Below are 288,358 nucleotides of genomic sequence, written 5' to 3'. Positions count from 1 at the left end.
AAATGCTCTTTAAATTCATGGTGCTCAGTAGGATGTCGCCCTCAAAGTTTATGGGTTTGAATTTCCTCAAAAAAATCTGAAGTTTGAGTTTATACCTCAAATGAATTGCTGTGGAAACGTTGACATGTTTAAAGATACTATATGAGGCAGCAGAAAACACAACTAAAATAAAGTCATAGCTATATGCATTAAAAAAATGTGAAACAATGATTTAGGATTAGGGCACTTCTTTTCATCAAGAGGTTTGTTCCTGAATAAACGCACTGTATACGTATTTTTTGCTAATCCACAGTAAATTGAAGGAATTGACTGCACCGAAAACGTATTTTTAGCTGATCCACAATATACTGAAGGGATAGGCTGTCCATAAGAATATAATTATGTGTTATATTGCCTGTTTGTGTTGTGAGCCGCCTTCTTTTTCACAGGGGCTTGGAAATGTCCATTAGAGGATGTTGGTCACATAGGCCTGGGTTGAGGTTGCAGAGTAGCTGTGTACTGTTTGTGTAGGTCAAGGGAATGTGTTTGCCTGGTAGTTTAAATGTGGCAATGACCGTACAACTCCCTCAGTAGTGTGTTGTGGAGAAAGGCCTTAGTGGCATTGAGTATTTCATTTAATTCTTTATATTTCTGTGCTGTTTGATGATTGTAGCTAATTGGTTGATTCAGATGCAAAGCTGCTTGAGGTGTCAAGAGGAATATGCCTTACTGTTTGGTAATTCCTTATTCTTTCTGTCGAAAAGAGCCATATATTCATAAAAATGCAATAAAACAGACAAATAGCATAACATTTCTAACAGCAGTCAATAAAAAGATTTGCTGACTCCCGCAATGGGCGGATGTTGGCGTCACATGACTGCACAAGAGAGGGGCGCATTATTTATATTGAAGCTGTATTAATATGCTGTGCTGCTAAGGGGCAGGGAGCGCATCGTAGCATACGCCTAGTCGTGGTTTTTTGGGCCCATGCCTGCAACATGCCCCTTGTTTGTAGACATGCTGTTGAAATGAACAGTGCAATTGTACTAAAAATGTGCATGTCATCTGTCCCTATAGCACAGAGACATGACTTCTATGTGATTGTAACTTAAAAAGCCTGGACAGTGGCTACAAATTTCTCGTTCCCTGCACAATTGATTCTGAACAAAATAACATGCACTACCTTATCGAGACCCATTTGCATTGCAACTACAAAACCTTTCCACATTGCTGTGGGCGTCCCATTTTGTTTTATCTATACATACCAGATGCGTGTTCCTAGGCTGAAGCGGATATACCATGTGCGACAGAGTTCTGGATTTATCTTATCAAAATTGGGATTGAATCTTAGTTTTATATTTAGAGATAAATATCAAGACTTCAACGACCCCTTTCACATTTTGATGTAGCTGTTCTAGTGTGTATTGGCAAAATGGCTGTCATTGACCTGCTCAGCAGTCAATGAGGTTACAGTATTTGAATTATGTCACAGTTCGCTCTACTCAGACTTCAGCAATGTTTTCTCTACATGATTAAGCCACTTATATTATCTGCATTCCTCCAGTTCTCTATCTGCAAATGGAACTTTCTGCATGAGTGTTGACTTTTAGCTTGATCCAGAAATGATAGGTCACAAGTGATTAGAGCTGAAATACTGTGTAAGCCTATTTCATGCTTCTGTGTGGCTTGTGGGTACCACAGCCCAGTCTGCAGAGGACTTTCATGAATTCGATTTTCTGCCTCTGCTTTAAATTGGTTTTAGCGTAGGCCCAGATATCTGCCCCCTATATTGTGGCCACTGCTTCAGCTTCATAAGCCTGTAGCCCTCAAGGAGGCCCCACATAGTTTCTTCTTATATTCCAGCACCACACCTGTTAGACCTGGGATTTTCAGTTGGTTTACCTCCAGACTTGTTGGCCTCCTGTTTGTGACCTGTTTTTCTTTATGACTCGTGGCACTTTACCACTACCGATCAGTGCTAAAGTTCATATGCTCTCCCTGTGAATTGTGAATATGGATTGGTTTTTGAATGATTGGCTTGTTTGACTTACTCCTAAGTCCCTAGTACAGTGCACTGGGTGTGCCCAGGGCCTGTAAGTCAAATGCTGCTAACGGGCCTGCAGCACTGATTGTGCTACCCACACAAGCAGAGTCTCAAATGTGTCTCAGACCGGTCACTGAGGGTGCCTGCGCACAGTCTCTAATGCCATGTCGACCTGGCAGGGGCACCCACTTGCCAGGCCCTAACCTTCCCATTTATTACATGTGAGTCTCCCTTAAGGTAGGCCCAAGGGATCCCTGCGGGCAGGCTGCAGTGTATGTGAAAGGTAGGACATGCATTTATGTGTGTGATGTCCTGATAATGAAATACGTTGTATTTCGTTTTTCACTATTGAAAGGCTATCTGTCCCATAGGATAGAATGGGAGTGTACTTATACCATCTTATAAGTATAACTTCCTATTGGGACAAGATAGAAAGTTGGAGATTAGTATGCCTGAGCTCAGAATATAAAAAGGCATATTTTAGTAAAGATGATTTTTATATTGTGTGTTTGAAAATGCCACTTTTATAAAGTGGATATTTTCTTGCTTAGCCATCCTGTGTGCCTCTACAGGTTTGTGGTTTGACTGTCTGGCTTTGGAGTGATAGGATCTAGGGATGTGCATTTACTGTAGACAGACATAGGGGTTGAGGTGTGTCCTGCCTCTCCTGGATGAGTCGGGCTGTTCTGGATAGACATGGGCTGCATTTAGAGTAGGGGGAGGAGATTTTCTTGAACCTGAATGGGCCTGGTCTGCCCGACACAATGCTGCCTCCATCCTCCTGCCGGGAAGCTGTACCAGGTAGGACAGATCTGATTTTGACTGAGCACAGAGCCTCTCTGCCACAATAGAACCACGGAAAATGCTGTTTAAATATTGGGGCCCAAACCCCAGAACATTTAGATTAGCTCTGGAATCAAGAGGAACCTCTGCCAAGGAGAAGAGATGTGAAAGCTGAAGGAGAAGTACTGCCCCTTTGCTGTGTGCTGGCTGGGGTTGGTCAGCAATGGCTGTTTCTGCCAAGGGGAAAACAGAGATGTTGCTGTGTGCTGTGTATCTTGATTGAAGAAGATCTCCAAAGGCTTGAAGTAGAGCTTGCCTCCAGTTCTGAAGCCTCAGGGACACAAAGACTTTACTACCTGCTCCCCTGAACTTCCTTGCTGAGATTTATGACCTGCCAAGAGGTGCCTTTAGGGTCTCTGGAAGTTGTTCCTGCTGTTGGGAGCTTGAAAAGAGATGCAACTAAGAGAAGCGAGATGCATCCACATCTGTTTCTAACGCATAGCCACTTTGATGCTGAAGAAACTGACGCAGCTCTTGCCCCCGACTTGAGAAACCTCTGCTCACTGAATTCTGTGTACCGATCTTCGGAAGTTCAAGATCACCACAATGATTCCAATGCAGGCTCTGCTGTGCGGCTGCAAGAACCAATGCATCATGGGACAGACCAACACAGCGCTGTTACCACCACTGCAGCATCAAGAACAGATGCATCCATGATCCCCACGCATCACACCGGGGCTCCAAGTGTAAAGAATGCGGGGCTGCCGCAAGAAACTGACACACCAGTAATAAACCGATGCATCACCTCCCCTTCAGTAAGGAACCAACGCATCACCTCCCCTGCGTGGCAGTAAGGAACCGACGCATCATTTCCCCTAAAGTAAGGAATCAACGCATCACCTTCCCTGGGCATAAGGGAACCGACGGATCACCTTCCCTGTGGCTTTTCTTGTTGATGATTTTGATGCATCCAGGGTACTTTGTGTTGAAAGTGTTGCATCTATAGTTTGCCATGGACAGAACTGTTTTCACCTACTAAGAATCACATTTTTATTATTATATGCTGGATACATTGTGGTCTTGGTTGGTTTGGGATAAAGATTACTTATTTTTCTAACTTGTGTGGTGTCCATTTGTAGTGTTTTCACTGTAATACTGTATGTGTGCACACATGCTCTACACACTGTCGTAAGCCTGTCTGCTCATGCCAAGCTACCAAGAGGATGAGCTAGGGGTATTTAGAAGTGTATCCCCCTTACCCTGACTAGGACGAAGGGTCCCTCTTGTACCAAATTGCACACCATTGCCAACTAGAGACCGCCATTTCTAACAATACCTATGAGTTGGCTCAGCATGTTAAGTGCCTTGGCAGTTTGAGGACCTCAGGAGAGCCCATGATCTAGCTTTATGCCCAAATATTCAAATCTGTTAAACATTTCGAACTTAGTTCTTTCAAAAGAAAAAGAGTTATTTCATTGTCATTTGACATTTATTACTTGGAAATTTCGTGTTTGCATTGTTAGTGGTAAGGTTCTTGTCCTCACAGACTTATTCAAACTCCCTTAGTAGCCAGTGCTTGGACAGCTCAATGAAGATAAAAGCTGCAAAATGGCATACAGAAGCACCTGGATCTCGACTTCTCTTAATACAGGAATTCCCAGGTTCAAACTCTAACACCATCTGGTAACACTGTTGATGTAGTAAGTGTGCTAGTACACTTTCTTGTCTCAGTCCTCCTACATGACTGAATTCATCCGTGCAATATATGAGATGCCTAAGAACAATGTGTTTGAACATGAGTTTTTGACAGGTTAGTAGCTTGTAGGTATGTATATCATTTAATGTATTTGATAATGTGAGATGTTGTGATGTAAAAAGGATGATGTGTTCATTATATGCCGTTCCAATTTGCATATGTGGCGGGACATTTGAACAGCAAACTGGGGGCAGAAGACTCCATTTACCAGCAGCCCTAGTGGCTGGAAGGGCCGCCAATGCACTGCCATCATGACTGGAGGCACTTAAAAGCAGTAGTAAAGTTTCGCAGCGCAGAACGCTTGACCAGCAAACCAGGGGTAGAGGACTCCTCTTACTAGCAGCCCCAGCAGCAGGAAGGGCCGCCAACACACTGCCATCGTGCCTGTAGGCTCTTAAAAGCAGCAGTGCACTACTGCAGCGCAGGGCGCGTGAGGGCGTGCCTGGGCCGCACCCAAGCAGAGCCTGGGCCAAGGGTGGGCCCGTCTGTGCTCGTCCGAGCCCAGATGAGGCCAGGCTGGCCCCCCCTCTTAGTGTTGTGGCCGACGCACATCTTCAGTCGCAGCCAGGAGGCTTTACAATAAGGTAAAAATGAATTTTTTTTCTTTTTTCTGACTTTCTTCAAGCTCACATAAGTATTTGCTTGCCATGGGAAAGCAAAAAATCTGTGACCACCATCAAACGCAGCGATGCAATTACTAAGGAAATTGAGTTTGCTGAATGCAGACTCTTGCTAGCCCCCCAGCTTCAAATGTTACTTTGCCCTTACACCCCACCCAACCTGACAATGAGATGGTCTCTGCTCTATCTTCTATATTAACCCCTTTGGTGCTCACCACGGCCCCCAGCCATCATGCATCATGGTGGGCGTGTGCTAACAACGGCCGGAAGCTGTCTGAATCCCACCCACTCATTAATTCTCCCTCACAGCGGGAGAATTAACACCGCGCGCTAGGGGTTAACATCCAAGACGGCCCCTGTGCTCCCGACACAACCCTCTTTCCCCCTTTCACCTGTCATTATCATCTCGTCTCAAGGCGCTTCAGGTGCAGTAATAGAGGGTGTAGCCACAAGCTCACTTATGGAGGAAGAGGGTGCTGAGGGAATTATTGGCAGCAAAAGGAAGTGTATGGATATAGCCGTGATTGATCATTGTGCAAGGGGCCACACACCAACGGTTAAACGAACAAGACAGAACCCACAGGACTTACTGGGAAACCTCATAATGGAGGAGGAACTAGGTCCCAGCCTTAAACGGATATGGACATGGTCAAAAAACAATTTGAAAACAGTGCTGGATGCCCTGAATCCAATAATAGCCCGGCAGGTCAGCATAGAGGAACAGCTACGTTTATTATTGCAAACTGTAAGTGTTCCTGTAATGCGATCCAACCTGAGTGGAAGGTGGTGTTACTAAAAGAGGGAGCAACACCTCTTCCAAGGCCTCAGAGGGTAGGAGTGTTATTGAAATTAGCCCAACATCACTCGCACTGTGGTAACTCCACCTGAACTTCCCCGGGTGGCAGCTATTCACTCTGATCACCGGATGTACTCCCTAGTCAGAGTGCCTGACCTGGAGGGTAACCGTCAACTGCTTAAGACCGGGTAGCAGTAGTGGGGAGAATAAATGGATAAGAAAGAAACCTACAAATGGTTCTGTGTTCGACCGAATACGATGGTCGAGAAAACTATTTTGAAATTTACCCCCAGAGTGTACACCCTGTACCTTAATTTTAACTAGGGTGCCGTCCCTTCCACTTTGTCAAAAGGAAAGTTGCCAGAGCCTTAATAATAAATTAGCTCATTGATGTTCCTGTAAAATCTGGACTCAGATGAACTGGCATAAGCATATTCATATGGCAAGGCGGGTGAGTTGGGTGGGCAATACCGATAGAAACCTAGAAGGGGATTGTGTAGTCTTAAATTTCAATGACAGATAGTGTAGTGATATTGCACTGGCACAACTCAGAGACTTGTATCATGAATCAATACAGGTCCGCCCACTAGGCTTTCTTTACCCCCAACATCAAGGGTCTTCTAGGAGCCTACAATCCTGGCAGCGACCAAATAATGTATACTCGCACCCGCTGCCCTGCCCATGTTTTCACCCAAATCCTTTTGAGGTATTATCAGGCCTCGCAGATGTAGACTGACTACCCGTCACCTCGAGAAATGTACATCAAATGGGCACTCTAAACAAAGACTTAGAGAATGTCCCTGAAGCATTAGTTAGCATAGCTATCCCTTGTAACATACACAAATCTGAAAATAGCTTACACTTACCTATACACCCCCCTATTGAAAGTGTAGGAAGCATGGGGTTGGATACAAACACCATGCCCATAATGCCATTTTCTACAACTAAAAATAGGGAGGCCAAAAGGGCGTACAATCATAACATTTGCCCCCTAAGACTTATTTTCTTGAACATTGCGGGCATTCGCCTAAAATTATCGGACAGGGTCTGGTTAGAATATGTCGAAACATTTGACATTATCTGTGTCCAGGAAACCTGGTATAGGGATACCATTGACGTGGACGGTTATTGCTGTTTTAATGTTCAGGCAACTCCAACATTAGCAGGGAGGGCAAAGGGAGGTTTGGTGACATTGATTTCTGTTAAATATGGGATGACCAAGATAGAGAACTTAATTGACTCTCCCTGGTATCAACTCATTCTGATCTCTAACTTGATCCATGCTAAAGTGTTCTTGATCCACTGGTACTATAACATCTTTGATCAGCACAACTGCGAGTTCATTAACACTCTCAAAGATGAAATCGACACGGTTGCGGGGAAATGGTATCCCTTATGTATAATCTGGGTGGGTGAATTTAATTGTACCCTATGCCAGCACCGCTCATACCGAGTACAAGTGGTTTTAGACACTGAGAACCAACCATTGTCACATTCCAATCACACTTCACAAGGTGAAGCACTAAACACCATTATTTTAGTAAATGACCTGTGCCTGGTTGACACTCTATTTAGCCCTCCACCTACACAGTATCCAACTTACATGGGGGGAGGAAGGGAAAGCACAATAGATTTTATGTTGATATCTAGAAAATGTGTTTACCTTGTAGGCAGCTTTTTGGTGGAACCTAACACTGTTAGTGATCATAAGTCCCTTACAGTCTCCCAGCACGTAATGGCTCAGGAGGGAACAGGCGATGATCGTCCACTCCAGTATAACCCCAATCAAGGGGTGTGATTGAAATGGAGTAAATTAAATCCCTCTCAATTTGGAGAGAATATTCTTTAAACTAATTTAAGTCAAATTCTAGGTGCCTACAATCCTGACAGCGACCAAATAATGTATACTCACATCCCCTGCCCTGCCCTTGCTTTCAGCCAAATCGTTTTGAGGTATTATCAGGCCTCGCAGATGTAGACTGACTACTCGTCACCTCGAGAAATGTACATCAAATGGGCACTCTAAACAAAGAATTAGAGAATGTACCTAATGCATTAGTTGGCATATGTATCCCTCCTAACATACACAAATCTGAGAATATCTCATACTTACAAATTTAGGCCAAATGATGAAATGCCTATCCTATGAATCTCCCACAGATGTGGTTATACAGGACTTGGAACTAATTTTAAAGATGTTGCCAAACATTTGTTAAAATCAGTGAAAAAAAGGGAACCTCGAGAGTCAAGATGGCTCAATGCTGAGTGTTAAGGGGCACAAAAAGATCTCAAGAAGGCCTTGCACGTAATTCCCCATGACAAAACCCTCATCATAAATGCGAGACAGACTTATAAATGTGTAATTAGTCGGAGGAAGGACGAATTGAGAAGACTAGCCTGCGAAGATATTTAGAAAGCTAGTATGCTTAAGGAATCCAATAGCTTTTGGGAAGTTATAAATCGCCCCCTTTTTACAAATGATGTTAGGGGTATGGATATAATAATATTGGGGGGAAGTTTGGGAATCCCATTTCTCAAACATATTCAATTCAAAAGGTGTATCATCTCAAGACCTAAGCTACCATATACCCATTAACTTACACACAGCACTCCAACTTAGCTCTTCCCTATCAGTATGTGAGGTTGAGGGTGCTTTAACAAAGGGTATTTCCTGGAAAAGCCCAAGGCCTGATCGGGTACCCTTGAGCTTGTTTAAAAGCAATCCTCGTTTATGGGCACCACTGCTGGTCAATGTTTCTAAAGCCATAATAGTTGGTCGCATCCCATCATCTTGGAAAGAAGCAATAGTGGTACCAGTTTATAAAAAGGGCAGTAAGAATGACCCTGCATGTTAAAGGCCTATCTCTCTAATTGATGCCACATGTAAAGTCCTGGGGAGGGTAATCCTTGCACGTCTTGAGTCTTGGGCCGACGCCTCAGGGCTGATATCCAGCACACTATATGGCTTCAGCAGGGGCATGGGAACAAATGAACAGTGCCTCAACTTGTCCCTGATCATGGGTAAATACATGAAGGCCAGGAAGGGGAAAATCCACCTCGCCTTCATGGACCTATCCAGCGCCTTCTATACAGTAAATCGGAGGAAGTTGTGGGCACTGATGGAAAAAATGGGCTTTGAGGAAGCTCTTATTACATTGTTGCGCAGGCTGCAGGCGTCTACTACTGTTGCCATCCGTTATGGCGCTGAGGGAGAGAAGACTAGGCCTATTGCCTCTACAGAGGGGGTTCAACAGGGTTGTATCCTGGACCCTTTTGTATTCCTTTTATATATAAGCGGTTTGAAGTCATCCCTGATAGAGCAGTCACTAGACTTCCCCAGAATAGGAGGCAAACCGGCTCCCCTGTTGTCATATGTGGACAACAGTTTTATGGCACTAACTGCTAACAGGCTCCAAAAACCGCTGAATGCTTTTACTGATTTTATGACGGCATTGGACTTAAAAGTAAATTTTAGTAAATCTTTTATTATGATATGTGGACCTGATCAAACCAAAACCAGGAAATTTGTTGCAAAGGAAAAGATCATTGATAAGGTGTCTAACTTCACTTATTTGGGGAATGTTTTTAATAAACTGAATTGGGACCATCTGGTTGTTGCTAGGGGATAACAGACTAGCCAAATAGTGAAGGGCCTATTCTGCTTCGCTTGTAAGCTGGGACACAAGCCTGTAGTGGAATTGATAACCTCATACAAATCAAAATGCTTGTCAATAGCTATCTATGGGGCAGGAGTGTGGGGACACCATGAAAGCGCACAGTTCGACATTTTAGAAAACACATTTTTAAAGTGATTACTGATGATTCCTATTAGTGCCACCTCACACTTTTGTCATTCCGAAGTAGGGCTGGATTTTGAAGCAGATGGAATTAATATCGCCCCCTTGATTCTCTGAGCAAAAGTTTGGACCTCAGAGGACCTACTATTCTCAAAGCAATTTCTTAGGGATTGTATGAACCTTGAAAATGCCCTGGCTTTTCCCTAGCTCCGTTTTGTTAACAATAATCTTAACAAGATCGCCTGGGACAATATTATGACAACCATTCATTCCAACCCAAAACTGATCATAAAAGAAGCATACTGTGAGGAATTGAGTACGTCCAAAAGGCATTGCGTACGTGAGGCTATTTAGACTGGTACCAAAATCAACAGCAATTTTATTTGTCTTTTACCACTAATGTACAATTGCGATTCCTTATGACCAGACCCCATCTCTGCACGGTGCACTTTCTTGTGGCTTTTCCTACACAGGCAAGTTGGTGTGAGAAATTGATTGCCTGCACTTGCAGCAATTCAGCCCAACAAAGAACTTTGCACTTTATGCTGCTCAGCACACTCTACAAACTCAAGGGTATGTTTTATTAAACCTGTCCTGAGAGAAAGTTGCCCCTGTTCTTATCGGGAGGGATTTAATTATATATGTTTGTTATCTACTGCTGCTATCTGTACTGCTGTGCCTAACTTTATTAGAATTGCTTTTTTAATTAGTAAATGTTATGAACGGTAACAAGGAGATGGAATTTTAAGTGATTTTATATATTTTTTTCATTTTGTATCGATGTGTTGGTAATTGTTAGGATGTATTAAAACTTAGGAACCCAGGGATTGAGCTGGGGGGCTCTTTCCCTGGAGGTGGTCATGTTTATTAAGCTAGGCAAAGTATACATTGTTTTAATAAAAACTAAACTAAACTTGGAGTTTATATTTTGTCCTTTAAGTCTAACTATCTTATAGTTTTCTCATGAAATCTTAATAACTCTGTGTATGTATGTCAAACTTTTATGGTCTGAATGAACCGAATAAAGTTATTTGCCTTGACTTGACTAGGCATATGTGACATAAGGAAAAGAGGATCTGAATGATAAGGTTCATGTTGAATTTGCAAGGCGCCACCCCCCTTCGGGGAATGGCGTCGTTAGTGGCAGCCAAAGGGCCGACCCAGAGTAGGTTCACTTCCGAGTCAGTTGACCCGGAAGTGGATATGGTGCAAGGACCAATAGGAACGGGGGGCGGCGGAATGCCCCGGAAGTAGTCGTAGGGCGCGAGGCATAAAAGCCCGCGACCATCTTAGAGGCCCCCTCTTTGTCCGCTGACCGCCCAGGAGTCGGACGTCGCATAGAGAAGACATCGCGGGACCATCGCGTAGGAGTGAACAGCGAGGGTCAATCCGACTCGTGATCTAGGTTAGCGGGCCGTGCAGTGTGTTGTATGGTTGAGTTTAAACGTTATGCATTCGTATCTCTTGGTTCATACGTTTTTGTTGGAGGAATGAACGGAATTGCATTAATTCCGAGATGGATGGGTTGGGGCTCGGGGATCGGGGTCCAGCGGTAATTTTAAATGCTTTTGAGGTCGCCCCCTTGTTGTCTTCATATCCAGGGGGGGGGGAGCGCTGGCGCATTTAGCACAACCTGATTCCCCGGGAACAAGCTCAAGCCGCGCTCGGCTTGCCTAAATGCATGTAATATCAGTCAAAGGTTTTTAACGTTTGTTTTCTTTAAGTGCAGGATGCCGCCGAAGAGGGCACCGAAGGGCAAAGAACCCGCAGCCAAAAATGATGAATACCTCGCTTTTACTGAGCTGCTGGAGTTCACAAGAGAAAAAGGCATGGATTGGGTACTAAAGAACATGAGAGAAGGGGCTAGAGCAGATGCGAATTCGCAGGAAGAAAGGGGGAGAGGCAAGAGAGCGAAGCGAACCCCAGAAAAGCTTAAAGGTGCGACAAAAGGCAAACGGTCTAGGCCGGCAGACCCCCAACCAGCATCACCAGGTGAGGAGGAGGTGCTAGAGACAATTGACTCGAATTCAGGCGCAGATAAAGACAAAGACGAAATTGAGGGGCAGCACGTGGTGGCTAGGCCCACGCAAATAGGAGGGCTCCCCGTCACTCCTGTGGGGGTGTCCTGTTCGCAGGGTATGTTACCACCAGTTGTGGCGCAACCGGGTAGCGGAGTGTCTCAAGTGTGGGTGCAACCCGGAGGGGTCGCGCAGTTACCAGGGATGCAATTATATGGGTCGCATGGGCAAGCGATAGGTAACGGCCCCATAAGCTCGATGCTCCCTGCCATGTCCTACCCGACAAATGGGGCCCCGGTAATGATGAATGCTTACTCGAATTTAGGGTGTCCAACGCAGGGCCCAATGGCTAGCACCGTTGTTGATGTGACTGGGTCTCCTAATAGCCAGATACAAGGGGTGCCTGGGGGGCAACCAACAGGTCACCCACTGTTAGCATTTAGCCCGTTAATGTTTGGTTCATCCTCAATGACCCTATCGCCATCCACAGGGATCACCTGGCACGTGCCAGCAGATATGAAGGAAAAGATACTCAGAGGTGAATATGTGGAGGTATTCGACCTCCTTAATGCAGGGGTAGCGGCAGGAAAACCCAAAAGTGGGAAAGAGTGTGAATATAATCAAAAGAAGTCGTGGGTGGAGTGGTCCATGAAAAATTGGATCACGGGATTTGCTATTTATGCCGCAGTTATATTGGAGAAGTATCCTGTGCTGGGCCCTCAAATGATGAGCTATATATCCCTGATTCATGGGGCGGCAGCTTAGTTTCCAGGCCAGGGGTGGTTAAAGTATGATAAAATGTTTAGACAGATGAAAGCAGTCCACCCAGGTATATCATGGGACCAGCGGGAGATCAATCTATGGCACACAGTGTTTTATTCCTCCCCCTCAACGTCTAACTCTGCTCCCCCCGCTCAGAGTCAGTCCTTTCGGAGTGACAAAGGCGTTGGCGAGAAAAAACAGGCCTGCTGGCAGTTTAACAGAAATGAGTGTACCAGGGGGGTCTCGTGCAGGTTCAAACACTGCTGTTCGTATTGCGGTGGAACCTCTCATCCTGAAATCAGATGTTTTAAGAAAACTGGTAATCCCAAAGAACAGTCCAGCCAGGTCACCCCAAAGGGAAAGCCTAAAACTTCCGACAAGGCTACCAACTCCCATTAAACGGCATGTCCTGACACACCTCCTCAGTAGGTATGACAACCTCGAGGAGGCTCAATTCCTGCTTCATGGTTTTACGTTGGCTTCCGTATCCCGTCTTCAGCCCCCCCTTCCAATGTCCTGCCCCGTAATCAAAGCTCAGTGTTGCGAAATATGGAGGCAGCGCGAGACAAAATTATGAAGGAAGTATCCTTGGGACGGGTCGGGGGCCCTTTCAAAGATCCACCTACCCATAATCTGGTTTGCTCGCCGTTGGGATTAGTTCCGAAAAAAGAGGAAGGTAAATTCCGTCTGATTCATAATCTATCAAGCCCCCCAGGGTTGTCTGTCAATGATAAGCTAGACCCAGACCTGTGCACGGTGCGGTATACCAAGTTTGACACGGCCATTGAAAAATTGCAGGCACTGGGGGAAGGAGCATTAATGGCTAAAGCTGATATTGAGTCGGCTTTTAGGTTACTGCCTGTTCACCCAGAAGATACCAGGTTCTTGGGTTTCACTTTTGATGGTAACTACTTCGTAGACTTATGCATGCCTATGGGGTGTTCTATTGCCTGTGCAGTTTTTGAGACGTTTGCGAGGTTCTTGGAATGGGCGGTGGAGCAGTTCCTGACCTCGGACAAATCGCATGCAGTAGTGCACTACTTGGATGATTTTTTATTCATGGGTCCCGAGGGTTCCCAGTCTTGCAGGAAGGCCCTTCTGGGCTTCCAGCATTTGGCTGGGGCGCTGCAGGTGCCATTGGCGGCGGAAATAAACGAAGGCCCGACTACATGTTTGACCTTTTTGGGCATTGAAATTGATACTACAACAGGTGTGTGCAGGTTGCCAAAGACTAAAGTAGATGCCTTCAAGGCCGCAATTGATAGCTGCCTAGGAGCAAGGAAGGTAACCTTACACCAGTTACAAGTTCTATTGGGTCAACTGAACTTTGCCCTGCGGGTCATACCAATGGGCAGGGCTTTCTCCAGGAGTATAGCGAGGGCAATGTCCGGGCTGCGGGCAAAACACCACAGGGTGAGGCTTTCAGCCGAGGTGAGAGAGGACCTACTGATTTGGAAATGTTTTTTGCAAGATTTCAATGGCACGGTGTTGTGGCGGGCAGCCAGCACCTCAAACGCTGACCTTGAGCTATTCACTGATGCTGCAGGGAGTATTGGCTTCGGGGCGATTTTGGGCCCCAAATGGTGCATGCAGCACTGGCCAGAGGAATGGATAGAGCGAGGTCTGACCCATAACATTTCTTTTCTAGAGTTGTTCCCCATAGTAGTAGCTTTGCACTTGTGGGGGGATATGCTTGCAAACAGGCGTATTATATTCTGGTCGGACAGCATGTCAGTAGTCATGGTGATTAATAACCAGAGAGCAACCTGCACTTGGGTGCTCAGGCTGTTGAAAGAGTTAGTATTGCAGTGCCTGAGCCACAATGTCCATTTCACTGCTAGACATGTTCCAGGTGTAGAGAACAGAGCGGCTGATGCATTGTCTCGTTTTAAGTTGACAGAATTCCGGGCGCATTGGCCGCAAGCAGAGACGACAATGACAACCTTCCCAGCGGAGCTATGGAAGTTTGGTGCCCCACGGCTGCCGAGTTGATATCTGCATCCTTGGCCCCCAAGACTAAGAGTATGTATCAAAAGTCCTGGGATTGTTATACGGCATACTTAAGGGGAGCGGGCCTAGTGGACGCCTTTGTGCCTCAGAGCGTGTTGGGTTTCATAGTACAACAAAAAGAGAAGGGGAAATCAGTGGCATTCATGAAAAGACAGTTGTCGGCATTGGCATTCTATGGAGGGCTACAGGGAGTTTCGGACCCGACAAAGGATCAGAGGGTAAGAAGAGCAATGAGAGGTTGGGAGCGCTTGTCACCAGGGGAGAAAGATTCCAGAAGGCCTATAGACGTAGGGAAGTTGGTTAAAATCTTGGAGGCACTGCCGCTCGTTTGTTTTTCCCCATATGAGACGCAATTATTCCGGGTGGCCTATGCCTTAGCTTTTGGCGGAGCATTGCGGATCTCCGAATTACTCCCAGCGTCTAAGACAGATAGAGAGGGGGGCCTAAGGTGCTCGGACATAATCGAGTCGGAACATGCCCTGAAACTTAGAGTTCGTAGATCGAAGACGGACCCTTTGGGTAAAGGGGCTTGGTTACAATTGGGTAGAGTAGAGGGGGAGCCCTTCTGTCCAGTTAACCTACTGAGGGGATTCATCCAAGTCAGGCCTCAGGGGGCGGATGATAGATTGTTAGTTCACGAGAGTGGGCTACCCTTAACCAGGTTCCAGTTCACACGAGTAGTTAAAATGACCCTGGCAAAGATCGGAGTTGATCCTACCGACTGTACATCCCATTCGTTCCGAATTGGAGCAGCGACAACAGCTGCTGGCCTGGGCCTGCCCGAACATGCAATTAGGAGATTGGGTCGCTGGAAATCAGCGTGTTATGAACGTTATGTCCGCCCGCAATTAGTTTAAACAAGTCTGTATCATTAAACTTCCGTTCCCTTCTGCCTAGGTTCATTCATCGTATTTCTTAATGTTTACTTTAGGTACCTCCCCTAAGAGAATCCAAATATGTTGGTGTGGCCACTCCTTCATTCGCAGGGCGGGGGCGCACTTCGAAAAGACGCTCAAAGACAGGGTGAACATGATGCAAGGTTGTGATCATCATTGGGTGGGCATAGGCGGGCAGCGCCTAGCGGACGTCCCGAGGGATGTTAAGGCGGCTTTGGCCAGAGGCATGCCTTATCCGGATGTATTCGTGTTGCACTGCGGAGGCAACGATATGATTCCGGGCGGAAGGAGAGAAGTGAAGGAGTCCCTGTTCTCTATTTTAGCAGCGGTCAAAAGCATTTTTTCGGAAGCCATAGTAATGTGGTCAGAAGTCATCCCGAGGCTCGTTTGGTCGCGGGGCGCACCTATGAAAGCAGTGAACAAATCTATTAAAAGGTTGAACCAGTCAGTGGCGGAAATCCTCCAAAAATCTAGTATTAGAACTATTTGTCACAAGTTGATACAGACGACCAGGCCGGAGTTATACGCGGAGGATGGAGTGCACCTGTCTGAGGCGGGCACTGAGATTTTTATAGAAACAGTCCTAGGGGCCATCTCCGAAGCTCTCGAGCGCGGGGGGGGGAGGTCGAGTCCGCCAGTAAGCGCCTCGCCCTGTGGCGGGGTTCCGGACAAGAATACCACAGGAACTTCTTGTCTAGTGACAGTTTTTACCTCTGAACAGGTTTTCTAAATCATTCTGGACTCTGGGCTGGCGGGAGAGTTGGGGCTGACCTGCTGGTGGCCTTGGCTCTTCATCCCTACCCCGGAGGCCGCTGGTTGCCCAAGTGGGGGCACATTCCTCACCTGCGGCTCTGTTGACCGGAAGGGGGTTAACGTAAAGAGAGCAGGTGATCTGGGTTGTGGCCTGCTGGCGCAACCCTGAAGTCAAATCAAAGGCCCATTGGAGAATGGGCGGTAAATGAGTGTATATTGTATATAAGTGCAAGTTTATTCTTAAATACTGTGATGGAATATTTTACTAATAAATAGAGAAATGGGGGGGGGTCAATGAAGTAATTGACCTGTGAACTTAATTTTTAATAAACAAGCACACTGCAGAAAATCAAGCAAGACTCCTGAGTTTGATGTTGAATTGGGGCCTTGTAAAGCATGCAGTGGGGAGGGGGGAGAATGCACTTTGTATGCCATCTATGCAAGGCGCCACCCCCCTTCGGGGAATGGCGTCGTTAGTGGCAGCCAAAGGGACGACCCAGAGTAGGTTCACTTCCGAGTCAGTTGACCCGGAAGTGGATATGGTGCAAGGACCAATAGGAACGGGGGGCGGCGGAATGCCCCGGAAGTAGTCGTAGGGCGCGAGGCATAAAAGCCCGCGACCATCTTAGAGGCCCCCTCTTTGTCCGCTGACCGCCCAGGAGTCGGACGTCGCCTAGAGAAGACACCCACCCACCCATCCCTGTAATAAGGATTTCAGGCAGGGCAGTAGCGGGGTTCCGGAAAAGAATACCACGGGAACTTCTTGTCTAGTGACAGTTTTTACCTCTGAACAGGTTTTTTAAATCATTCTGGACTCTGGGCTGGCGGGAGAGTTGGGGCTGACCTGCTGGTGGCCTTGGCTCTTCAGCCCTACCCCGGAGGCCGCTGGTTGCCCAAGTGGGGGCACATTCCTCACCTGCGGCTCTGTTGACCGGAAGGGGGTTAACGTAAAGAGAGCAGGTGATCTGGGTTGTGGCCTGCTGGCGCAACCCTGAAGTCAAATCAAAGGCCCATTGGAGAATGGGCGGTAAATGAGTGTATATTGTATATAAGTGCAAGTTTATTCTTAAATACTGTGATGGAATATTTTACTAATAAATAGAGAAATGGGGGGGGGTCAATGAAGTAATTGACCTGTGAACTTAATTTTTAATAAACAAGCACACTGCAGAAAATCAAGCAAGACTCCCGAGTTTGATGTTGAATTGGGGCCTTGTAAAGCATGCAGTGGGGAGGGGGGAGAATGCACTTTGTATGCCATCTATGCAAGGCGCCACCCCCCTTCGGGGAATGGCGTCGTTAGTGGCAGCCAAAGGGCCGACCCAGAGTAGGTTCACTTCCGAGTCAGTTGACCCGGAAGTGGATATGGTGCAAGGACCAATAGGAACGGGGGGCGGCGGAATGCCCCGGAAGTAGTCGTAGGGCGCGAGGCATAAAAGCCCGCGACCATCTTAGAGGCCCCCTCTTTGTCCGCTGACCGCCCAGGAGTCGGACGTCGCCTAGAGAAGACACCCACCCACCCATCCCTGTAATAAGGATTTCAGGCAGGGCAGTAGCGGGGTTCCGGACAAGAATACCACGGGAACTTCTTGTCTAGTGACAGTTTTTACCTCTGAACAGGTTTTCTAAATCATTCTGGACTCTGGGCTGGCGGGAGAGTTGGGGCTGACCTGCTGGTGGCCTTGGCTCTTCAGCCCTACCCCGGAGGCCGCTGGTTGCCCAAGTGGGGGCACATTCCTCACCTGCGGCTCTGTTGACCGGAAGGGGGTTAACGTAAAGAGAGCAGGTGATCTGGGTTGTGGCCTGCTGGCGCAACCCTGAAGTCAAATCAAAGGCCCATTGGAGAATGGGCGGTAAATGAGTGTATATTGTATATAAGTACAAGTTTATTCTTAAATACTGTGATGGAATATTTTACTAATAAATAAAGAAATGGGGGGGTCAATGAAGTAATTGACCTGTGAACTTAATTTTTAATAAACAAGCACACTGCAGAAAATCAAGCAAGACTCCCGAGTTTGATGTTGAATTGGGGCCTTGTAAAGCATGCGTATGCCATCTATAGGAGTTTTTGTCTAGTTGAAAGTGATGGTCGGTGCTGATGTGCTATGCGTAATGCAGTGATACACTGTGTCCTTAAGAGTATGAATAGAAGTAGGTTGAATATTATGACAAGCAGCAATTGAAACACTTAAAAATGGAAACACTTTGGTATTCACAAAGAGTTCCTATAATTAGGATTCATAAAATAATTAGCAGTAGTAGTAGCAGATTTATAACAGTCCATCTTCTACTCCTTCTCCTTCTCCTTTTCCTTCTCCTTACATTTCTTCTTCCCCTTTACATTCGACTTCCTCATATTCATATTCTTCTCCTTCTTTTTACATCAATATTATTCCCATTGGTGTTTTGGAATGTGCTTACTAAATGTCAATAATCCTTCAAGGTCTGAAGATGTGCTGATTAGGATGTGTTGTTTAGTTATGTAGTATTTTTGGGACTGTCGAGATGTACTAAAAATGTAAGAATGGTGTTGAGTGCTTGGGTCCATGATGTGTAGTTAAAATTTTGTAATGCAGAGTTCTGACTAATGGTTTGCGTGCCTGGGGTGTGTGGGTGTGCTAGTTAGCAAGTAATGTGCATGGATGTTCTTCGATGTGCCAGTAAGGACCACTATTATTAGTTGGATGAGGTTATCTTGGGTTATGTGTAGTCTGCATGTGTGCATTGTGATGTGTTGAGTGATCAGTTAATGTGCTAATTATGGCTTTGACATGACCCTTTACCAAAAATTTTAATTGTGTTATGCTTTCTCATTCATACATCCCTCAACAATTTTGTCTAGAGTTGCGCTGAGCATAGTGGGCGTAGCATGGCTACGTGGAATGCCACAGAGATGGAACCAATTTCTGCACACTCCACTACTCGCCACCCGCCTCCAACCGCGCATTTAAACACATCTATTAAAAGAGCCAGAAAACTCCTTCCCTTATCAGCCAGCGGCTTCCCCGGGCTGCCCTCTTCCTCCATCGCACCTTCTTCATGAAAACTGCACATGCACGGGCGCCCGCGCATGGCTGTTTTCATGAAGAAGTCGCAATAGCAGAAAAGGGCAGCCCAGGGGCACTGCCCATAAGGTAAGGAATTTTCTGGGTCTTTTTATGTTTTTAAACGTTTTAATAGTGTGGGTGGGAGGCGGGTGGGAGGCCAACTCTGCTCCGCTGCGAGTGTGCTGAGATTTGCCTGCTCTGCCTACTTTGCGGAACGCGGAACAGGCAAAATTCTGAACATTCCGTGGGCAGAACGGAGTTGTCCTTCCACCCCTAATCTAGAGAACGCCTTCAGCTCTGACTTGCTATATCAAGGAAGAGGAAGGTGATTGTATCATTGAGATTGTGTTGGAATGTGCTGAGTAAACTGTTGAATGCTTGATCAAGATGAGGTGTTCTGAAAGGTGTATAGTTATCTTGAAACTTGGTTTTCTATAAGTAGGATATCGTAAAGGTGGGTGTGAGAAGCTGTGATGAAGCCCTTGGATTTTGAGGCTACATAAGTGTGAATTAGGTACTTTGGGTATGGGCCTGGCATACGGTAATTTTATACTGTAGTTTGTTGCAGACACATTTGCTTTTAGCATGCAATTCCGTTTAAATTGTGCACCTGATGCACTTATATTTTCTACATAAATTGCAGCATTATTTATCAGGTCACGTTTTTCTTTTTATTCAAATCCAAGCTATCTTTTGAGGGGACTGTAAATGTGTTGACTTTGACATCGATTGACCTCCCTGTCACCTAGACCATCAATTGAGCCAGTTTCTGTGACTTATTTCTCTTCCATCTGATAACAAGTGCCATGCAGGCCTCCTTTAGCCTAAAACTACATAGGCTAGTACATTTTAAACAATAGATGCACATTATGACAAATTGGATTATTAGTTGGACAGAATGTAAGCCTGTTCAAGTAATAGGTCCACAATTTCCCCTTACTTGGAATGAAGCACCTCGTTGTAGTACTTGTCTCTCCCAGGGTAGTGAAGCAGAGCAGTCCAAGGCCTACTTAGGGGAAGCGGTGTGGGCTAGTAATCACCATTCGATTCAATAAATGATTGTCCAATCAGTGCTTTTTCTTTGAAACAGCAAAATTACATTTATTACACACACACTACTAAATATCATGCATTAATTTACAAACATATACATCAAACAAATTGAAATGATTTTCAAAACATTTCGAAATCACATTTGACCCGTAATGGACCATCACCCCATCTATAACAGCTAGAAGACCACATTATAACAGGTATCACTTTAAATAAAGCAGACCTATTTGCCTATTGGCTTTGTTAAAGTGCATCCCATCAATATATAAGGCAAACTTATTGGCTTTGTCTAGGGTCATCGAAATAAAAAATAATAACCACATATTTCACATCATCATTATATCACTGAACCATTTTCCAATGCGCTCATTATAACCAATACATCATTTACAAAGTTTATGAAAAATCACTTCTGGCAATACACTGTTAAAGCATTTACAATTAACATAAAATCTGTCTGCGTCTTTCCTATACACTTTTAGGCCATACAAACTGCCGCCACTGAACCAACACTAGAAAGCACTTCACTGTCAGGTCACTGTACAAAGGTTTCAGCCTTAGAGATGCTAAAAATAAGGCAGAATCACCAGGGAGGGAGGCATGGAAAACAATACCCCAAAAACCTTTGATCAGTTTTCGATTATTACTTTTGGGGGGTTGCTGCAACTCCTGCACTTCTTCACTTCGTTGGTGGTCCCTCTGCCATCCTGGTGTCACCACATGCAGAAAAACATATTCAAAACAAGCCCTTGGGGAATTATTGGTAGCTCCGAGCCAGGAAGTGTTGAATATTTTATCAGTGGCTTCAGGTGCATTTCTTAGCTGTGGGTGGTCGTGTGCATATTTTAATTTTGTTGTGGTGCATAGTCCCACTCTGGGCACTCTGATGTGCACTTTTGTTGGAGAAGCACGAGGAGCCAACTCCGGCTGCCGGATTGGCTCACCACCCTGTTTACTGCCAGTGCGGGATCCAGAAATTGGATTCACTCTTATTGTTCCATGCAGACAGGATCTCGTCTGATCAGTGGTCACCCGCTCACCCAAGACACAGGCAAGGGGAGTGGGGTTGAGCCCACCACCACAGGGTGCAACAGCACTCCCTGTTGGTTTTCTCTAATTGGGGAACAGGGTCCCAGGTCATTTCCTCACATTATGTGGGAGGGGTACAGCATCTTCATCAGTTCCATCGCTTTACATGGAGCTGGTTCCACTGGCTCCCTGTGCCAGAATTTCTTCATTTCTAAGTGTCTGGTGCTCCTATGCTCTTGTTGGGATACAGAAGTTCAGATCTTCCCCCAACTGGTCTTCAGGGGGTGTAAGGGAACCAGCTGTGCTGTTCCTTTAGAGACCCACTGATCCTGGGATCAGCTGCAGGCAGAGTCCTTAGTCCATTAGGGCATCAGGGGTTTTGTCCTTCCAGCTCTCCATGGTGTTACCATCATCCAATTTTAGTGTCTAACTCTCTGTCTCTCCCTAGTTCTAGAGCTTTTAAGTGGGGTTGGAAAGTTCTAGAGTCCAAGCATCCAAAAGTGCCACAACACTCCTCCAAACCAGACCCAACCCTCCTGCACGTTTTGTTTGGACAACCCAAGAATAGGCCCCTCAAGTGGTCTCTATGCACATCTTCTCAGAAGGCCTCAGCTCCACCCCATCTGAAATCACTCCCTGGGGCTTTCCCACCAAAACCTCAAAGAAGAGCTATCTCCTGCATTGACTCAAAAGGTTTGGGCTTCCTTCTTTGTTCGGTCGGCTTGGCACAGTGTGACAGCTAATTAACATATGCAGATTTTCTTTTCCACCCCTTCCTCCTCAAGAGCCATATGAACCACTGCTAATAAATCTTTTTTGTGGAGAAGACTTTGTTTCCTCGGCTGGCAAGCATAATAGTTTGCTTGGCCCAGCAGAGTGACAAAAGGCCTGGAATCTGATCCTGAGGTGAGCCATGGAAGTATGAAAATTCCTGACCCCCATAAGGTGTACATGTAGATTAGTGGGGCATATGTATTCAAACTGTTGCACATGGTTCAGCCTAGTTTGATACCCTACTGGACACTATAGGCCTAATGGGCTTGAAACTGCACTTTAAGGCACGTTTCTCTCATACCCCTTATCTATGTGTGCCCACTAATATTATAAGAGATATCCCAGGCCATCAGTGAACCTTGAAAAGTCCCCTCTTGTGCCATTCTACATGTGCACAATTAACGGGCTGCGCACAACAGTAGTATCATATGCACAGCCCTCACACATAGGCACACATGTTCACTTGTAAGTCGTCAAATGCTCCTTACCCTTGCTACATCGTAACATCTTTATCTCAAAAGGCAGACACTGGAGATAAACATGTACATTCCATTTACCGTGCTATTATCATGGGTGAGACACAAGTAGTGAAAGGCTCACCTACAGTAAACTGTGTCCAAAGCATGATGATCAAAAAGCAAAACATCTGGTTGTACTATGTGAGGGGAACCCATATGCAACCCACATTATCATTGCAGTTTCCAGGAATAAATGGATCAACTCATGTTGATTTATATTTCCCTCTACTTCTAGGTTGCCTTAGAGAAAATACTGTGGTCTACTCAGATTACATTACTTTAATAGGCTGGCTTCATGGGTTGGACTGTGGGTTTATTGTGACCACAGGCACCTCACTGTCACCTACGTCAGACAATCAACCAGTAGTCACAATGCTTGTATGGTACCATATATGTAGTCAATTATTACACTTTGTTACTGTTCCCTCTGACCAGCAGTACAGACTTCTATGAAAGAAAATCATCGTGATAAGCTCCAGTATTAATCTAAGCTATCATAAACAAGCACTGCAACACCAAAGTGCCCCTGCCTATGCTTATTTGTCTCAGAAGGTTGTTGTGGATGCACAGATATTCACCATGACAGGCATTTAATAGATTTGTTTAAATATTACAATATCATTCAGAGATGACATCCATTATGGCCATCTTTGAATTAATTAGTATTATTTGAACAGATCCATTTAAAGAATGGATGTGATTGTGATTCCATCCATGGTGGTCAGCTTTAAATGCATTAATAATATATAAAAAAAAAACCTGAGCCTGGATGGCCACTGGAGACGTGTGCAAACTCACCATAGTCATCTTTGAATGAGCTTGTTAAAATAGGCAAATACAATTTTTGTTGAGTGGGACGTATGCAGGAATCCTGAAATGAGTAAAACCCCTCTTTAAGATGGATGTTCCCTGATAACGCTGCAGGTGCAAAAGGAAAGAAGAGGGCGGGAGGCATGTTGGGGTGACAAGTGGAGAGGGGGCAACAGATGCCTGGCTGGAGACTGGAGGATATGGAAGTGGGGGAAGCAGGGACTAGCTGGGGGATGAGCGGAAACAACACAGAAAGTGATGGGGAGAGCAAACTGAAGGGAAAGTAGCACAAGAGGGAGAGGGCAAGACAACACATGCATTTCCATAGAGTGCTTAAATGAAAGTAAATCAATCAGATCCCTTAAAGGCCGAAATCATTCAGGGTGGGACAAATACAAGAACTTAAAGGAAACCCATTGATTCTGGTGGAGACAACTGGGATACATAACAAAGCCACCCAATCACGAATAAGAGGGTACCCAAACACCCACTCTATGTTTATTAGAATCAATATGTTTGAACAACCGACAGCTAAAGCTTTCTGTAGCCAAGACCTGAAAACATGTATTAGGAACCTGAGTCACAAAGGTAAACTTACACTTTTGTGTAACTTTACGATTGTTTGCTATTCACAAAGGTACTACTACTACTACTGGTAAAATGTATTTGTAAACAGCAAACAATTGTAAATGTCCACAAAAGTGTAAGTTTACATTTGTGAATCAGGCCATTCTCTCTTCAAATGGATTCACAAATTTACACACCACTGAGTTTGAAGAACAAGTTTCCCAATGCCCTTTATTTATTTAGTAATCGATTGGTATTCATAGTGAGGGAGTTGTAGTAGTTATCTCGATACTCGACCTCCTTCCTTTGACGATTATGCTGGAACTAAACCACCCCTTCTAGAATATTTGTTTGATGTGGTCTTTGTGTGCAATGGTGATCTATGCTATTACTTTACACTTAGCTTCCACCTGGTAAATTCAAAATCACAGTTTTCCTTAGTTTGACCTTGATTGGTGCCAGTGGAATGTGACTTTATTGCATAGCGCTTGTGCATTGTTATAATGTCTAGCATCTTTAGCAACATTACATCCTAAGCTCTGTCACACTACCGAAATCGAGAGACAAGGGTATCTGGTAATAGTTGGATTTCATTTTTTCGAAATCTCAGCTAGAGAACATTAAGACTCAAATTGTATCACTCACTCCTCTTGCCCTGTGGTGGTGCACCTGTTGTGCTAGTTACAGCTAAGACCCTGATAGTTGAACAAGCAGGACTGCCGAGGGTGTCAAGCATGACATAAGGTTTCTTACCAACTATCCGAAAATCACAGCCAGTGACATAGAAGTGCCTCACGTGCTACCTCATGCACGTAAAACCATCTACCTTCCATGGTGAGTAGTAAAAGACTATATTTAAACAACAAGAGAGATAGGGTTTTTCGGGTCACTCCTCTACCCCTCAGATTACTGAATAATAACAACAAAAGAGTGCCACAAGATATACCAAACACCATAAAATATTTGTGCCTTATTAAACTATTTCATTCTCAAAAACGAACTATAATGTCACTAAATAAAGAGTGATAAATAAGTAAAAAGAAAAAAGAAAAAAACAATTCTTCTAAAAACAACCCTCACTCACCAACCTGGTGGTGACATACTTCATCATTGGGTTCCCACTGGGGAGACCGAATGTCCCTCCAGTGTGCTACATTGCCTGATTTACAGCGGAGCAGGTTTTTTGTGTGTTTTTGTGTGCAAAAAGTGATAAATTAGTGAGAGTGAAGGTGTTTGTTAACAGAAACCGACTATACCCTGTACAAATTTAATCAGGGGCCAATCAGCGTCACTTAAAATTGTACCAGACAATACAGAGTTAAGTATTCTAAAACTCTGTGTCCTTTAGTTATTTGGTCAACATGTTTCTGCTATAACGAGCCTTAATCGCTCAGCATTCATCAGGACCAGAAAAATTATAATCCTCCGGTGGTATGCATGTGCTAAGGCGCACCCTCCCGTGGGGATGTGTATGTAAAAACGTTTTTTGTGCAACTCACGGATTTACCAGTGGGGGCTCACCCAGACTTCACCAGGGCTGACAGTCTGTAAAACAAGGAAGGAAAATGAGGAACACAAATCATAAAAAAATTAACAATGATTCACACATTGTCAGTTTTACGATCAAATGTGGCCAACATTATTGTGCATTCATCTCAATTTTCCAAAATAAGATACCTTTATCACCCTTGTGTGACAATAATATACACAACATGCGATTCATGCTTGTTACTCTCAGAAATATTGGTTATTTATTAGTTCAGATTCACTGCCAAACTTGACGTATTCAGTATCGAATGTCAAGTATGCGCTATTTGTTCCCATCTTAATTAGGGCCATCGTAAAATAATCCATCATGCGTGCATGCCCCGTAAATACTGATATTGCCCCCAGATATCACGGACAATAGTCAGAGCATCTTTAAATTTAGTATTAGCAAGGAAGATCATGGCCCAAATATTATCAAACTCACTATGGCTGCTGGAGAACAGCGTTACATGGGCTCTCGCGGCAGAGGACAACTTCACGTTGTGCTATGTTTAAGCAGACCAGGAAGAAAATAAAACCAAAACGAAACAGGCATTAGTAATGTCTAGCCACTCTAATTCTTTAGCGTAGAAGATCACAGTGAACCAGAAAGCCTTACTTTCAAGCCGACGGCTCCCCGCATGAAACCTGCTTGGTAACACATCCGCGGCCTGGAAAACTGAACGCCAGCGAGAAACGGAAACAAATCCTTCTTGCTGCGGTCAGGTGTTCCGCTGTCGGAAAACGTCATCCCGTCATTAGTAATCATTAAAAGGAAATCGCCTCATTCTAGCTGAGTGTCACGTTATATTACGAATAAAGTTACATTTATTGATAGTTAATGCCTAATTAAAATTCATTCATAGATTGCCAGTAAACTTAATAACAAACTAGAGTTGTGCCATACAATTCAGTACGCATTCTTATATAGCCCAAATTTTTATGTAACTTGATTTTCAAATCGACTGAAACTTTATTGTCAAGCCTGGTCAAGAATGTACATGGGAGTAGTAAAAGACTGACATATTCTGGGAGCAGTGATGATCCAGCGTAAGGCTAAAATGAACATTTCACAATCAACAACATTTTGCAAATGGGCCCACTTACACATTCAAGTTCCCTGACCTTTTCGCTGGGTGGTCAAGTTGTATTTCACTTTGATCTTGATTAGTAAATGTCTAACTAATCTTCACAGATTAACAATCTTCCTTTGGTCAATGGGCCATTAGTTGAGTAGTTCATGGTGATATTAACAATTAACAAAGTAATTTACAAATCTTAATGAAATAACCAGAGACTCTGGGAAGATTCAATGAATTGTATCTAAATCTCAGTCAAAAGTGAACACTCATTTGTAGAAATTCACAGTGCAAACTCCATCAACTTTCATGGGAGAGAAAATGTATTTATCAAATACAATCAATTCACAGACTCATTCAACAATTCAATGCATTAGGAGTGGATAGGTGAAGAGTCAAAAGACATAATAAGTCAAACATTTGCAAAAGATATGCATATTTTAAACAGAATAATAATTACCCAATGGTGACACAGGAAACCCAACCCTCTGGCCAAAGGACTTGTGGAGGTCTTCTGGTTAAGAATCTGGAGACAAAGACTATGGAACAAGATCAGGCAGGATAATACTTTCTAAAATTCTCTAGAATCCCGATGCACCGGAATGCATCCCTCTCTTACACTCTCTCCCTCCTCGATATTCTTCCAAAATCTTCAATCTAATCAGGCTGTCTTTCAGGAATAAATCCTCCCCGTCTGCTGTCATCTTTTCAGAAGTAGCTCTAGCCTTTCTCTCTCTGCAAAAACAGCAATCTACAGCAGCACTAACTCTGAACCTTTTGGTCACCCTAATTATAGTCTTCATTTCTGCATGTCCCACCCTTAAATGTTTCAAATATCAGTAGATCATAGACTGTGATTGGGCAGGGGCAGGGGAGTTGTCATCACCTCATGCTGTCATGCTCAATTTCTTAACTAATTCTTTGTTTAACAAAACCCTTACCCTTTAGCTCATTTATTATTCTGCCTTATTATTTTCTCATGTGTCTGGTGTATCAATTTAAACAATTTCTCAATAGGATTCTACAGTCCATAAATGCGTTCACACAGAGACTTGTCCTTGGTTCTTGTTAGCCTGGCAATGATACGGTCAGCGGGTCACATTTTCATCACTCTGCGCATGTCCCAACTGTTACACACTTTCACTGCCATCTTTTTCATTGGCTTTGCATATGAGGCCAAAACGTACACTATTATTAAAGGAATCATAAACAGATGTAAATTTCTCAAATATGTGATTGTCACTGTTCACCACCCACTTGTACTCTATCCCATGTTAAATTCTCTATCTTAAAACAAAAGCATTAGCAGCAACAGCTTCTTTTAAAGTTCAGGCAAGCATGTGCCAGGCACGCGGTGCCTCAAGACCTACAGTTAGTAACTCTTGCGCATGCGTGAGAGTTTTCCCTCTCGAATGGGTTAGTTATGTGGTTATTTATGTAGTTCTGGTTTGCACATGTACAAAAGCGTTTTTCGGCTTTATGCGGGATTCAGTCGCGTTCCAAATAATTCTCTGTTATTTAAGCGTGCACCCAGCTCTTTCCCCCATATGTGAATGTTGAATGTACGTTATTTTTCACTTCTTTTCTATTTCTAGTGATTAGTACTAGTTAATGAGAGATTGATCCGAGCAAGTTTCGTTTTCTTGAATCCTTGCTCCATCAGTGACACCACATAGCTGGCCTGCAGTAGCTCAGCCTGCACCTCATTACTGGTGAAAACTAAGGGGCATATTACCAAGCAATAGCGATAATTATCGTTATTGCTTGGTTAGAGACAAAAATGTACCGCTGAGCTGCGGCGATTTTTACCGCAAATAAACCTTGGTATTACCAAGGTTTATCACAAATGCGATAAAAATCGCCGCAGAGCATGAATATCGCTGAAAAGTCAGCGATATTCATGCATTACCAAGCTAATGCTCTTAGCCATGTTATCCACCTCCCATTGGATAACATGGCTAAGAACTGCTCAGGGCAGGTGTTAGCTTTTGGAGATATTCGCGCTTAGCGCGAATATCTCCAAAAGTTGGTAATAGGAGATAGCGATGTTAGCGACTGTTTTCAGTCGCTAACATCTTGGCACGCCCACTTTGCATGTCATTAGTGATAAATATCACTGACATGCAAAGTGGGGCCATCTCCTACTAGCTGTCGCTAACTGGTGTTAGCGACAGCTAGGTAATAGGGAGATAATTTTATCTCCGCTTTCTTGGCTTTTAAAGCCAAAAAAGCGGAGATAAACCCCCTTGATAATATGCCTCTAAGTTCTCGGTCATTATAAACGTGCTTTGACGTGCTTTCCATTAAATGGTTTTCTTAAGTTTGAATCTTTTGTTTTAGTTTACAGCTTCGGACGAATACTTGATTTTTATTCAGATTTTTCTCCATGGTGCAACTCTTTAAGAAAGTATATTATTTAAAACAAATATTGCAGCTTTCTATGACATAGTTAATTTGCACAATGCACACATAGTTTAACACAAACACGTAAGCCCATATGAAAGAGTGTTAAGGTGAAGTTCAAAGCCAATTCAATCTATAGAGACACCACTCTAAAAAACATACACGGCAATCCTATAATCTAATGATAACGGAAAATATTAAAAATGTTTAGAATTGATGCCCATCTACAACTTTAGCTAGGGTGAAAAGATAGACTCTTTTCATCTCTAGAAATAGTCCAGCAAAATTCAATTTCCTCTCCAGCTGATCTAAAGGGGCGCCCTGCAACGCTGCTCGGGTAGATAAACTGCACATCAATACACCTGAAAGTGGCAAATAATTAATCTGCGAAGGATCACAGGAAAAGGGCAGGAGGAACAGATCACTGTGACAGTCCAGCTCTGGGCTTCAAGTGGAAAGCCATCAACTTCACAAAATATTCATTATAGGTGCCTAGGGACAGCACTGAAGCTGATGCGTTCACTGCTCTCGCGCAGGCTGCTGACGCTTTGCATTGCTGGAGACTAAATCGTGTTCTTACGGAACCCTGCTACAATAGGTATTACACAGACGTGTCCAAATCATTTGCCAATTCACTTAAGGATCTCAGAGCCAAAAACTGGTTGGCAAAGAAACTGATTAAAATTATTAGTTGTCCCATAGCATACACACACTCGCCTTTGCACCTCTTTTGCTGATGAGCAATGTCTAAAAATGTGTGTTTGAAGGACTCTTGTATAAGAAGCAGAGGCGAGACAGCAAAATTATCCGAGTATTTTGCAGACATCAAAATCGGAGCAAATAAATAAGTAAATAAATAAAAACATTCTGAATCAATCTCTCACCTATTGCAGAATGCAGTTGAAGACCAGCACATAAATAACAACAGTGCCATCAGGCAATAACTTCTGACAGACTAAAGATTTTCCACTAGAGCTGGGAAGATGTTTTCTTCTTCATGCATGCACTTCTCTGGAGCATTGTTAATTAGATTTCAGTGCAAAATAATTGCTTTTAATTCTCGTGACATTCTCAGTTAAAATAAATGGAGGTTTACCATACACAATGAAATGATGAGAGTGTCTCTGCATGGCGAGTTTGTAGTAGGTGCAATTAAAGAGCATGGATTTATTCATGATATTAATGAACCGCGGCCATGTATTCAGCATTGCACAAAAGGTACGATTAATAGAGTGAGATTTAATGCAAATACTTTGTTAAACCATTATGCTGAGTTTTTGGAAAAGAGTCAAGAGAGACAGCAATTTCTAGAGCCGGACACAATTCTCAGTGTTACATTGAAGAAAGTCCAAGCGTGCAGATCCAAACACATGTTTGATGTTAAATGTATAAAGTAAGCAGATGTCAAATATCTAATCAAATCTTTCTTTATTTCGGTCTGTTGTCTATAAAAGAACATTGCCAAAGTATACAGTATATAAGAACGAATTTAAAAACTAAAACCCAGATAAAACAAAATACAATTATTTACAAAATCAGATAAAAAGTCAGTCAATGTTAAATCCATTACATGTTCCTAAAAAAACCTTTCGCGCCCACCCCATGCAGGTTAAAAAACGTGATAGAGCATAGACAATTGGCATTTGAGTGTTGTGTTTTAGGAGCCTCAATGATTCTTCACAGCGCTGCGTACCTAGGTTCCTGCACAGTTGTACCAACCATCTTTGTCAATTTTTTTTATATCCACGACAAAAAAAAAATCAGATGAGTTCGGTCTCCTATCCCCTACTGCATGCTGGGCACCCCAAGGCAGAACTGCCGGGCCAATTGGTGGAAAGTGCACGCAGAAGGAGAGAGGTGTGACTGAATTGTACATACAGTTTCCTACCTATGTCTGGTTGTATTTTGTCTAGGCACAGCTCCAAGTTCTAGGCATCCTTTATTTTCAAAGATTCATTGTAAGAGAACCAGTGGCAGAGTTTTTGTGGAGTTGGGTGAGCTTTCCCTTCCTGTAGCTACGTACTAATTGTTTACGCAAGATTGCAGCACAGGCTACCTCCGGGTTGCTCCATAGAGTTTCTCATTCTATCATTTCGAGATCTTCCTAATGTGTGCAGACAAAGCCAGTTTACCTATGCCAGGAAGTCCCAGTATTTCTTGTAGTTCAGTCCTATATTCGGCCAGTTAAGGGGTCACCCATAGACACAGCCAAAATAATAGGGGCCTACAACCAATTTCATCTGCGATCAGCCTCACCTCTATGTCCAAAGACAGTGGAACTAATGGGGAGCTCAACCGTCGACCAAACACTTGTCTAAGAAAGCTGCTCTCTTTTTTAATAATGGTCTTGGGTAGACGATACCCTCAAAGTTCAGCCCCATACTTTGCAGCACTCCTTAGTTGGGTTTTGTAGATCTCTATAACCTGTCCTACAGGCTTGTGAAAAGAGTTTCTGTAGAGATTGGCCAGCCCACCAGCAGTCTGTGCTAGCTTAAGGCTTGACTTGTCAATTTGTGGCCCCCAGTCCATATTTTTCTGTTAGGGTGAGACCTAGAAAGTCGAAAACAAATGTCAAATATCAAGCCTCACCAGGTTGCTGAGGCCTTATCAGCTGAGCACTAGAACCCCAGACCTAATGTATTGCTAAACGATGGATTTGGTAAATGACACATTTGCATTGTGGAAAATGACATTTAATTTTGCATACTTTTTGCTTAATCACGCAAAAGCAAATTACACACATTTCGCACTCTCCTACTCAGCACGTTTACTCAGACAATGGACCTATCACAGGAGAACCCTGCTAGGGATTAAACACTCAAACAGCATCCTTTCTGTACCTTCTTGTTCACTTCATCACATATCTCAGCCATTAAAGTATAACAATGTTTGACATGTTTACCATTTCTCACAAGCCCTAAAAATAAAAGACTGCATTATGCAGGCAGTCTTATATTGAGCTTTGCCTTTCACAGAAAACACTGAGGTGTTGAATGTACCAAAGAAATATGGGCACTCGTTTTTTGAAACTGAAATGAATGGATCCACAGCATGTAAGACCGTTTTTACAGGGGCCAGATGTGTTTTAGTAATACCTGTCAGAAATAAGTTCCCATAGTCAATAAGTGAGCGTACGAGAAATTGAATGAGAATTTTTGGTTTTATGCAGGACTATATCAAGAGATCCACCACAGAAGTGTTAGTTGAGAAAATTCACGTTTGGTTATCATATTCTTTTTTTTAATTTACAGACAGAGCGTGTTGTACAGGATAAACCTTAGAGATGTGAAGCTGTCTGCAATAGTAGGTTCACAATCCAGCACACCGCAGAAGCTAAACCATGATTGTACAGTTAGGCTTGAGTGAAGGAGAGAAATAAGAAAACATTCTTTTGATGAGGAATGAGTTTTCTACTTTTGCACCTTTTGTAAACTTTTGACTAGAAGATGTAAATCGGTATATGTAGTAAATTAGAGGCAGACTTGAGTATCACAGGTATATGATTTAGGATCCCAGAACTTGTAAGACCGAACCATGGGGCTTTATATGGAGAGTAAAAAGTTTAAACTCCAGTAACATCCTTTGAGGAATCCCTTATGTTTAGGAAGCATGGCATCGAAACCATTCTCAATTTGATCCGTTGAACATGATTGGTTCAATAAGAAAGAAACTAGACAAGGTCCACATCTTCATTTTCCATGCGTTGTTTAATCTTGATCAGTAGGGAGTGATTAACTCGAACAAATGCTGCTGAACAGTTATGATGAGCAAAGGAACAAGAGTTGTCGGTGCCAAGATGGCAGACTGTATCATCCACTACCTGAAGCAGTACTGTGTCTGAACTACAGTTTTGTCTATAACGTGCCTGAACTACGTCAAATAGACTGTTGTTTGCAGGGTGTCGAGTGAGTTGTATAGTAATGCAACTCTCAAGAACCTTATGTAGAAAGGCCAGAATTGAGACGTTAAACGTTTATGAAATACTTCATGTCTTCTGTTGTTTTTACTTAGTATAGGGTTAGTGTCATTTTCTCATTTGTCCACCATGGGGGGTGCACTACTGTTACCGTTTCATTCCTTTCAGGTGTCCTTTTCTGTCATCACCTTCTGTGTGTTGCCATCGTTCCTGCATTTGAAAAGCAGGTTTATAGATTTTTTACACTGGATTTGACTTTGACTAGAATGTGTGTATTTAAATATTCTCCCAAGTAGTACTGTTCTTTCTATGATTATATTATCAATGTTTTCATCCTGCCCCAGATATCCTAATTTTTAGTTTGTCTGACTAATTAGTTATATTCAACTATATTTATCACATTTATTGGACTGATTTCAATTGTGGTCTATAGGTTGAGTAACCACTGCTACAGATTTGTGTTCTTTAGTGCCACAGAGTATTTTCACGTTTGCGTTCATTGTTCTTGGGGAGATTTCCTCAATATTATTACATTTGTTTGAGATCCTCATTGAGCTAATACGAAAGTGACCATCTGGGTATTGAGACATATTTTTGTCCAGAAAGGTAATCAGGTTTAATGACAGTATTTTTTTCTGGGTTGTAAGAATGTGGCCTGAGCAGCAATGCCACCTAAGACCAAGTTAATGCAGGTAATTTGCATATTATAACAATACTGTCAGAAAACAGATCTTCCTATGTTGACATTTAGTTACAATACATAACTAGAATTTAATGCATAGAATAAACCAACTTGGTGAAAAATAAATGAGGATGCAATAAAATGGGGTATTAGTTGAGGGTCATAAGTACCCATTTCAAATAATAACCACAGCCCTTTCGAGTCTTGTTGAACCTTTTAACAAGCCCATTGGTATGGGAATGGTATGGGATGGAGCCATTGTAGGGTATTCCATTCTCATCCCACATGGACTTAATTTAAGCAGACTTGAAGTTGGTGCTACTATCAGACACACTCTCCTTGGGGAAACTCACTCAGTTAAACATCACTGCCAGTGCTTTGGCCACCACAGGGGCAGTCTCTGACCTCAGAGGTATGGCTTTGGTATACCTTTTGGCATGGTCCACCACAACCAGGATAAGTCTGTTGCCTAAGGCCCTTAAGGTTCGGAGGCCCAGTAATAATTTTTCCCACCCACTCAAAAGATGTTCATACCAAGGGAAAATACAGCAGATGAGACTTGCTCTTTCCCCCTTACCTCCAACTGGCCAGGAATGTGACACAAGACTAACAGAATAGATTCAATGTGATCCGAATCTGTGGCTGATAGAATTGTGTGACCAGGTGGTTAATGTTTTTTGCCTGTCCCTTATACACCACCTGGGATATCTTACGACACAGCTTGTGTAGTTTGACCCTATAACACCTGCAGGGACCACCAATACCGTGGGTGACCCAGGCACCCTAGGCTCACTATAGCAGAGAACATTCTTCCAATAGATGTGGTGGTCATCAGAGGTGTCGCTATTTGCTGCCATAGGCACCCAGTGTGGGTCACTCCTGCTGCACCTTGCATAACCTCGCCTGGGATGGTCCTCCTGCAGTTGTCTAGCTAGCTCAGGTAGGTCTCCCAGGGTAACAGTCTCTTCCCCTGTATCTTCTGGACAGTCACCATAAGGCTCAGCTTCCTCTCAGACTGTGGGAACTCTCATGCCCCTCCTCTTCCTGGCAGGCACCTATGCCAATGTTTAAGGCTGCAGGTTCTCCTCCCTTCCCTGATGGGCTGCCATGTACCATGCAGTCATCCACTCAGGCAACCCCAACAAGCCCAGATAAGAGCTGAGGTCCACTTTCTTCCAGATAGTGTGCTCTAGATCATTTCAGACAATCAACAGGCGTTCTTAGACTCACAGCTACTCTGAGAGAAATTGATGACCCCACAGTCTGGGGGAAGCAAAGCCACAGGGTAGTGGCTTACCTGGTTGTCAGTTGTCACAACCCAGTGAACTACATTGGGGATAACCTGCTCTCAAGACCACAGATGCCACCTACCTGTTGTCAAGCTATCTCCTGTCTCACTCAGAGCATCCATCAACTGTGGATTGATGGTGAGCCACTGCCTTCACCTCTTAGTGTTGTCAGGCATGTGAGCTGTAGGCAACATCCTTCTGCCACACAGAGGCACTAGGGTAAACTCTTTACTATCCCCTTAAGTATCCTGGGGCAACCCCTTAGCGATATATTTGCAGTACCTGGGTTGGGACCAACAGGGTGGGAGTTGCTCTCGCCTAGTACAGATGGCATCTATTTTCTTGTGCTCAGACTGATAACATTCAAGAACCTGGGTTGGTAAGGCCCCTGTGGCTTCTTCCCAAAGACAACCTACTTTATGTGTTTAGAGAATGACTAATTCTCTCTACCCTGAAAACTCTCTTGACAACCTTTAGATAACTTTTTTTTTCCTGTTTCCCCTATCTTTCCGTTGAGGGTGACTCAGCCCACTTTCTTTTGCCCCCCCCTCAAGGTACCTTCCTGGATACTATGCTGCTGCTACAAATGTTGGCCTCCTTCCCAAGCTCTCTGATGTCAGTGAGATTGGAATACATTAGTGGTCATGCAACTCTGTAAAACAATCACTCAGTGTGTGCTCCTTCATACTCAAATTATAAAGCCCATTATGATCATTTACTTTGCTGCCTTTAACTCACCCATCCAATGTCTTACCTGAATATGCTAGAAAGTCTAACCCTCACTGCTTCTGCCTACCCCTTAATTTTAGGAGATACATCTCAGGGGTCCGACCAAACTTTGTGATAAGGGCTTCCTTCATGGGAGCATATCTCATATTCACAGCTCCATCTAGGGTCAATAAGGTATCCCTCCCAACAATTGGCATGTGCTTCCACAGACTAGACCTCCCCTTCTCATAGGGTTATCTTATATGCTGCAGACCACTTAACAATGGCTCTCCCCACCAAATAACTGACCACTAGATCTTTAGGAATGTTACCTCTTCCGGGCACTTCACTAAATGCCTCTATTTTCATCGGACTTAAAATTCCTCTTGGCTGATCGTACTACTGAATAGAGACACTAACAATACCGTGGTATAAGATTATCAAGGACAACAATTCAAAAGGTAATTTCATATAGGGAAGTATAGCTTTACTACTCCTATCTCCACATATATGTACCTTAAATATATATGTACTACATGGTAGTAATTGGTAGGGTGGCAGGGTGTCATTTTATGATATATTAATAAATATATACATACACATGTATTCCCAGAGGTGTCTTAGCACTGACTAAGCATAACTTCACAGAGACTGAAGTGGAAACTAGCTGTTGAAAAACAGGTTTTCAGTAGCTTTCTGAATGCAAACAATGACAGGGCGGCTCTGATGTGGAAGAGTAGGAGATTCCAGAGTTTAGAGGCTCCCGAAGCAAAGTAACTTCCGCTCCATTTCAGTCTATTAAATCTGGGGCAGATAATCATTGATGATCATCTCAATCACAGTTCTCTTCTGGTTTCGTTACCGTAGCAGGCTAGAGTTTGTTTAAGAGACTCTGGCCCAGAGTTGTGTAGGGCTTTATAGGTAAGGCAAATGCACTCCACTTTGATTCAGTCCCTTACCGATAACCTGTGAAGTCCTTTCTTGGCTTGGGAGACCTTGGGAATTTTAGGAAGGTCAAGAAGAAGTCTGGTTGCAGCATTCAGACTGCAGTTTGTTAAGATATTGTTTTTGAAGACTTACATACAGCCCGTTACAGCAATCTAACTTTGTTTAGACTAATAAAGTGAACACTGTTTTCTTTGAGTTGAGGGGAATGAAGGAAAGGATTATCCTGATAATTCTAAGGGTATTAAAACAAGAAGAGAGAATTGAGTTGATGTGTTTGCTGAAATGCAGCATGTCTTCAATTGTGGGTCTCAGGACTTTTTCTTTCTTTACTGGGGATGGGAGTGCTCCAATTTCGGAAGGCCAGAAGGGAGTGGCACAGAATTGTGGGTTATTTCAAAAGAGAATAACCTCGGTTTTGTCTGAATTCAGTTTAAGGCAATATTAGCTCATCCAGCTACCAATAGCTCTCATACAGTTCTGAAGTTGGAGGCTTGTGTGGTTAATATTGTTGGTGGCGGACATCACAATTTGTGTGCCATCTGCATAGAGAGTGGGTGAGAATCTAAAGGACCTAATGAGAGAGAAAAATTTAGTGACAAATATGTGGAAGAGTAAGGGGCTTAGTGAGGGTGACCAGTTTCAGCTTCACCTCCCTCTCAGTTTTCCTGTACTCCAACTCTCACTGGGTTAGACTGCAGGAAGATGTGCAGGTGACCAGTTGCTGAAGAGCAACTTTTGTCCTGGTATTGGAGGCTCTGCAAAACTGTCCTCCTCTTCCTCCATTTATTTCTCCTCCACTGTCCCATTGTCCTCTTTCGCCTGTGTGCGACTAGTAGCAGATGGACCTACTCCCTTGCTCTGCGGGTTATCTGGTACGCTCATTTCTTGGACCATTTGCCAGCTTCAACTTTCTCTCCTTATACAGATTACTAAGATTGCAAGTGGAACATCTAACGCTGCTACAATAGAAATGACTATGAGGGATTTTTCACAAATAAACAGATGTTTAATGTACAATGTTTTCATGTCTGACTTTTAATTACCATATAATTCAAGTTAGGTACAATATGGCTTACTTAGGGGTTATTTACACATATTTAACATTAACGTTTGGGCCTGTCAAAGGAGATTATTTTGACAGGTCGAATTTGAGTTGAAACCTTCACGGTTAACCTATACATGGCATGCCTGCAATCATATTTGTATTGTCAGTGCAGTGGGTGGCACAATGAGTGCTGTAGCCCACTGGTGACATTTACCTTACAGGTCCTGAATACCCTTTGCACACCATAGACTAGGGACATACAGATGAGTTAAATATGCCAATTAGGGATATGCCAATTTCATCAAGTTAAAAGGGGGCTCACAGTCATTTTACTACTTACTTGCAAGGGTAAAGTACAGAGAGTTCTACAGCCAGCAAGACAGTCATGGCAATAATCTAGTGTCATTTCCAACAAAGGGGTTCAGATGTTAGTAGAAACAGAATTAAAAAATAAGCAAAGTCAATAGACAAAATAAGATATTTCCTTTAAGGAATAACTCTCCAATATCTCTATGGGCCTGATTCAGAAACTACACTTGGTAGTGTGTTTTGTAGTACTACATTAGTTCCAAAAAGCTTGCAACAAATTACTTTCCACTAACTGCCCTTTTGTAGTAACTTACACTTTTGATTAGGTTTACTGCTGTTTAGTATTCACAAACTGCATTTTTGTAGTAACTTACACTTTTGTTGTAACTTACTCTTTTGTATTAAGTTCATTATATTCTATGGGAAGATGTCGCAGTACCAGTAGCTGGCCATGCATAGTCCAGGTCATACAAAAGAAAGTGTAAGTTACTATAAAAGTAAAATTTACTACAAAAGTGCAGGTTTTCAATACTGAAAGTAGTTAACTTACTAAAGGTGTAAGTTACCTATGTGAATTCGAGCCTAGGACTGTAAGAGGGCTTCATACAAAACAAATTAGTTCAGACTCACAATAAAAAGAATCTTTTTTGAAAGAAGTGCCCAAACCTTTGCTTTTAAGTGAAGGAAATTGATCACAGAAATAAAACAAATATTTTGCCAAAAAAGGCAGAACAATGCAGCCGTGCAACAAGAAAATGCTACAAAACAAAAACTACCAGAAAGATTTGTTCAGAAGGAAGATGTGCTGGTGTAAAGTCAGGCACTTATACACACTGGTTCTTTCTGGTGATTTTTCAAACATTCTAGCTCAGTTCAAATTTAGAAATATTGGTTGGCTTAAGTCAGAAATATTATGAATAATGGCCCTGCTCATTTTGAGGCAATGCTGTAATTCTGTTTATTCATAGAAACCTATTCCTCAACACACCATGCATCCACATAACTAGTTTTAATCTACTTTAGATTCCGCAACTACAGTTAGTTTACTGAAAACTCCCACACATGAGAACAGGATTCTCTGGGACCACAAAGCCCTCTTCAAAGTCCAAACCACAGCTCTTAAAATGTCACCATCAAGTAAATAGCCTGTTCACACAGAAATGTGTCCACATGGCCCAGTCTAACCTTTTGGGATTGATTTTATTCTTTATACAACATTGCTGGGTTTGCAGAAGAGAAGGGTGGAACGTGTTTTAACATACTGCATAATATATTACAAAAGTTTATTTTTGTCATATTTTATTAGTTAGTTGCTTTATTGGTTGTTTTAACTATTTAATGAATGCATTTATGTGATTAATATTTTTATCAATTACTCATTCAAAGTTTCATAAATTAATTTGATTAGATTATTAATGATGCACTTTTTTGTAACGTTTTGTATTAATTGATTTAATACATAACAGTGAACACAATTAAAGCGAAAACGGCACAAGAATTATATGTTCATTACAGTTAAGGTAACATACTGAAAAAATACTTATTCATAAAATATATTACACTGGGTTTAGAGTAAAGAATCGAGGATTATAAATAATGAATTTGTTCAGTCAGGGTGTATGTAAATAATTTCTAAAGTTAGGGTGTCCCAACAAAAAGACATGATGTGGCCTAACAGCTAGGGCGGTCGATCTCAAATCCGTGGAAACAGGTTCGAGTCTCGGCAATGACGCTTAACATACTGTGATTCTGGGCGAATAACTTAATCTCTCCGTGCCTAACAAAAATGAATGTGTCCTTGTGTTACACAACTGGTGCTCATGTAAAGCGCTCTGATACCTGCTACTTTTGGGTCAAGGTCATACTATATAAAACTCTGAAAAAAAAATAAAAGAAGAAGATGCTCTCCCCCAGAGGATCAACGAATGCGAAATTGAATAAGGGCATAATAGAGGCATTTAAAGGTAAACCTGCGCAGACAGAGTTTGCCATCATACAACAAAGAAAAGAATTTAGGAATGCAATTAGAAAAGCAACTTCACAGGACAGAGGATGGAAATGGACATAGTGATTATGGTTCTGAGAGAAGGGAGACCCAAAATGTTCTGGGGCCTAGGAGGGAAAATAATGGGCAATGTAAAAAAAAGTAGACACTATTCCTGTAAATGAGGCAACCTGGTTTCAGTATATCTCCGAACTCTACAGGGTGAATATAGTTGACTTTAAGAAAGACAAACATGGACTTAAAGGTGGAAGATGGAATGCCACTAGATAACCAAGAGGCTATATTAACTCCAACCACAAATTAAATAGAAGTACTTATAAAAAATATGTGTGTGCTGGTTCTCTTTCACTTTTCTTTCTGATGTTGTCATCCTTTCTGAAATGCTTTCTGTCTTTTAATACCTCCAACTTCCTTTAAAGACCATCCTGTAAAGACAGGAAAGAATGGTACCACTATGGCATTTTATTTCATCAAAGTACCTCGAGTTATATGCATCCCTGCCGGCCTCCCTCTGTGAGGGGTATTCAATCCTATTTTCTGTTTAACCTTCTGCTTTTCCTTGCACTCACTTTTTCTTTGAGTTGCGGTTTTGTGGCTTGAGAACCTATACCATCCCATCCTACAGATGTATATATTTCTCAAATAAATGGTGTAAGCTCCCATTCAAGGTATTGATCCCGAACAAAGTCCAAGTGATGGTGCACTGTCTGACCATCATTTCCACTTGTGCGGTATTCAGAGCAATCAAAGTTGCAGGGCCTGATTTAGATATTAGTGGATGGGTTACTCTGTCACAACGGGGAGGGATATCCCAACCGCCAAAATCTAAATCCCATAATATCAAACAGGATTTTGATTTCAGTGGACGGGAAATCTGTCCCCGTTGTGAGAGAGTAACCTGTCCGCCGATATCTAAATCAGGTCCACAGTTTCTAATTACCTGTCAAATTCATACCTACGTCAACAGTCTGGGAGGCACACCTTGGTATTTTATGGAACATCCCCAATAAAGGAGTGCCATGTGAAAATACACTGTCCAAATCCTATATGTATAACCACTGACTGATTTAGCAATTTTCTTAATTCCAGATTGTAAACAATTGGTTTATTAGTTGATCGCGGTGAGAGCCCCAATAAAGAATAAAAGAACACAATCCTTGATAGGGTGAACACAATAGTCATTAAATAAATCTGTCCTTAACCCTCTGGTAGCTTGGCATAAAAGTAGCCATGCTTAACTAAGAGGCTATGTGTAAAGTATTTGTGCGGCATAACACATGAAAATTCACAAGCTAATACAGACAGATAGAGTAACATTCAATAAATAAAAAGACACCAAAAAGACAGAAATCCAATCAGTAGAACTGGATCTATAATTGTTTTTATTTTTTAGGTAATCTGGTCGCACTGGACTGGGTCAAATTAAAAAGTTCAGAATAACCATGATGGAGTGCAGATCAGATACAGGGACCTGGTTCATTGAGAGTTCACCTTCTCAATGTCTAAATCCATGTGTGGAGCCTCAACTTGAGCTTCATGCCACAAGGACATTGTTGTCTGAGCCAACCACAGCACCGAGACCGCCCTCATCGCCGCCACCGATGACATCCGAGCCCTGATGGACAAAGGAGAAACAGCGGCCCTCATCCTCCTAGACCTCTCCGCGGCATTCGACACGGTCTGCCACCGCACCCTAATACGGCGCCTCAGCAACATCGGAATCCAGGACAAGGCGCTGGAATGGATCATCTCCTTCCTCGACAGAAGAACACAGCGAGTCCGCCTACCACCGTACAAGTCAGAGGCCTCCGAAGTCATCTGCGGCGTCCCCCAAGGATCATCACTGAGCCCCACCCTCTTCAACGTCTACATGAGCCCCCTCGCGGCCATCGTACGCAAACACCACCTCAGCATCATCTCATACGCCGACGACACCCAGCTGATCCTCTCCCTGACCAACAACCCCGCCGCCGCCAGAGCCAACCTGCACGAAGGGATGAAAGAGGTAGCCGAGTGGATGACGACCAGCCGCCTGAAACTGAACTCGGACAAGACGGAGGTCCTCATCCTGGGCTCTTCACCCTCCGCCTGGGACGACTCCTGGTGGCCTCCCGCCCTGGGCACCGCACCCAAACCGACAGACCATGCACGAAACCTGGGCTTCATCCTGGACTCCTCCCTCTCCATGACCAGGCAAGTCAACAGCGTCTCCTCGGCGTGCTTCAACATCCTACGCATGCTACGGAAGATCTTCTGGTGGATCCCCTCAGAGACCAGGAAGACCGTCACCCAGGCCCTCGTCACCAGCCGACTGGACTACGGCAACGCCCTCTACGCCGGGACCACCGCCAAGCTCCAGAAGAGACTCCAGCGGATCCAAAACGCCTCAGCCAGACTCATCCTCGACATCCCACGATCCAGCCACATCTCCGGACATCTGAGAGACCTTCACTGGCTTCCCATCAACAAGAGAATCACCTTCCGCCTCCTCACCCACGCACACAAAGCCCTACACGACCAAGGCCCGAGCTACCTCAACAGCCGAGTCAACTTCTACGCTCCCAAACGCCACCTCCGATCAGCCAACCACGCCCTCGCCGCCGTCCCCCGCATCCGAAGAGCGACTACAGGAGGAAGGTCCTTCTCCTACCTGGCCGCCAAGACCTGGAACTCCCTCCCGTCCGACCTGCGCCTGACCCAAGACCACCTCTCCTTCAGGAAGAAGCTGAAGACCTGGCTGTTCGAGCAGTAGCGGCACCCCCCCTCCCCAGCGCCTTGAGACCCTACGGGTATGTAGCGCGCTTTATAAGTGCCACTGATTGATTGATTGATTGTCTGCACAAGATGCAGTCGTCGCTGGACCATTGTATTGGCGGAAGACGAAGGTCGCCAGGGCGGGCCATGAATAGTATGTTGCCATCAGATGTTTGCTTTGGTGGGAGATGCAGCCAATGTTGCTCACAAAAGGAGCCCGCTTACTTTCAGGAAGAGCCCCAAACATCTGACTTTTCACCTGTAGTGCAAAGTCTGTAGATTTGGAGCAGGAGAGGTACAATTTGAAGCCAAACATGGGGCCAGGACTTAACGAGCATCTCTCTGGATCAAAGACTCACCCCAGCAGAGTCCAGCAGCAGGGCCTAGGCAGGCCCAGAGGGTGCTGAACAGTTACAAGGAAGGCTTCTGGAGTCTTGATGTGTCCCTGTAGCTTTAAAAGGAGGTCAGGCAACTGATCATTGGTGTCATCTCTGGGGATCCTAGGTTCAAGACAAACAGGTTAATTCTGCTTCAGCTTGCAGGGCCTTCTGCTAAATCTTCTACAGGTCAAGAGTGTTATGAAGGGATGTTCTGAAGGTGCCATATTTATACCTATTGCCAGCTTGTGTGTGAGGTCAATCCGGGACCATCTCCCAAACTGGGTCTGGTTAGTTCTTCTGCTTCCTCATGGTTTGGTTAAAAACAACCTATGGCGGCAAGGGCAGGTCTGGTGTCAGGTTCCTTTGTGAAGGACTGAAAGATTTTACCATTTAGGAGTATTTTAAATTACAATTCAAATGAGTGGAAAAAGTATTTCTTTATCTGTTCCCAAACTGAAGATATCACATGGACCTTCACTTATAATTCTCAAAAAAGAAGGTTTGGGCCTGTTAAAAGCTTTCTTTTGACAGGTTGCAATGGCAAAAAAAAACCTCCCTATATGCTCTAATGGCAGGGCTATGACATGTTTTTCAGGGATACTGATGGAAAATGGCCCTCTCTGAAGGGTCACCCTAAACCTTTTGCCTTCTTCCTCCTATTTTTCTGACCTTTTTGTTGGTTTTAGGACTCTGAGCACCTTACCATTGCTGACTAGTGCTAAAATGCAGGTGCCTCTCCCCTAAACATGGTAACACTGATGTATACACAATTGACATATTTAGTTTACTTGTAAGTGCCTTGAAATGTGGTATACCATATATCTTGGGCATGAAACCTAAATACTACTAGTGGGCCAGCAGCACTGATTGTGCCATCCTCACATGTAGCCTTTCATACCTGTCTCAGTCCTGCCATTGAAGGGCATGTGTGTTCGGTTTACTACCACTTTTACTTGGTATTTAAGACTACTTGACAAGTCTTAAATTCCCCTTTTATTACACATATCACCCATGAGGTAGTCCCTAGGTAGCCCATAGATCAGGGTGCTGTACAAGTTAAAGATAGGACATGTACCAGTAAGTTTTGCGTGTCCTGGTAGTGACAAACAGTCAAATTAATGTTTCACTACTGTGAAGCCTACTCCTTCATAGGCCAGCATTGGGAATTTCTTAATATACTTTTAAGCTGTAATGTCTGATTACCAAGGTGTGGGTGCATCATGTTTTATATCTTTGGAATATTAATGATACATTATCTTTACTAGTAGAGTTGGATTCAACATTAGTGTTTTAGAAATACCACTTTTAGAAAGTGAACATTTCTCTGCTCTTACTGCTCTGTGCACCTTGCAGGCTGTCTCCAATACAGCTGGGGTGGGTGACAGCTACACTTTGTGCATTCCCTCTAGACAGCCTCTATTACAGGAGGGATGAGTGTGAGAGAGAACTCATCTGCATTCCTCTTTACTGGTAAAGTTGGATTTAACATTACGGTTTTAGAAATTCCACCATTAGAACATGGATATTTATCTGCTCTGTGTGCCTTGCAGCCTGTCTCCAATACACTTCTGGGGTGGTTGATAGTTAAACTTTGTGCATTTACTCTAGGCAGCCCCTAAAGCAGAAAGGGTGGGTGTGATAGAGAACTCATCTGCATTCATATGCATTATAACAGCTTTTCTTGGGCCGGAAAAGATAAGGGGAGCTGACATTCCTGAATATGCAGTGTCCTGTTTCCCACACAAAGGGGCTGATTAACCCCTACTGGTAGTTTGGAGCAAGGGCTGGGAAGAAAGGGGGCTCAATGCACTTCAAAGACCCTTCTTTGTAGTCACCCCTTCTTCAAATGCACAACTGGGTATAAGTACTTGGTTTCTGACACTATCAAGACAGTACACGACTGGACCTCTGAAAAACTCTGCCAGGAGTACTCTTGTGCTACAAGGATTGCCACTCTGCTTGATTGCTGTTGAAGAACTGCTTTTCTTCTTTGCTATGCTACCCTGCTGGCTGCTGATCTCTGCCCTGCTGAAGACCAGGACTGGACCAATCTCACTTGAACCCAGAGTGTCTGTAAGGGCTTGCTAGATTTCCCCTTGTTCTGAAGTCTCAGCATCATCAAAAACTTCCTACAACTCCGCAACAGCACTTGAACCCTGCCATCTGTGAATTATGCCCTGCCAAGTGGTGCCAATCCACTCTTGGGCCCTTGAAAGATCATTTCTGCTATGCATAACGATCAAAATCAATGCAGGGACAGCTTTGTGTCGATCAGAACTGACACCTTGCCCTTCGATGCTGACACAGGAGGCAACCGACAACATCGCTTCGATGGATTGCATGGCTCAAAGATGATGGACAGCGCAGCTCGATGATGACACAGCATCTGCATCACAAAGGGGTTTGTCAACGAAGTTTTCACGGCCAATGCGGATCGGAACTGACGCATCAATACTTCGAGGTTGACAATTTTTCAATCCACTGCACTTTTTCATCAGGACCTGCTTGAGTCCTGTAACCAGCCTTCCCTCCATAGCAGTTAGCCTGAACTTTGGATTCATCCCGATCCAGCGCCACTCCAAGTAACTTATAAGCACTATTTGCTTCTGAGCACTATATTTTGGTTTAATGTTTGGCTCTACTTATTGGATTTTTTTTGTGTTAGTCTTCATTTGCTCATACAATTATTAGAATTTTTTTTCTAAACCTGTGTGGAGTTTTTTGTGGTGTTTTAATTGTGTTACTGTGTGTGGGTGCTGCACAAATACTTTACACATTGCCTCTTTGGATGAACCTGACTTCTCTGAACCTATCTACCAGAGGGTGAGTACAGGGTATATTTCAGTGTGTACCTCGCTTGCCCTTACTAAAGTGGTGGTTACTGCCTGGAGAAGGTGCATACCTCTGCCAATCTGAAACCTCAGTTCTAACAGCTACTTTAGTGAGTGGCAAAATCCACTAGTACCATTTAAATTATCGGCCCTGTGTACATGTTGCTACATACAAGGGACACGTAAGTACATTAAATGTACCAATCAGGTGCCAGACAGTTTTACCATTTTTCAATTTTATTTATTATGTTTTGGCTCTCAAAGAGGGCCACAAAAAATACATAATACAAATGCACACATAGGATAAGATACAATATAATACCAAAAGACAGCTTACAACAATTAACATCAGACAAGAATAATCAGCAGCAGACACCTCCATATCTCATTAATAAATAGCTAAAAAACTTTTAAAAAAATTAAAATATAGAAGCAAAACATTTCATTTGGGGGGAAATACAAAGCCTGCAAAAAGATATTTACATTAAAGATACCGAGTTGAAGACATATTGGCTTTAATCATTTCAACAGCAAAGAACGCAGTGCGGGACATAAAAACAACACATGAGTTCGATCCTGAACACTCATATTACATAGGTAACATACCGGAGAAGATCCATACCATTTAGATAAAAGGAGATTTAAAGGTAATAAATCATATCTTAGGAGAAACCATAGTCTTCGAACTCCATGTGGAATATTCCATGTAACATATGGTTGGGCAAGCTTCATTGAATAAGAATTAAAAAGGAGATCATATCTCCTCTTTTCTTGTAGTACATTCTTATCCAATTTAAAGCAGAGTTCCCACGAAGCCTGTTTCAGCAGGGTTTTTAGCTGAGTCGGGGAATGTATAAACAGAGTACTTTCATCCAACTCTAAAAGTGTCACAGCTTTTCTGAAATTCCTAACTATTTGAGAGAACTCTTCTCTTCAACAATTCTCCTTTAAGGAGAGCTCTCAACGATCCCGGTTCTCCTCTGGCCAAACATGCCACCCATCTTACCAAAGCGCATAATCCCTGAACCCAGCTACTCCTAAGGCCGAATTCAAGCCTACATGCAGCCAGCGAGCAAGCTGTGTTAAGGGTAGATAAGGATCTTAATAGTTTTCTTTCAACTGTGTGGCAGAAACCCCAATGCTTCAGCTCTACAAGTTCTATTCCATATAAAAGCGTAGCAGGAATTTTTGCCCTAAACACCTCAAGTAAACAAGCAAAATGTCTTTTCCCTATGGCAAGGTAAAGGGAACACAAACCTTTGCCATGTGCAAGGGCTTTGCGCGAGCTATGGTCAATATGGGGCTTCTCACTCAGATTGACCGAAATTATTTTACCTAAAAAAGTATAGGATCTAACTACCTCTAATTTCTGGCCACCTATAGACCATCCAAAATTTTCTGATCTCGATTTCTTTTTTCCTGAAATGCACATAATTTTACTTTTGGAAGTATTCATCCTCATAAAATGGGACTCAGCAAATAAATGTAGAGCCTGCAGACGATTCGCCAAACTCTTAGGCGTTAAGTCTAAGATGAGGATATCGTCTGCATACAGCAAACAGGAAATAGGAAACCCCCCCACAACCGGGGCAATGCCCGCACAAGCAGCCAGGGAAGCAGGGAGATCAGCAATGTACAGGGAGAACAATAATGGGGCCAAAAGGCAACCCTGTTTAAATCCATTCAAGGATGGAATTAATTGAGAGAGACCCCTTTCTCCACCTTGAAGCACACGACACCAGGTATCCATATGAAGAGCACGTACAAGATCCAATAGATGAGATGGCAAACCCAGTGCTGCTAATTTTCTCCACAGCGTACGACGATCTACTTTGTCGAACGCTGTGGAGAAATCAATAAAAGCAGCAAACACCACCCCCCCTCGAACGTGTATGTATTTGTCCGAAATCACCTGGAGGGCGGTGAGATTATCTAATGTACCGTGCCCCTTGCGGAAACCAGTCTGTTCCAGTGGTAAGATATTATTTTCTTCGACCCATTCATTAAGTAATGTTAAGAGACACTTTGCAAAAACTTTTCCGATTGAGTCAAGGAGAGCTATCAAACGGTAATTCATAGGCTTGTCCCTAACTCCCTTCTTAAATAGTGGGACCAATATGCTTCCCCTCCTAGAAGCAGGCACCATTTTAGAGACGAAACAGGATCTGAACAATGGAAAGAGTATCTTACTCCATAGAGACGGATCCTGCTTCAAAACCGATATGGGTAACTCATCAGGTCCCATTGCTCCCGAGGAGCGCATCTTCTTAATGGCCATTTCCATAGATTTCTCCGAAGGGAAGTCAATAGGAACCTCAGCTGCTTGAACAAACCCACTATCCTCAACCAATGTGCCATTCCCAGCATATAGCTTCGAGATAAAAGAGGACCATACCTCTTCAGAAATGGGAATGGGAAGAGGGCTAGCTCTAGCTCCACATCCCTTGCCAACTATAGACCAAAATTCTCTAGCCTTACCATGCACAACGGCTTCCCTTAAGCTTATCCACAAAGCGTCTTCTTTCTCTTTTTTAAGTTTCAGTCTCAATCTACTTCTCCTTGTTTTTAGCAGCGATATTTTATTTGCTAATTCACCAGATCTACATAGAAATTGCTCCCGCACTAATTTATTTATTTCCTTATTTAGGGGGAGCATTACACTAGGATATAGAAAATTTTCCTAGGAAAACTAGACTTTTTTGCAACCAAGGTGATCTTCCTCATAAATTTTTCAAAGTGCATGATTTCAGAACCCAGCCAATCACTTAATTCTAATATGGTTTTACAAAGGATATCCTGCACACCCTTCATGGCACTTGGATTCCAAAAACATCTACCCGAAGTTTTATGGAAATTAACACCTTTGTTATTAAATGACCAGGTATCAGAGGGAGGAGGTTGTAAAGAGATACTTATACTGATCACATTGTGGTCACTCAGAGCTGTTGGGGATACCATTATATCCTGGACAAGCGAGAAAAAACCATAATCAGAGATCACATAGTCTAGTATTGAGTCGCTAAACGGGGACCTATGGGTAAATTTTGCGGGAATTTCAGAGGGGAATCTCCCATTTAAAATAAGCCCCTCGACTGCAGACAGTTCTTCCAAAAAAATCTTCCCTCTTTTATTAGTTTTTATTTTATCTGGGAAGAGTGATTATGGGATGAGGTAAGCCTCTTCTTTAGATTTATTTCTAAATAAATTTAAACTAGAATTAGAAATTTTACAGTTCAAATCCCCAACAAGTATTACTTCAGGTGGGGGATACACCTCTTTAATTTGCTTAATATAAAGAAACACTTGCTTCAATAAAGTATTAAAACATTCTTCGGGAGGAATATAAGCATTAATAATTACAACAGAAAACTTATTGCCAGTGCTAGAGAGACTACCTATTGTTATTGCTTGGAAGAGATTACTTGAGTCAACATAATGAGAAAATCTCCACTGCAATTTATTAGACAAAAGACAAGCAATTCCCCATTTAGCGTGCCCTTTCTTTGAGGGGGAGGCCGCAGCCTCAAGCACATAGTAGTCTTTCCCTGCACATAAGTTATTAACGCACCATGTTTCTTGGATGCAGATCACGTTAGCCTCCAGAGAAAACAAAAACTCTAGTTTCTCTGGGCTATTATGTATCCCGGCTGCATTCCAAGAAATAATTTTCAATTTATTGTTAAAGATGTTGAAACAATTTGGGATTGTCTGTGATTTTATTAGACAGGGCACTAGGAAGCCAGTTCCACCGTTGGTTATCCTCTAAAGGAAGAGAATTCTGAATTAACGGGGGAGGCAATACCTGGGAAACTGAACGTTTGCCTTTTGAAACCCAAATCTTTAAATCATTAAAAGAAGGAAGTACCCCATCATGCCCAATGCCCCTTTCAGTCAACCCATTTTGGGGTAAATTAACTTTTCCTAAAGAGAAGATAGGTAAGACATCAATTCCTCTACATTGGAAATTCTCAGCCTGTTGTAATATAAGGTTTACAATAATTTTGGAATAAAATTTTACCCTTATGCGTGACACACTATCCCCACCTAACAAGGTAACCAACTCAATATCACTCGATTGAATTAGTTTTAAACTTTCTAAATCTTTGAAACAATTGAGTAACCATGTCCTATTTAAGTGCAGGTCGGAATCAAACAGTGGCAACAAGTCCAAAATCAGAGTGTCAACATAGGTCATTGATACTTTCGTCAGAGAGAGTTGGGGACGAACATCAACCTCTTCTGGAAACAAATAAGGAGGAGCTAGGGGGTTAAGAGCCCCTGATTCAACCGGGATAGGTCTTATCACCTCTGCCACTGGAGGGGAAATCAGCCCTCCTCCACCGTCAGGGGGAAGGACTTCCACAGAAGTAAAAGGAGCCTTAAAAAGAACTTTTTCTCCACAAGCAGAGGCGAGGGTATCAACATCTGGGCTCAGGGACTCAGATTTAATCTCACTAACAATATCATCGTTACCAGTTAAAGCAATAGGATCTTGAAAAATTATTTGCCTCTGTCTTTTCTTCCTGTATTTACGCACAGGTTTCCTTTTTTTTCCTTTGTTATTTCTATGTTTACCATTTTTTTCTTTTTCTTTTTCTTTATCATCATCCTGAGGCCCCTTTTTTTCTGGCACAAAAATTGGGAATAACTCATGTACAGCTTTTAAATCTGTAACAATCAGGCTTTCTTCCTCTATTTCAAGTTCAGAGATCTTTACACAATTCACTGCGGCAGAGATAGGAATTTCAGTGGAATCCTTTTCTTGGACTACCGCTGGAATATTTATACCTAAATTTCCCGCAGAAGCATTACCACACACCGTTGCCTTCTGAGAGCCCGCCTCAGGAGCAGGATCAGGAATCTTTTCCGGGACTTTTAGCAACATAGTATTTAATATTTGTGTAACAGAATCCAGGATACAGTCAGAGCTTCCTACAAATTTGCCCAAAAGTAATAGTATAGAAGCCAATAAATGTTCCAGGGCAATCAAAGATTCAGATATAGGTTTTTCACCCAAAGGAACAAGAGGACAAATGCCTGATAAATTAAGCACAGGGCTCCTGGAGACATTTAGCAGTGCAGACATGTCTTGCGCATTTATAGAGGGAGTACTACTGTACAACAATAGTCCAGAGGGAGTAGCGCCCACTGGAGACTTGATAGCCTCTGGTAATTTCAGGCTACCACCATCCAAGTAACGGCAACAGAACTCTAGGTCAATGCTTGACAATGAAGAATCACCTCCAGACGGAACATTAGGCACAGAGACATTAAGAGCTGATGAATTATTATATTGCTCTTCCTCAACATTTAGTGCAAGGTGCTTAATATCACTATGAGTTTCAGAATGCACAAGGCAAGTCTTCACAACAGACCCTACATGGGAGGAGTCCCTCACACTCAGAGAGGAATCCGTATTGTCTACCACCATTACAGGTCCCACAGGCGGAACTATATCAGAGCCTTCAGTTGCATCAGCTGGCAAAATCTTATCAATGGGTTTTTCCCACAATTTCAAAAGCTGACATTGACCCTTCAATAGGGGGTTATTAACTGATTTATTTCTTAAGGGGTTGGATCTTGTTTTTACTCAAGACCTTCCCCCCAATATTCTTCCAGAGCGGAGTTTCTTTGTCATCATCCCTAACAATTTATAAAAATAAACAATGTAAAACTTAAAATCCACAAAGGATGAAATTAAGAACAAAATTAGTCCATATAAAAAATGAAACAATGGAGGAGAATCTGAAGAAATATTCCTGTCAAAGTCAATAGAGCAGTCCGTCAATTTTTACCACACAAAGTGCAGCTTCATATCGTATCTTAACAGATATTTAAAAGGACAATGTTAATAACGTGGCTCAGCCCAGCCTACCACAGTCACCGAGGGCCACAGAGGGCCCGCCCTTTGCCCGGGCTTAGCCCCGGGCGCTCCCGCGCACTCCCTCGCAGCGGGAATGGCAATTAGTTATAAGGAGGCGGCTGGTTGTGGGCGGGATTCACAAGGGTAGCCAGGTGTGTCAGGAACCGGCGGACTCCTGGGACTTCGAGTCCCTGTTGTTAATTTCAGCCGCTTTCCCCACCGTCAGCGCCCTCCACACTCCGCCAGAACAGCAGTGCCTCCACGCTGCACAGCAATGTCCAGAGAAAGTTAACAATATTTCCAAGCCTCAAGTACGAAGCGGCACCCGCGAAGCGGCACCCGCGAAGCGTGTGCGGCGAGGCGTTAAGAGGCAGATCGCAGGTCGTGGGCGGGATTCACAAGGGTAGCCAGGTGTGTCAGGAACCGGCGGACTCCTGGGACTTCGAGTCCCTGTTGTTAATTTCAGCCGCTTTCCCCACTGTCAGCGCCCTCCACACTCTGCCAGAACAGCAATGCCTCCACGCTGCACAGCAATGTCCAGAGAAAGTTAACAATATTTTCCAAGCCTCAAGTACGAAGCGGATTGTGGTGAGAGTTTAGCGGGAGTATGGCAATACTCCATTTCCTCCTTTATCGCCGTTAGCGCCGGTTTTCCCAGCTTACCCAGTTTTCCGCTCTCTACTCGCGGCTCGCAGTCTCCAGGAATTCCTGAGATTGCCACCGATCAGCCAAGCTGTCCTGGCTCTCCCTTACTCCGCGGGAGCGGCAGCCCCCCGCAGTCCCCAGCAGGCTTTTCCGCTATCACCACTTTCACCGCTTACAGCCGCCTGGGCCAAAACCTTTCAATGCCGACCGGCCGGGAAAAGCAGTAGGCAAGGTGGGGCAGAGCAGGACACTGGGTGCTGGGTGTTGATTATGAGCGCTAGGCACCCCTACAGGCTTTATACAACACTAAGTGAGGAGGGTCCTAGGGGAAGCTTAACGACCCTACCATGCTACACCCCCCGAACTACGCATATACCAACTAACAATAGCATGGGGTCAAAGGAACAATAAACTACTTCAATGTCTATGTCAGGGGACCAAATGGTATGCCTACAGTCATGCCTAGGGTTTTCAAAGTAGTGTCAGAAAAATACCCATCAGTCAACGACCGAGACCGCCCTTCATCATTTGGGCTCCTTCTCACCTACAGGTGAAAAATCCACAGCAGAACAGGTGATGTTATGACCTACCCTGCCATGGGATTCCCAATGAATAGTTGGTAACCGGAAATATGTCTCGGGTTGACTGAGTAGCAGTGCAATGTGAAGTGGTTGGGTGTAAAACCAAAGTGTATGTGCAAAGGTGAAAAAATGGTACAGTATAAAATTGAGTAAGGAAGGGGAAAGAAACTTTAATATGTTCTCCTTCTCTCTCAAGTCACTAAAAACAGTGCAAGAAGTAGTCTGAACAAATAACTACTTATTTTCAGTATAAAAGGTCGACATGTTTCTGCAGTAAAATAGGGGCAAAAGCTACCCTGCTGCTTCTTCAGGACCAATTTTACGCTACTGCTACCTTAATGTGTGATAAATCATAAAATGTGAAAAAAACAAGACAACAATATCACCTGATGTTGCGATATTCTAAATCGTCCTCCTGGCTACTCCAATGAGAGTAGAAGGCATGATCCAACATACAAGACAAGACACAAAAGTAGAGAGAAAAACACAACAACATCAGATCAATTAATGCAGTGAATTTCGCCAAAACAGAACATCATTATAATTCCTGTTGCCTGCTACCATATCTTCACAGGTTTAGGCACCCTAATCTACCTGCTGTATATAGTAATACAGACTCACTGACCTTTGTGGCAGGAGGGAACAGCCCCACCTTACCTGGTTACGGCTCAGGTATGTGGAGCACCGCTCTGGATGGGAGAAAAAAAACAGATTAAAAACAAGTGAGCCAAGAATAAGGTTTTCCTTCTTGACAACATTCATCAATATGCACATCCGGGTCAATAAGGATGTATCCTGGACCCTCTCAGTAATGTATCTAGGCTACGAATGTAGGAGACCCTTTCTTGGCACAGGTAAAGATGGGGAAATTTTTCCGGAAGGTCAGGTTACACTACCTTTTAGCTAACAAACAAGATTTAAACCATGAGATGGCGCCTGAGGAGAACACTGGCCTAAAGAGGCCTTCTACCTTTAACCCAACAACTGCAGGAATCCCTGCAAAGGTGTTAGCATTCGAACATGCAGTAGACCATGACGTAAGAGAGCTATACCAGCAACAACACAAGCCCTTCATAAATTTGTCCAACATGGAAAAGGCGGCGGTCAGATCATTGGCGAACAATGAGTCGATCGTAGTGAAACCAGCCGATAAAGGCGGCGCTATATTCCTGATGGACTCAATTGCATACCGCACCGAGTGCTTACGGCAACTAAATGACACTAGGGCCTATCAGAAATTGATCACTGATCCTACAGCCAGATTGACAACAGTCAGAGGAGGCACTAGCGGAGGGCTGGATCACCAACAAAGAGGCACAATATCTGTGTACAGTGAATCCTAGAATTCCATACTTCTATGTGTTACCAAAGGTACACAAGCCACAACGACCACCCCCGGGCCGGCCCATTATCTCAGGGATAGGGTCACTCCTTGAACCCCTCTCCACCTTCGTGGATTTCTTTCTGCAACCCCTAGTGAGGGAGATGCCCACCTATTTGAAGGACACCAAGGATGTGCTAAGGATCCTTCCAGATATTCAATTTGACAAGGATTTGGATATGTTAGTGTCCTTCGATGTGGAGAGCTTATACACCTCCATACCCCAGACAGAGACACTGGAGGTCATTGAGGGATTACTTCAGGCTAAAGATCTGAACTCGATAACCCCGGTGCGTTTCATCATGACACTAGCCACTATAGCAATGACTGAGAATTTTTTTCAGTTTGAAGACTCCACGTACCTACAGGTTAGCGGGACCAGTATGGGGAGCGTTTTCGCACTGAGTCTCGCTAACCTGTATGTTCACAAGTTCGAACAAGATCACATTCTTGTAGACACCAATCCCCATCTTGAGTGTCTGCGAGTGTGGAAACGTTACATAGATGACGTTTTAGTGATCTGGCGTGGCACTACAGACCAACTTGCTTTGTTTTTCACGTGGCTCAATGAGAGGAATCGGTTCCTAAAATTCACCATGGAATTTGACAAACACCAACTGGCTTTCCTTGATTTAATGATAATCTCGACAGAAGGAGGTTTACAATCTGAGGTATATCGGAAACCTATGGCCAAGAACTCTTTGCTTAGTTATGACAGTTGCCATCCAAAATCCTTAAGGGACAACTTGCCGTATGGGCAGTTCCTTCGGATTCAGCGGAACTGCTCAACCAAAACAGCATTTGAGACACATGCCCAGGCCCTAACCGCCAATCTGAGTCAAAAGAACTACCCAAAGCATCTGATTAAGAAAGCCAAAAAGAGGGCTAGTAATAACAACAGAGATAGTTTGTTGGAAGTGTACCCTCCCCAACCCAAACAAGAACGGATAACTTTCGTGAACACCTTCAGCACCAAGTCAAACCAGGTGAAAAAAATATACAGAAGCATTGGAAAATCCTCAATACCGGCAATGATACCTTGCCTTTCCCCCTGTTTGCTTTTAAGCGAGGACAAAGTTTAAGAGACCTGTTGGTACACACCAGGCCAAAGACATGGATCCCACGACCATTGGGAACACTGTGGAAGCACCTGCGGCCACGGGTCATCACCCATGCGGGAACTGTGCGGCATGTCCACAAACCAGTAAAACCACCTCAATTGACATAGGCACAGGAAGACCATGGGAACTTAGAAGATTCACTAATTGTGGCAGTTCCAATCTAATCTACTTGATCACTTGCCCGTGCAATAAGATGTACGTAGGTATGACCACAAGAAAGGTGAGGATACGAATATCAGAGCACAAGAGTTCCATTAGGTGCTCGAAACAGGCTACGAAACTTACCAATCATTTTCTAGAGGTGGGACATCAACCTACAGATCTGCACTGGACGGTACTAGAGCAGCCCTTGATCCCAGCCCACACGGCAGACATCAGTGCCTTTCTATTCCGGCGCAAATAAAGATGGGTGTTTAAACTCAAGTCGGATAGAGAGGGTTTAAATGATGATATTCCTTGGATGGTTCTGTAATAGGAGAGTGAGGTCCTGATGACCATCTCTAGGATGGATAGGGTAAACTATTTTATCCCACTACTTTCCTAATCCCCGTGAGGCATTTAATCCATATGCTATAGAATAAGAATGGTCAGACAAACCACAGCATCTGATTTCATTAACTCTCCCACACGTTCTTCTATTTCTCTTTTAGAAATAGCATAAATCTCAAGAGAACGAGGTTTGATTGGTCGGTAATATGGTACGACCCTTCAACCACATTTGACAATAAGACCCAAGTGACCTGGATCTGACATACCTCATTTAACGAATGGGGCTTATAAATATGTCTGAAAACTCTTCCAAACATGGGCATTAATAGAAGAAACATTGCCCTCGACAAAATCACGATAACAACAGATGTTCTAAGATAATGATGCTATCCTGATAACCCACAAGGTGTTAATAGCGTTGAAAGCATGATATTTCCCTCTAGGTACATCTAGATACTTCAACATGAGTGACTCACATTGTGTGTATCCTGTGACTCGTTGTAGTGAAGTAAACAGGGAATCCGTAGTCCGCTTAGTATGGACACTCATTGTTTCAAAACACGCTTGCAATTAATTGATAGTAACCGGTAATAGTGCGAAACACACATCTTTAAAATACCTACATCACCCAGTCTCCCTTGAGTGGGAATACAGTGATGACTAAGTCTGGTGGTGCCCAGTTGTGGATTAAGCAGCAAATAGTTTTTTTAAACCACATATGCTTGAATTGTCGAAAATCTTAAATATGTGTGCTAAGTACACGACTTTATATGGATCACCGGTACAAGTGCATGTGTAGAAACTACATTACCCAGATAGCCCGTACAAGCAACAGACTGATGACGTCACTAGGCGACGCAGCGGCTTCAGGGGATTTAACCATACACTCGTTACCGCGTCTTTACCTCCCACAGAGAGCCCAGAGGGAAGCTCGGGGTACCGACGGGCAGGTAAGAGCCCGAGGGCTTTTGAGTTTGATTTTACTTTTAAAGTGCGAGTGTGCCGACAGGGAGTGCAAGCAGTGGGCACGGAAAGCGTGTTTGCAATCGTTTCTGCTTTCCGTTTGTACAGGCACTCTAATCTGTGTCTATTTCAACAGCAGTGATTGAAAGATGAGCCTACAATGCCGCCACAAGTAGTGTCCGGGGCATTGAGCTCTATGTTGTTATTTACTGTTTTGATTAAGTCGCTCACAGGGAGCAGACTGCGATATCTGTCGTAGTGCTAAACAATGTATTTTAAAGTGACGGTGCCAAGTGCTATTGGCATGGAAAGCGTTCGTGCTTTTATTTTATCACGCTAAATTCAGGCGCTCGAATCGGTGCTTATCTAGCGGCAATCGGTTGATGAGTCTATGTGGCAGTCTCCTGATGGTGCAAAGTTAGAATATGAAGACTTCTGTATGAGCCCACTTCGAAAATAACACGAGGGCGCAAGTGTTCTGATATGCACGAAAGCGTGGTTGAGACATTGTGCCACAACATGAGTGACCATATAATTTCCAACTCTATAGGTCACTAGATGGATAGCTGTATCATCGAATGGTTGCAGCGTATAAGCAAATAAAGTCTGCAAGATGAGAGAGGTCAATGGCACCATAGTAAATGCCCGTCCTCTTTTCATATGTTTAAAACTTATAGTAGGCTAAAGACATCTGGCCTAGATACATTACTGAGAGGGTCCAGGAGACATCCTTATTGACCCGGATGGCCATATTGATGAATGTTGTCAAGAAGGAAAACCTTATTCTTGGCTCACTTGTTTTTAATCTGTTTTTTTCTCCCATCCAGAGCGGTGCTCCACATACCTGAGCCGTAGCCAGGTGAGGTGGGGCTGTTCCCTCCTGCCACAAAGGTCAGTGAGTCTGTATTACTATATACAGCAGGTAGATTAGGGTGCCTAAACCTGTGAAGATATGGTAGCAGGCAACAGGAATTATAATGATGTTCTGTTTTGGCGAAATTCACTGCATTCATTGATCTGATGTTGTTGTGTTTTTCTCTCTACTTTTGTGTCTTGTCTTGTATGTTGGATCATGGCTTCTACTCTCATTGGAGTAGCCAGGAGGACGATTTAGAATATCGCAACATCAGGTGATATTGTTGTCTTGTTTTTTTCACATTTTATGATTTATCACACATTAAGGTAGCAGTAGCGTAAAATTGGTCCTGAAGAAGCAGCAGGGTAGCTTTTGCCCCTATTTTACTGCAGAAACATGTCGACCTTTTATACTGAAAATAAGTAGTTATTTGTTCAGACTACTTCTTGCACTGTTTTTAGTGACTTGAGAGAGAAGGAGAACATATTAAAGTTTCTTTCCCCTTCCTTACTCAATTTTATACTGTACCATTTTTTCACCTTTGCACATACACTTTGGTTTTACACCCAACCACTTCACATTGCACTGCTACTAAGTCAACCCGAGACATATTTCCGGTTACCAACTATTCATTGGGAATCCCATGGCAGGGTAGGTCATAACATCACCTGTTCTGCTGTGGATTTTTCACTTGTAGGTGAGAAGCAGCCCAAATGATGAAGGGCGGTCTCGGTCGTTGACTGATGGGTATTTTTCTGACACTACTTTGAAAACCCTAGGCATGACTGTAGGCATACCATTTGGTCCCCTGACATAGACATTGAAGTAGTTTATTGTTCCTTTGACCCCATGCTATTGTTAGTTGGTATATGCGTAGTTCGGGGGGTGTAGCATGGTAGGGTCGTTAAGCTTCCCCTAGGACCCTCCTCACTTAGTGTTGTATAAAGCCTGTAGGGGTGCCTAGCGCTCATAATCAACACCCAGCACCCAGTGTCCTGCTCTGCCCCACCTCGCCGACTCCAAGGGGCTGTAATTCGCCTACTCGCCTACTCGCCTCCCTCCCTTAGCTCGCAACATGGGGGAATGGCGACTAGAGCCACTCGCAGCTTTCCGGGAGTCTCTCCTGTACTCCACTGCTCTCAGCCACTCGCAGCCTCCGCACAGCCTCAGCGCCCCAGCTATAGCGGCTACAGTTCGGCTCGGTTCAGGTCAGAACGCCGGTTTGGGCAACACGCCGCGGCTGCTACCGCTGCCGCTCGACTTCCTCACTACCTCGCCCTCAGGACGTTGAGCTCTGTGGAAACCGTGGACTGGATCCAACAAACTCCCAATCAGAAAAAGATAAAAGGCCAAGCTTCACTTCGAGACCGCCTCACCTTTTACCATGTTTGGAAGAGAGAACACAAGCAATTCACCTCTGGTGTGCAGAGTTCCAAATGCCAATAAAAATGGGTTCAAGGTTCCCTTATGTGCAAAATCACAAAAAGCATAGATACATTGAGATACAACAAAGTCTATTCCGGTCTCCAAGATGAAAAATCAAATGCATTCATGTAATGAAAGTAAAAACCATTGAAATGAGAGAAAACACAAGAGAGAAGTCATGAGAACTTCTAAGCTCAGGCATTTTTTACTTTACTAAAATGAGAACACAATAGTAACGTCACAAGTAATAAAAACCTATGCTCACATGTACGGATAGTCAAGTTACAAAAACTTGAGTCAAGGTATTGTGGTTGTGGACATTTCAATCCATTAACTAGATTTCAGGAACATCAGCAGGACATAAGGGGTTATGCCTAAGAAAAATCCCTGCTAGGGAGAGGAAGGAGGACAAGGGTAATAGAGAGAGAAAATAGTAAATAGAGAAGAGAAAATTACATTAGTTCTCATAATCAGGGATAGTCCATTGTCAGACAAACCAGCAAGCAGTCCATCTGCTAGGTACGATGTAACCATGCATAAAAACAATTATAGTAGACCATGATCTCATGAGACTAACCAGAACATGCACAGGGGTGCCAGCGGCAAAAACAGCATTATAATGAGAGCGCGAATAGGTGAAAGAATTACACATGTCATGGATAAGGCAAATCAACTGACCAAAAATCGGCACTATTTGGCCTTATACGTTTGACAAGTATCCAGGGCCTTATGTCAAGGTAAATCAAAGGATAAGGCAAATTAGCAAGGTACATTACTGGGCCAGCTTGGATACTGAGAAGAAGTGATAAGGTCACCTAATAAGTAACTGACTAGATGATACAACAGTATGGGAACCATCACTAATAAGATAAGGTGACCAAGCTGAATTGCAAGTTATGTAGGGCACATCAGGGCATACAAGACAAAATCCACGAAGTCACATGACAGACACACCTCTAATCCCTTGAATTCAGGGCTAAACGGGGCAAAGCCACATACTGTGCATTAATTCATACAAATGTTGCCCTCCATAGACCTAAGTTCTCATAGAACGTTTGTGCATGACAGAGAGAAATACCGCCATGTGTCATATGTAAGTTAAGTATTGCAATATGTTACCCCAACCGAGCAGAGGACAGGGACCTACTCTTTTTCCCCTGCTGTGGTATCCTGCTTGAGAAGGTCTCCAAATACTTGTACGTGCTCAGGGAAATCAAAGACTTCAAATGATCCTTGCTGGATCAAAAAGGAGTCTGACTGGAAAGAGAGCTGGGAGAGCTGTGTGAGGGGCCCTGCCACTGCTGTGTGTGGGTTGGTTGAGCTACAGTTACTGCTCCTGTCGGGAGCAGGAGAAGGACAGAACATTTGTTATACTGTTAAATAAAGTAAGCATGTGGAGAGCGTTTCCGCGTTCAAGAAGGAGCACTCCGAAACAGTACATGGTGAGAGGTTTGTGGTTTATCCGCAGTAGGGGAGAGCTTGTTGGTTAAGAAGTGCTCTTCATCTGTCAGGCTTATCTCTCTCCCGATCTTCCTGGAGCGATGAACGAACCCCAATCTCCTCAGGAATTCTCTGAGTGGCAGAAACTATATTTATACTCTGACACTGGGAAAGCCCCCAAAGGGAAAGGTGGAATGGGAAACAAAAGATAAGAGATAAAAGTCTGAATTCTGGTATTCGGAAATCTAGTCGTTCTGTCGCAATTTCTGAATGTAGAGTAATGGCAAATATTATCTAAACAACAATCAAACACAATAAATTATAATTTGAATACACTTTTTTCTTAGCAATTCTCAATAATCATTCATTACTAATATTATGTTTACCTAAATACCATATCAGTGATGTCATCAGCGATGTCATTTGAGATGTCATCAGTGATGTCACTGACCATGTCAGGAATGATGTAATATGTGCCATCATAAGCAGTGGATTGCGCGCGCACGAGATATAGTTAGTACAACTAACTATATCAGAGGAATTTCAATGGTTTTGTACGAGTGAAATGTCCAGCTAACTATAACACCCCTAAAACATACGTTTTTTTAGTGAATTTCTAAGGTTTTTTAAATGCTAATTCCTAACTATATCATGCCTGAAACCTATGGTTTTTTCAGTGAATTTCAAAGGTTTTTTAAATGCTAATTCCTAACTATATCAGGTCTGAAACCTATGTTTTTTTCAGTGAATTTCAAAGGTTTTTTAAATGCTAATTCCTAACTATATCAGGCCTGAAACCTTTGGTGTTTTCAGTGAATTTCGAAGGTTTTGTAAATGACAATTTTTAAATGTATTAATTGTTATATTTTGTTTATACTGATTTACTACATTTTTTAAACTATTTATTTTTCGATATTTTATTTTTTAAATTACATTATACGTTACATTACAAAATATACTTTCTCAGAATGAATTACTTTAGTTTAAATACTTTGCAAATAGGCAATAGACTTTTAAGTACAGTAGTTACAGTTGTTGCAATGGGCAACACAATTTCAAACACAATGCAACATTTACCTCAATGTGTGTTTCTAGTTAAATGCAATTAGTTACTTTATGGATTACTTTTCTAACCACAGGACTGGATCCTAGATTCAGTCCTTGGACATCTCCAGTAAACGGTTGAGTAAAAGTGTTTTAGTTACAGTAGTGATTTTTAAGGAATGTTATTGTATTTTAAAAGTTGACAGATATTTTTTTCACATAGAATCACCAATGTTATCCTATTGGAGGAAATTCTCTTAGCAGGTAAGTAGTGTTATCATTACTTTTTCTTACTCAGTGTTGGATCCTGGTTCCAGCACTGGTGCATCTCCTGTAAACAGTTGAAAGAATGCATTTAAGTCATACAGGCGATTTTTAAGGAATATTTTTAGTTTGTGAAAATAGACACTTAGAAACTTTTCTGGTGAAAACCAGACAATAGATTACTATGGAAGGAAATACAAGTTACTGTAAGTACGGTTAGAATTGCTTTTCAGGATCAGTAGTGGGCTGAAAGATGCAGCACCAAGGTCTCTCCTGATAACAGGTGAGTAAATTGGAATTCGTAGTCCGCCTGATTTTAGAAGAATATTGTGCTCAATAGTGAAGGAAGGGGGCGGGGCCTGAGATGACATGTGTGAAAACACGCCCTGTGGCGCGTTTTAAGTTTGGGAATTCATTCCTCTTCAATCCTGAGGTCCCCTGTGGGCCAACAAGCCCACCAGGTACCTCCAGTATGCACCAGGGAGATGCGTGGCAGAGAGGTGTTCAGAGGCAACGCCCTCTTTTTACAACACTCTGCAACGCAGCTCCGTGGCGCTTACTGGAGGTACCTGGTGCACTAGTTGGCCCTTAGGGGACCTCTGGATTTAAGAGGAATTATTCCCCAACTTAAAACGTGCCACAGGGCACGTTTGCACATATATCACCTCAAGCCCCGCCCCCTACCTTCACCACTGTGCAAACATGCCCAGTAGCGCGCTCTTAGTTGGGGGATTAAGTTCCCTTGCATACTGGGGATCCCTGGGGGCCAACCAGACCACCAGGAACCTCCAGTATGCGCCAGAGGGCTGCATAGCAGAGAGGTGTACAAAGGGGCGTGGCCTCTTTACACGGCTCTGCAACGCAGCCCCCTGGCATGTTTGCTCCGCTCCTTCCCTGAAAGTTTGGGGGTGATTCATGAAGCGGGGGCAGAGAAAAAAGGGGGTCCCAAAACGTGTTTTCCCATGCAATTTTCCATAGGAACTTTAGCCAGGGCTACAGCCCGAGCGGCTGAACGGAATTACACCAAATTTGGCAGAGAGGGAGAGTTAGGTTCGCAGATCACCCTTTTTGTTAAACGGTGTAAATCCATTCAGTAGTTCCTGAGAAAATCAAAAGTAAATACATAGATACATCTATATGCGCTTACCGTACGCATACAGTACGCGTACAGGTCCGCGTACCGTACGTGTACATTTCCGAGCACGAGCTGCATGCTGATAGGCTGTCAACTGTCTGTCAACACTCCAAACCAGAAAGTGTTGGCAGCCATCTTGTGCTCCGTAGACCGAGGCACAAGCAAGCAGAAAAACAAACGTGTAGAACGCAAAAAGGGGGCAGGGTAGAAACACTCTGACCCCCTAGGCCTGCTCAGGGGGTCCCAAAAGGACCCCAAAGAGGTTTTTTTTCATTGTTTTCAAAACATCGTGGGGCACACGTACGTACGCGTACCCCGTGAAAAAAATAGTCTGCTTTTTTTCAAACTACCCCCGGGGGGGACCAAATCCCAGGAGCATAGTGAAAAAGAAGTGTTCCTTGCAAAAATCAGTTCCACCGACCTTCTCCAAGTAGGGTTCCAGCCCAACACCGCCGCTCAGTGCCCAGACATATGAAAACAACTTGGAATTCTTTGGAGACAGCGCATAAAATAATGAAGGAGGAAGCAACATTCCAACAATGGGGGATTGCCTTGAAACTCGAAAAGCAACCCCGTTACCCGACTCCTCTCCTGCCCCCTACCTGGTCACAATCTCAAAAAAACATTAGTTCAATACCAAAGGGAGCCAGGAGCAGTTCACCAGGGCCACTCGGGGTATCCGCCAAAAGTCCTCGACTTGCACAAAATAAAAACCATGGAAGTCAATTTTTTAAATCTGACCTCAATTGGATGTCAATTCAGCGTACAATTTGCTTTACGACTGCAGACAACTGACAAAAAGGGCACGTCTTTTCCAATTACTCAGCAAGGGGCAGGGACTTAGGAATCTGCTCCTGGAACATCAACGGCCTAGAAAGCAAAAAGAGCGACCCTGAATTCTTACAATATCTACTCACATTTGACCTCCTACTATTACAAGAAACCTGGGAAGACAAAGGATTCGACCTTCAGGGGATCACGTCCTGTTTCATACCGGCAAACAACAATTCATTCTTTGGTCGCAGATCAGGAGGGTTGATGGTCCTCGCATCCATATCAACAATAGGCAAAATCGAGGCAATGGACTTTCACATTTCTCCTCCAAGTGCCAATTACGGGGAGGGGGCCTTGCTATCATCTACCGTAACACTCTTATGTGTTCCACTCAAGAATTGACGGACATTAAAGGGGCAGAGGCACTAGCATTCTCTTTGGGGATTCATGACTCCTTTAACTTTTCCGGCGCCCTCATTTATCGCCCCCCGGGACCTCCATCAAAGTTCCTGGAAACTGTGGGCGATGCACTGAGTGAACTAGCACTTAGATTCTCCCATTTTACAGTACTGGGTGACTTAAATTTGCATCTAGATTCCCTTAAAGAACCTGGAGTGGGTTGCTTTATGGACATCATTGATGTGCTAGGACTCACGCTTCTGAATCGGGAACCCACTCATCAGGCGGGACATTTATTGGATTGCATTTGCTCTAATTCCACCAGCCTGAGAGTCAAACCCCCCAGCCCCCAGACTTGGAACGATCATTTTTTTATTCCTTTTAATATTGTATTGAATTCGACATCTATCGCCACCCCCATAATGAGCACTACAAATCCCAAAGCTAAACCCACTCCTAACTGGAAATTACTACCCAGTAGACCTGATGTAGTAGAACAACTAAAAGCCAGTATACCAGCTCTATCCGACCTTACCTCTGTAGACAATCAGACTTTTTGTGACTGGATTGCCAGAGCGGGGGCCTTGTTAAGCTAACCCAGCAATAATAACCTAAGAACCATTAAGACCAAAAAAAGTGCCCCTTGGTTCTCATTGGCCTTGAAATTAGAGCTGGGAGAGGTAAGAGCACTGGAACGGAGGTGGCGTAGAAACTATGATGCCACCGCCCGTAATACCTATAGGTCAGCGAGACGGAAGTATCATGCTGGAATAAAATCCGCAAAGAAAACCTATTATTTACAGGCCCTTTCCACGGTGGGCCAGGAACAAAAAGAAATCTTCAAGATTGTAAAGGACTTTATGAATCCATCAGCTCTATCGCAGGAGATTCCCCCATCTCAAGATCTTTGTAATGCGATATCTGATTATTTTGACAACAAGATCCTTACCATCGTGAAGACTTTCCCATCAGGACCAACTGTGTCGGTGGTCTCTGAACAGACAGTGGAGATGAAGACCTCTGCCCGTCTGGAGGAATTTGCCCCGGTATCTCTTGAAGACACCTCTAAGGCTATCCTGGCCAGCAAATCTGGATCCCCTTTTGACCCTTGTCCTCCTCCAGTGTTACACACCTTAGTAGAGATGGTTAATCCCATAATCAACAGGATTATTAACTCATCTCTAACTACGGCAGACATTCCCAATGATTGGAAGATTGCAGCTGTCAAGCCTCTCCAAAAAAAGGCACTTGCTGACCCTACCACTCTCTCCAACCTGCGCCCTATCTCCCTGCTTCCTGTCCTGTTCAAACTGGCAGAAAAGTTTGTCAATAGTCAACTGACGAGCTTTTTGGAGAAGAACAACATCCTCCATCCTAACCAGTCAGAGTTCCGGTCAGAACATTATACCGAGACGGCCCTGCTTTTTACAGCAGAGACCCTACGAGCGGCCATGGATCAAGGAAAGAAGGCTGTCCTTATCCTACTTGACCTGTCGGCAGCCTTCGATACGGTCTCACATAACATCTTAGTGGACCGGTTGGCTGCCGCAGGGGTAGGAGGGCAGGTCTTGGCCTGGCTTAGGAATTTCCTTAGCAATAGACGCCAAGTCACAGTGTTGGGTCAATATCAGTCTGAGGCTAAAGCCGTCAGCTCAGGGGTCCCTCAGGGCTCGAGCTTAAGTCCTGTACTTTTCAATCTGTACATGGCACCCCTAGTGAAACTGATCGCGTCATTCCAGATCAGTTCAATTTCATGCACTGACGACACCCAACTCATTCTGGTGCTGGATAGGGAACGGCCAGGTGCCGAGGAAGATCTTAAGGAATGTCTAGCAGCAACTTTTAAATGGATGACTAATAATCATTTAAAATGTAACGCTGGAATAACAGAAATCCTGCCATTTGGGAGTCGTAATCTGTTTTCCCCAAAAATGTGTTGGCCCGTGGATGCAGAAGCCCCTCCCAACACAATTACATCTGCCCGCAATTTGGGCATCAAATTTGATGACCACTGTCTTTTAAACATCAGGCGGTGGCAGTAGCTGGGACGTGCTTCCAGATTATAAAAGCTCTGAGGAAGTTCTTTGACTTACTTCCGTTGTCGGCTAGGAAAACAGTTGCAGTGGCCTTAATAAGTTCCAGGCTGGACTATTGTAACGGCTTATATGCTGGAGCTAACAAAACCGTCCTCCACAGGTTATAAATGGTCCAAAATGCAGCGGCCTGCCTTGTATTACGTTGGCCCCGTAGGCCTTCAGCCTCAGCAGCACTTAACACACTCCACTGGCTGCCAATAGGTAAAAGAATTTTGTTTAAAATCCTTATAATTACCTTTAGGGCATTCCATCAGCAAGGTCCAAAATACCTATGCAATGGTTTCAAAAGATACCACCTGACACGTTGTCTGAGGTCTGCCAGTCAGAATCTACTTACACCTCCCCGACTCAAGCTGGCAACAAAAGGTGGTAAATCCCTTTTTGTACTAGGTACCAAGGCCTGGAATAAGCTTTCGCCCCTTCTACGATCACTGTCCCAAGAAACCTTTTTCAGGAAGGCACTAAAAACCTGGGTCTTCTCTTTGTCTGATGCGGCATGTAGGGCGTTGGTGTAATTTGTGGTGTAGAGTGTAAGTCATCCTTTTCCCTCCAACTCTTCCATCTGGGTTGGGTGAGCGCCAAGATACTCCTTGGAGTGAAAGTAGCGCTATAGAAGTGTCTCTTACATTACATTACATTACATCCAGGTGGTATATAAGGGTGGGCGTAAAATTTTCCGCGATTTCGCGATCCGCGAATCTCGCGAAATCGCGGTAAAATCAGTGAATCAGCGGGGACGAATTTTCAGCCAAGCAAGGGTTACAGCAGCAGGTGCAAAAGTTGAACCTAATTTCTTTGTAACCTTTTACAAAAGGGTTACAAACAAATTAACTTCAACTTGGACACCTGCTGCTAATTGCTTCCTGGCGCCTCGTTGCCTACTTGCAACTATTCTCTGACCCTGCTCTGACCCTTGAAGCAGGGTCAGAGAATAGTTACAAGTAGGCAACGAGGCACCTGTCCAAGGAATTAACCTCATCAAGAAGCACTTACAGATATAAAAAACAGGAAGAAGGGAGAGGATGGCAAATACACCCATTTTGAGTTGTCAGGAGGGGTTAAACTAAAAGAGACCTTTACAGCACAATTTTCATATGCATTTTGCTAAAAATAAAAAGCTGTATGTTCTGTAGGGGCAACTCAGGAATCTGGCCCTTCAGAGATCCGGCCTCTCTTTCTTTCTCTCGTTCTCTCTCTCCCTCTCTCTTTCCCTCTCTTTCTCTCTCTTTCTATCTATCCATCTATCTATCTATCTATCTATCTATCTATCTATCTATCTATCTATCTATCTATCTATCTATCTATCTATCTATCTATCTATCTATCTCTCTCTCCCTCTCCCATAAATGACTGCATGGGTAACTTCGCTATGCAAGCGGCTCGCGTAGACGCAAAATCCCCGCAAACATGCAAAAAACCCCGCGAACACGCACAAAACCTCGCGAACACGCAAAAAAACAAAAATCCGCAAATTAGCACAAATTCACGAATTTTGCAGATCGCAAATTCGCAAGTCCGCAAATTCGCGGATCGCGAATTCGCAAAATTCGCCCATGCTTAGTGGTAAAGCTCTCACTTGGGCTAAAAATGCAACCCCAAGAAACAATTATAATCAACACCTATGTTCATCCCAAACAGAAACACAAGACGGTAAAAGAGCTGGTGAAAGTTTTAGAAAAAATAAGGGAAACCAGCCTGTCTGACCTACTCCTGGTGGCCGGTGACTTCAACACGCTCCTCATCAGCAATGATCAAGATAGTGTCCTCACTCAAGAACTAAACACAGCATGGGGCGTGCCGCCTCAAGGCACCACAAAAAATAATACCCAAACGAAGTTCTCAAAAAAATTCCTTCACCAATTGGAACAACTCAATCTAAGGGCCTTAAACGGTAGCTTCGCCGAAGACGACCCTCCAGTAGCCACCTTCCACTCTGATTTGCATTCCTCGCACCTTGACTACATCTTCGCTTCTCTGAACATGTTTTGTTGGGTTTCTTCCTTCAAAATTGGAGCGAGCGATCTCAGCGACCACCTGCCTCTAGTGGCTGAAATAAGAACTAGCTTGAAACTGGAAATTGCGCCCTTCACTGGCCCAGACACAGATGTTAGCTCAAACTTAAAGCGGCTACGGTGTAATTCCGGCAACATTGACTCCATCAGCTTCACCGCAAAAACCCTTTTTTCTGAAATTCTGGGGTCCTCCACCAAGCTCTCGGACGTCTGGCAAAACTTCAGCGACGCCATGATTAGGAAAATGAGAGGCATGGCGTCCAAAAATCCAGGCCAAACAAAGGGGTCTTTGATCGGGAAACACCTAACCACAGATATGAAAATACAAAAACGAACAATAAATCAAACCTTGAGACTAATGAGAAAGGACCAGGCAAACTGCAGCTTGCAAATAGTTCTCCGAGAAGCTAAAAAACAGCTTAAAAGGATGAAATGGGAAAGTCAAAAACAAAGAAATTATGATTTTTGGATAAAACTTGTCCACGAGGGGGAGCAGAAAAATAGCTCCAGGTTTTGGCGAATGGTAAAAAGGCTGCAGAACCCTGACCACTTAGGGCAAAATTCCCACATATCTGAGGAAATATGGCCAAAACACCTATTATCACACTTCAATGATAATGACACTATAGGTGCCACGACAACTCTATCTTCTATCACAACATCTTTAAGGCCCGGAAATGAGGAACAACTCAATTATCCCAAGATCGCGAGCATACAAGAAACATGGGAGGGTGAAGGAATAAGGCCAATGAAATTTGGCCACCCAAAAGAGGAAGATAGTCTACTAAAGGTCGCTGAACAAGAGCAACTGAAAATTAATCCAGCAGACATCATTCGGCAAATAAAAAAAGGGAGACCAAATGGAGCGCCAGGGCCAAATGGAATTCCACCTATGCTGTACAAATCAGATAGAGATTTTTGGAGCGCATCTCTGGCCCCAATATTTACCAACATAAACTCCACTTTGAAGCTTCCTGACTCATGGCATGGGTCCATTATAAGTCCTATATACAAACATGGGAACAAGAACCATCCAAACAGTTACCGTCTCATTGCTCTGCTTGACGCTGAAGCAAAATACTTTGCAGGACTTATCCTGGAGGAATTATCATCATGGGCCTCCGAAAATGCCATCATTCCCCTTAATCAAACGGGTTTCTGCAAAGATCAAGGGACCATCACCAACATCATGGCTTTGTCCCTCCTGATGAGCCCAGCAAAAGCAGCTAAGTCACCCTTATTCCTTACATTTATCGATTACACTGCAGCCTTCGATCACGTGGATCGAAACAATCTTTGACTGAAACTCTACAACTGGGGCATTCCTAAGCGTCTCTTGGACGTCCTGATACTTCTCCACTCCGATACCTGGATTAAAATCAAGCTTGGGGCTGGCACACATGTCTCGAAGCCGATCAGGACGACAAAGGGATTAAAACAGGGTTGTCTTCTAGCGCCCATCCTATTTAATCTCTTCTTAGCGGATCTGCCTGCAGAATTAGAGAAATGCTGTAATCACGCACCCAAGTTAGGGCACATCACCCTCTCTAATCTGTTATACGCCGACGACCTTGTGCTGATAAGCGGCACCCAAGTAGGCCTTCAGCACCTCCTGAACGCAACCTTTGCCTTCTCTGCAAAGAACGCCCTCCAAATAAATCTTCATGAGTCAAAATCCATGACGGTCAATTACAGGAAAAAATGGAATCCTTGCTGGTAGCTAAATGGAGAAAAACTTGATAGGGTGGCCTCATATAAATATCTGGGTGTCCTCTTGGATTCAAACAACAACTCTAGACCTCAACTCCATTCCATCCGAGGGAAAGCCACAATGACTTACCTGGCATTAAAATCTCTAAAGGCAAAACGCCCTGATCTCACACTAAAACCATTTCTTGAAATCTTGCGTGCAAAACTACAACCGACTCTCACGTATGGGAGTGAATCACTTCATGGGAAGGATGCTGAACTACTGGACACGGTTATAGCCAACTCCTATAGGGCCATTTTCAACCTTCCTACATATGTCTCCCCTGCCCAGATTCGTCTGAAATTCGGCATTATCAGACAAACCCTAGAAAGGCGGAGCGCATATGTAGCAACCTGGCGCAAAATCCGCAATGCAGAAGCCGACTCCTTAAATGCCAACATATGGGCTGAGCTACTACGGCACCGTACATCGCCGCACAGAGTTTATCTTTTTGAATCAATTGAACTCCTAGGTTTGTCTAACACTTGGGAAAAGCCTACAGACCTCCAGTCCTTCAAAAAATTGGCTACAAAATCAGCAGGTATCATCTCTGCGATTGAAGACAAGAAAGTCTTGGAAAACAGAGCGCACGGATGGACAACCCTGAGTGGATATGGCAAAATACAGTCAAAAGCATACCTTAACATCGGGATGAAAATACAAGTCAAAGAAAATTTTTTGAAACTGCGCCTTGGCGTAATCCCGATATTGCCTCACTTACCCCCCTGGGTGAGACCACCCGTTTTACAACAGTGTCGCCTGTGCAAGTCTGGCATGGAGGATATTGTCCACGTGATATGTATATGCCCCAGACTGAGGGACCTAAGGCGCAATCTTCTGCTCCCATCTTTTAAGTCACACGCTGTAGGGACCTGCAGGCAGGCAGTTATACTATGTTTTACCTCCAGCAACACAAAATTTAACTGCCAGGTTGTGAAGTTCTTTGACTCATTAAAAAAAAGACTTGACACTGTTTGAAGTTCTTCACTAGCACCTGAGGACATTATTGATCTGTTTACAGCAATGCAGTATTCTTTTTAAATTCCAATTACAGTTCAGTTTTTTAATGTCGTTACTGGTATTTTATATTTTTGTAAAGATTTTAATTAATCATGTACAAATAAATATTACTTACTTACATTCCCCCCACATTGTCCCGGGGACCGTAATTGTTTTACACCTCTCTGCAACGCAGCCCCCTATCGCACACTGGAGGCTCCTGGTGGGCTAGTTGGCCCCCAGGGACCCCCAGTATGCAAGGGGAATTAGTTCCACCTCTGAAAAAGCACCAGTGGGCTGCATTGCAGAGAGGTGTAAAAAGGGGTGTGGCCTCATTACACCTCTCTGCAACGCAGTCCCCTGGTGCATACTGGAGGTTCCAGGTGGGCTAGTTGGTCCCCATGGACCCCAGTATGCAGGGGGAATTAGTTCCCCCTCTGCAAATGTGCCAGGGGGCTGTGGTGCAGAGAGGTGTTAAAAGGGACAAGGCCTCATTACACCTCTCTGCAATGCAGCCCCCTGGCGCATACTGGAGATTCCTGGTGGGCTAGTTGGCCCCCAGGGACCCCCAGTATGCAAGGGGAATTAGTTCTCCCTCTGCAAACGTGCCAGGGGGCTGCGTTGCAGAGAGGTGTAAAAAGGGGCGTGGCCTCATTACAACTCTCTGCAATGCAGCCCCCTGGTGCATGCTGGAGATTCCTGGTGGGCTAGTTGGCCCCGACGGACCCCCAGTATGGAAGGGGAATTAGTTCCCCCTGTGCAAATGCACCTGGGAGCTGCGTTGCAGAGTGGTGTAAAAAGGGGCGTGGCCTCATTACACCTCTCTACAACGCAGCCTCCTGACGCATACTGGAGGTACCTGGTGGGCTAGTTGGCCCCCAGGGACCCCCAGTATGCAAGGTGACTTAATCCCCCAACTTAGAACATTCTACAGGGCGCGTTTGCACAGTGGTGTAGGTAGGGGGCGGGGCTTGAGGTGATGTGAGTGCAAACAAGCCCTGAGGCGCGTTTTAAGTTGGGGAATTAATTCCTGTTGAATCCAGAGGTCCCCTAGGGGGCAACTAGTCCAAGAGGTATCTTCAGTAAGCGCCACAGAGCTGTTTTGCAGAGTGTTGTAAAAAGGTGTGTGCCCTTTGAACACCTCTCTGCAACACAGCTGCCTGGCGCATACTGGAGGTACCTAGTGGGCTAGTTGGCTCACAGGGAACCTCAGGATTGAAAAGGAATTAATTTACCAATCTAAAATGTGCCACAGGGCGTGTTTGCACACATGTTACCTCAGGCCCCACCCCCTTCCTTCACTATTGAGCAAAATATTCCTGTCAATTCTGCCGAACTAGGAATTCCAATTTACTCACCTATTATCACAAGAAATGTCAGTACTGCATCTTAGAGCTCACTACTGATCCTGAAAAGAAATTCTAACCATACTTACAGTAACTTGAATTTCCTTCCATAGGCTAACATTGACTGGTTTCACTTGGAAATTTTTTAAAGTGTGTAGTTTTGGAACTTAAAAAAAATCCTCTAAAATCAGCCGAACTACAAATTCCGATTTACTCACCTGTTATCAGGAGAGACCACAGTGCTGCATCTTTCAGCTCACTACTATTCCTGAAATGTAAATTTAACTGTACTTAGCAGCAACTTGAATTTCCTTCCATAGGATATCATTGCCTGATATATAAAATATATATAAATTAAAAAATATATAAAATAAAAAAAATTACAATTTCAATTTAAAAAAAATATATATTTTTCAAATTATAATAAAAATATGCCATGTAATTTAAAAAATAATATATCTAAAAATAAATAATTTAAAATAATGTAGTAAATCAGTATAAAAAAATAACAAATAATACATTTAAAAATTATCATTTACAAAAACTTTGAAATTCACTGAAAAAACATAGGTTTCAGCCACATCATAGCATTAAAAAACCTTGGAAATTCACTGAAAAAACCATAGATTTCACACATGTTATAGTTAGGAATTAGCATTTAGAAACATTAGAAACGGACTGAAAAAAACATAGGTTTCACACACGTTATAGTTAGGAATTAGCATTTAAAAAACATTAGAAATTCACTAACAAACCATAGGTTTCACACATATTATAGCTAGCTGGACATTTCACTCATACAAAACCATTGAAATTTCCCTGTTATAATTAGTTCAGCTAACTTTAACTCACGCACTCGCAATGCACTGCTGATGACATCTCAAATGACATCACTGATGACATCACTGATGACATCATCCTTGTGAAAGAGAGGCAGACGTCCTCTCACCCTAATATAACCTTTGATACACACATTCAAAAATAGAAACTAACATTTTCAAAAAAATGTGGATACCAATACCAGTTACGACAACCTATTCAGTAATTTCAACATCGACATACACATCCACTCATTCACCAACAGTTCTATATAGTCACTCACACATGTACTCACTCATCATATGTACTCATACACCTATACATCCTGTTACACAACAACACTCATCCATAGAGTTACTCACATACATACTCACACAAGTAAATAAACTATCGAACATCCATTTATTTGCATATACAGCTATACACACACCACTACACTTACTTTTACAGAAATGTACACATACTTACTCTCTTAAACAATCACTTATAGAAACACATACTTATTTATACAGGAACTCTTCCAATCTCTCACTCTCACATATAATCACGTATATACATCAATATTCACATATAGTAGATTAAAACATATGTATTTACTCATAAATACACTATTGAGACAGTCATTCACTCACTAACACACCCATACACACACTCATCCACCCATATAGTCCTGCACACAGGCTGTCTTCAAAACACACACAAACAGTGAGTCAGTCATTCATGTATCTATGCGCTAAGTAATACCCTCCACTAAACCATACAGACACTCATACTGATACAAGGGGAGAGGTGTGGCGCCGCGGCCAGGGTGATTGACTCCGGAATCTGGGGATCACGGTTAGATCCCCAGGGCCGGCGGCAGATTAGCCCAGTACCATGTGACTCTGGGCAATAGCTTGCTTAATCTTCCTGACGGCCCCAAGAGCCTAAAGACCCTAACGGGTGATGGTTCGCGCTTTACAAAATGTGGATTATTATTATTACAAAATGTGGATACTCAAAAAACCAACTAATAACCCATATAGACACTCATGTAGCTACTCACCAACCCATGCAGCCACTTATAGACAAAGTGAGACACTGATACAGATATTTACATATTTAAACATTACTCGCTAATACATGTATTCACTAAGATACACTTAATAAGTCAGTTATACAATCAATTTTACAAAAAAACATCCATTTAGACACTAAATTACCCATTTATTCTACCATTTGACCTTTAGATATACATATATAAAAAATATTTATTTTTTAGAAAGACACACATTCAATGGATGATGTCATCAGTGATGTCATTTGAGATGTCATGAGTGATGTCACTGGCCATGTCATGAGTGATGTAATATGTGACTTCGTTAGCAGTGCATTGCGGGCGTGCGAGTTATAGTTAGCTGAACTAACTATAACAGGGGCATTTCAATGGTTTTGTATGAGTGAAATATCCAGCTAACTATAACATGTGTGAAACCTATGGTTTTTTCAGTGAATTTGTAAGGTTTTTGAAATACTAATTCCTAACTATAACGTGGCTAAAACCTATGGTTTTTTCAGTGAATTTCTAAGGTTTTTTAAATGCTAATTCCTAACTATAACGTGGCAGAAACCTATGGTTTTTTTCAGTGAATATATAAATATATGCTTGTATGTGTGTGTGTATATATATATATATATATATATATATATATATATATATATATATATATATATATATATATATATATATATATATATATAAAGAAAATACTAGGAATATTCACAGCAAAACATTACGTTTGCCCATACATTTCCTGCTAAGACCTCGGCATTACACCACAAAACCTCAATCTACAACCTAACACAGTTAAACATTCAACTTCCTATAATAACTTGTAACACATCCCTCCGAACCCCCTCTTACCACTTCTTACACAAAAAGTTACTTAAAATTATGTTTGCCTGATCTGTAGGGTGGCAGCAGGAAAATACAAACTACAGCAACGAAGTTTCTAAAAATTAGAGGAATAGACTAAAAAAGCAAGATAGAGATAATACAAAATGTAGGAGAAATAAAAATAAAAATTACTGACTATACATGTAAAACAGAAAAACATTAAGGGCTCCATTAGGATGGCGGGCGGATTGCCCCCGCAAGGCTGGCGGTAGCGACCGCCAGCCTGGCGGGAGAAATCCGCCCGCCATCCTTCCCTCTATCCCCCCCGCCATATTAGAATGGTCACATTGCGGCCGGGCGGAAAATGATTAATATGGTGGCGGTGTCTATGAGACACCGCCAGCCATATTACAATGGCAAGTGTGCAATGCCTTTCCACAGCGGCAATGCCACCACAGAAAGGCAGGCGGTGTTCACTCTGAGGGCCCCCTGTGGACCCCCGGAGTGAAGGCCAAAGGGGGGTGGCACACAGGGGGTACCTGTGGTACCCCCCAGCATTTGCATAATCAAAGCGGCAGGCACCGCGTGGTGCCTGCCGCTTTGATTATGTAAATGCTGCTAAGCATTTTTAGTATTGTGGCGGGCGGAGCAGAGAGCTCCGCCTGCCACAATACTATAAATACAGGATGTGCCCGCCACTGTGGCGGGCACATCCTAATGGTGTGTGCGGGACCCCCGCCCTTAGGGCGGGCGGTCCCGATTTCCAATCCGCCCGCCATCCTAATGGGGCCCTAAGTGTATAAATAATTGTACTATGTTTAACAATACTTTCAAATAAAGTTGAACATGTATTCTATCTGATTTAAATGTTATAAACTTAAAAATGTTGTTCTACCTGTTAATATGTACGAAATATGCCTGTTTCCCCAAAAAATTAAAACTGTTTGTAAAAAACTAAAATGTCTTTGTTCAAAAAATGATTGAAAATTGTGAAATGTGAAATGTACTTGTGAAATGTGTTGCTAATGTTCAAGCTATAAACATGTTGTAAAAATATAAAAACAAATAATATAAGGTTTATTTATTTAAAAAAACGTGGAAAACGTGTGTTAAAAATGTAAAAAGTTAAAAATATGTTAAACCTATGGTAAATGTGAAAGTGTGTTTAGACGGTCTCTACTAGTGTTACTATAAATCTGACATTCAAAATAAAATGTGTAAACATTATTTGTAATAATACAATGCAGCAACACTATCCTATAACCTACATACTATACACTTTAAAGAGAATGTATCACTTAATCCCATTCCAAGGTAAGATACATTGGGGAACGTGTTGGACATTGAATGGGGTCAATTTACTAGTGGCACATCAATCGAAGTTGCATTTGGAATACCTTGGACAATAAAGTGATGTAATTTACCGTGCCCAATCCAATGTAAACTACATTGGGGAAGGTGTTGTTTTTTATAAATGGAAATGTATTTGTTCCTCTCCAATTTATCCTACAATTGGGAACAGCATTCAAAGTGTGTTAAAAAAAAAGTTTAGGAACTGTGATGCTGTGTCCAAAAAGGGAAGGGTCAGGTAAACAAGGGCGTGGGTTCAAATGGATGCTAAAAAATATCTTCTAACTTTTTTCGGTCTTACACCTTCAGATTACTACATATAAAATAATGTACAGCTTAAATGCTAAATAAATGCAAGTTAAGTTAATAAGAGAGAAATGCACTATTAACCTCTATTAGTTAATGCACTGATGAGGTCTTTATCTGTAACCAGAGAGCGAAATAATTTAATCCTGGTTGGTGCCGTGGAAAATAGTGATTTGTGTTTGTTTAGTGTTACAAGGACTGTGTCTAAGACAGAAAGCATTCTGAATATTGAAATATTATTTTAAACTTGCATAACACATAGTGCAGGAAAGGTTTCTACAAATCTCACGAATAGATTTAAGATCAAAAAGTGCTTCCAAATTATAGATTTTTAGCAATACCCAGACTGTAAATAGTGCAATAATTAGTTTTGTAACTGTCCTTCAAAAGCCCACATTTAACAACTCAGCTGGTAACTTCCTTGCAGTACCAGTCAAAAGAATGCATCTGTCATCAAGAAGATTCGAATAAATCCAATGCTGGCTCACCTTGCTGTGCACATTTACATTTCTTTCAAGCATGCAGGCACCTAGGCAAGAAGGTTTGATTAGATGTTGTAAAGACCCTTCTGTAAGTTGCCAAAATTTGGCAACACCAACCTGGACCTCCTTTAAAAATCCAACAGAGCCCTCCCTGCTTCAGGTCCAAGCTCCAAACTTGGTCAGCTGCCTATGGAGTGCCCCTTGTCCAGGGACATCACAGGGACTCCTTTTCTTGTGTACACCCTGCCGATGAAGCTGCCAGTGCCAGAGTGTGCAAGTGCCCAGGTGATCTCCAGAGTAACACATTCTGTGTTCGCAATGGGACTCTCACTTGCCCAGCTACACACACAGGGCTGTGTTTTTATCAACACAAGTGGGTTAAAGTTTGGTAGTAGAAGTTTTGTGGATTCCTGCTGATTCTGGAAGTTTCCATTACAGAAAGGAGTGATTTTAGTCAAAGTTTGAGTTCGTAAGGAACTGTAAGAAAGAAAACGTTGTGAGATAAATGCAAGGAACACCACCCTGCAATCCCCTGGGAGTCTAGTTCAAAAATGTCTGTCATTAGTAGGTTTCAATGGATGGCTACCCAGCCCATCCCCTAATATCACATTGCCCCCTAACGCTGATCTTTCCAAGTAGAGCTTAGGAACATTTGAGTCGCAGTCTCTTGGCCAACCTACACAGGAGGGGCACTGCTGTTACCAGGAGATGAACGTGAACTCTGTGTGGTACGATATTTGTGGTTTCTCACAGATTCCAGAAATTTTGCTCACAGAAATGTGAGGAACATATGTGTGTTTTAGGCAATGTTTGAGGTTTGTAAGGGGTTCTGAGTAAAATAACCTTATGAGAGCCACCCAAGTTATTATTATTATTATTATTATTATTAGGAGCTTATAAAGCGCACTTATACCCAAGGATGTCCTGGCTCTGCACACTGATTCCCTGGAGTGCGAGGGGTTTAATCCCTAAATAACCAAGTCTTCAGCCTCTTTCTGAAAGAGAAGAGCTCCTTGGCCTTCTTAATATGTGCCAGCAGGCTGTTACAAGCTTTCGCTGCACTGTATGAAAAGGTATTTCCTCCCCAACTGACCTTTTTTGTTTGGGGCACCGGCACTAGTCTGCTTTGGGCGGAGCGCAGTCCTCTCCCAGGCACATAGCAATTAAAGCACCTGATCAGAATCTCTGGGCCACTGCCCTTCAATGCTTTGAATACCGTGCACATCGCCTGAAGTTGAGCTCGTCTGGGTACCAGCAGCCAATGCAATTGCCGTAATCCCTCTCGTACAGAGGCAAACTTTGGAATGCCTGTTAGCAGTCTCGCCGCCTTGTTTTTAAGCATCTGTAGTCTGCACAGGTGTTTTTTTTCAGATTCAGGTACAGACTATTACAGTAGTCCAAACGCGACAGAATTTTCTCAGTATCCTGCTTCCCTAAATCCAGTTTCTGGTCCATGATTACGCCCAAATACTTTGCCTTGCACGGGGGGACTGGTGGCTTCCCCAGTGCCTCAGGCCACATATCCCAATTCCGGATGTTAGGATTATTCCCAAATACCATGACCTCGGTCTTCCCTGCATTCAATTAGAGGCAGTTCAAGACCATCCAACCCGCAATATCTTTCAGACAATCCTGGCACCTCACGGCCATATCCACTTGCGCCCCTTGTTGTATGGACAACACAATCTGCATGTCATCGGCATAGGAAGTGAGTTGCAGGCCATGAGATCTTATCACCTTTGACTCTCCCAGATGTTTAGTTTTCAGAAATGTTCAGTTTCAAAAGGTTTCCCTAGGTGGCAGCTGAGCTAGGACCCAAAATCCACTGCTAACCAAATTGAAAAAAGGCTTTTTTTCATTGGAAAATGTTTATTTTTTTTGTTTTTATTTTGAAGGTCTTATATAGCATGAACATGACCCTTGCGGGTATCAGAGCGCTTTACAAGTGAGGTAGTTAAACAAAGGAGACAATGTACATAAGAAACCTAGTATTTTGAAATAAAGTCTTAAGTTCCAGCTGGTTGTTCTAAGTGTCCGCATCCATGTTCAAGTGAATTTGGACATGAGAAGAGATTTTACTTCTTTTTAGAAGAATGCAGTTGAAGGGTTAAGTCTGGTTTCTGGGGGTAGTGCATTCCAAATTCTTGGAGCAATACCAAAGAAAGCACGGTTATAAGTTTTCTTCTTGGCAAATCTTTGAGGATTCAGAAGAAGGTTGCTGGCGTTCCTGGATGATCTGTTTCCACATGAAAGCTCCAGTTTCTGGGCCGGATACCTCAGGTGTTGTGATGTATAGCTTTATGCGTCATGCAGGCGATTTATAATTGAATTCTTGCTTCGAAGGGTAGCCAATTGAGCGCTTTGAAGTCAGGGGAGATGTGGATATTTCTTTTGGAGCCTGTGATTAGCCTGGCCGCTGAATTAAGTGATGCTCTTAGGGGGGCAGATGTAGATCTAGGAAGTCCACAGAGAGTTGCACTACCATATTCTAGTCTGGGAATTACTAGTGCTTGGACTGCCAGAATGAAGTCGTTTACTGGGAGGAAGAGTTTTAATTTTCTCAGAGTGCTCATCTGAAAGTTTGTTCCTTTTGCTGCGGCACCGATGTGTTTTTGCATGTTTAGGTTACTGTCCAGAGTTACTCCCTGAGATTTTGCTGAATCTATTATAAGAGGTTGGCAGTTGAACGCTGTAAGTCGGTTAAGTCAATCGTGTATGCTGGCTGGTTGGTTAGGTGGGGTGATTAGTAAGAATTCCGTTTTGAGGGAGTTTAGTTTGAGGTGGTTTTCAGTGAACCATAACTGAGTGTCTTGCAAAGTTAAATTGTGAGATTTGATGTCATCTGGAGAATTTATCTTTAAGTATATTTGTGTGTCGTCTGCGTACATGTGAAAGTGGATATTGGATGAATCGAGAATTTCAGTGAGTGGCTCCATGAATAGGTTAAACAGTGTAAGTGAGAGGGAGGAGCCCTGCAAGACTCCTAATGTGACTGGGACGGTCGTGGACATAGATTGGTTGACCATGAACCTTTGGGATCTATTAAGGAGGAAAGAGGTAAACCAATTTCGTACTGACCCCGATAAGCCCAGTCTGTATTGCAAGAGATGTAGAAGATTATCGTGTTTGATGGTGTCAAAGGCCGAAGATAAGTCAACCAGGATAAGTAGGCAGGTTTTGTTGTGGTCTAGGATTCTTAGTGCATCATCTACTCTGTGGGTCATAGCCGATTCAGTACTATGTCCTGCGTGGAAACCAGATTTGAATTTATTGAGCAGGTGGAAGTTGGTGATGTGTTTGTCTAAATGGCTGAGAACACATTTTTCTAGGAGTTTAGCCAGAGTTGGGTTGTTGGAAAATGGTCGGTAGTTATTTAGGTCCATTGGGTCAGCTGTCGTCTTTTTTAGGATGGGGGAAACTTGACCTGATTTGAGAAGTTCAGGAATAGTTCCTTGGACTAAGGAGGTATTGATAATCTTTGTCCAAAGGGGCAGTAGCGCTGGTATGAGATCTTTGAAGTAGTTTGCAGGAAGGGGGTCTGAGAAGTGGTTGGAGGGGTTCAAGGACGTGAGTGCTTTTAGTATTGCTTTTTCGCTATAAGTTGTGAAGGTGTCCCAGGAGGCGTTATGTTTTAGGGCAAGCTTAGATGATCCGGTGATTGGGGTTGCTAGAATGTGGGACGCTGAGTCATTCACAAAGTCAGACTGAGTCAATGAGACCTTAAGTAAGTCTGTTTTCAGGAGTTCCATTTGTTTTGTGAAGAAGGAGGAAAATTCCTCGCATCTGGGTTGCATACCTTGACCAGCTTGGGGAGGACGGGCAGCCACTAGATTGAGTTTTGACTTGTTCAAATAGTTTTTTGGGTTGGTTCTTGGCTTGAGCTAGCTGATTTTTTTAAAGTTTGCTTTTGAATGTCTGATCTTTCGATAGTACGAGTTTCTGATGGATCAGAGCAGATTGAGATGATCCGTGGAAGGCGATGACCTACAACGACTTTCAGCTAATCTGAGGGCTCGTCTGTCCTTGTTGAGTCTGCTGTCATACCAAGGTTTAGAATCTTTTGTGGAGTTCCTCTTCCATTTTAGAGGCACAGTTGTATCTAAGATCGAGGACATGGAGTTGAAGTAGTGTTGTGTCAAAGCTTGAACATCAGTTAGATCTTCAGGGGGGAGCAGGAGGTTGACCCTTGGAGATGTGGATAGGTCTGTTAAACTGATTCCTTGATAAAGAAGGTGATGGCATGATGATCAAACCAATCACAAGGGAGGATTGTAATAAGCTGGATAGCTTCTGGGTTGGCAATAACCAAGTCAAGGGTTGAACTTTGACATGTGTGGGGTTAATGCAGATTTGGGTGAGGTCAAGGATGGAAAGGAATGTTTTAAGGCTATTTACTGCTGGATCTTTAGGGTCGTTCCAGTGGAGATTGAACTCACCAAGGAATAAATGGGTATTATGTTGCCCAGTATGAGTGGTCACGATATCCATAAATTGCTTGATGAAGGTGATGTTATCGCCTGGCGGGTGGTAGAATATGTGCAATGAGCAAATTGGTTTGTTATTCCCTGTGATATCTAAGCAGAGGTATTAACAAGAGGATAGATCTGGTGAAGGTAAGCTGTTCACTGAGACTGTTCCGGTAAATGCAGGCAATACCGCCTTTTAATCTATCTGGTCTGTCTAATCTGGTGATGTCATGATCGCGGGGAACCAGAATTTCTAGGATCGGATTGGAAGACTCATTTAGCCATGCTTCGGTTAGGAATAGGAGGTCAGGTTCATGAGTGAGCATTAGGTCAGCTATGTCAGCTGCATGTTTTGAGGCTGATCTACAATTTAGTAGAGTGCATTTGAGACGTGGCTTGATGGTAGTCGGAGGTTCCAGTATTAATGGAACTTACATTAGATTCACCAGGGTTATACCTCTGTTGTTGTGAGTAGGGGCTCTGTGTGTCATGCGTTGGATAGTTTCGATTTGGGAGGGTGTATTCGGATTGAACGGATCTACTGTGGTTTGGTTGGGTGTTGAAGGATGGTAGGAAAGGAGTAGGAAATGTAAATCCTTGGCAGTTAGAGTATTTTTCCTGCAGAACTGTCAGGTTGTGGAATTGCGGTTAGGTACTGATCTCCATCTTGGGGGTGGATGCTTAGGGGATCGTAAATGTACCTGATGCTGGAGTATGGGGCTGTTGCTGTGATGGTTCCAGCTCTTATCATCAGCATGCCGTCTAATCTTGTGTTGCTGCCAGATCAGGTTCTGTAGCATTTGGAGGTCATCTTTAATATATTGTAGTGGGAGAAGCATTTTATAGAGTCTTGGCTCAGGTGTAGGAGGCGTGTTAATTGTTTGGTCTAGGGGTAGGGTAGGGGTGGATGGGTTTGGGGTGTATATTGTAGGGTAGGAGTGATCTGAGTCTGGGGGTGAGGTCTACAAGTCAGGCTGTCCGGGGAGGGGGGAATAGTCAAAGAGGGAGGGGGAGAGGTATGTATCGGAGGGGTGCGTGTCAAGATTAGGGGCGTGGATGGGTTTGGGTTGTACATGGGAGGGTTGCATTGATCTGAGTCTTCATAGTGCAAACTACCTGTAAGGCTGTCCGGGGAGGAGGAGAGGGAAAAAGCAGAAGGGGGAGAGGTCTGTATCAGAGCGGTGTGCGTCGAGATTCATGGCATGAGCGGGTTCCTAATGTACGGGGGTCAATTGTAAGGGATGTTAATTGATTGGATGCTAGGATAGGAGTTGTGTGTGTGGTTCTTAAAAACTAGGATGTCTCCTGGCACTGAGGTGGGGGTGTGGAAGGATAGGTTCAAAGAAGAATGTCCTGGGGGGGTTATTGGTGTTGACATGGGGGGGCATGGACATGGGGGAGTTATGGGGATTGGGGTGTCTGTGGCAGGGGAAAGGGATTAAGGACCTTATCTTTGATGAGAGGGAAGATGTTGTCGAGTAGGATTACATTTCGATCTTATGATTGCATGAGGATGATCCCATCATGATAAATGATGTCTGTCGCTGATGAATTGTAAAGTGGGGAGGGGCTGATAGAGATCTTGAGACTGTGTGCTGTTTTCCTGGATGAGGAAACAGAGAGCAGGGCTTAAAAAGCTTTCTTCCATTGAACTCTCCTCTTTGTGTAAAAAATAATGTCATAGGATAAAGTGCCCTTATTTGTAGAGTAGTAGGGGTCTGATATTAGGGCCTCGGATATGTTTTTAGCAGCGAATGTTCAAAACATTTGGCTGCTTTTTTTTGAGAGGTTAGGGGGGTACTTGATGTTATAAGTATGTTGACCTGCATTTTCCATTGTGCTAATGGTTCTTAAAGGAGGGGTGGACAGGTAAGGGGAGAGCACTAATAGTGGAGGGGTGATGTGCGGCGTAAGGGAGGAATAATGAGGGGTCGTACGATGAGTCTAGTAAAGGGGCCAGTCCTGTGCGGATAGGAGTGGGAAAAGTCAAGTACAATGATAGGGAGAGAGGAGACGGGAAAGGGAAAGGGCAAGAGGTAGTTGGAAAGGGGGGAGGTGTTAGGGGACCTGTTGTGCCTATTGGTTAAGCCGGCTGTAATTAGATAGGATGCTGTAGTGAATTGTATTTATTTTCCAAAGATTATTCCAATGTCTCCTCGGGAGTAGCCCATTCCTATGGACATTGAAGCCAATGCAAGAAGGCCCCTGGATTTTTAGAGTCTTTCTGGAGGACTGCTATGTAGTCCTATCACTCTTTCTATGAGTGAGACAGTTTTGAGGTTGCAGTCATATGTCTCTCTCTATATGCACTGAATTGGGGTGGTCCTTTTTCCCTTTCCATGGAGGGTCTAGTGGAGATTATTCCTTTCTCTCTTTCTGTGTGCCGTCTTGCCTGTGAAGGGGATCTGATGAGAATCATATGCTTGAGTTTCAAAATGGAGTCCCTGTAATGCCCCCTTAAGAAATAATGAAATAAGTGAGTGGAATTCCATAAGCCGATAAATTGGGCAAAATGGAAGCAGTGAAAAAAAAAACAATGATACCAAAGTTAGAACTGCGGTCAATGCAGTCAATGCTTATGAGCTTAGGTTGCGAGTGACAGGGGGTCCCAACAGTTGACACCTGTGAGGCAGTACATGCAGGCTGACGTGCTCCGGTGCTAGTCGTTCGCATCAGGGGCGGGTCCTCACAACCTTCGAGCCCCGACCAAAAGTCTCATTGGGATTAAAGTGATCGAATGTTCGCGCCGCTTGTGAGGGGAAACTGTTCCTTCACCAACCCCAGCTGTTGAGAGGGTGTCTGGTAATGAGGGCGCTCCCTCCAATGCCTTTTGTGCCTGCCTCCCCTTCGAGTAGAGAACTCGCAGGAGACGTTCCAGTCTGCTCAGCGCCGGTGAAAATCGATCACCTGTCTCTTGCGTGTTCGAGAATCCAAAGCTCTCCTCCCCTCACATCAAAACTGCTTCGGTCACCTTGTCCCGCAAGGAGAGGTCCGGATCCGGTGATGCCCGGGCTCCTCTATGTTCGTGCAGCTCCTCCGTAGCGAGGTTACGACCTTCCACGAAGGTGAGTGGTCCGGATCAGTCTGTTTCTGTTCTGTTGTGTACAAATGTTCCTGTTATCTTCCTGTTATCTGGGTCTGGCTGGTGTCTAATTGGTATATTTGAGCATTTTTCGATCCCTATCGTCGGAGCACCCCTTTTCGAGCTCCTCACCCGTCGGCCATTTTGTATCATTTTTGTATCCTGTAGATCTGTCCATGTTGTATTTTGGGCCCTTTCCTGTCACAGTTTCTAGGCTCACCCACATAAGTGAGGTACCATTTTTATCAGGAGACTTAAGGGATAGCTGGGTGGTTGGAAATGTGTGGCTCGCCATAGATTCCCACCCTTATCATCACAGAAATGTGACTGAAATGTATGTTTTTCACTAATATTTGAGGTTTGCAAGGACTTCTGAGTGAAATTACATTGTGAGAGTCACGCAAGTCATTCCACTGTGAATTCTCCTAGGTCTAATTTTCAAAAGTGTACAGGTTTGGTAGGTTTTGCTTGATGCCGGCTGAGCAAGGGCTCAAAATCCACAGCTAACCTACCTGTAAAAAAGGGTTGTTTTTCAGTAGAAAAATGTGATTTGTCCATGCTACGTTTTGTTCCCATGCTTGTCGCAGGGCTAGGCCTATCTTAACAAGTGAGGCACCATTTCTATCAAGATGCACAACACTGACCACTCAGAATTGTGTGGTCACAGATTTCAGAGCTTTCCAACACAGAAAAGCAAAGAAAAGAGTGTTTTTAGATGTTTGCTGTTTGCCAGGGCTTCAGGATAAAATAACTTGCTGAGAACCATGCAAGTTCACACCACTCTTATTTCTCAGGCGTGTCTAGTTTTCATAAATGTCTTGACCTAAAATCTGCATCTACCCATATTGTAAAAAATAAAAAAAATTGACGCTGCTGGGAAAAATATGATATATGCAGGTCGTGTTTGGGGTGTATTGTATTGCAGGTGTTAGGCCCAGATAAACAAATGGGGTACCATTTTTATCAGGAGACATGTGGGAATACGTAATAGTAGAACATTTGCTATCACCAATTGAATTTCTTTGCATTTGTGTTTTCCAAATGCAAGACTGTGTGTAAGAAAGAGGACATTTCGCAACACACCATCTGAATCACATGCTAGTATGGGTGCACACAGCTTAAGAAATGTATGATAACCACTGCTCTTAAACTCAGTATCTTTAGTATATTTCAAAAATGCATAGGTTTCTGTGATATCCATTTTGTACTCTATCTATTTTATCATATGAATTGCTTTATAGTCAACACGCGATGAAAAACATTGTACGGTGCTGCTCAGTTGTTTGCTCTGGGTACCTATGGACCTTGGAGAACCTACTAAACCTATATATCCTCTGGTCTATAGGAGTTCAGTGGACGTACTGGAGTACTGTTTTCCAAATCAGTCATTATAACAAGAAGTTACAGCTGAAAACATTTTCACAAATGGATATTTCTCCCAACCATTTTTCCTTATTTATTTTTGATTCAACTGTTACTTTCTTTGGGAAAACCTTGGGAAATCTACACCAATTTCCCCTAGCTAAAGTCATACCTTTCAAATGTTTAACTCTCTGGCATCTCCCATGGGTTTTCCACTAGTTTCTATCACAAACATAATGGAAGTAGGTTGATTGTACAAAAATCACGAAAACTTAGCTACCTTTTAGAAAATTTTAAAAAACGGTGTTAAAAAAAGTATTTTTCGATGCAGCTTCGACTATTCCTCAATACTGTGAAGATGACGATTTTAGCATAGCAAACTTTGACTGATGAGATTTTTACGGGGAAAAACACAGTTTTTTGGGGACCACTCCCCACCCCCCCCAACAAAATACCGCTTTTACCTATATTTTGGTTATTTTCTCGGGCCCTCCCGAGGGAATCCCCAAACCTGGGTAACTCTAAAATCCCCAAGGAGCTGGAAAAAAGGACTCGAATTTGACCTCGATACCTTAAGTGACAAAAACGTTCTGTAGTCCTAAGCAACAGTACCCCAAAGCCAAAAAAAGACCTCATCACTGGGGTGAAAAAGCCTCTGCAGTTCAGTGGTTAAGAATACCGCTGCAGTATTCCTGCACCCTGAACTACTAATAATCATAGATATTGGTAAAATGAGGAGCACTTTAATCATTCACTGCGAAATGGAGAATTACTGTGGAAGTTTTCATGCCGTGGTAATTCCTCATTTTTAGCACCTTTCTCACCCAAACATTTCAGCAGATTTTGCTGATGAAAGGTCTTTGGAGGGGGAAATCAGGAAAGTCTATTTGCCACTGAACATGTATTTTTTTAATTGCTGCTGGAAACTCCTGTAACCAGTAATTCAGGAGTAAAGGACCTTTTAGCATCAGTATTACACACTGAAAATGTCTAAGTTCACGTTAGCAACACTTCAAACATGCATACTATCTAAAATGTACATTTGAAATGTACTTTTCTTTCAAATCCACTGGCTAAGTGTTTTAAGAAGAATCAATATATGAAAGACATCACAATGTGTTCAGGATTAAATTGTAGTAGAGTTTTCCTTTCCCCACCTCTGTAGAATGTAAATTGACAATTCTGCATTATTGTACAACACCTGCAAGCAGACTGCCCAATGACCCACCAAAGGGAAGTTCATGTTTATGCTCACGCATTTTGCACATTTAATAAAGAGAAATATGCCTGCATGTGCTTTCTTCTGAATAGTTCCGCTGGATTCCCTCCAGGTCGGATCCCCAGGCAGTCACTACAGTAGATTGTAAATCCTGTTACTCTCTATTTAGTAATAATTTGTATTTGGTTAAGGCGTCCGTGGTTTTACTCATTATTAAAGAATTGCTACACTGTAACCCTCTCAAATGAATGTCCCTGTTCAGTTGTTATTATGAATCTCATATATAATGCATACTGTCCATTGTCTCTAAACTAGAAGTAAATAAACACTATTTTACAGAGACGTAGTGAATTTAATAACTTTAATGCACTTGATTTCCAGCACATCTTTAAAAAGCATTGGCATTCCTTAGGATTTCTAGTGGTGTTTAATAGTGATGTAGAAATCTCCGTCTCAAATTTGCGAATTGCCAAGGGGCGCTGCGAAGGGCCAGAACCGGTATATTCCTGCACTGCCTGAGTTCAGCGGTGCATTTTGCTATGCTTTCCAGATCTTGCATATTTACATACATTCTATAATTACCATCTGCACAGCCAGAGGCATTTGTTGGAAATGGGCTGATTCCATCTGTTGATGCAATTTTCTGGAAGACATTTGCATTTATTACTTTTTTATGCAAACTTGTTTGTATATATCATATTTTTCAATTTTTTTCTGAAAGATTTCAACATGTTTTTAAGAGTAGAATGTGTGTAGGAACAACTGTGCAGGCAGAGAAGTATAAACCTGTCCGCGCTATTGTAAAACATTCGCAACGTCCATTTATTTTTAGATATTAGTATATTACAGTAAGACTTGCAATTGAAGCTTTCATTACTGTACTTGAAATCGTGCTAACTTTGTTCAAAGTAAAATCATTTCTTTGTTCCTCATTGAATAAGCAATAGATGATCCAATGTTTTGAAACATAGGGCAATAACATCATTTTGATCGTGAGCTAGCTCAGTGAATAACTCAGATTTTAAACGAAATGTCAATCTGGAAGAAATTTACAGCGTTTTCTGGACGTGCCTACTGCTATAAACTGGGCATGTCTCCTCTGCTAAACATTGTGGAAATTGATTAAAAAAATGAACAAAAATGCCAGTGGTATCAAGCTATCATTCAATACAACTCTAAATAGCTTTCGATCAAAAAGTCAAAGATCCATTGCTTAATGTTTTGTATACACATTCCCACAGTGTGGGTATCTACGGCTAGAGGTACTACTCAAAAGGCTTTTTATGGAATTCAAGAAGGGAGGAGAAGGCTCTTATGTGTAACTTCAGGTCATTCCTCTCTTTAGGAGTGAGTTAGATGAAGGCTTGACCATCTAATCGGATATTCTGTATGTTTTGAATGAGTACAAGTTGGAGTAAGACAAGCGGGGGTATCTGGAAGGTTTGTTCGAGCAGATGCTATTGTCCAGATATGCTGGGGCATTGTTATTTAGTGTCTTGAAAGTATGGTTGAGGAGTTTGAATTGTGCTCATCACTTGATTAAAAGTCTACTTTTTTAGTTGTCAAATTTCCATTGGTTTGTCGATAGGGCCATACTACATTATTCTTAGAATACGAAAGGCAAAGGCCCACGCACCAATCCGTGATGAGTGGGAATATTCATTGCGCATACGCCTCTGGCCAGACCTCAAGGAGACAAATAAAATCAACTCATTCTAGGAGCCTGGAAGATGGCAACCACGTGTGACTCCAGAATCGCATTCTTTGATCATTGCCTGATGCTCAAACTGCTTCATAGGCTTCTAAGTTATGCACCCGTCATCTGATACAGTATGTTTACAAATAGAATTAAACATACGAATTAATACCTATTTGTGCACTTAAGGACTGACATTGTAAAGTAAAAATATTTACATTCTGTTGTTGTGCTGCCCTGCTGAAAATTATGTAGCTACAGCACAGCATAGTAGTATTTTACACAGCCTGGTTTCACATTCCTACTGCGGTGCACGGGTCCAAGCACTCTCCCACACAGGGTGACAATAATGTACTTAAATGTAGCATTTATTGTGGGTGGTGATGCCCTGGGCAGAAAAGGGAAGTAAAAACATAGGGGTATATCCACAAGAATGTGTGATAACTACCACGAGTAGCGCAACACAACTTTCAAAATCTCAACCTATTGCAGGAAATTATCCCGGTGGCAACGTGGAATTCACAATGCGGTGGTAGCATTCTATAGTCTACCGAAACCAGTGACAATGTCCGCGATACAACCACCTCGATGAAGACAAAAGCACAAACCACAACACCAAAAAACCTGCGATGGGCCAAAGCGCGATGAGGAAATCAGTGACAAGCAGCACCAGGCCTGCAACACACAACTGGCAGGTGGGAAAAATCACCGTAAAAGTAGAAACACCCAAGTACCATGGAGGCACCCGGAGCAGGCACAGTGGACAAGCGCAACCCCACAAGCACCCCGGACGACCAGCCTGGTACCTCGGGGACAGGGAAGGGCAAGGACAAGAAGAAGAGGAAGACGAAGTTCAGTTCAAAGTCGAACAGGATCTTAGTCACGGAGGTGATGGAACACCATCAACAACTGTTCGTCACCTTCAAGGTGTCATTGGGTACCAAAAATGGAATCTGGCGGGACATTGTGGACAAGTGAATGCTGTTCGTTGAGCAAAAGAGGACAATGGACGAGGTCAAGAGGCGATGGAATGACATCAGGCAGAGGACCAAGGAGAAACTCTCCGCCAACCACAAGGCAGCAACGCAGAATGGAGGTGGGGACCCAGCGCCAGAGCTCAAGCTGGATGACAAGAAGCACCTAGTGTCGACAGTCATCAGTGTGGAGAATGTGGCTGGAGTTGGGGGATCGGAAACTGCTCGACATTACCCAACACAACCAGGGTGAGTAACCACCAGGTACTGGGGGGAAGGGTAGAGATGGGCACAATGGCACACATGCACAATCAAGCAGAGCACAATGCACACCCACAATGACTCTGGGTCCTCGCCCAGATCTACAGACTGTCACAATGTACAATGCCATGCTGTCTGAATGTCAACATGTGCCATGCGGCTACATACATGTGGATACATTGTAATACACCATCTCCCCTTCACATCGCAAGGGCACTGTCAATACCTGCTGCAAAGCAGTCCCAGCCACTCCACACTGATGACAAGGAGGAAAACACCAGCATTGATACCAAAACCATCCAAGACATCATTGACCTCATCCACCACTCACTTCCAGGATCAGGCCAGCCCAGCTACATCGAGGAGACCACTCGACTACCCAAAGCACCATGCAGGGGGCACCCGCAGACACGGCACTCCCCCAAGACTCCCAGGAACAACACACTCCCTTCCAAAGCCTTGTGCTGGTGTGCCAGAGGGAGACTGCAGAGCAGGTGTGGTAGGGCTTTGTCATCAAGGCAACAAAACTTGATGCCATCCTTGGGTGCGTAGGCCTTCTCCATGGTCTCCAACGAGCCCTGACTGACATAGCTGGAGTCACGATGATGAGAGAAGAACACCTGTCCGCTCAGAGTGGCTCCAGCGAAACCAGCCGTGAGCTGGCACACATGCGGAAGCTCATGGAGGACATGGTGCGGATGGAGGCGAAAAGGATGGCAGCCACCGCTGCACATTAGTGGAATGTAGCTGGGATCTCCAATGCCCTGCAGATCCTCATCATGGCTTCGCTGCCATAAGGTGTGACGATGATGAATGCTGCTGCCCCCACACCATCCACATCTCAGCCCCCTGGTGATGCTCTGCCTCCCAGTGTGGCAGGCCTAACCATTCCGGCACCTGATGTGTCAGTGGTACACAGTGTGGCTCAACAATCCACATCCGGTCCCTGAAGTGTCAGTTGCACACAGTGCCGAGCCGGTACAGCAACACCCCAGGTGGGGCAGAGCACAAATCCGGGGACGAGGATGTGGATGTGCGGGTGTTTAAGCATGGGCGTAAAATCCGTTCAGTTCGTGGAATTTGCGGATTTTCTGCAATTTCGCGGTCCGCGAATATCGCGAAATTGCAGAAAAATCTGTGAAGTTGCGTGTGGGACGGATTTTCAAAAACTGAAGTAAATGAAGCACTTACAGGGTTACAGCAGGTGCCCAGGCTGAAGCTAATTTCTTTGTAATCATTTACAAAATGGTTACAAAGAAATTAACTTCAACTTGGGCACCTGTTGTAACCCTGTAAGTGCTTCCTGAGCGGCGCCTCCAGAGTTGTTGCCTACTTGCAACTATTCTCTGACCCTGCTCTGACCCTCGAAGCAGGGTCAGAGAATAGTTACAAGTATGGCACAATGCTCCAGGCTATCACAAAAATTGAACCTCAACAGGAAGCACTTACAGATAAGGAAGCAGGTGCCGGACTTAAAGCTCAAATTCAGTAACACATTAACCAGCCCCCGGTTAAGGCTGGGCAGGTGTGCTTTCTCCCCATAATCTACAGTGGTGAACCAGAGGGTGCTGTGATGAACCAGAGGTACAGTTGTGAACCAGAGGGTGCTGTGATGGACCAGAGGGTGGCAGTGATGAACCAGAGGGTGCTGTGATGAACCAGAGGGTGGCAGTGATTAACCGGAGGGTGACAGTGATGAACCAGAGGGTGACAGTGATGAACCAGAGGGTGGCAGTGGTGAACCAGAGGGTGGCACTGATGAACCAGAGGGTGGCAGTGGTGGACCAGAGGGTGGCAGTGGTGGACCAGAGGGTGGCAGTGATGAACCAGAGGGTGACAGTGATGAACAAGAGAGTGGCAGTTATGAACCAGATGGTGGCAGTGGTGAACCAGAGAGTGCTGTGATGAACCAGAGGGTGGCAGTGATTACTGGAGGGTGACAGTGATGAACCAGAGGGTGGCAGTGGTGAACCAGAGCTTGCTGTGATGAGCCAGAGGGTAGCAGGGATGAACCAGAGGCTGACAGTGGTGATCCAGAGGGTGGCAGTGGTGAACCAGAGGGTGACAAATGCAAAAACAGTGATTGATGGACAGAATGCAGAACAATGTCATACATTGGACAGTTCCCATGAGGCACAGGATCAGACTGATTTGCATATGGCCATGTCTGAACTGGGGTGGCAGAGTGGGCTAAAGAACAGTGATGGATTAAACCCAGATCTGTTGACTGGGTGTGAGTGTTTGATTGGTTCGGATGCTCTGTCCATCACCACACCCTTTTGGACCGCTTTGTTTGCCATAAAGTGGAAGGGTATGCTCAGACGTGAGTCCTTTGCTCACTTTGCCACTGGATTCAAGCAAGCCTGGCTGAAGAAGGCTGGAATGCCAGAAACCGGTCCTAGGAAGCTTGTTTCCGGTCCAGGGAAGGCGTGGCTTGGCAGTTCGGTCTGGACTGTTCCCATGAGGCACAGGGTCAGACTGATTTTCATATGGCCATGTCTAAACTGGGGTGGCAGAGTGGGCTAAAGAACGGTGATGGATTAAACCCAGATCTGTTGACTGGGTGTGAGTGTTTGATTGGTTCGGATGCTCTGTCCACCACCACCCCCTTTTGAACCAGAGGGTGGTAGTGGTGAACCCAAAGGGTGTCAGTGATGAACCAGAGGGTGGCAGTGATGAACCAGAGGGTGGCGCTGCTAAACTGCCCGGAAGCCCTGTGGGTGTGAGCCCCCGCCCTGCTGAGCTGCCCATGAGTTGTGAGCCCACGCGCTACTGAACTGCCCCGGGGCCCATTGTGTGTAATCCACCGTGCTGCTGAACTGCCCCGGAGCCCTCTCAGGGTGAAAATCATTTGTGCTCAATTGCCTGGGAGCCCTCTGGGTGTGAGCACACATTGTGCTAAGTGCCCCCCTGTCCCCAGTACATATATTCCCGTACCGCACAGCACCATTATGCTCTTGCACCATGAAGTCTGGTGCCTGGAAGCTCCTGATCCGTGTAGGTGGTACCACCATCTGGTGCAGTCAAAATGTAAAGTCATAGCTTGCTACACAGCACCAATAAATGTCCCCCCTGGCACCTGTATATGCATGTACCAGGCATGGAGCACCCGCATGCCACTGCACCCTACTGCCCAGCGCCAGCATATGCCTGTACGGGGCAGTTTAGTATGAAATGGGATATTGTCCAGCAGCAGCAGCTGCATGTGCCTGAACCCACTGAGCAGGATCAGAATGGCTTTGTACTACCACGCGCAGCAGAGCTATCTTGGACATCTGAAGGATTCTGGGGTCCCGTGCCAAAGGTATTTTTGCATCCATGAGTTTCCCGAGCACCATCCCTGTGTAGCTCCTGTGACGAGGAGGCTGCTTTCTCCTCATCTGCTGCTCTGCTCGATATCTGACCATTTATAAACAAGATGCATGTGAGCTCGCATAGAAGCCCCGCCCGTTTGGCCCCGTCCACCACACACTAGCGGCATGAAACGTCTTCCCGCCTCTCCCCACTATAATGGCCAGCTCACTCAAAGGACTTCTGCGTCTTTTGGCGCGCTGGCAAAGTTACAGGCACACATGGTCACATATTTGTGCAAATGGCACAAAAATCCGCGAGTTCACGGAAAAATTTGTGAACTCGCGGATTTGTTTGCCATTTCGCACGAATTCGCGGACCGCGAATTTGCACATTTCGCCCATAGTTACCTGTGATCAGAAGGACTCAGTACCATTCATTTCTGCCACCTGGCATGTTTCTGCTTTGTACCGCACATGACCCCCGATTCAAACAGATGCCCTCACCTTGTGCTACAATCGACATAAAACAACCTAGGCAATCATAATTTGAACTTTAAAAAAAAAAAAGGAAATATTAAAGGGAAGACAGCTACCAGTAAGTTCAGATTCTGATATTTATTAACATTTATATTAAAAGAAACATCAATTCCATATACATAGACAAATCATGAACAGAGCAATTAATCACCGTACATTAAAAACAAATGAATACAACAACCCAATTTTTGACTTATCATAAAAAATCATATATAAAAAGTGGCACAATAATTCTCGACGCGCGTTTCAGCGGCCAGCGCCTTCTTCTGGAGGAGCCACGTGGTTTAGACGAGAACGATGTGTTTAAGATAGGAGATATGAGCATGGATGGCTCAAATTCTTTCTTTCTTCACAATTATCTTCTGAATAACAAATATCCAAATTGTGGACAACATATCGGGTCTCAGAACATTGCGTGGTGTCAGACTTTTACACCGGGTTACATATAGATCTAGGATTTCTGTTTAAAGTAGAAATGGGTCTGATATAAAAGATGAAACGGGCTTAGCCTTCTCGCCGTCTGTGCTACCGATAAATTAATGATTAGCTTGGCGGCTATGAATATACCCTCTGTGTCAGAAAGTCCTCCTGATGTGGTGAAGTTTCTTTCCTAACGATATTGTAAAGAACTCTAACGGTCCGGCGGTGAGAGGCAGGGTTCTGGAAACTACATCAGAGAATCGAAACCTTGTACTACGACATGGACTACCACATCCTGTCTGATGACCAATGACACGACGACCAGACTGCGGACTGCACCCCTCCTCTTCCGCAGTAATTGTCATCCCCGGATGGACTCTGGCTGGCCCGCCATGGGCCCATATTGTGTAGTGTGTTCGGCATTGCCCTCTACCGTTCCAGCTGCAGAACTGCACTGGATATGCAATAAACATCCAGTGCCACACTGCTGTGTCATGTCTTTCATCATTCATGTATGTATGTGTGGATGAATGTAGGGACAGTGTTTTCCATTGCATCAATAATGCTTATCCTGTGGGATGTGAGTCAGAGGGTGCTACATAGCAATTTGTGTTATGAGTCCCATGTACACCACAACAGGAACACACGCATCAGCCACTTTCTTGTCCAGACAGCGACTGAACTACACCCAGAGCCCCGAGTCATTGTTGCAGGCCCTGCGCTGGTATGGCATACGCCAGGCCAGACCACTCCGCTTACGCTCTAAGGGGGGCCTCATTCCTACCCGTTGCAGGCATACTCGCTGGTGGTGTGCAGGTCACTTGTCTAGTTGTCAGCATGTCACAGCCACTCCATGAGGGCAGGTTTGCACACACACCCCACCCATCTGGCACAGACGTCACAGGCCATGTGACCCTGCCAATATAAGGTGCTGACGACATCACATACCCCTCTGCCGGTGTTGACTGGATGACGGACCCGAGGCCTTGAGGCGAGCACGGGCCTACCACCACTTGGTACTGACTGGGGTTGAGCAGGGTTTGTGACACCCACTGCACTGCGGCCGGCACAGGCACCCCTCCATAGGATAGTGACTTTGGGTGCATTGGCACCATAAGCTGCTAAGCAGGTGTGTAGCCTGTGATGATGCCCCAACCCGCCGGTCCGGACTGCTCAGGATTTGGTGTGCCTTGCTGGACCGCTGTGTAGGCCGAGCCAGCGGGCTGCACGGGTCGACCGCCACGCGGCCTTGCTTCCAGGATCACAGAGTTAGTGGCACCCATTGTCTGAGCGGCTGTGCAGGCTGCGAAGTTGCTGGGTGCCCTGGTATGTCCTATGCCCTGGTGTAATCAAGACCCAGCACCAGACGTGAGACCTGGTGGCCTGTGCAGTTTGGCTGCATGGTGTGGAGGGTGCCATGTCCTCAGTCCCCGGGCTTGTGGCTTGCAGTGGCACATGGTGGGACCTACTGTGGTGGAAGGTGAGCAGTGAGCAGTGAGGCCCGGGTGTGCATGGGTGGGCATGCTCTGATGGGGGGCGGGAGGGGCTGGGATGCCTCTGCCTGGGTGTGCATGGGCGGGCGGGGGTTGTTGTCTTGTGCAAGTGTGTGGACTGTGCCAGTCATGTATCTGGACTCTGTTTCAGATGATGGCTCTGACTCTTACGTGTGACCTGGTGTACTGCTATACATACCGGAAGTGGATGGAGACACACCTGTGGCGGCAGGTGAGCAGTGTGGCCTGGGTGCACAGGGGAGACACACTCTCTCTCCCTCCCCCTCTGTTCTTCTCTCTCTCCCCCTCTCTTCTTCTCTCTATCTCCCCATCTCTTCTTCTCTCTATCTCCCCCTCTCTTTTTCTCTTTCTATCTCTCTCCCCCTCTGTTCTTTTTGCTCTCTCCTTTGCTCTCACTCGGTCCTTTGATGTGCGCAGGACACACCTTCTCCTTATGTTTTTTGTCTTGCAGGCTGTGACCTACGGATTGTCCTGAGGGGAGCCGCCACGTGTCTTCATTTTATTTCAGGGTACATTTTAATAAAGTTTCATTAGTTGCTTCGAAAGTGAATGTGTGATGCTCATTTAAGTGACGACACATACATGTCACCAGTTGTGATTTGGTCGGGGGTGCCAGGGAGGGGTGGTCCTGGGTTTGGTGTTAGTGGGTTTTGTGTCCCTTTTGGGTGCCTGTGCTTCATGTTCAGTTGCTCCATGGCATATGTTTGTCTTTAGGTGTGGCTGTGGGCTGGGCTCCCTATTGTGGTTCAGGTTCTGATCCGACTTTACACCTTATCGCGTGTTTTGTATTCTTATCACCGATCTGGCTGGTCGTTGTGAATGTTGAGGTGTCGTGTTTTGCAGCTTTTTGCATGGGAACGCCTACATCTCATTAGTGATAGTTGCGGGGGTCCTCTGTGGCGATGTTTTTTGTGGCTGCTATCGCGGGAAAACTGGTGCTGTGGGCTGTTAGTACCAGCTTGTGAATGGGGGTGGTAAATTTTTCATAACTTTGGCTGCTATAAAGTGCTGTTAATTCGGTGACAGCTCCTAGTGAATATATGCCCCCTAGAGTGGTAAACATAATGCCATCCCTATATGCCATGGACCGTGAATTCGCAAGAACACATTTACTGAGATATAATGCTAAGAGGGAGGGTTTTTTTAAATTATGGTACAGGATGCTTGATCAATAGGAAGCTCAGTGAAATCTATAGATTTCTAAAAACAATAATATGTAACATTGGCTGCCTCGTACAACTAAATAATAAAGACACTGGGCTTTTTTTATTTTTATTTATTGGAGAAGAACCATGCACTACATAACAATTGAGCTGAATACTCAAGCATATTCCGGTACTGCCTATTTTTTTTCTCCCAGAAGGAAACTTAGGGGCATATTACCAAGCAATAGCAATAATTATCGCTATTGCTTGGTTAGCGTGAAAAATTATCGCAGATAAATCTTGGTATTACCAAGGTTTATCGTAAATGCGATAAAAACTGCCGCAATGCATGAATATCGCTGAAAAGTCAGCGATATTCATGCATTAGTCGGCTAATGCTCTTAGCCATGTTATCCACCTCCCATTGGATAACATGGCTAAGAACTGCTCAGGGCAGGTGTTAGCTTTTAGAGATATTCGCGCTTAGCGCGAATAGCTCCAAAAATTGGTAATAGGAGATAGCGATGTTAGCGACTGTTTCCAGTCGCTAACATCTTGGCACGCCCACTTTGCATGTCATTAGTGATAAATATCACTGACATGCAAAGTGGGGCCCAAGATGGTCGCTATCTCCTACTAGCTGTCGCTAACTGGTGTTAGCGACAGCTAGGTAATAGGGAGATGATTTTATCTCCGCTTTCTTGGCTTTTAAAGCCAAAAAAGCGGAGATAAACCCCCTTGATAATATGCCCCCCAGTTTTCTGATCTGCTGCACATGATTGCTGTGCTCCGTTACTTACATGGAACCTCTAAACAGAGCAAAAAAAAACATTAGGAAGAGTGTGTTGTTCGCTGGCAGATAGAAAATGCATCAAAAAAGATACGGAAGAATTCCATTTTCTAGATGTTTTTAGGTTGTTGAAAAAAAAGCCATTTTCGGCCAGTGAGGTTGCATACAGTTTTTCATGCATTGCATTGGGTTAATGGTAAACAAAGAAATATTAAACTCAGCTACAAATGATAATATGACCTGCTGAAAGACGTGTTTGATCATTTACTAATTCGCGGGCATTAACCTTCATCAAGAGGTTCCATACAGAATCTCGGATTAAATTTGAAAAAAAAATGTTCTATAAGAGCGAAGGCACTCTTTTTTTAATTGGGCCCTAACAAGTTGTATTGACATGCTCTTCAATTCAGCAGTGGCACTGAGCAGAAATGTGTGCACATTGCAAAATAAGCAGTCATTGTAGTAGGAGGAAGGTGTTCCTTGGCAAAAGGAATCCTCATGGCATTTGCCCGGGATTGTGTGATGGTTTGTTGAATTTGCACATTGGTATTTATTTAATTTGCACCCACCAACCAGCAATGATCTCATGCCTTGCAGGTGCACTCTGTACAGGTAATCTAACATTTCCCCCTTTTTTAAATTTCAGGGAGACAAATGCACGAGTAACTCTGAAATTGAATTATCAAAATCCGTTTCCTTACATCATTTATACACCCATGTGCTCAATTTGCAAATCATTTTTACAGAGTGCTTTCAAATTCTAATGCAATAAAGGCATGTTTGATACACACGTTCGCGAAAAAAAATACTATAGGTACACAAGATGCCCTGTTCTCTGAATGAACACCCTGTACCACCCCCCGTGGAGATATTGAAGCTAATCCATATAAGACTCACCAATACAATATACAATTATTTATGGAACCTATTGGAAATTAATCTTGCAACAACTGCACACGTTGCTGCTGTTAGGAAAAATTAATGAACCGCTGGTATGAAAGAATTTCGAATTGGCATTTTAAGGAAGCATTGATCCCCTTAAGAAATTTCTTTCCACTTTATTCCCACTTGAAACTTTTTTCGAATGCATACTTTTCCTTGACCTGTACTCTGTAGGGCTCCTAAAGACTTGGAGACAGATGTACAACTCTTTTTTAGCACTCCCAAATGAGAGAATGTCCCGTTTAGAACCGCAAAAAAGGGTCATGGCATGTACAAATGCTATTTTGCGAGTCATGGACTCGCAAAATAGGGTTTGCGACTCTCGCTATTAGGCAGGGGGTTCCTTCCTAATAGCGAGGCTCACTGCCATGTACTATTGTGTTGCGGACAAATTTGTGACCGCAAAACACTCGCCGTTTACCATCTACTTCAAGTAAGTGGTAAACCACTCACAAAAGAAATGGGTCCCCAGAAGACCCCTTACTCTGTGCGAGAAAATATTTTTTATGAGTAAGCAGTGGACCAAGGGACTACTGCCTGCCCTTAGAAAATTAAACTGAAAAGTTAAATTTTTCCTTTTTAAATGCATCCCGTTTTTCATTAAGGAAAAAGGGCTACATTTTAAAGAAAAACTGCTTTATTTAAAAAGCAGTCGCAGACATGGTGGTCTGCTAACACCAGCAGGCCACCATCACTGGGAGTGCTAGCCATTCCCAATGAGGTCGTAAATTGCGGTTGCCTCATGAATATTGATGAGACATGCAATATATGACCCCATTGGGAATCGCTGACACTGTTATACATCGCAGATTGCTAGGTGCAAAATGTAAGGGTCGTTCATCTGCCCTTGATCATAACACCTAAGTTTAATTAAAACAACTTATGGTGTTTAAATGGATAATTCCGGAAGATTTAATGTCCTTTTTTTTTTAAACTTCTTTATTGAGATTTTTACTTTTTCAAGCAAGGGCATCAGTTCAGGTAAATAACAGCAAAGTAAAAAAAAAAAAAACATGGGTATGTGAGGATTAGCAAATAAGCAACAGCACAAAATCATACGGATGTATGAGCAAGAAAAAAGAAAAAAAAGAAAATCAACAACATATATACACAGTAAAACATATGTGAGCCATTTGACATATGCCGCATTTCGAGAAACACAAAGACATTTTTTGTTTGATTAAGCCGACTTGAGCCAGCGTATAGGTAAAATTTCATCCCTGATTGGTTTAGATTATTCCAATTCCTTCCATTTTATTTAATGATGCCCAGATAGGCCCTCCCAGCAGCTTCGCTTTTTTTCCCTTCCTTTCATACATCGCTCTCCTCATGGTATATATAGAAGGTAGGCGAGCCAGCCATTGCTGAAAAGTAGGGGGAAGAGGGTCTAACCAGGCAGAAGCAATATTAATCCTTAGAACAGCCATGGCAACAAAAGGGATCTGGTAGGCTATCGCATCTTGACTTGTGCTACTTATACATAGCAGAATTAATTCCGGGGTAAATGTAATTGTTACCCCAAGTAAGTGATCTAAATATCCCATAATTGAATCCAGCAACCCCTGCAGACGCGGACAAGAAGCAAACATTTGCACCAGATCTGCGTCCATCCACCTACAACGGAGACATGTGGTTCCAGATAGCCCGCCCCACTGTACTATTCTGGCCGGGGTTTATTTATAAAGAAAAGGCAGTTTTAAAATGTTGTGCCTGAAGCCCCGCTGAACATAAAACCGTCTGACCCAACTCTAAAGATTTTGAAAGTGCATCAGGGGCAGCTCCCACACGCTCTGCCCACTTAGCCTCATGTTTAGTTCAATCATCTTGCTTGAGATTTATCAATTCTGCATAGATCATCTTGATAGCCCCCTTAGTCCTACCTTGCATAGTGTCAATTATTAGATTACTGGTGAACCCACAAGTCCCCCCAATATTCTTGCAGAAAAAACTTCGCAGCTGTAGATATTTAAAAGAATTGCCTCTTTCCAACCCAAACTCCGTCTATATATCTTTAAATTGGCAAAACCCTTGGTGCCCGATTACATTGCCTGCCTTTCGGACACCCTTATTGGCCCATCCTGCCATAGTCTCATCGGAAAAGAACTCCGGAAAGGTGGGATTTTTATATAACACCGTATAGTAATTGAGTTCCCCAAACCAACCTTTTTTTGAGGCCCCCCAGATCTTAAAAGCCGCTATCAGTGTCTTACATTTTGTCCACTTATAGTAGCTAGGTTCTGTGAATTTAAAAAAGCAATTCACTGCATTTTCACCCAGAAGTAGTTGTAGACATCCGGGAGATCGGGTTCCCCCTCCATGTCCCTGGGACATGACCCTACTAATATCCCCATGTGTTTCAGGCCGGCTGCCCAATAATAACTACGAAAATCAGGAACTGAAAAACTACCCTTTTCCCGTGATAATGACATGAACCGAAGAGCCTGCCTAGTTTCCCCATGTGCCCAAATAAACCAATTAACTAAGGCTTCCAAAATAATGAACCAAGATTTTGGGAATTCCAACGGGATTGCCCTAAATAAATACAAAACCTGGAAGATTTAATGTCCTTGTCATAAATATTTATTTTGAGAGTCAACTAGTTACATAATTTAAGCTCAAGTGAGCCTGTGCCAGGTCCTACATCATTTCAAGAGACCCAGTTTTTTGAAACAACATGATGCAGCACGTGTGAATTACATATGCCTAAATACTCATTATCGATCAACTTTATTTTGGCTCAGTGAACCATAAACATGCACAATGCAGGACGATATATATACTTAAACATTACAGATACAATTCTCAGCTTATGAAAATATCTAAAACAATCCTACAACATCAAATGTCCAGTGCTCAGACAAAAACCAAATAAACAAAAACCTCGAAAAAAATCCTTCAAAGTGTACTCATTAGGGGTCCACTATGTCTCCCGGATTATCTGAGTAAAATATCAAGCGTATATAAAAGACAATCAATACAAAGATAAAATATACAACAATGAATAAGCGGAAAATCCATTAAGTATCCACCAAAAATTCCTAAAACATCACATACAACAGTAGCCCTCTGCTTAATAGCCCGTTCCATATATATGGCAGCAGAAAGGCAGATTTTGATCCTGACAAAGTTAACAGGTAGATAAAAGCGGCTCTAAAATAACGAATATTGACTGCCCTTAGAATGGACAGGAAGTAATGGTTCCTTAACAACGAATACAATTTACAGAATACAATGAAATTCAGGGTAGTTTGTGGTGATTGTTCGTCACAAGGGCAGAAAGGAAGTTGTGAAAAATACATGCCTTTTGATTGAAAAGCAGCAAGAAGTGTACTTTGCTTAGCCTGGCTATGGTCAATAAGAATTTATGATGCATATATTCCAACCATACTAGATAAGGTGCAGGAGTAACAATTGGACAGATCCCCATTTAGGTCTGGACCATTGGTTCTTCTACAGCACTGCACATTCTATCCTCCAGGTATCCGTTTAAAAACGCATTCTTCAGAGTCCTGATAGAACAAGCTAGAGCATTGCTTGGAGAGGTATACAGCTCCCCCCTACTGCAACAAACAATCTGAATATAGTTTAACCAAGGAATACTCAAACATTGTTCAAGTTTTAAGCAGTCCTCAAGCACAGCCCTATTATAAGAAGTCTGGGGTTTGGTCCAAATTCTGAGCCACAGTGTGGAGAACAAGGAGCTAGTGCATTGCGGGACAGCTAACAATCTCTTGATAATATCATTCTCAGTTTTTTCAATGCACCCTTATCTTCAATGCCCCACACCCCTGCCCCATACGAGGCAATAGCACAGAATTTAGCTTTATAAACAGCTGAAAGTTCCTTTCTAGTTTTCTGGCCAAGTTTGTGGGCAAAATTGAGAAAGACCTCAACTGATTTGGAGAAGGTAAAAGCTCTGGTAGTCTTCAATTGTCCCCATGAGAGGAATGTCTCAAAGGGGATGCCCGGGTAGGAGTAGCATAAATAGTCATGTGTTAATCATGTATTGTCTGATAATATAATGAATATTACCATGATGAAATGACAATCTGTATATATATATATGGCATGCATTCTCTTGCAATCACCAAGTGTTTTAAAAGTTCACATACAAGACGAAGTATCTTTCTCCACATTTTAAGTGTATTTAAAAACAAAGAGGATCTCCATGACCGCAAGGAGGAACAAAAACATGAGCTTGATAAAGATACTTTCAGTATACTTTTACCATTCAAGGAGTAGTACATTGTTACTTGCGTTACCAAAACGGTACTTTAGGGACTTAGTAGACAAAAGGAGGCAGAAATGAGACAGTCAACAAACACTGACGAATATCCTACCCTCATCTTCTTGGTTCCCACACCTCATCCTGAAGTTGGACATCACTCTTCTCCCAACGGAAGATTCATAGTTTGCTCCTCTATCAGTTAAACCCTGGATGAACCAGACACCAATAGGAATGAAACCAATAGGTTGCTGTATTTAGACCTGGGTGAAAACCATAACATAATAAAAAAATTGATTGAACAAATATACCTAAGAATGATCAGAAAAAGGGTCTACATTCCCCTGAAGCTTAAAATAATCATTGAAAGCAATATAGTGTTGTGAAATGTTAATAGGATTAATTTTAAAGCAAGGCATTCTTTTTTTTATTTCAAAGATTTTATTAAGAAATTTTTTTATACAGTACAAAAATAAAGTATTGCAAGGGTACTGACGTTGTCATTGGCGCCTTCGTGGTTACATTAGGCTTACTTTACTTTAGATAGGCTTTGTTGAGAATTACGTTTGTGCTCCTCCTTGTAGTAAGGAGGCAAAGAGATAGGTAAGGAAGAAAGAGAAAAGAGAAAGAGGGGAGTGGGGGTGGGGGGGGGGCATCTGGCTGACCTCCTTAGCACAGCTTGTTTCGTGTTCTTCTTGTTGTGACTGTGTGCCTATGAGGGTTTATGGAACTCTAAGTGTCTGTCTAGAGCTGCCCACATCTCCTTCTCAGCTGTGTGGCTTGGCGAGAGCTTTGCTGTGATGTTATCTGCTCCTCTAAGTAAGCTGACCCAGTTAATCCAGCTCCTGAATGTGGCTTTGGCTGTGTTCTTCCAGTTTGCTAGAATGGTGTTCACTGCAGCTGTAAGTAGGAGGTCTACCAGGTCTCTGTCCTCCCTGTTGTGTATGTCTGGGCTATGAAGGCTGTCACTACTCCGCTGAACCCTGGCTGTATGTTATTGCCTACCACTGTGCTTATAAAGTCTCCTACTCTTTCCCAGAAAGTCTTAATTTTGGGGCATTCGAAGATGAGGTGTTGTTGGTCTCCTTTTGTTCAATGGCAGTTCCATCATGTGTCATCCTCCCTAATGCCCATTTCTGCTAGTCTGGCTGCGATCCAAAATGCTCTGTGCAGGAGCCAGAATTTGGTCTGAGCTAACTGCGGCGTTATATTGTTTTTCGTGGCTGACCCCCACAATGTCTTCTTTCGCCCTCACCGAGTCGTCTGTTGCAAGGTGTTTCCCAGAATCCCATTACCTTGGTGTTTAGGTTAGACGTTTTAGGGCGGAGCAGCCTGTAAAGGTGCGCCATCTGGTGACCAGCCCTGTTGAGGTTCCTCATGTATTGTATGATGGTGGGTGTTGCATGCGATAGGTTTGCTTTTGTTATGGCTGCTTTGATTTTGAGAAACCTATACAGTTCTATGTCTGGGAGGTCGTGTGTTTGTTTGAGGGTAAGGAATGTAAGTGGAATTGCGTTCTTTTCCAGTTGTGCGGGGTGAGTAATCCCTTTCTTGCGCCAGAGCGATTCGCTCAGTGTTCTGCCTCTATACCGTACCCTTGTGTTGAACCAAATTGATTCCCACTTGGTGCCTTTGATGCTCTGTCCCATCTGCCTGTCTACTCTCAGTATTGCTTGTTTGGTATATTTTATGATGGGATTGCTCCCTGCCGGGTGTTTGTTCGCCGTGAGCATGGCTATAGGGTTCATCCCTTCTAGGATTCCCCTTTCTAGCTCTAGCCATACTGGCTCGTATTCGTGTGTCTTAGTGACCCAGGAGATACCTTGCTTTGCAAGGCACGCAGTTTGGAATGTTTTGAAGTCTATGATGTTTAGTCCGCCCAGGTCTTTGTTCAGTCTCAGTTTACGTAGGCTGATCCAGGGTCTCTTTCCTTTCCACAGGAACTTGTTTATCAATTTGTCAAGTTTTTTGTGAAACTCCTCTGTGGCTGTTAGCGAGAGCATACTTAGGGTGTAGTTGATTACTGGTGTTATCATCATTTTGATGGTCTCTATTCTCCCCCACCAGCTTATGAATTTGGGGGACCATGAGTCTAATCTCTCCTTTATTTTTTTAAGGGTGACCTCCTCGTTGTGTTCTAAGGTAGTTTTCAAGTCTCTGCCGAAGAGGATGCCTAGGTATTTAAGGGATTATGTTTGCCAGGCTAGGCCGGAGGATCCCAGTACTGCTTTTGTTGTGTGGACGTTCATTGGTTTGCACTCGGATTTGTCTCTATTTAGTTTGTAGCCTGAGGCGTGGGCGTACTCTTCTATTGTTCCCATTAGTGCAACTATTGAAGTTGTAGGCTCTTTGGTAGCACGTCATCTGCATACACCGCTAGTTTTACTGTCTTATCGTTTATTCTGACTCCCTTTATTGCTGGATTGTTTCTTACCAACAAGGCCATCCTAGAGGTATTCAAACAGTTTTACGAGGAGCTATACAGCGCAGACAAGACCCTAGCGGCGGATGGAGGCGCTGAACTTCTAGGCAAGCTCACCCTCCCGTCTCTGTTCTGACACCAGAACAGAGAGAAACGCTAGGAGAGGACATTGTAGAAGCAGAGATAGAAACCTCTATCACAGAGCTCAAACTCAACAAAGCGCCAGGGCCCGATGGCTACACAGCACTATTCTAGTAAAAAATCCTAGAGCAGCTAAAGCCCACCCTGGTGGATGTCTTCTCCCACTGCATCCACACAGGGCGTATGACAGACTCCATGGCCGAGGCGAACATAATTGTGATCCCCAAAGAGGGCAAAGACCCCCAATATCCCCAGAGCTACTGTCCGATTTCGCTCATTAACGTAGATTGTAAAATCTATGCCAAAATCCTAGCTAACAGACTGAATAGGGTCCTGCCTCAACTGATACATAACTCACAAGTAGGCTACCTCAAGAATAGATTCTCCCAAGACAACACCAGACTCCTATGCCACCTCATTAACCAGACAACAAACAACACAGACCAGGCAGTCATGATAGCGTTAGACGCAGAAAAGGCCTTCGATAGAGTCTCTTGGCCCTTCTTAGAGAAGTGCTTAGAGAAATTTGGCCTAGACAACAATTACAAAGATATGGTAATGGCCCTATATAACCGACCCAAAGCGAAGATCGTTGTGAACGGCGGGTCATATGAGACACTAACACTAGGAAGGGGAACAAGGCAGGGCTGCCCGCTATCTAAAGCAAGGCACTCTATATTGTCAAATTTGTAGACACACTTTAGCTGCAGAATTCAGCTATGTATAGCTGATGAATGTCCTATTGTGGTCATTGATTTGTGAGGTATTTCGATACAAGCAAATTTGGGGTCAGATTGCTGCCTGATTCCATAGCTGGAGTTTCTTACTGTATGTATAATGTAGAAGTTCCAAGTAGTTTATGCTATAAACATCATAGGGATGGTAGATCATCCCTCATCTCAGTGTCAACACTGACAGAATTTATGGCCTAAAGGGGACATCTTTCAATATTCAGAGCAACTGAACTTAAACCTGCCAATAACAACGTCCCCGATTATATTTTTGTATTGTTATAAATCTTAGGTAGTACTTCTAGCTGAAAAATAAATGGCACATCATGCTTGATCCAGAGCAGGTAACCAAGATATAGTGGAAGGACTGGACTTTACAGTGCAAACCTCCTTTACTTTTCCCAAGCTCATTAAAAATACACATGCATGTACCACGTTTCTGGTCTAAGAGAATTAGCTGATAGCTTTCATTAAATATTAAGATCTGATTCACTCTGATACTCCATAATTCATTTTTGCATAGGAGAAAGTTGATATTTGACAAATCCTTGTTAGTCCACTCCACCTTTAAAGCTCACTGGGCAATTTGTGAGTTTATAGAAGTGTATGGGTGTCTTGGGATCCCTCCAAATTGTTATTATATTGAGTATTCTGAAGAAACGTGAAAATAACACTAAGTGAACATAATGTAATGTTTATATGATATATTTGAAATAATAAGTGGCAAAACATTTTTTTGAGCATTAAAACAATTTAAGTTAAATTAGGTCTCCGATTTCAGAAGTTGCGGAGAAACTACAGAGACATGATGATCACAAAGGAATATCATTTAGGTACTTAATATAGTGCCTTCAGGCCTTGGGCACAAGGCAGCAGAGATCTGTACAGAGAAAGTCATAGAAATAAGAGAAAAGTGAGCAAACAATTATGATATAAAAACAGGAGATTAAGTCTTTGCTGAGGTAGAATACTTTCATTGAACTGCTTCGGGGACCCAATACAATAGGTGGATGGAGTTTATGCTTGTTCTTTTAGAAAGTGTTTTTAGGTCCCTTTTAATATCTGAGATTGATGTGACCTTTCCAATGTGTTTCAGTATAGTATTCCAGATCTGTGGCACATTCTCATGACTGTGACTGTTTCAGGTTGGAAAACTTGATGAATATAGGAATGCTCAGACTCAACCGTGCTTGACTTCCAAAATCCCTTTCTTCCACCCAAATACGGTTATTTAGGGTCATTAATGTGATTTACCTTGTAGATAGATGATGCCGCCAATGGTCCCTTGAAGGCCAGCCTAGGACTGGTGTGAGCACTGAGATTGTTTTGTATTGGAGTCAAGAAGCGCAGCTGAATGTACGTCAACTATTTAGGAAAGCTACAACGACAAACAGGTGATGGATGGAAAACTTGAATTAATCTTAGTCACTGTCAATTGCTTTGGGCCAAATTTCATTTAGTCATTTTTCACACGCCATTCCACTCTAATTCCAAAGGGCTTAGAGTAGTGTAATATTTTACATAAAGGCTAATTAGACTTAGAGATACAAGAGAAGTGAATTCATTGATACAATGTTAGTTTTGGAAGCAAGAGATTCTCAGAACCATTCATACATGTTTTTGAGCTTGCAAGTTCAGCCCTCTCATGGAAATCGGTTTTTATGAGTGCAACGCCACTTTTGAATTTAATTCCTGCAAACCCACAGCTGACACAGGTGCCCTGACATATTCTTGAATCCCTTTGTACCTTCCGGAAAGTTGTAATCTGCCCCATGTGTGTTGGTCAACCAAGGCTGCTCATTTACAACTTTCTTTAGGAATCTTGTCATTTTAATGGCCATAAATTGTCAACGGTTATTATTATGGACAGCATTGCTGAATTTTACACTGAAGATCAGGCAAAACATGTTTGCACATTCTGAGCAATGCAGATTTTGAAGGTGCAAATCTCTGCATAATTTCTGCCCAGGGATACTAATTCCAAGAGTGAAAAGAATCTTGTGAAATGTCATGGAAATTTGCATAATTTTGCATGTTTTCATTAGGCTTAGTGATAAAATGATTTAGCATACCCAATTGCATAACATTAGGTGATCATTTCTTCAAATAAGAGTGACGGTAAGCTATGCAGAGCACTAGCTATTCTTCCATCAACAGGTTTGCTTTCCTGAACACCATTCAATTCTAGGATAAACCTTGACCAATATGGTTATCCGTGATGACCACTGACAGGCTGACATACTGAGCACACCTATGGCTTATTTAAACACCACACTTTCTGGCACATGAACTCTAATAAGCATCATGAATTGTCTAACAACTAAACCTGATAATTCTAGAAGCAATTTTTCAGTGGATAACAACAGATTAGATTAGTGGTTTTCCCAAAACACAAATGAATTTCCCTACAATGCCCTATTTTTATATCTATAATCTTCTCTTAGGCCAATGCATGATTGTCCCTACAGTAAATATAAGAGCACCTCACAGCATGGGGATACTTTTTATTGAGTCCTCCAGAAATGTTCATAAAACTGTGGTTTCACAGCAAAATACAATATTTTAGATACATCATCGGACAACTTCTCAGGAGATAACTTTGTGAAATTGAGGAAAAAGTGTTGAAATTGCTCACCCACGTATTAAATCAATGATATTTGAAAGAACTGCCTTTGATTCCTACTCCAGTCTAGAATGCAGAACCAAACGTTACAACTGACTGCAGATGTAAGATCTAGAACATACAAGTACAGAATTGTTTGAAAATGCCCATTTTTGAGTTGGTGTCCCTATTTTATACTGAATTGTATTGTTGGTGTTTAGACTCTGAAAACTGGTGTTACATTTCATAGGGCACCCCAATATAGGCCCGACTATTCGCCTAACCTTTCACCTACATTTACCATACCATTAGACTACACAATGTGTTTTGGTATTGACATTTTACCTAGTTAAGCACGGCATAAAATGTTGTGTGGTTTTCCCGAAAATGAGCCACATGAAGTGAAGTGAGAAGTGTGGCTCAATGGTTAGAGCGGCAGACCCTGATGCAGAGGTCTGGCCCGGACCAGAGTTCAATTCCCGCCTCGGCGGGTCTTGGGCACAATTTCCCTGCTTATTGATAATGTCCCCACCATTTATTATGTGTATCTCTCTGAGAAAAAGTGGGCACAAGAGACTGAACTAAAAGTACTGTGCTGTTTCCACGATACCTGATGGGACAGAGTTGTAGTGTTCGATAGTTGCCTAGAACTATTCTCTCCTGGTTAAGAGGAGCTTATAGGGGCACTAGCAGGTATACAGGCTAAAATACCCTATGGGGGTGTCTCAAATCTGTCTGGACACCAATCCCACAGTCTACATTGTCTAAACGTGCAGATCCTATATGGGTTTATAGGAACAACACAACATGGCACCGCCAACGTTGGTTTGGTACTTATTTAATGGTCAACTGTGAATAGTACAGCCATCCTTTTCTCAGAGACCCCTACTCACATTATTCCAGAGACGTCTAGATTAGGAGGGAAAAATCCACCACAGTTGAGTAGGCAGAACCTATGTATTGTTTTTTTAAAATTATTTTTTTATTGATTTTCACAAAGTCAGAGTCTTAACAAAATTACAAAAGAAAGATAATTAATGACCCCCCCCCCCCACCCGCCTCCCACCTTCCATCTTCATTACAAACCAGTGGCACAGATACTTATAAACAAAGATGAAAAAAATAGGATAAAGCTGGAAAAAATGTGACAAGAGAATATGTCTGTAAAAGAAAGAAAAACAAAAAGAAAAAGGAAAGAAGGAAAAAAAGAAGTAAAAGGAAACAAGGTTTTGTGGATTTCTGGTGGCCCTTCTATGTCTCTATATCCGCCTGCCCTTGTTGATCAATCCATTTGGAGAATGCCCCCCAAACTTCAATGCCCATCTTCCTTTTTCTTTGTCCCTTCTTAGCATATACAGATTTTTCAAGATGGTATGTGGCAACTAATCTAGCCAACCATTGTGCATAGGAGGGGGACTCTGAGTCTCACCATCCAGAAGAAATGCATATCCTCCATACTGCCATTGCAACAAATATCAGCCCTTCTTCTTTTACTCTCAAGGAGTCAGATTGTGTTCCCAAAAGAATAGTAGTAGGGTTCAGAAGGATTGATTGATTTGTTATTTTACTCAGTAAGTTCTGTATTCTGAGTAGGGTGGAACTAATAATTGGGCATGTTGCAAATATATGTATAGAGTCGGCCCCTATCTCAGAGCAGCGTGGGCATAATGTTCCTCTCCCAGATCCCCATTTAATGATTTTGCTAGGTGTCATATACAAAATGAATATAGTTTTAAAATGTTGTGCTTGTAGTTTGGCCGAAATAAGGATTTGCTGTGATAAACACAGGGAGTTGAAAAATATGCTTTGAGGGGAATCAAGTTTAGTGTGCCATTTGGAAGCAATAATTTCTAGATCATCAGGGGTTTCCTTGTTTATTAATTGGTATATACTTCCAATGCGAATAGAGGTGATATTCCGGAGAGTGTTTATAAGCTCAACCTCGGCAAATCCGTTGGCTCCTCCCACTTTCCTGGCAAGGTAATCGTAAATAGCCGTATATTTAAATAGGTCTTGACTTTTTAATTTGAATCTAGTCTGCAAAGTTGAGAAGGTCTCAATTCCCCTAGTTGTTATAAGGTCCCCTAATTTTGTAACCCCTGCTCTATGCCATTCGGATAGATAAGATGAAATAAATATAGCAGGTAGGTTGTTGTTATTAATTATAGGGGAATAATAATTATATCTACCCATTCCAAACGTTTTCCGGACATGGCGAAAAACTTTATAAGAATTCATTAGCGTCTTAAATTAAACGCGATTGTAATATCCATAGGCTGTTTCTCGGACTAAACAGCCCCATTGTTGATCCCCTAGCAAGGACCGGAAGGGTGAGGGCAAAGACGGATCAGCTCCACAGGAGGATTCTCTTAACAAAACTGAGCTGTATTGAAGGACTGCCGCCCAGTAATATAGGATGATGTTGGGAAAAGCCCATCCCCCTCTGTCTTTCGGTAACGTAAGATGTTTTAATGCACGTCTAGGTTGAGCGTATGACCAAATGAATTGTGTAAAAATTTGTTGAAATTTAAGTAGATCTTTTTTGCTAAACTCAAGAGGGATACAGCGAAAGAAATAAAGTAATTTAGGAAAATAGGTCATTTTAATGACATTGCACCTGCCAACCAGCGTTAGATGTAGATTATCTATTTGTTTTAGTGCCTTCTTAGTCTGAACAGCAAGGGGAGCCAGATTAGCTGCAACTATTTCCTCCAGTCTAGGTGTTACTAGTACGCCCAGGTATTTGGCCTTTAGTACCACTCTAGCATCAGCCCAGATGATTTTGTTATTTACTAATATCTGTGTTTTGCTTTTATTTAAGGCATACCCAGATAAAATCCCAAATTTGTGGGCCTCCCTTTCTAGTGCCTGTATAGAATTGGCAGGGTCTGGAGTGGTGATGGCGAGATCGTCAGCATAGGCCAGGATTTTACAGCTGTTTTGAAAATATGTTACTGGAGAAATGTTGTGATTCTTCTCTATTTGTTTAATGAGAGGGTCTAGGTAGAGCGCAAATAGTAACGGGGAGCAGGGGCAGCCCTGCCTGGTACCTCGTGAGATTTTAAAGGGCTGCGTCAGATGTCCATTTATGACGACGCTAGCGGTTGGATTGTGATAAAGTGCTTGCGCCCCCTGCATGAAACTACCCCCGAATCCCATGCTGTCCATTACTCTCCAAAGAAATTGCCAGGAGACCCGGTCGAAGGCCTTTTCGGCGTCGAGTAGTATTAATGACATCGGATCTCCAGCGACTTGAGCAGCGTCAAACAGAGTAATAACTCTCCGGACATGTTCAGTGGTCCCTTTCTTAGGTATAAGCCATGTTGCCATTTTGAAACAAGGGGTTCCACTACTCGAGATATTCTAGAGGCTAATACCTTGGAGAAAATTTTAGAGTCGCAGTTGATGAGGGTTATTGGTCTGGAGGAGCTCATATCTAGTGGAGATTTGTCCTTTTTTGGAAAGATAGATATTCTGGCACTAGACCAAGAGCTTGGAGGTAAGGTGCCGCTGAAGATGGAGGTAATTACTTCTGAGAATATAACCTTGATTTGGCTGGCAAAGATTTTAAAAAATTCGACAGGAATGCGGTCAGGGCCAGAAGCTTTTCCGTCAGGGAGACTTTTGAGGGCATCCAGGATTTCTTCCCATGTAGGGGTGAGGTCTAATAGTTCACTTTCTTCTAAGCTAAGCTTGTTTAATTCGATCTCGCTAAGATATTCAAGGATCTTTCTATCTAGAACATCGGTCATGCAGCAGTTTTCTTCCTTATATAGCTTAGCATAAAACTCCTGGAACTCATGCCGGATGCAGCTAGGATCGGAGACCTCGGTGCCTGAAGACGATCTAATTTTGTGTATTTCATTAGAGGTAATTTGTTGTCTCGTCTTAACAGCTAAGTGATGTCCAATACTGTCACTGCACTCATATGTCTTCTCTCTTGCTGCTGCCCACTTAGATGCTATTTTACCCATAAATACCGCCCCTATTTCCGCCCTAGCCAGGATCGCTTCTTGCTGGACTGGCTAGCAATCTAGTCCTGCATGGATTGTTTGAGTTAGCTTCATTTCTATTTTTCTTAATTTTTCTTGGAGATCTTTGACCTGGGCTTTTTCTGCTCTGTTTTTTGAACTGAGAACCTAAGGGTCTCACCTCTAATCCCTGCCTTTAAAGTGTCCCATACTATCATCTGGGAGGCGGAGCCAATATTAATCCCCAGGAACTCTGGGATCCATCCTCGCATATGATTGATGTAACTTGGATCATATAGTAACGCTTTCTCAAAGCTCCATCTAGAAGCCTCTCTAGGTTGCCCAAACTCTCTTATAGTAAGAATGATGGGATTATGATCGGACATAAATCGGGGTGCTATATCTATAGTAAAACTAGTAGCTAATGATGAGGAAACAAAAAAATAGTCCAGCCTAACCAATACTTGGTGCGGAGCCGAATAAAAGGTATATCCAGGTAGGGAAGGATTTTTGCTCGCCCAACTATCTATCAGTCCATGAGTTTGTAAAAGGTTGGTTAGGGCTTGGAAGACTTGGGGTTTCCTTCCTTTGTATTTCCAGGTTGTGTTGACATCCCAATTACCTGGTAGGTGTATGTTAAAATCCCCGCATAACACTATCGGGGTGGGCCAGTGTGCTAATTCATTTGAGACCTGATTAATAACCCCGGGATCATCAGCATTGCTCCCGTATAGTGAGCAAAGAGTAAAAGAGATATTATTAGGGAGTTGAATCTGGGTGATAGCCCACCTTCCTGATGGATCTGATTTAGTTCGTGGGTTGCTAATAGCAAATTTTCTATCGGTTAAGAATCCCACCCCCTTTGTTTTAGCTCCTTGTGTGGTGGCGCCCACTACTTTGAACCCTAATGTGTTTAGCAGATGTTTTTGGGATTGTTCTACATGGGTTTCCTGTAAACATATTATATTTCCCCCAAGTGTTCGCAAACCCATAGCCACCTTTTGTCTCTTTGATGTATCATTCAGGCCACAGACATTGACTGAGACAATTCGTAGTGGATCTAACCTAGCCATCTAAAGGGTGTTGGAATGGTCATCTGGATTCCATTAAAAATGTGGTGTGTGTATGTGTGTGTACAGTGAGTATCTCTGTGTGCCTGCAGCAACCCTACCCTCCCCTCCCACCCCACCCCCCAAGGACCCCCCTCCACCCACCCTTATGTGAGCAATCAGGCTGAGCCTGAATGATGGAGGTCAGTCATGAGCCATGGCCGCCAGCCACGCCAATCATCTGCGAAGAAGTGGCCAATGCAAGACAAAATACTCAAGTGATCCATCATTTAAAGTTACAGTCATCGCCAGTTCCTTTCATCTCCTTCTTCCCGCCCTTTCCCCATCAAAGGAGGAGTCAGGTTCTAGGAAAAGATATGGGGTACGAGAGAGAAGAAAAAGAAAAAAAACAAAGGAGAAGAAAAAAGACTAATCTAAGGGGAAAAAGAAAAAAGTAGTATTGTCATACACATAGAGTATATGCGTACGCAATCCAGAATGTATGTCAATATTTTTCTTTTCTATTCTATCCCTCTATAGAATGGGAGATAGCGTCAGATTAACATCAAGTAGCCAATTAGGTCGTTTGTTAGTTTGCCCCTTTTTGTCCTATCTTTCGTTTAATCTTTGGCTTTGATCTCTGATGTAAAGACCTTGGTAGTACCATACAGGATAACTTTCAGTCTTGCCGGGTTCATAAGGTATACCTCTGCACCTAATTGTTGTAAGGGAGAGATCAGCTGTCGCAAGTGCTATCTACGCTCAACAGTCTGATGGCAAAAATCCGGCTTAGAAAAAAAAGGTAATCCCATGAGCTCCTTTTTTTGAATTGGGTCGAGCCTTGTCGTATACCAATTGTCTCAGGAGAAAGTTGCCAAAGTATACAAGGAATACCCGGGGCTGACCTTCAGTCACATTACCATTCTTGTATTGCTTCTTCAAAAAAAAGGGGAACCTATGTGCTCGCTGCACTTCACGGTCCCAGTCCCATTCTGAGTGTTCTGGGAACGAATCTTGCAGCAGTTTGACAATGAACTGTCTGGGGTCTTCCCCCTCTTTTCCTTCAGGAATCCCCAGCAGGCGCAGGTTGTTCCGGCGTTGCCTATTTTCATTTTCTTCCATTTTCACCATTAGATCTGTAAGACAAGCAGAGTTGGAATCAGTGACTTGTTTGGTTGCCACTGCTTCTGTCTCCAAGTGTTCAGTCCTAGCCTCGACCATGCCCACTCTCTCGCTGATGTCTATGCAGGTCTTGTTCAGCCGTCTGGGACCACCCTGTAGTTTCTTCGCTGCTTTTTTGGCTGCCCGATTTTCACCTCTCACCTCTTCCTGGAAATCTTTGATCGAGGTAAGTATGGCGGCGAGTGAGGGTTCCAGTACCTCATTTGTTTTAGCTTGTGATCTTCTCGGGCTACGCCCCTGTGATAGTGAGTGTGATGTGGTCGGCTCATCTTCTTCTAGGTTATAAGACATCTGTGAGTTCGAGTAATCCCATTTGAGCTGACTCCTTTGTTTGATCTTATTCCTTGGTTTTTTTGGGACGGACGATTGTACCAGTGTTGTCACGGGAGGCCTCGCTTTCCTCTTCACTGGTACTGTTAGTATTGCCTTCGCTTTCTTCTTCTGTCTCGCTTTCCCCTGACAAGCTCGGAGTGCTGTCTGATACTGAATAAAAGGCCTCCTGACCAATTTCTGGGGTCCATGGGGCAGCAGAGCCAGGAGGAACTTCCAAGCTTCGAATAACAGTTTCCGTCTTTGTGGGGTGATCTTTGGTGTTCAGTTTCTCAAAGGGAGTACAAAGGGAGTTAGCATTATTTCCTTCGTCTAGCTCTGGATGTTCACCTTCTGTTGGAAGTGGGGTTAAGAGGGGATCAGGCTGATTAAGGGGACCAAGTGTATGATCATGTTCTTCAGTTGAGGGTTGCAGTGATAGAGAGGTTTGCTGAATGTCAATCAGATTGGGGAGGACTTCTAGGTTTGAAGAGGCGTTATTGGAGTCCAAACTGACAGCAGGTGTTTGATCAATGTCGCCATGATCGCTATTCTACTTAGAGGAGTCATCAATTCTGATGGGGCACTGTGTGTTTTTTATGCTACTTTTAGTCGTGGTAGCCTGGTTTTTAGCCGCTAGAAATATTTTAGCTGGGGGAGGAGAAGGATGCGCCAAACTGGCATCTTTATTGTCTCTGAGGTCTTTGCTAGTAGCCCCAGCCCCAGCCCCTACCCCTGCCAGGCCAGCATTCTTTTTTGTTCCAATAACCCCACTGACCTGTTTGGACTTATTCTTGCCAGTGTCATCTCCCGCTAAATACTCCTTCCCTGCAATAGGTGTCTTCGCCTTTAAGCTTTTTTTACTCCCACGAGAGTTCATCTTTCTGGCTTTGTTGTCAAAATCTGCTCCCTCCGATGCTCTGATCTGCCCCCAAAATCCAAACAGAGCAGATAGTACTGTGTAGCCCAGCACCAGGAAAGACACTTCCCACCATCCAAAGCGGCGTTTGTTAGCTCATTTCACCGAGCGCACAGCAGGCGTCTGTGTCCTGAACCAGCGGCTGCTGCATGTAAGGGCTATGCCTGCTGGAGAGATTTTACACGCGGCGGAGAACACCAGCAAATCCGTACGGCAAGTCGCTTCACTGTAGCGCTTCCCCGCCGATCCAACGATCTCCCCAAATGGTCCCGCGGCTCCGGGCGAGTCCCGAAGCAATCTCCGTCATCTACAAGCTCGATGCGTCCGAGCCTGGGAACCCAGCATCACGGATCCGCAGGTCAGGTAGCCGATCACCTGAGAGTTCGGTGACCAGCGTGGCGTGGCGGCCGCGCACACAGGCTTACGCTGCCTCCATCTTCAGAACCTATGTATTGACTGTAGTTTTTTTCAAGCTTTAAGGACAAACAGTTCCTATTATGCATAAAACTTTATCTCAGTTTTCTTTAAAAAAATGTAACAATGGCTGACGAAGATCTTGTTGGGCCAGTAGAGGAAGGAGAACAAGAAGGTGAAATAAACATTTCAGAAAATGTCAGAACTGCCATTACTTTAAATCTGGTGGAATGAGCTAAAGAATGATGATGGAGTAAACCCAGATAAGTTGACTGGGGGTTAGTGTTTGCAGTGTTCAACACTCCGTCCATCATCCCCTTTGGTTTTGCTTTGTTCACCCTAAGTTGGCACGGTGTGCCCAGACGTGGGTCACTTGCTCATTTTGCCACTGGATTCAAGCTAGCCTGGCGGATGACGGCTGATTAGCCAGAAACTGGTCCCAGGATGCTTGCTTCTGGTCCAAGGAAAACATTGCTTGGCAGTTTGGGCTGGACTGTTCTCATGAGACACAGGGTCGAACTGATTTGCATATTACCATGTCTAAACTGGGGTGGCGGAGTGAGCTAAAGAATGATGATGGTTTAAACACAGATCGGTTGACTGGGGGTGAGTGCTTGCAATGATCAACACTCTGTCCATCATCCCCTTTGGTTTTGCATTACTATAAAACTAGAAGACTATGAAGTCACAGCAAGAGGTGGGACAGTATCATTCGTGATTGAGGCACACTAATCATGGCTTAAGTTCCAACAAACAGATGCACAAATGAATACATTTCATTATTACTTTGAAGATGAAACACCAGAGGAATACTGTCTGTAAGAGGACATAATGATCCGCTCACCTATCAGGAGCACATAAACTGATTTAAAGGTGCCCTTCCACATATAAGAAATACAGTAAGGCTTGGTCCACTTGGCAGAGATGGAATGGCTTGGCAATTCATAGTGGCTTACACACTGTACCCAGATATTGACACAATGCCTGTATGTCTGTTACACAGGGAAATAATACAACTTTACAGAAACCCAACACAATTTGTGATGAGAACACTCACACTTCATCCAACAAGGGCTTCACCAGCAGGACAGATTCAGGGATCTACAACTAAAATAACTCCACAAAATCTACACATAGTTATAGGTAAAATGCCATTTTGGATAGCTCAGAAAATAGCACAGCTGGAGGCATTATTTCCACACACAAGTCCTCAAGAAAAATACAGACTGCTGAAAATCTGCTTGCCAATGGGGATTGCTCACCAGATAGAGTATTGTACCCTTTGGAGTCCATTTTTTACTGATATATATTAACCCTGGACATAGCTTGCATAGTAGTGCTATGCATAGCTACGCGAAGTGCACTTCGCACTACACGAGCTACGCGTAACTACGCAAACTGCGTAGTGCGGTAGGGAAAATGCTGTTCACACTGATTGCACAATGCCGGATGCTTGTCCGCACGGTGCAATCATTGCAAACCGCATCTTCCACAGTGCAAGCGGTTGTTTGCTGCTGCTCGAGTAGATTTGTACTCGAGCGGCGGCTTTCTCAACGCGGACTGGTAGTTTGTCATTGCGAGCGTTAGCGCGCATGCACGACCAATCACCATGAGAAACCTGACCTCACCTCTTTGAGAATCTCGCTGTGAAGTTTATTTTCTACACTTGCAATCGGCAACTTGATGTTAGTGATCGTGAACGAGGAAAAAGTCTCGCCGGGATGTGGATTTTGCTCGCTTGCAGTCGCCAACTTCACGTTGGAGACCGCGAGCAAGCAAAAAAGGCCTGCTATGCGTTCTTCCACTGTGTTACGTGCAATTCACGTAGCATGTACTACGCACACTCAGCGAGCGTAGCATAGTCCTACGCCCAGGGTTACTATGTATACAAAAACTCATGGTATCCCTTCAATAGCTGTGATTCCCGATTTATTAAAACAAATTCAGAATGAGTATGGAGCAGAACCTGCTCTGAACGTACGGATAAAATTGTTAGGAAATTTTGCCCAGGTGTTAACTATTATATTAGCACACATAAAGGGGGAAGCAGCTGCACTGGCAATATGCCAGCGCCTGAGGGATTTAATTCCATTGCAACAGGAATGTGATTTACCTAGAATTATTGAAGATACCTATGCCGAATTAGGTAGCGTTAGTTTGGGAGCTAGAGCAACAAAACCTCAACTCATGGGTAGTACTGAAAAGGACAACACTAAGCAAGCACCTGATTAAGAAACCTGACAAATATCAGGATACGGATACATGTTCCTATCAGTCCTTTCTAAATTCATCAAAAAACTACAAAAAGGAAGAACGTCCAGAACACAGACAAAAAGAATGGACTATGTCCAGAGACACACAGCGTACTTTGGACTATAATATCAAAAAAGAAGATGAACAAAAATCAGAGCCCCAATTTAAAAGAAAAAGGTAGCAGGTCTTAAAGTTAGACACGCCCAGAATACTGAGGACTCAACTTCTGAATGGGGAATAGGCACTGACGAAGCTAGAGAGTGGAGAAGAAGTAACAATAGCTCATCAGAACCTGAATGAGCACGTCATGATGGAAACACCTGATGCAAGGGTAAGCATCCCACATCGGTTACATGAGATAACACGATAAAACTGAGGGGGACTCACCCAGAAAAATTTTAAGGATTCTTTTGGTAGAACCTAACTTTTGTCTATGACATCCTTTTGACTGAGAAAGATTGGCCACCTACATTTTTTATGGAGTGCTCAAAGGTAGAAACAGTAATTTTATCGGCTTTTTATGACCCATTCCAATATACTTAAAACATACATACGTACGGGAATGGGCGGTAGCCCTTGCTCTAGCGTTATATCCCAACCATGTAGGGTGGGATGCTGAGTCACCTGACCATGTAATCCCAGTAAAATCTACTCCAATGCCAAAGAGACAATACCCTAATAAACATGAAGCGAAGAAACAAGTCAGGGAGATCTTAGATCAACTTGAATAACAAGCTATAATAGAAAACTGCACCTCTTCAATGAATAATCCTTTGTTTCCTGTAATGAAACCTGATAATTCAAATTGTCTAGTTTTAGACAATAGACATCTGATCACACGCACAAAGACATTTGCAGTCCATAATGCAGACAGTGCCACATTAATGAATAACATTGTGTGGAAAAAATACAAAACAACACTCAAATATTTTTTTCTGCCAAAATAAAGCATCAGAGAGGAGATATTTGACAGCATTCTCAGCGTTCGGTTCTCAGAGTCAATTCTGTTGACTCCCCCATGGGTACAATAATAGCCCCGGGTTGTTCTCAGATAGAGTAACTGAGTTACTTCAAAATTTAGAGGAGATTATATTTATCTAGTGGATAATGATTTAAAGGATCATTTGACCAGGGTGAGAAACATACTTTTGGGGTTCACCTCTGAGGGCTACAAATTCAACCTTAAAAAATTGAAAAAAAAACACCTCAATGTCCTATTCTTGGAATATGAGCTTTCAAGTGAAGAGAAAAGCCTACCAGCTAACGTTTTAGAAAAGTGTATGCTGCCCCAACCTTCAAAATCTCTGAAATCTTACAATTTATATTAGGATTCCTAAGTTTTGGCAGGACATACATTTTGGATTACGCAGAAGAAGTGAAACCTTTCTACGACCAAATCAGAACTGATCTTCAATTTATTTTTATTTATTTAACTTTTAGGGTACACAGCTACCCACACAGGGTTTCCCAGCGCCAAGGGATTTTATTAAAAGAATGAATAGAGAATAAAAAGCAAATTATTGCAGGAAAAGCAATGTCTTGAGGCCTTTGCGAAAGTTGAGATAAATGGTTTCAGTTTTCAATGAAGTGGGCAGGGAATACAGATCTTTGGGCCTAGGTGGGAGAACGATTGACCGCCCATTCTCACCAACTTAAATCTGGAAATCACAAAATCACCTTCATAAGAGGACCTGAGAGAGCATGTGGGGTGAAACGTATGGATGCGTTCCTGTAGATATAAAGGTGCAGTACCCTGCTTGATCTTAAATATATAACAGAGAGCCGTAAAACTTGATTCTGCTTGCAATCCTGAGCCAATGAAGGTCCAGGAGCGACTGGGAGATGGGGGCTCTGTGCGGGATATGACATAGAAGTCATGCAGCCTCATTCTGCACAACCTGAAGCTTTCTAAGAGCTTCCTGACCCACCCCTAGATAAAGAACGTTGCTGTAATCTAGGCGTAAGATAACTAAGGCCTGGACAACCGTCCTTTGTGAGGAGATAGGGAGCATCCAAAGAATTTTAAGAAGCCATCTCAGGATGGTAAAACATGTGGAGGCCACCTTCACCACTTGCTGCTGCATAGAGAGGTTCTCATCAATAAGAAAACCGAGATTGCGAACATGGGCAACGCATTGGGGAAGAGTGCCCATTTCTTGAGGCCAGTGTTGGGGACCCCATAGGTCATTACATTTGCACAAGATGACAACATCAGTCTTGTCTCCGTTCAGTTTTAAAAAATCAGTCAGACATTGGACAAAGCAACACACGGATATCCTACGTTCCTTACAAGCTGACATAATTGCTTCAAGACACCTACACACACATGTAAATACCACAAATTTGGTGATAGTTGCAATTAGGGGTCAATCAGGGTACACTTACCTACCTTCAATAAAGGTGAAACAGTACCAATAGCATACAAATCACACTTGTACACAAACACTGAAATGCGCTTTGCTTCTACAGAAAAAATTCTGACAGTGAGACAAAGAGCACGGGCTCAGGGGAAACAAATAATTGGCGTTACTCCAGTACCAGTCTTAGAGGCTGCTACAAAGGCAAGCATTCCAAATGGTAAAGCTTTATATCCAAGACGAAGACAATGGGCTAGTTCTCTCACTGCAACATATGTAGACTACAGATTTGATTCTACATTAAAAACACAAGCATTCCTGCATTACGACCAATAATATCCTCTCCTGAATGCCTCTAGATCAGCATGTATACATTATTTCTACTGACGGTTTTGCTCAGCCTGCCACAGGAAATAAACAACAATACGGTGCAGCTTGTGCGATTGTATAAGTATGTATGCAGGACACCAAGTTCCATCCTAGCAGTCCAAAGACGCATTCTGTAGGAGATTATATGGCACAGCTGACAGAGTTGAAAGCCCTATTACTGGCACTAAGACAATGAATATCTTTACTATTAGGTTCAGAATGGGTTTAAAGACTCAAAATGTTGCACAATAAAGCACAAAATGCTTTGCAAACAATTGGCGGAGTTAAAAAAAGAGTTGCCGAGAGCTCACGTGATACACACGCTGAGTCATCAATGTGATGGCGTTCATGTTGAAGGGAATTAATTGGCTGATGAAGCTGCAAAGGGGGCAGTATGAACTGCCACCGTAGCTGCAATCACTCATTCTAGTTCGAGAATAGATGGACAGATAATGGTAGCTGTCATTGCTTCACGCAAAAACAGCATAGCCTTACCAAAAGGTTTTCCACTCAAGTACTCCTACAAGTTAGATACAAAATGTATCCTGTATGCTTAAATTTTAGTACTGCAAAAACCACAGTTGATGGAAAGAATGCAGAACAATGTCATACATTCACCTCCAGTACAGAGATCTGGGCCTAAATCCATAGTTTTTTTTTTTGTATTCCACACCACCCCAGGTCAGACATGGCCATATGCAAATCAGTCTGACCCTGTGCCTCATGGGAACAGTCCACCCCGAACTGCCAAGCTATGCCTTCCCTGGACAAGAAACAAGCTTCGAGGACCGGTTTCTGGCATTCCAGCCGTCTTCATCCCGGCTTGCTTGAATCCAGTAGTAGCAATAGAGTAATACCAAACATGGATCGCAGGTTAGGTTTAATTCTAGCTGCACACGAGGGTCTGGGCTCTGTACACACAGGGGTTACTGCAACTGTTTCATTACTAAAACAACGATACTGGCGGCCAGTTCTAACCAAACAGAAGAAAGTGTTTGTTCTTAAGTTGAACATCTGTCTGCAGATGAAGGGGTCAGCCGTAGCAGGCCAACCACAAACACTATTACTGATATCGGACAGACCTCTCGCCTGTGTCTATTTGGAACACTGCAGCCCCTTACAATCTGATGGAGCTTACCAGTACATCTTGGCAGCAGTGGATTCATGTTCTAGATTCCTGTGGGTTTGGCCTAAGCGCTTGGCTGACGCTTGAACTGTTATATAAGATTTGCGAGTCTTCATGGGGATATATGCTGTTGGTACAATACATTCTGACTGTGGCCCCTCGTTTAGCTCGAGGGCTTACATGAAAGCCATGGGAAGTCTGGATGTTGCATTGCGGTACTCCACTCTGTATCATCTAAAGGAAATTCAGTCTTGGAGTGGAAAAACCATGACTTAAAGCAATTTTGAACAGCAAGAGTATTAGTTTCAGGTGGTAGTTGGTCAATCACATATATGGGGTCCAGAGGTCACTAAATAATATGCCAAGAACTTCCCTAGGTTGTGTCACCACTTACGATATCCTATTTCGGACGAGAATGTGGGTACATGATCTCGATTATGAAAGCACAGTGGTGGATGATAAACCTTATGATAGCGATAAACGTTTGGCTGTTTTACAAGAACTTAATGAAATCCGGGCATTTCAAAGCAACTTGCAAGTAAAACGCACCACCATTGGGGAAGTGAAATCAGTCACAGAAAGTCCTGCCTGTATCCCTAAAGTTGGTATCTGGACATACAAAACATTGTTGACAAAAAAGAATTTGAGCCATCATACAGAAAGCCTGTACCAGTCCTGGCTGTCAAAGGAACAAGAACAGGACTTTTTCTGCCTCTTGCTGGCAAAAAAAGGGAAGAAATTTATCTCAATTGATCTGATCAAATCACACCATACAGCCGATCCTGAATAGCTGGCCACATGGGCTCCTGAGTAGCCATCGCTCTCCTTATGCTACTATACAGGAAGTTCGGACAGAAAGTCTTCGAAGAGTCTAACATTCAAAGTAAAGGAATCTCCGACAATGAAATGGAACTCGTACCAATTAAAACAGAACAACAAAACACAAATGAAAGACAGATATCAATTTGGCCTACCACCGACATCTACATCAATATGCCTCTACAAGAGACAACTGCCAGTTCATAAAAACCTGCTGAGCTGGAAAGATAGATTGCACTGCATCTGACCTAAGTCACCGCCTGCTCCAGCTTCCTGCAAAGAACATCATGAGTTATACATTTTTCTGAAAAAGACATACCTTGTTTCACCATTACTCTGGCTCTGGATAATAACAGGAATATTGTTCCTACAATTTTGGATAGGTTTAGTGACTGTTGTTTCTTTGATCCTGATGGACACTATCTCACAGAACGATCTGCAGTATCAAATGTGTGAACTTGGTGCTGAAACCTCATACGTCATCTCATCGTGAACAAAGAGTCCAGTCCTATGTGAACATTACAGAGGTTCCAGTTCCTGACAGAATAGTGTGGGACAGAGATGCATATGATGTATTGTGTCCCACAGAACTTTTAAAAATAACACATGTAAATTTATTTAAATTATATCATTACCTCCAGTATATACTCTGATGATTTGGATTTTGAAACTGTAAATAATATCTTGTCCGATATAGAACTATCTACAGCATTTTCAACAAATAAAATGTTTGATGACTGTTCTGATTTCAGTGAAATGTACTGTTATCAACTTCATGGTCATCACGTTTTGCATAAAACAAGTGCACACGGTAATGTTTTCCCATACCACCAATGGGAATATTGCCCAACACCATGGAAAGGTAGTTCACAAATGTTTAAGAAATAAAAAGGAGGCCCCCTTATCTGTCGTCTTAGGGACAGGGGAGATATATTTGTCAACGAAATTTGTCCCACAAAAATACCACTGAGTTGGTAGAAAGTGGAATAATGGTACCTAATTAGGACCCAATGTTTAGCAATACCAATCACACAGTTGTGTTAGAAGCAAAGGGCTGAATTACAATGCATGAGCCAACTGTTATAGTCAATCACAAAAAAATTTTACAAAATTAGAAAACTATAACACACATTTCATAATTAAAAGACAAAATCAGAATTAGGAAATTAGAAAAACCAGAAAACAGTGTTTTGGAAAAATATATATTTTGTGCATTTATTCAAAAGTAAACAATTTATCACAGTGGTACCAAATCATTTTAAAAAATATACATGAAGTATATTAAACATTTCATTAAAACATTAAAAATCACATAAAGTAAACATAGGTTAAAAAGGTTCAAAAAAGAACATGGGTCGACGCGGCGTTTCGGTTACAGTCTAACAATAGTAAACCTTCTTCAGGACCAAGTTCTAAAAAGAAACAGAAAATTACTTTTTTCGCAAATACATTTTTTCAGACAAAGCTTTTTTCCAAAACAACACTGTTAATTGGCTACACTACTCGATAGTTGGCGCTAATCATATAGAAGTAAAAATTAACTTTATTGGTATTGCTAAAACACATAATAGGAAGTACCATCAGGTGAGTTCAAGTTTATATTCACCATGATAGATGTCCGTAATATGGACATTTTGTTACTCTTGTCTAGACTTAAAAGTTAATGATTACCTGAGTAACAAAATGTCCATATTACGGACATCTATCATGGTGAATATAAACTTGAACTCACCTGATGGTACTTCCTATTATGTGTTTTAGCAATACCAATAAAGTTAATTTTTACTTCTATATGATTAGCGCCAACTATCGAGTAGTGTAGCCAATTAACAGTGTTGTTTTGGAAAAAAGCTTTGTCTGAAAAAATGTATTTGCGAAAAAAGTAATTTTCTGTTTCTTTTTAGAACTTGGTCCTGAAGAAGGTTTACTATTGTTAGACTGTAACCGAAACGCCGCGTCGACCCATGTTCTTTTTTGAACCTTTTTAACCTATGTTTACTTTATGTGATTTTTAATGTTTTAATGAAATGTTTAATATACTTCATGTATATTTTTTAAAATGATTTGGTACCACTGTGATAAATTGTTTACTTTTGAATAAATGCACAAAATATATATTTTTCCAAAACACTGTTTTCTGGTTTTTCTAATTTCCTAATTCTGATTTTGTCTTTTAATTATGAAATGTGTGTTATAGTTTTCTAATTTTGTAAAATGTTTTTGTGATTGACTATAACAGTTGGCTCATGCATTGTAATTCAGCCCTTTGCTTCTAACACAACTGTGTGATTGGTATTGCTAAACATTGGGTCCTAATTAGGTACCATTATTCCACTTTCTACCAACTCAGTGGTATTTTTGTGGGACAAATTTCGTTGACAAGTTCACAAATGTTGGCACAAATGTTTTTTCTCTGTATTTAATACATCAGATCCATGTTCATATTATTATACATTGTGCCTTTATCTGCAAAGAAAAGATTGCTCACTAACACAAAAATATACTCTTCATCCTTTATTGCACAACTGTCTGAACAGGGTTACGGCTTATGGAAAGACACTTTAGCCATTAGATCAGTCTGGGGTACTAAAGAATGAAAGGTTCAGGGAAACAAGGCACTATTTAGAGCATGCCTCATACCACAACAGATGATTTTCCTGAACAACACTGCGCAACACACTTCCTGTCTTGGGACAGCCAAGATTAAGGACATGAATATACCTCGTATTCCCTTGTGTTCACACTTTGAGGATTGCCTAAATTACACAGAACATTGTGAGGGTATACTAGATGACACTATGCACTGCATTTTATACAGCTCAACATACCCCAATTGGAAATTATCGTTAGTTTGGCCTATCGACACAAATAGGTGTCAGACAAGATCCAGGGGTACCACCGAAGGGTTTAGCATCCATAGGCCTGACTTACACTATGTACAATGAGAACGTCCGTGGTGGTGACATCATACAGTGTTGGAAAGTTATGCTTAGATTGGCTAAGAACCTAGATGCTGTCTCAGGTGAAACAACACTTGTACCTACTGTCAGATGACATGGATCTCAGGGATTTTTTACTAGGTCCATGAAAGCCGTGTGTTAGAAACCCTTCTTATATGCCACTTAAAATGAAATTTGGAAAACCTCTCAACATGGAAGCTGCAGAGAGATTATGTGAAATTGACAGAGTTAACTTAGAAAAGGCTTTAGATGTGGTTGACAATGGCATGACCACACTAACATCCAGAATGTATTAACTGGACAATATTGTATTGTCTGCTATGGATATAATAGAACAGGATTTGTCAATCTTATAAAACGGACAATCACAGTTACGTTCAATTATGTCATTAAGCTCGAAGCTACAGTCCCTGCCCTTTGGCCATGTGCCCTAGCGATATATAAACAGTACTGCTCTGTTCTCTGCCTATTATTAGACTGAAAATTGGATAACAATGGCACTAAGGGATGCAAAATATACAATACTGCACATTGAAAATTTAGACCAATTACCTTTCACAGTGGCAGAGTCATCATTCACAGAATGGTTAATTCAGGGCCATATAACACTGCCAGGAACATCTTTCAAGTTTCAATATTGCCTAGAACAGCACCAGGTAGTCAGATACAAAGTAATGGGAAGGGAATTCATCCATGAATCTTGAGAATTACCATATAGTTGTAGATGCAGGAACGGAGACACTGAAGTGTTTCTCAGTGGTACAGACTGCGAGAATTCTTTGAATGGATCTCTTATTTGCCAGGAAATTATGCTTCACTGGGCCTGTAATGGGCCAGTAGCTAATTTATCCTGTAACTTGAAGGGTTTCCCAGCTTCTGTGATTAATCCAGTATTCAGGCTGCTCTTGAATGGGAGCTACTCAATGCTGATTGCTCAAGGTTGTTTTGGGATGGCTCCAGGCATTGCACATCTTGTCACAGTAAGGTCCAGGGTTACTTGTTGAATGCAAGTATTGTTTCCACCGACCCGTCAGTCAGGGAGGTGCCATTATGGCCTTCATTGAATGTTTCCTTTACACGGTTTGATACTCTGAGCCGAATGAAAGCCATGCTTTTACAGAAAGATGTGCCCTTAACCTCAGCCCGAGAGACTTTTGATCTCTAGGTTGCAAGGTCCTCCTCTGAGATACTTGCACTGGTACAAATTAATTGCCCTTTCCATGTTGGAGAAATGGTACAACATATCTTTAACATGTCTGATACAAAGGGCATAGTACACCTATTTAAGACCATAGGTTCTGGACTGTTAAGCACCTTTCAGACAGTCTTCTGAGTGGTTCCAGCCTTCATTTACTCCGTATTCAGAAGCATTTTTGGAGGGCTTCCGCTAATCTTGCTACTGATAGGGAGAATCCTGATTTAAATATTTCTGCTATGCAATGGATGTCCAACTTACCAAGTAAATAGGCAAATGCTCTTGGAGCGATGTTACCGTGATCGCATGGTACTCCATCTTGTCATACCCGACTCTGGGAGCTAAGCGATTCTTGGTTCCTATCATTTTGACCAGTCTGAAATGACTGTGTTCTGCCTGTAATCCGCTGCCTATTTTGCAGAAAAGAATGTGTGTTGGACCACGGGCTAACACTTCATTGGTTGGGCCACCAAACGTGGATGCATTGCTAGACCCGTTAACAGCCCATCAACTGCAGTGTCTCCAGTGTATTCCAATGTTGATGACGGCATTCTTAGAGCCACCACAGGACACTTCAGCTCCTGTTAGTTTGGATATTGGCTCCACCACAGGCTTTGGATACTACAAATGCTGCCCCAGCATCAGCTGTGAGAACTGAGGAAGATAATTTTTGCTCAATTGACCCTGATCTGTGAGGTGTTACAGGAACCGTCATCTGCGAAGGTAAGCAGCCGTGATATTGCGACTCCTACACAGGACATAAAGATTTGGCTCTCCTTGTGCTGGGAAGAATTTAGCCTTTTTCCAAAATAACTGAAAATGGAACTTTAAACAATTCTTTTTCTTTTTCTACACTATTACTGAGCTACATGGCATTCAGATGTACTCAGTAGCTCTGACAACATATAAGAACATATTTTATAGCACTATTAGAGATTTTATGAATTTTCAAACCTTTTTAAAAGCATTTTTGACAATGTGTAAATGCTTGAGTAGAAGAGTAGAAGAGCATTCCGTTTTATGACTTCTGGTCGGATGATGAGTGGCTGTTATGTTTCATAGTTATAGGCATAGTATTCTCCTGACTTATCACCTACAATAACTGTACCATTACACTACACAACAGGTTTTGGTATTGACCTTTTACCTAGTAAAGCACTTCATAAAATGCTGTGTGGTTTTCCCTGAAAACTAGCCACATTAATTATGCATGAAGATTTAGAGAATCACAGCAGGATTACCATCCTCTGCATAAAAACTACGTTTAAGGGTCATGTCTTCTATCATCCACGACCGACATGACATAGCAAGGTAAAATCCCCTGAGGTTACTCTTTTGGGTATAGATACACCACATTTTTGCCAGGCAAGAAAGGGAGAAAGACTTCCATGCTGACACGAGACGCTGAGGTTCCTGCACGCAGACACCCCAGCTCAACGACCGACATGACATAGCAAGGTAAAATCCCCTGAGGTTACTCTTTTGGGTATAGATACACCACATTTTTGCCAGGCAAGAAAGGGAGAAAGACTTCCATGCTGACACGAGACGCTGAGGTTCCTGCACGCAGACACCCCATCTCACAGTGGTCTGGCATCCCTCACGGGGTGTGCATCTCAAGATCAAGACGGGGGTCCCTCAGTCTCTCACGTCAAGTGATGCGGTTGTCTTCAGCCTAGGGGGATTCTTGGCTCTACACCTACAGACATGCTAGGTGCACTTAGATGCACCTAGCATGTCTGTAGGTGTAGAGCCAAGAACACATACACATTATTACTGTCATGTGTTTTTATACCCGCCTGTATTCATTGTTTTAGCACTTTTTTAGGAATCTATCATCCATTTACTCTATTGGTGCTTATATTCATTTATATCTGTTTCTGTCTTTTGGTGATTTCAGCACACCTATTCTTCACTAGCATGACGCTGGTTCAATAATTGCTTATTCAAAATGTCCCCACCGTTTATTCTGTGTATATCTCTGAGACAAAGTGAGCACGAGTGATTGAGTGAAAAGTACTGTACTGTTTCCATGATCCCTGATGGGACAGAGTTGTCATGTTTGATAGTTGCCAAGAAGTATTCTCTCCTTGGTAAGAGGAGCTTATAGTGGCACTGTGAGCTAGCTGGTATACAAGCTAACATACCTGGTGGGGGTGTCTGGACACCAATCCCACAGTCTATGTTGTCTAAACGCACAGATCCTATATATTATAGGAACTACATTACACTGGGACACTGTTGTCTTGACCCCTAAAACATGTAATTATCGGCTAATCCCTGATTGACATTTTTGACTTTGCTTCAAGGCCATAGTAAATGGTGTAGAAACTCCCATTACACGGAAAGATTAATGTCATCTGTGGACGGTAACACTTATTGTACTAGCCAATATTGCGACAAGGAAGGCCGAGCTTTACGGCTAGCAATGCAGCCTAACTGCTGAAGTTTGATTCAACAGTCCAACCGGTTACAATATTCCTTTTAAATATTAACAGTTCACCCCTGATTAGGCCTTGTACTCTAAAAGGTATGGTGTCTAGTATATAAAAGTAGAAATGTAATGGTGGCATGCCTGAGATAAGCCCTCAAAGCATATTTTCACTGTGGAGGGGTCTGGCTATCTTATGAGGAACATTAGAGTGCAGATGAATCTGTTAATTTTCAGAAATTTGATTTGGGAAAGTAACTATCGCCCCATCTCCCTGCTCCCATGGGTGAGCAAGGTCCTGGAAAAATATATTAACCAACAGTTGGTGAACTTTTTGGAAGATCATCACATACTAGATCCCACTCAAACGGGTTTCAGACCAAAACACGGGACTGAGACCGCCCTCCTCATGGTTACCGAGGAAACTAGAAAAATCCTGGATCAAAGAGGATCAGTGGCAGTGATCCTCCTTGATCTAAGCGCGGCATTTGACACGGTCAGCCATGACACCTTACTGAACCGCCTGTCCTGTGCGGGGATCAAGGATAAGGCCTGGCCTTGGTTTAAATCTTTTTTGGAGAACAGATCCTTCAGGGTCTTTGATGGTGAATCCGTGTCCTCCAGCAGACCCCTAAAGTGCGGTGTTCCTCAGGGCTCCTCTCTAAGCCCTGCACTTTTCAATCTGTACATGAGACCCCTGGCCGATGTCGCCCTCCCATTTGGAGTTAAGATCATCTCCTATGCGGACGACACGCAGCTAGTGGTCTCACTGACTCAGGAGGCAAACCGAACTGCACCCGGCGGGCTTAGAGAATGCCTGGAGGAGGTGAGGAACTGGATGTCGTCATCATCCCTGAAGTTGAACGGGGACAAAACAGAGCTGATGCTCCTAGGCCCATCAGATCTGGCCCTTCCTCCTTCTCTGTGGCCCCCATATCTAGGCCCTCCCCCAACCCCAAAAATAACATCAAAAGCCTCGGAGTATGGCTGGACAATTCGCTATCTTTCAATGTCCAAGCCACAAAACTCTCAGCCGCCTGTTTTGGCATCATGAGGGTGCTAAATAAAATATTTCCCCTCCTTCCCATGAAAGCCAAACAGGTAGCCATTCAAGGTCTTATTCAATCACGCCTTGATTTTAATAATGCACTCTATCTCGGCGCACCAGAATACACCCTACGCAGGCTGCAGATTGTACAGAACTGCGCAGCACGCTTACAGCTCAAATTCCCCCGCAGACACTCAGTGAGGGCCGGACTGATTAGCCTTCACTGGCGTCCGATCCGGCAGAGAGTCTTGTTCAAGACACTATGCATAGCCCATCAAGCCTTCTGGGACATAGGACCCAGTATCACACGCGACCTGGTTACCCATTACACCCCAAACCGAAGTCTTCGTTCCAGCCAGACCTTCTCGGCAGTGGTGCCAAGAATAAAAAGATCCAGATCTGGCGGAAGGACGTTTACATACAACACGTCCAAGACCTGGAACACCCTGCCACTCTATCTTAGAGCTAACCCTAACCTCACTGATTTCCGCAAGCAATTAAAGACCTTTTTGTTTGCATCCGCTTACTAACTGCCTGCCTTCCCCCCTTGCCCTTCAGTAGACTCTGGTTATCCTAGCGCTTGGACGCCTACGGGCAACAATTCGCGCTCTACAAATCTGCAAGTTTACAGTTTACAGTTTACTTTCAAAAGGTCTCCTTTACCTTGTATGAAGCTCCTGGAGGCTAATTTGCATTGACCTGCAAGCAGCGGCTCATGCCTATGTTTGGCCTTATTGAAAACTGTTCCGAAAGCAGGACAATGTCTTAGGTCTGTTGTGCAGGATGGGCTGGCTGTGAGGTATGTGACATTTGTCAACCCTGGAAAGGCAGATGGGAGTTTTCAGGACACTACTTCACTCTAAGGAGCAAGGGTGAGGTCTGCCAATATGCAGCTAAGTGTAAAGAGAGACCAGAGGAAGTGAAAGGCATTTGTTGTTTAGGTTCACTGAAGCAAGTTTATCACCTGCCCAGTGAGAGGGGTAGCATTTCAAATAACCAGCTTGATGAATCTTAGGAGAAGAGGACTGCTCATTTCCCTAAACACACCCCTGGATGGACCACAAGCTCCTTTCAGAGATAGAAGGCATGAGCCATGTTGGATTTCACTACGCTTGTACAGTGTGGGATCGTTTGCAGTAAGGAAAACAGGATGTCTTTCAAAAGTGAGCACAGTACCTCCTGGAACATTATCCTCATCTTTTAGGGAATATTCAGGTGTCACCAACACCCTTTGGCTAGCAAATCATACAAAAATGGCATGTCATCTATCCCTCATCAGAACACTTTCTGGATCTGTGGAAAAATAGATGAGGACTGCATATGCTGTATGAAACCTGTGAGGAGACCTGAATGGCTAGCCCTGCTCCTACTTGCACCAATGACAAGGAAGAGGACTCCAAGTTTCCATCAGTTGACCTCCTTCGTGGCTACATCAAAAGCAATAGGAAGAGTACATTGACCAGTAACCAGTTGCAAGATTGGACTGCCATGTAGGCCTCTACTGAATGAAGTCCTCCTGACCACTATGTATTGTACCTTTGGTCTTGGGAGTCCTGGAGGGTTCTCCTCAACTAGTGGTGTTGAGAAGAACCTATTCTGAAATCTCAGAAAAATTGGACTTCCAGTTCTTTGGAGGATCAGGACCTATGCAAAACCAAAGGGGATGATGGACGGAGTGATGAACAATGCAAGCACTCACCCACAGTCAACTGATCTGGGTTCAATCCATCATCATTATTTAGCTCACTCCGCCACCCCAGTTCAGACATGGTCATATTCAAATCCGTCTGACCCTGTGCCTCATGGGAACAGTCCATCCAGAACTGCCATGTCTTCCCTGGACCAGAAAGAAGCATCCTGGGACCGGTTTCGGGGTCATAACCCTCACCAGCCAGGCTATCTTAAATCCAGTGGCAAAGTGAGCAAGGGACTCATGTCTGGGCATACCCTGCCAACTTGGGGCGAACAAAGCAAAACCAAAAGGATGATGGACAGAGTGTTGAACATTGCAAGCACTCACCCCCAATCAACTGATCTGGGTTTAATTCATCATCATTCTTTAGCTCACTCTGCCACCCCAGTTCAGACATGGCCATATGCAAATCAGTCTGACCCTGTGCCTCATGGGAGCAGCCCAGTCCAAACTGCCAAGCCAGGTCTTCCCTGGACCGGAAACAAGCATCCTGGGACTGGTTTAGGGTTCATAACCCTCATCAGTCAGGCTATCTTGAATCCAGTGGCAAAGTGAGCAAGGGACCAATGTCTGGGTATATCCTGCCAACTTAGGGCAAACAAAGCAAAACCAAAGGGGATGATGGACGGAGTGTTGACCAGGACTTACCGCTCAAGTCAACCCACCTAATGTGCCATCTCACTGGGGAAGATCAGCGGCAACACCGCCATGGAAAGGCTGATCTCCGCCTGCATCATAATATGGATGGCAGTGTCTCGCAGACACTTCGAATATACTATGCCTCTTTTGCACCCGGTCGATGAGTCTACCAGCGGAAAAGCAACAGTCTGTCTTTCCATCCACCGCGGAACCCCCAGCTATACTAATTTGGCGGGGGTCAATCAGGCATGGATTAATTAATTAATTAATTAATTAATTAATTATGTGCTTATATAGCGCAGGACTCACTCCCGAAGGGGTACCTCCGCGCTTCGACCGCTGCGAAACCCTTCCTGGCTTCCCTGAGAGATGGTCCCTTAATGGGTATCTCCAGGGTGAGACCAGGCATCCCCGGCGGTCTGGTGGGGCCGTTAGTGAAGATGAGGCAAGCTAGTGCCCAGAGTTGCCGAGTGTGATCGCTGATCAGAGTGGGCACCGAGGCGAGAGAATTATCGAGTCCGCTGACCCTGGTCCGGAAACCTGCCGCGTCGGGAATCGAACCCTGGTCCCGGGCCGTCCTCTGCTCTCGGGTCTGCCGCCTCTAACCAGTGAGCCACACTACTTCACTGTCATGATGGCGGGCGGATCTCCCCCGACGGTCGAGCGGTTGCCACCGCCGGCCCGGCAGGGGCGATCCGCATGCCAGCCTAATGAGCCCCTTAGTATTCAGGCTTCAGATTGTGTGCCATTAGGGTGACAGAGTAAAATACTCCAAATCTAGAAATGTCTGCTGGTTTAGGTGCCGTTTCTAGTCATTGACAGGTACTGCCATCATGGCTGTTCCTGTTAATGAGTTAAAAGCTAATGGATTACTCTGTCAAGCATGGTGGTTGGCCCACAAATGTCTAACTTGTTCTTGTTTCTTCAAAACACAATACCAAATCGGGATTTGTTTTTTGACAAACCAAAAAGTATTTTTTACTTTTCCTTACTGACAGGTTTTCATTGCAGTTAGAGATAGCAAAAACTGGCCATACACTCACCCACTCTAAATAAGGCAGATAGTCAAATATACAAACCTCTGATGGCTCTTGCACTTTTAGGCCTTCAGAGAAGTGAGCTCCATCATTGCAATACAAATGTCTTCTTAGCTGTAAATCAGGCAGACAGAACTTCAGTTTGGCGGAGTGGGTACTCCATTGCTGTTCAATCAATCATGAATCATGGGTTTGTAGAGTGCAAGCTACTCACCCAAAATTTGTCTCAAGGCGCAGAGGGAAGGGGAGAAAAGGGGGGGTCCTTCAGTTCCTGTGGAGGTCACAGAGTTCCATCGAAGAGCCATGTCTTGATGTCCTTCAGGAACTTAGGAAGTGATGGAATCTGTTTTTCTTGAAGTGAGGTCCTGCTATGAGGGAGAGCTGGGCCGAGCGGCGAGAACGTTGGGGTGCGTGGAACAAGAGACGGTGGTTCAGGTTGGCGGGTCCGGTGTTATGGAGGGCCTTGGCTTCGTGGGTGAGAAGCTTGAAAATGATTCTTTTCTTGACGGGGAGCCAGTGTGGAGTTCTTAGGTGTTGGTTGATGTGGTAGTGGTGCGGTAGGTTGAGTACTAGTCTAGAGGCAGTGTTCTGGATGTTCTGGAGTTTGCAGTTGAGGTTCTTGTTGATACCGACATAGAGTGCATTGCTGTAGTCCAGTCTGCTACTGATGAGGGTGTGTGTGACAGTTCTCCTGTATTCAGGGGGATCCAGTTTGAGGTCTTTCAGAGTAGGCAGAGGGTGTGGTAGCAGGAGAAGGTGATAGCATGTATCTGGTGGTCCATTTTGAGTTCAGAGTCCAAGATGATTCCAAGGTTGAGTGCGTGAACTGTGGAGGAGGGAGAATCCCCAGGGTGGGGGGCCACCAGGTATTGTTCCAGGCATCGGGGTTCGGCCCCATGATGAGCACCGTAGTTTGGTCCCTATTGAGTTGTAGCAAAAACTGTTTGTGTAAAGACACGAGACGTTCATATAAACATTTATACACAAATATGCGCGGACATATATAGAATAAACACAGTGTTATTTAATCACACTGTGTTTAGCAATCCATTAGATAACCATTACATTTCAAATCCAGTGACAGTGGTGCCCCAGGGAATGAGATGAATAAAGAGCATAAAAAGAGAAGTATGTACAGTATTATCACAAGTAAAAATAAGGAGAGTGTTCATTAATATCACAACAATGAATCCTTCTTGGCGTCAACAGAGCCAACTGCTAGGGGAACAAACAATGTTCAAAACATATTCAGACCAAAACCATGCTAAATGCGCTGCAATAAAAACGACTTGGATGGCACAGGCTGGTTGGGGAAAGGAAACTTGTCGACGTTTCGACCCCAAATGATGTGGTAGGTATCAATGAATTATGTGAAGGTAACACCCAGGCAAATTAAAACAACTTATCTGGCAAACAACGATATAATTAAAGGAAAACACAGTATAAGGAGAGAAAAAAATCAAACAAATTATGATAGCATGAGAGATTTAATTATATTTGTAAAAGTTGATAGGAACATATTCAATAGTACAAATATTTCTTTAAAAAGGATTTTTTTTAAAAACAATTCTTCAATCCAATTGATTTGCAATGATCAGGGAAATATCAAAACATTGGTGATTCTCGAAATTAATTGGAGAGGCTGGTTCCTGTCAACGCGTTTCGACATGTGTATTGTGTCTTCATCAGGACAATTTCAGCAGAGTTCTTTCGATTTAAAACAAGAATTTTCTGACGTTTAAAAAGGTCTGTCTTGAAAAGGTGGGAGCTTCATCTTTATTGCTAATCTTTTTTTCATACGCCTTTCATAGTGCGTCTTTCAAAGTGTGCCGCATTTGGTGGGGGACACCTCTAATTCTGATAAGTATCAATATTCAACACTTTAAGGCACATAGCAGAATTTGAACGAATCCTCTGTTAGATCCGGTGATCCTAGCGTGTTCCTATTCTAGTTTTTGAAAACACTTCCTATTTGCAACGTTCTGCAGTTTGGAGTTACATATTTAATAAGACGTAGCTGCAACGCCGATTAAAAACAGGTCATGATCAGGGTCTCTGCTCCTGCTGATCTGATAATAGTGCCTTCAAGTTGTATTCTACGATTCTGTAATCTTGCACTACTTCTTTAAGAGTTGATGCGGCAAGATTCCGCCCGTAGATGCATATTTTCCTAAATCTTATAGAAGCTGAATGCTTGGCGATACCTCTGGCGTGTTGCAGCTTGTCTGTTTCGAAAGTAGGTATCAATGAAACCTTAAAGTGGGGTCTTCATCAGGACAGTGATGGTGTAGGGAAGGTGAAAGGGGGCCTGTGAAACCTAGAGTAATGGAAATAGGTGAAAGTGAATATTTAAAACACAAGGGTGAATTATACTATATTCAGGGACAAACCCAAGGTAATTACCGTGAAAATTGCGAAACTCGCTTGGGCTGTCTGGCTCCAGGATGGCGGGAAACGAAAGGATCTGTAACAAATTACAAAGCCAGGGGGGCTATTATAAGCTCCAGAATGCTCAATACTAAAGGGTCTATGAATTGATATGCCAGAAGATAGCCCTAAATGCACTTGTGACTTAAAATACACAATCGGGATCAAAACGGTCCACTTCATGTAACCTTGAGATCTGGGCTGCCTCGTGGGTCAGTGGTACTCTACAAAATAGTTAAAAACACAGGAGGAAGCAGCATTATTAACCAACTGCTGAATGTACTGATTTTTGTATGCCCATCTGTACTCACATGTAGTTAAAGGTATGGCCTTTAGGTGGCGCTATCTACGAAGGTATTGCTATTCGAATAATATCTATAGGACGGGCGCGCACCTCTCGAACATGAGGGTGAGGCGTCCTTTGTCATTATAAGCTATGGTACATATGGGACAATTATTGTAATGAGGACTCTGATAAACAACTCTGACAACACTACTTGGGTATTATCCATGTGACATTCAATACTTTAGTAGGAAGTGCACGCACCTCTCGAACATGAGGGTGAGGCGTCCAATCTCATTATAGGTTATGGTACATATGGTGGCACCGAGACCATTATTGTACTGAGAACTCCTATAAACCGCTCTTACAACAGTAGACAAATACCTCTCTGGCATGAAGGTACAATTGTTTGACATCCTAGGCAGCTAAATGTCGGTCACAGTACTTAGAAGCTGAGTGATAAAAACCGAATTTGTGTATATGATCAGTGTGATTATCTAGATAATGCAGCTAGTTGAGCATGGCTGCTGTCCAATTCATTGAGGCCATTATTTGTGTTCAAAATATTTAATTAACATTTTTAATTTTTTTGTAATATTAAACAATAATCAAAAATCACATAAAAGAATAACATTGCAATAAATCTAGTAAAATACTAATGACGCAACATTTGCTAATTCATTTGCAATAACTGACGAAAAACAGTGGGAAAGGGGAAAGGAAGGGAAGGAAACATATAATATCAAATAATTAATAATTGATAAATAGAGCTACTAAACAATATCAATTTGATAAATAGATATCAACAAGAGTCCAAAATAAATGATAAGAAATAGAATTTTGACAAACCCCAGACAAAGATAACTGTGCACCTCTTCTTGTAAAAATAACCCATGACCACCAGGCATGAACTGATAACTTTGAAACATCCTTCCAAAAAAAAGTAATTGATTTTAACGCAGCTGAAATTAAGAAGTTTAAAAGGTTTACATTTAAGTTCACTTAAATCTTGCGACAAACTTACAGATTTGCAAATTAGCATTTTATAAGATATGTCTTCTTGAATATTAAAAATCTTTTTAACAATATCCCATACTTCTGTCCAGAATTTTGATATGACAGGACAAGTAAAAAGCATATGTTTTAGTGAACCAGAATATAAATTACAATGCCAACATGTATCAGATTGAAGCAGTTTAGCGTGAAATAAACATGGAGTCCATAAGCAATTAAATAAGATATAAGAATTAGTTTGCAAAGTGAAACAGGTAACCATCCAGATATATTAGTAATCCATATATATTCCCATGTATCAGTAGGTAATCAAAGTGATAATTCAGTATTCCAGAATGTGGCAATCATATCTATGTTACTGCCTATATTGTTGGACAATTTTTTATATAAAGTAGAAAAACCATGAGCATTGGTTGATATAGTTTGAATATAGATAGATAAATCAGCATGAATATTAGATGGGATAGCATATGAAAAAGAATCTAAAATCGAATTACTTAAATATTCATATTTTATAATATCAGAATTAGCTAAGCCAAACTTTGTTTTGTAACATGAGAAATGGAATAAAAGTATTATTAGAATAAACATCTTTAAGATAAAAAATACTAGCTTTAATCCATGAATACCAGAAACTAATATTTCTGTTCAGTTTAATAACACTGCTATGCCATTGTGATAATTCATCAGTATTGCACATAGGTTATTGGAAAATGTAATCTTTATCATTGAAAATCATTTTAGTGGATTTGAGGATAAGAGAATTATGAAATAATGATGACTTGTTAGACATTGTTAACAGTGTGGGAAGTGGAAAAGTATGGAGCCATGTACGAGGATTATGTAAACAGGATCGATCAAACCAAATAGCACTTTTTTTTAAATAAACGCTTTATGATAAAGAAGAAAATCCGGAATACCAAAACCAGCATTACATTTAGACATTTTTAATTTTCTATAAGTAATACGTTGTGCTTTGCTATTCCAAAGAAATTTGGAAAGGAGTTTATCAATATCTTTATAAAAGTTTCATGGAAATTGAATGGAGATCCTGGCAAGACTATAAAATTTTTTTAGGAGCAATATTCATTTTAATAGAGTCCATTCTACCCCACCATGAAAGATGTAATAAAGACAATTTAGATGTTTTTTCTTTCATGTAATTTAAAACAAACTATCTGTTTAAAGTTAATGTTGATTTTATAGAAGAAGAAAATAAAATACCCAGATATTTTAATTTATTTTTTTGCCAAATAATTTCATGCATGGGAATTATATCAGGATACAAAAAACATTTAAAGGAAAAAAATCTGTTTTATTAGTATTCAATTTATACCCAGAAACCAAAGAATATTTTGTAATTATTTCTATTAAGGAAGGAAAAGAGGATAACAGATCACTGATAAATAAAAGCACATCATCAGCATATGCTAATGTTTTAATAATAACATCCTTAACCTTAATTCCTATAATAGTATCACATTTTCTTATAGTGGTAAGAAAGGGTTCAATATCTATTAAAAACAATAATGGAGAAAGGGGACATCCTTGACGTGTACCTCTGAAAAGGGAGAATTAAGTTGAAACTTGGCCATTAATAAATAAACGAGCAGTGGGAGCAAAATATAAAGCTGAAATCATACGAATAAAAGTATCACATAAGTTAAAAGATGATAAAGTATGAAATAAAAATTGCCACTGAAGTTTGTCAAAGGGTTTTTCAGCATCCAAAGCCATGAATCCTGAAGGGCTAATTAATGTCTGACCTTGTTCAATGACATGCAGTAGAGTTCTTGTATTATTAGCTGAGTATCTATTCTTCATGAACCCGGGTTGATCACGATGAATAATAGAATCTAATATAGGGGATAAAAGTGTGGCCAGTATTTTAGCATATAATTTACAGTCTTGATTTATTAAAGAAAAGGGGCAATAATTTTTTTTGGGTTTGAGAGATTTTACAGCAGATAAGATTTCATCCTTAGTAATGGGTAAGTCCAATCCAAGTTTATCTGATTGGGAAATCTTTGGTAGATCACATGAGGATAAGAAGGAGTCTACCAAAGAGTCATCATTAAAATTCAGGTTTATAATATAACTTATAGTAAACGTCCAAAAATTCATCAACAATATCTTTATGAGATAAAGCAATTTTACCATTGGGGCCATGAATGGAAGTGATTTGAGTTTTGCCTTTTTTAATACGAAGGTAATTTGGTAAAAGTCTTCCAGATTTATTTGCATTGAAACTAAATTTAGCATTGGCTCTGAAAGTTAGATGCCAGCTCTTTTACTAAGAATAGTATTAAACTCATAGCATAGTTTTTGTAACTTAGCTCTCTATTGTGAATCATTGGATATAATAAAGAGCCTTTTCATATTTCGCTATCTGTTTTTCCAAGTGTTTAATATTTGCATTAAAGGTTTTATTCTCGTGGGCCTTAATAGAAATAGTAGCTCCTCTAATATAAGCTTTAAAAGCATCCCATCGATGAACCATAGAAGTTGTACCTTCAAGATTCAATTGAAAATAATCTTTAATGGGTGTTAAAAAGTTTTGGCTTATTATGCTCGTTAAGAACTGTGAAAAAAGTAAAATTTTTGTCCGTAGGGAAATGAAGAGGCCATATATCAACTAACTTAGTAGTTTGAAGAAACGTTTTAAAAGCAAAATAAACCTTAGAGGGATGACATCTCTTTTAAGACAATCTATCTAGTAACAGATCAGAAATAACATTAAAGTCTCCAGCCACAATTAAAGGGGCATTCCCAATTTTCAGCACCTCAGTTGTAAGAGTGGACCGAAAAGTAGGTTCATCCGCAGTGGGCCAATAAACATTTAGTAAAAAAAATAATAGAGTAATGAACTTTAACTTTAACAATTAAGTATCTCCCCTCTGTATCTATACATTTTTATCAAAATTTAGCAATGAGATTTCTTTGAAATGAATATCGCTACACCATTTGTCTTGCCATTAGCAGGAGAAGAAACAATACTGTCAACCCACTTTCTTTTAATAAAATCTAGTATTTTATCATCAACATGAGTTTCCTGTAAAAAACAAAAATCAGCTTTGGAACTGCCTCAATCATCCAAAATCTTAGTACGATTTACTGGATGGTGTAAACCTTTAACATTTAAAGAAATTACTTTAATGTTAGCCATAATGGAAGAGGAAAGAAGAAAAAGATAAGAAGAGGATAATGAGGAAAAGAACATATAAGAAGGTGTGAGTAGCTCTAGAGAATATCAAAGGTATAGGAGAGGGTAGAACGAAGAGAAAATTGCAAACAAAAAACATAAATGTGAACAGTGAAATGCACACACGCTCTACAAGTATGGCCAAAACTGTTGGAGCCCAAAAATTGAAAAATTACTTATAAATTGTCAGCAAGAATCAACTTCAAGTAGTAGGGTCATAAGTGTCCATTGAATGCTGTACTTGGAGATCAAGAAAATGTTGTAGATCCTCTGGACGGTGAAAGGATTTTGAGAAATTGTCTTTCCATATGCGCATTGTAGATGGATCAAAAAAGCCATATTTGAATCCAAAGACTTCTCAGCTGAGGGCGAGGTTCAGAAAATTCCCTACGTTTGGCAACAGTTTCTTTAGCAAAGTCTTGATGAATAAAAATTGTATTGCCATTGACCATCAATGACGGAATCTCTCTAGCAGCTTTCCTGATTAGAACCAAATGATGATGACAAAAAACTTTAAATATCATTTGCCTTGGTTTGGTATGTGAAGGATTGCGATGAGAAGGGATTCTGTGGGCTTTTTCATTTTCCAATTTTTCTGTAAAATTGATATTTAAAAGACCAGGAGTCAAGGTTTCTAAATATAGACGACAATTAGATCCCTCAACTTCTTCTCGTAAATTAAAAATGCGAAGATTAAATTGTCTATTACAATTTTCCATATCCAAAAGATGTGTGCACATAGGATTGGTCACCAGCGGGATAAAAGCATCTATTTTGGCTTTATTATCTTGTATCTTGATGGAATTATCAGAGATTTTTATAGACAAACTGGCCATTTCTTTTTGCACATTTTTAACTTCTGACGCAATAGTCTCAGTATTAGCACAAAGTGCTTGAATTTCTTCTAAAATTAGAGACAATGAAGGTTCAGCTGACTCTACCACTTTTGATTTTAATGGAGGAGGTGAAACCTGCTGTCTCCTTTTATTATTGGTAGGATTTTTATTTTCCATTTTTGAGGAGAAAATTAGCTGACTTTGAAGCAAAATGAATAAATAATTAATATCAGAAAAAAATAAAGAAAAATATATTAAGCACTCCTCAAAAAAAGACTGGTGCAGCAGCTAAACAGAACTGTGGGTGTGGCTAGGCCCAAGCCAGGCCCTTTCCTGAAGCATACTCCTCCCCCCTGACAGACAATCCAGGCAGTACCTCTGTGGAGAGCAGGGAGCAGGAGCCACAAAGCTGAAAACACCACCTTCGTCGAGCAAAATAGCACAAAACCTCCTCAGCAGGTAAGTGGCCCCATAACTAGCACAGCGACCACATTTGCACTGATTTTTTAATGTGAAATAGTCTTTTTTATTGAAAAACGGACAAAAAAAGAAGGAGCTTACACTCCGGCGGCCATCTTGAAAGAAATTGCGCACTCGCGCGTATCCTCATTGAGTCCATTATTAATGGAGTCGAAAAACGACATCCATTTTGTTTCTCGGATGTTCAGGATCATGTTTATGTCTCCAACTCTAGGTCCTAGAGATACTTTCTCAAGGACAGTCTGTTTAAGGGTGTCCGGTGTGTGCCCCAATTTCTTACAATGTTCTACCATTGGGGCGCCTGTCACTTCACTGCCATTTTGTAAGATTCTTGCTTTGACTTTTTGCTGAGTCTGGCCAACATATAACAAATTGCATGGGCATTAGATCAAATATATAACACTCGTGGTATTGCAATTTGTAAATGATTTCAGAGCAACTTTACGTTGGTTATGTTGGCTATGCTCGAAACCTTGCATTGTTAGTTCTGGCGCAGGCTTTGCATGATCCACATCTGTGGTGTCTTAGTATGGGCGGAAGGTGCCACACACAAAGTACAGTGGCTGGTTCTGGTGGGTCCAGAAAGGAGTGGACTACCTGGTCTCTGATATTCTTTGCTCTTCTGTATAAATGAAGGGGAAGGGCATTCTGCTAAATGTCGTCTGATATGAGACCCCAATATTTATTTACAATCTTTTTGATGGCATTACTCTTGGTAGAAAAGGTTGTTACACAGCAAGAGCGGTTTATTGGAGTTCTCAGTACAATACTGGTCTCGGTGCCACCATATATACCATAACCTATAATGAGATTGGACGCCTCACCCTCATGTTCGAGAGGTGGGCGCCCTTCCTACTAAAGTATTGAATGTCATATGGATAATAACCAAGTATTGATGTCAGAGTTGTTTATCAGAGTCCTCATTACAATAATTGTCCCATATGTACCATAGCTAACAATGACAAAGGATGCCTCACCCTCATGTTCGAGAGGTGCGGGCCCGTCCTATGGATATTATTCGAACAGCAATACCTTGGTAGGTGGTGCTTTCATCCACGTGCTGGTGAGATGTGCGCCACAAGACCACGATCATCTGATTGTGTACGAAGTAGTGCATATTCTTGCTGGTGGCAGCCCGGGACGGCCAGCAGAGCCTTTCTATGATTGCTATACACAGGCATCACACGTCAGTGAACGTGCACGAGTGCACGGCCCGCAGAGTCTTTCTACTATGGTTACACTCACGCATTACGCGTTATTAAACGTGCATGCGGTCTGAGGGCGTCTTTATAATCATTGCTGCCCCTTAGTAACGCATTTGCAGATTCACTCAGCATACCGTCGGACCCCTCCATTGATTGAAGGTGGCCTCCCTTCCAGGTAACAGTTTCCAGATTGTATAGAATAGACTGGTACGATGTGGTAACCCACTGCCCACTCGTACTGTACTTTCATTACTCCGTGCCTTTATGTTGTTTCAGCCATCACGTACCGCTGCTTCAGCTTTAACTGCTGCCCCGACCTCATCCGTGACCACACGGACATACCTTTAACTACATGTCAGTGCAGATGGTGATACAAAAATCCGTACATTCAGCAGCAATCCGTAGTTGGTTAATAATTCTACTTCCTCCTGTGTTTTTAACTATTTTGTAGAGTACCACTGACCCACGAGGAAGCCCGGATCTCAATGTTACATGAAGTGGACCGTTATGATCCTGATCGTGTATTTTAAGTTGTAAGTGCATTTAGGGCCATCTTCTGACATATGAATTCCTAGACCCTTTAGTATTGAGCATTCTGGAGCTTATAATAGCCCCCTGGCTTTGTAATTTGTTACAGATCCTTTTGTTTCCCGTCATTCTGGAGCCAGACGGCCCAAGCTAGTTTCGCAATTTCCACGGTAATTACCTTGGATTTGTCCCTGAATATGATATAACTCACCCTGTTGTTTTAAATATTCACTATCACCTATTTCCATTACTGTAGATTTCCCGGGCCCCCTTTCACCTTTCCTACACCATCACTGTCCTGATGAAGACACCGCTAAAGGTTTCATCGATACCTACCACATCATTTGGGGTTGAAACGTCCACAACTTTCCTTTCCAGCCTGCGCCATTCAAGTTGTTAACATTGAATGCAGCACATTTAGCATGGTTTTGGTCTGAATATGTTTTGAACATTGTTTGTTCCCCTAGCAGTTGGCTCTGTTGACGCCAAGAAGGAATCATTGTTGTGATGTTAATGAACACTCTCCTTATTTTTAGTTATGAATATACTGTACATACTTCACCTTTTATGCACTTCATCCCTCTCACTCCCTGGGGCACCACTGTCACTGGATTTGAAATGTAATGGTTATCTAATGGATTGCTAAACACAGTGTGATTAAATAACAGTGTGGTTATTCTATATATTTTTTCTCGCATATTTGTGTATAAATGTTTATATGAACGTCTTGTGTCTTTACACAAACACTTTTCCTGGGGCCCCTCTCTTTTTTACTGTATAGCACCCAGGTCCCAGTGACTGTTATGGGTATACCCTTCTACTGTAACATATTGAGTTGTAGGCAGCTGTTCTTTTATCCATTTGGCAACAGCTTACATTCTGTCTTGGAAGTTGGGTTTGGTGAGGCTGGATTAATTGGATAGGGAGAAGATGAGTTGGGTGTTGTCTGCATACAATGTGATTTTGAGTCTGTGTGATCTATAGATGGATGTGAGTGGGCCATGTAGATGTTGAACAGGGCTGAGCTGATGAAGGATCCTTGTGGGACTACGCAGGTGGTAGAAGTTGGTTCTGAGAGGAAAGGAGGGAGTCTAAACCATTGCATTCTGCTGGAGAGGAAAGAGAGAATCAAATCTAGGGCCTTGTTCAGGATTCCCACGTCCACGCCGGGATACTCTGGAGTAGCTGATCGCTTTATAAGTGTAGCATAACATAACATAATGTCATGGAGTCTGCGGGCATGTTACAATTGGAGACAGTGTCAAGGCCGTGGAGCTGCCTATGCAGATGAGGGCTACAGTCTTTCCTCTGTCGAGGAGGGAGCGTTAGTTATCTGTTGTCACAAGAAAGGTGGTTTTCATTGCAGTGGCTATTTCTGAAGCCAGATTGAGAAGAGTTGAGGATGTTATTTTCTTCTATGAAGGTAGCAAGTTGACTGTTGAGGACTTTTTCCATGACTTTGGCCAGATAAAGGAGTAGGGAGATGGGTCTGAAATTCTGGAGGTCAGTGGGTTCTGCCAATGTTTGTTTCTGCAGAGGGTTCATCTATGCGTGTCTCCAGGAAGGAGTCAGTCTCAAAGAAGCGGTTGATGATTTGTTGAAGCTTGGGATGAAGATGTCTGTTGCTCTGTGGTAGATGTAGTGGGGGCATGGGTCTGTGGGGGCACTGGAGTGGGTGATCTTCATCATCTTCAGGGTCTCTTCGATGCTGAGGGTGGTCCAGTTGTCTAGTGCTGGCTGCGTGGTGCTGGGAGCCGTGAGAGGGTGTTCCTTGTGGGGGTTGTTGTCATCAAAGTTGTCATATATGGTCTTGATTTTGTGATGGTAGAAAGCGCTGAGTCTGTCGCAGATGTCCAGGGAGGGTGTGATGACTGTGGACTGGCTGTTGAGTTGGGAAAACTTTTTCATGATGCTGAAGAGTTCCCTCCTGTTGTGTGCATTGTGGAGATTGTGTCCTGAAATGCTTTCTTCCTAGCAAGTCTGATTAGTCTGTGGTGGATAGTGGTGGCTGTTTTGAAGTTGTTGAGGCCTGTAGTGGTTTTGGAGTTCCTCCGTAGCTTTTCGAGTCATCTGCAGGTGCCTATAGAGTCTCGGGGATCTGTGGAGAAACAGCTGGCTTTCTTGGCATGAGGGTTGGAGGTTATCTTGAGGGGGCAATGGTGTTTGTGCAGTCGGTGATCCAGTTGTGTACAGTGTGGGCAGTGGTGGTGGGATCATCATCTGTGGGGTTGGGAGCGGAGCTGCTGAATGCGGCGGCTAGCTGGTCGTCGGAGATCTTGTTCCAATTCCTGTGCTGGAGCTGGTGTGGATGTCTGCAGGAGATGTTGAATTTGAAGGTGAAGTGAACACAGCGGTGGTCAGTCCATGGGAGTTCGGAGGTGTGGCTGAAGGTGATGGAGTTCACTGTTGCAATGAAGTACCCTTTCAGAAAAACACTAAATTATCTCATGAGTCCAAAGACGGAAACCTTCTGTTACCTCCAAGCCGAGGGTGGAACCAGGGACCTCTATGGTTGTCTGAGTTAGTGTTAGAGGGCAAGACATACACACCAAAGTTAGCGAGCTGTTCTCCACTGAGATGCCACAGCATAAAGCTAACTCGAGAGGGATAGGTTCTACCCGCGGGCCACTACTTTTAAATATCCCTAGTTTAGTAGCAGAAGCATGAACCAGGAACCTAAATGAGATTAACATACTATCCTAGAATGTGGCTTGTATGAAATCTAACCTTGGTGACCCTGCATGGGGTATGTTTATAGATCTGTTTGACATTTGCATGTTTTAGGAAACTTGATGCCTTGATAGTGTTCATAGGATTGTCTATGAGTATGTTTCAAGCCCTTGCTCAGCATAATGGGGAAGGCTTCCCTTTTGGTGGTCTAACAATATGGATTCGAACATCGCTGAATGCGGGACTAGGCCCTTTAGATATTGTTTCACCTGATATTCATGGTAAAGCCATTACTACTAAGGATAGTTGCTGGTTTCATATGTATAACATCGACAATAGAGGGGTTAGAGGTGATGGAGAAATTCCCACCCTAAAGCATTTTATGGGCCATAGCCGGCAATTTGATATCCATGATTCTCTGATCCCCTGATCTTACTGTGAGATTTTGACGCAACCTTGAACCTTTTGACAGCTATGGTTCTATGTTAGGATACAGGCACTAACAAGCATTGGAAATGCAATAGGTCTCACATTAGAAAAGTTGGAGCTATTGGTCTTGTAAATGACAAATATTTTATTTATTTGTTGGTTTTTAACTTAGCTAAATTGATAGCTTTGTCATTTACAATGCCAATAGTTATAACTTTCGCGAATGTGACACCTATAGCATTTGGAATGCAACATGTTTTGTATTTACGTGACTTAGATGGCAGCTCTGGTCGTTAGGCCACATCTCTAGACAGCAGGAGAGTGCAGCAGGGGAGAGAAGCACAGAAATGCAATAGGTCTCGCATTAGGAAAGTTTGAGCTATTGGTATTGTAAAGGACACATTTTTTATTCATGTGCTTGTTTTGAAAATAGCGAAATTAATAGCTTTGTTATTTACAATGCCAATAGTTTTAACTTTCGCAAATGTGACACCTATTGTAACACAATATGTGTTGTAGCACTGAGTGGTGTGAGGGGGAGGGGTGTGAGGGTAAGGGGGTGTGAGGATGAGGGTGAGTGCGTGTGTGAGGGTGAGGGGGTGTGAGGGTGAGGGTGTGTGAGTGTGAGGGTGTGAGGCTGAGTGAGGGTGTGTGAGGATGAAGGGGTGAGGATGAGTGAGGGTGTGAGGGTGAGGAGGTGTGAGGGTGGGTGGGGGTGGGTGAGAGTGTGATGGTGGGTGAGGGTGTGAGGGTGGGTGAGGGTGAGGGTTTGTGAGGGTGAGAGGATGTGAGGGTGTGTGATGGTGAGGACGTGTGAGTGTGAAGGTGACTGAGGGTGTGTGAGGGTGAGGGGGTGAGGGTAAGTGTGTGTGAGGGTGAGTGGGTGTGTGAGGGAGTGTGAAGGTGTGTGAAATTGGGTGAGGGGTGTGAGGGTGAGGGAGGGGATGTGAGGGTGAGTGAGTGGTGTGAGGGTGAGTGAGGGGTGTGAGGGTGAGGGGGTGAGGGGGGTGAGGGTGAGGGGGTGTGAGGGGAGGGTGTGACGGTGACAGGGTGTGTCAGGGTGAGGGGGTGAGGGTAAGGGTGTATGAGGGTGAGGGGGGTGAGGATGAGGGGGTGTGAGGGCTAGTGAGGGTGAGAGGGTTGTGAGGGGGGTTGGTACTTGGTACTGTGTGAAGCAACATCTAGGTCCCTTTGGCTGTATGCCTGTATGAAAAAAAATAACACCTCAAATGGCTGGGCTCCGCAGTTGCAATGGACTCTGCTTACGACACAATGCAACAAGCACTGGCAAAGGCAGAAGCTAAACGTCTGAGAGAGGGGCCACATCATGCACAACTGGAAGAAAACAAACAGAAACAAGTCGGGCGTCGCAACAGGGGCTGAAAAAAGGGGAGGCTAAAAAATGAAGGGCGACACGGCCTGGCGGCCGTGAAACTGCAGGGAGAGAGAGGTGAGGTGCTGGCGACTGGGGAGGGGGAGGAGAAATGCGAGCAAGGCTGTGTGCGGGGAGAGAGAGGGGAGGTGCTGGCGGCACACCAAGCTGGCTGGGGAGGGGGAGGAGGCAGAGGTTTCCCCAAACATATTCTTTTTACATTGTTTCAAAGACTGGACAAATTCGTAACTGTGGTTTCAATTCGATGTTCCTGTTGCAGGCAGTCCTCAAATTGACAGAAATTACTTGATTTGGTCTAGGGTATACAACGTTACTGACTGATGCTAAATCACTGGAGGGAAGGCATTCTGAAAGAAAATACGGATTCAAAGGAAACCTCTGCGACTGTATGGAATTATTAAGCTTGTAAAGTGCCAGGCTACATTGAAGTAGACACAACTCATGCCAAATAGTCAGAACTAAGCATGGGCGCAAAATCCGTTCCGCTCGCGGATTTTGCAGATTTTTGGCAAATTCGCAAACCGCGAACTCTTGCGAATTGGCCGAAAATCTGCGAATCCGCGAGCGGAACGGATCCGGGGGGCAAAAGTTCAAGCTTCAAGCTTGTTACTATTTTAGAGCTGCCAGCGTCATTCTAAAATAGTTACTAAGTTAGCTTCAACAGGAAGCACTAATAGAAGCAGGTGCTCGAGTTTAACTAAATTCGAGCACCTGCTTTATTTTATCTATTAGTGCTTCCTGATGAAGCTAACTTAGTAACTATTTTAGAATTTAGAATTTTAGAATGGCCCTGGAAGCTTGCCGGCGCCATTCTAAAATAAAACAGGAGAGGGGCAGAGGGCAGAAGGGCACAAAGACGAGTGTGGCAGAGGGCAGAAGGGCACAAAAACGAGTGGGGCAGAGGGCAGAATGGCACAAAAACGAGTGGGGCAGAGGGCAGAAGGGCACAAAAACGCATGGGGCAGTGGGCAGAATGGCACAAAAACGAGTGGGGCAGAGGGCAGAAGGGCACAACAACAAGCAGTCTCGCAAAAAAACCCTGCGAACACGCAAATCGCCCCGCGAACACGCCCCCAAAAAAATTCTGCAAATTCGCAAATTTTGTGGATCGCAAATTCGCCCATGCTTAGTCAGAACTAACCCAAACGAGGAAGGCTTCTCTCTTAAGAATTTTAACAAAGCAAACGTCTCTGAGGACAGGGCAATCATCAAAAGGGTGGGGGTTCTCTAAATTGGGATGGGCAAACCTCTTTTCAAAACTGTAAAGGGTCCTTGAACAAATGCTAATTACATAGGGGTGGGACTTTTGCGTGTAAGGGGTTGACTTTCCAATGGAGATGGGATTCACTTCAAAGAAGGGCACTTCCCTAGAGGGCTTGATGTTCCCACCCCTAGAATGGGCATTTAGTGTCCTACGGGGATCCTGCTTGTCTATGTCCGCGTTCTGCCCTCACAGAGTACATTTTTCAACCATCCAAGCAGCCGCCTGCCTTACTGAGCTGGTTTTCATTAGGGAGGAGGAAGATTTAAAAGCAGGGTTCGCAAGAACACTGACCGGAAGCATTACACGAGACAAACCATTGCGGCCAGGGACTTGAAGTGGGCCCAGGATTGGGGTTGGGGGGAGGGAGAGAGAGGACATGCGAGTGCGCGTTATTAGGATGGAGGGTGAGGAGGTAGTGTGAGACGCACAGGAAAATGAAGTACGCATGAGGATTAGATACATGGGAGTGGATGGAGGTAGACTAAGAATACAATCAACATGGAGGAATGGTGTGAGATGAGGTTAGTTCACAGATCCGGGCTATGAAATGGAGGAAAGGGGACAAGTAATGGAACAACGGATAGAGGCAGAAAAGAAAATGTTAAATTGCACACAAACATTTTAAACAGAGAAAGGAATGTAGTGGAGTACATGGTTAAGGAGTAGAAGGGAGAAAAGATGTGTAAGAGTGAACAAATCAGATGAAGTATCATTATTTTTTTTCTGCAGGGAGAGAGAGGGGAGGTGCTGGCGGCTGGGTAGCGTGGTGTCTGTGGCAGTTCAAAACAAAAAAACACAGTGAACAGCCAGAGAGACAAGAATATTGAGAAAATAAAATGAGACACGGCCTGCCGGCCGTGAAAGTGAAAGTACGGCCGGCCGGCCGTGAATAATTAGGGGAGCAGCAGGCAGGAGAGAGCAGGAGCGAAGGCGCCAAGCTGAGGAACAGATGGCTGGCGATTTGATGCTGTGCACGAGCATTTTAGACAGTCAGAGACATATCTAATTGAGTACCAGAATTTCACAGCAATAGTAACATTCCTGCTTATTTGCATTCAGAGTCTGATTCACATATCTCTGTATGTCATATAGCCCAGAAACATTTCTTATGTTTACATAAATGCAATTTAACATAGCTTATGAACAGTATCAAACTGGGTTCTTAAAAGCTATGCAACATATGCACAGGAACATAAATCAAAAGTCATGTCAGGAAACACTGCAATTTTTCATGAATGCATTCTAAAGTTGCATTCTTTTTCCACATGGTAACTTTTGACACACATTTGTTTATGTGACAGTGCAGGATTAGCTTCTCTGAATCCACTTTGCTTACAATTCTATTTCGTGTTTCCATACTTCAATTAGAGGAGCACTCTGCTTAAATTTTGAGGTCATCATGATTGTTGTTGCTTCAGCACAGCTAATTCCTGTGTCTAACATGTCCAACTTGTGATCAAGACAGGGACGTACATACCTTGCATTCAGTTAATGGGGATTTAGATTATCCAGTAGGGGGTTCTTGGCAGAACACCCACCCTAAGAAATCTAGGTTAGAGAATGCATAAGTAGGATAACAACATTACCCATTATTTATATGGCCCCATATGTAAACTGCATTAACATGATGGTGGAATAGCTCATTCTTTTCACTGTCCTCATATTGCTAATCACATTTGTCTGCACTTGTCTATTAATCATAGCAGTGGATACATTTTATACAAGAATCACAATTGCTCAGTAAATATTGAAAACACCCTTGTGTATTTGTTATTTTTTGTTCATTTCTGAGAGAGCACAAGTGACTGAGTTAAAGGGTTCTAGATCGGTTACCACAATTCCTTTGGGGGTCAAAGATGTCATGTTCAGTAGTTGCCCAAACCATTTCTACCTTACTAGGTCTAAGGATTTAGGATGCTCATGGTGGCACTGTGAGCCAGCAGGTCTATAGACCAACATATCCTGAGGGGGTGCACGGAAGCAGTTTGACACCATCCCAAAGTTTATGTTGTCTAACATACAAACAGTTCCTACTGAAAAGCTGAAACCATGCAACAGTACACTATTTGGGTGTTAGTAGTTTTATGTAAATTGCATATTTTTTTTTTTTTTGTCCTCATCTGCCTTCCCCTCTGACGGAAGATACCAACCACCTTGCACGACATTGCTGGCGTGATATGTATTATTGGTGGGAGATATATATCGAGAAAAAAAACCAGTTAGGGGAGCGTTCTTTTGACTCCATCTAGGTATATTTCAACCTGCCGGACCTTGTTCGAAACTGTCCTAGCCCTTGGTCCAAAAGAGTAAAGATGGCATAATCATCGGACCCGGGGAAAAAAAAAAAAAAAAAAAACGGATTATCTCCAGTTGGTCAGGAGATCCCAAAATGCTAACTTTCTCTTATTTACAGATCTCATTAGGTCTCTTTTGGATATCTCGTATAATGATGTAAGCCATGAACAGTGTAGAGGAGGTGTCTTCTCTACCCATTGTATGCAAATCTGTCTTCTCGCCATCAAAATTGCATAGAAGAGAAATGACTTTTCCTTGCCTGTGATATTGTCTTCTGTCCCAAAGATGACAAGTGGGAGAGTTATTGACAAGGAAGTGTTTAGTATGGAATTTAAAGTGTTTTTCACGTCTTCCCAGAATTTTGTTATATTAGGGCATTCTAGGAACATATGCATATCACATGCGTCAGCTAAGTTGCATTTATTACATTTTTTGTCTGTTTGATATTTAGAGAGTTTCCGTGGTGTTAAGTATGCCCTATGTACAGAGAAAATGTGATTTCGTACAAGCCAAGAAGGCTTTACGATATTGCGTAATATCTCAAAAGAATTTATCCACCTATCCTCGCATGGAGTCCCAATTTCTGTCCCCCATAACTCATCCGGGAGTTTAAACTCCCCTTCGCTTTCCTCCAATAGAAGCCAGTACCATCTGGCGACTTCTTTTCCTCCAGTTGGACGTTCTACCAATTGTTGTTCCGTTTCGCTTATTTTTCCAATGTTACTGTCTATACGGATTTCGGATCTTGCCCAACTATCTAATTGAATATATTTGAATCTGGAAAGCCCTGGGCCTACTTGCTCATGTAACTCGTTTTTTATCTTTAAATAGGTGGCCCCATTTACAGATGCCTGCTTGTTCAATTATAGTGGACAAGTTATCTTTCAGGCATAGGGGTAACCCGGGAGAGTCCCATATTGGGGCATAGTTTGAATAGAAAGTCCCAGTTTTTTCCTGATGTTAAACCAATTTTTGGCCCATGAGTGTAGTATTTTCAATTTTATATTTTTGAAAAATGTCTGACTACCAAACTTAAACATAAAGCCGTCTGCTGCAAGATTTGTCTCCTTTAGCATGGCTCCATACATGGATGTATTAGGTAGATTAGATGGCATTTTGAGAAGCATTCTAGAATAGGACATCTGAAAGGCCCATGAATAGAACATTAGGTCAAGTAGTGCAAGGCCCCCTTTTTCTCTTCTTCTTCTGAACTTCTTCCATGATATTCTTGTGGTCTTGTAATTCCATATAAATGAATTGATTTCTCTTTGACATTTTTCTATCATTTTTGTGTTCATAGTTATTGGGATAGTGTTAAAAATAAAGGTGAATTTTGGGAGGATACACATTTTGACTAAGTTTACCCTTCGTGTTATAGAGAGAGGCAAATGTGTCCAAGATTTCATAAGTCTTTTGCTTTCACTGTGTATTCTTTCCAAATTAGTTTGTGCAAGGGTGCCGACATCTTGAGTTATTTTGATTCCCAAATACCGCATTGAGGATGAGATGTTAATCCCGAGATCTAAATTGGGTAGGTTCCATGCCATGATCTCACTCTTACTCGAATTTATGTCGTATCCTGAGACATGGGCAAATTCTACAGCGCGTTGTATAACCACTGGGTATGCCTTGACTGGATCAGCTGTAAGCACTAATATGTCGTCTGCATGTAGTGCTACCCGTCTTTCCCACTCTCCGAAACAGAAGGGTGAAATATCCACCTCTTCATTAACACCTGGGCAAAAGGCTCGATGTATAAATCAAATAGGAGAGGGGAAAGCGGGCAGCCCTGCCTTGTACCTCTTGTGATATTAAATGCTTCAGTCAAGGACCCATTAACCAGCAACCTAGCTGACGGTGAGTTGTATAGCTGTTTAATCATTCTGCAGAACACTTCACCACAGTTGAATTTTTTTAGGACATCATTTAGATAGAGCCAGTTAACTCTGTCAAACGCCTTGGTTGCGTCTAGAGTCAGGGTGGCCAAAGGGAGAGAAAAAGCAGTGGCAATATCTATATCCCCTATTAGCTCACTGGTTAGCTCAGCTAATTGTCGCCCCTTAATAAATCCTTTCTGATCTTGATGGATTACAGTACAAATAACGCTAGCCAGTCTTGTGGCAATTATAGTTGTTAAGGTTTTATAGTCGTTGTTAAGTAACGATATTGGTCTGTATGACCCACACTCTAATGGGGATTTCCCTGGTTTGGGTATGAGAACAATTGTGGCCTCACCCCAAGATTTAGGCATAGGCTGTTCTTCCAATAGATTCAATTAGTACTGGTATAATGGCGTTCTCAAGTGTTTTGTAGATCTCTCCCAGCAACCCATCCGGGCCTGCCGCTTTGCCTTTCTTGATTTGACTGATAGCTTTTTCCACCTCCTCTTGTGTGATGACTGATTCTAATGATTTGCTCTGGGTTGTTGAGAAATTTGGTAATGTAATGGCTTCCAACCAGCTATCTCTTGCGTTTGAATCATTGGGGAGATCCTCTTTGTAGATATCCTGAAAAAGTTCAAGAAATGCTCTCCCTATCTCAGGACTGGTAGTTCTTGTCTCAGGCTCACCTTCTATCTTAATTTCCCTGATGTAGTTTAGGTCTTTATCAGATTTGATTTTCCAAGCCAGAATTTTTCCTGCACTTTCTCCACATTCAAATTGAGAAGATTTACTCGCTTCCCACCTTCTATTTATTCTCTCCTGCAGTGTATGTTCTAACTCCGCTTTCAACTCAGCCATTTGTTCTTGTTCTTCAACTGTTCTTGATGGCGAGGACGTTTTTGACTCTAAGGTTTTCATGTCTTTTTCTATTCTATTTATCTTGTCAAAGTATAGCTTCCGTCTATGGGAAGCTCCGTTGGTAATTTGTCCTCTTATAAACGCTTTAAATGTCTCCCAGATGATTGTTGGGGTGGCTGAGTTTCTATTTAAATCGAAGAAGGTTATGGATTCCTTAGTTAGGAAGTTGATTTCCTCTTCTTCAAGCAGGAGTGTCCTATCAAAGGACCATGAAGGGTGTTTGATAGAGGTTTCAGCCTTAAGAGTAAACTCTAACGCCGAGTGATCTGACCGATGTGATGGAAGATATTCTATTGATTCTAGAGTATCTTTTAGACAGTAACTGAAAAAGGCATATTCTATTCTGGATTTATGTTTAAACCTGCTGTTCCTATAGGACACCCCAATCTTTTTACCCATTTTTTCTCTCCAAAGATCAGCCAGACCCATGTGTGCCATAATTGCTTTTAGTGTTTCCCTAGATTTAATCGAGCCAATATTTTTCGATCTTCCATATTTAGCAATGAGGGGTATGAGTGAGCTGGCATAATCCTTTCAACTGTTTGCTCATGGGGGCCTGCTATCTGCCTTGGGCTCCAGTGCCTCCAGTATGGCATCCTGCTCCTTTAGAGTCATATACCTTTTTTGTGTTCTCCTGTGGTATGCCATAGTGGCTATTTTGTCTGTAGTCTTTTTTTTATATTCTCAATCCATGTTTTAGTATTTGGGGGAGGGAGGGTGGCATTCCATGCCATGACAATCTTATGCTTTTTTTTTCCTCATCTCACCTTTAAAGCATTATGCAGAATGTTACAGCCGGTCTTCTATAACTGGGCTCGATCCGGCCGACTGCGCCTGCTTAGGTCCCCAGGCCAACTCCTTGTGCTGGAGTTTTAAGGTGTAATCATAGGACTCCGGAGCCATTGCTTTTTTCCTTATCTACACAATATTAGTTCTTTACCCATGATGGTAAGTGGGTACCAGATGCTATTTGAGGCAGGACTGGCAGTGGCCACATCCAGGCGAGCCATCGCAAATGCAGAGTTCAACCAGACGTCCGTTTTTGGGGGGTTAGGATCTTTCCATTTCAGGCAAATTTTCCTACGCGCCAACAAGATCAAACTCAACAGCAGGCCTCTGTCCCTTGCTGTGAGAACTTTTGTTGATACACGGTCATCAGCTAAGAAAACCAAAATCTCGATATCTATGATGTTAATGGCAAAACTCCTGCAAAGATATCCTCCAACCCCTTCCCAAAATGGTGCCAGTTTTACACAATCAAAAAAGACATGTATATCATTAGCTTTAGGGGCCATACATCTGTGACATTTTGGTCCCGGGCTTGGTGCAAATTTTGCTATTTTAGCAGGGGTGTAGTAGATGCTGCTCGTTACAAAAAAGTGTTTTTTCTTTAGACTGGCAGACTTGACAAACTTATATAATAGATTTAATGAAGGCTCCAGTAACTCCTCTATTTCTCCTTCAAAGGGAGTCTGTCTCCACACACAGGCCTCAGTTGGAATATCCCTGTCATCTGCTTCTACCAATTTTTTGTACCATATTGATATCTCTCTCTTAATGCGGTTTCCTGACAGGAAGAGGATCTCTGTTTCCCAGTCAACCGTCAAGGCCCGCTCTCTGCCTCAAACCAGGATTTCAATTGTAAAAATTTGAATTTAGAAAACACCGGGCCTATCTTGGCCTTCAAGACTTCCCACGGATATGCCCCATTACTGTCCCCTAACTCTGACCATATAGAAACCCCTGCCTCCCTGATAGGGGCAGCCAAACCATCTTTCAAACAGAGCGGAGTTCCTGGGGAATCCCAAATGGAAGCGTGTTCAGAGTAGTACCCTATGTTACACCTTGTCCTTACTTTGTACCAGCATTCTAAAGCGTTTTCCAAGATCTTCAGGTGCACCTTTTTAAAGAATTCCTTTTCCCCAAATTTATATACGATGTCTCTCGTCTGTTCCCTGAGGAGAATCCACCATTCAGAAGTTGTAGTTTTCATCAGAAGCATCCTAATGGCTTTAAATGGAAACGCCACCAGATACCAGCTAATGCCTGGAAGAGCTAACCCGCCTTTAAGCAGCCTCCGCCTCAATTTCTTCCATGACAGTCTTACTCCCTTATCTCCCCAGATGAAACTCCTGATCTTGCCCTGTACCCTCAATCAATCAATCAATCACAGCATTTATATAGCGCACTACACACCCAAAGGGTCTCAAGGCGCTAGGGAGGGGGGGTCCGCTACTGCTCGAACAGCCAGGTCTTGAGTTGCTTCCTGAAGGCGAGGTGGTCCTGGGTCCGGCGGAGGTGAGTCGGGAGGGAGTTCCATGTCTTGGCGGCGAGGTAGGAGAAGGACTGTCCTCCTGTGTTGGCTCTTCGGATGCGGGGGACGGCGGCGAGGGCGTGGCCGGTCGATCGAAGCTGGCGTTTGGGAGCGTAGAAGTTGAGGCGGCTGTTGAGGTATCCCGGGCCTTGGTTGTGTAGGGCTTTGTGTGCGTGGGTGAGGAGTCGGAAGGTGATTCTCTTGTTGACCTGGAGCCGGTGCAGGTCTCTCAGGTGTCCGGAGATGTGGCTGCACTGGGGGATGTCCAGGATGAGACGTGCTGAGGCGTTCTGGATCCGCTGAAGTCTCTTCTGGAGCTTGGCGGTGGTTCAGGCCTAGAGGGAGTTGCCGTAGTCCAGACGGCTGGTGACGAGGGCCTGGGTGACCGTCTTCCTGGTCTCGGTGGGGATCCACCGGAAGATCTTACGTAGCATGCGCAGGATGTTGAAGCACGACGAGGAGATGGCGTTGACTTGTCTGGTCATGGAGAGGGAGGAGTCCAGGATGAAGCCCAGGTTGCGTGCGTGGTCTGTAGGTTGGGGTGCGCTGCCCAGGGCGGGCGGCCACCAGGAGTCGTCCCAGGCGGAGGGTGTGGATCTCAGGATGAGGACTTCGTCTTGTCCGAGTTCAGTTTCAGGCGGCTGTTCTTCATCCATTCGGCTACCTCTTTCATCCCTTCGTGTAGGTTGTCTCTGGCGGTGGCGGGGTCGTTGGTGAGGGAGAGGAGATATCACGTTGTGGGAACTTCAGGGGGACAGCATTAAATATATAAGTTCATTTAGGAAGAACCGTCATTTTGACCAGGTTCACCTTACCAAAAATGGTCAAAGGGAGATTTTTCCACCTCGAGAACAGATGGTCCAATTCATTGGTTACCATTTTTAGATTCACATGGGCAATTCTGTCGAGGTCTTTTACTATTGTGATACCTAAATATTTGAACTAGTTGCTGGACTGCCCCATCCAGTGCAATATATTCCAACACATTATTTCTGTTTTGGAAGTGTTGGCCAGATATCCAGACATAGATCCAAACTCCACCAAGAGGGCCTCCACCCTTGGGACTGTTACTTCTGGGTCTCTTGTGTAAAGAGTAATATCATCTGCATATAATGCAATTTTAGATATATATTGCTGTGATCTAAAAGGCAGATCTGATCGTCTAGCTTTATAGCCTGGGCCAACGGCTCAATGTAAAGATCAAACAGGAGTGGGGAGATAGGACAACCCCGCCTGGTACCCCTTTGGATCTCAAAGCTGGAAGTGAGCGACCCATTTTTTTTTTGCCGATGCTCCCTGTTAACATTGCCTTAGTGTTTTGACGAATATGGGGCCGAAGCCCATAACCTCCAATACTTCCCATAGATAGGACCAACAGACCCTGTCGAACGCCTTGGCGGCATCTAAAGCGACTACCACCAAGGGGTCAGATCTCGCTACCGCTAAGTCAATGTTGCCAATAAGGAGTTGTGTCTGCTCCTCAATGAAATGCCCACTAATGAATCCCTTTTGGTCAGGGCTAACAAGCCCCGTGGCCAGTTTAGCCAATCTCCCTGCCAAAATCCCCATGAAGATTTTATAATCGAAGTTTAGCAGGGACATTGGTCGATAGGAATCAGCCCTTAAGGGGTCTTTTCCTGGCTTAAGTAACAAAACAATGGTTGCCTCTCGCCAGGAATTAGGTATGTCTCCCGACGGACTATAAACTGATTGGAACAGGGAGGCCATAGCTGGAGCTATCTCCCCTTCAAGAAACTTATATACTCGTTCGGGAGAGCATCCAACCCTGATGCCTACTTATTTTTGGATGATTTTATTTGCCCTTTAATTTCCTCCAATGAAATCGGGGCATCCAACAGATCTCTACCCTCCTGAGTTAGAACCGATAACGATTTAGAACTCAACCAAGATGGATATCATTTCTTGATGGTTCCAAATCTTCTTTATAGAGATCCTCGAAAAGAGAGAGAAGACAGTTCTTTATGTCCTCTATGTCAGTCAATTTATCTCCCCTATCGTTGATAACTAGCTCACCTATGTCATTTTTTACACAATCAGTTCTAGCTTTCCATGCTAGCAGGGCACCGGCTTTCTCACCATATTCAAAATTTTCCATACTCTTATTCAACCATTGGGCACTGCATTTATCATCAAGCTTGCCTCTATATTCTAATCTGGCATTCGTGAGGGCCTCTTTTATTTTACCAACTCTGTTGGGTGGACCATTCCTCTGCAAAAGAAGATCAGCTTCTAACACTTAAATTTTGTCCTCTCTCAGTTTTAATTCGCAGGATCCAATTTTGTTTTTTGAGGATATAAGACCGTGTAACATGCCTCTAAGATTAGCCTTAAAGGCATCCCACACCACTCCTATAGAAGTTGAACCTATATTAAACTCAAAGAACTCCGAAGAGGAGACTTTAAAAGAAAGGGCTATCTCAGGATCTGATAACATTCTCCTATTAAGGGTCCACCTTGTCTCAACTACCTTTGTTGAACTTTTATATGTAACTAAGATAGGGGCATGGTCTGAAAGATGACTAGGCAAGACAGAAATAACCCAATTTTTAGGCAAGAAATATCTGCTTATAAATATATAATCGATCCTTGAGAAATGATGGTGTCTCTTACTGTGGAACGTAAAACCTGGAACCTCACCCATCAACTCTCTTTCCAGACATTCACCAACCCTATATCATGGATCAGATTTTTCGTTACACGCCGTATATTAGGCGCCCCTGCATAATGGACCTGATTTGACCTATCTTTGTTTGGATCGAGGAGAGCATTGAAATCCCCCCTATGATTATAGGAAAAGTTTCCAAAATTAGCTTAGAATAAAGCCTCGATATATATGTTGTATCGTCTACATTGGGTCCATAAAAAGATACGCAGGCCACCTCCCCGCCATCCAACAGCAAATGTGCAATAACTCACCTCCCGGATTGGTCGGTCTGAAAAGATTTTATTGAGCATCCTGACCCCCGCTTTATTAAGATTGCAACACCTCGGGTATTGGATGATTGACCCAAAACACAAAAACTCTCAACCCAATAGACACTCGAAAACAATTTTCCAGCTTCTTCCGAAGTCAAATGAGTCTCCTGTAAAATACATATCCGTGCCACAGAAAGTTCTAAATATTTCATTATTAAATGTTGTCTTTTGGGGCACCTCATTCCATTGATATTCCAAGAGATAAAACATCTTTCCCTGCCCTGAGTCTCTACTCCGGCCATAGCATCTGATTTCACCAAAAAGTCAAAATCTCAAAGTGAGATGAGTATTTTCTTATTTTTCCCTCTGCTCCCCACCCACGTGACCCTCATCCCTCAGTGCCCCCTGACTCCCTTGAGGAACCCTCCCTTCCATATAGGCTAGGCCTATTTAGCCTCGCTCACCATCACCTAAAAAAGAAACATATTTAAGAAAAAATGGATAGACAATATTAGATCATATCTAGTAAATGCTTTTCCTGTCTTCCCTGTGTTTATCACCACTTTTGTACCACTCTACCTTCATCAGTTCCCAGACTTCCCACCTCTACTCTCTTTTATTTCTGTTATGAAATATCAACATCTTCGGTGGTACAAAACTGATGCATCTTGTTATTATACATATTTGAGCTGAGAATTTCAGTTGGGCCTTAAGCCCTAGCCCTTTTAGTTCCTCTAACCTATTCCCTAGCTCCCATTGCCTTGTAGCTGTGGTATGCGATCTGTCTGATCTTATATGAAAAATAATCGGTTCTTGCCCAGTAAGGGAGAATGATATAGAGCCTGCCTTTAGGCCTGCAGACAGTATTTGCTCTTTGACTGAGTAGGAGAGGAAGTTGACCAAAATCTTCTGAGGTTTAAGTTGACCTTGCTTCCTCCTAAATGGGTCCATATGAACCCTTTGAATCTCTTGAGAGAGATTTATTTCCCAGAAATCCTTTAGTACAGTACTCTGTAACAGGGAAGTTAGGAACCCCTTCAGATCTGTCCCTTTGATTGTTTCTGGAACATTTAAAAACCTCAAATTGTTCTTCCTAGAGTGGTTTTCGAATCTTATGCTTGACAAGGACCAATGCCAGGCCCAAAAATGTAAAGGTTTGTTTGGCAGTCTTTGATCTGTGCATTTCACTGAAAATACAGAATGTGAATTCTTTTCTAATTGCTTTGCCCAATATTTTAGTTAATAGAGTCACAACCTCATCGCAGTTTCGATCAATGACCCCACAAGCCCATACAATATGGTGAAAGTCTGCATCAGGAGGCAAACATCTTGGGCAGCAGTTGGATAATCCAGAGAATATTTTTTCATCTGGGTCAGTGTGAGATATGCCAGGTTTAAATATTGAAATCATGTGAATTTAGATCTCTTTTTTCTTGAAAATGTAATGTAATGCAATACTTAAAACCCTTACTTATGCATAAATACAGTTCCTACATTTTCCTCCAGTTGTGTCCTAAGAATGTTCAAATTGGGAAGGAGCTACGAAAGCAAGCAAGATGGCCGCATAGAGTCCCGGCTCCGCTGACCTCCGTCTTACGCTCCAAGATCCTGTCACCTATCCTGATTTCCTGCCCCAGATCCGTGTGTGTGAACTACTCCGCACTCCGATAGTGTGATCCCGGGGTTTTTCCGACATTGTGGAGCGGAGTAACGTCGAGGACCGATTTGTGGCCTAACCCAGTCTGGAAGCCGGGGTCTCGAGTGCTGGTCTAGCCGGGCCCGAGTTGAACAACAGCGGACTGTTGGGGGCAGCAGGGTCCGGTCTCTGGAACTTTCTGAATTTTTGGATTGCTTTGCTACCATCTGTAGCCTGGTGTTGTGTTGGAGGTGAGGAGACGAGTGACGCACGGTGCTGTGTTGCGGGGGTCCCTGACCCGGAGGTCCGGCACTTGCATCGCCGGCGTACCTTGGGTTGGAGTCTCGTCGCGCACTTATGCATGCTGCCGGTTAGTCCCTCACGGCTCATCCCTGCTCCGGCTGATCTTTCCCCGGAGAAGGCGCCTCTCCATGGGGATCACTATGCCTAAGGAAATATGGAACCTGGCGGAGCAGGCCCAAAGTGGCCCGTCATTGCGGGCGGTGCTGGCGGCCCTTTGAGGCACTTCAGGCGACTGTGGCAGCCCAGGTCTGCAGCCTGTTGTCGGCGGCAGATGGAATTAAAGGACTGAGACCGGATCCTGACTTGATGCCCGAGACCCGGCACCCAGCTTGCCTTTTGATCGACGCCCCAGTGACGCACTTAGACCCGGTGCTGGAAGCTGTGCCTGCCCCTACAGAAGTGGAACTACTCGAATGGGCTGTGATCGGTGACTCAATTAATTTTTTGGTATCCCCGGTTTTGCAGCTGTCGGAACATTCAACTGCTGTTCCCATCCTGGAACCTTTTAATTGGTACTGTGAACTGTTTTGGATTGTGTGGTACCCCCTCCCCAGTTGGTCTATCAAGATGGCGGATGTGACAATGCATGGCTTCGGAGACGGGGAGGGGCATCGTTGGTACCAGCTGACTACTTTGGGATCTGCTGTTCTTTTTCCATCTACTGAACCATGTTCCGACCACTTCTGTGTAACTTTTGACACTTTGATGATGGGGCTTTATTCATCTGAGGGACTCGGCGAATTTGATCAACGGGGCCAAGGCTGAGATTGTTGTTCATTGTGGTTTTATCGGTAATGGGACTGCTTCATTAGATTAACGGAGTCCGGGGCAGGGTTGGTGGTTCCCCCCGGGGTACTTTTTCAGTTTGGTCTATTCGAATGCGTCAGTTTCGGGGGGCGCCCTTTGTTAGGGCGGGGGGAGAGACCAGGAACATGTAGAATATAGCCCTCCTCCATTTCCCCTCTTTGGGTGGGGTTTAATTTCTTTCTGTCTTTCTCAGGGTCTTTCTATATTTCGGGTTTCAGTTCTTGGGCGACAGGCACGCTGCTAGGGGGGTAGGCCGTAGTCATCTGCAGGGGTGCAGGGTGGGTGGTTGGGGGATGGGAGTTTTGTTTTTTGTTTTATTTCTATGGCCCTTTTCTCTTCTTCTCTTTCTTTGCCCTTTTCTTTTACTCTTTTCCGGGTCAGTGTAATGGGTTCATTTTTATGTCCATCTCTGCTTTTTCATATGTGCCTCAATTCTCGCGATGTTTTAGTGCCACTGGGCGGACATTTAGCTGGCGCGAACCGTACTTGTACGCTCACTTATCCTGAATAGTATGCCTTAACGCCGCTGACTTACACGAAGATGATTTAACTGTGGTCATATTGTTATTTCGCCCACCCCTTTTTTCGCAACTTGAGATATTGTATGGCACCTGATCCTCCTATCTTATATTATAAAATGGAACCTTTTGTATCCTGTCACCAATTTGATATGTTTTACAACCAGTACGTATTGTGGATGTGGCGAATCTGCTCCATGGGATGCTGAGTCTGGGTTTTGATCGTTTTATTGTGTTGCAACAGCTTAGCGGCCGGCCCTGGGGGCTGTAGGCCTGTGTTTGTACTTGGTTGAAATTTCAAATAAAGGTTTTCCAAAAAAAAAAAAAAGAATGTACAAATTGGCATAAGAGAAAGAGAGAATGGCATTATATAAGGCAATCATAGCTTTCCTGCTTGCACTGTGTGTGAGTAACATTCCCAGGGTATTTGTTTCTGGGTCTGCCCCCATCCCACATGTACCTTATCACATTAGGTCCAACGTCTGTGTTAAAGTTTCAAATGAATGGAGAGTACCAATGTATCCCTTTAGCAGCCCAGACCTGGTCATTGTTTTGTTATGTTATGCAGATTTGTAGAGTGCACTATCTCCTGGAGGTATCCTGGGGCTGAGCAGTTCGGAATCTAGCCACACCTGTGACCTAGTGGGATCCCTCGAAAATTAAGGTCCTCAACTTCTTGCAGAATTCAAAAAGTGAGGAGGCTGTCATGTGCAGCAGCAGGTCATTGCATGTGTTAGGAGAGATGTGGGACAAAGTTACACAACTAGATCTGGTTTGTTGTATGCGTGGGGTTTGTTCACGTAGGAGTCTGGATGAGCATAGGTGTCTGGAAGGTTTGTGAAAGCAGATGCAAATGATAAGGTATGCTGGACCAGTGTTATGTAGTGTCTTGAAAGTGTGGGTGAGGAGTTTGAATTGTGCTCATTTGTGAATAGGGAGGCAGTGGAGCTCCTTCAGGTGTAGAGTGATGTGAGTGCTGCATGGGAGATTGAGATTATGGCGGTCACATTCTGAAATGTCTGCAGACTTCTGCTGTCTTTTTTTGGTGATACCAGCATAGAGGATGTGCCCTTAGACCAGCTTGTTTTGCTTATGGGCATGCATGACAGTTTTTCAGGTGATGTTTGGAAGCTATTTGCAAATCTTGCTCAGCATCTTCTGGTATAGAAGCATGAGGCAGTGGCAGCATTGACTGGGAGAGAACGGGGAACCACCCGCAAAGTGCACAAGGGGTGGTGTGGACTATTGAAGCGAACCCGATCATTGGAAACGTCTGGAGACTCTAATCACTGTTCTCCTAGCACCTTTTTGGAACTTGGGGCGATTGAAGAAAAATTGTCCCTCCTTTTAAAAAGGCTCTCAAGTCCTGGAAAATCCAGGAACAATTGAGACCGATAGCATTATTGGGGGGGGGGAAGGTATGGCACCCACGCCACCTTTATTGCCAACGTGCAGTGGCCTTGCTGGGGACTGTATGGGGGATTTGGCCCATGGGGCAGGTAAAAATCTTACTGGCAACGTGCGTAATGTAATGTTGAGATCACCCTGTCCGCTAGTGGCCAGGGGAAACCAAGCACCAGGCGGACGAGTGAATGCTCCCAGTACAGACCAACAGTATCTGCCCATGTCGGGGGGCCTCAAGGTCCATCAACTGCAGAACAAGCCCGCCCATCCCTGAATCTTGGTAGTTAATATGGGGAGGGTACTATTCAACCCAGTGATTATCAAGCCTGCTCAGGACATCTTAGACCTGCCACCAGCAGCTTTTCCTTATGTAGTGGTTCTGGCTGGTGTTCCCTCGCTCAGACCAGATCAATCTGAATCCTGGACCCAACTCTGTAATAAAACTGCTGACTGGCTATCCAGACATAAACGCTTTAGGGTAGCCATGAGTAATAATATCATAAGGGTGTGCAGTACGTTGGGTGGGGCGGGCTCAAAAGAACATGGGGGGATTGTGTGGTTGTCAATTTCCGAAGTTCCGCAGTTGCTCAAATGATCTTGTGGGCACAGGATTTGTGTCCACTGTATGATACCTCTATCTGGGCCCTGCCATTTGGTTATTTTTATAAGCCCCCCACTTAGATCACTGAAGGAGATAGTCCCCCAAACCGCAGTTTTTAATAGGTTTGAGGCTTTATCTGGACTAGATACCCAAGACTGACTACCTGTTACCAATTCAATCTTAGTGGACAAACTGAATCCAGAAGAAATGGCAGAGGTAGTAACACATGTCCCCTTGACCAGTCCTCCGATTTTAATTGTACCTCCTACTATGGAGTCACGGCACACCGTACTTGGCGCGGCTAATTTTAGCCCTACTCGGTGGTCAACTAAGGGAGGCTGCATAAAAGTCCTATCATGGAATATAGCAGGCTTAAGGGCCGAAAGAGGAGACACCACCTGGGTACTCTTCCTTGCCACCCACCATATCATAGCAGGAAACTTGGGAAGCTAAAGAATCTTATTTCTTGGATGGGTTCTTATCATTTTGTAACTTTGCTATACCATCTTCCATGGGGAGAGCTAGAGGGGGTCTTTTGTTGCTAATTAACCTTTAATTGTCATTTAAAGCTAAGTTGATAGACTGGTTCACCTAATATCTTAGAAGTTGAACTAACAGGGAAGAATTTGCCAACCTTCCTAGTAGTCAATTTTTATAATTCCTTTACAAGAGGGGACGATCTGGAACATTTAAGATCCCTCAACCTATTTTTGGCGAATTATGAGGACAATACTGGCACATATTATAATGTATTAGTTCTGGAAATTTTAATATTCATGTTTGCCCTATTAACTGTTTAACAAAACTGGATGAGGAATCTGGTTCTCAAGGGTTAACACATTTTGAACACTTTGCACCTGGGACAGTATGCAAAAGATTTTTAGCGGCCCATAACTTGTTCTGCCCAGGACAGTCAGATAGGTTACCTTATATACCCACAGATATTGGTCAAGGCCCCCAGAATACTATTGATTACATTTTAGTCTCAGCATCTTTGTTGGCCTCAACAGGCACACTAAGTGTAACAAATAATTGTTTTAGCGACCATAATCCATTGACACTGGACAATACTATCCCAGCTGTGGATAAGGTCAGACCCATGGCCCAACTAACTAACATTAATATCGCTCCAATAGATCAAGACCGTAGGATAAGGTGGGAAGCGTTTACTCCTGATAGTTTTACTGATAATTTAATTAGCGATTGTGCGCAGGAGTTTAGTATCTGTTTGGACCAGGATTCCGAACCATCACTAGCTCTGGGTGCTTTTGACCGTATCATAAGGCAAGCAGCAGCACATTTGACTATATCCCTTAGACCAAGGCCCCAAAAGCATAAACATTGGTTTGACGAAACCTGTACAAGTGCCCATAAATTTCTTATGCAGGAGCTTGAAGAAAAACCTAGGGTAGCAGACAGAGTGACATATGCTAGGAGGGAATATAAAGCCACAGTGGAAAGGCAGAAAAAGGAGCTAAGAGAGATGGCATGGGAAGAGCTCAGCCCAGCAAGTGTTTTGGCAAATACTACCAGGTTTTGGAGAGGGGTGAACAGTCCTATTTTTGATGAGTCGCCCAACACCGTTATAGACTGCCACATTCCGGCCGAGAGGTGGTTCCAACACTTTAGGAGAGTCTATAGTGATGTGAGTAATGGATCCCCTCCCAGTTTAGTTGGCAGTGGGCGTGTTTCGCACCCCCTGGTATTTACATTGGACAAAGTTACTAAGGCGATTATGTCAACAACTAGGGAGAAAGCCCCGGGCCCTGACGGAGTTCCGGCCGACCTTTATAGAGCAGATCCCAAGTTATGGGCAAAAATGTAACTCATGTTTTAAATGCAGCCACCCAGTTTGGCTTTCCCTTGTCTTGGGTCAAAGCAGTTATTATGCCGACTTTTAAGAAGGGAGACAGAAATTATCCAGCCTGTTACAGACCCATTTCACTTCTGGACTCCGTGGCCAAAATCATGGGGAAAATTGTCCTTGCTCGCCTTACAGAGTGACCAAAACAGTATCGTGTCTGATCTTCAATACGGCTTCAGGCAAGTAAAAGGAACGCTGGGGAAATGTCTTAATATTCACTTGGTGATAGGAAAGTACACTGTCGCAAAGCACGGGGACCTCCATCTGGCCTTTATGGACTTAACCTCGGCCTTCAACCTTGTCAATAGATCAAAGCTTTGGGCAACCCTACAAAATATAGGTTTAGATTTTGCCCTGATTTCCTTTTTGGCCACCATCCACAAAAATACCACAGCGGCTGTACGCTATAATGAAGATGGTAGCCTAACCAACTCTTGAGCTGTCAAAAGAGGGGTTCGGCAGGGGTGCATTTTAGCCCCCTTGTTGTTTACACTCTATATCAATGAATTAGGGGACACCCTTACTTTATGTTGCAAAGACATGCCAGAGCTGGAACAAAAATGATACCTGCACTACTGTGCGCTGATGATGCGGTCTTGGTGTCAAGGACTGAGCGAGAACTGCAAATGCTTTTACATTGTTTTATTGATTTCATGGACTTGATTACTAATTTAAAAAAATTCACACTCTATGTCCATTGGTTCAGGAAAGGCAAGAAAGGCCAATTTCTATTGCAAGGATATGGAATTGATAAAAGTCCTAGCTTTCCCGTACTTGGGGGTTCTTTTTGATGATTGGCATACGCGGTTCATGCAGCACTTGCACAAAAAGAACACACTAGCTAGAGCATTGGGGGCTATTTTAAGCTTTGCAAAAAGAATTGACTCTAAGCCACTCCCAGCCCTCATGAAGATTTATAATGCTAAGTGTCTCCCAATGGTGACTTATGGGAGCAACATTTAGGGGTACATAGACACAAGAGAAATTCAAGCGGTTGAAAATATTTTCTTCCGCGGATTGCAGTCGGTCCCCCCTCTACCCCAGTTTTTAATATACATGAGGACCTAGGAGCTGGTTTTATTTCTGATCAGATCGTGGTCACCCCCCTATTGTGTTGGTTAAGAGTCTGGGCTCAAGCTGCGCCTAATATTTATCAACTGATCATCCAAGACTGTATTTTCTAGGATAAGGGGTTAGACATACCATGGGTCCGTTATATTAAGACCCAGATGGAAATCTATGGATGTCCTCACTTATTCTTGAGTCCCAGACCTCTGGGCAAGCTAGCCATTAGAGGATTTAAGCGCCAATTCTTGGACAGAGCCACCTTGTTAAGGGAGGAAAGGGAATTGGTAAAACCGACCGTGAGAAGTTTTGTCATGCTGACTTTAGGTAGGCAGCTGCAACCATATTTATCTTACACTAGCAGCCCGTACCGACCTTGTCCGGGAGCAACAGGCTTCCCCGACCCCCGCCCGCCCCGACATTGTCCAGCAGCCCGGGCCCCCGCCTGGCCCGTCCCCCGCCTGCCCCGACCGGCGCCTGCCCCGACCCCCACCTGCCCCGACATGGGTGCCCTTACCTCAGCCGCCGCTCCTCCAGCCTGTCCGCTGCTCGCACCACCGCTGGCCTGTCCGCTGCTCCTCACGTCACCGCTCCTCCCCCGCACCATGTCTGCTGCTCCTCGTCGCGCTCCTGGGCGCCGCTTCTCCCTGCTCTCCTGACGTGAGCGCGCATGTCGCGGTCGGCGCTACTTCGGAGGGACTACTTTTTTTTTTTACTGTACATTTTTTAAATAACGTTTTTTTTCAATTTATATAGCCTATAACCATCTACACACCCTGACGATTCCAACGGTGTGGATTGGCGCTGTGGTTCCCGAGTTTACCCACCTCAAAGGCTGAAAGTTCTTCCTTTATTATAGTAGTATAGATAAACAAACCTTACCACCTATTTGTATTAATAAGATTTAAGCACAACATGGTTCCCTGGCTCCTAGCATTCCCGAAAGGTTTTTTTAACGATGGGTCATTAAGTTCCTGTCCATTTGACAACTTCTCGGAACAGAATACTCTCCATTTGATATTCTTCTGTGCCTATTGCGACTCACTACGGAGGAAATACAGTATTGCACTTTTAAAAGGTCACAAGTAGGGCCAGCGCTGGCATACTTGCAAATGCTGGCCACACCAGTGGTGTGTTTTGAGATTGCAAGTTATATAGTGGGTGCAGTTAGGCGTAGGAACAAGCTATCACCGAACCATAGTAGGGACTCTGTTTCTTAATTATCCCACTCATTTACAATTTTATTTTTACCTCTTCTGATAATGGTTACGTTTTGATCTGGCCAATTGTTAACCCCAGGACTGATTACATTTGGTTGGATTACTTATTTCTGGTTTCTCCTATTTGGGACTAACTTGTGCTTGATTCTTTTAAATTATGTTTTATTGTAATTTCAAGGAGGGCACCATAACTTGATTGAGTCAATTTAATGTTTCTGAGTTTGAGTTAAAAAAAAAAATGAGTTTGAGTTTGAGTTTAGAATATTTATAGAGTGCACGTACACCTGGCGGTTTTATGGCGCTGTGAGGTACTGAGCCCAAAAGGGCAGGAGGATCGGGGAGGAAGGGGGAGAATAGAACAATTATAATGGGAAGGCTTGTGAGAAAAGGAAGGTTTTGAGCGCCTTACGGGAGTGCGAATATTGAGTGGAAGATCTAAGGTGGGCGGGGAGAGAGTTCCAGAAGGCAGGGGCAAGTGTGGAAAATTTCGTGCCCCCCCACTTTTTACGCCTAAAGCGGGGAACGGTCAACAATTGTTGGGAGGATGAACGTAGTTCCCTGACGGGGCGTAGGCTTTAATTTCCGAGGAGATGTATCTATGTGCTGTGCCTGAATTGTTTTGTGAAATGTACTTTGATGGTTTTAATTAATCAAATAAAGTTTGATTTGAAAAAAAAAGGACTGGGAGAGTCATGTTGAGTTTGCTGTCAAAGATGATCCCACAGTTCTTGGGGTGAGTTGTGCACCACAATGGATGGTTTCGTGTATAAGAGGTTTGATTTTCAGTCTAGGTGAGAACTCAACCCTAATATTCCCTAGCAATGATGAGACATCTTAGGTTTGTCACAGTAACACACCGTTCATTGTAGTAGTACACAATATTGATTCAAGTTTAGTTTTTGGGATTGTTCACTCACAACAGCTGCCATAGAGGACATTGCAACAGGATGGATAAATAATAGGTCTTATAGTTTTCCCAACCAATCTGCCGCCATCGAGTGGTATCATACTCTTGGCGAAGCCACGCATCTTCAATTAGCAACCCACATCAATTGATATAGGAATTGAGCGCAGCAAAGAATGGTGATTCTCCAAGCAATTGTAACATGAGAATTGTGACTTTAAGACAAGGAGGCTATCTGATCTATAAATAATGTTATCCTCTCTCCTGCTGCAGCTTCTTATAGATCATTGAAATTGAACACACATCACAACACATTTCAAAGTAGAACTATTCAACTCAATATTAGACCCTTCTCTCTCAATCTCTTTTGAATAATGAATTTTCATATTTATCTTCATTCTGTAGTGTAGTTCCTATTTTCCCTATAAGCCCTGCGCATTGGAATAACATAAACAGCAGTGTAGACGTAGGACTGCGGTCTTCTAGGTCTCTACAGACTATGTTAGACTTAATTTAGGTTTACGCCAGCTAGCTCAGAGGTCACTGGAAACTTTCTTTACTGAATAGGAAGTGATCAGCTTCCTTGGCTCAGACAAGAAGGGATTCAGCTTCAGACAACCACATTAACATGACAACTTTGCTCCTCAGAATAACAGTCAATCTCTAGAGTTGTGTGAAACAATAGACAGCTATTTCACTCAGTCAGTTGTGCAGTTTTACTTTCACCAGGATGCAGAGAATAGAGAGACTGGCGTTTTCAATAAAAGATATTATTTATTGAGCAGTCTTCCTTCTCTTGCAAGAGAAATGAATTGCCACAATTGCAAGACTTGATATTATGAAAAGTGCGTACAGTAAAAGGAGTATTATGAAATAATAATACTGTTAAAGCATTGATATGGTTTCTTAGCCATAAGATAGTTAAAAAGAATAAAATATATACATTCATAAATACATTGACTAACGTCCTCAACTGGTGCTTCTAACTACGCCTACCCCAGTGTACCTGACCTAAGCCTAATACAAGGGAGGGAGTAAGTAGCAGTTTAAGTTAAGTTGGTTTTGCCAAGAGTTTGTTTCAAGAATTCTCTCTAAGGGTTTAGTCAGCACCGTACCTCTGGAATAAAATGCAGGAGGTCTGGTATCTCCTCTCAGGACCCGATATCCCAGTCACCCGCGAGGGTAGGCTGGAAACGCCGGAGCTGGATTTTCTCGGCAGGAGAAAAGACAGCGTCTTTCTCAATGCGTCAAGGAGGAGGGGCAGCATCCGTGGGCTTCTTGGATCTGCTGGGCTCTGCAAGGGGACAGCTGATCTGCTCCAGTATTCACCACCACCGTGTGCTTGCTTAAGGCAACGTTGGTATATTTATACCTGAAAGGTCCTGAGTTTGACGTATGTTTTTGGACATAAGACGTCAATAAAGATGTCACCAAGAACTGGTCGTTCTTACAGTGCTCGCAGGAGTTCTATTACTAATCAAAACAAAGCAAGCGGGGCTTTCCCACGTTGCTAGGGGTTTGAGATGTCGAAAGAACTTGGTGTGCTATCTAGGAATCTAAGGAAGTGGCTTCTGCTGTGTCATGGACTGTCATGAACTGCAGAGATGAGTTACTGAAATATGGCTCTGATCGTTATGCCATTATAGGGATATGTATTGATTATAGCCGTATAGGGGCATGAGGTCACAATATTGATTGGGGTCCTAGATAAAACACAACAATTCCTTCTAATTATTTTTAAAACTTTAAAACTTTAACTGTCTCTTATTATTTGTCTACACATCTACAAGTAAATAGAATACATTACCTTAGATGCTCACTCTAAATGACTAAGAAGCCCTTCTAAACTTTATTATTTATTAATATATTTCATTTTTCTTACCCACTTTAAACATTTTAAATAGATTTCCAATGGGTGTGGCTGGGAAGGATAATGTTGGCCGGCCTTCTTGTCTTTAATAAACTCATGGTTCTGCTGTTACAATTGCTTGGAGTATTGTCATAATATGTTAGGATATGAGATTTGCAGTATGCATGTTGGAAGCTCTTCACAGGCAAACCAGGCACATGCTCAAGTGGTCTAGAATATAACTGTAGGAAAACATTTAAATCTGACAATCTGCTATCTTCAATATTTCCTCTAAACTTCCCCTCAGAAATAAACCTTACTTGCCATAGCACCTCTTACTGAATGAGTTTTAAAAACAGATTCATATCCACTCCTGCTTCTGTTATAACTGCATTCATCCGTATTCTAGTAGTAGCCATTGAAACTGCATGGTAAGGTTTCACATACAAAATTACAACTGTCCTTCTCCTTCTAATCTGAACTCTCCGATTTTACTTTCATAGTCCTTACTGTAAAATACCACAAAAAAGCATGAGATCATCAAAACTTTAATAAAAAAACTCTTTGTCCTTTTCCAAATTTCAAACTAAACTCCATTAGGTTGGGAAAACGATCTCTCACAGCCAGTGCCTTATCATCAGTCACACTCTTGAAAGATATTAAACATAGCAAACTTGCTAATTTGCAAATCAAATTCCTAAGTGACATAACATATTCATAGGCCATGACACAAAAAGAGTTGGATTTTGTTCTGAGGCTGTCTATCTGTCAGACATCTGTCTATTTGTCAGACGTCTGATTAAATAAGGTATACCAAGTACCCTTTAAAAAACAACTAGCCTATATGAGATTCATAAGAGACAAGAAAGAATAAAACACCTTGTTTCTCTCAAACAGATAGACAGCATCACAACAAAATCCAACCAATGCCAACAGATCGTATAAGACTGGGGCACTACATTCCACTAATAATTAAAGTGGGTTCAAACATAAAGACTAGTGTTAAAAGGTAAGGTGACCTGTCCGGGCCCGTCAAATCATTATGATTGTTTCTAGACTCCCAGTTGCAAAATATACAAGTGACTGGTAGGGACATCTCCCATACGAGTCCCATAATCTAATTATGTACTACAATTAATATGGATTGACCTTTGGAACTGTATAACTCTGAGGGGTACTAGTATGGAATTAGAGCAATAATCATTGATATTTCATAGTTTTGAGACGCACATAATTGGTACAAGTATGGAATCAAAAACCATGGTCTTAGGAAAGCTTGGTTTAGACTAACACCATATCATGCTTTCTACTTCAATTATATAAATGCGTAAGGCTAGGGTGACATAGAGCTATTTGCCATGAAGAGTAAAAAAGTTTTTCTAAATGTGTAAAATGTATAGAACAACAAACAGTGGGTAATCTCATGTTTTAAAAAAAAAAACTTTTAGAATCGGTCCTGAAGAAGGTGTCTTATAAGGAAAACCGAAACGCCGTGTCGAATTAAACCTGCGATTCTTGTTGTTATGTATCGGATTTTTATTTTGAATTTATTTGCATAAAATTATGTTTATTGATTCCCGTGTTTGTTCTTATTGCTGTTTTTAATATCACGATATGTTTTGATCTGTATCAAAAGAATAAACTCACACTTTTTTACCAGAATTTATTTGTATTTGTATTAGTTCATATTAATGTCACCCTATATCTGAAGTATTTTCTGATTTTCTATGTATTAGGTGTATATCAGATACTAGTTGCATATTGCTGCTGAATCCGTACTAGATCCCCCATCACTCAGATGCATACAGAATTCTTCCATTGGACAACAGGTCTTGTGGACCTGTAAAAGTGGGACATCCCATATTTCCTACACACATTCCCCCGAGTTCCAGACAACTACTAAGAGGGGGCCTCCTTAAAAAAAAAATTCCTGCATAGAGGGTGACTGTTTTCCTTGTTTCGGTGGGGATCCACTTGAAGATCCTGCAGAGCATTCGGAGGGTGTTGAAACAGGATGAGGAGACATTGTTGACCTGCTTAGTCATGGAGAGGTTGGGGTCGAGGATAACCCCTAGGTCGCGTGCATGGTTGGTGGGTGTTGGGGCTGTTCCTAGGGTTGTAGGGCACCAGAATTTGTCCCAGGTTGAGTGGGTGGAGCCGAGGATGAGGACTTCTTTCTTGTCTGAGTTCAGCTTCAGTCGGCTGATCTTCACCCATTCGCCGGCGGACTTCATCCCGTCGTGAAAGTTGGTTTTGGTGGTGTTAGGGTCTGTGGTAAGGGAGAGGATCAGCTGGGTATCGTCGGCTTAGGAGATAATATTGAGGTCGTGCTGTCGGGCGACATGGGTGAAGGATGTAGATGTTAAACAGAGTCGGGCTGAGGGAAAAGCCTGGGGTACACCACAGATGATCTCGGTGGAATTAAAGCGGAAGGGGGGCGGACGCTCTGTGTTCTGCTGGAGAGGAAGGATGTGGTCCAGTCCAGGGAATTCCCTTGGATTCCAGCGTTGTGTTGGCATGTACGTAATGTGTGGTGGCAGACTGTGTCGAATGCGGCTGATAGGTCTATGAGGATGAGGGCAGCTGTTTCTCCGTTGTCAAGCAGGGTCCTGATGTCGTCGGTGGGGGCAATGAGGGCAGTTTCGGTGCTGTGGTTGCTGCAGAATCCGGACTGGGATGGGTCAAGGATGTTGTTCTCCTCGAGGTAGCAGGTCAGTTGTTTGTTGACGATTTTCTTGGTGACTTTCGCCAGGAACGGGAGCAGGGATATGGGTCGGAAGTTCTTGAGGTCCTTGGTGTCTGCCTTAGGTTTCCTGAGTAAGGCATTGATCTCGGCGTGCTTCCAGCTTTCCGGGAAGGTTGCTGTCTTCACGGAGATGTTGATTACTTTCCGGAGATGGGGTGCAATGGCTGTGCAGGCCTTGTTGAAGAGGTGGTGTCGGCATGGGTCTAACAGTGATCCGGAGTGGATGGTGTTCATATCTCGCTGGTGTCCTCGTCGTTGGTGTTGGTCCAGGATGGCAGATGGTTGGTGCAGTTCCCCACAGGTGTTCCTCTCAAGCTGGTATCTGTCAAACTCGTACGTACGATTCTCTAATATACAAATATACACATGAGGAAGATGACAATTCAAAAAATATTGCACATCCACAGGCTGGAGCACCCCTTAAAGTATCTCTTGCATACCTAAGATGCACGTGGGTGCCTCTGATAGCATTTAAAACTGATGAACACCCAATGGACATGCAGTGAAGTGGTTTAACTACAATAAATCTGTTAGACCCAGAAAAAATGCATTGGTAAAAAAAACAACTACTAAGTATTTTTCAAACTCTTTGCTTTTGTTCAAATTGATAAATATATCTTCATGTATGATATCTCAATCCAATGTACACAAAGTGGAAATTAAGTGAAAATACACTGAAATTGAAATACATAAACAGCACCTATGTGACTCAACGACATCAATGACATATAAATATATATCAACCTTTAAAAATTATAATCGTAATAAAATATGTAACAGCTCAAATAAATCTATACTCCAGCAGGGCAGCAAAAAAAGAGGAAGACATTGAGAGTGATAGGTCTATTATGTAGAAGAATTCTGTTCCAGATTGTATGGTCATATTTGTTCTATTTTTGTGTTCTTTAAAGAACTGCAGCAGGCTATTGAATAAAATAATTTAAGTATAGTGCTAGCCTTCTGTCTTGACTTAAAATACTTAGGCAACCACACTGGGATGCAAAAACAACAACATAGAAGTTGGGGTATCAATACCATTTTTGATATGGTAATCCATTCCATCAGGGAAAATGGAAGAGCACCCGAAAATGACAGTAATTTTCTAGCACTGGCTAACAATCAATACCAATATTAGCTGTTACCAATGCGTATTGAAACAGTTTCAACTCCCATCAGAAGGGGCTATGTTGGATCATCAGCCACGCTGTCCTCTCTGTTGGCTTTATTGGAAAAAGGCAGAATCTATTTCAGTTTGCTTATAAGCAGGGGATGTAGTTAAAATCCTTTAGTACTCCATTAGTTCTGGCAGTCCTATTTCGGGTTTCCGAGAAGCAATATCTGCATAAGGGAGAAAATGTTGGATTTACGTAAAATTGTAATTCTCCAATGATTATCTTTACTGTACAATACACATGTTAATGGCTCCATGGCTAGAGAAAATAATAGGTGCAACAAGGGAGAACCCTGCCTGGTGCCCCATTGTATACATATGATGCTCCCTGTACACATTCTATCTAAAATTAGTGTATATAAAAGCTGAATCCATTTCAACATATGACACCCCCCAGCCATCTTTGTACGCAACGCAAGTATATATAAGCATAGTGGAATGTCAAAAGCTTTTTTTATATATATATAGACACTATATTGTGGGTGTTGTAGCATCCGTCAGTAGCTGATCCATGATTTGAAATAGATGCTACAAATTACAGGCAGTCAACAACACCTCCATCTAACTTTGTATTCTATTATTGAGAAGTTTACCCAGTTTTTTCACATCTCCATTACAAATTGTCAATGTCTTCTATGATTGTACATTTTGGGATCATGCTTTAGGTAGCACCACTGACTAAGCTTCCCTGACCGATTGAGGTAGCACCCCCTTAACATATGCTTCAGTAAACATAGCAAGCAATTGGGGTATAGTTTCCTTTTATAGATTTAAGAAAATTTTGTAGGAAAACCATCAGTCAAAGGAGTTGTACCCGTGACTAATTTTTTGATAGTGGGAACAATTTCTTCTAGCATGATGGGTGCATCTAGAGTTTGTTTCTGGCATTCTGTGGGAATTGGTAAACTTATGCCACCCAGCAAGCATGTTTGCATGTTTCACATGTGTCTCTGGGAATTATATAAGGTTCACAATAACTAACAAAAACCATGTTTATAGCCTGTTGAGCATCTAACAATGTCCCATCTTGATCATGTATCGTACCTACAGGAGTAAAGCGCTGATCAGATTTTAATAGCCACGCTAGTAATTGCTCTGACTTATGTTCCTCACCATGTTGCTTCGCTACATATTCCAGATAGTCTACATATTTCCCTCTTTTTAACATCTTGTGACATTTACAGTCTGCTGCCTACGCCCCGCTAGAGGAGTCTGTCCTTCATTTCAATGACTAAGGGCCTTATTTTGAGTTTTGAGGTCCGACAGTAAAAGTACTGCGTCCGCAACAGCTAGGAGACCGATGCACCTGTGGCCTTCCGACCACTGCATTACGAGTTTCCCGAGGGGCCCGCGGTGTGGCTGCAGTGATCTTGCTCTGGTGGGCCATGTATTTCCATATATAGCAATGCCTGTGTGTACATTCGACTGCATATTTGTTGTGTGTGCATCATATATGTGAAAAATACGACCAACGGAGTCCAACACATATGTGGGCAGTACCGGTGAGAGGGACATTTTACCTAAACACTTACCGGCATTTCATCGAAAGATGTGGTCATATTTCTCAAGGTGAAGATGCTCCTGTGTAGATACAACCTGGAGAAAGGGATCCATGTTGAAATCTGCTGAGAAGAATTGGAAAGGAGTGAGTATGCACCCCTAATCCTTCATTTCTGCTGACCTTTAGGTGACTGTCCGACCACCACAGTCGGCTTGTTGGGAAGTCAACTCAAGATATGGATGGCAGTGTTGCACCTACCGTTCCCCCGACCGTGACTGTAGCAGTCAATGCTGCGCTGGTGGTGCTGACGGTCCAGCCTTGGTCTTTGTATAGCCAATCCTCCAAGCTTGCGGCGGATGGCTCACCACCATTGGACCAACACTGCTGAGACAGTGGTGCACAGACCTCCAAACTCATAATTAGGCCCCTAGCCAGAAGGTAAAAAATGTGACCATGTTGAAAATGCTTGGCATGACCAACCCATGCTCCATTGCTGTTGAACTAAAATCACACACACACTACTTTCTCTTGCCGCTATAATTTTTGTGATGCTTTGCTCTTAAATCTTTCAAAATTCACATATCCGTTTTGCTTTATTGGATTTGACATTTTTGTGTTATATTGTTTATTAAACAATCATACTTTTTTATGAATTAGATTTGGACTTTTATTTTGTTGTTGTTTGACTTTAAACTGTTTTTGTAATGCAAAATGCTTTACACATTTTCTATAAGTTACACCTCGCTGCTCTGTGTCACAGCCAGCAGGGCCTAAGCTCAGTTTAAATAATTGCAACCTCATGTTGGACCTAAAAATTAGGTGACTTTATTATTTGAAGTCAAATATCATTGACCCCAATTAATAATTACCTTTCTTACAAGAACAAATTGATGAAGGCGTATAACTCTTCCACTACACATTGGAATGGAAATGTGTTAAAGAACATTATTTTAACACTGTAAAACGGATATCACCCTGAAACAAAACACCACATGACATCATTCATAAAAATTAGTAATCTAATCAAAGAAAGGACAAACAAATGCTGAGTTCCAAAGAGACATGTCCACTGAATATATGAGGGGATCCCATGATGGCACCCTTCAGTCAGACTCGCTGAAAGTTTTACAGTGGCTCCACCTCCATTGGATTTTCCCTCTTCATTCTTTCAAAGGAGCTTCATTTCCTGTGGCTGTGTGGAAGAAGGCCTTGACTTCTCTCTTGTGCCAAGAGTGCAGCAAGGGAAAAATATCCTGTCAATGTTGAGATCTGTGGTTTCAACATCAGGAGGTAGCAGACTTCTTGAATAGCATACAGACAGGCTCCTACATGACAGAGGTGTCTCTCAGTCACTGGCTATCAAATCAGTAGAGCGGCATTGTTTTGGCTAAACAAGTTCAATAGTAGCCATGATTAATGTAGACAAGGCACTGACCTCAGTGCTAGCAGCAATGGTTAAAACCTGCCTGGGGACTTAAGGACTCTACCTTCAAGTATAATATTCCATAAGCCACACTAATACTGAGTCAACATGATATAAAGAAATTATGTATGTTTGCAAAATTATCCATTGACATATTCAAAAGGCACAAGTGGATAACATTGATCTGATAGATGCTTTTAACTGCAGATTCCTTGCCTTGATAAGCTCCTTCAGGTACTATATTGGGTACCCAAAAACATTATTTTGCTTACACCTGCTGGCCTGTCAGCTGTGCCATTACAACTCTGTTCTTCACCTTGTTATGATAAGAAGGAGCTGAATGTAGCAGAAACCCGTAAGGGCCTGATTCCAATATCGTTCGGGAGGCCTCCAAATCGGATTTATCTTTCCCAGATCTGATTCACAGCCCTTGTTTATGACCGAATCGTACACAGATCTGAACAACCGAGTAGTACAATGGGAAGTTTGTTGGTGAATTTTGCTGCGCTATTGAGCCGAATTACAACCGAGCGAGTATGAAGTACAATTCGGACAGCCACTTTGCCTCAGTGTCAGCGAGACAAAACGGCTGTTGGAAGCTTACTTAGGGGGCCATAGCATGCCCCCTTTACCCAGGGTTCTACGAATCTGTCACAGGGATGTATCCATAGATCGCCCCGATACAGGCATGCACAGTGTGGTGGGCACCATAGGGTCCCCTTTTCTGCTATTGGAGCCTGTGTATGCATCTGTATACATGCTCCCATAGATTTCAATGGAAGCCCGAGCAGACCGAGTCCGTAAGCATACAGCAGCATCATACTTGCTCATTTTGACTCCCTGAGCACCACTCACTCGGAAATCCCTTTGGATCTGAGTCTTACTGAGGGCTTTCCTAGGGAGATCGGAATCTGGCCCTAAGAGTTGATGTCAGTTCATTCATTTCCACTCTCTTCAACATGGATCCATGACCAAATATTTACTATTTTGGTTATGTTTACCAACTGTTTACAAACCCTTAAAATATTCCAGAACTTTCCACCACAGAAATGTTAGAAAAATAATTTTTTTTAACACCTTTTGAGGTTTGCAAGGAATTCTGGGTAACAAAACCTGGAGCAAGCCAGTCAAGTCACACCACATCCTGGATTCACCTTTGAGTCTAGTTTTAAACTATGTGTAGGTTTGCTAGGTTTCCCTAGGTGCCGTCGGGGAGCTAGGGTTCAAAATCTACAGCTAGGCATTTTGTAAAAATGGGGTCAATTTTCACATTGAAAATGTGGTGTGTCTACATTGCGTTTTATGACATCTTCTGTTGTGCGCACTAGGCCTAGTCACACAAGTGAGATACAATTTTGCGCTGAAGACTATGGGGAATGCGGGGCGGGTAGAATTTTGTGGATCCACACAGATTCCAGAACTTTCCACCACAGAAATGTGAGGAAAATTTGTTTTTTGGACACATTTTTAGTTTTGCAAAGGATTCTGGGTTACAGAACCTGGAGAGAGCCAGTCAAGTCACCTCATCATGGATTCCCCCGCGTGTCTGGTTTAAAAAATGTATAGGTTTCCAGGGTTTCCCTAGGTGCCGCAAGAGCTAGCGTTCAAAATCTGCAGCTAGACACTTTGCAAAAAAGTCCCTTTTCACTGTGAAAATGTTGTGTTTGCATGTTGAGTTTTGGGCCACTTCCTGTAGCTGGCACCAGGCCTACCCACACAAGTAAAGTACCATTTTTCTCATAAGACATTGGGGAATGCTGAGTATGTGGAATTTTGTGGATCTATGCAGAATCCAGAACCTTCCACCACAGATTTGTGAGGAAAATTAAGTTTTTGTTTACACATTTTGAGGTTTCAAGGGATTCTGGGTAACAGAATCTAGTGAGAGCCAGACAAGTCACCCCATCTAGATTCCCCTGGGTGTCTAGTTTTCAAAAATGTACAGGTTTGCTAGGTTTCCCTAGGTTCCGGCAGAGCTAGGGTTCCAAATCTAAAGCTAGGCACTTTGCAAAATATTTTCAGTTTTCACTGTAAAATGTGGTGTGTCCATGTTGTATTTTGGGCCGTTTCCTGTTGCGGGCACTATGCCTACCCACACAAGTGAGGTACCGTTTTTCTGGGAAGATTTTGGGGAATGCGGGGTGGGTGGAATTTTGTGGATCCATGCATATTCCAGAAATTTCCATCACAGAAATATAGGGAAAATGTGGATTTCTTTTTACAAATTTTGAGGTTTGGAAGGGATTCTGGGTAACAAAACCTTTTGCGAGCCAGTCAAGTCACCCCATCCTGCATTCCACTGGGTGTCTAGCTTTAAAAAAAATTGTAGGTTTGATAGTTTTCCCTAGGTGCTGGCAGAGTTAGGGTTCAAAATCTACACATAGGCACTTTGCAAAAAATGGGTCCGTTTTCTATTTGAAAATGTGGTGTGTTAACGTTGCGTTTTGAGCCATTTCACGGGCCCTAGGCCTACCCACACAAGCAAGGTACCATTGTTCTCAGAAGACTTTGGGGAACGTGGGGTGGGTGAAAAGTTGTGGATCTACGCAGATTCCATAACTTTCCTCCACAGAAATGTGAAGAATTCTTTTTTTTTGTGACAAATTGTGAGGTTTACAAGGGATTCTGGGTAACAAAAACTAGTGTGAACCAGGCAAGTCACCACATCCTGGATTCCCATGTGTGTCTAGTTTTCAGAAATGTAAAAGGTTTGCTAGGTTTGTGTAGTAATCTCCTTCTTATGTAATGAATGTCCCTGGCTTTGATGCTCTTGCTATGTGATGTCATTTAGAATGTTGAGGAGGTTTGTGCTTGAAGTGAGAGCAGTTAGAGAAGATGGGCTGAGCAGCCAGGAGGCCGCTCCTGGTGGGGCTTATATTAGGAACTTACATTGGAACTTACTAAGCTGTAACTTAAGGAATAAACTACAAGTACAAGAGCTGTCTACTGGACTTCTTTATCTTAACACTGGCGACGAGGTAAAAAAGGACCCATTTAAAAGAAAAGGAACTTCAGTGAATTTAAAGAGATCATCATTGCAACCAAAGACAAGAAGAGAAACGTTTAAAATTACTTTCCTGCGTCTGGGTGCCCCACCGGTGTCTGGTTCCAACGGACAGTCTCAACCCAGAGCATTGGAATAACCTTTGCTGAAGTAATACTACTACTAAATCATCTGGCACTAGAGCAAACTTAAAGGACTCCCTGTTTTCATCTAATGAGTCAGCGTTTTACGTGAGTAACGTGGCTGCTGCTGTCTGTCCTAGGTGTGCCTGTGCTACTTCTGCAAACTCCTGTTTAAATGAAAGTGTGCCTGTGCTATTTCTGAAATCTGCTGTTTAAAAGATTGTCAGCTCACTTTGTGACTTCAGTTTATTGCCTGCGCAACTTGTGCCAACCTACTGTTTAAAGGTCTCCTGTTTACAAAAGCGCTACTAACTGGGACCGTTACAACCTGCAATTAAAAGTCTGCCTGCATCAATCTGTGTGAACTCCATGTTTCAGTACCTTGGAGGTTGTGCACTAGCAGTTTGAGTGAAGAGACGGCTATTCTACTTTGTTATTTGGCTTGCCGTGTGGCCTACGCTGAGACCTGATGCCTATTTCTGCCATTCTCTACACCATTTGGGAGTCTGTCTACATGCCTGACTTCGAGAATTGGAACTTGATCTGCACACCATTAATTTCTGACATTACACTATGTTTGGATCTGTAACCCGGGTGAGAGATCGCTCACCGGTGTTTGCTGTTTCATGATTTATTTATTTATTTATTTCCCTTAAAAAAAAATTGTGTTCTCCAACAAGGTACTTTTTGATTTTCTTTACATTTTCCCATGGACATTTCTACAGAGCTGTTTGTGTCTCCCTTCATTCAAATGACAACGGTGACTACTTTTATTATTTTGATTTGTTATGTTTAAGATGTTGTGAACAATTTTGCATATTTCCTAATTTATGCAATGTGTAGTTTGCGCTGTAATTTACCCTTGAGTGCATTTCTTCTAAGTACTGTGGTGTGCTAAATATCTATTTATATGCTCAATGCTTAGAACTCTGTTTCTAGGTTATGTATGTATGCTGTTACATGTTCTTTTCTGTGTGGATTTGCAAGTGATACATTTTGAAATAATTTATTCTATTATTGCCTACTTTACTGAAGCCACGTTTGTGCTCAACCTTTGTTGAGGTGCCCATTTGCTTTCATTTTGGTGATGATTTGCGTTATGCTTATTGGGGTCATTTATGTTCTCAACTATGTTGAGGTGCTCCAATTTGTTTTCATTCTTAGTGATGATGAGCTAGAGTGATGCTAGAGTGATGCTCAATTTTGATGTTTATTTCTGTTATGAACCACTTTATAGTGCTCTATTGTTAGAGGTGTTCATGTGCTTGCTATTAGAAGCCATAGGGGCTCAATTTTATTGTCATTTCAGATGAACCACTTATAGTGCTCTATGGTTAGAGGAGTTCATCTATTTACTGTCAGGAGCCGCAGGGCTCAGTTTTATTGGTGATTTTCTGTTACTTACTGTGAGGAGCTGCATGGGCTCAGTTTTATTTTCTATTGATAGAGAAGTTGTGCATTTTCTGTGAAGAGCCGTTTTGTCATGGACCACTTTTACTGTGCTCTATGTTTAGAGGAGTTCATGTGTTTACTTTGAGGATTTGGGCTCATTTTTATTGTGCTTTATTTTAGAGGAATAGAAAATATTCGAGTGCTTGTACAACCTTTGTACCTGCTCCCCTTTGATACTCTTATTTCCATCATGTTGAAGAGGGTGTTTATTTCTGGTGCATTTATGTTCTTTCTTTCTCCTGCCTTTCTGCTTCTGCCTTCTTCTGTTTCATCGTATTCCTGCAATTTATTACAATGTGTGCAGTAGAGGGGATGTGATATTTGCTGGTCCTGCAATTTATTACAATGTGTGCAGTAGAGGGGATGTGATATTTCCTGGTCCTGCAATTTATTTTCTCCTGCAAATGTGTGCAAGAGAGGGCATTCCTTGTCCCTGGTAGGTGAACGGAATGTTACAATGTAGGCAGTAGAGGGGATGTGATATTTCCTGGTCCTGGAATTTATTTTCTCCTGCAAATGTGTGCAAGAGAGGGCATTCCTTGTCCCTGGTAGGTGAACGGAATGTTACAGTGTAGGCAGTAGAGGGGATGTGATATTTCCTGGTCCTGCAATTTATTACAATGTGTGCAGTAGAGGGAATGTGATATTTCCTGGTCCTGCAATTTGTTTAAGTTTACGACTTCTATATTAATATTTTGTTATTTACATTGCTATTACTACATTTACTATTTACCATTTATTTATTATTATTGTTATTACATAGGGAAGGCTATTTTATTACTTACAGTACTATTATTGTAGTTAAAGTTATTAAAGATGTTTTACTGTTTATTACTTACATTATTATTACTATTGCATTGTATTTATTATTAGTACATAGGCAAGGATAATTTTTATTACTTACATTTCTCGTTATTGCTTTACTTTTACATTATTATTATTATTACATAAGAAGATTTGGTTATATTATTATGGTGTTCTTTTATATGTACTTCTGGAATGTTTATCTTCTCTTCCTATGTTATACTATTTCGTTTTGTTAAATATTATAAAGGGGAAGATGTGTAGTAATCTCCTTCTTATGTAATGAATGTCCCTGGCTTTGATGCTCTTGCTATGTGATGTCATTTAGAATGTTGAGGAGGTATGTGCTTGAAGTGAGAGCAGTTAGAGAAGATTGGCTGAGCAGCCAGGAGGCCGCTCCTGGTGGGGCTTATATTAGGAACTTACATTGGAACTTACTAAGCTGTAACTTAAGGAATAAACTACAAGTACAAGAGCTGTCTACTGGACTTCTTTATCTTAACAGTTACCTAGGTGACGGCAGAGCTGGGGTTCAAAATCTGCAGCTAGGCACCTTGAAAAGAAATTCCCTTTTCGCTGTGAAAATAGGGTGTGTGCATATTGCGTTTTGGGCCATTTCCGGTAGCCGGCACTAGGCCTACCCACACAAGTAAGGTACCATTTTTCTCAGAAGACATTGGGGAATGCTGAGTGTGTGAAATTGTGTGGATCTATACAGAATCCAGATCTTTCCACCCAAAAATGAGAGGAAAATGTGTTTTTGAGGTTTGCAAAGGATTCCTGGTAATAGAACCTAGTAAGACCCAAACAAATTACCCCATCCTAGATTCCCCTGTGTGTCTAGTTTTCAAAAATGTATAGGTTTGCTAGGAGGTTTCCCTAGGTGCAGGCAGAATTAGGGTTCAAAATCTACAGCTAGGCACTTTGTAAAAAAGGGTCAGTGTTTCAATGTGAAAATGTGGTGTGTCCATGTTGCGTTTTGGGCCATTTCTTGTCGAGGTCACTAGGCCTACCCACACAAGTGAGGTACCATTTTTCTCGGATGACTTTGGGGAACAGGAGGTGGGGGGGAATTTTGTGGATGTACATAGATTCCAGAACTTTCCATAGCAGAAATATAAGAAAAATGTGTTTTTGGGAAAAGCTTTTAGGTTTGCAAGGAATTCTGGGTAACAGAACCTGGTGAGAGCCAGTCAAGTCACCCCATCCTGGGGTCCCCTGGGTGTCTAGTTTTCACAAATGTATAGGTTTTCTAGGTTTCCCTAGGTTTCGACAGAGCTAGGGTTCAAAATCTACAGCTAGGCAATTTGTACACCATTTTCAGAATTGCGGAATTCAGAATTTTGTCTACTTTTCTAAAATGTATAGCTTTCCAGGATCCATTATTGCTTTCATACCCATATCTACCATTAACTGGAAAGAGGTTGAAGGCACAACAATAGCAAAAATAGTCTATGTCCCAGAAAAAAGACCAAAACTGTGTGAAAATGTGTGTTTTTTTTTACAAAAGTCTGCTTGTCCCTGAAAGCTGGGAAGATGGTGATTTCAGCACCACAACCCCTTTGTTGATACTATTTGCAGGGGAAAAAGCAGACACTTTCATCTGTAGCCCTTTTCTCCCATTTTCCACCCCACAAAAATGTTTTACCTGTATTTGGCTAATTTCTGGATCCTCTCCAGTGGAATCCACAAACCCTGAGTACCTTTAGAATCCCCTTGATGTTGGAGAAAAAGGACACAAATTTGGCATGGATACCTTATGTGGGCAAAACGTTATAGAGGCCTAAGCTCAAACTACCCCAAATAGCCAAAGAAAGGCTTACTACAGGGGCGAAAAGTCCAAGAGGCGAAGGGGTTTAGTAAGTTTGTGGGAGTTGCATATATAACAATTCTTTTGTCATTAGATTTCTTGTCCTAATGTAGAAATTGCTCTTCATTATGACTTACAGTGAGTTCAGGTGGTATTTGTGTTTTACTGAAAGTTTTGGGGGTAAGTGGGGTGGCAGCAGTTGCTTTTCTTGTTCTAGCTATAAGCCTTTTCAATGTTGAGACAGAGGATAATTGGCCAGTTACATGTTCTGGAACTCTGGAGAGTACATCGTTTAATATTTCAGTAGTAGGTATTTCAGAGCTAATGGTAGTTCTTTCAGAGTGTCTAAAGCACCTTTCACTTCTATTTCAGCTATGTTAGGGGGTGGTTATGTTTCTTAACATATTTCACAATAGTTTCTTTAGTTGAAGGAGTTGTTGGAGTTGTATTCAGAGCTTTCAATGTTGAAGTCCAGTGTTGCAGCAGCAATCTGGAAGAGATTCCCCTTATTCTTGGTTTTGATGTTGGAGCATAAAATAGTGTTACATTTTCTTTTTTTATAGTGTTTATTCAATTGTGCTTTCAATCTTATTGGTTTATTTTAGTTGTTGGAATTTTTCATTGGTTGTTACTAATGTTTTTAATTAAATTGTCAGTTTTTACCTTATATGGAAAATGCTAATTATTGTTCAGTTGATTTTTTTTTTATTCTTACTTTATTTAAAAGTCTAGGGGCCAGATGTAGGTAACTAAATACCGGTCGGTAATGGCCGATTTCGTCCGTTACCGACCGGTATTTGGCTTTTGAGATGTAGGTGGGTCAGAATTTACAGAATCTGTATATTTACCGATTCGGTAAATTTACCACTTCGGTATTTTACCGAATCGGTAAATATACCGATTCTGTAAATCCATATGTAGGTGGCACAGTTTGCAGTGCCACAGGCCCTTAGGATTTCTTATTTTACCACCCAAACCTATTGGGTGGTAAAATACCGAATTCCAGTGTACATGCACATCTGTGCATGTACACCTATGCCATGTGACACACAGACATGCCCTTAGGGCATGTATGTGTTCCACATGGCACACACGCCTGCATTTGGGGTGCTACAGGGTGTCAAAGTGACACCCCGTTCCCCCTGCCAGCATTCGGTATTTACCGATTTTGTAAATACCGAATCTGTATTTCACATTGATTCCTATGGGCTACAAGGCCCATAGGAATCAATGGGAAATACAGATTCGGTATTTACAGAATCTGAAAATACCGACTCCTACAGAATTGGTAATTTTTACCTACATCTACCTCCTTCCAATTTACCGACTCTTAAATACCGATTCGATATGAGTCGGTATTTAAGAGTCGGTAAATCGGAATTACCTACATCTGGCCCTAATAGTACATTATTTGTATTTTATTTAGCATTCATGCATAATAATAAATATTTATTTTATATATAGGTTGTGTAAGTATAATACATTTGTTGAGTTTAAATATATTAAAGTTATTTATTTTAATTAAAATGCTTTTAGTGTTAGCTTTATTTATTTAATGAGTTGTGTGTGTTTGCAACATTCTTTATAATATTTCTGTTATATATGATGTTATAAAAGATATTTTTAATGTCTTAATAGATTGTTTTGAGCGATATTCTTGTGATCTCTATTTTTATTTTCGATATTTGTGTAATTTTGTATGATTATTTAATGATTTCGATATTAGTTATTACGATATTTTTCTTGATCGATATTAGTTTTATCAATGGTAATGTTTGTCGAAAATGTTGCGTTGTAATTTGTGTAAATTTTATAATAAGTATAGAGTATGGATATTTATGTTATCGATATTTGTGTCTCAATAATATTTTTCTAGACTGATATTTTGAGTGTTGATGTTATGCCAGTGATCCGTTGAACAGATTTTTTACATTTCAGGGTCACTCCTTCATTCACTTTTCACAGTTGGGAGAAATGGAGTTGCCTTGATGAACAAGGATTCAGTACCACAAGAATGCTCCAAAGTTTGATGTTTGAACTCCGACTGTATTTTAATCCTGTTATTAGTAATTTACACAGCGCATATTTGCACTCAATTTTATCTTTCTCTTCTAACATTTTAATTCTCAAGTCCCTGCTTGTTGGCCGAGCCGTCTGCACTCCTCACGCAGACCTCCCTCCTTCCACTATGCCACTCTCGGATCCACAGGCTATACATAAAACTCCCCTGAAGCGGACGCGCAGCCACAAGGCTTCTATACCACAAGAATGCTCCAAGGTTTGATATTTGAACTCAGACTGCATTTTGATCCTGTTATTAGTAATTTTCACAGTGCGTAGTTGCACTCAATTTTGTCTTTCACTAATAACATTTTAACTCTCACATACCTGCTTGTTCGCCGGACAGTGTGCACACCTCACGCAGACCACCTTCCTTCCGCTATGCCGCTCTCCGGTCCACCCCAGCCCTTAACGGCGCCCATTCAGTGGAGAGAGGCAGGCTGGGTCTGGGCTGAATAGAACGTTAGACGGCTGCCATTTTGGGCAGTTAACGTTCTAGTCTACAGAATTAATGGGAGACAGGATCTACATAAACCTCCCCTGATGCATACACAAGCCTCAGCACCAGCCATGCTGCGGGTTTTCAGGTTCTATCCTGGTTAAAATGATTACATACTCAAGAAGTAAGATTTTGGAGGCTTCCACCACAAAATTGAGATGCCCTGGTCCAATCATAAACCGCAGTTACAACATCAGTTCACAGACATGTCCTATCTGCAAACTTAGGCTTCCAAACAAAAAATGCATGCAGTTAATCAATTCCAACCCTAGAGGATCCTGTATAGGAACAAGGAAGGATCCTTCAGGTCCCCTGAGAAACAGATTCAAGCAAGTGATGGCTTTTGCGCTGTTAAATGCTCATTCACTAATTAAACAAAAATATGAATTTGTGGATTTTATAGACTCACATTCCCTGGATATAATCTTTGACATAGAAACATGGGATGATGAAACCTTCGCCACAATCTAGTGATAGCCATCCCACCAGGATTATTACTCGCTAGGAAAGACAGAGTAGGGAAAAAAGGAGGACCGCTGGCGATTACTTATCGGGATCACCTGAAAGGATCATTCAAAAGCATTCCTATATATACAGATTGTGAGGTGCTCTTCTTCAAATTAGCCATTAATCATGTCTATTCCTTTAACGGGTACTAGTGTATCGCCCACCAGGTCCCAGTACCAATTTTATTTGTACAATGAGTCAGTTACTTGAACATAAAGTTATTTCACAAGACTGTACCATACTAAGCGATTTTAATTTTTACCTGGATAACCTCTTAGACAAAGACTTCTCTGCCCTTATGGATTTGGGAATATTGCAGGTTTAGAGCAGATTACGGTCAGTCCTACCCATAGAGCCGGACACCTCTTGGATGCTTTCATTACAGACTGTCCTTTTCTGAAATTTAATAACAACCTGCAACTCCATTGGTCTGACCACCTAGCAGTGAAGTTAACCCTAACCCGACCTTCTTCAACTGGCAATAGGCCCTGTCCAATTAGAAGTCAAAAAAGATATCTGTGGAATTGCATGGATGAAACAAACTTCATCACTCACATGGACCAGAACAGACCATGTCTTTCCCAAGACCCTGAGGCAGCATCACTAGAATATCATAACTGGATTGCCACATCGGTGGAAGCCACAATCCCCCTGAGAGCAGGAGAAATGGGTACGACAGCACCTACAGAACCCTGGTTCTCAGAGTAACTAAGTCTTCTGAAGAGGCACTGTCGCAGACAAGAAAGGCGCTGGGGACAGTGCTACGATCCAAGGGAGAAAGAATCATATAAGAAACTATTGGTACAATATAAAGAACTGATTCATACGACTAAAACTATTTACTTCATGGAGAAAATAGAAGGGGCGAAGTGCGGCTCAAAAGAAAGGTAGCCATCTACATGAGACCCAATATAACATAATAGATTAAGCTTACTGGAATAGCTTAGCATCCTCTTTTTCCAAAAAAGTCTCCACTCTTTATGAAATGTTTGCCTTGTGCTCTGCAAACACTAAAAAAAAACAGGTCTCACGATCAGATGCAGCAAGCACAGATCCAACAGTCAACAACCTGCCTCAGGCCCCTGGTCTGCCCCAATTCTTAGATTTTATAACTGTCTTCTGTGATCAAATTAGGAAACTTTTCTTGGCAACTAAACCCAGATCATCATTGGATCCCTGCCCTCCTAAGGTTATACACACTGTAGTGGAGACATTCGCCCATCCACTCACAGAGCTACTTAATCTTGCCATCAAAACATGAATATTACCAGAAAAGTTGAAAAAAAACCTTAATCTTGCCGCTCTTATAGAAATCAAACTTAGACAAAACTGATCTGGGCAACTATCGCCCAATGTCTTGTCTGCCTTTACCGGCAAAAATCCTTCAGAATCACATGAATCAAGAACTGGCCACCTTTATTGATAATAATAATATTCTGGACTCAACTCAGTACAGCCTCAGGAGCAAGCATAGTACTGAATTCACCTTGATCACAGTGGCAGAAGAAATCAGGTGTACCGTTGATAAAGGAGGCTCGGCTGCCCTATTTTGTTGGATCTGTCAGCCGCATTCAACATGGTGGATCACAGCCTCCTGATTAATTGCCTTCAGGAAATTGGGATTGCAGGCATAGACCTTGCACTCCTCAGGTCCTTCTTGTCACACCGGCAACAATTTGTGGAAGTGGAGGGTCTCAAGTCTCACTGCATCAGGCTTCATCCTAAAGCCTAACCCTATTTAATGTATATGGCACACCTTTGGCCAGATTGATTAAATCCCACAGCTTTAAGTTGGTATCATAAGCAGATGATACTCTGACCATTGTCTCCATCTTGAGTAAATATCATGAAACGACTCACAACTTCAGTGAGTTTATGAGACATGTGAGCAGCTGGATGGCGGAGAACTGCCTCAAGTTGAACTCAAATAAAACCAAAGTCTTACTTTTTGGCGGAGACACATCCTTCTGGTCCACAGACTGGTGGCTGGCAGAGCTGGGTCCTCTGCCCATTCCAGCCAGCAAGGCCAGAAATGTAGGGGTCATCTTTGACACTACTCTGTCCTTCTGAGGTCATCTACCTTTTTCAGTCTGAAAATCTTTCTTTTTATACCACCAGAATTACAGAAAACAGTGGTGGCAGCACTGGTCTTGTCTGAACTGGACTATTGTATTGGGTTTCTGGTTGGTGTAAACAAGGAATTAATGGTGAAACTGCAGGTCCTTCAAAACTCCACAGCCCGGTTGCTCTTTGGCATATCTAATTATTCATGAGCCAATCATGCCCTTAATGCTCTTCACTGGCTACCTATGGAAAAACAAATCAGTTTTAAGGCATTGTGCATCATCTTTAAAGCACTACATGATCGGGGGCGCCAGCTTATCAGATTGATCATTTTCAATGGTACAGCCCATCTCATACTCTTCGGTCTGTCTCACTGAAACTAGTGAAGGTACCACATTTCTGATTCCAGAGATGGGCCGGTAAAACCTTTATAGGCACCAAAACTAGATTGTGGAACAAGCTGCCAATGGACCTGAAAAACTCGCCAGACCTGCTCTCTTTCAGAAAAAGCCTAAAGACCTGGCAATATACATTGTAGTCTTAAAACCATTCCTAGAGCCTCAATCAAACCTTTGGTATACTCCTGTGTTCAGTTGCCAAGTGCCTAGATGCCTCAGGGTATTAGTTGCACTATATAACTAACTATGTAAATAAATAAACCCTGATTTTTGGAGATGAGATATTAAAGATATTAAAATAGTTTTCCATAAACAGAGTTACTAGTTTATGTGATATGCATTTTCTGAAATAAGATTCTGCAGCAGTCAAGATAGTTAAGAAGTGTCAGTGCTAGTAGAGGTTAGTGGGCAGTAGATAAATGTGTAGCACAGTGTTTTGCTTTTGTTTGTGGCTTCTAGAAATGCGGTATTGACACGCGAATGTAGAGACACTGATAATGCCTTTTCTCTGTAGCTGAATCCCCTGTTAACATAAATAAAGCTGAATTTATAATGTAACTATTCCTAGCTTCTGATTGCTGTTTTACATTTTTTTATTATTCATTTAGAAGAGTTATTTGCTGATCAGCCGACTATCCAACATTTTCTTCTCAGTGTTTTCTAGACATTATTACAAAGGAAAACATTCACGTTTATGTTGTGCCTTAAGTGGTATTCTGAAGATTAATTATTGATTTAAGTTTTGCAATTCTTGCATTATGTCTAATTAGAATTATATATATTCAAAATGGTCATTGGGAAAGTTGTCACGACCAAATTTCAAATAATGGCCAAAGAGTAATTAGTTACATTATTATGATTTCCACTTACCCTGGCATTTTTTAGGGTAAAGCGATTCATGTCTGCTTCATTATGTTTATGTCTGTGTTCTGTGGTACAAGATTGCCGTTTTAAAATATGATTGAAAAATACTGGGGCATGATACCAAGGGCTTGTATCGCCGCTTTCTCTGCGAATTGTGCCGAGAAAGCGGCGATACAGCTAGAGCCCTATTATCAAGGGCACTTTAAAGCCTGGCCCGAGCCCACTTTGCATGTCGGCGATAAACATCGCTAATGACATGCAAAGTGGGCGTTCCCACGTCCAACCACATGTATAAATTGGTTGGAGGTGGGAACCCCCTATTACCAAGGCAGGCGTTGGGAGACATAAACCTGCGATAAACTAATTTATCGCAGGTCTCCCAACGCCTGCTCAGACCAGGCGTTAGGCATTGTTAACATGGGGGTGTGGATCATAAAGCTGAATCCACCCCCCCCCCCATATTAGCAAGGTCCACATTAGCGCATGAAAACAACGTTTGTTTTCATGCACTAATGTGCCATATCGCCGGATTTCTGATCGCCTGCCTGATGCGCATTGATAATTGTGCGCTAATTAGGCGATGAAATCCGGCGATAGCCGGCGATACGGAGATGTGCGTTGTGCGTTTTGCAACGCACATCTCGGTAATATGCCCCACTATTTTCTTAATTATTTTTGTTCTGCTACTGCACAGCCTCCTTTTTCTTCTGCATTCATTTGTTCATTGTTCTTTTGCAGTGTTTAATATGAGCAGTTGGAATCCGTGCTCGACACATGCATTTAATGGTCAACCCCAGAGCATACTGCGCAAACTCAAACCAAAGGTATTGGAGTGCTTTTCATGAGCACAAGTTAAGGACACATTATTTGTTTGTAGACATGGGGAGATTAAAAAGGACCTGATTACAATGTTAGACTGACAGTTCAACCACCGTCTTTGTGGGCCCTTTCGGGCTGCAGAGACCCGGTAAGTTTCCTCTCACCTTGGTACGATGCAAATGCTGCTATTGCAGTGGTTGCATCTACAGCAGAGCACATATCCATTAACATGCCAATGAAAATGCATACAAAATCACAGAAAACATGTTAATTGTACATACATGCATGACATATGTGATGATGTACCTTTTGCAGCATGCACTCCATTGCTGGAGTATAGCAGAATGTGCAGAGTCCTGTCAATGGGGAGATATACTGCATAAGGACTTACATGGATTCCGGCAACCACAGGATTGTAGTCATCAGGGTGCAGCTACTCAGGTGCAGGGGTTACGGGGAGCAAGGGATGCACAGCAATGACTGCAGGAGAGGAGCAGATTTGGGTGAGTATGCACTCCTAACCCATAATTTCTGACGACTCGAGGCAGTCGGTCGGACGACCAAGGTTGGGCAATCAGAAGCCCACATCGTAATCCTGATGGCAGTCGGAGATAAAAATACTGCCCTATGGATGCTGCTTTCTTCGACCGCCATCTCGGCAGTCAGAGTCAGCGGTCTTTCAGCAGTCAGCAGAAGTACAGGATGCATGCATCATAATCCGGCAGTTGGACTAAACGCTTCCGACGAGACAGCAGCAGTCCGGCCACCTCTGACAGGACAGTGGAAGTCGGTCCGATCGGCATCGTAATCGGGCCCTAAGTGATTTTCCAAGAATCACAGGATGTTGGGCTTATGATGTCTAGCCATTATGCCACATCCTCTATCTACTTTTAAGTTTCATGGTTAGTAGTTAGCTCTGTTACAGGCGGCACAAATAGGAGCAATGGGTTGATGCAAGCTGCCTCCTGATGAGAGCCCCAGCACTTATATTTTCCCAAATGAACCACTAGTGTTTTGTGATTTGTTTTAACTGGGTGAAGGAATGGAGTTACTGGTGGCTTTCATTCGGCCATGATACATTTCTTGATATTGAGTTTAGATAGTTAGCTTGTATTTTACCAGGGACAGAACTAGTCTTATACAGGCTATTTAACCTTAATTACACCAAGATGCACAGTGGTGCCATTTTTTATTGTGGATTCTCTCAGTGTATATTATTAAGTCAGGGATAAACTGTGTGTCTCGAGTTGGTGCTACAGTGTTCCTAATTTTGCCAGAGTAAAGCATGTGGTAGGCTGGACTATGACTGAACTAAGCTCTATAAACCTATTTTGATCTTCAGACAAATTTTACATACTGAATGGTGTGTGACAAAATATTTAGTCATCTCTTCAGACTGCATCATGCTGAAGCTAAATACTCCTAAGAGGGCAGAGGTAGGGAAGACGTTAGTAATATGACATCACTGTGTCAAAAATCAATGGGGTTTGTCGATCCCGATAATGTACTTTGAGATATTGAACTCTGTCTTTTATTGAGGGTGTAGTGGCCAGCCTATGTGTTCAACAGGTTGAGAAACATACTTCGTGTCTGAATAGGGAGGTTTCCAAAAAAGTGAATTGATATAAGTGAGCATCTAAATCATATGAGCTTTCACATGCATTATGAATTTGAGTTACACAGTAATTACAGCAGTAGTATTACAAGTGAGCAGAATTAAAAGTGTATTTTGTGCATAGCAAAGGTCTTCTCTCAGTGTGTTTTATATTAGCAATCCTCTCCCTAAAACTCATCTTAAATGTCAATTAACCTTACCCATTTTATAATAATCATTCCCCATTTTCCAATCACTCCCCTGGTCCCTCCCACATTTACTACAAAATACTATTCGTTCGTATGAAGAAATCTCCACTTCCTCATAGAGAAAAACAAAGAGAGACAAATATGGTGATCTCTGGTTGTTGGTTTGTGAATTGTATTTTCTATTATGTGAAGTAGTACTACTGGAGCACTTACTTTATGTAATCCAAATGCCATTTTTGAATCAGACTCTTTGTGGCCTATTACGATGGCGGGCGGCCACCGCATCGGAGTACAGGACCAAGAACAGATGTTGCAGTGGACCCGCCATTCAAATTAGGATGTGCCAGCCACGCAGGTGGTTGCAGCACACATTTTTTGCATTGCGGCGGGCGGTGCTGTAAGCAGCACCCTCCGCGATGTAAAAAATGCATGTTGTGCATTTGCATGCACAACATGACAGGCACTGCGCGGTGCCTGCCACCTTGTGCATGCAAATGTTGGGGGCACCATAGGTACCCCCCATGTGCACCCCCTCAACAGCCCCACACAGCAAAAACTGCATTGCCGTCATGGAAAGGTTGCTCTCCGCCTGCATTGTAATATGGATGGCGGTATCTTGCAGACACTGCCACCATATCATGCTAATTTTCCGCCCAGTGGATGAGTCAACTGGCGGAAAAGCGGTGGACGGTCTTTCTGTCCGCTGCGGAACCCCCAGCCATACTAATATGGCGGGGGGTCTTTCAGGTATGAATGGCGGGCGGGCTACAGACGGCCCGGCGGGGCTATCCGCCCGCCATCCTAATGGGCCCTTTGTGTCTGTGGTTTTCAAAGTATGTACAAGTTTGATAATACTATTAAAAAGAGTGATTCAACTTCCTAAATGTCTCCGCGAGGTGAGATATGTTTTGTTAGCCGGCGTTGATAACAATTATTGTGATTCACCAAATGTAAGATGTCCTGTGTAGCAGTTTTGTCAGATTGGTGTTTCAGCTGATGTTGAAAAAAGGTGGCACAAAGTGAAAAAAACATAGATATATTTGAAATATTTAACTTTAGGCAGGTTTGAAGACAATAAAGTGATTGGCAGACGAGAGGCAAGAGCGGTGCGCTTATCGGATTTAGGCATCAGGGTGCAGTGGTATGGGGCTGATGCTTAAAGAGCTAGATACGGCTACTGACTATTAAGGTATTTATTTATTTTATTTATTTTTAGAGTTTATTATAGCATGAACAAGACCCTTATGGGTGAAATAGCAATTTAAAATACAGAGTAAAGGTAAATTAAATACAAACTGTGGAAATGTACAGACATAACATAAGGCATGAAGAACAATATTGCATACGTAAATGGTAAGAGTGGGGAAGAGAACAAAAGGGCTTGACACAATAATCAGGCAATAACCAATAACCAATAAGCAATATCTTATCGGGTGAATAGAGCATTAGACAAGAAAGGACAAAGAAGGACGTGATAAAACTGGTGGCAATGTACAAACATGGTGTCGAGCATGAAGAACAATGCATTGCAATCACCTGCAAAATGCAAATTATAAGAGTAAAGATGAGAGCATAAAAGGACTGGACATAATATTAGGTCAGAAAAGGAACGATATGTAACAGAGCGATGTGTGAATGTTAGCAAGACACAGAAGAGAGAGAATGCTTCAGGGGAATGATTGATGTCTCTAGAGTCAATGACTAAAAAAGGTAAGGAACAATCGTTCCTTAGCTGAGGAAGATAAGACCTTAAAGTGGGAGGATCTTGTTGGATAGTCGAATTTTTACTTCATTTCCGAAGAGGGAAGAAGGGTTTGTGTAAGGTATTTCGAGCAAATTGAGCATGCTCTGCCTAATCCAAGCCTTCTGAGTAACTCAAAAAGGTACCGGCAGTCAAGATAGTCAAATGCTTTTCTAGGTCTAAGGCCAGGCCTAATACTACCCAGGGGAAGATCATGGGAGCTGACTCTATAATCTGAAACAACCTACAGATATTCGGTGATGTACTTCCTCTGGGCACAAACACATTTTGGTCTGTATAGACCAGGTGGGGGAAAAAAGGCAGCATTCAATCGGCTGCGATCCAACCCAGCATTTTACAATCCATATTTAGGTTCACTGGAGACCTGTAAGAGGTGAAATTAGTAACGCTTTATCCGGGTTTTGCGGTGGAGACAAGTAGGGCCACACAGAGAGTGGGAGGAAGGGGACCTTCATTGTAAGCAGATTTGTATCGATATTCTACTTTTGAGATCAGGAGGTTAGCATATGTTCATAAAACTCTAACAGGAGCTCATGTGGGCTAGTAGTTTTGCCTGTAGCAAGTAATTGTATTGCTTCCTTCATATCAGGTGGCGTAATGAATCCTTCTAGTTCCTGTTCCTGCTCTGGAGACATCTAGGGTAGTGGTATGTCATCAACGTATTTTGAGAGTTGGTGAAGAGAAGCATTAAGTAGCATGTATTTTGTTGTTGTGTGAAGACAAGAGTTCTAATTGAGAATCTAATTGAGGTACTGATTTTCTTGGTGGGTTCATTTCGGGCGTGCTGAGTTAAAAGTGTACCAGCTTTGACCCCCCTCTGCATGAATCCTCATTATATTTGCCCCATGGTTAATACAGGATACTTGCATGAGAAAAAAAAGAGAAAAAGAGAGAAAAAGGCATAACCGTCCCATCATTGGAGCTTACACTAAAGAATTCAGCAGGCTAGACCACTGTAATGGAACTTACCTGAAGGCTATTTAAAAAAATCTGCTCCGTGGTAGTTGTAATCCACTGATGGTAGTATCGATTCCACAGTGTCCTGTACAAAGAAATCAATTGCTACTGTTAAACGGAGATGTTATCAAGTGGAGTAAGGAGACTTTTAATCCCTGCTCGGAACTAGGAAGAGTCCTTACCTTTCCTTTAGCGTCAAAGTTTTTAGCCGGACAGTTTGTCAAAGCGTGATTAATCGCGTGTGACCTCCGCGGTTTGCTGGAAAAAACGGGAAGCTTTAGTGCCTCAGTGTTATTTCCTTATCCTAAAATAATAACGAAAAAGTGGCATAGTAAAATAGCGGCGTTGTATGCAGAGTTCCTCACCTTGCTTTCTCTCGAGTCACCGTACTTCTGGGTAATTGTCCGGGGAACATCCTTTTCAACGCGGATGTTACCCCGCAGTGCTTTTACGACGCGTCCTTTACAATGCAAGTCGTAACCACGACTTGCGCTGGAGGGCGCTAAAGGATAAAGAATAGTATATTTACTATTCCAACATCTTCCCTACTATCCGCGGGGACTGGTGTTAGAATAGTAAAATATACTATTTACTATCCGCGCCCAACAATGCAAGTCGTTGTAACGACTTGCGTTGTTAAAGACGCGTTGTAAAGGCACGCGTTGAAATGGTACGCGTTGTTCCGTCATACATCCAATCATCTCAACCAATGGACGTGCTTGCGGCAACCCATAATCCTGTCCTTAAGGCGGGGCTGCTCGTGCTCTCGAGTCTGGGACTCGTGGTCTCTCCGCTGATTAAAGGTGTATTGCAGTATCACTCTTATGCATATTATACTTTGGGCGGGGTGGTCCGTCTGTTTGAGTCGCTGGCTAAAGATTTCTCCACTGTATTAAAGTCCACAGCATTCCACCTGACTCGATGTGCCATATCTTGATTTAAACAAAACTCCAGTCTGTAATGTCATGCTCATTTACCAAGATGTTACATGGTAATTGTTCAAGTGTTGCTACTACCAAAAAGAGGGGCATGGCATTCCACCGACTCGATGTGCCATGTCTTGATGTATACTGAAAGCCAGTCTTTAAAGTCATGCTCATTTACCAGGATGTTCCCTGGTAATTATACAGGTGTCACTCATTAAAACAAAGGCATGAAATGCAGGGTTTTCCAGGATGGGGGAAATTACAATGTGTTTAATTCCGAAAGTTCATTGAGCCCTGACACTGTTGTGTCAAATTTGACAATCAATAGGGCTTCTTTTTGATGATAATTTCTCTTTCTGTTCTCTTTCTGGTCTCTTTTCACTTTCGAAATTACTGCCCAGCGGAGATCTACTTCCATATGCAATTCTTCAACCAAGGCGCGGGGAGGAGCTGTCAAGTGAAGAGCAGCACGGAGAGGCGGACATGGTGCGGGGGAGGAGCGGCGGTGGACAAGCGGTGAGGAGCAGAGCGGCGAGGAGCTGTGACCTCAGGAGCGGCGAAAAAGGTAAGCAGGCGGGTGTCGGGCCAGGCGGGGAACGGCCAAAAGGAAATGTCGGGGCAGGCGGGGGTCGGGGAAGGCAGGGGACGGAGATGGGGATTGGGATTGACTCAGGCCACGTGAGGGTCAGGCCAGGCGGCAGGCGGGGGACGGGGCGGACGGGGGCACGGGCTGCAGGCGGGGAATGGACAAAAGGCAATGTCGGGGCAGGCGGGGGTCGGGGACGGGGGCGGGGATTGACTCCGGCCACGCGAGGGTCGGCCCAGGCGGCAGGCGGGGGACGGGGCGGGCGGGGGAACAGGCTGCTGGGCAATGTCGGGGCAGGCGGGGGTAGGGGGAAGCCTGAAAGCTCCCGGACAAGGTCGGGACAGGCTGCTAGTGTGTGCATACCCTGCAACATTGAAAAATGCACTTTAGTGCATTTTTCAAAACTTTAGAAAATTATCATCAAGTTCAACTTGATAGTAATTTGCTACCCCTATTAGCGAAATCGCTATTTGCGATTTCATGATGCAATTGCAATTTAAGTAAAAGCAATACATTTTGAATTCCTAATTTGCGAGAGCCTTACAGTTTGATGCATCGCAGGAGCCTTTTTTGCAGGCGCACCCGCAAAACAGGGTGATGCATGTGCCTGTAAATGCGACAATGTTTTTTTTATAAACTCACAAACAGGAAGTAGTTCAAAGGAGACAACTTCCTTTTTGTGAATGAGTTACCATCCTAAATCAGGAATCAGTAACGTTTCAATGTTTTATTGCAATATTGCAGCAGCAAAACATTGATATATCTTATACTGATTCAGTATTTGGAAGGAACAGCTTTAGGATGCTTCTTTGTAAGCATGGGCGGAAAATCCGTTCCGCTCGCGGATTTTGCGGATTTTCGGTAAATTCGCAATCCGCGAGATTTGCGAATTTCCCGCAAAATCCGCGAGAGGAACGGATTGGGTCAAAAGTTCAAGCTGACTTTTGTAACTCTTTAAGAATAGCCCGGCTAGCTGCTAGAGCCATTCTAAAATAGTTACAAAAGTCAGCTTCAACAGGAAGCTCTAATAGATAAAGTAAAGCAGGTGCTCGAGTTGAAGCTCAAATTCAGTTACACAATCATTAATCACCCCAAACTTACTCATTGTAGTGTCTGGCTTTTGGTGTGCCTTTTTTTCACAGTGACTGAAGCTTGTGAGTCAGAAGCAACTTGTGAGTCACTCAAAAAGTGGTGGTTGATTCTGCCACCTAAATTAACACTTGTGAGCTTGCAATGTGCTTTTGACTCATGAGTTGCGCACAGTTTTGTGCATTTTTTTATGACTTTAATTTTCCATGCCTAACTACTCTCTTTGAGTCTGTCACCTCTGGGGGTGGCCCACCAAGGCAGTCCAAACATTTTTCCCACAACAGGACATTTTAAAGGAAGTTGCAACTCATGAGTTTAGGGATGATGGGAACATCATTTTTGAGAGTCCACATCCAGCCGACCATTTTCCCAAAAATATTCAGACTGATATATACGACTTGACATTCATGACTTTCAATTTAAAGCAACAGATTACACAAGTGTGAGCCCTAAAAAGCCTGCTCTGCAACTTTTTAAAATGCTAGTCTCAAAAACTACGGAATGATTTACATCAAATCAACAAAAACACGCTTTTATAGTTAAGTTCTACTTTCATGCCAAGTTTACTTTGAAAAAACACACATTTCTCATAAAGAGTACTAAAATCAATTATTAAGTCCTGTAAACTTAAAAATAGAAAGAGTAATGTGTGATATGATCCTGGATTGTTATTTTTGGGTTCAAGTGAAGTTAGTAACCATTCAAACTTTGGCTTAGTTATAAATGCCATTCCTTATCAATCAAATGGCAGTTTCTGATATCAATATATATATGTATTACCTACTGACGGTCGCCAGTAGGTAGTTATAGTTAGGACCTATTTTCCATACAAAATCCGCAACATTCTATTTGGAATAACTTTGGCGCCCATTGACAAATCTTCACGAAATTCTCAAACTTGGTGGGGCGCTCCGGTCCGCTCCTATCCTGACAATTTTGGGGTGATTTGTGAAGCAGGGGATGAGAAAAAAAGGGGTTTCCCCATGCAATTTCCCATAGGACCTTTAGCCGCAGCTACAGCCCACACTGCTGAATTTAATTACACCAAATTTGGCAAAGAAGTAGTCCTTAGTTCGTACTCGTGACTTTGCTTAAATTGTATAAATCCGTTCAGTAGTTCCTGAGAAAATTACATTCCAAAGTACATATAAACCTATAGCCGCACAGGATCTGTGCACTCTAAGCGCACCCTGCCGTGCACGAGCTGTATTCTAATTGGCTGTCAACACTCCAAATCAGGAAGTGTTGGCAGCCATCTTGTGCCTCGGTAGAAGGGAGGGACAAGAAACCTAATAAACAAACGTGAAAAAAGCGAAAAGTGGGCAGGGTAGAAACACCCTGACCCACTAGGCGCCAAAGTTATTTTTTTTTTTTAATCGGCTGAAAAAAAAATCGAAGCACGGGCTCCCGCACTTCTATGATAATTAGCCCATGGGGGGCCAACTCCTGGGGGCATGTTTGTAAAAAAAGTGTGGGGTGGCCCAATCCCCCTCACACTGCCCCGGGGACCTCCACCCCCGGGGCAAATGCACGTGCCCCTCCGCAGCCCCAGGAATTTTTTTACCCAACTTAAAACACACCACAGGGCGTGTTTGCAGACATGTCACCTCAGGCCCGCCCCCTTCATTACCATTGTATAAACACACCCTGTGAGGAGTTTTAAGTTGAGGAATTAATTCCTCTTCAATCTTGAGGGTCCCTGGGGGCCAACTAGCCCACCAGGTACCTCCAGTATGAGACAGGGAGCTGCGCTGCAGTGAGGTGTTCAGAGGCCACACCCCTTTTTACACCTCTCAGAAATGCAGCTCTGTGAGTAAAAAATGTAGTAAATCAGTATAAAAATAAAATATAACAATTAATACATTTAAAAATTGTCATTTACAAAACCTTCGAAATTCATTGAAAAACCATAGGTTTCAGACATGTTATAGTTAGGAATTAGCATTTAAAAAACCTTCGAAATTCACTGAAAAAACCCTAAGTTTCAGACATCTTATAGTTAGGAATTCGCATTTAAAAAACCTTAGAAATTCACTGAAAGAACCATAGGTTTTGGGTGTGTTATAGTTAGCTGGACATTTCACTCTTACAAAACCATTGAAATTCCTCAGTTATAGTTAGTTGTACTAACTATAACTTGCACGCCCGCAATCTACTACTGATGATGTCACATATTACATCATTCATGACATGGTCAGTGCCATCACTGATGACATCACTGATGACATCTCAAATGACATCACTGATGACATCATCCACGTGACAATCTGATACACCTCATCATACACTAGTATAACCTTTCAACACTAATTATGAAATATGGAGTGCCATATCTAAATGCATTGATACACCAATACAAGCTTCTAAAAACCCACTCAGTGATTCCTACATCAATACACACATTCTAACACTTACCTATATATTCACTCATACATGTTAATAAAGAAAATAACATACAAATAAATATACTTATACACCTACATCAACATTACACACCAGCACATATCTTATTCACTTATGCAGTCATTCTACTCACTTACACAAACAATTGATTAAACATGCATTTAGTCAGCTACACACTTAATCAAACACCTCTTCATTAATGCATATACATAGTAACTCATATTTATAGTGGGTTATTAAATCAGTAGACAGTTATCCATTCAGTCACTTATACAATCACTGAGTCTTATGTATACTTATTTATATACAACAACAGTCACATGCACTGTCTTTTATATTTCTACTTTGTTGGACATGTATCATTGAGAAATATATGTACTCATAATTACACCCATAAAGACATTCTCTTACCCAAACAACTGTTTAAACATGCAGTCTTAACCTTTTATACTTACTAAATCATGTATTTATACATCTTTGGACAGTCACACACCTTCCACCCAAACACACATATATATGTACTCTCCCATACAAATACTATCTTAACTAATCAATAACTAATAAAGACTTTCACATAGCTACTATCTAACTTATGCAGTAGTTTACACATCAAGAGACAGAGTGATACAGATATTTACACAGTTACATCACTATCGCACATATTTAGTGAAACACTTTAAATTAGTGACTTAAACAGTCAATCACAGTGCTAATAAATCCTTTATCTGGACACTTATGCTTCCACTCATTCTTCAATGCAGATTGCTATATATATAATATATATTTAAATATTGAACCAAACCACTTTCACTGTATGATGTCATCAGTGATATCATCAGTGATGTAATTTGAGATGTCATCAGTGATTTCACTGACCATGTCATGAATGATGTAATATGTGACATCATCAGCAGTGGATTGTGGGTGCGCAAGTTATAGTTAGTACAACTAACTATAACGGAGGAATGATTTTGTACGAGTTAAATGTCCAGCTAACTATAACACCCCCAAAACCTATGTTTTTTTCAGTGAATTTCTAAGGTTTTTTTAAATGCTAATTCCAAACTATAACATATATATATATCTAAAATTGTTTTAAAAAACAATTATGTGTGTTCACACACATTGAACCTCGGGATTTTCAAGGTTCTGGATTATAAAACGGGCACTAGACCCAGTATTCTGTAATTTCAAGTACAATCATGCTTTTTGTACTCACACGGTAGATTGAACTACTTTATTTGTCTTAATACACATTGCGATACATAGTTTACATGCATTCACTTAAAAATTTGCAAGGGTGTAATGTTTTTCGGCAAAAATTTAAAGTCGACAATGATATTAATTGTCCATCATTTACACAGCATGGAATATATGTGGTTTAACCTTTAGGTTGCTGTTAATAAGTAAGAGCAGTTGTACTACATAAAATGCTGTAACTTTCCAGTGAGTTTGTAACTTGTAACCATGACTACGGGGAAACCTTTCTGAGATCCAATCAAAGGTTGACATGTTTAAAAGCAATGACTCATTGTTTGCTCTGTGTTGTGAGCAAGGCGGCTTTGACTGTCGAAACGCGTCAATCCTAATGCACTAAGAAAATAAAATACTTGTTTCTGAACATGACCCCACGGAGTCAGCGCCTGATTGCTACTGTTTTTCGTCAGGATTGGAGAAAGTATTACGGGAGAAGCCTGAGCCCCGCACGCTGACCCACCTCGATTTGGAGCACTTTTCCTTAACGGGCAGAACGATTTGGTATCTCTTCGAGGAGAAGAAAGGGAAGCACCCCCAAGCCAAACGATCGGAAAGAGCCTGCGTGAGCGATCGGCACGAACAGGGTGAGCAGGATACTTTGTGTGCCGGAGGGCATCGGAGAATCCAGGTAAGCCTGCAAGTGCTGAGAGCAAGCGCGCTAACATCCGTACAGGTGGCTTATGGGAGAGGTAGTCCGAAGCGGAACTTGTCAGTGAGACCGAAACGGACAGTGGGTGTCAGAAACGACTATATATTATCTTAAAAACGAGTGCGGGATGGCGGAGGATTGGGAAAGGGAGCGCATGGAGGCAGCGCGCGACATCTTTGAAGATGTAGACAAAAAATCCAGCACTGGAAAGGGAAGTGGCAGTGACAAAAATAAACCGTCAACAAAAGAATCTGATGTGAAGACACTACTCAGAGAATATGAAAGACTACGCAAACAAGAAATCTCTAAGTGGTGGGAGTGTACTTCTTTGCGTAGGTACCTGGAGGTCAACAGGGTACCCAGAGGCCTAAGAATTCTTCTTGCCCCAACATATGATAATCCGGACCCAAAAATGTTGGAAGAATGGGCTAATAACAATGCACAGTCATCTAAAAACATGTTGGAAATCTTGATAAAATATGCGACATCAGATAGAGAAAAACTTTTGGCGCAATTATCCAACATTGCCCAGGATTTGGATAAACAAGAAGACCAAGATTTTATAACCAAACATATGACTGATATAAAAACGCGTGTGAGCAAATACGAGCAAACAATAAAAGACCACAAAGCTGAAAAATTCCAGAGAGACCGCGCAGACTATACAAAAGGGCGGATCTACACGTTTGCAAAAAAGTATGACAACTACAGAAAGAAAAAGCAAACCACCTCAAACACAGAGGACTACAGAACACCAGAAGAATCAGAAGTAAGTTCTGGAGCCGAATCAGAACCCGGCACATCGGAAACGACGACGGCAGATGAAGAAATTCCCACTCCTGTAGACGAGCTAGATTTTTTACGCGAGGAAAGACTGAGAACCCTAAGGCCACTGCGAGGCCGAAGGAACTCGACACAAGACAAGGCTGCAACCTCACGAAAAGCAGGAAACGAAAAAACAGGAGATGGAGCAAATGCAAAACAGCAAAAAGACAATACAAAGAAACAGAACTACAGACGATACAACAGAAGATAATGGGAACACAACTTGAGGAAAACATGCAAGACAAAAACACAGTCATCAATCTAACAAACATGGCTCTGACAAAAGAAGAAGAAGAAACTTTGTCATTAGGATTAACATATTGCAAACGGACAAACTTCAATTACACTCAGACTCGGATAGATTTGCATCAGTTTACAAGAAAACTGAAATTAAAAAAACATTTCTTCAACACCAGAGAGATGAACAATACGGAGATAGCTTCACTAGGAACCACAAATTGGCAAGTCGACGATATGGTTTTTATCAGGGCAATGGCTGAACTGGACAAAGCCGAAACAAGTGAAATAATGGACACCCAGGAAGCAGCAGAGCATGCGGGTATAAGCATTGGGAGTTCATCAAAGACGGATTTTAAGCCAAAATCCACATTTTGTCCAATTATGCCAAAAGACTGCATAGACATTTTCTCTGAAAAAGTCATCAGTGATCTCAAAACCCTATCATGGTCAAGTAGCAATGATTTCAACAAATCACATACAAATGAAAGACTGGCTTATGAAAAGGTTATGACCAAAATAAGAGAAAGAAGCGATGTAGTTGTGCGCTGGTCGGATAAAGGTGGTAACGTAGTTCTCTGGCCACTAGAGATGTATAATGCTGAAGCGCTATCACAATTGTCTGACAGAGAATGCTACCAAAGGATTAGTGAAACAAACATCATCAACATAAAAGAAAGATACCACAGAAGTCTGTATGACTGGAAAGCAGCGAGGATAATTTCAAAGAATGAATTTGAGTTCCTACGGAACAATTATCCCATAACGCCAAATTTATATCTAATCCCAAAAGTACATAAGAACTCGACTTGCCCACCGGGAAGATCAATAATCTCCGCCATTGGAGGTCTCTTCGAAAACACAAGCCGATTTGTGGACTCCTTCCTGCAACCCTTTGTAAAGGACCTACCCTCATACACGAGAGACAGTGGTGATTTTTTGAAAAAAATCTATGATATCAAATGGGACCCAAATTATGTTTTTGTCACACTTGATGTTCAAAGTCTATACACGAGCATAAGACACCAAGATGGACTTAATGCTATAAGACACTTTTTGGGAGGCCGCAGCCTAGATCTGTATAAACATACACAGATGTTACTCCAAATGGTTGAGTGGTGTTTGGAAAACAACACATTCAGTTTTGATAAATTACTGTACAAACAGATACAGGGGACGGCCATGGGTACTTGCTTCGCCCCCAGCTATGCTAATTTGCATATGGGCTGGTGGGAGGAGCAAGTACTCAGGGTGAAACATATGGAGGAAATGACAGATAATGTAAGATTTTACTGTCGGTATATAGACGACATCTTCCTAATTTGGAAAGGCAGTGAATCCAGTGCCCGAGAGTTTGCTGAAAGGCTTAATGAAAACAGTCTAAACCTAAAATTCACTTGTGATACAAGTACTAATAGGATAAATTTCTTAGACCTGGAATTGTTAGCCGTAGACAATGAAATCGAAAGCAACACCTACCGCAAACCGACTGCAGGTAACACTATCCTGCATGCTTCTAGTTTTCACCCTCCAAACTCAATTGACAGCATACCATATGCAGAGTGTCTCCGCATGAAAAGAAACTGTAGTACAGCCACCTCTTACAAACAATCCAAAACCTCACTGTTCAGCAGACTAAAACTAAGGGGATATTCAGAACAAACACTAGAAAAGGCAGAACAAAAATGTGACCTAAAAGACAGAAAAGAACTACTGTTCAGTGTCAAAACTGCAAAACCTAAATCTGAGTCCAATACAGGAATCCCACGTCTGATTACAGGTTATAATGCTTACCATAAACAAGTGAGAAACATAACTTACAGACATTGGCCTATAGTTCGGAATGATCCGGTAATAGGCAAGTGCTGTACCAAGAACCCACAACTCACTTTTAGGAAAGCTAAGAGTATGAGGGAAGAACTAGTTGACAATGCTCCAGTGTTAAAAAAGAAAGAACTGCCATGGCTAAAAACTAAAAATGGTTTCTTTAAGTGCACTAAGTGCAAAGCGTGTCAGTATGGCACGAATGTTACCCAGGTAAATGTGCCATACAGAAAAACCCCACTAGAGATACGAGCAAATTACTCATGCAAAACAGACTTCGCAGTCTATGTATTGCAGTGTAGCTGTAATAAACAATACGTGGGGAGTACAATACACCCGGTCCACGTAAGAGTGCTCCAACACCTCAGGGCCATAAAAAACAACGACCCTACGTATCCAGTGGCGAGGCATATTAACATGACACACGCAGGCAATGCAGATAACATCAAATATTTTGTAATAGACCATGTGAAAAAAAGCGTCAGAGGGGGTAACAGACAATTAGCCCTTAGGAGACTGGAATCACGGTACATTATTCTCCTGGACAGTAAGACGCCGCATGGCCTTAATGCAGATGAAGCACTTAGTGTACATTTATGATTCCCATAATAATGTAAAACAGAATTGATCCAGTAAGCTCCCAAACCATTCTTCCGGTAACAGAGATCAGAATGTAATTATATATATATGATACATGTCACCTATCTGAATTGCAGTGTATATGCTCACAGAATTTATTTTTGGTTGTCCTCTTAAATTATATATCTCACTGTTTTAACATTGCTATTTTGTGCATTTAACAATTAGCTCAATGTGATGTTTATGTATTACTAATCATACAATGTGTTGCCATTGCCCACTTGGGCTCAATTCTAAAATTGTTTTAAAAAACAATTATGTGTGTTCACACACATTGAACCTCGGGATTTTCAAGGTTCTGGATTATAAAACGGGCACTAGACCCAGTATTCTGTAATTTCAAGTACAATCATGCTTTTTGTACTCACACGGTAGATTGAACTACTTTATTTGTCTTAATACACATTGCGATACATAGTTTACATGCATTCACTTAAAAATTTGCAAGGGTGTAATGTTTTTCGGCAAAAATTTAAAGTCGACAATGATATTAATTGTCCATCATTTACACAGCATGGAATATATGTGGTTTAACCTTTAGGTTGCTGTTAATAAGTAAGAGCAGTTGTACTACATAAAATGCTGTAACTTTCCAGTGAGTTTGTAACTTGTAACCATGACTACGGGGAAACCTTTCTGAGATCCAATCAAAGGTTGACATGTTTAAAAGCAATGACTCATTGTTTGCTCTGTGTTGTGAGCAAGGCGGCTTTGACCGTCGAAACGCGTCAATCCTAATGCACTAAGAAAATAAAATACTTGTTTCTGAACATGACCCCACGGAGTCAGCGCCTGATTGCTACTGTTTTTCGTCAGGATTGGAGAAAATATATATATATATATATATATATATATATATATATATATATATATATATATATATATATATATATGCCATATTGCAGCAGCAAAATAATTTCTCGGAAAGTATGATAAACTATATCCCTTGTGCATAACAACATCACTGCAGTTGTTGGTTCCAGGAACTATGGGTGCTATAGAAATAACATTACAGACACAACAAGGTATGTGTCGTTAATTAGGAAACCTGTATTCCCGAAAAATTCTATTTTATTAAGTATGAGAACCTTCACTCAACCATAGGTTTTAAAACCAAATATATTGGCAGTTGCCAGGAACTTTGATTGGCAGTACCTTTGCCCCAAACTGGTGAATCTATACATGCACAGTTTTGAAAACACATATATCCATTCATCCAAGTACCTTTTCTTGAACAACCTCAAACTATGGAAGAGATATATTGATGACATCCTCGTTATTTGGAGGGAGATTCTGAGTTGCGTCTCAAGTTTACTCAATCGTTCAATAACTGGAATGACCACTCATTTTTTACCTCTAAATATGGTAGGAGTCAACTTACATTCTTAGATGTATTACTCTATCTAAAGGATGGATATATACATTTGGAACCATACCAAAAAAAAAATGGCACAGAACTCTTTGCTATTGTATGATAGTCTCTACCCAAGCACCCTGTGTAATAATCTTTCAGTTGGTTAATTTCTAAGAATACATAGGAATCGCTCTGAATTTCACAAATTTAAAAAACATGCTAAAAAACTCAGTATTTAAAACAATGGAATTATCCTTAACACTTAGAGGTGTGGCTCACTGGTTAGAGGCGGCAGACCTGTAAGCAGAGAATGGCCTGGGAACAGGGTTCAATTCCCGACGCGGCAGGGTTGTGAAACAGGGGTCAATGGACTCGATAATTCTCGCCTCAGTGCCTACTCTAACCAGGGAACACACTCGGTAACTCTGGGCATTAAGCTTGCCTCATCTCTACAACGGCCCCCCACAGACGCCGGAGATGCCTGGTTTCACCCTGGAGATAGCCAGAAAGGGACCATCTCACAGGGAAAACCAGGACGGGTTCCCCAGCGGTCTGCAGCGCCAGGGCACTCGGTTAGAGTAACAGTGCGCTTTACAAGAACCCCACAATTACTTAGGGGTCCATTAGGATGTTGGGCGGTGGCACCAACGTGGTGCTGGCGGGGTAGAAAAACAAATTGTTCCACCCGCGAGCAGTGGAAAACACGTCTGCCATATTAGTATTGCAAAACATAGGTCAATTCCAGTCCGCAGCGGTGCGACGCGCATCGCCATCAAAGTGTGCCCACCACCACGGCGGTGGGAGCCAAAGAAGACTCACCGCCGTGCGGAATGACGTCCGTAACAATCCACAAATTGGGATGCCCCAAACAAGCAGACGGACCGCAACAGAGACACCGCCCAATCAGAGACAGCGGAAACTCGACAGCGGAGCGTGATACCAGAGTCCCGGTCCACACCACCCTGTCACGAGCACCATGGACCCAGCTCTATATGTGTTTCCGGTGCTGTACCTGCTACATCACTACCAACTCATGGGGCACTGCCGAAGGTACGCAACTACACAAATACAACACACAACACACGGGCTGACACAGGGTAAAAATCTACAACAGACACCCTGCTGGGGGCAACAACACATCCACAAGGGCACCCACACATGACCCACCTGCCACCAAGTCACCCCTCTGCATCCTGGACACACATTGACAGCGACATTGCAGCAATGTCACGGTAACTTCACTCCAGCGGTGAATACATGCGCACAATGCAGAATGCAGGGTCAGTCCAAAGCATGGGCAGGGCACAAAGACCCCAGGGACACACCTCCCCCAGCACACATCAACACACCTCAATAAGGCACAGGCAAGGTTCCCATCCTGTGCACTCCCAAGCACATCAACAAGCCAGGTTAATCCACACCCTGCACGACACAACAAACAACCAGGGAGACAGGTGCTGCAGGAGTGGCTGCACAGGAACACATAACACACAGCCAGGAAACACACACAACACCACCACACACATGGAAACAAACATGAATACAAGCACCAAAGCAATATATACAAGGAACAAACATACAAATGGACACACAGCCTGCATACTCAAGCATACATACCACGCACTCACACACAGACTCCCAAAATGCCCACAGCAATGGAGCACTACAAATCAGCAATCCAAAGTGGGATGCACACAAATGGAAGGCCATGGAGACACACAACAAATATGTGCACATCTCATCCAAGACCAGGAACACATAACACCTCCCTCAGCCCATAAAACCACACATGGCTGCTACAGAAAGTGAAGTCAAACCACAGTCAACACAGTGCAATAACACAGGGAGACAGCAAGGCATACCAAGTAAAGGCACATGGAAGGAAGGAAGGCCTGGAGGTGTAACTGGGAACAGCCACATGTGCAAACAACAACCCCACAGAAGTACATCTGCAGCACAACACACAGGGTCCATATACATACTCCATTTCTGACAAACACCAGGTGGAATTTACACACATACCCCTCTCACAACAGCAGCACCCAACACCAGTGCCACACACACTGAAGGCTGCCAATACTTGCCAGTACATACACACACAAACAAACACACACCCTGGGTGTAGCCACAACCATAACACACACACAGGGATGCCAGAACGGATGGCACCCCAAAAACAACAAACAAACACAATGCACAACCAAAACACACACAGAACCCCATCAGAAACAGACATACCCTGTCAGCCAAACTGTGAAAAAGGTAATAGGAGCACGGACAGAACAGAAGTGCACAACCCCATCACCCAGGACCAAAACACACACAATATACCACAAATCACACACAAAGTGCACCATCACAGAACAACACTGCCACATCAAACCAACTACAGATGCACATGACATAAAAACTGAACAAACAGTACAGGACATCAGGAGATCCACATCAGGCAATGCCAAGGCCACATACACACAGCACTGTATGCACAACAAGCAGTGTGTTCACACCAAGCATAACAGTCACACACAGACATGACTGACACAACCTCAACACACACAACACTAATCAGCGTAGCACAAACACAACAGCACACCCAGGAAGTGAAGCAATACCACAACCAACACACATACATCCAACACAACAACAATAGATGCACCACTCTGGGATACAAGAGCAGAACCATCTTGACCAGAGCACTGGGCAGCACACACAGCTGAAGTGCACAGGAGCAATACTGATAAATAGCACAAGAACATCACACATAAACCATTGGGGCAATGTCCAGAGTGTAACATTTCTCTTGGCCCAAGAACTGCACCACAAAGCAGTGTCACAATCGAAGTGATGTGGAGGCACACACATGTAAACAAAGGGTACAGCTGACATCATGGTGAACTGTCTTGCACGTCAGTAGTCGACATGTAAGGGGTGTACCATACACAAATAGAGGGAGTGCAGCCTCACAATGGGTAGGCATAAGTGGCACACATAGGGGATGTCATTACACCATACACACCATGCCATACAGTAAGATAAAAGGCACCATGTGCCTGCAATGCATGAGAAACAAAACCACAATGGCAGTGTGGAGCAGTAGGGCTGCACAGTCTACACACACAGACTCCAGACACATGGATGATCAAACAAACACAACACTGATGTGCAAGTCACACTGCACACTCACAAGTAACTAAAAAAACAAGTAGAAGTCAGACAGAACAACACAACAGCACGGACACACCAACACACTGCACAGTGCACAACAGACAAGTCACACATGAGCATACAACCACATCCACAGGGCTGAACAATCCAAACAACAGACACACAACTCCTGGGTGACACATGTGTGTCCTTTCACAATCCAGGGGCACACACACATCCACACCCCCTACAATGTTGCACCCTTCAGACTGCACACCTCTAGACTACCCAAGAGCACACATATCATGTAGGCCATGGGACCAGGATTAAGGGCCATCACAAGATAACCATACATATACACAGCTGGGCACACATAAAGGGATAGCACACATACATGATGACATAGCCCAGCCTGCATGCAAACCTGTGCACACTACCATGCCCTGTGCTGGCAGTGTCCCCGAACCTGACATGTAAACAATGTAGCCAACAACAGCTAACCACGAAAAAGAGGACAGTATGACAGGTAATATTCACACCACAGATAACATAAGTATCAGTGTCTCAATGGACTGAAGTCCCTGTCACCCCCGTTAAAAAATGTGATGCAGGTAAAGAGCTTGGCAATGTTGAAGTGACACATAGTGGGTGGGAGAGGTTTGAGGGGTGCCTTTCCACTTCCTGGGAATTCAAAATGGCTACCCTGTACTGGGGTTAAATGGAACTGGTGATGACACAACAGGCACACACACCAACAGAGCGGCATCAGGTGCAGACACTAACACTCCCTCTGGTGACGTGCTGGATCCTGCGGAACGCTTCGTATGGTTACGCCTCTGGCCCTCCTTCCCCTGTTTGCTAGATGTACCCTCTACGGTGCCCTCCTTCCCCTGGTTGCCAGGTGTACCCCCTACAGTGCCTTCCTTCCCCTGCTTTACTGGACTTGGAATGGGAGTCAATGTGGTGGGAGAATGTGGCTCTGAGCCCTTCCTAAGTGTACCCTTGACACACAACACCTCCTCAGTGGGCACAGAAACTGCACTCCTAGCTTTACGTGAAGTTTTAGGGACAGGAGAGTCCTTAACTGGTGATGCCTCTGGGGCATGTGAGCCTGATGTCTGCTTCATTGCTTTTTTGGCCTTGCTCTTCCCTGAGGGGCTCTCATCTTTGCATTCTGGGCTGGCTTTGCTCTTCTGTGAGGATGGCGTCTGAATGCGAGCCCGCTTGGGTTGTTTCTGCTGGGTGCTTCTCGTGCTGTATCGTGACTGTGACGCATGTGGACCGTGGTCACTATGATCTGATGTGGTGACTAACTGGGGGGTGGACAAAGGCACTGGAGCAGGAATGGAAGCATGTGCCTGTTGAAGGGCAGACATCACTGTGGATCATAAAGGCTGGACAGTACGGTGCAGCCCACACACGTCAGAGTTTATGCCCTCCATGTAGGCGACCACCTGGCCTAACTTTATGTCATGGTCACTGAAGGCATTGATCAGGGCTATCTGGCCCACAGAAAGCTAGCGCAGAAGCTCAACAGGCTCAGCACTGAGGTCCCCGGTAGCTTGTTTTCTTCCCAGTATAAGAATTGGCTTGGTAGTTTGGTCTGCCCTGTTCCCATGATGCACTGGGCCAGGGTCAGACTAATTTGCATATAGCCAAGTTCTGAGCTGGGATGGTGCAGTGAGCTGAAAAACGGTGATGGATCAAGCCCTGATCTTTGGACTGGGTAAGAGTGGTCTGCTTAATGCAGACACTCTGTTCATCACCACCCCCTTTTCTGAATCATTTTTGTCCACCATCAGCGTGGAAGGGTATACTCAGATGTGAGTCCCTAGCTCATTGCACCAGCAGGATTCAAGCAAGCCGGGCCGAAGACGGCTGAAATGCCAGAAACCGGTCCCCGGTAGCTTGTTTCCTTCCCAGTATAAGAATTGGCTTGGTAGTTTGGTCTGCCCTGTTCCCATGATGCACTGGGCCAGGGTCAGACTAATTTGCATATAGCCAAGTTCTGAGCTGGGATGGTGCAGTGAGCTGAAAAATGGTGATGGATCAAGCCCTGATCTTTGGACTGGGTAAGAGTGGTCTGCTTAATTCAGACACTCTGTTCATCACCACCCCCTTTTCTGAATCAGCACTGAGGGCAGCAGGGGGACAGGTGCAGGCTCAGCGGTGCCAGGTGTGAATGTAACTCGTCGGCTCTTACAGACACACACAGGCAGCACCAGAGGAAGTGAATTGGAGGGTGGGCGCTGTGTGGTAAAAGATGATGTCGAGTCCCCATTCCCTGTGCCTGCCAACATGGATGCATCCCCACTGGTATCAGATGATGTTGTCCTTTGTGACACAGGCAGGGATTCCTCCAGCATACTCCGGTCCCCCTCTGAGGCACTTGTGACTTCTGTGTAACTAAGCTCCTGTGCAGCTGTAGTGCTAGTGTTGCCACCGCTGGTGTCCGGCTCCTGTCCCTCCGTGCCCACTGGTGAATCTGCATGAGGGAGAGATGCAGGGTCAGGTCAGTGTCATCAACAGGACAAAGCAATGCAGTTGATGCAGTACAAAAGATGGCCAAATCTACCTATTGCCCACCACACTCTGCAATCACTTTGCAACAACTCTCTACATAGACCACAACAGTGCCTATAACCCTGATTATCTGCCATTACTGAGCCATGTTAAGACCACACAGCTCAACACCCTGCCCATGGATGAAGTCTACCACACACACAACTTGCTCTGCCCACACCTAGAGACATGATGTGGGCACACCACTTATTGCCACTGACAGTCTTTGAGGGAACAGGATGTGAGAACAAAGACACCTATTAGAACATGACAGTCCACAATGGCAAATAGCCCATGCCAAGGACCATGTTGTACTCCGGGGCACATTGTTGTCAGATGTGTAGGCCTCAACATTCATGGTGCATGCACTGCACGCATAGATGAAGTCACACTCAGATTGTGAACACTGCTTTCACTCCCAAGTATATTGCCCACACTATCCCAATGCTGAATAACCATGAGGATCCTAACACATACGGCTATGTAAATGCACAGCAGGGAGGATCACCTTTGTAAGGCCAGTTTGGGCTAATGCATGACACTGGCACCCATCAGAGCAGCCACCTACATGACGCAGCACTGCACCACTCCACAAACATCACATAGGCCACCGCTGCCACAGGCCCTGTACACATGCATCCGCTCCCAGGCAAAGTTACCCTCCCCAAATACTCGCCCCTGCCTTAGTGCCAATGCACCTTCAGACGTGCATCCAGCTCAGGGTGAGTCACTGCCAGAATGCTGCCCATCAGTGGTGTCATGCTGCGCCGTGCCAAACGCCTAGTGCGTGGAAGCAGCTACAAGGTCATCTCTGCAGGGAAACCTGTGACATTGAGACACACACTCCTTCCCCCTGGAGACAGCATGTTTGTCAGTGCATGACTCAACACCCTCTGGTATATACTGCAGCAGTCCAACTACATGTGTGCCCCCTCTGCCCCCCTCCCTTTTCGATGACTTACCACAACATTTGGGGCACCATACAGCCTTGGGTACTGTGCGAGCACCTCGTCAACCAAGACCTCCAGCTCCTTGCTTGTGAATGGACTGGCACGGATCTTCTCTGTCCTTGCCATCCCTGTGGTCATGGAACACCTGTGGTGGAATTGGGTGGTGAGGGGTCTCAGGCAGCAGGCTCTGGAGGCAGCAGCAGAAGAGCGTCTCAGGCAGCAGGCTCTGGAGGCAGCAGCAGGTGAGGGCATCAGGCAGCAGGCTCTGGAGGCAGCAGCAGATGAGGGTCTCAGGCAGCAGCCCCTGGAGGCAGCAGCAGATGAGGGTCTCAAGCAGCAGGCTCTGGAGGCAGCAGCAGCAGATGAGGGTCTCAGGCAGCAGGGTCTGGAGGAAGCAGCAGATGAGGGACTCAGGCAGCAGGCTCTGTGAGCAGTTGAAATGTGAGGCTCACTTCCACACATATATAGCCCCCTGTGCCAAGCTTCAACAATTGGTTGTCCAGGTGGCGGAGTACGCCTACCGCGATTTTCAAAATTGCATCATGCCACCGCAATCATCGTTCCCATTGGCTCTAGGGCATGCTCCATGGCAGTGATGCTCCGCAGGGGCCCAGGGTGCGCTACCACAATGGTGCATCTTTCAAAATCATCCAATGACCGCCTCTGCAGTGACGGATCAAGCCAAACGCGATTTTCAAAATTGCATCATGCCACCGCAATCATCGTTCCCATTAGCTGTAGGCAATGCTCCATGGTGGTGACGCAATGCCAGGGCCAGGCGGTAGCTACCGTGATTTGGTTGGCGGAGCATGTCCACTGCCTTTTCAGTATGTCTCCATGCCAGTGAACACCGCATTTGTGTCAGGGGGTGGCTGGTGACACACCGCCGGGGCCAGATGGTTGCTACTGCTATTTGGGTGGTGGGGCATGCCCACCGCCATTTGGGCATGTCTTCATGCCAATGACTACCGCACATGTGACGGGGGTGCTGGTGACACACCGCCGGGGCCAGGCGGTAGCTACCACGATTTGGGTTGCGGAGCTTGCCCACCGCCACTTGTGCATGTCTCCATGCCAATGACTACCGGACTTGTGTCAGGGCGGGTGCTGGTGACAAACCGCAGAGGGCAGGCGGTAGCTACAGTGATTTGGGGCACATACAATGGCAATGTCCATCTGGCACACCGCAACAGCACACAGTGGCCACATGCTGAAGGGCAATTTTTAAACAACAAACAATGTTTTTTTTAATTTTTTGTAATCCCTTGTTTTCACTGTATGTTTAAAATTGTATACCTTTCTACGCAGTCGGCACTTTGAGTTATGAGGGCATTATACAAGAGGGTTTTTCAAGAGTTGAATATTGGGACTTGTTAAGTTCTTCTGTCCCTCAGTAACACCACTTGCTGGCCCATGAGGTCCACCATTTGTCTGATGCGATGTCGATGGACCTCATCAGCAGGATGAGCTGTCGAAGAGTTCGTCAGACAGGCCACTTTGTCCCTGGACCTGTTCGTAGGCCCTGATGACTCTGGTGAAGTGGTCCGGGTTGAGGTCCCAACTTCCTGATGTCTGTGCATGACCCTGGCCCTCCCACCTGCCCTGCTGCCACGGACCTGTTGCCTCGCCACTGTGTCCACTCACACTCTCCCTGCCATCCACAGTTGTTGGTGTGGGCTGGTCATCCCCTGGGACAGGGAGGGTGTTGCAGGTGGCACTGGTGGTGGTAGTGGTGGGGGTAGAGGTGGTGGTGGATGCACAGGCCATAACAGCAGGGCTCTGCTGTGCTGTTGTTGTTGCAGCAGACGTTGTGGTGGGAAGGATGGGGTCCTGGGACCTGGTGCTCCCTGGCACACCAGATGGGCTGGCCTCGAGACTTGCTCTGCTGGTTATCAATGTTGTCCTCAGCAGTGAGATCGTGGTCACCTGTGGATTAGATGGGGAATTGTCAGTATTGTGCACTCAGCAAGAATTCTGTTAGCTGTGTTTCATACAATGTCTGTCCACTACACAATTGACTGATCTTCACATCTTTTGCTATGTGCAATACTTTGCCTCATAAAATGAGGCAGGGGTACATACATTACTCGTATATGTTGTCAGGTGTCGATGCATAGCATGCAGATCGTGCTGTGATCATGTTCACAGTAAGTATGGGCGAATTTTGCGAATCTCGCGTTCGCGAATTTTGCGGATTTGCGAACTCACAATCCGCAAAATCCGCGAATTTGGGGATTTTTATATATTTTTTGTGTTCGCAAGGATTTCTGCCAGTTCTCGAGGGTTTCGTACAAGTTCGCAATTGCGAACTTACATTTCGGCACGCAACGGTTGCGATTATGTTGTTTCTACGTCTGGCTCATCATCACAGGTTCCCAGCACCCTCTGTTTCACCACTGCAACCCTCTGTTACATCAATGCCACCCTCTGGTTCATCATTACTGTAGATTATGGGGGGGAAAAGCAAGCACACCAGCCCTGCTTCAACTGACATAAATTAATTTGGGGTTAGTTTATTAATGTGTCACTGTTTTAAAATTCCAGTCTGGCACCTGCTTCCTTATCTGTAATTTTGCTTTCTGTTGCAGTGCATTTTTTTCCCCAGGACCTTTGTGGCCTACTTGTAGCTATTCTATGAGCCTGCTGTGAGGGTCAGAGCAGGGTCATACAATTGTTGCAACTAGCAACTGAATTCTGGATGGGCCCCAGTCAGGAAGCACTACAGGGAATTGTTACTAATGATGAGTTTGAACTCTTGCCCCTGCCGAGTGCTTTCAGTTTTGAAAAACTCGTTTTTCTGCAATTTCGCGGGGTTCACGGGGCGCGAACACGCGCGAGATCGGATTCGGAAGCCGCAAATTCGTGCGAATATGCAATTTGGTTTTTTTGCGGCGTGTTAGTTGGCAAGGTTTTGTGCGTTTTTGCGAGCCGCTCGTAGCGCAAGGCGCAAAGTTACCCTCGCGGTCGTTCAAGGGCGCGGCCATCTTGTTTGCCTGACGTATTTCCGTTTCCGGGCGCGAAGTGTAATCTCGCAAAGTCTGCGGCTTGCTAGTACAGTTTGCGCGTGTTCGCAAGGAAAATCTCGCGCGAACTTACCCGCGCGGTCGTGAACGGGCGCGGCCATCTTGTTTCTCATTCATTGCTATGGTTCTGGGCATGGTCTTTGTATCCTCTGTCAATCTCTGCCATCCTTTGCTTGTTTGAAGTTTTTTTTGATCTATTTTACTTATTATCTATCCCTCTATTTTTCTAGCCCTATATTTTTGTGTTTACTGCTACTTTTGGTTAATTTTAAACTACTTTTTAAACTCTTTTCTTTTCTTCTCTTCCCTATTCTATTTTCTTTATTCCTTTCCGCCCAGACCATGGTGAAGGGAGCCGGGAAGCATCCCGAGAATGGGAAGGGTCCCGCACCCCGTGTCCGGATCCCGTGCGGGCGTTTGAGGGGGGAGGAGGTCGTACCCAGGGAGATCTTTACCCCGGAGGAGGTGGGCCAACTCATTTTTTATGTTCAGCGCCGCCTCCCCAGGACCATCATGGGAGGCGGCAAGATCAGTGCCGGGTACGGGGTCCGGGAGCGCCGGAAGTGGTGGGAGAAGGTGTGCCAGGCCATTTACCACCACTCTCGGGTCTGGCGCACCTACAACCAGGCCACCCACCGCTGGACGGATGTCCTGACCCGTGAGCGAGATCTGCTCGACCTCCTTGGCCTTGAGATCCCCGGGCTTGGTGAGTAGTAGTAGCTATTTCTTTACTACTATGTTTTCTCCTGCTGTGTTATTCTATTGCAAATTTTTGTTTTTTACCAAGAGCAATAATGCTGCTCATTACATTGTAGGTAAATTATATTTCAAAATCTTCTGTGCATTTCAGGTACACTGCTCTCCTTCTTCTCAGTAGTGTTGCTACTATGCTTATTTGTTTTAGATTTTGTGTTCACTTCATTGGCCTGTGAAATTATGTATGAGTGTAGTTTAAAGAACTGCGTAATGCTACACACTAAGGTTCTGATTTTTAATTACCGGCGCATCCCTGCAAAGTAGCAGGGATGCGCCAGTAATTGTGCGTCACGCCACCATCACCCATGGTGCGCCGTATTTACAATGCGGCGCACCATGGGCCCAAAACGTCACCAAAGCGTTACGCATCTGTGCCGTAAAGGCGGCGCATTGCTGGAGTTGCGTCGCAACGATGGTGCAGCTCCATCAATGCTCTGGGGTGCCCTATCTCCCCAATGCTGCTTCAAGCCATACGTCTGCTTCAAGCAGGCGCAGGGTTTGAGTCACGCATCATTGTCCTCAAAGTGACTGATTGAAATCTTGTAGATTTCCCTCAGCCACTTTTAGGATGCGTTCCTGCGCAGGAACGCCCTCCCTTGCGCCAGAACGCCCCCTATTGGCGCAGGGCTTTACAACGTGATGCATCTCCCATATGCGTCACGTTGTTAATATACGCCGCACCATTGCGCCTCTTTTGTGCTGTCGCTGCGTCACAAAAGTCACGCAGCAATGGAGCAAAAGAGCCGCAAGGGGCTTCTAAATCAGCCCCTACAGACTCAAGTCCAGTCCTTCCTTTGTATACATGGCGATAAGCAGAAATAGTGGTGGTGGATTAATAGTTTGAGTGTTTTAATGACTGGTTAATGTAGTAGGAAACTTTAGTGTTGTCGCTGATCTTCAATCCCGATGGACTTTGGCTGTCACTTTGCGTGCTGCGGACTGCTGCCTGCCAATCCTAGGCAAACCTTTTTAGTACTTTGTTTAATAGTGAGTTACATAGGGTAGTTTCCAATCCGACGGTCCGCAAATTAAGCAATACTAAAGTAATAACGTAGTCGACCACATGAGATTGGTCAATAATATATCCCGTGGAGTCGTTCCCTATTTGCTATTTCGCAAAAATATTTTGTTAGTTCTTTTGAAATGTTTGATTTGGTTGAGAAATATCATCCATGTTTTCTCTTTTTCTTTCTTTCATGTTGTACATCAGCTTCCCCCAGGGGCAAGAGGAGGACACAGGAGGAGGAGGAGGAGGGTGCTGTTGACGATGCAGGCCGGGACCGGGCAGGCGAGGGCTCCTTTGCTGGCCCCAGTAAGTTTCAGTTTAATATAGAGTACTTATTTTTTCCTAGCGTTCCTCATTCGAATTTTTCTAAATCGTCTTTGATCTTCTTGTAGACAGGATCTAAATTCTTATCCTGCCTCAACTATGACTCTGTGTGGTATTACTAGATTATTCTTATTAGTCTGTCTGTGTAGCTAACTAAGATTGCACATTTGGCATTTCCATTGGACTCCCATTCTAGTCAGCAATAGCTCTATGCACTGAGTGCAGTCCTCTGGGATTGTCCATAATGTCTTTTCAAGTATTCTAAATGTTTATGCTTTGACCATTGCCAACAATAAAAAGGTGAATGGCCACCAAGAAAGAATAAGATACTACTTTACCTTTGGTTTGGATAGGAGGACAATCCATTCTACTACTGTTGCAGGGACAAATCTGCACAAACAGAACTATGGACACTAAATAATGCATTGCTTAGCTTATCAATTATAATAGGTGCTGTTAGACTTTCCACATACCTCAGTGATAACAGACTTTGTAGTTGAACCCCCAATCTCCTCACTGACTAGATAGTGTGGCAGAGTCATTTAGCTCCCAAAGTCAGCGATGGCAGAGGCACGGACTCATGCTTGCAAAAATTCCAAAACCTTTAGCTCATCCACTCTAGTCTGGAGGACCAAAAACCACAGAGTCTATTTAAGTTTAAAAGCTTTATTAAAAGTAAACACATTTATTAAAATCAAGTTTGTCATAAAAGTGAACGTGTAACTGAAAATGGAAAAGTGCTTAGTGCTGACGATTAATTGGACACATTTCTTGTGGTCGAGCCGAGCTCTCACCTGGTTTGAACTTGATCCTGCTCGTGTTCTTAGAAGTCAAGCTTCTGTCTGTTAGGAGAAAAAGTGGTGCGTGTTAAAAAGTAAAAAGCAAACATTCATCAGTTGTGCCCAAAAGTGCAGCAAGACAACAGCCTTCTCTGGAAAAAGGGACATTTTTACTCTAGAGTACACAGTCATAAATTATTAAATTGTATACTGTTTTTTTCACATTTCGTTCTTCCTCCTAGACCAAATATTATATAGTAGTGAGTGGTGTATTCTAACATTATTAAAAGTACTTTGTAGGTGGAACATCTGGAGACGGGGCCAGCGCGGAGGTGGTGGTGGCATTGGACGAGGAGGACAACTCTGGGGAGGAGGCGGTGCAAGTGCCGGACAAGGACATGCCTGTGAGGGTTCACACGGTGGTGGCGGGCAGAGGTAAGCTATACATTCCTTAGTCATTGAGATTGAAGACTGCAGAGTGTGCTTTCTGCATGGGTGTATTATAAATTAACCAGGTAGTAGCCTCCTCTAAATGTACTTCGACTTAGCTGTGAAGTTTTTGGCGAGAAGAATCCCAATCAGATCTGAGGTGAACTTGTAATGATGACTGGCAAAGAAGAATGATATGTGTGTGCTTGGTCCCCGAGGTGGCTGGGAAGGAAAGAAAATGGTATGGTGCATGGCTGGGTGAATGATGAAGCAAGGATGGGTGGAAGGAGAACAGCCTGGGTGGGTGAGACATTAACTGTATGTGTGCATATACTTTGAATGGATGGATGCCTGGATCATTCATGGTACTATCTGACTCTTAGATAGCATATGTGTATCTAGAGAGAGTAGACGGTCACTGGATGAACTAAGTGTTACTTTGAAGAGCATGTAACACCGCACCCGCACGTCCGTTCCAGTGTAGGAAAGGCAAGGAAAAGAAGTTGTAACGTTGTCCAAATACTACCATGAATAGTAGCAGTAGTTTGTATTGCAACTGCAAGCACAGCATATATCCGGTTATTACGGTGGACACTCCCTACCTCTCTTAATAACTTTAGTTTAGTAGTAGTACGTCATTCATGTGTGGGGGTATCACTGTTCACTCAATAATAAGCAAAGCACCTAAAGTCATCCCATATGTCATCAAATACATCCCATGTGAAGTGATAGATAATAAGATAATTTAGCTTCTTCATTTTCCTTTTCAAATACTCATTTGCACTGTAGGGTGAAAGCTAAATTAATGAAGCAGTAGCCCTTTTAACATAGTATTCTCAGTGCCACCCGTAATAGAAAAGTAAGAGCTTCACCACCTGCATGTACTGGACCGGTACAGTAACGCAAGTCTGTCTCACTCACCATGGTGTGCGTCTGTTTTTCTCGGGTGCAAGTTCACTGCGCTGGCAAAATGCCGGCTTGCATAAGATAACGTACCAATTTTCCTAAACAAGAGAGAAGAAGAAGAATAAGAGTGGTGTACTGTCATAGTCGACTGTAATGGAAGTCCATAGTGCTCGTAGAATTTGTTCCTGAAACTCCCACTAATGTTAGAGCAAGGATGAAGAAGTCGGAGGTTACATAGATACTGTCCTCAATAGTTATGTACTGTGCTTTCAATTTGCTACTTGTACTGTGACAACTTTCTGCTCAATCATTTTGTGTTAATCTTAAGGAGCATTGGTTACAGACTATGTCTTTCTTTTTTCATGTAGTTGCTCCTTCCAAATCCAAGACACCATCAAGGAGGAAGGAGCTGGCTCGAATGGCCCGGCAACGGAGGCTGGATGCCACTGTCGCTGAATATCGGCGGCTGGTGGCCCTGGAGGAGGAGGAGACGCAGTCTGGTACAACAACAACGTCCACTGGGACAGCTGCATCCTCCTCCGTGCGGGCTGCCAGCCAGCGCAGTGCTACAGCGGTACGGAGCCGGGCTACCAAAGCCAAACGCCACCGCCGAGCAGCAAAGAAAGCAGCTGCCCCTCACAGGATTTGCAAGGCACACCGGCGCCGCTTATCCCTCAGACTGTCCTACCTGGAGCAGGAGGTCCATAACTATAAGAACTTGGTGGAGGGCCCCTGCTTCGAACTTGCCACCCTCCGCAAGGAGCATGATGCCCTGGCTGCTAATTCCAACAGCACCCTGCCATAGTATCCCTTGCCCCTTTTTTAGAGACTTTTGGGGGGTGGGAATTAGGAGTTGGGATTTTTGGGGACTTTTGAAGGACAATTGTTGGGGTTAGGGAGGGTCTTGCGGGAGATTCTTTTGTTAGGGCTATAAAAATATACTTTTTGAAACTTTATCTGACCATACCTGTTTTTTACTGCTTTTGAGTCTGGTGGGTAGGGGTTTAACAGTAAGTTTGTTTTCCTGAATAGTCCTAGGACTTTAGTAGTACTACCGTCAATCCAATCTCTCGTCTCTCCTAATACTCCATTATACTACCTCCAACCAAACGCCTATCTTACCTGTAATTTCTGTTTGCAAGTAGGGCTAGGCCCAGGGCTGGCTCCACGGGAAACAGCGAATAAGGTTGGCAATCCTGGGCGGATAAAAGTTCCTCATAGCGGTGGTACTAGTGGTGTGACACAGTGGCAGTTGCATGCCTATGAAAAAAAAGAAAATGAAATCTGGTTTGTCCTCCTGAGCAATACAACGGTACAATAGAGAATATAGCAGGTGACAGAAGTACAGTAGAACAGTGCCACATTGTAGCCTAACAAATGTTAAAGTATAACTAATTCGGTTGAAGTTCTTTGACATTAGCCATGGGTCTTTGTCAAGCAGAGTAAGAATATATCCTCGGATTTCTTCACCAGCCTGTTGCTATCACCTTATCCTCCCCAGCAAGTGTGTGGATTTATTGCTGTAATTTAGTCACACATCAATGAATACCACACAGCCCGGGGGAAGAGGGTTAGGGTTTGAAAAATGGATGGGTACGGGGGTTTTTGGGAAAGGTTTTGGGAGACAAGAAAAAATAGCACAGCATGGACAAACAATTGTGAACATAAACAAATCTTTGGGTACAAACCTATCCATCAATCTTTGAAAGTGCATACACTACTGCATGCATGTCAGTGAAAAGTAAGTAGTACTTTCGACAACTGTGGAAGAAAGAATGCGACAGTACAAGGCGTGTGTGGAATTATTGATAACTATATTCAACATAATGTCTCTGTTGCCAGATACCTGAGAGCCTTGCTGGTCACTATAAATCCATTCACAACACTCAATGGGGTTGGTCTGGAAGGTATAGTAGATAGAAAAGGAGAAATTGCTCTTTTTCTAGGTGTCCCCTCACTCACTAGGGTTGCCCCTTGGTGACATGCTTCATCATTGGGGCCATCCCAGTCCTCTACGGGCTGGGGCGTGCTGCGACTTGCGAATTACGTAGGAGCACTTACAAATGACTATGTGTGGTGCAGATGTGATAGTGGATTGGACTAAGTGATGTGTTAAGGGATCAATTTAGAAGCAGAGAGAGATCCAAGAAATGCAGTCACAGTCAGAGAAAAAGACAAAGGATACTGTATCTGTATGTTGTTGTAGTTGTCCTGTTGAATTTGGTAAGTAAGTTGCCTGCAGAAAAAAAATCCTCTTATTAGCGGCACTCCTCCATTGCAGCCGACGCTTCGTCCATCGATGTTGGTCACCACCAGAAGACACCCTGTAAAAAAAGCACAGCATGGACAAACAATTGAACATAAACAAATCTTTGGGTACAAACCTATCCATCAATCTTTGAAAGTGCATGCACTACTGGATGCATGTCAGTGAAAAGTAAGTAGTACTTTCGACAACTGTAGAAGAAAGAATGCGACAGTACAGGGCGTGTGTGAAATTATTGATAACTATATTCAACATAAGGTCTCTGTTGCCAGATAACTGAGAGCCTTGCTGGTCACTATAAATCCATTCACAACACTCAATGGGGTTGGTCTGGAAGGTATAATAGATAGAAAAGGAGAAATTGCTCTTTTTCTAGGTGTCCACTCACTCACCAGGGTTGCCCCTTGGTGACATGCTTCATCATTGGGGCCATCCCAGTCCTCTACGGGCTGGGGCGTGCTGCGACTTGCGAATTACGTAGGAGCACTTACAAATGACTATGTGTGGTGCAGATGTGATAGTGGAGTGGACTAAGTGATGTGTTAAGGGATCAATTTAGAAGCAGAGAGAGATCCAAGAAATGCAGTCACAGTCAGAGAAAAAGACAAAGGATACTGTATCTGTATGTTGTTGTAGTTGTCCTGTTGAATTTGGTAAGTAAGTTGCCTGCAGAAAAAAAATCCTCTTATTAGCGGCACTCCTCCATTGCAGCTGACGCTTCGTCCATCGATGTTGGTGACCAGAAGACACCCTGTCCACTGCCTGCCTGATGCTGAATTGTGGCTCGCTAATGTGAAGCCTGACTCCATCCTTTTTTCCCCATTGCACAGACTGAAACCCGGCCTGTAATTATTCAATGAAAAACAGGAAGTGATATAATATTACAACACCACTGATAAATAAATATAATGTATGTAGGCTGCGGAGTGCAAAAAGTCCCACTTTGATTTTCCTTGTAGACAGTACAATATTTTTGAAAGTGCATACTCTGTCAGAGTCACCTTTTGAAGGATAAATAAGTATGGGCAAATTAATGTAGCGGATCTTTCCCCTCAAGCTAGGTGTCCTGTAAACTGTGTTTTAGAACAAAATTAGATCTTCCCAGCAGTGCTCCCACCCAGACCCTTACTAAAGCCAGTCGCAAAAATGTAGAAGACCCCCAATCAAATCTCAAAAAACTAGGCCTAGTAGAAAACTGGTGACAAAACGTACTTTGAAAGTAAAAGTAGGCCCAAGTACCCCCTTACCCACCGTGGATTGCATTCAAACCACTTGCAAGCAACCAAGCAAAAGTATCCATAGCCAGCATCGCTCCAAGACTCGAAAACCCCCCCACCCAAACACATGCAATAGAAATACTGCTAACCCTAACGAACCCTAAGTTAAGAATAGTGGCAAAGGCTTTCTTTAACTATGCCAAATCCCCCCTTTCCCACCATGGATTTTCTTCAAATGACTTGCAACCAAAATTACACATTCTCACGAGTGCTCTAAGACCCCAGAACTCAGTTGCAAAAATCTAGAACACCCCGAAACACATGCAATCCTGCTGCTAGGGCTAACCCTAACGAACCCTAAGTTACAAAAAGTGCCAAAAGGCTTTTCCGCAAGGATTTTGTCCCAACCACTTCTACCCGGTATTAGACCTTCCCAGGAATGCCCCAAGACCCGCCAACCCACCCGCCAAGAAGCATAACACCCCCAAACAGGCCAAAAGCAAAATCTCATACTTGCAATATTTCTCGGCCTTCGGTCCAAACGCGCTGTGTAGCTAGGCCATAAGTCGGGGTTGCCACCACGGATTTCCTGAAAAGCAAATGCAATCAAGATTAGAGTGTCCCAGCAGTGCTCCCAGACCCCGAAACTCACCCACAAACACCAGGAAGCCCCACAAACTGGCCCCCGAAAACGCTACATTGAGCAAAATGTCAGAAATAGCAAAAAAAAAATCGACATGGATTTTGTCCCAACCACTTTTATCCGGTATTAGAGCTTCCCAGCAATGGCCCCAGAGCCGTCAACCCAGGAGAAAACGAGTAGAAGACCCCCAAACAGCCAAAGAGCAAAAGTACAAAAATGGGGACTTTGTCATTTTTTTCCAAATTTCCCAAATCACTCCGCGCACGCTCTGCAGCTAGGCCCTAACTCCCCTCTGCCACCATGGATTTGTTTCAAACCTCTTGCAAAGTAAAGTATATATAGCCAGCAGTGCGCCCAGACCCCGAAACCCACCCACAAACACCAGGAAGCCCCCCAAACAGGCCCCCGAAAACGCTACATTGAGAAAAATGTCAGAAATAGCAAAAAAAAATCGGCCTGGATTTTGTCCCAACCACTTCTACCCGGTATTAGACCTTCCCAGAAATGCCTCAAGACCCGCCAACCCACCCGCCAAGAAGCATAACACCCCCAAACAGGCCAAAAGCAAAATCTCATACTTGCAATATTTCTCGGCCTTCGGTCCAAACGCGCTGCGTAGCTAGGCCATAAGTCGGGGTTGCCACCACGGATTTCCTGAAAAGCAAATGCAATCAAGATTAGAGTGTCCCAGCAGTGCTCCCAGACCCCGAAACTCACCCACAAACACCAGGAAGCCCCCAAACAGGCCCCCGAAAATGCTACATTGAGCAAAATGTCAGAAATAGCAAAAAAAAAATTGGCCTGGATTTTGTCCCAACCACTTCTACCCGGTATTAGACCTTCCCAGGAATGCCCCAAGACCCGCCAACCCACCCGCCAAGAAGCATAACACCCCCAAACAGGCCAAAAGCAAAATCTCATACTTGCAATATTTCTCGGCCTTCGGTCCAAACGCGTTGCGTAGCTAGGCCATAAGTCGGGGTTGCCACAACGGAGTTCCTGAAAAGCAAATGCAATAAAGATTAGAGTGTCCCAGCAGTGCTCCCAGACCCTGAAACTCACCCACAAACACCAGGAACCCCCCCCTAAGAGCACCTCAAAGGCAAGCAAGTCAGCAAAAACACAAAAAAATGTGTGCCTCGGATTTGGTCCAAACCACTTTTATCCGGTATTAGAGCTTCCCAACAATGGTCCCAGAGCTGTCAATTCACCTGCAAAGAGGTAGAACAACACTCCCACAAGTGCTGAGTCTTTCTTCATTGGGCGTAAACCAGCCCTCTGGTTTGATGGAAATAGGAGTCTGGAGGAGGAGGATAGAGGAGCATGTTCTTCTGAACTTGTGAACCTGAGGAATGCAGACTGCGGCAACTTCAAATCAATTAGCAAACCAGTGAAGACAGTTCTGCTGATGGGCTTGTTTTTGTGATTATCTGATTAAAGTTTGAAATATATTAACTGTGCACAACAAAGAAAGACAGACACACAGGAATAAAAGTGAATAAGGACGAAAAAGAAAGTTATTGATTCGTTGTCTCATTTTCAGGGCTCGGTATCACGGTCCAGGAATGAGAATAAGGCTTCGTCATCATACTCTGCGTATTCAGGCAGGGTGAGCTCAGTGTCACCTGACAGAGTAGAAATTCCCTCATCTATGTTGCTGGCCACCTCGTCTTCATCCGGCGCGCTTTCTCGTACTCTGAAATCTGGTGGTATGAGGTGCTGATTCATCTTGATCATTGTTAACCTCTCCACATTTTTGGGCGAGAGGCGGCTCCGTTTGGGAGTTACAATGCCACCAGCAGCACTGAAAACACGTTCAGAAGACACGCTTGCGAGTGGGCAAGACAAGTAGTTTAAAGCCAGGTTGGTGAGCTGTGGCCACAATTCTTTTTTCCCATGCCAATACGGTAATGGGTCAGAATTAACATAGACCTCTGTTGAGTCATTCAGATAGTCCTTCACCATCGACTCAAGGTCCTCATCCAAGGTTCCTCCACTTTGCTTAGCTCTTGCTGTGCCTCTGACCTTTTGAGAACCAAACCCACGCAGAGCTAGCCAATCCTCTTCAGCCTCCAATGTTTCTGTTGTGTCTGGTGCAGATGATCCGGTTGCCGGTGTCTTTAACGGCTGAGAGGTCACTTGTGCCACAGCCACAGGTGCAGAAGTGGATTGTTTTGACTGGGGATGGCCTGCTGATGTACTGCCATTTCCTTCAATTTTCAGCCGTTCTCTTTCAAACCTCTTGGCTGACAAGGCTAGCCAATGTTTGTACTTTGGAACATGTTCATCATCAAAAGGAAAGAATGCTTGGCCTGCCAGCGCCTTTTTGTAGCGTGGATCCAGAATAGTAGCACAAATGTAATGCTCTTCTGAGTGGATCTTTTTAAGACGTTCATCACCTTGTAGGAGCTCTAATAATTTCTCAGCCAGAACAAAAGAGTCTTGGTTTTTTACATCTTTTTCAAACACAGAACACACCACCTTCAGTTGGTCCTCCAGCATGTACAACAATGGGATAGCTTTTCCCAAATTACAGTCCTCCTTGCTGACTGCACGCATGAAGAACTCAAAAGGACGAAGCATGCGTGTCAGGCTTTGAACTATGTTCCATTGCGCCGCACCCATCCTCAGGTCATCCTGAGCTGTACCCTCTGTTAAGAAATATTGATCGAGTACCGTATACTGCTCATACAGACGTTCAAGCATGTAGAAGGTTGAGTTCCAACGTGTTACCACCTCCTGGATGAGTGCTTTCACTGGCATTTGACGTTGATATAGCAGGCTCCTCAGCTGCTTCCGGGCCTTAAAAGAATGGCTGAAATGGTTACACATTTTTCGGCAGGTGTCCAATACTCTGTACGCTGCACTGCCTTTATTACCCAAGAATTTTTGGACAACCAGGTTTATACAGTGCGCCAAACACGGCACTCTGAAATAGTTACCCTGCCTCATGGCCTTAACTATATTGGCGCCATTGTCCGTGGAAACATAACCAACCTGGCGTTTTAGTGGGGACAGCCAGTTAAGGACCTTTGTGTTAAAGACATCCAAAATGTTTTCTGCTGTGTGACGTTTCTCCAAACCAAACATGGCTAGTGTTGCATGTTTCCGAGCAGCTTTAAAAACAATGTCCGTGTCAACACCTGTGTTTAGCTTTGCTTTAGCCCCTGAAAAAGAGACCCAGTGTGCAGTGATGCACATGTAATCAGCGCCTGCGCCACTGGTCCACATGTCTGTTGTCAGATGTATAGTGTGAACAGCACTCTTCTGCAAAGCTGCCCCAATCACCTTCAGAACATCTTCATGTAGTGCTGGAACCGCAACTCGGGCAAAATAGAACGGGCTAGGAACCTTCTATTTAGGGCAGAGCGCTGCCACTAATTCTAGAAAACCAACCCCTTCTACAAAAGAAAAAGGGAGAAGGTCCAGAGCTAGCATTTTAACCAGCTTAGTGTTATACAGACGCGTCAGTGGGTGGTTGCGTTCATATTGCGCTTCTGTAAACAACATCTTTTTAATGTTGCCCTGGACCAAGGATTTACGGGATGATGATGATATCTTCGACCCAGTTACGCTCGCTGATGAACTTTTCCGAATTGATGTCTCACTCTCTCCCACACTCTTAGTGTGCCTCACATGGGGTGTGCTGCTGACAGGGGTACTGGGTGTAAGTGAAGTGTTTGAATCGTCTTCTTCCTCCTCGTCATCAGCAGATGAAAAATCAACGTTTTCATTACGTGCAATTCGGGCTTCCTTGACCGCCTCTAGGTGCGCAAACCATTGGACAGGGTGCGCTCTCTTAAGATGACCTCTCTGGCCTCCGGTACCATAGTTGGTACCAAACTTACCACGACTAACTCGAAACTTACACATGCTACAAATGGCTACGTTTTCCATTCTTGGGCAAACACTAAAGAAGTCCCAAACTGGAGACTTGAAATGTCTTTGGGGGCCGGAGGAGGCGGCGATACTGGTGGTGGTGGTCCTGCTGCTAATGCCAGATGAAGTGGAGGATGTGGATTGCCGAACTTCAGTACGTTTTGCACTTTCACCCCACGAATTGAGGTCGAGGTGGATGGAGGTCCCTTCTTGTGAGGAAGAAATATGGAAGCGGTAGGTGTTGGTGTACTAGTTAACTCCAAATCTAATGATTGTTGTGTTTCCATTTCCATTGCCTCCTCGTCGACATCATCATCATGCTCAGCAGCTTCTCGGGATAGGGTCAAAATGTCTCTTTGCTGCATGCCCGCTGGGGCTGCAGTGACCTTTATGATGACTGGCTCGTCGTCATCGTGAGAGGCTTCACCAGCAGCAGTAAGCGTCACTTCTTGTTGTGCCTCATCACACTCCATAGCTATGAGTTTTTCGACGACCTTCCTTTTACGCTTAGGTATCTTTGTCAGATCATGGTGTGCCTCACTCTCAGGCTGCCGTGGTGGTACCCATTCCTCATCCAGATCATCAGAAGGCGGTGGGCTTGAAGAAGATGTAGAAACCAACCTTGATCTTTTCCTTGCTAGGGATGTGGAAGACAATGAATAATCATCAGGAGGAGTGGCTTCCAATGATACCTCGGCTTGATTGTCGATTTCCTGATGTGCCCCTACTTCGGGAGGGACAACTATTGTGGGAACTTGTTGTGACCCTCCATGCACCTCTGCTTGCGCATCTCCTTGCGCTGCCTCTCCTTCTACATGTACTTGGGCTTGTACTTCTTGCAAATGTTGTTGTTGCGGCTGTGGTTGTTCAACACTTGTCAGATGAGTTACAACAACCTGTGTTGATTCAGGGACATTGCTGCTACTTTCTTGCAATGAGCCAACATCACTGGTCGATGGTGATTGGAGAAGTACACTGACTGCCTCTGAAGCACTCAAGGGCTTTGACTTAAGTTGGCGTGGTGGTGGAGGCACTGAACCCAATGGAGCGGGGGTGCTGCTCCCAGCTTGGTCCCCAGCAGATCCTGCTGCTGCAGGCGTACTTTTTTTTTTGCTCCCAAAAAACATGGCGGTTGGCACACCAGCCTCCTTGGTAACTTGCTTCTTCTGCTCCTTACTAGCAACTTTCTTGCTAGAGGAGCTACGGAGACTTTTTTTGGGGCCATCTTCTTCAGAGCAGGTCAGACAGCAGGCCGCAGTTGCACGAATTGTAGAGTTGTCTGAGGCCAGACGTGACGTCGCGTGACATTTTGCTGCACACACACACCACTGCAGGACTTCTTCCTGGCACTGGTGGTTCTCTTGAGTCTTGTGCACCTAAAAACAATGGAAGACAGAGGAACATCAGTTCAGTTATACACCCCAAAAAAATCGAAAAAAAACCCAGAAAAATCAGCACAATCATATTCCATCCATGCCCTCCATGATGTTTAAGTTCAAGACACCCCACAGAAAGACTAGGCCCATGCAAGACTCAATACCCCTGGTGAAAAGGCCACAAGTACAGCCCCAACAAACGAAAATCACTGAAAAATCAGCACAATCCCATTCCATCCATGCCCTCCATGATGTTTAAATTCAAGACACCCCACAGAAAAACTAGGCCCATGCAAGACTCAATACCCCTGGTGAAAAGGCCACAAGTACAGCCCCAAAAAACGAAAATCACTGAAAAATCAGCACAATCCCATTCCATCCATGCCCTCCATGATGTTTAAGTTCAAGACACCCCACAGAAAGACTAGGCCCATGCTAGACTCAAATACCCCTGGTGAAAAGGCCACAAGTACAGCCCCAAAAAACGAAAATCACTGAAAAATCAGCACAATCCCATTCCATCCATGCCCTCCATGATGTTTAAGTTCAAGACACCCCACAGAAAGACTAGGCCCATGCTAGACTCAAATACCCCTGGTGAAAAGGCCACAAGTACAGCCCCAAAAAACGAAAATCACTGAAAAATCAGCACAATCCCATTCCATCCATGCCCTCCATGATGTTTAAATTCAAGACAACCCACAGAAAGACTAGGCCCATGCAAGACTCACTACCCCTGGGCATAAAGGTTGAAAAGTAGGCAAAATGGTTGCAGGCCTAACAACAATGCCTGCATTCAAAATGGCCACTTGCCTCCCAGCACATGGCCAGGGCCTGTAGCAGCACTCAAAATGGCCCCCAGCCACATGGCCTGTCCCTCCCCATGAACACCCCCAAAAATCGAAAACCACTGAAAAATCAGCACAATCCCATTCCATCCATGCCCTCCATGATGTTTTAGTTCAAGACACCCCACAGAAAGACTAGGCCCATGCAAGACTCAAATACCCCTGGTGAAAAGGCCACAAGTACAGCCCCAAAAAACGAAAATCACTGAAAAATCAGCACAATCCCATTCCATCCATGCCCTCCATGATGTTTAAATTCAAGACAACCCACAGAAAGACTAGGCCCATGCAAAACTCACTACCCCTGGGCATAAAGGTTGAAAAGTAGGCAAAATGGTTGCAGGCCTAACAACAATGCCTGCATTCAAAATGGCCACTTGCCTCCCAGCACATGGCCAGGGCCTGTAGCAGCACTCAAAATGGCCCCCAGCCACATGGCTGTCCCTCCCCATGAACACCCCCAAAAATCGAAAAACACTGCAAAATCAGCACAATCCCATTCCATCCATGCCCTCCATGATGTTTAAGTTCAAGACACCCCACAGAAAGACTAGGCCCATGCAAGACTCAATACCCCTGGTGAAAAGGCCACAAGTACAGCCCCAAGAAACGAAAATCACTGAAAAATCAGCACAATCCCATTCCATCCATGCCCTCCATGATGTTTAAGTTCAAGACACCCCACAGAAAGACTAGGCCCATGCAAGACTCAAATACCCCTGGTGTAAAGGCCACAAGTACAGCCCCAAAAAACGAAAATCACTGAAAAATCAGCACAATCCCATTCCATCCATGCCCTCCATGATGTTTAAGTTCAAGACACCCCACAGAAAGACTAGGCCCATGCTAGACTCAAATACCCCTGGTGAAAAGGCCACAAGGACAGCCCCAAAAAACGAAAATCACTGAAAAATCAGCACAATCCCATTCCATCCATGCCCTCTATGATGTTTAAATTCAAGACAACCCACAGAAAGACTAGGCCCATGCAAAACTCACTACCCCTGGGCATAAAGGTTGAAAAGTAGGCAAAATGGTTGCAGGCCTAACAACAATGCCTGCATTCAAAATGGCCACTTGCCTCCCAGCACATGGCCAGGGCCTGTAGCAGCACTCAAAATGGCCCCCAGCCACATGGCCTGTCCCTCCCCATGAACACCCCCAAAAATCGAAAAACACTGCAAAATCAGCACAATCCCATTCCATCCATGCCCTCCATGATGTTTAAGTTCAGGACACCCCACAGAAAGACTAGGCCCATGCAAGACTCAAATACCCCTGGTGAAAAGGCCACAAGTACAGCCCCAAAAAATGAAAATCACTGAAAAATCAGCACAATCCCATTCCATCCATGCCCTCCATGATGTTTAAGTTCAAGACACCCCACAGAAAGACTAGGCCCATGCTAGACTCAAATACCCCTGGGGAAAAGGCCACAAGTACAGCCCCAAAAAACGAAAATCCCTGAAAAATCAGCACAATCCCATTCCATCCATGCCCTCCATTATGTTTAAGTTCAAGACACCCCACAGAAAGACTAGGCCCATGCTAGACTCAAATACCCCTGGTGAAAAGGCCACAAGTACAGCCCCCAAAAACGAAAATCACTGAAAAATCAGCACAATCCCAATCCATCCATGCCCTCCATGATGTTTAAGTTCAAGACAACCCACAGAAAGACTCAGTCCACCCACCACTGAGTACCCCTGGGCAAAAGGCCCCAAAACAGCCCAAAAATCGAAAATTCCAAAATTGTAGTTGCAGTAACTGTAATGCCCCAAACAAACTTACTTGTAAAATTTCTAATCCAACAGTGATCCAAAGAAAGTCAAAAAGGCCTCAAATCCAAATATCCAGCAGCATCCACAAAAAGTAATCCTTCCAGCTCCAGATCCAAATGAAAAGTGACCAGGAGATGGACAAAGCACTGGGAGGAGCCTGCTGGACAGGAACAGGAAGTTGAAGACTGTGGGGCACTTCCTTCCTCCCACCCCCCTCCCCCCCTCCCCAAAATGGACTCCTCGCTAAAAAGTGTAGGCAAATGTCAACCTAAGGAGTTATTCAGATATAAATCATCATTTCAAGAAGGTTTATGCTGCTTGCTGGTGGATTTCTTGTGCAGAATTGCAAATTTTATATTTTCGCTTGTGCGAGATTGTTGCTGCTCGCCGCATCTCAAATCTCGCAATTGCGAAGTACCGCGAGACGTGATCTCGCCGTACTCGCGTTGACAAACTCTCGCTGTGCAAGTTGGCAAGCCGCGATGACGTAATCGCGCTCGCCAAATTCCCGCGGGATCACACAGCAAGATCCAAAATGGCGCAGCACTCGCAAAATATTGAGAAAAACAACTCGGCAAACGATGATAAACGCCGCGCGCCGCAAAAATTGTATCACCAACGCCGCGCGCCGCAAAAAAATCAGCTGCGTGCGAATTTGCGGATTTTGCGGGAAATTCGCAAATCTCGCGGATTGCGAATTTACTGAAAATCCGCAAAATCCGCGAGCGTAACGGATTTTCCGCCCATACTTAGTTCACAGGGACCAGTTGCCATGTACGGGCAGGCACAAATGAGTTTCATGGTTCTATCATTGTTCATTCGTATATGACCTGGCTGACGTCACGTCTGGCCATGGAGTGGCAATTGTATTGTACTGCATGACTTTGTCCTGTAATGTACATATTTGTATTCATAAGCCAACACATGCTTTCTGTAGTTTTAAATGGTCCTTGCTGATTGTGCCACATGGCAATGCACTCATCAGTGTGTGCTGTGCATGGTTGTGCACGGTCTTCCTTGTGCATGTCCATTGGTATGTGACTCTTTGTTATCTGTGACAGTTCCCTTTGCTTACCTGTGTGCACATCGTGCATGTCGAGTGGGGTCTGTGTGCATATTCGTGCATGGAGAGGGCTGGCGTTGCCATAAAGCACCATTTCATTGGTAACAGATGTGTGGCTGCACGTACACGCTACCTACCTGTTAGGTGAAGCAGAACAATGCCACCTGCTTGTGGGTAGGGTTGGGGAGTGATCCATCCTGCTGGGGTGAGGGACAGAGGGCATGATGTGAGTAGTGCTACAGGCCTCCCTCCCCCAAACCGGCCTCCCAGGGAAGATGGCTACCTACCTGTAAGTTTAATGAGGGTGATGCAATGGCTGCCACATGCTTGTGGGTGGACGGAGGGCTCCATCCTGCTGGGGTGTGGAACAGGGGGCATGGTGGGAGTAGTGCTACCGGCCTCCCTCCCCCAAACAGGCCTCCCAAGCAAGATGGTTACCTACCTGTTAGGTGAGGGTGAACAATACACGGGCTGCAAACTGCTTCTGGGTTGGTGTGGAGTGCTACATCCTGCTTTGGGGTGGGACAGGGTGCCTGGTGGGAGTTGTAGTGCAGGCCTCCCACCCTAAACCAGCCCTCCCAGGGAAGATGGCTACCTACATGTTAGTTTGTTTGGTTTACTGAAATGGCTTCCAAGTGCTTGTGGGTGGGGGGAGGGCTCCATCCTGCTGAGTGGCTGCACGTTGCTGCTACCTACCTGTTAGGTGAAGCAGAACAATGCCATCTGCTTGTGGGTAGGGTCGGGGAGTGATCCATCCTGCTGGGGTGTGGGACAGAGGGCATGATGGGAGTAGTGCTACAGGCCTCCCTCCTCCAAACAGGCCTCCCAGGGAAAATGGCTACCTACCTGTAAGTTTGATGAGGGTGATGCAATGGCTGCCACATTCTTGTGGTTGGGCAGAGGGTTCCATCCTCCTGGGGTGTGGGACAGGGGGCATGGTGGGAGTAGTGCTACAGGTCTCCCTCCCCCAAACAGACCTCCAAAGCAAGATGGCTCCCTACCTGTAAGTTTAATGAGGGTGATGCAATGGCTGCCACTTGCTTGTGGGTGGGAGGGAGGGCTCCATCCTGCTGGGGTGTAGGACAGGGGGCATGGTGGGAGTAGTGCTACCGGCCTCCCCCCACAAACAGGCCTCCCAAGCAAGATGGCTACCTACCTGTTAGGTGAGGGTGAACAATACACGGGCTGCAAACTGCTTCTGGGTTGAAGTGGAGTGCTACATCCTGCTTAGGGGTGGGACAGGGGTGCCTGGTGGGAGTTGTAGTGCAGGCCTCCCACCCTAAACCAGCCCTCCCAGGGAAGATGGCTACCTACATGTTAGTTTGTTTGGTGTACTGAAATGGCTTCCAAGTGCTTGTGGGTGGGGGGAGGGCTCCATCCTGCTGTGTGGCTGCATGTGCATGCTACCTACCTGTTAGGTGAAGCAGAACAATGCCATCTGCTTGTGGGTAGGGTCGGGGAGTGATCCATCCTGCTGGGGTGTGGGACAGAGGGCATGATGGGAGTAGTGCTACAGGCCTCCCTCCCCCAAACAGGCCTCCCAGGGAAAATGGCTACCTACCTGTAAGTTTGATGAGGGTGATGCAATGGCTGCCACATGCTTGTGGGTGGGCGGAGGGCTCCATCCTGCTGGGGTGTGCAACAGGGGGCATGGTGGGAGTGGTGCTTTAGGCCTCCCTCCCCAAACAGGCCTCCCAGGGAAAATGGCTACCTACCGGTAAGTTTGATGAGGGTGATGTAATGGCTGCCACATGCTTGTGGGTGGGGTGGGAGAGTGATCCCTCCTGCTGGGGTGTGGGACAGACGGCATGGTGGGAGTAGTGGCCCAGGCCTCCCTCCCCCAAACAGGCCCCCCAGGGAAGATGTCTACCTACCTGCGAATTTGATGAGGGTGATGCAATGGCTGCCACATGCTTGTGGGTAGGAGGGAGGAGGGCTCCATACTGCTGGGGTGTGGGACAAAGGGCATGGTGGGAGTAGTAGTACAGGCCTCCCTCCCCCAAACAGGCCTCCCAAGCAAGATCTCTACATACCTGTTAGGAGAGGGTGAATAATACCATGGCTGCAAATTGCTTCTGGGTTGGTGTGGAGTGATCCATCCTGCTTGGGTGTGGGACAGGGGGGCATGGTGGGAGTAGTAGTGCAGGGTGACTGTGCTCATGCTCCCATGGTAGTATTGCTAGGTACGTTTAGGGTAAATGTGAGTAAGTACCTGTTGGTTCAGTGAGACATGTTTTTGTGGATGTGTGGTGCAAAAGGATGTGACTTTTCTTGGGTGGTGAGTGTTTGTGGGTGTGCAAAACAGTACATATCAGTGTGTTAGTTAGCTTTGTTTGTAATTACAAGCCTCCACTCCCCCGGTTACTCCTGTGAGACTCTCGGAATGCAGTATGGCAAGCACCTTCTCCTCCCATGGTGTGAATGTTTTCTGTGGGATTGGAGGGTCACTGCCAGTCCGGTTAGCCGGCTCAGTTCTTGCTCCTCCTCTCTTTGACAACCCCTTGAGATCATGCCACCGCTTCATGATCTCCTTCTTGGATTGTGGGGTGGTCACTACTGCATTGACCCTTTAACTATCCTTTGCCACATTTGAGTCCTTGTGGCTAATGGTGTCTGTTGGACCAGGCTACCAAATATTTGTGAATCCATTCTGACTATATCATTTACCATGACTGTCCACTCTCTCTCTGTGAATTTGGACATTTTCTGTGATGCCATGGTGTGCAGTCTGCAAAGTGTTTGTGAGTGCAAGGGTGTGGGTGGTGGGTGTGGTGTTTGTGTGTGAGGTGTGTTATGTGCTGGGGGATAGTTGGTGCTGGTGTGATGATGGCTGTGGTGGTGAGTGTGCTGTGCTCTCTTGCCTCTCCTGTCAGGCCTGGTGTATGCCCTGCTCATCTGGAGTGTTGCAAAGGATTGTGGTCAGTCAAGGGGCTGGTTTTATACTCAGCTATGTGGGTGTGTCCCAATGGGCTTTTGCTGTCAGGTGTGTTATGGGAGTTATATTTAAAATTGTATGTTTCTGTTTGGCATTTATTTGTTTCATTTGGATGTGTTTTGTGTATTTCGGGGGCATGGCTACTTTGATTTGTGCCAAGTTTGCCATTGTTGTGGTTTTTTTGCTTCGTCAGACATGTTTTGTATGGATCGCCCGCTGCAGTGGCTATGCTCCAGCTCTTCAGCTGGCTCTCTAATTCACTCCAGTCTGCGACAGCAGCAGTCTGAAATTCCAGATCGTACCGCGGGACCATCGGGGATATCCTAATTTCCCGTGCAGCGTCTTCGCTATGGTTGCTGCAGGTTGTAGCTTTCCCGCCGTATTTTCGACCGTCGCATCGGTTTTAGATCGTCACCGCCCACATCGGGCATTTTGTATTTGCCTGCTACCTCCGCGGTCAGTCTTTTTTGGCGGTTGATCCTAATTTGACCGCCAGCTTATCCACAGTCCTGCGGACGGTTGTTTTCCACGTCCATGGCGGTCAGGGTGGTTTTCAGCCCGCCATCCTAATGGGGCCCTTAGTTCACAGAGCAGCTAAAAGAGCAATTAACAACCATAGGGATGCACTTCTTGATGCTCAACCAAGACAGTCATCTAGCAGATTGGTATGTGTTAGTACTTTTAGTCATCTGACTAACACAATTAAGAACTCCCTGCCTTCCCCCATTTCAAATGCGGAATCTCTAGCGGCTTTTAGAAAACTGCTGAAAACATGGCCTTTTCCATCCGTGTTGGCAGCCCCATGCTTCTCTCCTATCGTTCATCTGCCCAGCTCCTTGACACTCTCAGGTATAATTGTGCTTTATAAATGTTATCCTATCCTAGGAAAGTTGTTATAAAATACTGAAACTCATCACTCACCATTTGGGTGAGCCTCGCGCTGCGTCCGCTCCTGACCGCCATCTTGAGTGGGGGACTAGGGGCTCAGAGACGCTCCCAAGTCGCCATCTTGCGTAGCGCACTAGTGTTGGAGGGCTGCCTGGCAAATACTTTTTAGGGACCTGAATGCAAGCGCGCTCACACAGAATTGGTTGGTCACGCTGCTGTATTCAGAATTGCCACCCGTGATTTTGAAACGCCTCTTGGGCACTAGTCTGTTTTAAAAATTGCATTATTGTTTTAAAGGGACTTATGTTACTTTGAAGTTATTTCTGGGGATCACCCGATATAGCGGGTTGTGAATTGCTGACACTGCTCCTTTTCCAGAATTGTTCCTCAGCATTGCCTGCACCATAAAATACTGAAACTCATCACTCACCATTTGGGTGAGCCTCGTGCTGCCTCGGCTCCCGACCGCCATCTTGAGTGGGGAACTAGGGGCTCAGAGATGCTCCCAAGACACCATCTTGGGTAGCGCACTAGTGTTGGAGGGCTGACTGGCAAATACTATTTAGGGACCTGAATGCAAGCGCGCTCACACAGAATTGGTTGGTCCCCCTGCTGTTTTCAGAATCGCCGCCCGTGGTTTTTAAACGCCGCTTGGGCACTAGTCTGTTTTAAAAATTGCATTGATTGTTTTAAAGGGACTTATGTTACTTTGAAGTTATTTCTAGGGATCACCCAATATAGCGGGTTGTGAATTGCTGACACTGCTCCTTTTCATGAATTGTTCCGCATTGCCTGCACCATAAAATACTGAAACTCATCACTCACCATTTGGGTGAACCTCGCGCTGCCTCGCCTCCCGACCGCCATCTTGATTGGGGGATTTGGGGCTCAGAGATGAGGGAAATTTAGACTCTTACATCATAGCACTTATGGCCTGGATTCGAGCTGCCTTGGACACTCTCGTCCCTGAGCAAATGGAGAGGACCAGAGCAAAAGGGAAGGGAGCCCCGTGGTTTGATTCCTCACTAAGAGGAAAAAAACAAGCTCTCCGGCAAGCTGAGAGAAAGTGGAGACTCAATTACAGCCAGGAAGAGTCTGAAACATATAAGTAACTTCTGTCGAAATACAAGGCTGATATACTGTTGTGGAAGGCAGTCTTTTATGAAGACAGAATTGGCCGTGAATAAGCAAAGGGAGATATTTGCTATTCTCAGGGAATTAACGCAGCTGGAGGTTAAAGTCCCAGTAAATGATCATCCGGAATGTGACACCTTCCAGGGATTTCTCCTTCAGAAAGTACAAGATATCATCATGGATATCACAAAAACTCCAGTCGATCCTATTCCCCCAGCTCCACTTAATCCCCAGGAGTTGGTCTGGAATTTGAACAGCATTCCATGCTTGGATGAAGGGAGTCTGGCAACTATTGCTGGCCAAATTAAATCAGGATCCAGTGTGGACCCGTGCCCCCCGAGAATATTCCAAATGGCCTTGCCTGGCATACAAAGACAGCTGCTGAGTCTACTGAATGAGTCCCAAGAATCTGGTCACCTCCCAGCGAATTTGAAAGAAGCCAGGGTCATTCCCCTCTTGAAAAAAGCAGGAGCGGACATTAAGGCTCCGAAGAATTACAGGCCCATTTCCCAACTCCAGTTCATAAGCAAGATCTTGGAGAAGCAGGTCCTGAACACGCTGGCTAGTTACCTGGAGGAACATGGTCTATTACATCAAAGGCAGGCAGGCTTTCGGTCACAGCATAGCACGGAACTGATTATGGCCATGGTTGCTGACGATCTGAGAATCAGGGCGGATAATAAACAGCCATGTGCCCTGATTCTCCAAGATCTGTCAGCAGCGACTGATACGGTCAGCCGTACCATTCTGCTTGACCGTCTCTCGAAACTAGGAATACCAGGGCAAGCACTTAAGTGGCTTAAATCCTTTCTCATTGGCCGTACCCAAAGAGTGCAAATGGGAGACCAGCTCTCCGAGGCTAGCGCTGTGACCTGGGGCACCCCCCAAGGGTCCGCACCAAGGGTCCGCACTGTCTCCCCTGCTATTTAACATCTACCTTCAACCTCTAGTGGAGGAGTTAACACAAAGGAACTGCCAAGTCTCTAACTATGCCGATGACACCCAACTCCTTGTCCAGCTGGAGAATATTAGGGAGGCACAGGATTCTGTAAAGAATCTGCTTAGATTCACTGTTAACTGGATGACCAACAACCTTCTGAAAGTTAACGCAGAGAAAACAGAGGTGTTGGTTATCACCAATCAAGAAAGTCCCTGGTGCAAACTGTTCTGGCCTTCAGAATTAGGGGCAATGCCAACTCCGGGAAGAGTAGTTAAAAGTCTAGGACTGAAAATTGATGCAAACCTATCTATGGCCCCGCATGTCTCGGCGGTGGTACGTTTCTGCATTGGTCTGCTTAGGCAACCCCGGAAGCTGGTACCCATTTTATCTGTCCCGACATTGCAATCCATTGTGTCCGCCACTGTTATCTCTTGGCTGGACTACGGCAATGCTTTCTATTTAGGTCTCCCGCGGAAACTCCTGAGGAAACTCCAGGTTGTGCAGAATGATGCGATCAGGTTGATTTATTCCCTGCCGAGGAGGACTCACGTGACCCCCCTTCTTTTGAAGCTGCACTGGCTGCCTATCGAACTTAGAGTGCAGTTCAAATGTCTTTGTGTGGCCCATAAAGCCATTTATGGAAACGCTCCTAATTACATCAAAGAGCGTTTGAGGAAGTACACTCCGGGCAGAGCTTTGCGATCTGGCAAAGCCTGCAAACTGATTCAACCTAGATTTAAGCTCAAATGTAAAGGTGGCAGAGCTTTGTCCGTACTCCTTCCGCAAATCTGGAACGAGTTACCAGCAACGTTGCAGGGGGACTCAGTGTTACTTTCTTTCAGAAAGAAGCTAAAGACCTACTTGTTTAAAAAGATAACATCAATACCCTAATTGTTGGTTGATGGCGGAGGGCGTTCTGGGATGCAGTAGGTAGTGTACTTTTTTTTCCTGTGAAAGCGCTTAGAGATCAGTGGTGATTTGCGCAATACAAAAACATTGTAACATAACATAACATAACATCAAGACCTGCCACACTCTAAACACAGGAGAGTTGATTCCAAACAAACCTACATTTGCATTCAAATGCAGCAATAACTTGAAAGATATGGTAGTAAACACTAGACCCCAGAATACTGCCTAGAGATAATCAGGAGACCCTAAAGACCCTTCCGAGAATCTAGGGTCATTTCCCATGTAGCTTTTGCTCTGTTTGTCATCTTACTCAGCAACAAACAGATATTAACTTAGGGCTTAGAACCCCTTGGTAACCTAAAAAATCATACCACTGTAATACAAGTTTAGTAATATATGTGATCCACTGCCCACGCAATTTACTTTTTGCAGGTATGACAATTCGTAAAGAGAGTACAAGAATAGTAGCAAGGCAGAACGCAATTTTTTTTTTTCTCTCTTTTATTGGACAGTGCAAATCAACATGATAAAAATGTCTTGTATTAACACCATACATCACATCTGTCCTGTTTTCTTATTTTCGCCCCTTGTCCATCTCCCCCCATCCCGAAGTTCAGACCTGCCCTGGATACAAAATATGTTCGGTGTATACAGTACATTTCAGGTAAATATATAATCACAGAGCAAAATATTAACATGGTTATATAATACATCAAAAACTCACACAGCTTTTATATACAAATATATTTCTAGGCCCAAATATTTGATATTTGTAACCACTGTAATGTAGGATCTCATATTTCTATCCCCTTTTTGCGTTTACTAAAGCCTTTTCTTTTGTAGATAGCTACTTCCAATCTGCAAGTGACCAGCAATCTAGATCTCCATTGCTGAAAGGCTGGAGCATTTGCATCGAGCCAAGCAAATGGCACACGTAATCTAAAAACTGCCATTGCAACAAATATCAGGCCACACATAACTTGCGGTCGTGGGGGATTAGCTATTCCTAGCATACTCTCCTCAATGGAGATTATTACCCTTGTGTTAAGTAATTCTGACAAGTAGTCTGAGATATCATTTACAACTTTCCTAAGTACCGGGCAAGAGGCTAACATATGTATATTATCTGCTTCAGTGGAAGCACATCTCGTCATGTAGTTACCTTCCCGGTCCTCCATTTAGCTATTTTATTTGGTGTATAGTACAAACAGAAAAAAAGCCTTAAAATATTGAGCCTGCAATTTAGTGGACATTAAACTAGATTGATATAAAGTAAAAGAATAGTTAACGGCTTCAGCCGGGACTCCAAGTTTAGTCTGCCACATACTCGTATGATTATCCAGATAATCTGGGAGACAGCAGATCAATTGTTCATATATTGTCCCAATTTTGTCATTTTTCTTTTTAATAATGCTTTCCATTAACTCAACTGTTTGAAATCCTTTCTTTCCCCCTCCTTTCTTCAAGAGATAATCATGAATTTGTAGGTATTTTAAATAATCGTGTTGATCAAGATTATGCTCTGTTTGTATTTCCCCAAAAGATTTTAAAATTGATTTAAAAAAACAGCCTAGTTGCATTGTCCCTTTGTGTATCCATTTCCTCATGCACAAATCTTCAATAATCTCGGGGAGATTACTATTCTTATAAATTGGAGTATAGTGTGATAGTTGTCCTAAACCGGCTAATTTCTGTATATAGGTCCATGCCTTGTAGATGCCTAGTAGTGACTTGAATTTAACTTTTTTGAAATAGTAATCATTAATGTGGCACCATAACACACTTCTTGATTCTATACCTAAAATAAGTTCTTGTGGTGATGGGATATAACCTTCATTATTTGCATTCGTATCAAGTAAGGTAGTACTGTATTTTAATATGGCTGCCCAATAATATAATTTAAGGTTAGGTAATCCCAATCCACCCCTATCCTTAGGTAGTGTAATTGCTCTGAAAGCTCTTCGAGCTTTCTTATATCCCCATAGGAAGCTAGAGAACAGGTGGTCTATATCTTTGAACAGCTTTGATGGAAATTCTAAGAAAATTGATCTAAAAAAATATAAGAATCTATGTAGATAGAGCATTTTAATCATGTTAGATCTTTCCCAGATAGAGAGATGTAGATTATGAAGACGATTCATATCTTTTTTGGTACTTTGCATTAAAGGGGCAATATTATTATTGACAAGAGTCTCTATTTTGGCGGTTATACTCACACCAAGGTATATTGCTTTTTCTACAACCCGTGGATCTATCATCTCTGTCTTTTTATTAAGAATAATTTGTGTTTTGTTTTGATTTAGTTTATTCCCTGAGATCTAGCCAAACTTATCGGCTTCTTGTTCAATCACACCAATTGCATTAACTGGGTCACTGGTGACTAATGCAATATCATCAGCATACGCTAACGTTTTAGTATACTGATCTCTGATACATATCGGTTGAATATCTGGATTGTTTTCTAATCTTTGTATGTATATGTCGATTTATATTACAAATAAAAGGGGCGAACATGGACAGCCCTGTCTTGTCCCTCGTTTAATTGGAAAAAATTCTGATATAAATCCATTCACCATAACAGCCTCTGAGGGGTCCAGATATAGATTTCCAACTGCTCTAATAAATGATGCTCTGATCCCTACTTTGGCCATTACTGCCCAGAGATAGTTCCAGGAGACCCCATTGAAAGCCTTTTCGGCGTCTAGCAGTATAAGGGCCATAGGGTCTCCAGAAACCTCTGTCCAGTCAAATAATGCGATGACCCTCTGTATGTGATCAGTTGTGTCCCTTCCAGGTATAACCCCCTGCTGTCTAGTTGATACTATTTTATTAATATTAGGGGCTGGTCACATAGTGAGTAGCTTAGAATATATTTTTGAATCACATGCTATTAAGGTTATCAGTGGTATGATCCCAGTTCGGTAGGGTCCTTATGTTTTTTAGGAAACACTATAATGTTAGCCTTAGCCCATGTTCTTGGTGGTCTAGCCCCTTGGAATATGTGTATGAAAAATGCTAGTAATATCTCTTTTACTTGGGCGGCAAATTTGATGTAAAATTCCGTTGGGATTTCGTCTAACCCTGCTGCTTTACCAGCTGCCAAGCTATTTAGCATGAGAACAATTTCTTCCCAGTTTGGGATAGCATCCATAGGATCTGCCTTGTCACTGTCTAATCTAATGTAGTTATTTTGATCAATATACTGGTTAATAGAGTCTTGTGAGATATTGGTATCAATATGTAACGTCTGATAGTATTTTTGGAATGATCTTTTGATTGCCTCTGAATCAGTTGTTAACCCTACTTCTGGATCCCAAATAGACCTTATATTGTTGGCGATGCTTTCCTCACAAGTCCGGACCACAAGCTGATGTCGGACTTGTTCATTTAGTTCATATACCTTTTTCTCATATGAAGTTGCCTTATCAATTGCCTTTGCTATTAAAATATTTATAATTTGATTCTTATATTGCTCAAATCTTCTTCCGTGCTCTACCTTCTGTAATCGATTTATTTGAGCTTTCTTCTGCCTTGATTACATTGTTTTGAAGGACCTTCATCTCTTCTTTTGCTTTTTTATTAGCATTTAAAGAAAAACACAGTGCCTCACCTTTAATTCCTGCTTTTAGAGCATCCCAAACTGTCTCGATAGATGCGCTCCCTAAGTTCTCGTCTAGGAATCTAGGAATCCATTGTCGCATGGAGTCACAATACTGCTCATTAGTTAATAGTGCCCTTTCAAATGTACAAGATTTCACGATTCCTGTGGAAGATTCGATTTCAAGGGTTAGCAGGAGAGGGTTATGGTCGGAGAGTACCCGGGGTAATTTGTCAATACTATACTTGCCTTTTAATGTGTTGGATACCAAAAAATAATCTAATCTTGCGTGACAGATATGTGAGTGTGAATAACCAGGATCATTTGGGTGTATTGCTTGCCATATGTCAATGAGACCATGAGTTTGACATAGATTTTTAAGGTCCTGAAAAACTCTTGGCTTCCGGCCTTTATATTTAAATTCAGACCCCTCTGACCATACACTAGGTAGATTCAGATTAAAGTCCCCACAGATTATAATTGGCAGTAGCCAGTGAACAGTTTTTTAGATTTATGTTTTTAAGACTTCAGGATCATCAGTTATGTTACAGTATATTGTACACAAAGTCAGTTTTTTTACCGTGTTCATTTGGCCCTCTGTTATCGCCCATCGACTACATTTATCAGACAAGGATTGACTAAATTGCATCCTACTACGTGTCTCCAGAATTGCCACTCCCTTTGTTTTGAACCTTTGAGATGTTGCAGTGACCATCTTAAAACCCAATCTATTCAGAAGATATGTTTGAACGCCCTCGATGTGAGTTTCTTGTATACATATAATATTGGGACTAATTTTTTGGAGCCCACTAGCTACTCTTTGTCATTTTTTCACACCATTCAGACAACATATGTTAATTGACAAAATATTCAGCCTGGTTCCCATGGATATTTGTTTGAACCCTTAAATTTAGTGTTCTCCTGTTGCTTAGTACTGGCTTCAAAACTGTCTATGGAGTTGTGAATATGTATATTGGACAGTTAACCCCGGTCTGAGCTTCCTACCCCTCTCCCTACCCCCATTCCCACCCTGTTCACCTGTCCTCCCCTCCAATAGCCTGACCCCCCTCTAAAACCCTCCCCCACCCTCCACCACTTGTTGAGGCAACCTGGTTCAGGGAAAACCATGGTGAGGGCATTCGGGTAGTAAATGAACCACGTCCGGTTCTGTGACCCGATCCCTGTATCCACGATCAGCAAAACAAAATAAATAAATAAATAAATAAAACTTAAAAAAGGAAACCCCATCGTGGATAGCCATTGTCTTAGATTAATGTAGTTTTAATGTTTTTAAAGTTCAATCTTTGTCATCTGTCCATATTACTGAAAAGTTAGAGAAGTATTGTAGTTATGCTTCCTAGTTACTCTTCTTATTTTTTAGTTTTGTCCCTCCCAGAGTCGGAGATTTCCCTTAAATATGTTTGTGTGTGAATTTCACTTGTAAAACTTCGGGTTGCTCCCTTAAAGATTATCTTTAAATGTGCTGGGTTCTGTAGATATACAGTTGCACCAATTTGTTCAAAGGAAGTGAAAAGTTGTCACATCCTCCACCTTCGTTCCACAGTAGCGTGAGCATAGTCAGGTAGACTAAAGAACATGAAGCCTTTGTATTCCCTCTTACTTGTGGGTCATGCAAGATCAAAAATTGCTTGGCGTAATAAAAAGTTCACAAAATATACCAGCATTGCTCTGTGATAGTGTGCCGGTGTTTGAGGGCATTTGGGGAGAGTTAAGGGAAAATGGTGAACACCTTGAACTTCTCTGTCCCATTCCCAAGATTGAAGTTCTGGAAACGTTTCTTTAAGAAGGGACATCATGTAGCTCCATGGGTCACTTCCCTCTGCCCCTTCAGGAATGCCAAGGAAGGGTAAATTAAATTGTTACGCCTGGCTGTATTTTCTTGGTCCTCAGAGCGCAATTAGATGTAAGAGTTCTAACACCAAATCGAGTTAGCATTTCGTCATGTTCCAACATAATGAAGATAACATTAGGTGAACTATTCTTGATAAACTTTACCATAAGTTTCATATGTGTAGTTTAGAAAACCTCTTATTTTATGAAGAACAATGTTGAATGTTTAAGTTAAAGTGTCATATTATAGGGCTAAGACATATTTTCATGCATAAACCGTAACTATCAATCTGCACATTTGACTTCTACACCTACATCATGCAAACAATCCAGCGAAAAAGACACAGAAAGAAACATTAATTTTGACTATCAGAACGTAGGCTTTTTTCTAGGGCGAATCAATAGAGGTGACTTTTTTTGACCATGAAATCAATTGAGCGCTTCTTATTCTCACAAGAAATATGTCTCCTAGCTTCCTTTTCATCCTCTCTCAATGATAGAGCCTCACGTTACAGATATGATTGACATTGGACGCATGCATTAAAAATGGTGGCTCTCTGTGGCCCTGCATAGCTTCCTCGCTGGGAGTCTACGGGTAAGGAAAAATCATTCTGACCCTTAAATTCTATTCATGACGATTTCATTCATGAGTACTTGGCATGTTGGATCATTGATGTACTGATTGCATAGCACACAGTATTGGCAATTCTTTTGACACACATTGTATAACACAAGCGTTTTTTTACTTTAAACGCATTTGACATGCCCTAAGTGCCTCACTGTTTTTTTATTTGAGAAAAGACTGCACATATCCCCGGGAAAGCATTGCTAGTTCGAGGGACTAACAGCGGGGTAGCTAAAGAGAAAGAGAAAGAAAGAAGGGAAAAACAGCATAAGAATCAGGTAGCATGAGAAAGCGGGTAAAAAGAGAAGGTGGGGAGGTGGGAATAAAGGGAGAGATGGGGAACATAGAGGGGAGAAGTGGCTTGAGAAAGAAACAACAGAGGGGGAGTAGGGTACAGCCTAGGGCTGTAGAAGGAGTGGGAGGAGGGGTAGGGAATATGTAGAGGGATGGGGTAGGAGGAGGGGAGTGCTGTGGCACCAAGGCATTCCCAAGGTCCCTCCACTAGTGGCCAGCACAATGTGCATTAGGGTAGCAGGAGCTGTGGAAACTTGCAGAAGGTGGGGACCAAAGGTCATATTTCCAGCTGTGGGGAGAACCGTTCTGGGAACTGTGGTTGAGTAAGGGGCATCTGCCATCTGCAAGCAGCAAACAACTGACACAGCCCAGCATCTAAGCCCCATCCCCTTTGTCACAGAGGAACGGAGCCCACACTTGATGCAAACTTAAACACTTCTGCAAGCCATTCTATGTGTGTGGGTATGTGGATAGAGTGCCAGTGGCGAATGACACACAAATTGGCTGACGTCAGGGCCGTGGACAGAATCCGGTGTGCGTGCCAAGACAGCTGCAGTGTGGCAGCCATATCATGTAAAATATGGTGGCATGGGGGAGAGGAGAGGGGAAGACAGCAGTGCAGGCCAATGAGGCCCAAACCTGAGCCCAGTCCCCCGTAGGTTTGGACAACAGACCAGTATGTGCAGAATGTCACAGCTGGGGAGGTTGCAATGCCAGCATATCAAGTAATGGAGAAGGCCAGCATGCTCCAGTTTCACCGGCATCCATTGCTGACCATTCACTGATTTAAAGAGGCAGACCTTCATCCATTTCTTCGTACACCTCCTTATAAAAACCCTCAAGGAGCTCATCCTTGTCCTCCCCATCATAGTCTACATGAAGAATGGCCTGCAATGACACCCACAGCTTGGCCGATTGCATGACTGTAGAGCCGGACATCAAGCTGTGGCAATTACCCCACACTTGAAAGTAGGCAACAACATAGGAGGACTCCAGGACTCACAAATGTGCCACCAGGCTGTGGCACAGCTGCAGATACTGCCAGTACTGATGCCAAGGTAGGCACATCTCCTCTTGAGAGACCCGTCCATTATCAGGAGGGAATCCGTTTCCATTCCAACTTGCTTCTACTCAGGGCAGCCAGGTGGAGAGCCCCAGATATGAATAGTGGCATTCGACCACAGCGGGCCTCTGCGTGGAAATTGTGATGAATGGAAAGTAGATTATGTACCATCATCTAATCAGTAGCCATTAATTGGACCATGGGATTGGCAGCACACAACCTGATGGCCATGCACCCTCACCCACGCACACAAGGCCCTCCACGACCTGGGCCCCAAGTACCTCAACAACCGCCTGACCTTCTACGCACCCACCCGCCAGCTACGATCGACCAGCCTCGCCCTCGCCCCCGTGCCACGCGTCCACAAAGCCACCCCCGGGGGAAGATCCTTCTCCTACCTGGCAGCCAAGACATGGAACTCCCTCCCCATCCACTCTGGCTGACCCAGGATCATCTATCCCTCAGGAAGCTCCTCAAGACCTGGCTCTTCGAGCAGTAGCGGACCCCTCCCCCCCAGCGCCTTGAGACCCTTCCAGGTGAGTAGCGCGCTTTTCAAATGCCCATGATTGATTGATTGATTGATTGATGGCGCCATAGGCATATAGCTGATAAAACACGGATAGGCTCACCAACAGACACTCAATCAATCAGTCAATCATATCATTTGTAAAGCTCACTACTCACCCGTAAGGGTCTCAAGGCGCTGGGGTGGGGAATGCTGCTACTGCTCGAAAAGCCAGGTCTTGAGGAGTTTTCTGAAGGTCAGCAGGTCTTGGGTCTGCCACAGGTGGATGGGGAGGTGTTCCAGGTCTTTGCGGTGAAGTGGGGGAACAATCTGCCGCCTGTGGTCGCTCTTCGGAAGCGGGGGACTGTAGCGAGGGCGAGGTCGGCAGAGCGGAGCTGGCGGGTGGGGGTGTATAAGCTGAGTCGTCTGTTGAGGTACGCCGGTCCGGTGTTGTAAAGTGCCTTTTGTGTGTAGGTGAGGAGCTTGAAGGTTATCCTCTTGTTGACCGGGAGCCAGTGCAGGTCTCTCAGGTGGGGTGTGATGTGTCTGCAGTGAGGGATGTCGAGGATCAGGCGTGCAGAGGCGTTCTGGATGCGTTGTAGCCGTCTCATGAGTTTGGCCGAGGCTCCTGCTTAGAGGGTGTTTCCATAGTCTTACCTACTGCTGACAAGGGCCTGGGGGAATGTTCTTCTCGTTTCAGTGGGGATCCACTTGTAGAACCTACGGAGCATGCAGAGGGTGTTGAAGCAGGAGGAGGAGACGGCGTTGACCTGTTTAGTACTGGAGAGGGTGAAGTCGAGGATGACCCCTAGGTTAGGTGCAGGGTCGGTGGGTGTAGGAGCGGTTCCCAATGCCGTCAGCCACCAGGAGTCGTCCCAGACTGAAGGGTTGGATCCGAGGATGAGGACCTCCGTCTTGTCCGAGTTCAGCTTCAGTCGGCTGTTCCTCATCCATTCAGCATCAGCCTTCATTCCTTCGTGAAGGTTGGTTTTGGCGGTGTGGGGGTCCTTCGTGATGGAGAGTATCAGCTGGGTGTCATCGGTGTAGGAGAGGATGTTGAAGTCATGCCGATGGGCGACGTGGGCGAGCGGTGCCATGTAGATGTTAAACAGAGTTGGGCTGAGGGATGAGCCCTGAGGTACGCCGCAGATGATCTTGGTGGCTTTGGAGCGGAAGGGGGGAAGGCGGATGCTCTGTGTTCTGCCGGAGAGGAAGGAGGTGGTCCAGTCCAGGGCCTTCTCTTGGATCCCAGCATTGTGGAGGCGTGTTCGTAGTGTGTGGTGACATACTGTGTCGAATGCAGCTGACAGGTCCAGGAGGATGAGGGCCGCCGTTTCTCCGTTCTCCAGCAGGGACTTGATGTCATCAGTGGCGGCGATGAGGGCAGTCTCGGTCCTGTGGTTGCTGCTGAACCCTGAATGTGAAGGGTCCAGGATGTTGTTCTCCTCGAGGTAGCGGGTCAGTTGTTCATTGACGGTCTTCTAAATGACCTTTTCCGGGAACAGGAGCAGGGAGATAGGCCGGAGGTTCTTAAGGTCGTTGGGGTCTGCCTTGGGTTTCTTGAGTAAGGCATTGATCTCGGCGTGCTTCCAGCTCTCCGGGAAGGTTGCTGTCTCGAAGGAGGTGTTGATGACTTTCCGGAGGTGGGGTGCGATGGATGTGTTCGCTTTGTTGAAATGTGGTGTGGGCATGGATCTGACGGAAATCCGGAGTGGATGGTGTTCATGATTTTGATGGTGTCATTGTAGTTGATGTTGGTCCAGTAGAGCAGGCGGTTGGTGCGGATGGTGTTCGTGGGGGCGGAGGTCTCAGTGGTTATCGGGGTGGTCGTGGCATTGAAACTGTCGTGGATGTCTGTGATCTTGCGGTGGAAGAAGGTGGCCAGTGAGTCGCACAGGTCTTGCGAGGGTGGGAACTCGTTGGTGTTGGAGCTGGGGTTAGAGAGTTCCTTCACGATGTTGAAGAGCTCTTTGCTGTTGTGCGCGTTGTTGTCTAGGCGGTCTTTGAAGGAGGCCCTTTTGGCAGATCTGATGAGGTGTCTGCGGGTGGCATTCTTGTGGGCGGCGTGGCTGTCCGGTGTTCGTTCACGGAGCCAGATCTTCTCCAGCTTTGCTTGGAGGTCCGGAGGTCTACAGTGAACTAGCTGGCTTTCTTGTTGGTATGATTGTTGGAGGGTTTCTTGATCGGGGTGAGGGTGTTGGCGCAGTCGTTGATCCACTGTCTGAGGTTGCGGGCGGCGGTGTCGGGGTCAGTGTGGTCGGCAGGTGGGCTCTGGGCGAGGGTGGTGGTTAGCTGGTCTTCGGTGACTTTGCTTTAGCAGCGGTGAGGCATCTGTTGGGTGCTGTGGTGCATGGTGGGTTTCTTGAAGGTGAAGTGGATGCAGCGGTGGTCGGTCCAGGGGAGTTCAGTGGTATGGTTGAAGGAGACGTGGGGGCTTGCGGAGAAGATGGGGTCAAGCGTGTGACCGGCAGAGTGGGTGGGTGTTGTGACAAGTTGTCTGAGTCCGAGGTTGGCTAGGTTGTTGATCAGGGTGGTGGAGTTGGTGTCCTCTTTGTTCTCGAGGTGGAAGTTCATGTCCCGGAGGAGGATGTAGTCCGTGGAGGCGAGGGCGTGTGTGCTGATGAAGTCGGCGATGGAGTCGCTGAACTGTGGTCGGTGTACGGGCGGTCTGTATATGAGGGTTCCTCTGAGGGTGGTGTTGGGGTCGGTGTGGATCTGGAAGTGCTGGTGTTCGGCGGTGCTGAGGGTGTCATCAGTGTTGGTCGAGACTCTGAGAGTGTTCATGTGGACGATGGCGATTCCTCCTCCCGCTCTGTTGGTGCGGTCCTTGCGGGTGATCTTGTAGCCTTCCGGGACAGCTGTGGCTAAGTCGTGTGCCGAGGCGGGGTTTAGCCAGGTCTCTGCCAGGAAGGCGACGTCTGGGGAGGTTGAGTCGAGTAGGTCCCAGAGTTCAAAGGCATGTTTTCGGGCGGAGCGAGTGTTGAGAAGGATGCATCTGAGGTGGTTGGGTTCTTTCTGGTCGGCAGCGTGGTGGGGCGGATGCTTGTGAAGCTGCAGTTCCGGCAGGTGAAAGCTCCGTGGGTGCGCTTCGGGGCGGCCAGGAAGCTAAGCATGGGCGAATTTTGCGAATCTCGCGTTCGCGAATTTTGCGGATTTGCGAACTCGCAATCCGCAAAATCCGCGAATTCTCGCGAATTTGCGGATTTTTTTTTTTGTGTTCGCGCGGGTTTCTGCCAGTTCGCGAGGGTTTTGTACAATCTCGCAAACGCGAACTTACCTGTCGGGTCGCAAGTTTTGCGAACTTGTTGTTTCTACGTGTCCAGCCTGTTTGGGACACTCTTCTTCATCACTGCCACTCTCTGTCACCACTGCCACTCTCTGACTACTCATGCCACCCTCTGGCCCACCCATGCCACCCTTTGTTTCATCACCGCACCCTCTGGTTGTCCAGTGTACATTATTTTCGGCAAAGCAAAGCACACCTTCCCTGCCTCAAGTGACCTGAATTAATTTGGGGCTGATTAATGTGTCACAGAATATTTGTTTAGCTGGCACCTGCTTCCTTAGTGCTTCCTGATTAGTGATCTTTTGCACTTGCTAAGTGCTTTCATTGTTGCAAAATTAGTTACAACACCTGCCCTGCCCCAACTGACAATAATGAATTAGGGGCTGATTAATGGATTTGAACTTCCAGCCTGGCTCCTGCTTGTCTCCCTTAGCTGTAATTCAGGACCTTTGTGGCATATGTGTAACTATTCTGAGGTTCAGAGCAGGGTCACATAATAGTTGCAAGTAGGCAACTGAACTCTGGAGGGGCCCCTCAGGAAGCACTACAGGAAATGGCTACTAATGATGAGCCTGAACTTTTGAACCTGGTAAGTAGTTTCAGTTTTGCTAAGATCGTATTTCTGCAATTTAGCGCTTATTCGCGGGGCGCGAAGTTGTACTGGGAAGCCGCGAACTCACGCGAACAGTGCGAGCAAGCCATAAAATCCGCTGCTCGCGGATTTGCGGATTTTGCGGGAGATTCGCGAATCTCGTGGATTGCGAATTTACCGAAAATCCGCAAAATCCGCGAGCGAAACGGATTTTCCGCCCATGCTTACAGGAAGCAAGTGTCTGATCGTCTGGTGTTGACTGCTTGGAGGGTTCTGGCATCGTAGCGGTGTCGGGCGTTGTGGCATTCATGGTGTCCAGGGGTCCTGGCGCTGGGAGCGGTCCAGGCACGGACGAGCACAGACGGGCTTGCCTTAGGTGCGGCAGGCCCGCCGCAGCTGGGAGACAGGAGCGGGTGACGAAGGGGATTGCAGGTGGGCGGGGCCACAGGGACACAGCGGCGGGAAAAATGGGCAGGGCCGCAGGAGAACTGGGCACAGGAAGGAAAAACAAGTTTAGGCAAGAAGACAAGTGCAGGGGAATAAAAACAAGTCTGGGCAAGAAAGCAAGTACAGGCACAGGGGAATAAAAACAAGTCTGGGCAAGAAAGTAAGTACAGGCACAGGGGAATAAAAACAAGTCTGAGCAAGAAAGAAAGTTAGGCACAGGGGAAAAATAAATGCAGGCAGAGCCGTGCAGCAGCGTGGGGAGCGACCTGCTTGCGAGCGAGAACTCTATCTGTACCCGCAAGGGGGTGTCCACCACAACATGCTGTAGACAAGCGAGCTGTGCCAGTACCAAGGCATAGTGTTTCACTGAAGATGACCACACACTGGCATGTAGAACTTCATAGAAGTCTTCCGTTGTTATTATTAATGTGTATATCCCTCCTGAAGAGCATTTTAATCTCATATTGAAGCAGGTATTTCGATATATTGGCCAAATTAAAAATGTACCATCTCCTCCGGAAGTTATCCTAGTAGGAGATCTGAATTGAAAAATTTCCAATACTAGTCTGAAGCTTTTCAGAAATAAACCCAAAGAAGAAGCGCATTTTGTACCCCAATCCCTCTTCCCAGATAAAATAGTGACTAATAAAAGAGGGAAGATTCTGCTAGAAGAACTTGCAGCAGTCGACGGATTTATATTAAATGGGAGACTCCCGTCTGATGTGCCTGCTAAATTTACACACAAGTCCCCTTTCGGGTTTTCTATTCTTGATTATGCAATATCAGATTATGGTTTGTTTCCCTGTATTCAGGATCTTAAGATAATCCCAACAACTCTGAGCGATCATTGTATAATGCTCATAACTATTTCCTTAAACCCTATGCCCACTGTGCCATGGGCCCTTAATGGCAGTGATGTAGCTTTTCATGCTTCTACGGGAAGATGCTTTTGGAATCCCTCTGCCATTAATGGGGTCCACGATAAACTATGTAAGACTCTACTAGAACTCAATGAGTGGCGTGGTTTAGAAATAGTTAATTTTGAAAATCTTATGCGAAATATCATTTTAGATGTAAAAAAGGCTACCCGCCGTAGAAAAGGGGCAGTTGTGCCTAGTACACTACGCATCCTGAACAAAGAAATAAATAAACTAGTCCGTGAGCAATATTTAGACAGAGTTATGGAACGTGAAAAAGAAATCTCTAGGTTAAAAAGAAAGAGATGTAGATTAAAGGCGAAAATAAAAAAGGAGAACGAAGATACAGTTTGGATTAACTTAAGGGAATCAGTTGTCCATGGTAGGATTAGAGATTTTTGGGCACTAATTGGGAGGGGATGCGGTACTAGAACAAGCCCTCGCCCCATCCCTATAGCTGAAGAGGTTTGGATCACATATATTCGGGACCTCTATGCTGGGAATGGCATTTCAGGTGAGGATATTGTCCTAGCTGCAACGCCTGAAGGACTCATTAATTACCCCACAGAGGAATCAATTGAAATAGCCATAAGGAACATGCGCGCCTCTGGTGTAATGGGTCCCGATGAACTCCCTATGACAGTCTTAAAGCAGGATCCCATAATGTCGAGCAAAATCCTGTATCCACTGTTCAAAGCCTGCTTCTTGTCAAACACGGTTCCTGCCTCCTGAAGGGGAAGTATTTTGGTCCCTATTTTTAAGAAGGGAACTAGGGATAGCCCCAGTAATTATCGATTGATCGTCCTCCTCGACTCTATCGGAAAGGTTTTTGCGAAATGCCTTTTAAGTTTTCTTTCCGATTGGGTCGAGGAGAACAACATCTTGCCTCTTGAACAAACTGGCTTCCGTAGGGGGCACGGTACTTTAGACAATCTCACCACTCTCCAGGTGGTAACTGATAAATATGTGCAGGTGAGAGGGGGGTTGTCTACGCTGCTTTTATTGATTTCTCCACAGCGTTCGATAAAGTGGATCGTAGAACGCTGTGGAGAAAATTGGCAGCGCTTGGTGTCCCATCCTACTTATTGGAGCTTGTCCGCACTCTCCATACAGAGACTTGGTGCAGTGTCTTGCAAGGGGGTGAAAAGGGGCTTTCCCATCATATTTCCTCCCTGAATGGCCTAAAACAAGGCTGCTTATTGGCTCCCCTTCTGTTCTCCTTGTATACTGTTGACCTGCCTGTTGCCTTGTCTGCCAGTGAAGGTATTGCTCCGGTGATTGGGGGGTCCCCAATATCTTGCTTGATGTACGCAGATGACGTCCTTATTTTAGATCTGACCCCCAAAGGCCTTGCAAATCGGCTACAAGCCCTCCATGATTTTTCTGTTGCGCATTGCATGAAGATTAACATCTTCAAAAGTAAAATTATGTGCATAGCCGGAAAAAAGAAGTGCCGATCGGAGAATTATGGTTGGTATATCGGCGGTCAAAAACTGGAGGTGGTAAAATCTTATACTTTCCTGGGGAAAATCATTGCGGCTAACTTGAGCGAGAGACCTCATATTGAGCATAGTTCGCGGAAAGCCCTCGCACATGGCAAAGGTCTAAATTCCCTGTATCAGGCCACTGGGAAAAGGCACTTTTCGTGTTTATTGGAGGTATATAGATCCAAAATCCCCGCAACGATACTATATGGTATCGAACTTATTGAGATGAAATATTGGGACTTCTGCCATAAGATTGAGGGGAAACTTCTAAGATCACTATCTTCCCTGAATACTGCGTGTCCTTTGGCCGCTTGCAGGCTCAATTTCGGACTCAGGAGCAGCTGGGTACAGGGTCTATGTGCCCTGGTAAGATGGGTGGCTTGCCTGGCTAGAGCTGAACTGGGGACGATGAGAGCTCTCCTTAAAACTGAATTACTGGGTAATTTTAAGGAGTTTTCACAAATTGTAAGGAATTTTAGAAAAGCTGTAACTTTGTTAAAGTTAGATGAAAACACTTTGTTTTTGCACTCTCCCTTACAGTTAAAACTCCTATTAAAACAGGCCTCGTGGGAACTGTGTTTCCAGGCAAATAAGAAGATAATTTATGAAAAAAGGGAAGTAGACCTTCTCCTTAACTCTTACTCGATTAAATTGGCTCAACCATATGTTACATGGAACTTGCCACATGGTATTCGTAGATTATGGTTTTTGTTACGTTATGACCTATTACCCTTAAATCTACTTTTATCAAAATGGCACGGTTCTTCCCCTATGTGCAATTTATGTAACCTGAGCACTCAGGATCGCATGCATGTTTTGTTGATCTGTCCTGCGCTTCGCATATTGCGTCTCAAATGGTTAAAACCTATCTGTCTTCATCTGGGCATTTCTAATTTGAACAGCTTTCTTCAAGCACTTTATCGGCCACCAAATGAAATGTTTTGTTTCTATATTTTTAAATTTTTCAAAGGTTTTTTAGCTATTTATTAATATGTTTCTGGAGATGTCCGACATTGCTTCCTGTTGTGGATTTGTCATTGTATGTTATTTTTTATTCAAATGTGCATCTGAATGTCATTTTTCTTGTGATATGTAATATGTCTTTTCTTTTATTATTGTGAATTTTTATGTGGCCCTCTTTGACAGCCAAAACATAATAAAATAATAAAATAAAAAAAATAAAAAAAATAGAACTTCATATGAAGCTCAGAATTAGCTGGTCCATTAAGCAGAGGAGGGTGACCCATCCCCGGAAGGGTGGCATTCCCAGCACATATATCAACCTGGGGAAAGTGACCTTCTTGACTACCTGTACGTGTCCCCCCAGAGAAAGGTTATGATGCATCCATTTGGCAAAATCTACCTCCGTGAGCTCCATCAGGCATTCAAGGTTGTCTTTCTTCATATTCTCCAGTCCTCGATTTACCAGTATCCCAAGTACTTGAGGTGGGTCGGCATCCAATGATATAGGTGGCATTGAATTGCTGCTTCCATCATGGAGGAGGTAAGAGGGAAGGCTTCACTCTTTCCCTAGTTGATATTGTAACCTGCTATCAACACAAAGAGATCGGAGAGGGCTGGAAGCAACCATTTGAGATCCACAAGCATTAGCAGGATATTGGAGTGCGGACTCCACCAAGCTGTTGTTGTCTCGCAGATCTGTAGTGAGGTGGAACTGCAGAAGTCTCTTTCTGTTGGGCATGCTATAGAAGGAGGAATTGAAACTCTACAATTTCTGAATTGGGTGCACCACGTCAAAGTTGAGCGAAAAACAGTTGGAGTAGTGGTCTGAGTGTGAGCTCTAAAGGATGTGGGCAGCGGCCACCACTGACAGGAGAGCATGTGAAAGTCAAAAATAGTCCAGCCAGGACTGGGTGCTATGTGGTGCTGACAGGTGGGTATAAGATTTGTTGGCTGGATGAACAAGGCGCCAGCATACAGCAGACCACAGTCATCCCGGTGATTGCGCGCAAGGGCCCTATCCGGATTGCATACCCCGTCAAAGGGACCTGTGCAGTCAGAACAAGGTGCAAGGCCACATTCCAGTACCCCTGTTATGATCAGGGAACATGGAACCTTCTTCATTGAGCACACAGTTAAGGCTGATAAGTAAGGTTATTGTGAGGCTTACAAGAGCATAAACAGAGTGAGAGTTATCCCTGTTAGACATTTGCTTTAGTTCCATCACTGCCTTTATGGCTCTATTCTTGTGGTGGGAGAAGTGTGGGAAGGACTGTTTCTGCAGCCTGCCCTGCCTGCCCTGCTGTCCCAAAGTCTTGGGACTATCCAGGCTACCAGCCTAAGGGAGGAAAGGAGGGTCAGGGGGCTGTGTCCATGCAGGAGTCCTGTAGGAAATCCAAAAAGGCCTGGAGGTCATCAGGGTGCAGGAAGTCCTTGGACTGGCCGTGCATGGTAATCCACATTCATACTGGTTCCTGCATGTCATGCTTGATGTACCATTTACACAGGGCACGGTAGAGGGTGAAGAAGCCCTGGTGATTATCATTCATTTCCCTGGAGTAGTCCCCTGAGATGAGAAACTCATGGCTCTCATAGGGGCCATTAGTGCGGGCCAAGGTCAGGATCTGGTGGGCCTTTACATGATGTGGAAAACAGGTAATGAGTGGGCGGGGCTAGTCAGCAGACATAGGGCAATGGGCTCAGATAAAATGGGTATGTTGGATCTCTAGAGAAGGGGTGAAAGTGATCTCTATTGGTGGTGTGGAGATCACATAGGAAGAGCCCAACGTTGTCTTTCTCCACCTGCTCTGGTAAGCCAAAGAAGCAGACATTATGTCTCCGGCTTATGTTCTCCAAGTCAATGATATTATGGGAGAGACAGTGAAGCTCAACCTCCAGTGCAGAGATGGCGCTCGACTGTGCATTAAACGTGTCAAGGTAGGACTGCATTCCATCCCGGCTGCTGTGAAAACCCCCAATCTATGCCAGCATGGATTTTTGCCAAGCGTAAGGTCTGTGATCTTGGCATTTATGGATTCCAGTTTATAACCTGCAGCCGTGATATCCTGCAAAATAAGAGCCATGGGGCCTACAGCACAATCTGCTGAGCTGGGAGCTTGGTGAGCACAACCGCCAAAGAGCAGCTGCTTGGATTTCTTCCCAGAGCCAATGAAAGTAGGTGCGGGCAGACAGAGAGGAGAGATTTCCATTGGCTACATGGAGGACAAATCGCTGACATCCATAGCAGCACCCAGGTGTGGGGCCCCAAGTGAGGGCTAGTTAATAGAAGATGGGTGCAGGTTCCCCCTAGGGTGTGCCGGGAGCCACCCTCTGGCCCAGTGGGGGCAGGTGTGATAGAGCGCGTGGGACCACTAGCTCAATTTTACCATACTCACCTATGCCCATATACATTCATACTTTGAACTAGCAGTCCTGCCTTTTATTGCTGACAGCTCATCAGTACTTGAGTCCTTTTAGGACTCATACCTGTAATCCATGACTTATCAATCCTTGTCACCTATGTTATAAGTCCTAGGGATCGGAAAAGGTGTTAGCATAATGGGCATTTAGTTTAACACCATCGCTGCTATCTATATTCCTCTCCTGTGCTGGGCCATAATGGAAATGGGTGTGGTCATGACGAGCTCAGCTAAATGTATCTATACGTTTACCTATCCTGAAAAGAACCACAGACTCAAAGTGAGCTTTAAACACTTTATCTATGCAAGATTTTCTGAGTCAAAAAGGTCACAGTACAGTGACCATAAATTTTACAAGAAAGAATATAAACAATAGCACATACAGTTTGCAAGAAATCACAGTAACACCTTTAGACATTAGTACCTGGGAAGGGTGAGAAAGGGAAATAGCACAAGGACATAGCACAAGGATTATATGTATCTAAAATGGTGTACCTGCCGAAAACTGGAAAAAAACTGGACCCGCAAAAGAACACCGGAAAGATACACAGCCCACAGGAACGCCACCCGCCGACACCACCAACTCATCAGATCCCTCAAAAGTACCGCCTTTAGAGACGGCATAGACAACAACACACTCAACAGCAAAGAGCTCTTCAGCATCGCAAAGGAACTCTCCAACCCCAGTTCCAACACCAACGACATCCCACCGTCACAAGACCTGTGCGACTCACTGGTCACGTTCTTCTATCGCAAGATTGCAGACATCCACGACAGCTTCGATGCAGTCATCACCCCAGCAACCGCCGGCACCCCTGCCCCCATGGCCACCACCCGCACCAACCGCCAGCTCACCTGGACCAACCTCAAAGATGACGACATCGTCAGGATCATGAACAGCGTCCACTCCAGATCCCCAGAAGACTCCTGCCCTCACCACATCTACAACAAAGCCAGCAGCCCCATCGCACCCCATCTCCAGAAAACCATCAACATCTCCTTCGAGACATCAACCTTCCTGAAGAGCTGGAAACACGCAGAGATCAGTGTCTTACTCAAGAATCCCAAGGCAGAACCCAAGGATCTAAAGAACTTCCAACCCATGTCCCTGCTCCCGTGCCCGGCGTAGGTCATCGAAAAAGCCATCAACAAAAAACTGAACATCTTCCTCAAAGAGAACAACATCCTGGACCCGTCCCAATCCAGATTCTGTAGCAACCACAGCCGCCATCGATGACATTAGGATCCTGCTCGACAATGGAGAAACTGCAGCCCTCATCCTCCTAGACCTGTCAGCCACTTTTGACACAGTGTGCCACTGCACACTAAAAGCACGCCTCCACAATCCCGGTATCCTAGAGAAGGCCCTGGACTGGACCACCTCCTTCCTCACCGGGAGAACTCAGAGCGTCCGCCTCCCCCCTTCCTCTCCAAAGCCACGAGATCATCTGCGGCGTACCCCAAGGATCATACCTTAGCCCAACTTTGTTCAACGTATACATGGCACCGCTCGCCCACATCGCCCTACGGCATGACCTAAACATCATCTGATCCTCTCGCTCACCAATGACCACCACACCGCCAAAACCAACCTCCACGAAGGAATGAAGGCCGGCGCCGACTGGATGAGGAACAGCCATCTGAAGCTGAACTTGGACAAGACAGAGGTCCTCATCCTCGGTTGCTCCCCCTCAGCCTTGGATGACTCCTGGTGGCCGACAGCACTAGGAGCACCCTCTACAACCACCGACCACGCACGAAACCTGGGAGTCATCCTCAAGTCCACACTCTCCATGACAAAGCAGGTCAATGCCGTCTCCTCCTCCTGCTTTAACACCCTCTGCATACTTCGCAGGATCTTCAAGTGGATCCCAACCACAACTAGAAGGACCGTCACCCAGGCCCTCGTCAGCAGTGGACTGGACTAACGCAACACACTCTATGCAGGAGCCCCGGCCAAATGCCTGAAACGGCTCCAATGCATCCAGAATATCTCCGCACGCCTGATCCTCAACATTCCGCGCCGCAGCCACATCACACCCCACCTGAGAGAACTGCACTGGCTCCCCATCAACAAGAGGATAACCTTCAAGCTCCTCACCCACGCACACAACGCACTCCACAACACTGGACCAGCGTACCTCAACAGCCGACTCAGCCTCTACACCCTGTCCCGCCAGCTCCGCTCTGCAGACCGCGCCCTTGTCACTGTCCCCTGCATCTGAAGAGTGACCGCTGGTGGCAAATCATTCTCCCACCTCGCCACCAAGACGTGGAACACCCTCCCCATCCGCCTACGGCAGACCGAAGATCTCCTAAGCTTCAGGAGACTCCTCAAGACCTGGCTCTTCGAACAGTAGCAGCGTTGCCCCCCCACCACCTTGAGACCCTCACAGGGATGTAGTGCGCTTTACAAATGCTATGATTGATTGATTGATTGATAGGGACCAATCCTGGTTAAGGACTGGGGCAAAGACAAAGGCTCCTGACTACTCAGGTACCCACGGGACAGGACAGCTGCATATCAGGACAGGTGACCTCAGCTTAACTGCAACACCAGCAAAATTTGGGTACCCCAACTGGGTAATCGATAATTTCCCTCAACAACTCCTTGATTCTTCTGACAGAGTGCTCCGACAGCACCTCTGATCTCGATCTCCTGTAGCATGCGTTCTGTCAGTGACAGGTCAACTACTTGGACAAGTCAGACAAATTCTCTATATAAACCTACCTTAGTTATACCATTTCCAGGGCAATGTGCCACCCCTAAATGTTGCAAATCTATGTGGTCCCTTTCAGTGATTGGTTCGAAAGACGAGGAGAGGTCATCACACCATACTAAGATGAGATAATTCTTCATTTACTTGTCTTTGATCAAGTTCCCACCCTTAATTTATTTTCTCACAATTTTATTCCACCCAGCAATATTAGTTCATTTTTCATATACATTGTTAAACAAAATTGCAAGTAGTCTTCCTTTTCCCACGTCATGGGGTGAGGTTCCCAGGCGCATCGTGGGTAAGAAGGGTTTTGGCTGGATTTCAATGCCACAGTTCGAGGTCTTTTAATGCTTCCAGCACATGCGCAGTTTGAGTTTTAAAATGGAAGTTCATGTCACCCTCGGGCTCAAATACGAGCTAGTAACAAAGTCAAAGAAGACACATTAGAATACAAAAATAAATGAATGCAGTGTATCTCTACTCTAACCCCATTATTTTATTCATACTATAGCATTAATCGTTAAGCAAAACGAACAAAGTTTAGTACAAGCAGCAGCATATGCATTAGTATGAGTAAGCATGAAACGACCATCTTGGCACTAGTTCGCAGAAGCAAGAAGGTCCCACCAAAAGCAAAAGACGTCACACCACGTAGATGTGGCAGACACGTGCACAGAAGAGTTCCCCCGTTTATATCGGCCATTTCGTGACACTTGGGTTACTGTTAGTAAAAGAACATAGTAAAGCTTCCCCCAGATGCTAAAAATGTAGTGTAATGCAAATATTAATAGACAAAACATGTTGATTAATTAGTTACAAATTATTTCTAGAGGGCTGAGTCCAAGCAGGTTTCTGTACATACAAAACCTTGCTCCACTGGTGCATGCAGGCAATTTCAGTTCCCATTTGCCAGATTGTCTGATAGGGTTCCCTCACAAGATCTAGGCATCAATGCAGGCGATGCAGGATAGTTCAGTATGATCGTTAGACAGGCATGATAGGAATGCCTCTCTCATGGATGGGGGGTAGGAGGAGATGGGCCTTGGCCAGACATGGTCCCCGGTGATGTGATCAGGAGAGGGGGGCACAATCTGCATCCAGCCGTGCCGAGAATGATCCAGGAAGGAATCTGGCCCACCTGGGGGGGGAGGGGCATAAAGTCCACTAGGCACCAGGAGTATATATATGACAAAAAGAGGCATGTGCATTGCAGTACCCCCACCCCAATTAGGAACTTCCTTTCTGCCCTCCAGGGACACACCTGGGCAATTACCCCCAAACCTGCACCCCCGGGGGCAGAAAGCCAGCTAGACACCATGCACCACCACCTCATCAGAGCCATAAAGAAAACTGCCATACATGACTGCTCAATCAAATCCACCACCTTTCCTTAAGACTGGAAAGATGCAGAGATCAACCTCTACTGAAAAAACCCTCTGCCGACCCGACAAACCTTAAGAACCTTAAGAACCCATCTCTCTGCTCTCCTTCCCAGCCAATGTCATTGAGAGGGCAATCAATGCACAACTCATCAAATTCATCAAAACCTTCCATATCTTGGACACTTCATAATCAAGCTTCAGAAGTAACCACAGCACAGAAACTGCACTCTTCGTACTAACAGATGACATCCACAATCTCCTTGACTGAGGCAAAACCACAACCCTCCTCCTCCTGGAACTCTCTTCTGCTTTCAACACCATCTCCCACCACACCCTCTACACAAGACCCAATGATGCTGGCATCTGCAGGATGGAGATAAACACTATACTGTAACATTTCAGAAAGCTAGACATCTTGGGAAGTCCAGGGTGGTTTGCCCAAAAAAATAAAAGGATGAGGCAGCCTACCCTATCATCGAGCTAAATCCCAGCCCCAGTAGGGCCATAAATGTAATTTCTATCCACTGGGGTAGATAGGATGCTTGTCTAATTAGGGATATTGCCTCGAATTATGCATTTTCCTTGCATTTCTATGATGCAAACTTTTGGAATACACTGAAATCCGCAAAATTCCAGCTGTTCAGCATACCCCGACTTGTTCCTATAAAATCACTACACTTTTTCAATGGGTGGGCCTAACATAGACAAAAGGTAACGTCCCAAAATATAATGTGGAAAAATCCAAAATGTCCTTTAAAATATCAAACCAGGATTTGGCAATGGGGGTTGCTGCGTTAACTGGGCCAGGGCTCAGCAAACCCCTAGGAAAACCTACTCACATATTTCCAAAAAGTAGACACCAGGGTGGTGTGATTCCGGTTTCCACAGGGATCCACAAAATTCCTACACCCAGCTTTTCCCCACTGCTCTCGATATAAATGCTGCCCCATTTATGTTGCTGGGCTGAGTGACCGCAATAGGAAAGGATAAAACCAGGGTCAATAGAAGTCCCACAGTGGAACTTCTACTGACCTTGGTTTGATCCATTCCTGTCAATAGTGCCCCCACAGAAGTGGGGCAGCGTTTCAATCGGGACAGGTGGAGGAACACTGGGTGGTAGGAATTTTGTGGAATTCTTCCTGATTCCGGAAGCTTTTACCACAAAAATGTAAGGAAATTGTGTGATTTTAGGAAAATTTGATGTTTGAAGGACATTGTATTTAAGAACACCTTGTGAGATTCATACAAGGCACACCACTGTGGAATCCCCTTGGTGTATTGTTTACATAAATGAGTAGCTGCTCTGCACGACCCCAAATACAGCAGCTACCTCCATTGCTGAACTCTCTATGTAGCTCTTTCTTGCTCCTGATTCTGGAAGTTACCATCACAGACATGTAAGGAAAATGTGTGATTTTAGGTAAAATGTGAGGTTTTAAGACCAATGTAGGTAAGAACACCTTGTGGGATTCATTCAAGGCACACCAAATAGAATCCCCTGGGTATATTGATTTCATAAATGAGTTGAGGCCCAGCAAAGCCCTAAATCCAGCAGCTACCTCCATTACTGAAGCCTCAGTGTAGCACGTTAGTACCATTTGTGTTGTGGTCTCATGGCCCACTAACACAAGTGGGCTACTGTTGTAGTCAGGAGATGTATGGGAACTTTGTTTGGTATGACATTTGTGAAACCAAACACATTCTGTTGCTTTCCTGCACATAAATGTGAGGGTAATATGTGTTTTTAGTTAAGGTTTGAAGTTTGCAAAGTCTTCTTGGTAAGAAAACCCGGTGAGAGCTAAGCAAGTCATCCCACTCTGGATTTACTTGAATATCTAGCTGTCAAAAATGTACAGGTTTGCTAGGTTTTCCTAGGAGCAGGCTAAGCTAGGTCCAAACTCAAAAACGAGACAGTTTTTGAGTGGAAAAATATGATGTGTGCATGTTGCATTTTGGACTCCCTTTCTGTTGCAGGCCTAGCCTATGCACACAAGTGAGGTATCATTTTTATTAGTATACTTTGGGAAATTCTAAGTGGTAGGAAGTTTATGGCTCCCAACAGATCCCAGATGTTTTTCCCACAGAAACCTGAGGAAAATGTGTGCTTTTAGTGAAAGTTTGAGGCTTGTAATGGCTTCTGGCTAAAAAAACACAGAGATTCTGTTATGTTTCTAAAGTTAAGTATTTATTAATTTTTTATGCATTTGATTCTAAGACATACATTCATTCAACTGGCAAATCTTTGAAATATCTTGTCGAAGATTTAAGAATACATAGTTTGTTTTTAATGTTCTAATAATTATTAATAATTATGCATACATAATTGCTTTTATATATATATTATGTTAATGATATCTTTTTTATTTATTATACATTTTACAATTGTATTTTAATGTATAATTACATTTTAAATTATATTGATCATTTTAATGTATTAATTCTGGAGCCCACAGTTTGCAGCCTGCATGACCCCCATAAAGGTCAGTGTCCCTCAGGGTTCCATCTTAAGCCCACTTTTGTTTAATCTTTATACGGCTCCCCTCCCCTCTTTGGCAGAAGCCGGAGGTGCAACAATCATACCCTATGCTGATGATACTCAGCTGTTGTTTACCTGTACAAAGGGAAAGGATTTTGATGGAGAGAGGATTAACAGCTGCCCTAGCGAGGTCTTTGCATTGTTTAGACTTAACAAGCTCCAATGCAATCCTGAAAGTCCAAAGTGATTCTCTTTGATTCTTTTATTCAGGATACATGGAGACAATGGTGACCAATAGATATGTCACCTCATCAGGCATCTGCAGGAGTTGTGGGAAATCTATGGGTAAAAATGGACATTCTCTCGATATGAAAAAACAAGTCCAATTGGTAGTAGGCAACTGTCATGGTTTACTGAAAATGCTCCAGAGATTTCTACCTCTCCTATCACTCACCTACAGTAGGACAGTGGTTCAAGCCCTCATTACTTCAAGGTTGGACTATGCAAATGTCCTATATCTGGGCTAACCAGACTGTCTTCTGAACAAACTTCATGTTATCCAAAATGTTGCAGCCAGAACTATTTTGATTCTGGGCCCGAGAGCACGGATCTCTCCCCATTTAAAGAACCTACGTTCCCTATTCATAGCAGAATACGGTTTAAGGCCTTGTATTAGCCTTTAAAGCGCTACATGGTACAGAAACCCATTACATCAGGAAAAAAGTGTCCTTTTATGCACCTGGCAGAAGCTTAAGATCTGCACAACAACATCTTATGAGGGTACCTAAAGTTGCTCGTTCTCGCAGAGGTGTGATCTCTAGTGGGAATGGGTATGTGAGCTCCTTCAAATAGCTTGTGGGATTAATAGATGAGCCACATGATATTAGGTATATCTGAACTGCAAAGGTATTACTTTTAACAAGAGTATGTGATCATTAAAATGAGCTGTGAGAAACGTACTGAAATATAATAATGGAAAATAAGCCTAACATGCATGTGACTTAGCGCAGGCTGTTCTCAGAGAGAGGTGGCATGCAGGGGATTAGAATTGATGAGAGGTTACTTTAAGGATAAAAAGGAGAATCAACAATCAGAAGTTTTAAGTTGGAGTCAATTTGTATGGAAAACGGAAAATGCATTTTTGGAATTGCTTGCAATTTGAGTATGAAAACTATAGAAAGAAGCAACATTATGTGAAAGTCTGATAGTGCTATATTATTTAATAGTAGAATAATCAGAACCAGGAATGTATCCTCTGAAAGGCTACTACTAGACCACGGCTATAGTAAAAACAGCTGGTAAGATCAAGTACTAGAAACAGAAAGAAATATCTGGATATTTATATTGGGAAATACTAAGAGGATTAGTTTACAGATACAACCTCATGATCATTGCAAAATAAAAGTAAATAATGCAAACATTGCACAAGGGATTCTGCAAATGCTGGAGCAGATGTATTATAATGTTCATCATTTAAGGTGTCTCACATTATTACTTTGAAAGCAGAATAGGGCCCTTTTGGAAACCCCTGTTGTGGCATGGTACACGTTAGGGGCAAGGATAAGTTTTGCCTGTATTCCTGTGACTGTAGAGTGGCGACCCAGATAATGAAGTGAAAAGTATGTAGAAAGGACTACTTTTAGCAGTTCCATGAACTTTGTTAGAAAAAGGGTACTTATTGGTTCTTCCTGAGCACTGCCATTTGGTAGAAGCTAGGGGTGAAAAGTACACTGCAATTACTACTGTTCAAGGTGAGGAAGTTTCTAGCCCTCGGTCTGTCCCTAACTACTGTCTCAGAAACAAAGCCTTGAATAAGGACACTTGAAGAAAAAAAACGCGTTTGAACCATAAGACATTGAATTAACTGCCTTTAGTGCCATTTGCAGTACTGTGTTATATATCATCATGGGTTGACTTCTGTTAAAGTTTGAGGAGTTGGAATCGGTCTAATTTCTGGCAATTAACCCCTCTTTTCTCCATTATTTATTCTATTAAAATTATCCTAAAATGACAAGTTTAACTCAAACATATACATAGAATATCCAAACATTAAAATAATATTCTAATAAAATAATTTACAAAACAATTTATTATATTTAAAAACATTAACAAATATAAATATTAATAACTTACAAAAGAATGGAAACAAAACACAAAGAAACCCCCAAAATACTAAGCAACCCAATAAAAATAAACAATGTATGAATAATATCAAAAATATTTTTCAATTGCAAATGTAATATTATATTCCATTGTTTGCTTTCCAATTTAAAATTGTTTAAAACATATTAAAAACATTAATCAATTGATTTTAGATTCAAAATATTTAATTTAAAACAACATATTACACAACCCCTAATAAATCCCACAGCCAAAATGTAAAAGATGGCTCAAGAAACTCTGAAATATTTAAACAAATAAATGTCAATTTGAACATTTTTAAAATCTAAAATATTAATCAATTAACATACATTGATATAGCCTTATAGTCCGCGGTAGCGGGCTATACCGGGTAATAAAGGCCTGCTCCGCTAACAAGGGAGCATGACTTTAATCTGACCCCCAGGATTTTGCCAGTTCTCAATTTGCAAAAAAATTGCCACTTTTGTAAAAATGCAGAGGTTTTTTAAAAAATGCCCGCAAAATATGTTAAAAAAATAAACTGCAGTTCACCCTCTCTTTACTGGCCCTGTGCTGCCACTGAACCAGTAAAGAGCGGGTGGTGAGCAACAGGCTAGCAGGCAGCAGAGGTGTTAAAGGCCTCTGCTGCCTGCTTTTGAAATGCAGATAGAACCCCTCCTTAACAATTAGCCTACCACCTCACACGTTTGTGTTCCCCCTGAAAACTACCCCGTAACCTCCCACGTCTCCTATTGTTTTGTTTTTACCTACCCTAAACCCTCAAACTTCTCTGCTGCCATCCACATCCCTCCCAGGCCTCACCCATGCTGCCCTGCATTCCTAAGTTGTCTGATGTCAAATAGGGCAGGTTTCATATAATAATCTGCTCTCTTTGGTATCAGACACCCTCCGGTTCCAGGCTCTGCGCTTCTGTAGACTGTGTAAAGTTACAGACTGTAAAATTTCAGTCTCCAGCAGTGACAGATCACAAGCCTTCGTCATTTTTGTGGTGGGCACATTCTTTGCCCTCCGCAAAAATACAGCAAAGGTTCAGGTTTTGGGTCTCAATTGTTGCTTTTTTGCCACAAAATTTGCCACTCAAAGCTGCAAAATCCTGGGGGGTCTGTCACTCGATGGTGAAACTCTGGATGACGTGCTGCCTCTTCGGAATTTCGAATTTTTTCTAATCAGCCTTACATATTCGGAGCAAGCCTTCTTCGGCTTAGTAACGCTGTTAACATCGAGGAGCCAATTATCTGGCTTGCCCCACTTGAATTGAATTGAATTTATTTACACAGGACTCCGGTCCGTTCAGTAACCCGTTGGTCTCATCAATTGTCCTACCTTTACACTGACGTCCTCCCCTTGGAATTCCTTTTATAGGCAATTTCCCTGGACGTCTGGGGGCTTCAGCTAACTTTAAACTCAGGCGGGCCCCTTCTACACCTTGAGACTGTTTTTATTCATTTCCAGGCGCAAGAAACTGTGGATTATTGTCCTTTCCGAAACGCGCGTCGGCGCTTTCTTTTGCCTGTTTAACTTTTGTCTTTCTTCCTTTTGCTTGTAATTCTGTTTGCCATGATTGTTTTGTTCCTTTATTATGATGTATGGTGTTGTGGTTGCTTGAGAGGATGCCTGTGAGTATTTGTATGATTGAGGGTTGTATGATGTTGATCTACTTGAATTGTACATATTTGTATATATAGCTTGTATGAAATTGTTGCTTTCTATGGACCATTAAGAATAAAAATCATATGTTTTTCTAAAGAAACCTGTTTGTGTGGAACTATGATGCTATATATAAAGTAGTGGATGTTTCACTTATAGATTGATAATGTTCTAGGAGAGGTTCTCTGTTTTTTGATGGGTCTGTTTAATAGCCAGTGTAGCCCAGCTACGAAGGGTTATATGGCTATTAGAACATTCTGCCACTAGAGGGCAGAATGTTCTAACAGATAAAACAAAGGCCTCTCGGAGCCCAAGGGGGTTTTAAATAAGGGTGGGTGGTAAATTACTTACTGCTTATGGAATTTGTGGAAATTCGGCAAATCTGCGTTCTGTGCGGAATGCAGAATTGCTGAAAATTCCATGATCCGCGGTGTAGAGGTGCTTTCTCCCCATATCTACTGTCAAAAATTAGCTGTGATACTTGATGGAGGTCTTTGCATTCATGACTTTCCCGAGCGCAATCCCGTTGTAGTTCCTGTGACCAGGAGATTCGCTCTCCTCATCTGCTGCTCTCATCGGTCTCTGACCTTTTATAAACAAGAGGCATGTGAACTTGCATAGAAGCCCGGCCCGACACACACTAGCAGTATGCAACGCCTTCCCGCCCTTTACCCACTATGATGGACAGCTCACTCAAGGGATCCCTGCGCCTTTCGGCGCAGTAGCAAAGTTACAGACACACATGGTCACTGGAGACAATTCTTCTGGTGGCAGAAGCAATCCTGCAAGCTTGTGGAATTCCGTTTGCTGTTGGAGATTTTTTGCTGTTTCGCTGAACTTTGAGTAGCGCAACTATGCAAATTCCACACACCCCTAGTTTAAATCCACTCGAGCTCCGAGAGGCCTTAATGAAAACAACATTGGAATTTGCTTTGCGGACCTTTTTTTTACCGGCCCGTAGAAGCACGGAGCACTCCATTGTATTCAATGGCGTGCTCCACATTTTAATGTAACTTTGAAAATCTACTCACTTGATACCCCAATAATCCCCACTTTCTGAATTTAAAATGTATTACATATGCAAGAAACAAACAATTTACATAATCAACAGGCTAACATGAATGAATAATACATTTTTTTTAAATCCACTCAATTGCTCAATAAACCTAATAACACAAAAAATGTTTTAAACTTTCGAACAATAAAAATATATTACATATAATTATCAAATTAATGTATTAGCATAAACAAATATTTAATTTTAAAAAAACAATAGATACCCAATCTCCTAATAAACCCAAAAACCTGAAATAAATAACAGTGCTTTTTTATATAACAATTTTGTAATAACATAGATAAGAAAATGAAAACATAAAATAATGCAATTAAATACCATAACAAAAGCTGTATTAAATTAAAAAGTATTTTAACCTCAATATATCACTATAGTAGGTAAAAAATATACTTACCTTTGGTATTTTGGCCAACAACATGCTTGTAGTAGTGATATTTTGACCTTGATATTATGGTGAGGCAACATGTTTGACTTGATGTTTAGATAATTTACCTAATATTAGATAAGAGACTAATTTAAAGCAGAGGGGGATATGTACAGTGGAAGTGGCAGAGTAAGGAGTTAGCCATCATGGCTTAACGCCTCACTCTGCCACTTCTGAAACGCAAGCCTGCGCCATGTTTACAACAACATGGTGCAGCCCTGCGTTTCCCCCTGCGATGGCCCCCTTGCACCATAGTGCAAGGGTGTCTGCGTGCAGAGGAGGATTGTTTATGTGTAGGGAAGTATCCCGTCCTGCACATAAACAATCCTGAAATGCCATTTTGTCACCTTCATGTGTGCTGCTTAAAAAGTGCATTGTACTGGAGCTACCTAATCAAAATTAAAAGCTTTATAAAATTGTGGCAAATGTGTTGTTCTAAACAATTCAGACATTTCTGAATTCATATCAACTATGTTTTGCCCCAAAGACGAGGCAGTGCAGTAGGATACCTTTAAGTTTTGAAAAGAACTTTTAAAGAACCCCTCACTAAAACTTGAAACACCTTTCTGTAAAGACAATTGATGAATGCGAATAAAAATATAAAATGATATATGACTATTCTTATATTTAAGACATAAAAAATAAAAATTTTATAATAAAGAAAATGCTTTAAAATGTGAAATATAAAATAAAATGAACGTTTAAAATCTGAAATGTTAATTTCGGAAATCGCATTTTCTAAAAGTAATGAAAAGTAAGGTTTGCGACCCCCTAATATAAATATTGCTCTATTTGAAACCCAGAAAATAGATCACAATTTAAGATCTCTGGAAATAACGAAAGTGCTTTTTGAAGGGAGGAGCATGAGGTTGGTTTTCTGTTCCAGTCGTTCCCTGTTCTGACTTTCAGCTCAGCTAATGGAGGGGACGTGCTATTCATTTCCCTTTAACCAGTTACCAGAGAACAACCGAGAAAATAAAACAACTCTTCAAATGCATCATGGTACATTACTATACTTCATTTAGTTCCAATTAGATTCGAGCCTATTCTATTAATGTGTACCCTTGCAGATCCATGCCAAATTAAGTACTAGCTCTTCACTGCAGCGGTACAATGATTGATTTCTCCCCTTAATCAGTTTATTTCATTAGTTATACATTTATTTTTACATGCATTTCATGGCGCTGCTGCGGAGATGACCTATCAAGGCAAGTGACATCACAGAGTGATTTGAATATTAACCAAATAGCTATTACAGCAGTGGCTGTGTTTAAAGATCATATGTAAATCAGATGTCAGGGGGAGAAATTGCCGCAAGTGCTGTCAAAAAACAATTTAGTAGCGGTTAAAGGGATAGTGCGCTTTAGTGAACTTTGTAAATGAAATCTCCACGAAGCTGGTCTTTTCTTGCAGGTATATGGGCATGAATAAAGATGTATTTGGAGAAATAGTTCTTTTAACATTGAAATTTCAGATAAACTGACTATTACGTGCATGATAACATGAATACATAACTAAACAAGTGAATGCACGAAGGAAAGGAAGGAGGAATTAATGAATAAGTGCAGAGCATTTAGATCGTATCAGATCCTGCAAACATCGATTGACAGAAAAAACCTGAATGGGAAATTCAAATCAATGGAAAACAATACACTTCAGGTTCAGGAGAAACATATATCGTTATGAAGTATGACCCCACGCTTGAGGTCAGTTATACCAGACTGTTAAATCATTACCCGATTGCTATCTGAGCAAAAATCTTATGTCAAGTGTAAATTTCAGTTGACATCAGACACTGGACTTCAATTCTGGAGCAAATTGTATACACGACCGGCCAGATCAGATCAGAAACAACCAAGGGGTAAATTCTCAACAATCAGCGAAAACTATTGCTAACCTTAGTTAGTGTGTGTTATCCTATTGCCGTTTTAGCGGCGTATTCACAACATGCCGCTACAAGGCGATAGTTTTCCGTACCGGGTGAAAATGTTCAGCAATACAATTTACGGCACAGCAATACAAGTGTCACACTAACATGAAAAAAAGTGGCGATGGGCCAATTAGCGGCCAGGAACGGCACGCTAATTAGCGCCAGCAACATCTGAGACAAACCATGGAGGAAGCTGGACCCAGCACATACGCCAACAACAACCCCACAAACACCCAGGAGAACCAGCCAGAGACCCAGGGGAAGGCCAAGGAGAAGAGGAAGATGCGGTTCAGTCTACAGGAAAACCAGGTCCTGATTGAGGAGGTGACAGAACACCAACAATAACTTTTTGTCAACTCCACTGTGTTATTGGCAACCAAAAATGCAATATGGCAGTCCATTGCCGCTAAGGTGAATGTTGTCGGAGAGGTGAGGAGGACGTTGGACGACTAGAAGAAGTACTGGCATGATGCTAAGTGCAAGACCAAGCAGAAAATTTCAGACAACCTGAGAGCAGCAATGCACACTGGAGGTGGGAGTCCAGTGCCACACGAGGAGCAGGATGCTTTGAAGGAATAAGTGTCCCAAGTCATCAGGGAGGAGACAGTGGTTGAAGTTCCGGGACAGGATACTGCTCAACATGACCAGACACAACAGCAACAGGGTAAGAAACAACCAGGAACAGGGGGAACAGGGGGAGATTGGCCCTTTGGCACTCAGGTACAATTAGATATATTGCAGTGCACACCCACGATGACTGCGGATCATGTCCCGGATCACCTTGGCCCTGGAGGCATTGACACATATCATTCTACTCAACCAATACATTGCCAGACACATAATGGTGGGCTCACAGACCTGGAAATGTGTCCTGAAAATTCAAATAAATATAGTCCAAATATCATATCAGACCACAAAATAAGGGTTACGTGAAAGAGCAAAGGCCCACATTGATTGGAGATGCGGCAGGCTGTCAAAATGGCCCCCTTGCCACATATGCATGTGCCCGTATGTCTGACTTATGTGCAAGAATGTGCATGTGCATCAAGGGTGACACAACTGCACATACACAATCTTGCACACAATGCAGACACATGGGAACAATGCTGCATGTCTGGAGAAATTGGTGGTGGCATGCCCACTTATGCACATGAACAGTCACACACACAGTTCATCCTCATGTTTAGTATCAGAGAGTGCAGACGATTTGTATATGCATGATGTTGAGGCAAGGGGGCCATGTAGACATCCTGCCACACCTCCAGTAAATATGTCCGCTTGCTTGTTCATGAGATGCAGTCCTGTGTACACAGTGACGGCTCGCAGGGGGAGTGCTGCAGGCGGTGGTGCGTGGCTGTGGTGCGGGGCAGTGGGGTGGGGTGAGGGAGGGTCAGGATGGGGGTAGTGGAGTTGGGCTGGAGTTAGTTAGTAAATAAATAATTCTAACTATTTACCTTGCGCTTACTGCATTGCAAACTTAGAGATGCAGCAAGTGCAAGGTAAATTGTTCAAATAATTTATGTACTCACCTTACTCCAGCCCATGTGTGTCCAACTCCACTAAACCCATCTGCCTTTCCCCCACCCCACACCAGCCCCCCGCACCACCGCCCGCAGAACTCCCACTGCGAGCCGTCACTGTATGTACACCAAGTGAGAAAACATCTGGTGAGCCTGCATACCAGAAACACATGCAATGTAACAACAAACTGATGATGCAGCCTACTGGCTCAAACCTGCAAATCCCACAATGCACACAAACAGCAGATTTCACTTAAAAGGTGATGTAATATAATGAACAGGGGGGCTATGCCTACAACATAACAGTGTGGGTTCAATTCCTATGAAGAATGTGTTAACCAGGAGGAGGAGCTACAAGCGCGTCCAAGATGGCCGCTCGAGTTTAGGGCTCCCGAGAACCCCGCAGCCCCGGGGATTATCCTGATCAGTATCCTGTTACCGAACTGCAAGATTCGATGCCGGTGGAGCCGCGATCCCGGGCGCTGCAGATTGCATCCTGATCTGCCGCCGGGATCCGGAGTAATGGGTCGCGGCAGTTTGAGGCCTGTTCTTCACAAAGCCGGGGTCTCAGGTTGGGACTGAGCCCTGGCGGCAGTTCAACAACAACCGGGGCCGATACCGGAAGTGATCGGCTCGGCCCTGTGAAATTCAAGGCCCTGCTCCCTGCGCCTAACCTCCCTGAGCTCTCTTTTGCTCGCGACTCCCTACAGTGACTGGGAGGCGAGTGTGGGGACAGTGGGGGGCCCTGTGGTTGTGTTGGACGGGAGTTGCTCTTTGAATAGCAGTCACCCGTACGGCTGATGGAAAAGAGGAAAGGCCCTTCTGAGACCATGGACGCAATAAACCCGGCTTGTCGCTGCCTGCCCATCCTGAACCGATGCCAGCGGCTACTTTTGTTAAAAGGGCGCCAGTGATTGCTGCAGACGAGTGCGGCAAAGCTGTAACAGCCCCCTATGAGCTGGCTGGAAGCTCCATTGAGGTGCCCTTAAGCGTACTACCATATTGGGCAGCTGTGACCTTCTGGGCGCCTTGGGCTGGGCTTGACGGCCCCTCTTTTGTGTTTGGCTGCGGTGCTGGGTCCTGGTGTGAGGCCGAAGCAGTGCTGACCTCCTGCCGCGGACTGCGCTACGGATGTGTTAGACTCTACACCTGGGCAACCTGTCCGGTAGCCGGTCCCCGCCCTGTGCTGAGTGATGCTGCCCCGATCACCTGCTTATTGGCGTGGACGCTGGGTGGGGCTGTGATGATGGCTGCACCTGGGTGTTCCCCCAGCCCTGCCCCCTCCAGAGCCTACCGGAATTGATGGCGGGGACCAGATTGAGACATGGGTCATGACCAGGGTCGGAGGTAGGGGCCGGACAGTGGGCTGGACCAGGGCCAGAAGTAACCGTGGTTGCCGGTCCAGGGGTCTCCATCCTGTATCCAAGCCATGGCGCTGGGTGTTGTGTGTTCGGATTTGTGTGTTGAGGGACTGGTGCGATTGAAGGACCACTGTCTGCCTGGGACTTGGGTTCAGACTGCGGATGACTGGTGGCACTGGGTGAACAGGAGAGACGACGCTGTGCCCTGTGAGGTGGTGGCTGGTGGTTTGGCTTAATCCGGGATCGCTGTGGCTATTCGGGCTATTGTCACCGGTCTTTCACAATGGCAGCGAGACCTGAAACGGAAAAACAGCAATCTAAGGTGGCTAGAGGAGCTAGATATACGCAGACCAACAAGTTGGACCGCTACACGCAGCCCAGGGGATCGCCGACGGGGCAATAGAGGTCAACTTAATCCATGCGGACCTCACCAAGACCAGTGAGAAGGTAAAGTCAATTGACATAAAGACGTCCAGTCTCACTGATGATGTGGCTTTGTTGCAGCGTGAGGTGCGTGATCTCAAGTCCGCAAGTGTCGTCGCCAGTCGCAAGTTGGACGAATATGAAGGGAGGGCCCATAGAAATAATGTGCGTATTATTGGTGTGCCTGAAAAGCGGAGGGACAGGCCGCCAACCTTTTTGTCGAGGACATTATTCTCAACCATTTGAAACCCAAAGGCCTGGGAAACTTTTTTACTGTTGAAAGAGCACACAGAGTACTGGGAGGGAAGTCGCGCCCTGGGGTGCCCCCTTGGTCGATGATCGCAAGGGTGCTTAACTTTCAGGACAGTGTCGCTATCCTGCAGGCCTCCAGAACTGGCGGCCCTTTACAGTATGAAAATTCGACCCTAAGTTTTTTCCCGGATTTTACGCAGGTGGTGCAAAAACAATGGCAAACTTTCCTGGGTGTTAAAAGGAAACTTCAAGACAAAGGCCTGAAATATGCCATGATGTACCCTGCCAAGTTGTGAGTCGAACATGCAGGCAAGACGTTTTTCTTTGATAATCCTGAAATTGCCTCTGACTGGTTGGAGACCATCTTCTCTCGAGATGAGCGTTGGCGACGGAGTGGAGATGAAGACAAAGGTGCACAAGAGCAAGAATGAGGACTGACATTGTTGCAGGTGGTGTTGGGTCGGGTTGAGGGTGGGATTGAGCTGAATGGGATGTGCAGCCGGGTTAGCTGTTAGAAATGGCTTCAACAGGTCTGATGGTTATGCTGGGGTAAGGCGGAGAATCGGGGGTCGTACTCCTCCTCAGAGTTAACTTTTCGATAGTTCAGTAGTTAGATTATGGGGCGACAGGCACACTGCAAGTTGGGGGTGGACAAATACCGTGAGCAGGGGTGCTGTGTGGGGGGCGATGAGTGGGGTTAGGTTGGGGGTGAAATGTCTTGTTTTTTTTTGTATTGTTTGTTTTTGTGTGTCAAGGCATCGAATTGGAGTGTAGTCGTTGGCTGGGAGGCATTGAATTGGAACATGCTCAGTGGTTGGGGGATGATCGCTCCATCTGTGTTTTTGATGATGGGGGATAGGGAACTAAAGTTATTGAGTTGGAATGTCAATGGGTTGGGTGATAAAATTAAACATAGCATGGTTCTGCAGTATTTTAAACGGTATGCTCCTGATGTGGTATTGTTACAGGAAACCTACTTGGTCGGAAATACATGTAAAGCGATGCATCAGATGGGTTACAGACTAGTGGCGCATGTGGGTTTTACTACAGGCTCTCGGTGAGTAGGAATCCTGACTCGTAAAGCGCTCCCATTGGTGATCGATTCTGTTATGGAGGATGATGGGGCAGATATGTTGGTGTGATGGGTCATTGGGAGGGGCATGTTCTGTCATTGTTGTCTGTGTATGTGCCGCCTGGACTGCAAGCTCTTTGGGAAAGGCTTTGCTAGAAATCCCGAGTGGACTGTTGATCTTGGGGGGCGACTTTAACACAGTCGTTTCTGGAACTCTTGACAGACATCCCCCGAGGGATGTGGGACGCGCTCATGGCTGGCTACCTGACTTCCTCGAGTTCATGGGTTTGGTTGATGGTTGGAGACTGCTCCATCCGGATCAGAAACAGTATACCTTTCACTCTGGGGCTCATGGTAGCATGTCTAGACTGAATTATTGTCTTGTCCCGGCTGTTTATGCGTCTTACGTGTTGGAAGCGACGCACCTCGCAAGGGGGATATCCGATCACTCCCGCTGATCAACAGTATCAAATCGAGGGAACACTTGTTGAGAATGGCGTACCATTTCTCAGTGAAGCGCAGATTATTTTTGCATAGTAGTGGTTTAGGGGGTATCCTTAATCCTCTGGGGATCCTCTGAGCACAATGGTACCTAATTAGAGTACTGGCATGTAGCCTTTGGTTGGATTACTGTTTTGTGAGATAGAGTAGCTGTCTTATGTTGTTTTCCTTGTTTTTTGCATTAGATAGCGGGGTGATATCTTCCTGAATTAGCACGTAGATTTTAGTTGCATCCGTGTCTGTGAATGCAAATGTATCAGCTCTGAGCTCAGGTAGGAGACATACAGTACAGCAATCACACTGTCACTCTTTGTCCACTCCTGCAATCATCCTGACAGAACCATGTCCTTATCTGATCACTGTGCCGAAAGACGAGCACTTAAAAAGCCACCCTGCTGTCAACTACCAGCACTCTAACTATCCAGTCCCAAACCATGTACTTGTACAATGAGTCAAGCATTAAGACATGCAGTGCTACAGTCAAATGTGCACAATCTATGCAGTCCCCTAACCCCCTGCAGACTACTGATTTACTCCTGCAAAAATCCAGGTAGTAGCCATGCAGTTCAGCAATCACACTATCACTCTCTGTCCACTCCTCCCTTAATTTTGAGAGAACCATGTCCTTATCTAATCACTGTGCCAAAACACAAGCACTTATAAAGTCCCCCTGCTGTCAACTTGCATCACTCTAAGTATCCAGTCAATCTCCATGTACTTGTGTACAATGACTCAGCTATTAAGACATGCAGTGCTACAATCAAATGTGCACAATCTATGCAGTCCCCTAACCCCCTCCATATTTCTGATTCCCTCCTGCAATTACCCAGGTAGTACCCATGCAGTCCAGCAATCACTCTGTAACTCTCTGTCCACTCCTCCAATCATCCAGACAGAACCATATTCCATTCATGTTCTTGTACAATGACTCAGGCAATACTCGAATTATCCAGTTAATATGCAAACACTCATGTAATCACTATGCCACTATGCCCTAATCACAGAGACACTGTTCATCCACTAATTTAACAACTCAAGGAACAATGCAGGCCTTACTCATGCAGTCATCTAATCATACGAGCACTACCTATGCACCCAGGGAAGCATCTACATACCACTGATGTTCTCATGGAATAATCCAGAAACTACTGATGCACTCATTCAATCACACAAACACTACTGAGATATTCTTGCAATACCACAAGAACTAGTTCTATACTAATGTAATCACCGAGGCATTTTTCATGCAGTGATGCAATTACCCATGCGTTACTCATGCAGTTGTGCAATCATGCAGGCACTACTAATACACTCATCCAATCACCCAAGCACTACTCGTACAGTCTTGCAATCAACCAAGGACTACCCATATATTAATGTAATCACCCAGGCATTATGCAAGCTCTCATAGAATAATCCAAGCATTGCCCAAGCATTTGTGAACTCAAACAAGATCCTATGTAGTACTGATGCACTTATGCAATCACCCAGGCATTACTCATGCATTTATCCTGTTGTAATCGAATCTAGGCCCCTAGTGTAATTTTCCCAATTCATGCCCTTATATAGGTATAGTTTATCATATCCCTATATAGGCATAGAAATCACTACCCTATTTGGTCTAAGCCATACAGCCCAAATACGGCATGGCTACTCCCACTAGGTTCTGAGAATTAACAACGATTTCTTGGAAAAAACAGCCTTCAGCAGCTAGGAACTTCCCCCTGCTTGAATATTAAGTTCTCCAAGAACTCCTGGCGTTTTCCAAGAATTTAGCCTTTGAGTAACGATATTAAGTCCAATCATGCGTCAAACTCGGCACCTTCAAAGTATAAATATGCCCAGGTTTGCCCATTCAAAGACACAGTTGTTTGGAGCAGATCAACTATCTGCTTGCCCAACGCCCTGCAGCAGCAACCCTCCAACTGACGCACTGAGAGAGACGCTGTTTTTTCTCCTGCCGAGAAATCTAGCTCCACTCTTTCCAGCTTACCCTTGCGGGTATCTGGGAAATCGAGTCCTGAGGGAGAGATACAAGACCTCCTTCATTCTAAAACCAAGGTACAGAGCTGTTTAGACCTCTTAGAGAATTCTTGGAATAGATTCCTGGCAGAGAACTACTAAACTTAGACTACTCCTCACTTACTTCTTCCCTCGTACTAGACTTAGGTTAGGTAGGCGTATTTTAGAAGCACCAGTTGAGTACTTTTAGCCATTATTTATTACTGTATGTATTTGATAAATTTTATGGACTTTTATGGCTTAGAAACCATATCATGCTTTTACAGTACTACTTTATAATACTGTGTGTATTATATGCCTTGTACTTTATAACCAGTATTACGATTGTAGCAGTTCATTTCCAATGCTTGAAAAAGAAGACTGTTCAATAAATACTATTATTGAAAACGCCCGTCTCTCTATTTCTCAGCACCTCTGGTGAAACGAAGCATGCACGATTGACTGAGTAAAATAGTTATCTATTGTTTCAGCGACTCTAGAGATTTGATTTCTTATTCTTTGGAAACAAAGTTGTCATGTTTATGCGGTTGTCAGAAACTAATCCCTTCTTTGAATTCGAGAAAGTTTCTAGTGACCTCTGAGCTAGCTGGCACTCACTATTAAGTTTATTATATTCGGTAGAGACCTAGTAGACCTCAGTCCTACGTCTAAACTACAGAATACATTATTCCAATGCGCAGAGCCTATTGGGAATATAGGAACTACACTGTTGTCCAATCCGAGAAGTAGTTTCCATGTACTCATACAAGCACATACATAGTACTGATGCATTCATGCAATCATATTGGCACTATTTATGCAGTCTTTCAATCACTCAAGGACTACCTATGATCTCATGCAATAACTCATGCACTACCAATACACTCGTCCAATCACACAGACACTAGTGATGCACACTAGTGATGCACTCATGCAATAACTTATGCACTAACAATGCACTCTTTCAATCACTCAAGCTCTACATATGTGCTCATGCAATGATTCACGCATTACTATGCACGTATTACTCTTTTTTAACAGATTAGGTGGTTCTGAACAGAAACGTTTTTTTCTTCTTTTTTGTATTTTTCATTTTTTTTCTATTTTTTAATCATTTTGAAAACCAAGTGGTGTTTTTTTAGAAAACGTCAAAACAATAAAACAAACTGTTTAACTTTGCAATTAAACTCTCATTGCAAGAAAGAATGCAAAAAAATTTACCAAAAGTGGTGTCTTGTGGCTGCAACAATAGCATCTACAGACTGTTCGCCCAAGCATACTAGTCTCTTGCTGCAGTGCTGTTCCAAATTTCTGAACTCAGGATGGATGTGAAGTTCACGGTTATGTCCAGAGGTGATTGGTTCACCATCCTGGTCTCGTTGCACTCCAGCTTCCTTGGCACACAGATGCTCTTCATGGGCCAGATGTCGAGGGTGTATTGTCCTCAGATGTTTCCTGTTGGACAGGCCACATGACGGGCTCGCTCCCTCCCCGCATGACAGAGCCGGGACGTCAGCCCTCCAGGTGCTACCCACCAAAGCAACCCACACTCCGTCCCCTACGGGACTCCTACTCCCGGACATCTCTGTATCACGTGCCCGGGCCACCGTCAGCACCATTGCCCAGCCCGGCCGCCATCTTGGACACTGCACCACGAGGCCACGTGGCCTCAGCTCGACCCCAACCCTGGGCCTGGCCAGGCCCCGACATCCCGGCACCACCATCCAACCAGGAGGTGAACGGCCCACTTGGCAGGTCAATGGGAGAGAGAAGTGTCGATGGCTCTCCCCCGCCAGGTGCCGATCGGCCCCAGCCTCCCGGGGCGCTGGCTCCACCCCCCTACTGGGTGTCTGGACTCCCTCATCCTGGACCTCCCGACCTCCAAGTGCGAGGGTCCGGACATCAAAGGCCGCCCGACCTATAACTGGGGCAGCTCCAGAGCAGGAAGGCAGTTGTATCCTGGAGTCGAGAGACACCGAGAAGAACTCATCCTTGACGGACTGCTGGCGCTGCCGCAGCCCTGCCTTGTAAACTGTCATCCTGCCGCTGGCGCTGCCGCGGCCCTCTGCAACCTACCATCTTCATTGGGACCTGCTGGCGCTGCCGCGACCCGTTGTAACTACCATCTTCGTTGGGACCTGCTGGCGCTGCCGCGACCCGTTGTAACTACCATCTTCGTTGGGACCTGCTGGCGCTGCCGCGACCCGTTGTAACTACCATCTTCGTTGGGACCTGCTGGCGCTGCCGCGACCCGTTGTAACTACCATCTTCGTCGGGACCTGCTGGCGCTGCCGCGGACCGTTGCCACCTTCGACCACTCCGGGATCTGCTGGCGCAGCCGCAACCCGTCCTTCAAGAACGCCGAGCTCGAGGATTGTGAGCTACCCATCATCTCATCGTAACTACCAGATTGGTAATAAGACTGTCCCGCTACCCCTTTCCCATCCAAGAGACTAGAATCGAGGGGACCCCTGAGTCCAGACCTCCTTGTACCATTCTACCGTACTTCAAGATTGCTTATAAAGAACGTTAAATCTTATCCTTGTGTGGTGCCTATTCTGTGGGGGGGAAGTTACTTGTCTGTACGATCGCTGGAGACGGCTCTCCCCGGAGACCTCTCCCCTTGTCCTCGGCCGACCCTCCAGGTCCCGTCTAACATTGGTGGCAGCGGCGGGATCCGAACCAACGCGTAATCGTACAGAAAGCAACTCACCCCACGACTAAACCACAATGCCGGCCCAAGAGAGCGGATCTACAGAGAAATTCCAAATGGACAAGCTGGAGGAGTACAACCATCGAGAATTAAAACAATTTTGTACAGAACTGGGCATTGCTACCACCGGTCTGAGCACAAAAGATGACTTTAAACACGCCCTAGAATCATGGGCAGAGGTAAACACCGCTGGTCCCCGGGACCATCACAGCGAAGCCCCGAAAACGAACCCCGCTCCTTCCGAGGAAAGGAGAGCAGGTCTCTCCCGGGAAGAGATCCAAGAGCGAGAGAAAACCAGACTGCATGAATTAGAGTTGGCACGGCTCAAAATGGATGGAGAACTAAAACTAGCGGAACAAAAATTGAACCTAGAACACTTACGGCTCCGAGAAGAGCGGGAGGAAAAACAAAGACAAAGAGAGCTTGAAGAAAAAAGACTGGCATATGAACACGAGCGCAAACTAGCCGAAATAGAACTACGTAAGCAAGGCAAAGACCTGGGGGTGCCCGAGCGACCACGCACCCCCAGGAACTTCAGAATCAAAGGTCCACATTCCCTAAGATGTCGTCCGAGAGTTCTACCAAAACGACGACATACAGCAGTGGTTCAAGGCCTATGAGATCGCCATGTCCTCTCACCGGATCGATCGAAGTGACTGGGGAGCCGGTCTATGGGGGAGGTTCGTCAACGAAGGCCGTGATGCCCTGTTACAGCTCCCGGATCACCAAATGACGTCCTATGATCACATGAAGGCCGCCCTCCTCACTCGATATGGGCTGACACCCGAAATGTACCGCCAGAGGTTCCACGACTGCACCCGAATCCCGGGTACAACTTGGGTGGAATATGTGAACTATTTCAGCCGAGCCCTCGAGGGGTGGATCAAGGGGAGCAACGTAACGACCTACGAGCAGCTTTTTAACCTTGTTGTGTGGGAGCACCTCTCCAATAACTGCTTTGTCGAGCTCAGGCAGCACCTCCTCGACAGTAAAATGACTGATCCACGGCAGCTCGCCGCCGAGGCTGACCGATGGGAGAGCACCCGAGTGGGCCGGGGTGGCCCGAACGAGCAGAACAGGAACAACCAAGGCCATCACCGCCCCCGAGGAGGAGGAGGAGGCCAGGGCCGGGGGAAAGACACCGTCCCGGCCGCTCCCGCCACCAGCACCCCGCCCCCGGCCAACAGGGGCAACCCCCGATGCGCCCGGGGTTCAGAGCCAATGTCACGTGTCACCGATGCCAGCGAGTCGGTCACTACGCCAATGACCCGAACTGTCCACAGAACCAGACTCCGAGGCCCCGCCAGGTAGCGGCCGCCGCCCTCGGAGAAGAGCAAGTCTCCGAGGACCAGGAAGAGTACGAACACGAGCAACAAGAGTGGGAGCCGGCCGCCATGGTCCTGGCGTGCCTGGGGGGGAGAGACATGGTCCCGCGGGCTCCCCTACCCGCCAACACCAGAAAGTATAGTCAGTGGGTGAGCATAAATGGGCGCAAGGCCGAAGCCCTACGTGACACAGGGGCCAGTGTGACGGCCGTCCGCTGTCACCTGGTGACCCCCGAGCAAATAATACCGAACATTCTCTGCCCCGTCCGGTCAGCCGACAATTCAGAGAGCATGTGTCGGATGGCCTGCGTCCCCTTTGAGTGGGGAGGAGTATCCGGCATGCTGAAGGTGACGGTCCGCGATGATGCCCCCGTGGACTGTCTCCTGGGGAACGATCTCGAGAGTTCCCCATGGGCCGCCGTAGAAAGAAGAGAACACCTGGGGATGTTGGGCCTTCCGGACTGGGCGTGCGTAACCACCCGGTCCATGGCGGCCCGCACCATCCCCCGACCAGAAGAACCCGAATGGCCAGCACCTCCTCCCCCGATCGCTCCAGTGGGGGACGCCGACACCGTCGACCCCCCAGAACAAACCCAAGAAGAACTCGCTCAGCCCCAGGATCTCCCAGACCTGGCTCAGTGGCGTCAAGAAGGGGGACCCACACAGGAGCAATTCCGTCAAGAACAGAAGACATGTCCCTCCCTCGAGGGACTACGACAACAAGCCCTCGCCCAGAGCGCGGGAGATACCGCCGGGGCCCACTGGATCTATTGGGACAATGATCTATTGTACAGTGAACAGAGAATCGCCGAGTTGGGGGCCAGTCGAGTGTTAGTGGTGCCCCTCCGTTTTAGAGACTTCCTGCTGAACTTGGCCCACGATG

The sequence above is a fragment of the Lissotriton vulgaris genome, chromosome 11 (assembly GCF_964263255.1).
Source record: "Lissotriton vulgaris chromosome 11, aLisVul1.2, whole genome shotgun sequence".
Taxonomy (NCBI): Eukaryota; Metazoa; Chordata; class Amphibia; order Caudata; family Salamandridae; genus Lissotriton; species Lissotriton vulgaris.
Note: the sequence above shows the minus strand (reverse complement) of the source record.